The sequence below is a fragment of the Leptodactylus fuscus genome, chromosome 2 (assembly GCF_031893055.1).
Source record: "Leptodactylus fuscus isolate aLepFus1 chromosome 2, aLepFus1.hap2, whole genome shotgun sequence".
Classification (NCBI taxonomy): Eukaryota; Metazoa; Chordata; class Amphibia; order Anura; family Leptodactylidae; genus Leptodactylus; species Leptodactylus fuscus.
This window is the reverse complement of record NC_134266.1, coordinates 66111919-66400276: the sequence shown is the minus strand read 5'-3', so window position 1 is coordinate 66400276 and position 288358 is coordinate 66111919. Positions and strand designations below refer to the sequence as shown.

Genomic DNA, 288358 nt, shown 5'->3' with positions numbered 1-288358 from the left:
GGTGTACGGGGATGCATAGGGCGTCTTTTTTTGCGGGGCCGGGTGTACTTTTTAGTTCTACCATTTTCGGGAAATGTTATTGCTTTGATCACTTTTTATTCAAATTTTTATCAGAATTAAAACAGTGAAAAAACGGCGGTTTGGCACTATTGACTATTTTTCCTGCTACGGCGTTTACCGAACAGGAAAAATATTTGTATAGATTTGTAGAGCGGGCGATTTCGGACGCGGGGATACCTAACATGTATGTGTTTCACAGTTTTTAACTACTTTTATATCTGTTCTAGGGAAAGGGGGGTGATTTGAACTTTTAATACTTTTTATATTTTTTTATATTTTTTTTACTTTTTTTTTTTTATTTTTTTTTTTGCATTTATTAGACCCCCTAGGGGTGTTGAACCCCAGGGGGTCTGATCACTAATGCAATGCATTACAATGCTAATGCATTGCAATGCATTGCAAAAAAGCATCATCTCTTTTGCAGGCTGTATACACCAGCCTGCAAAAGAGAGAATTTGCAGACCGGCTGGGAGCCTTTAACAAGGCTCCCGGCTGTCATGGCAACGGGGGGTCGGCCCTGGATCATGCTCCAGGAGCCGGCGATCCCTGCCAAAATGGCGGCGCTCATGCGCCGCCGGGAAAATGGCGCCTCCGGCGCCTTTGACAGCAGCGCCGGAGGGGTTAATGCCTCCGATCGGTCCGGGGACCGATCGGAGGCATTAGAGCCGGTTGTCTACTGCTTAAAGCAGTAGACACCCGGCGGCTATGACGGCCGCCCGGCTCCCGGGCGGTCGCCATAGTTACAGACCCGACACGCGCCGTACTATTACGGCGCATGTCGGGAAGGGGTTAAAATGTGGATGGTGCTTGGACATATAGAGTTAGTCTGAAATGGCATCATATCATGTGGGGTAATGTGGGAGCTGGAACAAAGGAGGGTTAAATTTTGGGGATTCTAATGACGGCTATAGAAGGGTTTACATTAAGAATTGTGATAGGCCTGTCTGAAAAGATGTGTCTTTAATTTGCGCTTGAACCTGTAGAAATTGGGAGTTAATCTGATTGTCCGGGGTAGAGCATTCCAGAGAAGTGGTGCAGCTCAGGAAAAGTCTTGTATATGAGCGTGGGAGGTTCTGATAATAGAGGATGTAAGTGTTAGGTCATTGAGTGAACGGAGAACACGGGTTGGGCAGTAGACAGAGATGAGGGAGGAAATGTAGGGAGGTGCGGCATTATGGAGAGCCTTGTGGATGAGTGCGATAACTTTATATTTTAGTCTGTAATGAATAGGCAGCCAATGTAGCGACTGACACAGACCGGAGGAATCGCTGTAGCGTCTAGCCTGATAGATGAGCCTGGACGCTGCATTCAGAATAGATTGTAGAGGGTAGAGTTTAGTAAGGGGAAGACCAATTAGTAAGGAGTTACAGTAGTCAAGGCAAGAGTTATCAGGGCAACAATAAGTGGAAAGGGCGTATTCTGGAGATGTTTTTGAGGTGGAGGTGACATGAGCATGCAAGTGATTCAATATGGGGAGTGAAGGAAAGGTCTGCATCAAACATGACTCCGAGGCAGCGGGCATACTGCCTAGGAGTTATAGTAAGGCTGTATTCACACAGAGTAACGCCAGGCGTTTTTTGTGTGTTTTTTGCACATAGCGCCGCGTTAACGCCGCGCTATTTTGCGGTGGCGTTAACGCAGCGCTATGTGCAAAAAACACACAAAAACGCCTGCCGTTACTCTATGTGAATACAGCCTAAGGCCTGAGACTACAATGGATATATCAGGCACAAATCTATTAGATGGTGGAAACAGTAGTAGTTCAGTCTTGGAGAGATTTAGTTTCAGATAGAGCGAGGACATGATATTTGAGACAGCAGAAAGACAGTCGCTGGTGTTCTGTATTAGTGCAGGGGTGACGTTATAGGAAGATGTGTATGTGTCATCAGCATAAAGATGGTACTGGAAGCCAAATCTGGTGATGGTTTGTCCAATGGGGGCTGTCTAGAGAGAGAAGAGCAGGGGGCCTAGGACTGAGCCCTGAGGAACCCCAACAGCAAGGGAAAGAGGGGAGGAAACAGAGCCTGCAAATGATACACTGAAAGTAAGGTCTGAGAGATAAGAGGAGAACCAGGAGAGCGCAGTGTCCTTGATGCCGGCTGAGCGGAGCATAGTGAGGAGGAGTTGATGGTCAACAGTGTCAAAAGCTGCAGAGAGGTCCAGAAGAATAAGAAGAGAGAAGTCACCATTGGATTTAGCCATTAGGAGATCATTGGAGACTTTTGTGAGGGCCGTTTCAGTAGAGTGCAGAGCGCGGAAACCAGATTGTAAGGGGTCAAGCAGAGAGTTAGCAGAGAGATAGTGGATCAAACGAGAATAGACCAGGCGTTCCAAGATTTTAGAGATGAAGAGGAGGTTAGAGACGGGTCGATAGAAGCACAGGATGGGTCCAGGGAGGGTTTTTTCAATAGCGGGGTTATAACAGCATGCTTGGAAGAGGATTGGAAAATTCCAGAACAGAGAGAGAGAGAGGTTAAATATTTTAGTAAGTTAAGTCGTGACAACAGGCGACAGAGATTGGAGAAGGTGTGAGGGGAAGGGGTTACTACTGCAGGTTGTAGGGCGAGATGAAGAAAGTAGCTGAGAGACTTCCTCTTCTGTAACAGGTTAAAAAGATGAGAATGGACAGTCTGAAGTGCGGTTGGTGAGGGGATCGTTGCTATGGTAGGTGTGGGAATCAATGCCACCTGGAGATTGGGCAGTTATTTCCTGAGGGATCTTATCAATTTTATCATGGAAATAAGTGGCCAGGTCATCAGCACTAAGGTCTGTGAATGGCGTCTGCACTTTGGGCCCCCACAATGTGTACTGCATCCTTAGTGCCCCCACACAGTATAATGCTTTACTGGCCAACGCACAGTATAATGCCCCCTCTATTGGATCCCATACAGTATAATTATTGGCACATGTGCAGTATAATACCCTTTTCACTGGCACCCCCACAGTGACAATAGGTTGCTACCTATTCAATTATTCACTGATAACCGATCTTCCAAAGCCATACCTCCTCTTTGGTTTCAGTCTGTTGCAGGTAACCCCTTCACACCTATGTGTTCCATCGCACCCAATTGATTCCAACATCTCCTACATGGTGCATTATCTTTTTTGTCAATGAGTATAATTAATTGCTACCTCTTGTGACACCCCCTCTACCTCATAGATTGTAAGCTCTTGCGAGCAGGGCCCTCAGTCCCATTGTGTGAAATGACGTTCTGTGTTATGTATCTGTCTGTATTTGAACCCTAAAAATTGTACAGCGCTGCGGAATATGTTGGCGCTATATAAATAAAATTTATTATTATTATTAATTATATAACATTATATAACATCTAAGGAAGCCCCCAGTGTTTATTTGGTACAATGAAATATTACATACTGATCCTTTTATTATCTGTTTCATCTGATAATGAAGTTTGACTTCAACAGGTATTGTAAAGCGAGAGCAATGTGCACTAGGAAGCTCTGTATGTTACACAAGAGCGCAGGTCAGAGTACTTGACAGAGTAATATATGTAAGATGACACGTAGAGGACAGACACACAAATAAATCAGGTAAGTTCACTTATCAACACTGCATTTTTATGACATCTAAGTCAAACTGAACTCCTTTTACTTACTGGCTATAGATTTATATCAGGAGCATGCATTGCATAAGGTGATACAAGCATGGAGGCACAGTGGTTGGTACTGCAGCCTTGCAGTGTTGGAATCCTAGATTAGAACCTACATTTGTATGTTCTCCCTGTGGGTTCCCTCCCACACTCCAAAGATGTATTGATAGAGAATAGAGATGAGCGAACGGCGTTCGATCGAATTGGTATTCGATCGAATATCAGGCTGCTCGAGATATTCTATTCCAATCGAATACCACAAAGCAAATGCACAAAAAAATTTGTATCCCCTCCTACCTTCCCTGGTGCTTTTTTTGAACCAATAACTGTGCAGGGGAGGTGGGACAGGAACTACGACAACGTAGGCATCGAAAAAAAAATTGGAAAAAGTAATTGGCTGGCTAAATCAAGTGACCTCCACTTTATACAAAGAGTGGATTTTAGATTCGGTTCATATGAGACTGCTACATCACTATATCTCAGGTATAGCAGAGTTGACAAAACGCTGCTACATCTCAGATGGAGCAGCGTTGAGCGCACAGCACTGCTACATCTCAGGTGTAGCAGAGTTCAGCGCATGGCCTGCTCTGCTGCATCTCAGGTGTAGCAGACCTCAGCGCATGGCTAGCTCTGCTGCATCTCAGGTGTAGCAGAGTTCAGCGCACGGCCAGCTCTGCTGCATCTCAGGTGTAGTAGATTTCAGCGTACGGCCAGCTCTGCTGCATCTCAGGTGTAGCAGAGTTCAGCACATGGCCAGCTCTGCAGCATCTCAGGTGTAGCAGAGCTCAGTGCACGGCCAGCTCTTTTGCATCTCAGGTATAGCAGAGTTGAGCGCACAGCTCTGCTACACATGAGATGTAGCAGAGCTGTATCAGATTTTCTTTTTCCAGGCATGTTGAAAATTGGCAAACTGCCAATTTGGATTAAATGTGTTTTCCCTTGTCAGTTTGTCAGCAGTGCCTGGAGCAGATAAGATAATATGCAAATGCATGAACACAAACCAGTAAGGGTTAGCGTGTGTTTACACAGAGAAATAACAGCCCTGGCTTTATCAGAAGCTGAGATAAGCTGCAAAGTAGTGTTATATAATATGTGAACATAAATTCATAATAGTCGTGAAGCCATGTCATTTACCGGGATAAAAAGTAGCCTATGTTTTAATCGAGGTTATAAACTATCAATTTGCCGAATTTCATGCAAATCTGTTCAGCCGTTTTTGCGTGATTGAGGAACAAACATCCAAACAGCAAACAATAATATTATTATTATTATATAGTAGTAAGTATAGTATAGTATTAGTATATAATAGTATAGTATATTTATTATATTATTATTATATAGTAGTAAGTATAGTATAGTATTAGTATATAATAGTATAGTATTAGTATATATATATATATACTAGCTGGTACCCGCGACTTCGTCTGCGGTGATTGTAGAAGTGGGTATATACAGGCGCGGGTAAGGTTTTCGTAGTGTGTATAAGGTATGGGATATGAAATGTAACTTTGTATCTTGTTTTTGCTGTAATTCTGAGAATACGTGAGACTTTTGTGTTGGATGTAATTTGTATTTGAGCCGCTATACGGTGTTGTGAGAAACTTTACATAGTGACTTTGGGACAGAGGTATTTGAAGTTAACCCTTTACCGCCGATGGCATTTTTTGATTGTCGTTTTTGACTCCCCTCCTTCTAAACCCCATAACTTTTTTATTTCTCCGCTCCCAGAGCCATATGAGGTCTTAATTTTTCCTGGGACAAATTTTTCTTCATGATGCCACCATTATTTATTCTGTATAATGTACTGGGAAGCAGGGAAAAAATTCAGAATGGGGTGGATTTGAAGAAAAAATGCATTTCTGCAACTTTCTTACGGGCTTTGGTTTTACGGCGTTCACTGTGCAACCAAAATGACATGTCCCCTGTATTCTGTGTTTCGTTACGATTCCGGGGATACCAAATTTATATGGTTTTATTTACATTTTGACCCCTTAAAAAAAAAAAAAAACCTGTGTTAAAATATTATTTTTTGAAAAGTCGCCATATTCCGACAGCCGTAACTTTTGTATACGTGTGTGTACGGGGATGTATAGGGCGTCTTTTTTTGCGGGACCGGGTGTACTTTGTAGTTCTACCATTTTCGGGAAATGTTATTGCTTTGATCACTTTTTATTCAAATTTTTATCAGAATCAAAACAGTGAAAAAATGGCGGTTTGGCACTTTTGACCATTTTTCCCGCTACGGCGTTTACCGAACAGGAAAAATATTTGTATAGCTTTGTAGAGCGGGCGATTTTGGACATGGGGATACCTAACATGTATGTGTTTCACAGTTTTTAACTACTTTTATATGTGTTCTAGGGAAAGGGGGGTGATTTTAATTTTTAATCCTTTTTATTTTTTATTTTTTTTCCTTTTTTTAAACTTTTTTTTTTGCATTTATTAGACCGCCTAGGGGTATTGACATGGGTGGGCGGTGTCGCGGATTGTCAGAGCGGTGGGGTTTGGCAAACATGGCTGCTCCGGAGCGTTAAAGAGCGCCTCCTGGAGAATCGATAAGGTGAGGGGCAAAGTGGTAAAGTATATGTATATGTGATTGTGTGGGGTTAGGGGCTAAGCTGTAGAGGGCAATATGAATTTTGTGGCTTGCTATGGTCCAAAGTGTGTGGGATTGCAGAGATGATGGTGTGAGTTTGGGTTTTGTGGGGGTCCTGGCACAAACATATGTGCGCTATTGTGACGAAAAGTAGCCTATTGTTTAATCGGGTGTATTAACTATGTTTGTGGAAAATTTCAGCCAAATCGGTGGAGCGGTTTATCCGTGATTGAGGAACAAACATCCGAACATGCAAACATCCAAACACACAAACCCACAAACTCACAAACTTTCACATTTATAATATTAATAGGATATATATATATATATATATATATATATATATATATATATATATATATATATATATATATATATATAATATGTATATTATATATAGGAGGATAGGATAATGAGGCAGTAAAATAACTGTTGAAGGGGTACAAAAATCTATTAGGAGGTACAAAGGTGGTTATTTGAATCGTGTGTGGGCATAAGGAGGGGTGGTAGTTACTATTTTGGGCACAGAAAGGAGGCATTATTAAAGGGGCTGCCATTGGAAATATGATGGCATTGTTGATATATCAGCATTTGGGTCCCAGGGCCAGTTTGAAGCTAAGTTCACACAGAGTTTTTTGATCAGGATTTTGAGGTCTTATTCACCTCAAAATTCTGACCAAAAAGACGGCTTCCATTGAAATCAGGAGCTTTTGTCGGCTCCCGGAAAAAGAAGCGAGATTCTCATTCTTCAGGCTGTTTCACCTCGTGATTTGGACTGAAAACACACCCTCCTGCCGACGAGGCCCATTCATTCGGCCTAATCCAGAGCAGAGTGCGTGGCTAGATGCCGGTGCAGTGCAGCGGCTTTCAGTCGCGGCTACCCAGCCTCCGCCTCAGGTTCCGGACCAAAAACCCCCGTCTGAACTTACCCTAACACTGGCCCTACTTCCTCCCCCCCTGTGAGCAGCAAACACAGGGGGTGAGAGCAGGCAGATGAATCATGGGAAATGTACAGTAGTTTGTTCACATATTCACTGCATGTAAATAACAGTCACACAAGGAGTCTCAAGTAAAATAAAGCCAAGAAAAGGCTGCATAAAGAAGCAGTGAGTATTTTGTACTGCTGTGGATGTATTTGCAGATAATTTTTGCGAGCTGGATAACCCCTTTTATGGTAAAACCTGTAGCGCAGGTCTAGGGCGTTAAAGGGTAAAATGTATGCATAGTTTCATATTTGATCCTCTAGATATTATCATAGGTTGAATTTATTCACGCAGATGATGACATTCTGCCTGTATACAGTGACCAGCTTACTGAATGCAGATTATTGCTGGGCCTATATTACATTTTTTGGCTCTGACTTGTGATGTTTGACTAAATATTACAGTATCGTCCTTTGACACCTGCACCAATGTAAGTCAAACAAGTCGCGCTGCAACCCAGAAGTTGATGCGTATGTGATCTGTGACTAAATAGTTCAGCATTGCCCTTTGACCTCTGCACTAACATAAGTCAGACAGGTTGTACTGCAACCCAAAATTTCCTGTGACTATGACTTGAGTTACAATCACAGCACCACTGGGGTTGAAATACAAACCTATTCACGTATGTTATTGCAGGTGTTGTAGGGTGACACAGTGGTAAAACTTTGGGGTATAAATTTGATCATTTTACCTTGTGCGAATAAAATCAAGTCATGTAGAAATCTATATAAAAGTAACAGATCTTCGCTAACACTTAGGTTATTGAATATTTAAAGGGAGTCTACCACCTCATCTAAGCAAATTCACCTGCCACCACTACATTATACAGCACATTATAATGATAAAATAATATATAACTTTGTTATGTTGGTCATATTTGTAGATTTGGAGAAAAACAAGTTTGGAGTCTTAGGCAAGTGAGGCAGTTGGTGCACTGGGGGCGGGCCTTCAACTCCCTGGAGCATTGGCCTTACTGATCAGACCCCTACAATCTCCTGCTTGTACCACCCTGTGCAGTAAGAGTTGATCCTCCGACTGCTATAACATTACCTAGCCTACAGGAATAGCAAGTGAAATGCTCTGAGGTCTCACGGCCCACCCCCAGTGCACCAAATCTACGAAAGTGACACACGTGACAAAGATATGTTGTTTATCACTGTCATGTGCTCTGTAACATGGTGGTGACAGTTGAATACACCTGGTGGATGTGATAAACTCCCTCTAACTGAACACACATTGTAGCCCTTCAGTGCTCTAGACAAAAGTGGTGGGCAGTATTTCAGTGTAGCGACAGACATTCAAATCCAAATGTAGAGAGCTCCCCCTAATGGTGGCTGGTTGAAAATATTTTTAAAGGGAGAACCCAGCATATCATCCTAGGCTGAGATAAATAGGTTAGGGTCACCTTAATCAGTGAATCGGTAAGTCATTGCTGAGATGATCGTTTTTGTCATTATGCAAATTAGCTCTTTGAAGCAATTAATTTACAGTGATATGCAATTCAGGTTGCAAGTGGCCCATGAGTAGGCCAGTCCCTGCTTTATTTGTTGCGTCCTTGGCCCTGATTGACATCTGCAACCTTTGCTGCAAAAAACTAAATGGCATTTCATGTTTTGTAACGATAATGTCTGGGAAGAGTCACATGATCCACATTTGCCAGCTTCATTAAATGGAGAGAAAATAAGTACAAAGGTCTTCGTGAACAGCTGGAGCAAACACGCTGGGCACAGCAACATGTGGAAACTGCTCCAAGTTAACTCCTTCACAGCTGTTATTATTGATGTAGTTATGGTAAGGCTGGGTTTACAGGATGCTTGTCTAGGCTAAGCACTTTTTTGCTGAAGAACTATGTGCTGTTATTAATTGCAATAATGAATAGCATTTGTTACTATACACCTTGCCTTATACTAAAGGCCATTAAACTGAAAGCCTTTATTTGTCGTAACTAAAAAAAGCGCAACATAAACTCAGCTTAAGGCCGGAGTCCCACTTTGCAAAAACGCAGCATTTTGGCTGCAACGGGAATGCAGCGGCAAAAAACGCTGTGTAATAATTTACCTGCAAAATGGATGGAATTCTGTGCCAGATAATTGTGAGGTCACTGGGGGTCCCTCTGCTGAGACCCCTAGTGATCAGGAGAACAGTTGCAGGTATGGTTGCAATGGTGCAGGTACGGTAAGGAAAAGACCAGGTGACCAAAGCTTCTTGTGTTATGACACATTCCTTGACTTTAGGCAATTTTTGGGTGATCTCAGAAAACCTCTTTAGGCCACACAATATAAACGTCACAGTGTGCCCATGGCGTAAATGCTGTAGAAAAAATGCGACGTTGTATAGTCACCACAAAGTGAATTCCATCCCCACTTTGCAGAAAAATAAGCACAGCGGGAACGCTGCGATTTCCAAAACCGTTGCAGTTTTGGAAATCGTAGCATGACAATTATACCTACGGATATACAGCGGTTTCCCTATAGGTATAATAGAAGCAGAAAGTCTGTAGAGTAAACCTCTGCGAACTTCCTGTGAAAAACGCTACTGTGATGCTTTGCCGCCACGGTTTTTCCCACAGCGCTTTTATGCGGCCGGATGCTACATGGGGCTTTAGCCTAATGTTCCAGACCTCTTTACAGCCTACTCTGCATCACCAAAAATGAAATCACATGAAAAAGTATTAAATGGGCAGTGCTTGACTTTATATTTTTTTGCAGTTGATTCAGTAAATGCTACAAGAATAATAACTCTGACAGCAATAAAATGAAAAGCTTTGAGACTTGGCCATGTCGTGTTGTCCTGTTTTTTTGCCTTCACTTTTTCTGTAGAGAATAGAATAAGCAGAGCCATTACCACTAGAAGGTTGTTGCTGCCACCAGCTGGTACGACACTGTGCACACTATTGAGCTAGTATGCAGGGGACTTAGTCCATAACATTTGAAGTTGATAAATAAGTTGATAAATAAGTTGATAAGATCTCCTAAAATAATGTGAACTTTTCTGAAGATAGAAAAGTATTATTATGAAAATTACCCCAGGCAGGCCTTAAGGCTTGAGACAATTTTTTTTTATACTTTATTTTGAAATAGGCCATTGTAGTCCTCTAATTAGGGAGTATTCACATGTGACAGACTTGTTACAGAAATTAGTGTGTGAGGCTAAGGCCCCATGTTGCAGAAATGCAGCATATTTAGCTGCTGCAGAAACAAATGCTGCATTTTACAGCACCAACAAAAATAATCAGATTTTGGTTAAACGCATCCACACATTGTGGAAATAGAGAACTGCAGAAAAACTTTTTGAAAACTGCATGTGTTTTTGAAAATCGCAGCATGTTAATTTTATTTGCACAATCGCAATCACAGAAATTGCTACCACTAACCTGTGTATAAATATACCCTAAGGCCGGGTACACATTTTTTGGTTAGGATTTTGATGTGGAATCCGTGTCAAAATCTGGCTTAAAAAACCGCCTCCTATTAAATTCAATGGGTTCCTTTTTTTGCGTGAACAAACCCGGGAACAAAGAAGCGACATGCCCTTTCTTCAGGCGGATTCTGCAGCTGATTACGCGGCGCGACACTCCTCCCCAACTAGGTCCATTCATTTGAGCCTAATCCAAAGCGGTATGCCGCGATTGGATGCCAGTGCACTGTATGCACTGCACCGACATCCAGTTGCGGCTAGCGGTTTTTTGGACTGGATTCTGAGGCGGCCTCCACCTTAAAATCCGGTCCAAACCGTAACATATTTTTCTGCAATGTGTGGATGGGATTCGCTAGAAAACTATGTGTTGTTTTTTTTCTGCAGCATTTCTGCCATGGCGTTTCTACAACATGGGGCCCCAGCCTTAAGCTTCTCTTCATTTTCTGAAGTAAAAAATCTGCAGTAGAAAGTAGATCTTGGCTGCAGCATGCCAATTTATCACAGTTCTGTGGAAACATATACTAATAGTGCTATTTAGGTGCCCCCTATTTAGGAGCCCCATTCACATTCGATTTTAGACTGCTAAAGAGGCAGATTTCAAAAAGTCAGCAAAGGTCACAGCTAAAATCTGTTGGTTTGGCAGGAATCATTTATGTATGGGCAAGACTGACAGGCCTGAGGATGGCTTGTATATTCTGGGGGTGTATTTTTCAACATATGAGTTGGTCAAAAACTCAGAAATCATAGCTTACTTCCTATAGAGGGCAGCATAACAGAGGCACTGTTTCCCTATTTACATCTTGGGAGACAGATTTGCATATTCCTCCCATGGTCCCTTACAGTGGAGCGACTATGGCTGTATAAGTCTCCACACACCTGAGAAGGTGGTCTCTCCTTAAGGAGTGACATTATCCCCATAATATAGTTTACTTTGTGTAACTTCCTTTATACTTTTATATAGTTTATTCTTGTAAAGATCGTATTTTTGGGTAAATGTAAACATTTGTGTGAATGTTCAATGTTTATTATGCCTTGGGAACAGTGTTCTGTAAAAACAAATGGTAGTAGTCTAAAATCTACTGTATATGACCAACCGCTTAAAGGGGTTTTCCAGGACTAAGAAAATGTGACTAACGTCAGGAAATACTTGTCATATGAATGAATGATCATAAATGAATACCTTTATGTGTGTTTGGACCATTTTTCCCTTTCCTCATATTTTTTGGCTCATGCAGTACTTCTTGGTTCATAGTTCCAGCTCGTGGGAGTGTCAGAGCTTTTATAAGCAGCTCCAGCAGCATCCGCCCACTGCACCTCCTAGCAGTTTTTCATTCACACCATGTATACTTACTTTCTCATATATGTAGGTAACTGATACTAATGTGAACTTAGCGTAATAGACATGAGAATACACCTATTGACTTTCATGGGTTTTAAAGCAATCTTGTTACAGGTGTTCAAAAAACAGCCATCAGATGGTCATTTTTCATGTGAATAAGGCCAATACAGACCCACACATCAGTTAGTCATGGATATTAAGTCAGTAAAAAATAGAACGGTCATATGAATAAGGCCTAAGACTCCGTGTACTCAACCAAGTGTGCAGTTGAGGTGGGGCCTAGTTTGCAGTGGAATGCAGTTAGATGACACCCGGTGCGATATCCCAGTACATTCTGATATGCACTTACGTCTGTGGGGATTCCGATACGTTCTGTTCTCATGAAAGGGAGCAGAATAGAACCTGCACTTTTCAGCATAATGGAGCATTGGATGTTCCCTATGATGGCACACTTACTTGGAAGTGTGTTCATGGGTCCTTACACTGGAAGACAATCTACCTGTAATGACTATCTTTCAAAAATGAGCCAAGTCAATTGACAATTGGTCAGTTACATTAAATTGTATCAATCGACCTATCATTCAGGATTTCAGCATTCCTTTGATCACTGCACACTGGACAATAATTTTCAGACAATCATTCCTGGAATAATCGCCATGTACTAATAAGCATTAATAAAGTATAGATGGACAAATTACTAGTACAGATACTATTCTAGCGCACAATTGTGATCAGCCTTTACTCTGGACACATTCTGCCCTCTGCAGAACACATCCTTCCCATTGCTAGAAAAGCCTGAGGAATTTGTTCCCCCCATTTTGGTTAAACTTGAAAAATGCAATAACTAAAATAGAAGAAATGCAGAACATATTGCTTAAAAAAGCAATTATTTTCCTCCCCATTTCTGCATACATTCTGCATATTATACAAACAAAATATATTAATTTGTTTTCTGACCTTGTAAAAGTAGTTACGGGGAAATTTATTAATGTATTTAATGTAGTGAAATTAAGTTCAGCTTCTTGTAATATGTTTAGCATTTCTTCAAGTTTCTACGAAATTAGTTTCACTAAATGGCATGACCACGAAATTGCAATTTCTAAAGCAAAGCCTACTGGGCTTACTTGGAAGAGATAATTATGGGAATTTTACTATGGTGCAAATAGAATATCTTCGCAGTAGCATAGGAGTATAATTATTTGTGTATGTATCAGGTGGTTAGGAGTATATCTAAAGTGACCCCTGGTTCACATCTGCGTTTGGGATTCCGTTTGGGTAGTCCACTTGAGGACGCATTAAAAAGTGGTTAGCTAAGAAACCACACGGAACCCATAGACTACATGGTGTCTGAACGAATCCTGCAAGCAGCACTTTTCTCTCTACATATTTCGTGCCTTAGGGAGAACTTCCAGGCTATCTTCATTGAGAATTGTTGGTCTCCCCAGGCACTAACACCAATGACTTCTTGTCATGTCATGAGTTAGAACTACGGATAATGAAAGTGACTATTCCTAGGTCATGTTCACATTTCATATTACAGAGTTTCACAAAGTTACTCAAAATCTTCAAAGAAGCAGTCCCGGAAAATTATGTTTGGCGCAGTTCACACCAGTCTAGTGTTATGATACTTCTATAGACTTATAGGGAAATATGCCCAAATTTGCACAAGACTTCAAAGTTGTTTTTCTACAAATCTACAAAATTTGCATCTACAACAAATATATGTTGTTCATCACTGTAATCTGGTGGTAGCAGTTCAATATGCTTGGTGGTAAACTCTCTTTAAGGCTAAGGCCTCACAGGCCGGAAACGCAGCGCTAAAGCTGCAGGAACAACTGCTACGTGAACACATCGCGTGTCTTCCTGCAGCACTTTGAATAGAAAGTTCAGAGTTTTCCTACGCAGACTTTCTGTTACAATTATATCTACGGCGAAGCCGCTGGCAGCCGCTGGCTGTAGATATAATTGACATGCTGCGATTTTCAAAACCGTGATTTTGGAAATCGCAAAGTGTCCGTGCTGCGATTTTTTCCAAAAAGTGGGGATGGGATTCACATATATTCCATCCACTTTGCAAGCACTGTAAAACACCACGATTTCCACCGCGGGCAAATCGTGGCGTTTCCGGCCCATGGGGCCCAGCCTAAGGCTAATGGAATCGATTGAGAAGAAAGTAGTATTTTAAGAGTTTCCTATAGATTTCCCATTCCTTTTGTGGAAATTCTTGGCTCTGGCTCAGCAAAACGCAACAAAAAAGCTGCGTTTCTGCAATGTGGGGGTTTAGCCTTAAAGAGAGCCTAAAAAGCACTTTTGATTTTATTTTTAAAATTCCTATAAAAATGTGTAACAATCACTGCATGTGAATTATACCTATGGAAACAATGGCAGTTTCCTTATACAGTGTTGGCCAAAAGTATTGGCACCCCTTCAATTCTGTCAGATAATACTCATTTTCTTCCAGAAAATGACTGCAATCACAAATTCTTTGGTATTATTATCTTCATTTAATTTGTCTTCAATGGAAAACCACAAAAAGAATTGTCAAAAAGCCAAATTGGATATAATTCCACACCAAACATAAAAAAGGGGGTGGACAAAAGTATTGGCACTGTTTGAAAAATCATGTGATGCTTCTCTAATTTGTGTAATTAACAGCACCTGTTACATACCTGAGGCACCTAACAGGTGGTGGCAATAACTAAATCACACTTGCAGCCAGTTGAAATGGATTAAAGTTGACTCAACCTCTGCCCTGTGTCCTTGTGTGTACCACATTGAGCATGGAGAAAAGAAAGAAGACCAAAGAACTGACTGAGGACTTGAGAAGCAAAATTGTGAGGAAGCAGGAGCAATCTCAAGGCTACAAGTCCATCTCCAAAGACCTGAATGTTCCTGTGTCTACCGTGCGCAGTGTCATGAAGAAGTTTAAAGCCCATGGCATTGTGGCTAACCTACCTGGATGTGGACGGAAAAGAAAAATTGATGAGATTTCAACGCAAGATTGTGCGGATGGTGGACAAAGAACCTCGACTAACATCCAAACAAGTTCAAGCTGCCCTGCAGTCCGAGGGTACAACAGTGTCAACCCGTACTATCCGTAGGCGTCTCAATGAAAAGGGACTGTATGGTAGGATACCCAGGAAGACCCCACTTCTTACCCAGAGACATAAAAAAGCCAGGCTGGAGTTTGCCAAAACTTACCTGAGAAAGCCAAAAACGTTTTGGAAGAATGTTCTCTGGTCAGATGAGACAAAAGTAGAGCTCTATGGGAAAAGGCATCAACATAGAGTTTACAGGGAAAAAAAAGAGGCCTTCAAAGAAAAGAACACGGTCCCTACAGTCAAACATGGTGGAGGTTCCCTGATGTTTTGGGGTTGCTTTGCTGCCTCTGGCACTGGAGTGCTTGACCGTGTGCATGGCATTATGAAGTCTGAAGACTACCAACACATTTTGCAGCATAATGTAGGGCCCAGTGTGAGAAAGCTGGGTCTCCCTCAGAGGTCATGGGTCTTCCAGCAGGACAATGACCCAAAACACACTTCAAAAAGCACTAGAAAATGGTTTGAGAGAAAGCACTGGAGACTTCTAAAGTGGTCAGCAATGCAGGGTCGGACTGGCCCGCCGGAGCACCGGGGAATCCCCCGGTGGGCCCCGGGCCCCGACTATATTGCTGCTCATTTTACATAGCATAGGCAGGGGCCCGATCTTGATGATCATGGCCTGGATCGGGATGGTTAGGGGCCCGATCGGGGCCCTGACATTTCAATCGGGCCCCTGCCCATGTCAGAGGAGGAATAGTGAAGGCGCTTAGGGCGGCAGACCGGGCGTTTTTTGTTTTTTTTCCTCCAGCGCAAGGAGAGCTGCCGCTCTCCTTGTGCTGGTTCAGACATCTACGTATCAGTGTAGGTGGCGTCATCACGCCGCCTACGCTTATACACAGACGTCTGAGAGAAGAGGATGCGGCAGCAGCGGGAGCAGCAGCAGCGCGCGGTCAGTCGGTAAGTATAATAACTTTTTTTGTTTTATAATAGGCCGCTGCCTGCTGGAGTATCTACCAGCAGGCAGGGGCCTATTTACCAACCCGGACCTGTTCACTGCCGCCCCCGCTTCCCCTTGTACTTTAGGCCGCGGCGGGCGGTAGTGAATAGGCCCGGGCCAGGCCATGATCCCACTGCCGCTGATATTATACTCGGGGGTCTTTTCAGACCCCCGAATATAATAATCGGAGCCCCAGGGGAGGTGAGAGAACATAATACACAATGTTACTTACCTCTCCGGGATCCGGTGTTAATCCAAGCAGGCTTCGGGGCTATATGGTAATGTCCCAGACGTCACGTGGTCTGGGATATTACGATATAGGCCCGAAGCCTGCTAGGAGTAACATCAGATCCCGGAAAGGTGAGTAACAGTGTTTATTATGTTCCCTCACCTCTCCTGGCGCTCCGATTATTATACTCGGGGGTCTGAAAAAACCCCTGTGTATAATAATAGTTCATGGGTATGCAACTGTGGGGCATAATAGAGCTTGAAGGGTCCACTGTGGCCCCTGTAACCTCTATTATGCCTCACAGCGGCCCCCCTGCAACCTCTATTATGCCCCACAGTCTATTGTGCCACTGTGGGGCATAATATAGGCTGCAGGGGCTGCTGTGAGATATATATATATATATATATATATATTATACTGTGTATATATCTATAGGGGTTGGATGTGTGGAGAAGTGAGGAGTCAAAGATGTCTGTGTTTCAAATTTTACAGAGTCAAGTCACAGCTGGAAGAAGTGGTCATGGCGGTCCAAAGGGAAGAGACGGGAAATGTGGGAAGACGTCTCCTGTGAGTATTACTGCACAAAATATCACATTGCATAGTATTTATTGTAATGTTGTAATTTATTGTAATGGTACTGCTAGCACCCCCAATCCCCCCGCTGTCTGAGGCGGACGATCAAAAGATGTGAAGAACCCCCCCCTCCCCCCGGACTCAATACGTGTGGGGGGGGAGCGTCTTTTGATCGTCCGCCTCAGGCAGCAGAGAGGCTAGGTTCACCACTGGGTGAGGGTACATGAAAATGGCCGGCTGCCGGCATAGCGCATTGGCAGGAGAATGTCCCTAGCTGTTTGGGCCCACCCCTTGTTGTGAACCTAGCATAAGGCTATGGCTACACTATAACTTCTGTCATACAACCAAAGATGTGTTGCCCTGTGATTCTTTCATTCATGTTAGTGAATGGAGTCACATTGCAACCTGAGGGACCCAATGCGACTCCATTCACTAATGTGAAAGAGTCCCAAAGGGACACTGTGATCTTTGGTTGCATGAAGGAAGTAGTAGTGTAGCCATAGCTGTTTTGCACACTGTATTGTGCGTGAAAGTGCACTTTAAACGTGCATAATGGCAAAAACTGCAGGGGCGATATTACATATGGCAGTAGGGTGGGCCCCTGGAAATAATCCCACTGGTGGGCCCTAGGCACCCCAGTCCGACCCTGCAGCAATGAGTCCAGACCTGAATCCCATAGAACACCTGTGGGGGAGAGATCTCTTGATGGCAATTTGGAGAAGGCCCCCTTCAAATCTCAGGGACCTGGAGCAGTTTGCCAAAGAAGAATGGTCTAAAATTCCAGCAGAGCATTGTAAGAAACTCATTGATGGTTACCGGAAGTGGTTGTTCACAGTTATTTTGTCTAAAGGTTGTGCTACCAAGTATTAGGCTGAGGGGGCCAATACTTTTGTCTGGCCCATTTTTGGAGTTTTGTGTAAAATGATCAATGATTTGACTTGTTTTCATTCTCTTTTGTGTTTTTTCATTGCAAGCAAAATAAATGAAGATATTGCATATATATATATATATATATATATATATATATATATATATATATACCTAGAAAATATAAAAAATTCTAATCACCCCCCTTTCCCTAGAACACCTATAAAAGTACTACACCCGATCTACAAACCTATACAAATATACAAAAGTGGTTACTCATAGAGTCCGATTAACCCCATTGACTATTGTCATTTTGAAAATGAAACAGGTGGAGGAAAAGGTCCTGTGAACTTTTTCCAGCACAGATGCTTAGGTAGATACGTGACAGAAAAGTTGCTTTTTTGTTGCAGATTTTGCATACAAAAAATGTAGCTTTCTACTATGTGTGGCCTCAGACTTGAAGGGCTTGTCCAGGTGAAAAATGGACAATCTGTTTTAAGTTTTAAATCAAATGGGCAGTGAAAAATTTTTTAAAAATTCATACTCTCCCTTCCACATGGCTCTGGTGCCTCCCTGCACGGTCTGGTCTTCTCGGTCCCGTACTGACATGTGGCGGAAGTCTCAGCCACATGTGACCGCTGAGGACGCTGATCGAAGGGCACTACCTGTGACATCATGGGTCTCTTCCTGAGGCAAATCAGCAGCTTAAGCGGAATTCAGGAAGAGACCCGTGAGAAGCCGCAGGACTGGAACGTGCCAGAAAGACACCGGTGCATCGGGAGGTGAATATGATTTTTTTTTTTATTGTTTCATCTCCCTCGGTTGTCCAGGCATTAAAAAAGATGAATACTAAAACAATGAAGTGGAGCTCCACCACCCAAAATTATGAATGGAAAAATTTATAATCGCATGAGCTATAGGCTGCACAGAGAAGGCCCTGGACTGGGTTACGGAGTCTATATACATATGCCAAAAAAGAAAAAAAAATCTTCAGCATGCCTTAATAAAATTTAACCTTTAGTTCACATAGTTAAAAATATTTACAAAGTGGATCCATGACAATTAAAAGCAGAGAAAAACCCCATAGTTTACGTGTTTTGGGATGGAAAATATAATCCCTTATTCATAGCTTGAATAATGGATTGTATTTTCCGTCCTGAAATGTGTAAGCTATGTTTTTTTTCTCTGCTTTTAATTGCCATGGATCCACTTTGTAAATGGTTTTAACTATGTGAAGTAAAGGTTAAATTTTATTAAGGCATGCTGGAGAATTTTTTTTTTTTGGCACATTAAAAAAGATGCCTGGACAACCTCTTTAAGGCCAGGGCCCAATGTTACAAAAACACAGCGTTTTTGCTGCGTTGCCACTTCTATTACGGTCTACCTATCCTCTGATGGACCAGAACAACAGTTAGGCAATGCATCCTGCAAAGTGGATGGGATTCTGGCTAATCCCATCCACACATTGCAGAAAAAAATCTGCAGAGAAAATGCTGTGATGTCAAAAATGCTTGCGCTTTTGTAAATCGAAGCATATCAATTATACCTATAGAAATGCTGGCGTTTTCCATATAATAGGACTGGAAGTCTGCACAGAAAAACATGATGCATTTCAGACACAGTCTTTTATACAGTGCTTTTTGGCTGCAGTTTGTTAGGTGGGGCCTTAGCCTACAGGAGTTTTCTGGGAATTTGATCTGATGACCTATTCTTAGGATGTCATGGACAGTGGACTGTTGACCCACTGTGCTACCAAACCAATTTGGGGTTACTTCTAAGGGCATTATCTCAGTACTCTTGCCAGTTCTCACAGAAAAAGATGAAAAATACCATCTCTTGTACATGTCATGTAATACTAATGCCCATTTTGACATGAACCCAATGTGCCTGACTGCTGCCTGACTAAGGCGTCAAAAGCACAATTGCAGCAAACCAGTGGACACCACACTCCCACCTATAACATTGTCAACTGTGCTTTCACCATTGGTTTTCTGGACTTACCTGACTTCTATTTTATGACATAAAGAAGACCTGTCATATTCAAAATATTGTGCGATCTACAAGCAACATGTTATAGAGAAAACTGCTGAGCAGATCGATATATAGTTTGTGGGAAAAGATTCAGTATAACTTGTCTCTTATAGCTTTGCTTAAAACAGTCATCTAGTCCTGGTTGCAGCCTATTGGTGATCGGCAGTTATCTCTGTTTGTACATACAAAGAAGGCTGCCAATCACTATGTAGAATCACTCTCATGACTAGATGGGACTTTCTATGCAAAGATATAAATGCATAAATGGCAGGTTGTAAAGAATCTTTTCGGAAAAAAAACAACTATATATCAATCATCTAAGCCCCTTCTGCTCTATAATACGGTAGTGACAAGATGACCATCTGCTATGGAAAATTAAGTGGCAATCCAGTTTCTAACATTGATGGCCTAACTTTAGAATAGGTCATCAATATTAGGTCTCCAAAGGTCCGACACCTGGAACCCCCGCAGATCAACTGCTCTGGAACAGCATAACTCCAGTGAAGACTGGTGCTGTGGATGGGGAGCATGTGCAGGCTGCCCCTATTCAAGTAACAGGAGTAGTGTTGCAGTTCTACAGAACCACCGCTATACACTGGATGAGGCTACAGCGCTATACCTATTACCAGTGGCGTAACCAAAGTCTTGTGGGCCCCAGTGCAATTTTTTTTCTGGGGTCCCTTTACCTCATCCCTAAAGCGAATTCTTGATAGAGATGGTTAAGGTAAACTGTGGGTCTTCTTGGTTTATGGATCAGATGGAAGCTGCAATCTCAATACTGATGCCAGTGCTTAAGGGGTCCCTTAGGCTCTTGGTGTGACTGCACCCTCTGCATCCTCTCAAGTTACGCCCCTGCTTATTACTAGAATAAAAATAAAAGCTACTCCTCCTCCCAGTCCACTGCAGGAGTCTGGGGGTGCATGGAGGCTGATGGAAAAGTTGATCTTGTGATCCATCCTGCTGAAAAATTAATTTGGGGTAGGAAAACCCCTTTATTTAATAAATAACCCAAAAAAGTACATCTGTTCTAGATGACACTGTAGCAGAATAGCTTCAGTAAATGAATTAATTCCTCTTCATCAGATTACAAAACCTATTAGAGCCATCCCTAGTCAGCTAAGAATCAGCCCTAACTCCAGGAAGGAAGTCATTTTAACCCTTACATCTAAGTGACACAGCAATGGCGGGGATTATTGTAATGCAGCAAGAACATGAAGTATACAAATATAAAAATTATAAAATTATACTTATTCTACTTAGGTTCATCAAATATTTGTCTTAGAGTTAAAGGGATTCTATCATTAGAATCCCTTTTTTCAGTACTACCACGTCGGAATAGCCTTAAGAAAGGCTATTCTACCTCTACCCTTAGAATTCTTCTCTGCACCGGCGTTCTGCTGATATTGCCGATTTTCTCTGTATGCAAATGAGTCTCCAGATAGCACAGGGGGCGTTCCCCCTGTTGTCTTGCTGGCAATTTTTCTGTGGCCTCTCATGAGCATATGGCGCATGCACAGTACGCTCTTGTGGTTCTATGGAGTACAGAGCATACTAAGCATGCTCAGTAGCTCTGTAGCAGCATCACTTACATGGAAGAAGATGCAGGAGGACGCACACAGCTGTAGAAGAGTGTCGCTGGAGAGTCTTCAGGCAACACATAGAACACGCCCTATGCTGTTTGAGCACGGGGGACCGCCCCCTGTGCAGTCTAGAGACTCATTTGCATACAAAGAGAAACAGGAATATCACTGGAATGGCGGCACAGAGAAGAATTCTAAAGGTAGGGGAAGAATAGCCTTTCTTAGGCTATTCCGACGTGGTAGGCCTGAAAAAAGGAATTCTAATGATAGAATCCCTTTAAAGTGTCCAGTGTGAGGTCCTTTAATGGCCTGATGATGCTGCCCACTTTGTAGTACCCTTCTATCGGTAGCCAATGGTTAAGTCGCAGAAATCTAAGTAACCAGGCAGGCTGCAGAAAACATAATAACAGCTTTAGGTTTAAGAAATTCTATAAAACTCAGAAAGTCAGAGGACCTGTCAACTCTATTGAGATGTCTGTTTAAGTATATATTTATTTTCTCCATGAAATAACAATTCTGGAACATTTTTTCTTAGTCTACATTGTGCTGTTCCCCTGTCTGTCCTACTAGAAATGTATGAATAAATTGTTACCAGTTGGAAGCGTGTCCAAAAGTCCGCCAAAAGAGTGTTCAGCAGAAAGCTGTCTGAGGCCACACGTGGCGGAGATGCTGTGTTTTTGGGTGTTGTAGAAGAACAACAGGAAAAAAAGTATTTAACAAGCAAAGCAAATTGAATAAGATTTCATTTAATTACGTCTGCCATGGGAAAGCTGCATTTAAAAAAAAAAAAAAGCAACATGTTAATTTTCCCTGCAGAGACTTATACAGAGTAGGGACACAAGAATTAACCCTCCCCCCCAAAAAAAAAAAAAATAATGCAGGAATGCAGTGAAAAATGCAACGGTTCTGTTGCGCATTTTTATTCTAATTCTTTTGTCAAGCTTAATCCCATTAGTCTCATGTTGCCAAAATGCTGTGTGTGTTTCCCTACGAGGGTCTTTAGCCTAAGGCCAGGCCCCACGTTGTGAAAGCAAAGTATTTTGGCCGCAGTGTTTCATTTGGCTAAGACCCCACATAGCGGAACGCAGCTAAAAAATTTTGTGGAAAAGACTGCAGCGGAAACACATTACAGAAAGTCCATAGAGTTTTTCCCTGCAGACTTTCTTCCTCTATTCCTATATGGAAAATGCAAGTGTTTCCCCAGGTATAATTGACGTGCTGCGATTTTCAAAAAGCTGAGTTTTTTTTATTACCTGCAAAGTAGCTCAGATTCTGACTAATCCTATCTTAATGTTGCAGAAAAATTTTGCAGTGGAAAAGCATGTCAGTTATACCTACGGAGACGCTGGCCAATGTGTTTCTGTGATGGTGTTTTCCACAGAATTTTTTTTTTGCAGCAGTTCACTGCATATGGCTGTATGTGCAGCTTCTTTTGCAGCCATTTATAAGATTGAAAAGTCTCAGAAACAGCTCCTACAAGGCTGATAGTTTTGGTGCCTGATATGGTATTTAGCCTCTGTACTATCAGAAGGGCGGTGTCAGACAAGGGGTGTGATTCTGAGCACTGACACTGGCTGCCTCTGATTGGAGCTCTGAATCACGTTCTCCCGTCTGACACCATCCATCTGACAGTACAGACCTTAAAGGGGCTCTATCATTGGGAAAAGTTATTTTTAACTAAGCACACATTTGCATAGCCTTTAAAAAGGCTATTCCACACATACCTTTTGTATGTAAATCACCTCAGTAGTTTTTGAATAAGACTGTTTTTATTCATATGCTAATTAGCCTCCACCCAGCACAGGAAGTGTCTGTGAGCATTGTCTGCAATTCTCTGCTATGTATGTGAGAGCAGAGAGATGAGTCAACAGCAGCCTCTCTGCTCTCACACTCCTAGCAGAGAATCCTGAGCTGGCTGGGGGCTAATTAGCATATGAATAAAAATTGTCTCATCAGGAACCAAAACTACCTCAGCTTGTTGCTTGGGAATAATGGGGGCTAGAGAAAAAATTCCAACAATGCTGGAATCAAAGGAGCAGTGAAAATATATGTGAATGCATATTCATATAGAAGTGACTGCCAATCATTGGGAAAGACCACCCAATGGACTCCAAACCTTAGAAAGATCAGGGATTTCTGATGAAAAGTTACGTTATACTACATTCTCTAAACAAACTATATATCTATTTGCGCATGTAGAAAAGTGTCAATACTGCTCTTCTGAAGGCTTTACGTTAGTCCAGCAGCATATCCATGTAGAGGTCAGTGGAACATGGCCACACATGTTGCACAGCAGATAAGAATGAAGATCCAAAGCAAGGCCTGCCTTACACAAGCATATTCGGCTCATGTAATATGGAATATATGTCAACCATATTTTCTAGGCCGAACTTAGCAGAGACTCAGACTGTGTCCTGCATGTCCGACTTTGTGTCTGGTTAAAAAAAAACAATTTTGCCATGGAGAGGCAGAAGATGCTCACAGGCGGTCACTTTGCAAACCCATTCAAGTGAATGGGTTTGAAAACTGACCACCAGGTTTCCATCTCCTGTCTAGTTTCTCTTGGCAGAAGACGGAAACCCGAAAGCGGAGACCGGGCGCAGGTGTGAACCCGCCCACATCAGTTAATGTCCGCTAAGGTCCAGTATTATATCACACATTTTTTTTCTGCTTTCTGAGCATGTGCAGAAAAATATGGATGTTATAGAATTTTGATGGATCTGTTAGTGTCCATTGTTAACATTTTCTGACGGATGCTATCGTGTGAACGCTCCTAGGGAGCAGCCTGCCCCACTCCTCCATCTATTGCTGATAATGATAATGTTCTGTCATCCTGCCAGGAGTAACTATACAATTGCAAACAAATATGTGACCATAATATAGGAGATCTAGTAACACTGGACTGTAAGGGTCAGTGCACACTGAGTTTTTTGGCGCTGATTTTGACACTAAATCTGCTTCAAAATCAATTGGGAGGCTTTTTTTGGATGCCGATTTTGAGGCGGATTCAACGTCAAAATCAGCGGCAAAAAACTCTCAGTGCACTGACCCTTAGGGTCCCTTCACATGGAGGAAAATGGTGAGGAATTTGGTGTGGAATTTCAGCGCTGAAAAAAAAACCCTCCCATGGACTTCAATGGGTTCCTTAGCAGAAAAAGGAACCCACTGAAGTCAATAGGAGGCTTTTTTTTCAGCGCTGAAATTCCACACCAAATTCCTCACCATTTTCCTCCGTGTGAATGGACCCTAATACAAAGCAAATTCATGCAACCAAGTAGACAAAGCGCACCAAAAAAAACTATGAGCAGTGTCAATAAAGCTGCCTGCTGTCTGAAGTAGATACAAGTACATAGAAGATTTGTAACTTGTAACAGTAGGTTCACACTTGCGTTTGGGTTTCCGTTCAAGTAGCCCGTATAGGGACCCCTGAACGGAAACCTAATCCGATTAAAAAAACTGTTACCTTCGGAAACCCACGGACCCTTTAGACTATCATATAATGGGGTCTGCTGGTTTTCCGCCCGAAAAATGCGGAGAGAAAAGCACTGCTTACAGGACTCTTTTCTCCACATTTTTAAAGTGCAATGGGGAACATAACCCCCAGGTGGAGACCGGGCATAGGTGTGAACTTAGCCTGAGATTTGCAGAATCCTCATATTCTTGGCACAAAACCACTTTTTGCAGACATGTTTGTGCAGGCTGTGAGGGGAATCAATCCCAACCCCCCTTAAGCAAGATGGAGTGAAATGTATCTAGGGATGGACTTCCTTAGTAAAAGAAAAGCCTGACTAGTAAATTAGATGGAAGGCAGATACCATATGGCAGGAACTTTGGAAAGGAGTGTTCAGTTCATTTTTATTTTTCATGATAGGTCATCAAAAACAGATCACTAGGGGTCTGACACCTGGGACCCCTACTGATCATTTGTTTTAAAAAGGCTGTGGGGCTCGTGCAAAATGTCATTAATAAAAATGAGCTTGATAACCCCTTTAACTTATCATAACATGCTTGTATTGCAACAGAAATCCAGGGCTTTTCTTATGATTGAGGGTGTGCTGCATATCTGTACGAGGATTAATTCCATTACCATTCCATAGGTCTAACCATTGGCGTTTCAGCTTAAAATAAACAGTATGCTTCTCATATCTTTGGCGATTTTTTTTTTCCAATTCAGCACCAAATATCCATCCACAAATTTTTATTGCCTGAGATTTGACACAATTTTTACCTCATAACCCATCAAATCAGGATTTGCATAAATTGAGTTTTAGGCCTCATTTACATATCTGCATGTACCCATTAAAATCAATGCACCAACGCTGACTATGACAAGTTTCCCACTCAGGAGTCTAGAAAAGGTAGGTTACATTCCTATACTTTGGCAGCCATCAGTACAGTTATACCATTACACGCGCTGGCAAACAGGTGTAGACAGTTTTTCCACATGGAATTTTTTTCCGAGAATCAATAGGACCTCCATATATGTGTCATTTCATAAAGTATACCACATACGGTTTTGGGCAGAATATGACGGAAAACAATCTGTTTAAAGTCACCGCTATAAGGCGGTATAGAAGAGGCCCTGTATATGTTTATGGGAGCTGTATTACATTGTACCGGATGTACCTGGATTATGGCCTTGTGATTCCTACATTTATTCCTAGTTTTTATTACGATTATTATTATTTTTGAAGCTCTATGTCGGCTCTGCTTGATATTAACCCTTTATTCCTTTTTTTTTTCTTTAATACAGTTTTTTTTTTCTTTGTTCCACATTAACCTACTATACCTGTAAGGGTATATTCACACATGAACAGTTTTGTTGGAGAAATTTGTGTGACTGAAAATCGTATTGCGGTAATTTTGGTGGCGAGCAATTGTATTCCAGTCAGAGGAATTGGAGAGTTGTAGGAATTTCTGCTGCGTGTGAATTCATCTTAAGAATAAAGTCCATTCCTTGTAATAATCTAGTCCACAGCAGACAGAAGCTAGCAGGACATGGGATGTAATGTATGTAATGTCGGCAAGTGTATTCTACAAGTGACCTCCACATAATTGCTGTCATGTCTGTGAACAATGGATGACTGTGAGGGGAATCCCTCATATTGTGAGCATCTCCCTGCTAAAAGTTAGCAGCCCGGGTAGTTGCTATAGAGTGGCTGGTGAGTTAGCAGGGGCAGGGAGCCTGGACTGACGAGCACATGTGACAGCCGGGCTGGTGCATGTATATATATGTGTATATAGACTGTATATTTATTTATGTGCAGGGCTGGGGTATATTTAGCTCTGTGTATAGGCAGACACAGCTCCAGGCGGCAGCTATTACACTGCGAGCTGGACACATAGAGAAGGCTCCGGGCGCCCTCTGGTGGCCGCTCCGGGTATTGCGCCCCCCGCTGCAGACTGCGGGGACCGCGGGATTGAGAGTGGACCCGGAGCCCGGCAGCATGAACCCGGGGAGCCGCTCCCATCCGTCCCCGGAGCACGAGAGCGCCAAGCCGGGGGTCACCCGCCCCCACCCGTCCTCGGAGCCAGGCAGCTCGAAGCCCGCCGCCCGTACTGATCCTTCCCCGGAGGCCGGCAGCGGCGGCGGCTCCAGCCCATCGGACCGATTCGGGGTGCTGAGCACCGAGCAGCTCCGGCAGCTGCTGCAGGACGAGGGAAAACTGCAGCGCATCGTCCGCCTGAGCGAGCAGGTAGTGGGGCTGCTGTGGGCAGACAGCTGTTTATGTATCTATATGTGTGTGTGTGCTGCTATGTTCATACATCACCTGAGACATGGAGCAGCTGCAGACCCTGCCTGTTGAGCCACCCCATGCCCATCACCCAGCACTGGCACCCTATATACCAGCCTGTGGAACAATGCATGCAGACACCTTGTGTATCCATGGAGCCGGGCAGCATCATTTGTCAGTGGAGCTGCTCCCCTCCATAGGCTCCCTAGTCATGCACACACATACACACACATCCACACACATCCACACACATCTATGTGTATATTTGGGGCTACAGAACCTATAGCCAGGCTGGGACAGGCAGCAGGTACACTGCACTGGCTGCATGGATGGCATCTGGCTGGGCATTGTGATGCCTGCTCCCAGTCCAGGGCTGGCTCTAGGCCCCTGTGTTTTTACATGCAGGAATTATTACCTGCAATCACTGCATTTTCATTGTTATGAGGAGCAGGCAGTGGATGAGCAGCAGACATTGTGCCTGCTCTCCCAACATCTGCACACAGCCATTGACTTGTTTGTAAATAAAGCCAGCCATTGCCAGGGTGTAGATGGCTAGATAGCGGTGTGTAGACAGATGGAGTTTCTATTGAGAATGTGCCATGCATGTCCTATTATTGCCAGGGCCTATATCACTGACATATCCTCGAGATGAGGGACTATCCACACCTTGTCTACGTGCAGGCTTCCTGCAGCATCACAGACACACGCTCTTATGTATACATCCATTCAGTGGCTGTGTGTTTACACAAAGCCATAAGCACCCAGCGGATTGTGCCAGGGTCTCCGCCAGGCTGTGATGTATCACAACAGTCCATGTTTATATGTATGGGCAGAGATTGTAGCAACCACAGACTAGGCCTGTACCACCCACATATTCCTCTTATGCTTAAACACAGCCTGTAGCTCCCGTACAGCTCTATGATGTGCACAGAACCTGTAGCGTTCTTTGTGCATCCACAGAGGCCTCGGTGTTGATATGTGTGTTGGATCACACCTGCCACACACTTCCTATACACACACGTACATTAAACTGCATTGCTTGTGACATTACAGGCCTGCTGATGTTGTCATGCTTTGTATCGGTGAGCTAAGCTCTCAGGCTGGCTTTTTTTTGTCTATTCTTTACGTCTCCCTCCCCCTTACATCTTTCCTTTGTTCCCTTTTCTCTCCTCCTCATTTTTGTCATCTGTGTTCCTTCTCTTCTCAGTGTTTGGTGTGTTACGTGTTGGTTGGCATACATGACTCCCTAACACTTCACTTGAGTCTTTTTACTACACTTTGTCTTGGCTTCTATGTCGATAGCGTTGCCTTTTTTCATTTTTGTGTTCCGTCTCTCTTCGTGTCTTGATTTTCTCGATTATTTACGTCTCTTGTGTTACGGTGGGCAGAGATATAACAATAGTCAATGACCAGAAGATCAAGGAAATTTTATGGTAGTTATAGCCAGTGGAAATCTGTAGCACAAATATGTACGTTAATAAATGTATACTATCTTATACAGACACTATTTGTATCTATGTATGATATTTACAGTAATAAGAATAATTCAACATGTAATAAATCATCTTCCATAAGAAATAGTTAGCATCTGTATATCTGTGCCGCTTTACCGGCTGGCATCCCAGTATGGGTATGCTGGTCAGATGGAGGGGAAAACTTTTTGTCCAGATATACTTCTTAAGTGAATGTCTCATGGACCATGAGCTCCCGCATGACTTGTTTGTTGGGGTCAAGGTTCACATTTACTGTAGATCTGCTGATGATAAATTAACATTAGTATTCTCAGTCCGTCATCCCCACATCAATAATAAAAAACAAAAAGAGACAGAACCCATGATCATGGCTGAACTGACTAAAGACAACTGGGACACTTTGGCATGAGCGTGACTTCCACAGACGTGTATATAATCTGTTGGCAGTTCTATCACAATCAGAGGTTTTTTTTAATAAAAAATATCTAAAAAGTTCAGAGTGTGAACTTTGTCTGATATGGAGGTGGATTAGGAAACCGAACAGGCAAAGCACAAAAATGTTATGTAATCTCTAAGTCCTATTGACACACAGAAATGTCTGCGACTGTCCTATTCATCCATGCACGGACTGCAGGAACAGCCTGTTTAGTTGTATGTCATTGATTTTTTTTAGTCACAGATATTTCTGCCACGTGTGAATATACCCAGAGGAGGCTGGCTCATTACAACTGTATCATCACAGTTATGTGTATATAGGACGAATAATGTCACTAATGTCACTATGGCTTCAGTTTGCTATCATTTTTTCTTCATTTAGAATATCCATACAATCCAGACCAACTTTTCAATACTGAACATGGACCAAAGTTGGTATGTGTAAATCTAGCCTACGAGCTTGTACACACAACAGGATTTTATGGTCATGGGTTATCTTTTCTATCTTATCTATCTATTCAGTTTTTTTTAATGGTTTTGAGTGTTCGATCCATTTAATAATAATCATGTGTCATTTTTTTGGCCCATTTTCTTAGATCTCTCAATAGACTCAAGTCTATAAGGGACCAGTGAAACATATTTCCTTGGGATGTACATAGTTTGTGAAGAGGGCACAATTTCACAGCCAAGTACATAGGCCCTTAGGCTAGCCTTACACATTACTATATTGTCTGATATGTATATGGGCCTCCTGTCTCCACCCGCCCCTCCGGTGGCAGATGTCAGGGAAGATGTTTAGATTTCAACCTGACTGATCGTTTTGTCCTTGAAGAAATAAGCCACCAGACCTACAGGTATATTGGAGGATTGCCACAGATAGCTGTCAGATGAATAAGCTTTAAATAAATAGGTATCTTGGGTTTGGCCAGCTCCATGAATCTCCAGGTGGTGAGTATTATATCCATAAAGGGATGGTCCCCATTATTGTATTATTCCCTTTTCACTGAATACAGGATATTTGTCTTATCGGTTGGTGTCCAAGCACTGGGACCTTCACCAACCACGAGAACAGAGTTCCCCAGGTTGAACATACGGGGCTTCAAGAGACAGCCAAGTACAGCAGTGGAATATCTACAGCAGTCTTATTGAAGTGAATGTGTGACCAGCCACCCCATTCATATGGACCCCAATTCTCATGGTGGAGGTCCCACTGGAAATAGAATAACTTTAAATGACTGTAGTACCCCTTCAAAAGTAATGGCGAAAATAATGGAGGCTCTAAAGCTAGACATATCTAGGATACAATATGACTTTTTTTAGTCCATAGTCTACAATAAAAACATGTAAGGACATTAGTAGAAAATAATCCTTTCAACACATTGGCTTACAACGTAACAATAGAACAAACTGGTTAACATAAAGCAGTATTCCATCTATAATGTATACCAAAAGTGCCCAACAGATCAACCTGAGATCACCACTGAGAAAGATGGCGGAACTGGGGAGAACTTACCACTCATGTCCGTGTCCACTTTAATTTTACTCCTCTGGAAACATCTGAGGGTGCATTGTTATTGACAAGACATATGGCTGGAATTTATCAAGCCTTTCCCCCCAGGCATCAAAGAGTTACAGAAAAGGTTCTTGTGACACAAATGATTTAATTTGTATATTGCTTACTTACTGTTTTGAAAACTGGTTGGGAAGTGGACGTGGTTAGTCTGATGAGTAGATGTACGCTATTACTTTGTATAATGTTAAAAAATTGTCAAAATCTCACAAAAGTAAGTGAGTGGAGTAGCAGGTGGAGTGACATCTCAGGGAATATGTAAAGGGATGGCATAGAAAGTAGAGTAACATCTCTGGACGAAATGTAAAAGGGTGGCATAGAAATTGCAGTAACATCTGATGACGAAATGTAAGGGGATGGCATAGAAAGTGGAGTAACATCTTGGGACAAAATATAACAGGTGGCGTAGAAAGTAGAGCAACATCTCAGGACGATATGTAAGGAGGTGGCATAGACGGTAGAGCAACATCTCGGGATTTCATGTAAGGGTTGGCATAGAAAGTAGAATTACATCTTAGGACATAATGTAATGGGTGGCATAGAAAATGCAGTAACATCTGATGACGAAATGTAAGGAGTGGCATAGAAAATAGGGTAACGTTTCAGGAAGAAATGTAAGGAGTGGCATAGAAAGCAGATAAACATCTCAAGACGAAATGTAATGGGGTGGCATAGAAAGAAGGGTAACATTTCCAGAAGAAATGTAAGGGGGTGGCGTAGAAAGAAGGGTAACATTTCCGGAAGAAATGTAATGGGGGTGGCATAGAAAGAAGGGTAACATTTCCGGAAGAAATGTAAGGGGGTGGCGTAGAAAATAGAGCAGTATACAGCAAAACTGACAATAAAAATTCACTTCTGGATACATCTCCACCTTAAAGTTTGTCATTACACAAAAAACAGCCATGATTCGGAAGATTTGCCGCTGATCCAAACAGCATTCTGACTCTCTATTGGTCAGTAAAGGGACATACGTAGCATGATATGAATAATGAGAGTGATGTCAAATTCTTTATTGTTCATGTACATAGCGGCACTTGTCATTTCTTGTCCTATCGTTTATGATATGGTTTTTCACTAGTAACTGAAGAAAATATGAAGCAGATCTCATAGACGGTCCATAGTGAGAACGTCCATTGGTCTTTGTACAGTATACATAACAATTGCCCATTTATTATGACAATTTTGAGTTTAATGTGGAAAGACTGGATCAAACAAACTTAAAGGGTCACAGTATGCTCCTCCTTATTCCTTTCCTTGGTGACCCCACTAAAATGAACAAAAGTGGGGCATATGTTTCCAGCAACCACCTCCTTTAAACTGGGGCGCTAAACAACCCCGTTCTTATACCAGTAGGGTCCCAGCAGTCAGCTTGGGTTGCAGGTTTACTTCTGCTATTATGTGGCCAAAAGATGCTATGTAGTCCTTGGCTTGGGCTACATGGGGACTTTGGCCAAATATCTTAGGCAGACTAGAGAAAGCATTTGTATTGTAAACCGCAGGTTGCTGTGACATGACAGTCCCCAGAATTCCATCAGGTTTGGATTTTTGGTGGATGGGTTATCATGGTCCCAGTGACTTTCATTAGTTGTGATGCAGGCAAAGTTGAGTGGTTAATGCGAAATGCATCCAAATGTGCTATGTATCCCTAAACCTTATTGAGATAATGAGTTTAATGATATTGAATAGGCTGGAAATACAGAGTCACCTTGGTGGTAAGGCGTCTTTGGAAGATACACATATTCTTGGTCGTAGATGTCCATTTTGTTCTTTAGGTCATGATATATAATACTATAAATTTCTTTCGATATATATATATATTAATCACCAAGCATTTTCAGCAGATTCTAGTTTTATACTGCTGTGCTCTGTGCCTGTTACTATATTTCTGTCTTCTTTCCACAGGTGCAGTCTCTCCAAGAGGAGAGAAAAACCTCTTTGGCCTCTAACTTTGAGCTTGCTCAGAAAAACTTGTCCCTTCGCCCACGTCTGGAGACGGGAAAAGCCAACCTGGCAATTAAGTACCAGCTGTTGCGTGAGACGTGTGCATCTTGTCGTGGGAAACTACGAAAAATCCGTGAGTACTGTTCTCGCTTGTGCCAGACTGATCTGCCAAATATAATGATTTCCCTCATGAAATAATGATGCTATTCATTTCTTCCAATATTTTAGCTTTTCTAAAGAAGATACAATTCACAGTCCTATTGATATTTCCACCGATTACCTACATATTGAAAATCTGCTGACAGTCTCTTAAAGAGGAACTCTTTCTGGTTGTGTCTCACACTATAGCTGGTGAATGCAATCATTTTAAGGTTACTCTAATATAATGGTGTTCTTCACTAGTTCAGGATTGTGAAGGATCCTTCCAATGTAACTTAATATGACCTATTTGGTATATAATGTTGTCCCTAAGAACATTTGGAAAAAAGTGGTCCCTTTCTTAGGTGGCTGAGGCTCATGCTGACCGCTGAGGCCAGTCAGCAGCCCCAGTGGAAGGGGGACAGGACGTCAGACCCGACAAGGACTTCCAAACTCCCTATTAGATCAAAAGCGTCTCTTACTCTACAGAGCTCAGTACATGGTACATGGTACAGTACAGTATAGTACATGGTCATACAATGTATAGCTGGATGGAACTTTTTCCCACAATTACACCTAGTGGCTTGAGGTTCCTTGCCTGTAGTGAGGTCTTAGTGATGTAACCCCTGTAATGTATCTGTGGATGTAATGATAGTCATTAGTGACCCAACTGGTTACACTGATGTTGATCATCAAAATTGCTTCTAAACCATTTATATGCCGATGTAGGGGAGGTCAGTGACCTAGTGAACATGCCATTTTTGCAGTCTTGCTGCTGATAAAATCAATATCTTTATGGCCTGTTCAGTGCTCCTGGGGTGTGTCCTTGTCATATACCACAAACCATAACACAGAAGTGCTTCCACCAGATGCTTCTGGCCACATGCCTTTACAGCTATTTCCCAGGACGCACCTGTAGTTTCCCATTAGAAGCAATGAAAGTCCATGTGCAGCCTTCAATTATTGGTAAATGTATGAGTCAAGAAGCACTGTATGGCAGCACCCTTAGGGAGATGACAGATTATTGCACCTATAGTTGCATGTAGTCCTAGGACACTGGTACTTTTTACTTCCATGTAACGCTGCGTTCACGTGGTGCGTTTTTGCACAAAAATACATGCATTTTTATTGGAAAACTGCCTGCGTTTTTTGAGCAAAAACACACCGTCATACAGAATAATGTCCCATAGTGGCTAGTGGCCCTTCTACCCAGTATAATGTTCCAGAGTAGCTTCTCCATAATGGCATAATGTCCCATCGTGGCCCCTCCACACAGTATAATGATCTACAGTGGCCCTTCTACACAGTATAATGATCCACAGTGGCCCTTCTACACAGTATAATGATCCACAGTGGCCTTTCTACACAGTATAATGATTCCTAGTGACCCCTCTAAACGGTATATTGTCCGACAGTGGCTTCTCCACATAATGTCCCATAGTGGCCTCCACACAGTGTAATGATCCAGAGTGGCCTTTTCACATGGTGTAATGTCCCATAGTGGCCCCTTCACAAAGTATAATATTCCACATTGGCCCCTGCACACAGTATATTATCCCATAGTGGCCCCAACAAAATTTCCAAAAATGTCAGGTTCAGTCACTCACAAGCTATTATTATACTGTAAGGTCCCTCTGACCCCAAAATATAATGAGCGGAGGCACAGGAGAGGTGATCAATAAAAAACAATTTTACCTTGCCTGGATTCAGGAGTCATGACACTGACATATCCAGTCCAGAGGAGGTGAGTAACATTGTTTTTATATGTTTGATCACCTATCCTGGGCCTCTGCTTTGGGGGTCTGAAGCAACACCAGTGTTTAATAATAGCAATTTAATTTTGGACATGTTTGGGCTGGGCTGCCGTGTCAGGGAAGTATGTCTCACGTGCCACTCTTGGAATGTGTGCCGGGCATTGGCGACCCTTGATCTAGTGCATGAGTGAGGTAGGTCGCTGATGGTGGGTAATAATGCCTGAATTTCAATCTGAGTCTAGGTTCATTGCAAAGGTGGTGCATAAAATGAAGATTATTTCAGACCAGTCAAGCTCTGCAACAGCAAACTCAGCAGAACAACTCTTTATGGACACTGGCTTGTGATGGAAACATTAGGGAACATTTCTTAAGACTGGTGTTTCAATCTCTGAAGATGAGACAAAATTTTAAGAGGTGTCCAGCTCCAGCTCAAATACATGTCAGCTATGAGCGTTTGTATTGGAATATACAACAACAACCATTAGAGTAAATTTTGAAAAAGGAAATTTTGAAAGTCCTGGAAATTCTCACCTTTTTATGTATTTATGGCTAACGCAAAACTGTGCTACTTTTATATGCCAACTATTCACATGAGTAGCTTAATAAATAAGGTGCACAGCTTGTTATAGTCAAAGTAATCTGGTAACGAGCTGTGCACCTGTGTGTCCATCACATGACCATTGACTGTATATCACATGGCCATGGAATGTGTATATCACATGACCATAGACTGAATTTCACATGATCATGGACTGATTTTTATCCACTAGATGTAAACAAAGACTGAGAGTAGGCAGAAATCTAGAAAACCATCATTCGTCCCATGGTTAGCTTATTGCTTTCCACTCCCACAGGGTATGGGACGCCAGTGACGTAACTCATAATATATAGGCAGGTGAGAAATCTATTGGCCTCAAAGAGCATGATCAGGTCAAGCCATGAAAGAAATTTTTTGAGAGAAGTCCTCAGTAGTTGATACCTTTTTTAATGGCTAACTTAAAAATGTTTTTGATGACATATCGAGCTTTTGAGACCATCCTGATGAAGAGACCTCTATAGAGTCTCGAAAGCTCGATATGTCATCAAAAAATTTTTTAAGTTAGCCATTAACAAAGGTATCAACTACTGAGGACTTCCCTCAAAAAATTTCTTTCATTTCATATCCACTGGCTAACACAGTACAAAGACATTTTTTCTAATACAGGTCAAGCCATATGAAATAAACTGCAAAAACCGCTTCTTCTGACTGTGTTAGGAAGAGAAACTGTTTTAGGCTAAGTCCCCACAGCAAAAACTGTACAAACTCTGTAGAGGTTTTCTCTGCGGACTTTCTGATTCAATTATACGTATAGCGAAACAACCGGCATTGCTGTAGGTATAATTGACATGCTGCGATTTCCTAAGGCTAAGGTGTAGAACACAGCTTCTTTTTTTACAGATTTTGCTGGATTTTTTTATTTAAAGCGGCTTTAGCGGCTACAAGAGGAATGAGGAATACAAAAACTTATACTCTTCCTTTCTGCTCATTCCACACTGGGCTTTGGCTCAAAAAAGCACAGCAAAATCTGCAACAAAAAAGGCTGGGTCTCCACTTGGCGTAAATGTGGCATTTTACAATGGAGAGGATTTAACAGAAAAAAGTGTTTCTTTTATAATTCACATTCCTTTTCAGGCCACACTTAACTTTGGCTTAAAAAAACACAGCAAAATTTACAACAAAAAAGCAGCTTATCTGCATTGTGTGAAACCTGTCAAACTGCAAATTGTATCTGATTGGATGGAAGACCTTATTAGATTGATATATAGGTTTATGTGAAAAGATTTTCTCATATTTCATCGATCTATGCCTCTGCTCATTTTGGGCTTAATAGTCCAGGTGCGGTCCTGTCAGTGATTGGCAGCTATCTCTGTGTGCACACTCATACTGGGATGACTGTCAATCACTAAGTCACTAGACATGTCATGATCAGAAATACTGCAACTTTTCTAACATAACTATGTATCAGTTTTCTCAGCTTCTCCTGATCTATAACATGCTGCTTATACATTGGACTGCATGCGACGGGTTAACCTTAAAAGTAATTATATGCATTAACATAATAAGATTTTTTTATTGGAATTAAGGGCCCAGACCTGTTCATTATTCCTTCTTCACTGAATTCATAGTTGGCACAATGCATGCTCGATGACCCGGTGTGATTCATCACCTTAAAGAACACATTTCCCTGCTCCAAAATCACGACTTTTGTGCTAACTTTGTTGCTAAGGGAAGTCAGGATCTTACAAGTAGTGGTTCATGCAATTGAGAATAATTCTTGTGCTTAACAGTAAAATAGTATTTGTTGTATGTTCCATTTTATTGAAGCCATATTCATTCTGAATAATATCTGATTAGATATTAAATATTAATCGGATGAATTCTGTGTGTACACAGGACTGTGTATAAATAATTATTTATAATTATTTGTTTATGGACAAAATGTATCTAAAGTACCGTATATACTCAAGTATAAGCCGACCCGAATTTTACCACAAAAAACTGGGAAAACTTATTGACTCGAGTATAAGCCGGGGGGGGGGGGGGGGGGGGGAAATGCAGCAGCTACTGGAAAATGGCAAAAATTAAAATGGTCGGAGTTTTTGGGTGCAGTAGTTGCTGGGTGCTGAGGAAGGGGAGGGGGTGTTTTGGTTGTCTGTCTGCCCCTTCCCTGAGCTTGAGGACTGTTTTTTCTTCCCCCACTTGGAATTCAGCCTGGCTGAATATAGGGTATCTGCAGTGCTGCTATTAACCCCTTCCCAACGGAACAGGAGCACTGCAGATCCCCTATATTCAGTAGACCGGGCACTTTCAGACACAGGGATACCTAATGTATATGTGTTTCACAGTAATTTTCAACTTTTATATGTATTCTAGGGAAAAGAGGGATTTAGAACTTTTATTTTATTTACTTTATTTTTTTATATTTTTAAGGCTTTTTTTTTCTTCACTATTTTATGGGAGATTCTATACATTATTATTGTGGCTGGTCATAAAAGAATTTTTTTTTTTTTTTTTTTTTTGCTTGACTCAAGTATAAGCCGAGGGGGGCTCTTTCAGCACTGTGCTGAAAAATTCGGCTTATACTTGAGTATATACGCGCTGTACTGTGTGAGTGGGGAGGAGCGCCCCCTCCCCTCCTGATAATACTCGTCTATGGACAAGTACTGTGTGTTCCTTCTTGATCACACAGCAAAGCGCGATAGGCGCTGCTGGGCAGAAGGATGTTCCTGACAGAGTGTCAGGAACGCCCTTCTGACTGTAAAGCGCTACGGTACCAGGAAAACCTTGAAGAGATTTACAAAGCCATCTATGAGGCTGTCGGGTGGCATTTAGCCACAGTGATGGACAGAGCTATGGAGAAAGAGTAACACAGTAATAAGTTGCTGACTCGATCTCCGAGTTCAAAATAATATATTTCATACAAAGTCGATCACTGGCTTATATTTCTTGAATTAGAAGATCTTTACAGCTTCTGACTGACCATGGCTGTCAGCAATTTATGAAAGATTTAGAGTTGGAGTCAGACCACAGACCCGGTGAGTGCTGTTTTCTATATACAACACTTCCATGGAGCTAAGATGCAAGAACTAAGTGGAATAAGAAATGGAATAAAAGTTTGGGATAGGCCATACAGTCTTTGAACTATCTAAGTAATTTTGTTAATAAAGAAAAACTGTGTACTGAACTTTTACAATAGTGTGTGGGGGGGGGAGGGATTTAAGACTGGCGTATCCTCCATCAGTTTTGATCAGTTCATCAGCAGGCTCAAGATTTGCTTGAATTTTTAAGGAGCTCTGGTCTGTGCACCGAAATTTGTTTCCTCTCCTGTTGGCAATGGGTGAGGATTAAATGACAAAGAATTGACTAAGTATAAACCCTGTCTATAACATTTTGCCCATGAAGAGTCTTTTAAAGAGAACCCCTCAGCTCTACTGAACCAACTGTTGTTGTCAATAATTGTATTCCCCATAAGATAACAATTCACTTACTTATAAGACTGCCTTAGAGCCTATTCACCGTCTTCATTGGACTTGTGCTGTGTGTGATCATGAAACAACAGAGCATGGACTTGATTCACCCATTGAGTTCAATGGGTTTGTGATCAAAAAACAATCCTGCACAAACTTGTTAAACACCAAACCCACTATTATATCTTCTAGAAATATTAGACGTTGGGTGTGTGTTCCTACACAGACTAACACTATCCAGTCAGTGCTGCCAGTGTCAGTCTATGTAGGGACATACCCATTTCATAAGGGGAAAGGAACATCACAGTGCTTAATGATAACACAAAACATCATCCAGATGAATTATTTCATGGAGAACACAAGTCTTTACTGAACTAGACATGTCAGGTGGGATGCAAGGTCCTCTTTCCTGCCTACCATCTCAACTTTCCCACTGACCCATCACACTCGTATGCTTCTCCTTTCTGACTTTTTTGGCCCCTGGACAGTATTTTAGATCATGGGCGTAATTCCCAGGATAACACTGCATTCACATAACCAGGCTTCAGCTGTATGGCCAAATTTACCTGCCTGAACAGTATGCCAGGAGAGGGACTCCTAGCAGTACAGTTATCTATGATGCTTGGAGTCTCTGCCTCTCGGCAACACACTGTCCCGTACTGATGATAGTATTATATCTAGCATCATAGATAACTGTATTGCTATAAGTCCCTCTCCCGACATACTGTTGAGGCCGGTAAATGCGACGAACACACGGACCCAGTTTCAGGGGTAATTAATGTAGTGTAGAAGGCCAAAACCACAGGTGGATGTAGAAACAGGAGAAGTACCGTTTGTCTTTTATAGGTTCTCCCACTTTATAATCTACACCTAATTTTGCCTTCAAAAACTAATACCAATACCCTAACACTAATGGCAGCTGCTAACTTGGCACACCCCAACTGAGAGCAGAGGGGCAAATAGTAATCATTGATGGGGGTCCTCATTCTCTGCTTTTGCCCTGGGGCCCCATATTATGTTTCTGGATTAGAATATGTTATGAAGTGATTGGTTGGCATGGATGGTTTTTCTAAATGTAAACTGTAGAAAATCTCCAAAATATAACTTTTAAAACTATTTGTAAAAGAAATTTAGAAAATTGATGTTAAAGCAGTTGAGTGATAAATGATGAATAATATAACTTTAAAGCTAGTTCATTGGTGTTAAAGAGGACCTTTCACCACAAGCTATGTACATCCTTTAATAGGTGCGGCTCTTCTCAATCCAGTGTAGCTGATTTTTTTTCTTTAGCTTCTACCATTCCTGAGCAATCAGTTCAGTTAATTTTGATGATGATATGATAACTAAACTCATACGTCAAGTGGGTGGTGTCAGGCAAGAACAGACAAGGGGGCGTACTCCTAAGCCTTGACACTGTCTGCCTCTGATTAGAGCCCTAATTCACAAGCTTTTGCCAGCTCTGACTGACACCGCCTATTAGTCATTAGAGAGTTTAGATAGCATATCAGGCACCAAAACTAAGTACGCAGATTGCAATGGAATCCGCCGCGTAGGCCAGAGAAAAAAATCTAAGTGCATCGGAATCAGTTAAAAATTAAAAGGGCTCAAGATGGTGGAAGTGGAGGAAAGTCCTTTTTAATGGGAATGTAACATTTTTTTTTTTTTTTTTTAAAGGTGGACCTATTGTAGACACACACTTTCTTCCTGTGTTGTATTAATAGATAGTGTGTGATTTTTGGCATCTACAGTGAGTTGTAGTACATAGAAACATAAGTGTACATGAGCTGGTCTTCTGGAAGTGATGGAGTACAAGTACTCCCCATAGACCAGGTAGCAGCACATGAGATGGACCCAGAGCCTATCTTTGTGTACAGTTCCTACACTGTCTTATCTAGGACTTCACCAGTAGTATGCAGTGACCATCTGTCATTAAAAGCCCCATCCTCTGATTGCTTTGCTGACCATGCTTCAGTTTACACTGCAAAGTTGAAAAGTCAGCTGTAGGAAACCTAAGTCTGTTGTGTGGGCTTCAGTGGCTAAGAATATTAATGGTTAAGAATTTTCCATGATTGCCTTTTATATAGACATTTAAATAAAATTAGACAAATGTTACATAATAAAAGTAAGGGTATGTTCACATTGGTGTCATTTGGTCTGTTGTTCTGATCCATCCTAGAATGAATACAACAATATGAACTGTTGACAGAATGAAGGATGTAGATGGAGAACTTTCTGTTTCTGTCGTCTTCATCATTCATTCTAAAAAAGATGGAAGCTTTCTGCTGTTGTGTTTGGGTGTTTTTCCAATGGAAAATAAAGTCCCGCTCCACCTGTATCTGTAATTCTGTCAACTTAACAAAGGACAAAACAATGGTAATGTGAACAAATCCTAAAGTTGATGTATTTATTGAATGTCTTGTACACACATGAGCACACATGAAACTAACAATATTTTTGTCTTTTTTTTTTAGAGTGCCTCTTGCAGGAATGTAATCCACATGTTGCACTCAGCCACCTGCAGGAGGAGCTGCAGAGCACCGAGGCAGAATGTGAGGTCAGTGTGTGTCGATGATTGCCACATGTTAAGATCAAGGCACTAAAGAGTCATAGAATACAAATAGTGGTATGTCTTGAAGTGTCAGAAAAGAATCCTGATCAGATATACTAGCGTTAAACGGAGAACTGGGAAAATGTGTTAAAAATTTGGACCAGGAAGATGCTGGACAGAAGTAAAGGCCCATATAAAACTGCAAGGAGACACGTCTTGCAGAACACAAAGGATCAAATGTGCAGGAAAATAATATAGGGGTTTGATATTGAAAGGCATAATTTGATGGATACGTATAAGGGGTAACCAGTCCCATTTAGTGAGTACTGGTGGAGTAAGAGTATATTGGACTTTGCCTATAGGAGCCATGATGGCCACGTAGTGTGTTCAATACCCATATACTGCAACCCCACAAAAAGAAGTATGTCTTAGAGGTGGAGCCCAAACCTAAGCACTATGTTATGTCTAGTACAAGGCCGGAAAATATGGTGCACGGCTGAAAGATGCAGAGAACACCAGAGAGAGCTGTGTCATGGCCTCTCCGGCCTTGTGTGAGGCAGAATTAAGAAACTGCCCATAGCAACCAATCACAGCACAGCTTTCATTTATTTTACTGCTCGTGAAAAATGAAAGCTGCCCCGTGATTGGTTGCTGTGGGCAATAAAGGCGTGCTCTCTTTTTTTTTTTTCTCAACGGTTTTTATACCGTATATTAGTTTTGGTGGGTTTAACTATTTATTCTCCACAGTATTTTGTCTAGTTATTGTGTAAATGAAACAAAATTACAAGGGTAATAATACAGTAAAGTAACGTGTAAGGAGGTATATGTGGAGAATGCCAATAAAGACTTCTTCTTATTAAACCTGTTTTCAATAAATAAAGATGACCTGATCCTTGTCCTGCTGGACGTCTACATCTAACACAATCTTTTTCTCTCTTTTTAACCCTTTCCCCTTATTGGTCCCTGTTCCACATATTCATTATTACTCACCCATTGTTTCTGTCATTGCTTCTCACACCATTGCTCTCCAATCTTGGCTGGCTGAATTGAATCCATTACACTGTCATGTTCTTACATCTGTGACATCTCACAACCCCAACACTAGGCCCTCTCTCAGCTGTTCCTGGAGGGCTCCCTCCCTCTCCTTGTTTTCTTGGATTCTTACCATTTGCTACGGGCTCAATGTCACATCCGCAGGATCCAGAATGAGAAGCTGCTTGAGCTTCTGGGAGAGACTCTTGAACAGGACACATCCCCCCAAAACCAAGAACTGCCTCCCGACCGGGAATTGCCCCCTCAACAACCCACCAAACTACCCTCTGACCAGAACCTGGCCCCAAAGCTTCAGGAACTTCCCCCACAATCCAGAAAACTGCCCCCTAAGCAGGCCTTGCCTGTCCCTCAATCCACCAAAATGCCCCCAAACCGGGATCCTCAAATGAAGCCTCGTGATGTGGCACCTGGGGGCAAACAGCCTTCTCGACCTCGAGAACTGCCCATCCAAACCAGCAAAATGCCCCCTGAAAGGAAACTGCCTTCCAACCCCAAGGAGAAACCCCACAATCCCAGAGATCAAACCCCTCAGGCCAGTGCTCAACCAATCCCATCCCCTGCTGCTCCTTCACAGATGCCCCCTGCTGTATTCCGCCTGCCTCCTCTGCCATGTGGGATGGCACCTGCATTGTTGATCCCCGCGGAGGTGTTGTCTCCTTTTCAGGGTCCGTCTGCCCAGTCCCCAGGATGTGTCCCACCTCTGGGGCGCAACAACGGTCAACAACAGCAGCCACCACGGGCTCCTCTGCGATTCATTGCTCGAATCTACTTCCTGAGCACTCGGCACCTAAGGGTGCTGTCCAGAGCCCAGCGGCAGCAGCAGCAGCAACACCCTCCGAAGCGATAAGTGAGGAGCTGCAGGTGGACAAGGGAGTGGGGCAATTTATGGGACGGGGGACAGGGTAGTTGTCTGTGAGTCTGCGTATGGCTGTGTGCGTCTTTCTGCAGACATTGTTTCCTTGTCGAGGCAGGATGTTTGGTTATTTTCAATCTATGAATGGAGTGTGTATGTGTAGGCTGGTTCCAAGTGAGCTTCTTGGGTGACTGTAGCAAATGAGGGCAGCGTGTGCGCGTCTGTTATGTGAATGCAATGTGTACTCAGTACTTCCCCTTCTGGTTGTTTACTATCTGTTAATAAATGCAGCGTGGTTGTGCAGAGTCACTGTGTATGCTATGCCTGTCTGTGGCCTAGGAATGAATGCCAATGGTTGCACTGAGTGACGGTGCTGCATACATGTTTGTATGTTGTACAGTTCAGTATGTTAGGATAAAGCGTGGCTGTTTTACGTGGATAAATATTACATTTGTTCTCATTTATTCAAGTGGTTATGATTGCTATTTATATAAAAGTGGCCCTGACATATAGAGAGCTTGAGGGCCACAAAAATGAGTTTATAGATTGGATTATTCCGTTTATTAACAAACAAATAGACTAAAAGTTATCGTGCATCTTTATCAAGTGCCCTCTCTCTGTAAGGTTTCCTGCGGAGAATGTAATCAAGAATCGTGGCACAATTGTGTCTATACATGACTGAGTCTCCACCTGGTGGCTAATTGGGGTCACTGCAGATACTAAAACAGTAAGCTCAAGATAATGCTGTAAGAATGCTTTATAATGTGATTCTTTTTTACAGCAGGTTTCTGAAATTATATTGCATAATAGTTGCAAAAAATACTGTATTTTTTATTTCTTTATGTTTATAATTGTCAGTGATATTGTGGTTTGTTGCACCTTTTTTATGCATAATGTCTACCCTAGCTGTGTCTATTGAACATGATGGTGGAATACCGAATGTTCTTTAGTTATACAGAATTCCCCTTTCCAAATGCTTCTTGTAGGTCATGAGTTTACATTTTCTTCATTTAATTTATTTGGGGAGTCACTGACTCGCAAGACCAGGTTTGAAACCAATACCACCCAAATCTGAAATTTTACTATCTTTTCTGAGATAAACCAAGCTGCCCTGAAAGTTTCCAATGATTGATCGGTGCAGGTATCTCATGCTGATTCAGATAAGCAGCTACTGCATTTATCCCATTGGAGGTGATAGGGGGAGGGGCATTGACAACACTGATGGTAGTCTGCAAAAAAAAAAAAAGTCCAGTTTTACTAGAAGAAGGACCGGATGGATTATTATACCATTGGACCAAAGATAAGCAACGTCTTTTTTTTTTTCTTTTGTTAGAAGATAACATTGTTCATGATCACAATAAATGGTTCCATTTTGTTCACTGAAAACATATCAACTAATGTGAGTGATGAGTTAATTCAATAGTGCAATTCTCGATAGATTTATTTAGTATTCAGAAATATGCTGGGATCATACAGATCTTTAATAACTATTAGCAACTTTTTATATTAAATGCTATTTCCTCTCCTGTTCTGTTTGTTGATGCTATTCATTTCATGGATTGTACTTTTTAGCTATGAGCTATGTATTTAAAGAGAACTTGTCACATTGTACATGCAGTCCTGCCGCAACATGGTATAGAGCAGGAGGAGCCGAGCAGCTTGATTCAGTTAGGCTAAGAGTAAGTTCACACAGAGTTTTTTGGTCAGGATTTTGAGGCCTCAAAATGCTGACCAAAAAGACGGCTCCCATTGAAATAAATGGGAACCGGTTTGTTCCAGCTCCCGGAAAAAAAAGTGAGGTGCTCATTCTTCAGGTCGTTTTGACTCGCAATTCGACCTGAAGACACTTCCACCTCCCGACTAAGCCCATTCATTGGGCCTAATCCGGAGCGGAGTGCGTGACTGGATGCCAGTGCAGTGCACCGGCATTCAGTTGCGGCTACCCGTTTTTTGGTCCGGAACCTGAGCCAGCCTCTGCCTCAGGTTCCAGACCAAAAAACCCCGTATGAACTTACCCTTAGGCTCTACGTTGCAAAATGCACTTTTTTGTTGCCTATTTACTGGGTTTTTTTTGAGCCAAAGCCAAAAATGGCTACAAAATGAATGTGAAATATATAGGAAGCTCTTAGTTACCTATATACCCTCTGCTCAAGCCAGTCTAACTTATGCTCCAAACCGCAGCAAAATCTTCACCAAAAAAGGCTGCATTTCCGTAACGTAAGGCCTCTGCCTAAGACTCTCTTGAGGGTCCAATCACACGCCCTAATTTTGGCAAAATACACGTGTAAAGAATACATGTGTAAAAATAAGACTCCCTTTGACTTGGATTTTTTGGCGTGTTTTTTACACGTGTAACAAATGTCACTGAAGTCAATGGGAGTCTTATTTTTACACGTGTATTCTGCCGAAATGAGCACGCGTTTACTCCGTGTGAATGGGCCCTATATGGCTAGGAGTCCAGTGGGAGTACTACTCTGGAATTTAGCTATCTCTGTAGTCACAGTAATACAAGGAAAGCTGCAGAGGTGTAACTCGAAGCTCCTGGGCACCATGCCAAAATCTGTAATGGGCCCTTACCTACCTTATGCATTTTGAATAATGGTTTAATTTATGCGGCAGTGGAACCTTTGGGACGCCCCTGGAAGGCTTTCACATACTGAGTAGGACCGCACACTGGACAGCTAATTGATACTGTAAGTATATAGCAAATTTGTATAATGTTTCATTATCCAATGAATAATCTTTATTTTTAATATCCCTTTAATTGAATTCTCTTTGAGGCCTGGTTCACATCTGTGTTCGGTATTCCGTTTGGGGAGTCCGCTTGGGGACCCCCGAATGGAATACCAAACGCATAAAAAATCGGTTAGCTAAGAGACCACACAGACCCCATAGACTATAATGTGTGCATGCAGCACTTTTCTCTTTGCATTATTCGTGCGGAAAATACACGGACGCTATTATTGTCTATTGAGTCCGTGTGGTGTCTTAACTAACTGCTTTTTAATGCGTTCATTATTCCGTTCAGGGGGGTCCCCAAGTGGACTCCCCAAACGGAATACCGAACGCAGATGTGGACCAGGCCTGAAAGACAGTGCATATACATTACCCGTTTTAGACTTGGAGTTTGTTAGGATAAGTTCACAGAGTTTTTTGCAGGCGGATTTTTGAGGTGTTTTTTTTCTTCCTCCCATTCATTGCAGTGGGATTTGCGAGGCAGATTCTGCTAGAAGATAAGTCATAAAGCTTCTTATTTACTGTAGCAGAAAAATCAGCTGAAGGAAAAAAATCTGCTTCTGACTCCCTTGGAAATGGATGAGTTGGGAGGTGATTTTTGAAGCAAATTTTTAGGCAGATTGTGCCTCTGACTCCAGCTGCAAAAAAATCTGTGTGAATTTACGCTTAGATTTACATTGTTTTAAAATTCTATCCTCAAAATATTACACAATATTCATGGTCTTCTGTGCTTTGTATAGGATATCTTTTCCCCGATACTGGGTACATTTGTTTGTCCTCATGAGGCCTTTTGGATTTGGTGCATGTAATGAACTCTGTGTCAGGACTAATTCAGACGGTGTATTTTTTGTCTGTGTGCTAGCTGCACACGGATCCATAGTAGTACATGATACTATGGCAGTCTGCCATATTGTACATGACACTACCTTAGAGACCACTGAAGACCATTGTCTCCTGGTCTGTTTCCTCTATGGACTGTTATGTTTGAAAATTCATGTATTTGTTGCTGATGCAACTGGGAAGAATTTTTACAAATTCATGTGCACATGGCCTCAGATGTAGATAGAAGGCTCACATTCTAGATTCTTTTGCTGTATAGCTTTGTAGCGTGCCACTTAGTGGTTGGCACTAACTCTTATTTGTTCAGATGTATGAGTGCACTAACATTATAGAAATGAGTGACACAACCCCTTTAAAGGATAGGCCATTAATACCTGATGGTAAGGGGAAAACACTGCAGCTTAGCTGTCTTTGAAGGGACTAGGACAGGCGTCAGCAACCTTCAGTACTCCAACTGTTGTGAAACTACAACTCCCGACATGCTCCATTCACTTTCATCGGAGCTCCAAGAACAGCTAAGCAAGTATGCATGGAGTGCTGAAGGTTGCCTAACCCTGGACCAGAAGCTGAAGTCATGTCACGGCCATTATATAGTGTAGGATCCTTCTACATCCAACTCTGTACACTGTGTAGTACCTTACCCAGCAGCAGTCCTGAATTGGTGCAGGGGCTAAACTCCACCAACTCTAATAGGTCCTCTATAGCTTAAATGTGTATATATAAACATGTCTATTACGTACATATATATTACTGTTATTTATATAACACTGACATACAGTGTTGTTCAATAAATGTATCCCCATCTTCACACATGGGGCTAAATTTGAAGGAACATAAGAAACCTTAGCATGGCCCTGAATGGGATAGAAGTGTATATGGTAAATTTGTATAGACACATAAAAACCTTGACCCACAGCCTAAAATCGCTGCTGGAAAATCTGTGGTGGAAACGCATCTCATTTTTTCCTACAGTGCTTTTTGGCAGCTTATCTGTAGGTGTAATTGACGTGCTGCGATTTACAAAAACACAACAGTTCCGCCGTAGCAAAATCACAATGCTTACGCTATGTGGGCCCCGGCCTGTCAGTCTTTCTGGGTGTAGCATAAAATAGTGATTCACAAAGTTTTCTGCTCTGAGGGCTTCATTATTTTATGAAATGACTCCCAAAGGCTGCAGCAAAACTTAAAGGGGTATTACCATATTAGGCACCAATGGCATATGGAAGTATATGTCATAAATGTCTTATTGTTACAGGTTTCCAGAACTTCCACCTATTTGGAGAATGGGGGATCCCTACTCCCCACTAAGCTCTTCAGAGATGAGAATGCATTCATCCATGTGGCTCTCTACAATGTGGTTAATGGGTGTTGTAGTAATACACTAGCAACTTCATAAACTATGGAGAGAGCTGTATGCATAGACAACCAAATTGTATATTCCTTTCTGAAATAAGGTGTGAGACTGGAGTACCAGAAACAGAAACTATTTGTCTACACGCGTTCTGTATCCACATGGTTGAAGGGCACATAAATTGGCCTTGTGGGTCATTTGCGAAACCCAGGCAGGAGGTTGTACACCCAGTCTGTAACAAGTATGGCTGCTGTATCTCAGTAGATGAGTGTTACATTTGACAAAAGCCACGTGTGTACTCATGACATTAATAAGAAGGTGTGTAACAGGGAAACATCATGGTGTGGGGACAATTGTTAGGAAGAAGCCATGGAACAAAATAAATGGTGTGGTATGACCATGGCACCCATAAGCAAAGACTGGAGAATCCTTATCAGGTTGCTGGCCATGTTATGATGATATAAGTGGGTTCCTGCCCCCAAAGCATCTTCCCATGATATTGTAACAGAACATGACACAGTCACTTCTGGTCTGTGGTAATAGCAATGTAGAATGCTGATGTAGGGAATCAGGTGGCGGTTTTTATGACAAACTGGACTGTGCCTGTCTACGGATTTGTAAGTGTAAAAGGTTCTCTTTAACCTGCTATGTAGTTATCTTTTGGGCAGTTTCTTCTTGACTTACACTCTATTAATCCAATTTCATATCCTAAAATGCTAAAAGCAACAGGCTGTGTTCTGGAATGTTTGCGTCCTTTCTGAAGAATGATATAATGCCCAAGTAATATCACATTTATTCACTCCATACCATTTTTCTTCTTCTTTATTGCATATGCATAAGTCTTTTGATCTCCTTTTTTTTTGGACAAGAAAGGACTGCTTACTCCCCATGAAGCAAGATTCAAGAGTAGTGGCCGCAATTTTGTGAAAAGTTTTACAGCAAAGTTTACATACCTTTTTTAAATATATACATGAAAATGTAAGTTCTACCTCAAAAACTATTTCCATATCTCTTATTAGGGTACCTAGTGACTTCTCTCTATTAGCCAGAGTGGAAAGAGCTGCTCTTGCCCTGTAGGCATTGACACACCCATGCATTATATGGTCACTAGGTAGTGACAAGGAACAGTATTGCAGTGCTGCTCCCATTGACTTCAGGTGAAAGCAGTGTTGCAGTACTGTTCCAGATCACTGTCCAGTGTATGGATTTGTGCATTTCAGGTGACGGATCCGGAACATAACAATGCATTTAAAAAGTTCATCATGGAGTCAATAATAGTTGTCAACCTACCAAGGTGTTATTACTAACATTACAGCACCACCACTGGGTAACAATTTCTATAATACAGAACAAGAGACAGTCTGAAGCCTCTGTTCACTTTGACTATTATTTAATAATCTTGAACAAGGGACTGTTCCCCATTTACTGCAAATAGGAAATCTGAAAAGTTTCTAATCCAGATCTCTACTTTAAACTGTGCCAAGTAAGGTAAGCTCTGTTTAATAACGGAACACAATAAAACAGGGGGGTCAATTTTTTGCAAATGAAATTGAGATACAGTTACAGCACATAAGCAAAATACCGTATATACTCGAGTATAAGCCGAGTTTTTCAGCAGTTTTTGTGCTGAAAAATTCCCCCTCGGCTTATACTCGAGTCAAGCGCAGGGGGGATATTGTTATATACACTCCAGACACTGTATTGTTTGCACGGTGTAGGTTGCACTCACATTCTACTGCGGTTGTTCCAGGGAGAGAAGGTTGTCCAGCCAAAAGGTCCACGGGGAGTGCAGCGGGATGCCCTCACTGTCCGGCTCCTGCAGCAGCTCCAGGCTGGTGATGGTTCAGGTGCAGCTGCTCCTCGCTCTCTGCCTTAAGCTGCCGCTCCGGACCTGCGGGGAGCGCTATCTTCCTGTGGACCCTGCCAGCATCATCACTAACTGCACAGAGAGTCAGCAGTCTCGGCGTCGAGTCCACAGGAAGATGGCGCTCCCCGCGGGTCCGGACCTTGCCGCCAAAACTGCTGACTCTCTGCGCTGTTAAGTGACGATGCTGGCGGGGTCCACAGGAAGATGGCGCTCCGTGCGGGTCCGGCCCTTGCCGCCAAAACTGCTTACGCTCTGTGCAGTTAAGTGACGATGTTGGCGGGATCCCCGCGGATCCGGGACAGCGGGAGCTGAAGGCAGAGAGCGACGAGCAGCTGCATTTGAAGCATCACCGGCCTGGAGCTGCCGCAGAAGCCGGACAGTAAGGGCATCCCGCTGCACTCCCCGTACACCTTCTGGCTGGACAACCTTCTCTCCCTGGAACAACTGCAGCAGAATGTGCAAACAATACAGTGTCTGGAGTGTATATAACAATATCCCCTTCCACCCTCACCTCCCCTTCAAATGAATAGATTGATGTTGAAGGAGGGTCAGGGTTTGGGGTGCAGTAGGTGCTGGGGAAGGGGGGTGTTTTAGTTGTCTGCCCCTTTCCTGAGCTTAAAAGGGCAGACCCCCCCACTTGGAATTCCGTCTGACTACAGTCAGGCTGAATATAGGGTATCTGCAGTGCTCCTATTCCATCGGGAAGGGGTTAATAGGAGCACTGCAGCTACCTTATATTCAGCCAGGCTGAATTCCAAGTGGGGGGAAAAAAAACCAGTCCTCAAGCTCAGGGAAGGGAGAGACAGACAACCAAAACACCCCCTCCCCTTCCCCAGCATCTACTGCACCCAAAACTCCAGCCATTTTAATTTTTGAAATTTTCCAGTAGCTGCTGCATTCCCTTCCCCCCCTCGGCTTATACTTGAGTCAATAAGTTTTCCCAGTTTTTTGTGGTAAAATTAGGGGCCTCGGCTTATACTCGAGTATATACGGTATATATTGGATTCTGTCATTCTAGTCAGTTAAAGCAGAATTTTTCTATTTACAATTGGGGATGTAGATTTTTTGCTATGTGATGGTGCTTCTTATTTCTCTGTGCACAGCTGTCATAGTCCCCACTGATATCCAGAGAGGATTAGATTACTGGTTAATAAATCACTAATACAGTAACCTACTTAAAAGGAGAAACGTCAGCGCAAAAGGCAGTAAATAGTATTATAAGTGACCTCCAGTATGGTATTACTAGAACAGAATTTGTCAGATGAACCTGATTCGTTTTTATAAAGAAGTGAGTAGAAGTGTGGACCAAGGGGAAGATGCGGATATAGTGTTGGTGACTTTCCAAAGATGGACACTGTCCCTTATAGACTCCTATTGGACAAAATAAGATCTTAGGTTTAGAAGAATAATTTACAATTGAATTGTAAACTGTATGAAGATTCATATTCAGAAAGCTGTGGTCAATGTTTCCTACTCATAGTGATCCCAGTTATGAATGGTGTAACCCAAGGTTCTAGGCTGGGTCCGCTCTTATTATTTTTTTTTTAATTAAATTGGAGCTGTCACTTTTTATATGTGTACAAAAAAAGAGTAAAAGGGCTTATCTAGAATTAGAAAAACAAGACTCCGTCCTTCCAAATCAGTGCCATACCAGTCTATAGGTTGTGTATAGTATTGCGGCCAGTCCCATCCTCTTCAGTGGGGCAATACCAGACACAACCTATATACAGATGCAGAAAAGTTTCTGGAAGAAAAGAGACATGTTTTTATAATCCAGGACTACCCCTTTAATGCCATAAAGAGTGGTGATCTCTTAACAACCGGCATATAACTGCTGTGATCTGGTGACAACTGAGGCCTGTGAATGGCTGCAGCAGTCACTTTGCACAAACAGCTTGGAGATCTGTAATCTTATGACTGGACCCGGCACAGCTCGTTGCCCAGTTTTTTTTGTTTTTTTTTATATTCATGGCCCCTTCATCAGCAATATTAACTAGCTAACTAGCCACTGGGAAGTGCCAGGGAGATAGAGGCCAGTCTGGTTGTCGGCCCTAGAAGTAAGTGTCAGGTATCTACATGGCAATTGAGTTCAGGGTAGACACATAGGCAGTTCTGCATCTGGGTACTAACAATCAGAATGCACCTTGTGTCCTAGGGAAAGTAAAACCGAGAGTCACTTTTTGTGAAGGACCTGGGATCTACACTATATATAGACTAAGTTGCAGCATGATATGTCAGTGAGCAGCTTCTAAAGCCATCAGGATATTGTGTATTAAAAGAGGTACGAGCTTACTGGACAGGAATGTAATGTTATCACTATACAAAGTACTGCTGAGCCTGATCTAGAATATGTAGTTCAGTTCTAGGGACCACTTCATAGAAAGGTTGACCTCTTTATGTAAACACAGACCTAGAGTTTATTTGCAAACTGACTCAAATCCAGCACTGCTACATCAGCTTCATACTGTGCATCTTTCAGTGATACTGTGCTGATTTATGTACAACCAATCCCTATTACTGACTGCAAACATACTGCTATGAAGAGACCTAGCAGAGCAAGTGAAACTCCACCCATCAATGTAACGAGAAAACCAGAAAATTAAGAGAGCACACAGCATGCACGTTGCTGAATAAGCCAGTTGGGAATACCCCTTTAATTTTCATGTAAAAAGTGTTTCTTTGTTCTTAAATAAATACGGTAAGAGTCTCAAGAGAGGCTTGTTCTGGGGCAGCTGAGCATCGCAGCAAGATGTTTTCACTTACTACCCCTTCCAACAGTAATGACATCAGCAAAAATTTCCGCCACCTCCTCCCGAGTGTCAGAGCTCTGTAGTGTGATGCATGAGATCTTCTACACTTGGAAGATCCAGTGTCAACCGACGGAAGCTAAAAGCTGTTTAGATGATGTTAAAGGGGTTGTCTGGGCTAACTGGAAATCCCTACACTAAACACCCTCCCCCTTCTACTTTCTAAATTACATTAGTCAAAAATGTATATTTACCCAGGAACATTTCCTGATTATCTGGTTATGATCCGTTTCCCCATTTCTGTAAACTGATTGTCCCTACTACTTTGTCCCACTCTGCTCTGGGCACTACTGCCGAAATTCACCCTACTGCACAGCGTCCGCATGCACAGTAGAGGTGGATCATTGCTGCAGCGAACAGAGCAGCGATGGAGAAGAGCACGCAGCGTCTCACAGGAAGGTAAGTATACTGTATAATGGGGTAGTGGGTTGGTCTGAGTAGGTAGGGAAGGGTGAGATAGCGAGAGAGAGGGGGTTATGGGAGGGAGAGAAAAAGGAGGGAGGGAGAGAGGAAGGATGTGGATAGTGAGGAAGGAGGGGGTGAGGTGAGAGGGGTTAGTGAGGAAGTTACATAGCAGGAAGCTGAAGCAAGTAAACAAAAGCATGAGATACCAGAAGCTCCCAGAGAGACCCCGAAATTACTTGGCTAAAGGGATATGGGTGCATGTATTAACTCCTCAATAGCTGTAACAGACATTTTAAAAAACAACATTTTTTGTCCATAAAACCCCTTTAATTTTGCGTCTACAGTACAGCATGGCTCATACCACGGACCTTCGAAACACAGGATGAGGGAAACACTCTGTTGACATCATTGTTGCTGGGAGGTGGTCTGAGCAGGAGGAATGAGCTAAGAAGCTGGAAGTCCAGTAATGTCCAGTAAGTCCATTCTCCTTATTAGGTGAAGCTCCTGTAGAAATTCCACCAGTGAGGATGTAACAGTACTCCGCCAGTGCCTGGGAATGACAGTTTTAGCAGCTGTGAGTAAATGTTGCAAGAGGTCCTTCTTCATGCCATGGAAAGCTGAAAGAAGGGCCAGTTGGGGAGTTGTCACAATGGTGCAAGCACACACTTTAGCATACACAGTATTAAATGCTCCCCAAAGTGGCATCCAAAGAGTATTATATGCTCCCCTCAGCAGCCCCCACACAGTATTATATGCTCCACAACGGCCTCCAATTCCATTTTTATGGACACAATTGAGAAAGTATTTGTATACATTTTCCATCTGAGTGTGATGGTAGGTACACTTTATTCTAGTCGGAGTGAGCAATCTCCATGACGTTTACCTTCTGTGATGTGCGTGTGGGTTACTTACAGTGTGTGACTCTTGTTGATGTAGGATGGACTACAATGATTTCCTGGGTATAAGTAGACAGTGAGGTCTGCAAATGTCAGCATTAGAGTGTCAGCCTATGAGTGTGGCGCAGTGAGGCTCTGCAGAGGTGGGTTCAGGCACCTCTCCTTATTCAGTGCATACTGCGCGTAGCTGAGTCTGCACAGTAGTTTGGTTAATGTAACCCTTTATGATCCTCTGATATATACAAATAAATCCTGTTTCTTTCTCACATTGGTTTCCAATCCTCTCTATGGGTTTCATTATTGCTGGCACTACAGCCATCTCACCAGAGCATGATCTGCCGCAGTGTGAGGTATCTCTTCTCATTTCTTGTAATTGCTGCCCAGCACTTCTCAGTTACGATTTTCACTCATTAACTAATTAGTGCTGGTAATGATCTGTGCACATTTGGAAAAGGTTGCTGCAAACCGCTATTATCCTGTCTATTGTGAAGGAAGCTATAGACTGTCCACACACTACAAGGAGCTAAAGGCTCAGATTGCATTAATAAGGTCTCCAGCACTTCCCATGTGGGGCATCAACTCTTCCTTGACCGAATAGAAGATCAGATCTCATGGCAAAATATTAAATAATATTCCCTCTTCTTTGTACTTCAATTGGATATTCTGAGCTATGGCATTGGGGTGCAATACTTCAGAGCTATCATGTCTCAGTTTTAGGGTGCATTCACACTGAGTAAACGCTAGCTTATTCTGATCGTAAAACACGTTCAGAATAAGCGGCGTCTAAAGCAGCTCCATTCATTTCTATGGGAGCGGGGATACGAGCGCTCCCCATAGAAATGAATGGGCTGCTTCTTTCACTCCGTGCAGTCCCATTGAAGTGAATGGGGAGTGCCGGCGTATACGGCAAGCTCTGCTCATGCCGGAGCGTACACGCCGGCATTCCCCATTCACTTCAATGGGACTGCACGGAGTGAAAGAAGCAGCCCATTCATTTCTATGGGGAGCGCTCGTATCCCCGCTCCCATAGAAATGAATGGAGCTGCTTTAGACGCCGCTTATTCTGAACGTGTTTTACGTTCAGAATAAGCTAGCGTTTACTCAGTGTGAATTCACCCTTAGGATGGTCTGATAATAAGCTAGTGCACATGGCAATGTTAGGGCTGGAAAAAAAACTAGTCTGTGGGTTGACTAGATTAACTAAGTAGACATGCTGAGATCAGTATTTCGGACTGCGACATGGACTGTTTTTTTCCTGGCCTGAAACCAGTTGTAAAAAACCAGCCTTACCTTCTTCCAGTCTGCACCTGTGCCAAACATATCCAACTGCTATCACTATTATACAGCACATTACAGAGATAAGCTACACAGTTCTGATATAGATGTCACTTTTCTAGATTCAGAGAAAAACAGCTTCAGATGTTATGGGGTAGTTGGTGCACTTCAGCCCTGAGAGAAACGCTTTGCTGCATAAAGAGGACCTTTCACAGATTTGGGCACAGGCAGTTCTATATACTGCTGGAAAGCTGACAGTGCGCTGAATTCAGTGCACTGTCGGCTTTCCCGATCTGTGCCCCGAGTAAAGAACTATCGGTCCCAGTACTGTAGCTCTTTACAGTCAGAAGGGTGTTCCTGACAGTCAGTCAGGTACGTCCTTCTCCACAGCAGCGCCTATCGTGCTGTACTGTGGAGCAGGGAGGAACGCCCCCTCCCTCTGCTCACAGTGCTCGTCCATAGATGAGTATTATCAGGAGGGGAGGGGGTGTTCCTCCCCGCTCACACTCTACAGCGCTATTGGCACTGCTGTGAAGAAGGATGTACCTGATTGACTGTCAGAAACGCCCTTCTGACTGTAAAGAGCTACGTTACCGGAACCGATAGCTCTTTACCCAGGGCACAGATCGGGAAAGAACTGCCTGTGCCCAAATCGGTGAAAGATCCTCTTTAAGTAGAATGGTTAATGTCATAGTAGTGAGAGGATCAATGCCCTCTTCTCAGGGTGGCACAGGGAGTAGATGGTAAGTGGCAAGTGCTCCCAGGACCTGAAGGCCCGCCCCCCGTTGCAGTAAATGACTCATTTGCATAAGAACTCAAAGCTGTGAGAACTTTTAGTTGAGTGGCAGTGGAACATGTCTGCTCTAGGCAAAGTCTATGCAACTGACCGACAGACTACAGCCAGGTAGGTAGGTACAGGCACCAGTACATTCAAACTCCTGAATTTGTTCATGTGAACATGTTCCTAGACTGATGTGAGGTGGTGACATGTTCTTTTTAACCTGTTATGTACATTAGTGTATCACTACTCTACACCAAAAAAGGTTTTTAACGTTTAAAAAAAAAAAAAATGAAATTTCTAAACAAAAATGGAATAAACCATTGAATAAGGAATTCAGCATCACTTCACTGGTCAGTAGGTAGTAATGGTTAGAAAGTTAAAGGGATTCTACCATTAAACTACTTTTTTTTTTTTTTAATGACCACGTCGGAATAGCCTTAAGAAAGGCTATTCGTCTCCTACCTTTAGACGTGGTCTCCACCGCGCCGTTCCGTAGAAATACCGGTTTTAACCGGTATGCAAATGAGCTCTCCGCAGCAATGAGGGCGGGCCCCAGCGCTGAAAGGTCGATGAGCGCATCCCCATTGCTGCCCAAGAGCTCTTTCCTGCGCCACCTCCTTCTTCTGCAGCAACTCTGCCTCTTCTGGCTTCTCTTGCTCTTGTAGTTCTATAGAGGAGCATAGAGAGGCCAGTCCAAAATGGCCGCTGGCCGGCTCCTGTATTGAACTGTAAGAGCGGCTACCCCAAAATGGCCGCCGGCCGGCTCCTGTATTGAACTGCAATTGCCGGTGGCCATTTTTGGGTAGCCGCTCTTACATATAACAAACTAAAAAATGTAACAAATTATACACCTGAACATGCTTGAACTATAAAAAATATAAAAATTAAATACAAAGCAAGGTGTCACATTCTAGAAAATGTTAATAAAAAAAATACAACTTGTCATGCTAACACTATTTTGATATCTAGGTCTGATGAACCAGAAGAACATAAAAACAGATCTGTTCTATGATGACATGAATGGAGCCGTTTTTGGAGCGTTTTATTTTTTAAAACTGAAATCGACAGACAAACAAGTTGGGTTGGCAGCACTTTGCCAATTTAGAAGGATTTGTGCCAAAGATTCCAATGCAAATATAAGCATAGCCTAATGCTATGGTCACATCTGCCTCACAGTCTCCATTTGGAGTCTAAGTCTAATGACCCATATTTTCACTGCGCTCAAAAAAGGATCTTCCAGGTCTGTCTTGGGGTGCATGCACACTGAGTAACGCCGGGCGTGTATGAGAGCCGTACACGCCGGCATTACAGCAGACTGCCGAACACTTCCCATTCACTTCAATGGGAGCGCTCGTAACAGCGGCGTTTACGAGCGCTCCCATTGAAGTGAATGGGAAGTGTTCGGCAGCCCTGCTGTAACGTTAGTCTCGTATATGCAGCGTTATTTTGCGGCCGCAAAATAACGCGGCGTATACGAGACTAATTCCCATTGAAATCAATGGGAGCGTATACGGCGCTCCAAATCTCACACAGCGTATACGTGCCAGATCATGCGGTACGTTACTCCGTGTGAATGCACCTAAGAGATCTGCAGATAGAGAACCAAAGTGCTTGAAGTAAAACAAAACACCACACCTGAAGATGTCTTCTATAACCACTTTATGTATAGTACTTGACATTTTGTAATATTTACAACTGGACAATGACAATAAATATTATAAAGTGCGTTGGTCCTGTGCTCAGGAAAAAGCAAGTATATAAGGCACCGGTCTCATCTTTACAGTGTTACACCCCAAGCACAGGTTCAGACTTTGCTATAGAAGAGACATTAAAAATTGCAATACCACAGTCATTTATCTCATATCATACATTAATTTTGCTTAGACTTTATGGACTTTGTAAAACTTTGTTGCCATGAAACAATTTTACAGCACCAGAATTAGACACCTTTGTACTTTGGCTAGATAAGTCACTTACTATTCAAGGCTTCTTGTGTCATGCAGCTTCACTCTCCATTCACTTTTTTTATATGAGTTTAGCATACCCATTTAACGGATACAAAAAACACACAAGGATACCAAAATGTAGTAGGGAGGCTTTTTTCAGCGCTGAAATTCCACACCAAATTCCTAACCATTTTCCTCCGTGTGAATGGACACTTAGTGTTTTCGGCCATCCCAGAACAACGTTTCAGCAAGTTTTAGTGCAGGGAACATCAAAACCTTTCCTAAAGTTACCCATAAGCTGCAAGTCACTTGCTAAGTCTTCTCCATTGGAAACGTTGCAGTACTGCAACTAAAAGTTTTGTACAGGGCCATAGCAGGGCTCCCATTGCACAATATATGAATCAACATTCAGCAGCCAAGATTAAAGGGTTTGTCCCTTCTCAAGGATCCTATCTATACTGGTAGCTTATGTAAATTGAAGACTTTTCCTAAATACATTACTTTAGAAATTCTGCTTTCTTTGCCTGCTATGTGACATTATTCCTCCCTCTCACTCACTGCCCTTGTGGCAGGACAATCAGGTCAGCTAATTGCACTTTGCTAATAATGCTAAGTCTTATCTTTCTATGTAAACACACAGATAACACTGAGTCCTTTCTCTATGAGCATCAGCATATCATCTGATCTGCTTAAGTATAATGTGTCCTGTTCAGCAAGAGGGGGAGAGAAATACAGGAAGTAAGAAGAATGGACTGCAGGCAAAGCTGCTGAAACACTGAGATGGGAAAACCACTTTAAAGGAGTTCTCCGACGCAAATGAAAGATTTTGGGTGACTGCAAATTGTGTGAATTACAATGCACCCTAAATTACCATTTCCAGGTCCTCCATTACAACACCTGTTCCACTCCTTGCTAAGACCATCTTGTGATCTGTTTCAGTTCAGGCTTTAACATTGACCACCTGGCCTTAGCAGTGATGTGCCATTTGTGCACAGGTCACCACTGAGACCAATGACTGAAGCAGTAACTGAAACAGAAGGTTGAAAGACGATGTCATTAAAAACCATCAGGAGTGCTGAACAGGCTACTGGTACTGGAATGGACCTGGAAATGAAAAATTACTTAGGGTCAGTGCACACAGAGTTTTTTGGCACTGATTTTGACTCTGAATCTGCCTCAAAATCAGCCTCCAAAAAATAAAGTTCTATTGAGAGGCTTTTTTTGGAGGCAGATACGGCATCAAAATCAGCGCCAAATAACTCTGTGTGAATGGACCCTTAAGTCGGAAAACTCCTTTGAAAGGAAAAATCACTTTAAAACAATGGAGGCAGATTCATCTAGATCAACATATTATATGGTGGTCTTGATGATCTCAGTGACAGCAAAGGATTCACCTGATTCATGACTAGGTGCAGGACTCGTAAATCCGGGGAATTCTCTCCCGGGACACGCGCCTCTGCAAAACTCTATACCAGTGGTGCAAGGGATAGTGAATGTGGCAAGACTAGTGGCCCACTCACTTTGAGCAATGCAAGGAGGTTGGCTTAAAAACACCACTTTGGACTATTTTAGTCAAAAGCCACCAGTGTGCAACTTTTATGCCAAAAAAGTAGTGCAGATTGTTAGTGAATCTGCCTCAGTCTTTACATTTTTTTCACAATTTAAAATGAAGCCTGGCCACATAAGCCCGTTCATTCTCCATTATAACAAATAGGTGCGCTCGGAGATCGCCATTCACCATACTGTCCACTGTTCCTGAGTAATGGCTTGCACCATTACTGAGAGGTTACCACTTGTCTAGGAGGTGGTAGTAGATCTTGGAGTTACTGTCATTGTCGTAGTGACATAAGCATAATAGTGGCAGATACAAAAAGCAAAATGGCAGACAGCTCGCCCATCTTATTAAACCGGACAGAAAATGCTTTCTCCTGCTTCTTCTTTTCTATGTGCTCCCGCCGGGCCTTCCAGAACTGCTCTCGGGCTAACTGCTCCCCGTAATGGGCCTGGTAGAAGGCATCAAAATCAAACATCGGCTTGGCAGGAGTGGCGGTGGAGGAGGACGTGGACGCCCCTCTCTGACCTCCGGCTTCTTTCCGAGTCGGGCTTTTCCCACTTGGTTTCTTGGCAGAGCGGACGTCTTCCAGGCTCAGGATGCCGCGGTCATACTTCTTCCTCAGGCTGACGCTGCCCAGGACATGGTAGGCTTCAGTAACCAGCCCAAACTGTTTGGTAGCGTCCTCATTCCCAGAATTGCGGTCTGGGTGGAAGCGGAAGGACTGCTTATAATAGGCCGTCTTGATCTGGGCCTGGGTGGCGTTTTTCGTCACCTCCAGGAGGTCGTAGTACGCCGTGTGACTCTTATACAGAGGGGACCCTGCATCCTGGGCTCCGTTATTGGCGCCATTTCTGCGGTTGCCATTTTGGTGATAGGAGGCTCTGGATCCAGCCCATTGAGAATATAAACGTACCTCCTGCCTGGTGTTCATTGGCCTGTCCATAGTGTGGCCCTTGTGGGTTCCTGGGGGCCATAATGTATATAACCGCATTCTATAGCTTGCCTCGGGCGCAGCAGCTCCCATTGATTCACAGGATACCTCGCATGATTGCACCGACAGACGGCCATGTTTCCTGCCCCGCGGAATACTCTCTTCAATCAACTGTGGCCGAGCTTTATTCCGTAACAACCTTAAGCTGACCTCCGCCATGTTTACCGAACTAGAGCCCGGTATAGTCAGCCGATCACGTGACACGCCGCTGAAGCCGGCCATTCCATTGACTAGACTCTATCCGCTATTGTGATTGGCTAGCTGATATGTCAATCATAGTTTGTAACCAGTGATAGGCTTAGCAGTCGGAAGCGGTCTAAAACGAGGCTTGGAAGTCACTGATAGAGGGCAACATCACCGCCATCTTGTTGAAGCCCAACTGGGTACGGTTGTTTGAATAGCTTCTTCAGCGGAGACACCTGTAAAGTATTACCATCGGCCTCTTGTGAGAAGAATTCAAGGACCCGAAACATGATGTCATTTGTGTGCGGCCGCATTCACGTGTAGAGTGGTGGATCTGCCTGGATTATGGCTGGGAGTGTGAAGAGACCGGAGCAGACTGGACCTCCAGAACTGGTGAGGGCTGGCGCTTATCTCTGATGTCACCTAGTACATTTTTATATCGGTTTAGCATGTGGTAAAATTTAAAGGGGCTTTAAAAAATGGTCCAATGGCAGCTTCATATGATTCAAAACAACAGCGCTGAGGATCTTTGCTGTAGGACTGCTCATGTTACTATGATGTACCCTTACAGCTTATTACTAGAGCCATGTACTAGCCATGTTGGTGATGTTCCCACTGTGGCTGCAGCAGTCATGTGTAGGAGGGCTTGTAGTCACTGGGGACCAAGGCACCAATGGCCAGGTAAGTATTCCCTTTTATTTGTTTATTGTATTCATTTCTGTTGGTGCAACATATTCTGTAGCGTTGTACAGAGATTGCCATCACTCACATCCCGTCCATTTATCTTTTGAGGTTCACAATCTGATTCCAAATTAAAGGAAACCTGTTGGTGATTTAAGACCCTAAACAACTCACTGGTCCTTGTAGACCCAGGGTTTAGGGTCCTAAATCTCCCTGCTATGGCAGTGTACAGCTGATACGTGCATATATAGGTTTGTTATTTTCAATGTGGCTGCAGATTGTGTTATAACAGGGTCATTTGGGACACTCAGGGGATGTGATCAGAGGCAGCCAGTGTGAGAGCTCAGAATCACACCCTTTTCTGCTCCTGCCTGACACCGCTCTCCTATCAGTACAGAAACTACATAGGATATCAGGCACCAAAATTGTTCCAGAATCAGTGGGGCAGCAACTATTAATTGGGCTTGTTGGGGGTGATGTAGTTTCCTCTTTAAACATTTTTTGGGTTCGAGGATCCAGTTGAAAATCACCGTGTAATACCTTCCTCTTCCTCACAGGTGACCTGGTGCTTCATTACTTTCATATGATATAATAAGGCTATATGAGATAATGAATAAGAAACGGGCAAACATTAATCAATTATAATAGCATAGAATAATGTATGTAACAGTATAACATCAGATCCAATGTGATCAATTCATACATTTAGATGAACACTTCCTTTTAGTCATAGCATTGTGGGATAAAACGTGTATATTGAAAACATTCAGTAAAGAATATTTAATCATTGTTCAACTACAGACTCTGAATTGACTTCTATTAAAATGAAAAAACAAAAACAAAACCCTCAATAGCCATAATAGAACCTGGGAGCATTAATGTGGCTGAGTACATGTACTCCTCCTATAGACTGGAGTCTCCATATCACAGTTTATTGGTTTATAGTTGTGCTGACATTGCCTTTACAATACCTGAAGAAGTTAGGACACCCTTAAGAATTTCTGTTTGTAAATTCTTTGTGTGATCATATATGTTTTGTTCTTCTATGTGCCCCCATTTTACTTCTCTTTAATAAATATCTACTTTTTTTTTTATTCCTTATAGTTTTACAATGAAACTGAAGCCAGGAAATACACACACAAGTAAGGACTTTTCTCTCTCTTTAGCAAATGTAAAGCTGCTAACAGGCTTTAGTGAACCTAATGAAAAATTGCAGGGTGCTGTACTTTGTTTTTAAAAATAAAATAATCAAGAATTGATGTTTCTCATAAAAACCTGGTTTAACAAAATAGATAATTTTTGGTGACACAATTCTTTTTAAGTGTAGCAACCAGTGTCAGGTAAATAAGGTCATGGAGGAAGGGATGCACATGACGCAGGCCTAGTTCTATCACCTTACAAATCAGACCACATATAGAATATTGTGTACTTTTTTGGGTAGTTGTGAACAATAAAGAGTAAAGCTTGAGCTGCTTCAAAGCCAGATGACCAAATTAATAGATGGTCCACAGTACCCAGAGACATGATAACTATGTATAAATATATCAAAGGTCCGCACAGAGATCTCTACCAGGATCTTTCATACCTAGGATTGTAAGCTCACACAGAGGAATTTGGAGCTGATTTTTGAGTCATTTTGCACCTCAAAATCATCTCTAATTTCGGCCTAAAATCTGCTTCCCTTTGTCAATAAGAAGCAGTGATGGGCACATCTTTTTTCAGAATACTCTACGTTTCTTTTCAGACTTAAAAAATGTTACTATGTGTCTATCCAATCCCTATGGGGAGGTGTTTGGTGAGGGATCATTGTGTAGATGTATTTTTATCAGTTCCATGTTTTCATGCAAAGTTTTTGCCATGTCTTTTAGCTCTCGCATCATAGAGATTCAGTCACAGATGTCTGAGCGAGCTGTGGAGCTCTTGTGCTTACCTGAGGATCAGCCCTGCTTCCTCTTGGATATCGGGTAGGTTGTAAGACTTATTGAATGCACCTTGTAGGTTTTGCACGTATTCTTTTTAACCTTTTTGTTTTTTGCAGCTGTGGCTCTGGTCTGAGTGGAGATTACATGTCTGAGGAAGGGCATCACTGGGTTGGCATTGACATCAGCCCTGCTATGTTGGGTGAGTTGTTACTTTACTTTCAATGATGAAAGGATTATTAGTTTGGACGCCTTCTTTGTATTAATCCCTGAACTTTGTGGTTTTAGATGTAGCATTAGAGCGGGAAGTGGAAGGTGATTTGATCCTCGGGGATATGGGGCAAGGTATTCCTTTCCGACCTGGAACATTTGATGGTTGCATCAGGTACGTGACTTGTAGTGAAGCAAGTGGGACAGATAGAAAGACTTCAATTATCTCCCTTCAGACATTTTGTTGACTGTTATATTGTTCTGGTCTGTTCTTCCCAATAGTATTTCTGCTCTGCAGTGGCTCTGTAATGCTGATAAGAAGACACATAATCCTCCTCGACGGCTCTTTCGCTTTTTCTCTACTCTCTACTCTGCATTGGTGAGTCTCTTTTTGGAAAGGATATGCACCTCACCTGTCTGATGCTACATTTTCAGTTAATATTAAAGTTTTTTGTTTTTTTTCAGGCTAAAAATATCTTTAGGCTAAGTCATCAATATGAGATCAGTAACTGGGATCAATCTGATTTCCAGCCCCCATGAATTAGATGTTCACATCAGCTGGAGCAGCTCTATTCTGTGTATTGGCTATGTAAGGGTATTCACTTGAATAAGAGCTGAACTCCACTGGCTCAGTTCAGCCACTCCATGGAGAATGGCGCGGTTTGCTTCCTGCGTCATTGTCTGCCCCATTTGCTGCTGTGAACAGTAGGGCTAGGTTGGGTGTCGACCTCTGCTGATCTGGTTCCGACGATCTATTCGTCAATGATTTTAGCTCGGAAATCCTTTATCCAGTTTTATAATCCGCTTACCTCCTTAATGGAGTCCTAGTATATCTGCAGGGGGTCCCTCTCGTGCAGTTACGCAAACGGATTTTGAAATACCCTTTGTGAATGCTGTGGGGGTCATACTGGCACGCTACCTCTTCTTACACACACAGGATTTGGGAACAATTGTCCTTATAACGCTTGAGTGTCCTAGTGGTTGGTCCCACAGAAATCAGACATTAATCTCCTATGCCATAAATGAGTGATAAGTGTTAGTGGGAAAACATCTCTAACTCAGAAGAGCACACGTCAAGATAAAATTCAAATACAATTTTTTGTGTCATTGCAATTCATGTGCCACAGCCTGGGATTTATATTGACACAGTACATAGTATTTTAGGACTGGGTTACAGGTGATGCAGGTAATGTGGTCCGTGTAATGGACGCATGCTCTGAAGTAACTGTGGTTTGGCTAAATGGAACTCAAAGCATTCTAGTGATGTACCATGCTGTGGGATAAAATCTTGCTGCAGGTCTACTGTCCCCTGCGCATAGTATGTTATATTTATAGTTAGTCCGTGGTTTGGCTATATCAAACTTTCTCATCAGAACTGTCTATTATGTATACAGCAAAGACTTAGAGGACCCTTCTCCACCTCCAAGTCCAGCTCTTTACAACAATTAAAAAGCGCTGCTCCACGAATTCTGACACATTTAGAATTTTCTGTCTAGCCCCCACTGTTGTTGAGCAATCATTATTGTTAGTTTTGGTGCCTGATTTGCTTCGTCCGCCGCGTCAACTTCAATGTCCTCTTCCGGCGCAGGCTCGTAACTTAGAGCAGAGCAGACTATGCAGGCGCACAGGCCATTGGAAAATGGCCGCTAACAATACTATGGAAGCGGCCATTTTCCCATGACCTGTGTGCCTGTGCAGTCTGCTCGGCCCGAGACCTAGAAGTTAAGAGCCGGCGCCAGAAGAAGACCTTGAAGTTGATGCGGCGGACGAAGAAGGAGGTGGCGCTTAGAGACACTTCTCTGGCAGCGGTGGGGATGCCCCCATCGCTGTGATAGCGCTGGGGCCCGCCCCCATCGCTGCGGGAGAACTCATTTGCATAACGGTAAAAACTGGTATTTCTAAGGAACGGTGCAGTGGAGACCACGTCTAAAGGTAAGAGACGAATAGCCTTTCTAAAGGATATTCCGGCGTCTTATCCACAAAAAAAGGTTTTAATGGTAGAATCCCTTTTAAATAGCACATCAGGCATCACAATGTACTGTTTATTGTTGCTCAGGAATGGTGGGGGCTAGAGAGAAAATTTCAGCTGAACTGGACCTCTTTAAAGAAAAACTTCTCTGTAAATTCTTACCATCCCTTCCTTTTAATCGTTGCATATTATTCAAGGCTGTACCTAATATACATCTATTAACAGACTCTTAGTGTAGACAAATTTATATATCCAATTGAAAGCCGCTGCAGGTAAAACAGGTTGTCACAGACTACTCTTTTCATAAGCAAAAGAGACACATCAACTAATACAATCATTATCGTTTTCAGTGACGACCTAAAATAAAGCATTTTTTTGCAGGCCCGGGGTGCTCGTGCAGTCCTGCAGTTGTATCCTGAGAATGCACAGCAGGTGGGGAAGAGTTTATTATTCCACTGTTCTCACTTCTCTATATTTGTGTCATTATGTAAAGTTGCTGATCACCTCTGCCTTCTTTTTCTAGCTGGAACTAGTGACTGCTCAGGCAATGAGGGCTGGATTTACTGGTGGTATGGTAGTGGACTATCCGAACAGTAGCAAGGCTAAGAAGTGAGTTTTATGTAAATATGTTTGGGTGGCAGCTTTATGTAGCTTTTTTTTCTGTAATAATATTATGGTGTTTTTTTTTGTTTGTTTCTTTTTAGGTTTTTCTTGTGCCTGTTTGCAGGTGTATCTGGAGTATTGCCTAAGGTAGGTTCTATCAATATTAATACATGTTATTCATTATTCTATTAAGCCTCATTTTGTTCCCCCACCATGCTTTGAATGTACTACATGACAAGTGATACATTAACACACCCTGCCATACATGTATGACATGTACATGGTGATGGCTTACTCACAGGTGTTTTAACCCTTGGATGACAAAGTCAATAGCAACTACTGCATCTAAGGTGTTCCCTGCATCATCCTTACCCTACACTATGTATTCCGATGGCCCCAACACAGTTGCTTAACTTAGCTAATGAACTGAGGAAGACGGCCAGCCCCTTTATTATGTCACTGACACAGAGAAACGGGGGAAAAACTTTGTCAGAATGAATGTGGCAGTGAGGTCAGGAGAAGTATCACTTTCCCAGCAGAGTTAGGCAGAAGATATTAGACCCTAAAGCATACCTGTCATTTAGTTGTAGAAATGTATTTGTATTATTTCTGGCCTTTGCATGACTTATTTAATGCAGTTTTCAGTTTACACCTTTGCATACTATATCAGGTTTTTTTTAGTTCTTTATGAGCTGGTGGGTGAAGACTAGCTGCCATACACTGCAGGTAGAATCTGCTCTATAGGGGCCACACGGTGGCTCAGTGGTTAGCACTGCAGCCTTGCAGCGCTGGAGTCCTTGTGTTCAAATCCCGCCAAGGGCAAAAAACCATCTGCAAGGAGTTTGTATGTTCTCCCTGTGTTTGCATGGATTTCCATCCCATATTCCAAAGCCATACTGATAGGGAAATGTACATTGTGATCTCTATGTGGGGCTCACAATCTACATTTAAAAAAAAAAAAAAAAAAAATCTTCTCTATAGCTGTCTTCCACTCATACAACCACTCAACCATGCAGGACATATATAGAGAAATACTGACATGTACTTGTGTGAGTAAAGCACTTTGGTCATGATGGTAAGCTTTTCTTTAGCTCCAGCACTAGGCTAAGACTGTTTTTCTTCTGTTATCCCTTGTACATCCTGATCCCTCCACCCCTTCCCTTTCCATAGACTTCTATAGACTAGACTAGAAGTAATTGGAGTCTGATAAGAGGAGAAAGAGGCATTTGTCTTTGGTACAGTTTATTTGTTACAAAGTTTCTTATAATTGCATGTACTGTTTGTTCATATATGCAGAGTTTGTTAAAGTGACAGTGACTATTTAAAACATAATTATTAAAAGCGGAGATCCCCATCATTATTTATTCCTATATGTGAGTTTGCTTATCTTGACAGAATGTATTTCAATTGTGAGGATATTACTTTATCCCTTTTTATAGGGTCTGGGTGATGAGTCAGCAGAACAAGGGTCAAAGCATCAAGCATCTTTTACCAATGAGAGGTAATAAATAAGTCTTTTGTGTCATATAGGTTGTACAGACTAGATAAATGTGCTAGAACTTTGAGGGGTTGTCCAGGACCTAGCAAAGTTGGATACTAATGGCTTCTCTCCAGAATAGGTCATCAGTATCGGATTGATTGGAATCTCACACACGCACCCCTGGTTGATCAGCTATTTCATCTACTGGAAGCCGTATACCAGGTGTACGGTTGTAACTGGTTCTGCTCCTATTCAAGTGAATGGGAACAAAACTGTAGTTCCAGGGGCTACCACTACAGTGCTTGGGTATCTGTACTCCGCAGACTGCGTCTTATCCATACAATGTAGCATTGGTGCCGGGAACTGTATCTCTGCTTCCATTCATTCGATTAGGAGCAGAGCTCGTTTTGGCCGCAGACCTACTTACATGGCTTTGGGTGCTTGAAACAAATAATCGATGCAGGGTCCGTGTATTGGACCCTGACTGATCTGTTACTGATGACCTATTGTACAGCCTATTTTCATTTAATATTTATTTAATATATTTTATTAAATATTACCGTATTTTCCGGACTATAAGGCGCACATAAAAACCTACGATTTCCTCAGAAATCGTAAGTGCGCCTTATAGTCCGGTACGCCTCATATATGGATGGAAGCGGCGGCAAAGTCTGCGTGCCGCTTCCATACATACATAAAAGACACCGTAAGGGTGCATTCACACTACAGAACGCCAGCGTGTATCACAGCCGTACACGCCGGCGTGACAGCAGGGCTGCCGGACACTTCCCATTCATTTCTATGGGAGCCGGCATGCGAGCACTCCCCATAGAAATGAATGGAAAAAAGCAGTCCATTCATTTCTATGGGGAGCGCTCGCATGCTGGCTCCCATAGAAATGAATGGAAAAAAGCAGTCCATTCATTTCTATGGGGAGTGCTCGCATGCCGGCTCCCATAGAAATGAATGGGAAGTGTCCGGCAGCCCTGCTGTCATGTCGGCGTGAAACAGAACCCTGAAACAGAACGTGAAACTTACCGAGCGGTGCAGGGTGAGCGGTGCAGGGTGGGCGGGCATTCAGGCCTCCTCTTCCTCCGATGTCCTGACCACTTCCTCCGGCGCTCGCTAACTGATAATGGCTTGGGCGCATGCGCAATATCATAATGCTTCTACTACGGCTACTGCGCATGCGCCCAGGCCATTATCAGTTCGCGAGCGTCGGAGGAGGACGGAACATCGGAGGAAGAGGAGGCCTGAATGCCCGCCCACCCTGCACCGTTCGGTAAGTTTCACATTCTGTTTCAGGGTTTTATGTTAAAACGGGGGGGTAGTTTGATATAACTTTTACGGTTGGGCTCTATCAGCATGATTTTGCTGATAGAGCCCCTCCTCGCCTGCCGAGCGCTTCCAATAGAAGCGGCTGGCACGTGGGGGGTTAAGCGGCCGCTGGCAAAGTCTGCCTGCCGCCGCTTTCAATAACATATAATGCGCACCGGACTGCGCCTTATAGTCCGGTGCGCCTTATATATGAACCGAGACGGACTATAAGGCGCTCATGGGCAATGCGCCTTATAGTCCAGTGCGCCTTATAGTCCGTAAAATACGGTATGTGTAATGTACTGGGAAGCTGGAAAAAAAAATCAAAAAGTGGCATTTGCGTAACTGTTTCAGAACTTCTTGTTTACGGACCTGGCACGTATTTCTCTATACTTTGGCTTAATGACAATATACTGTATTTAGTTGAAAACTTAGAGGAAACTTGGGAAAGTCCAGATTAATCTTATATGTGAGATCTGATATGTGTCAAAAGGAATGTATTGACACACACACACACACACACATTTATTTATTTATTTATATATTTTTTTTAATTCTATTTTCTGTATATGGTTATGTGGGCGGCCCTCTTGTCTGAGCTTCTCCTGTGCTGTGTTAATAGCATTTAGTAATATCATTTACAGTATAGTCAAGGCCATAGGCTGCAATAGACTGAAGCTGATTCATTGAAGTGTGAACTTCTGTTGTGATCCTGTCTACTATAATCTGATGGTAGTGATGTCAGCTCTTGTGCTTGGTGACTATACGTCATAAGTAGTAGCTGTGCACCAGTGATATTCATATGTCTGTCTGTACCTGCTGGAAGGGTGTGCGGTCCCCTCGCAGCTCTCTAGACGGACAAACAGCAAAAGAGGTTAGACGTCATGCCTGCTCCAAGGTGCTGCTCGCATGTTTTCCTTCCTCTGACATTTATTAATACACCTTTCTAAAGCTAGAACGCCTTTTTATGACACAGGATACGATTCAAAAATGTCCGAGGGAAATCTGTGAAGAAAAGCAAAGACTGGATAATGGAGAAAAAGGAACGACGCAGACGACAAGGAAAGTAAGTATATCGCATAAGGATTGTACACCTATGTACACCTTCGCAAACGTCATTATTTTATTTTATATTTGTGGGAACAATAAAAAAAAAAAAATTGTTTGTGAAAATGGAAGTTGTTAATGGAGTGATAGCGCACATACATCACCACTGCTGTACACACTTGGCTATCTACTTTGGTGATGGTCAATATATCCCCACTACCTCTCTGCTTACCCATGTGACATATGATCGATTTGGGGTCTGATGACTGGGATAAACCATGTTTGAGGGGAAAATCTCTTAAAGCTCAGTCAGTGAGTTCTATCTGGAGGAGAGATTTTATATGTACTGCCTTTTGAAGATGTGGATCTTCTCACTCATGACTTGAAGTTGCAGCTTTGTATGAATGAGAGACTTTAAGACTGGTTGTCTGTACTCCCGTTTTAAAGGTGTTTTCTCATGAACATATGACCATATTTAAATGTATAGACAATTTAAAAGTTAAACATTTTTGTAACTATAAATAGATTAAAAAAAAAAAATTTGCAGACTAAAGATTCTCTCTCATAATCTCAGTGGTGACAACCTGTTACCTTGATTGGTTGCCAATGAACACAACCATGAGTTCAAAAACTTTCAATACTTTGAAGTCCAGTTATGATTTTCTTATTGTGGCCGGGGTTATCGTCTTATTACATGTACTGTTTCTACCTGACAACACGGCCCATTGAAAGGAAACCTAGGCTCAGTTAGACAAGTTCCAGACTATAGAAAGGCTCTGCATTCATGGTCGTATTCATTGGTGAATGACCAAGACAATTTATTTTCTCTAATAATCTCAGTAGTGACTATTAAAACTCAGCAAAATTAAATTACTTATATTTGCAAAAATGTTTTTTTTTAATTGTCTACAAATCTATATATGGTTATGTTCGTGGGAATACCCTTTATTGAAATCCCCGGCTGTCTTGAGATGTGCCTGAATTAAGAGGCTGGACCTTTTAATAACTCCCAGGCAGCAGCTTTGAGATCTACAACTATTAGGTTCAGGCACAGAGTTCAGGTATCGCTCCTGATGTGAAGTATAGTAAATTTGTGGGGGCAAGGCACATAATTAACAATAGGGCACATCTTTGGTCGTAAGAAAAAGGTCATGCTCCAAAGATGTGGCTCATTTACACCCATCTACTCAAGAAAACTGGCACAGATGAGTTAGTAAATTTGCTCCGTAGACTGTAAGCCTCGGTTCACATTACTGGGCTGTTATAGTTGCTCTCCTCTATGTAGATGGGCACGTTTCTTTTTTTAGTGGTTAGTGTGGGCAGGCAGTTGCACTCCTTGGAAGTGTATGTTGTGTCTATATACCATAAATGCAATGAGGGATATTTTAGTTTAATGGCATACAAGGCATAAAAAAGTTGCAACTTAGTTTCTTTTTTTTATACCACCCCTGCCACTTTCCTGACATGGGCTGTAGCATGGGTGGGGTCACTGGCCCTATCATATTGCTGATCCTATATCAGTTTACTGGCTTAAATGGTGCCTGAAATATATGCCAGCGCACAGTCCTAGTGGTGCAGGGATTATCAAGATTAAAACACCAGTCCTAATAAATCTCTCTGTGAATAGAGCCTTATATGTGAATCCGCTTTAATGGGTGCTCTATCACTACTGTACATGATTACTATGAATTTAAGTTTTGCTGATTTTTGTTAACCAGTTTTTTATTTTTTTTGTTAATGCAGAGAAGTTCGGGCAGACACAAAGTTCAGTGGACGCAAGAGAAGACCCCATTTTTAGCCTCTATGTAGTGACTCTCTTCCTTGTGGGAAGTCTTACGATACAGTAGTAAATACTGTATGATTGTGTGCTTCTCTATTCTTTGGACTTGAAGTGCCTTTCTGACACCCTGGGGTGTGTACTGTGCCCACTAAGGCTGCAGCTGGCCAGGACACCTCTTTGCAAATCAACTAAAACTATAGAGAATTTCTGTGAATATTAAACTTTTAACACATTTGTTATCCTGATGTAGACTATTCGCTAAGATTACTTTAACAGCATGGTTTAAATTTGCCGCATGCACACATCATTTCTGTTTACTAGTCAAAGATTAGCAGGGGTTTGGAACCCTGGACCATTGTTGATCAGCTGTTTGTAGCGACAGTGGCACTCTTGATTCACAGGCCATGTCACCTCATGTTTATTTGTCACACAGCCTGTGAGCTGCCGAACCAAGTACAACTGTGAGGCTGTCCTTGTTTTTCAATGAGAAAACCACTGCATTCAGCTAAACGCCGCAGTCACCCCAAAGGACTAATCAGTGGTCAACAGTCGGTTCTATGACTGTATAAGCCTTCATACATGGAGTGTTATCAGTTTTTCTTCTTTTAGTAATCACATTATGCCTACAGCACATTTTACATTTGTGTCTGAGGCTGTGGGTATATACAACAAGGAGCAGCTTGTCCTCTCCCCCTTCTATCGATTGGTACTAATACTGGTTTATATACCTGTAATTCTGCCAAGAGTAATTGTACAATGGAAAATAGCTGATAAAAGACTAAGTGAACACACTATAGGAGATCCAGGAACACTGGACTGGAAATACATGCAGGCATGTTGCAATTTACATGATCCCTGACAATGGAAAATAGCAATCTCTGAGCACAGTTAGTAAACCTGCTTGTAATTAATATATGTGCATAATATCACATTTGTAATCACAGAGTGAGCCAGCAGTGGATACAAGCCCATATAAGCCTTTTCTTACATTGTAAGCTGCAATATTTGCAGAGTGTTAAGACATTTGCAGAGAGCAAGCAATTTGCAGATGTGTGAGGAGGCTGTGAGGAGAATCGACCCCCTCCCATCTGCCTTCACTGTTTAGGGAGATCATATGCTTTTCCTTCTGCTCACTGTGAAGACGTCTTGCCTGTCAAAAGGTGTCTATGGACTGACTTCCTTAGTAACAAGGAATGAACAGCAAATTAGCTAGAAAGGAGATACCAAGTGTCAGGAACATCAAAGAGGTTTATCAGGCAGAAAGCAGCTGCATTTTTAATCCATTAAGGATACAGACCCTTTATTTAAAACTAAAGTGTCACTTTATGTGGCAATAACTTTGAGACACTTTAACTTAACCAAGTGACTTTGACTGTTTTGTCACAACACATTGTACTGCATGTTAGTGGTAAAATTTGACTGATATTTTTTGCATTTATTTATGAAAAAATAGTTCATTTGATGGAAATTTGGAAAAATTCGCAAGTCATACTACCATTATATGATAATAAAAAAAATCTACCGTATCTCTGCTGTATATTGATATCATCTTTTAATGGTCTTTTTAGGAAATTAGCTTACAAGTCTAATAGCGAGGAGAGTTTAGCTCCAACCACCAGTGTTACATGTAGGTGTCAGCTATTTACCATTACGTAATAGTAAGACATGGTGCGTTAAGGCACAACTTTCCTATATAAAATGATTTATTATGTAAAAAATTGCAATAAAATGAATAAAAAAACATTATATATTGGTATTGTTGTGTCCTTAACAGGTTAACAGTGATACATTATTTAACCTACAAGTTGAACTTTGTGGAAAGCAAAAAAAAAAAAGCAAACAAAACATTGGAATTAATTATATGGTATAAGAAGAGATCATAAAGCCATGTGTGCCCCTAAGCAGGATCAATATATAACACATTTAGCCCTGCAGATAAGCTCTCCACCAACTCTATCAACAGAAAAAGAAATATGTTCTACTTCTCAGAATAAAAAAACAAAACAAACATATAGGGAGTTTCCAAAATAAGGAAACCGAGCATGATAACTGTAGAGTAGAATTTTCACAGTGGCACAAGCGGAGCATGACGTATTGAGCACTGAAATAACATATCTGGAAACATTTCATTGTGCATCATCCACTGCACATTTCTTTTTGGAAACTATCTCTTAGGTTAAAATGTTCATACATTATACTCTTGGATAAATTCTGTGAGAGATATATGGGGATACTCTTTGGGGGTTTCCATTGTACTGGTACTTTAGGAACTCTGTAAATGCGACATGGCATCCGAAAGCCAAATAGCGCTCTTTCAATTCTGCCCTCCACCATGTACCCGTACAGCAGATTACAACCGCGCATGGGGTATTGCTGTGTTCAGGAGAAATTGTGTAACAAACTGTGGGGAGCTTTTTCTCCTTTAACCATTAAGGCTGGTCTTACACGACCATAATGTAAGTCCGCAATTGAGGGTTTTCAATTGCGGATACATTATATTCAATGTGGCCTCTTACACCACCAGATATTTTATCTGTGATGTGGCCGGGCCGCAACCGTGGTCCGCAATTTATAGGACATGTCCATAATGGCCGTGAATTGCGGCAATGCATGGACTCGCCCATAGAACTCTATGGGCGAGTGCGGCAGGACAAGGACATCTGCGGAGCCTATGTTACCGATCAGCAACTTGTGGACCGTACATGTAGTACGGTCGTGTAAGACCAGCCTAGGAATGAAAACTTGGGGATAAACTGACATTTTAGTAATTTTTCACTTACACATCTGAATGAAATCTGTGAAACGACTTAGGTCAAAATACTTTTACTATACCATTTGATAAATTCTATGAGGGGAATAGTTTCCAAAAGTGGACATGGCCCCTGAAAGCTATTCTAGTAAAATCTTCTTTTCAAACCCAGTGGCGTTCCTTATCCATGTGCTACCGTGTGCCTAAACGTGCTCTGAGAAAATCACAAGGGTAAGTTGAAGCATCTTAAAGTTATTGCCATATAAAATGACCTGGGAGTTTTGAAAAATGGGGCTGTGTCCTTAAGGGGTTAAAGTGCATTTAGTGATGTGGAGAGAAATAAATCCTTGCAACATATTCTGGGCTGTCATGGGGTTGTTTAAGTGTAAGTATAACGAGTGATTATGAAGATAATCTTGTTTCCCTTAGTCCTAACAGCGGCACAATGTGGGGTATTTCTGCCCCTGTGTGCTGGTAGGACAGGCGGATATTTAATTAGCCAATCAAATGCGTGGCAGGCCCTATAAGAGGGCACAAGAACCTCCCCTCTGCGTGTAAATACAAAAGTACCTCCATTACATTTATATACAGTTTTATACATAAGATATGATTCCCAGGGTGGGAAATCTTGTGCCGCTGTTAGGACTAAGGGAAACAAGATTATCTTCATAATCACTCGTTCCCTGTCGTCCTCAACAGCGGCACAATGTGGGGATATAGCAAGCAGGTCCCCAAGATGGGTGGGACAAACCCATGACCGAACTTAAACTGGTCTGGGCAAAGGCAGTGGAATCTGCCACTTGGTCCTTCAGGCGGTAATGCCGAATGAAGGTGGATTCAGATGCCCAAGAGGCAGCTGCATATATTTGGTCCACAGACAAAGCACTTCTTTCTGCCCGTGAAGTGGACACTGCCCTGGTTGAATGGGCATGAAGGAAAGATGGAGCCGACAGCCCTTGGGCGGTATAGGCGACTCTAATAGTCTCGGTAACCCACCGGGATATTGTAGCTTTGGCGGCTTTGGCGCCCTTGTTTTTCCCCGTGTAGCTGACCAACAGGTTTTCAGTCCACCTAAAGGGGCGAGTGCGCTGCAAGTAGATCTGCAGGCATCTAACCACATCCAGCTTGTGCCATCTTTCTTCTTCAGCAGAAGAAGGGAACGGAAAAAATACTGGAAGGGAAATCAGTTGGTTCCTGTTTACAGCAGATGGCACCTTGGGACGAAACCCAGGGAGGAACCTAAGCTGTACATGGTCAGAGAAAAAGGTGGTATATGGCTCCTCAGCGGACAAAGCTTGTAGTTCACTAACGCGTTTGGCAGGTGTGACTGCCAATAGCAGCGCCATTTTGCCGGTTAGCGACTTGAGGGAGACCTCTTCCAGAGGTTCAAATGGCTGGCCACATAGGGCGTTCAGGACCGGAATAAGGTCCCATTGGTGGACAGGGGTGTTTACCACTGGTCTCAGCCTAGTTGCCCCTTTAATAAAGGTGCTCAGTAAAGGATCCTGAGACAAACGCCTCCCCAGATAGGCGGACAGGGCCGCTACGTGTACCTTGAGTGTGGCCGCAGCAAGACCTCTGTCTAGTCCGTCTTGAAGGAAGTCCAGGATCGCCTCCGTAGGGGGATCGGTGGAGTCCACTTGATGCTGCAGACACCAGGCATTAAAGATGTTACCTATTCGACGGTAGTTCCTGTTAGTCGAATCTGCTCTGGCGCTGGATAGGGTCTTCAAGACGGCTTGTGACAGTCCTCTATTTCTCAATAGGGACTGGTCAACCTCCAGGCTGTCAGGTTGAGTCTCCTCAGATCCTGGCATCTCAGCTCTCCTTGGGTTACCAGGTCTGGGAGTGGGGGAAGCCTCCAATATATGCCCTGACTCATTTGTATGAGCTGAGCAAACCAAGCCCTTTTTGGCCAGAACGGGATTATGGCTATTCCCGAGGCTTGGTCCTGTCTTATTTTTATCAATACCTTCGGTATGATTGGAATTGGAGGGAATATGTAAAACAGCCTGAACCTCCATGGGATGGACAGGGCATCCACCGCCAAGGGATTGTCCTCCTGGTACAGAGAGCAGAAGGTCCCCACCTTGGCGTTGAGTCGGGTAGCCATAAGATCGACCTCCGGGAGACCCCATCTCTGGACGATCTGTTGAAATACGTCTGGATTGAGAGACCATTCTCCTGATACGGTAATACCCTGACTCAGCTGATCCGCTACTATGTTCAGGGAGCCCTTTATGTGAACAGCGGATAACTGGACCAGATTCTTCTCCGCCTAGGCAAATATGAGATTCGTCTCTCTCAGCAAGGTTGGTGACCTGGTGCCCCCTTGTTTGTTTATATAGACTACCACCGTCATATTGTCTGACCGGTTTTTGACAGACTTGCCTTTCAATTCTGGGGCAAAGTGTACTAGGGCCAGGTACACTGCTCTGAGTTCCTTGAGATTGGATGACCCCAGCTCCGGACATCTCCATCGTCCTTGTACAGTTTTGTCTTGACAATGGGCTCCCCATCCCCACTGGGATGCATCTGTTGTCAACAGGGTCCACACTGTCGGGACCGTGGACCTTCCGTCTTTCAGGTGTATCCACCATCTGAGGGAAAGACGGGTAGCGGGAGAAAGGCAGATCTTCTTGTGCAATCCCCGTGGAGACCTGTTCCAGGTTCTCAACACTTCCATCTGCAGGGGACGCAAATGCCATAAAGCCCAAGGCACCGCCCTGGCCGAGGATGACATCAGGCCCAGGACTCTCATGGCGGTCCGGATGGTTACCTGCCGAGTGCGCAATAGGAATCGTGCACTGGCTTGGATTCTTTCCTTCCTTGGACTGGAGAGGAAGATCTGCATCGCTTCTGAATCCACTATAAATCCGAGGAATTTTCTTCAGGTGGATGGAACGATTTCAGACTTCTCCCAATTGATAATCCTAACTCCTGTAGGAAGTTGATGGCAAGGTTGAGCTGCTGGAGGAGGGCAGCAGGAGACTGAGCTTTCAGTAGCCAGTCGTCTAGATAAGGGACGATGAAAAGACCCTGAAGTCTGAGGGCCGCGGCGACCGGAGAAATCACCTTGGTGAATACCAGTGGGGCGGATGTGATGCCGAATGGCAGAGCTGTGAATTGATAGTGCTCCCTGTGGCCGGCCATAGCGACGGCAATCCTGAGGAACTTCCTGTGGAAATGAGCAATGGGGACATGTAGATAGGCGTCCATCAAATCGAGGGTAACCATCACCTCTCCTGGCTGAAGAAACACAGCCACGGAATCCACGGTTTCCATTCGAAATGACCTCTTCCTGATAAACCGATTGAGGTACCTCAGATCTATCATCCTCCAGCCCCCGGTGCACACGCCCTGAGGGGATTTGAACTCTCCACCCCGTGGTCGCAAGGCCGCAGCTCTAACCACTGAGCCACGGAACCGCCGCTCAACTTGGGGACCAGAAAGACGGGGGAGTAGACTCCCAGACCGAGGTCTGAGGCTGGTACCTTCTCCAGGGCGCCCTTGGTAACATATTCGGCAACCAAGCCTTCTAGACTGGCCTGCTGAGAAGGTGGAAGAGTTTGGGTGGAAACAAACCGATCTGGAGGTGGAAGATGAAAGTCGATGTGATACCCGTGTTGTATGATCTTCAACACCCATGGGTCTTGGATATGGGTGAACCATGCTCTGGAAAAGGAGGAAAGACGTCCTCCCACAGGAAGGGGGGCCACAGGGAGCTGCCCCACGTCAAAACTCAGGCTTCCTCTTGGTGTCCTCCTTGGAAGCGCCACGACCAGCTCCCCTAGGGCGATATCTAAAACGCCGTTGTTGGGAAGGGCGTCTATAATTAGAGGAAGAACCTCTGCCTCTAGAGGGAGCACGTCTGCCCCTGGATGCTTGAGGTAGGGACCTTCCCCTACCTTCAGCTAATCCCTCCATAATGGCGTCTAAGCTTTGGCCAGACACCCTTCCCGGCTCAAAGGGGAGAGCACAGAGTGCTGCTTTAGACGCAAAATCTGCCCGCCAAGGCTTTAGCCAAAGGGGTCTACGGGCCGCAGTAGACAACGCCATAGATTTGGCGGAGATTTTTAATTGATGGCAGGAGGATTCCGCCAAATAATCTGCAGCCCTATGAACTCTTTTCATAGAGGCCAGAATCTCATCTCTGTCTACGCCCAAGTCTATATCCCGCTCCAAGGCGGCTAAGCGGTTGCGCAAAAAGTCACCAACCATAGAGGAGGCTATGGCCACAGAGGCTTGCGCGGAGGAAGCTGAGTAGACCTTCTTCAGAACGGAGTCCGCCCTACGATCCAGAGGGTCCTGAAGATTTGAACCATCTTCCAAGGGCACCAGGGTTCTGCGGGACAGCTTTGCTACGGCCAAATCCACCTTCGGGGGAGGCCCCCAGGAATCCCACTGGGTAGTGTTAACAGGAAACAAACTCTTGAAGATCCTGGAAAGCGAATGTCCTTTCTCTGGCTGTTTCCACTGCTGCGCCATAAGGTCGGTCAGCGTGGCGTCCGCATGGAAGGCAATATGTCCCCCAGAGGCAGACGTGGAGGCTTCCCCGTCAACATCTCGGCCCACTGTAGACCGGATGGACTTCAGCAGCCTGCCCGTTTGTTCATAATGGAACGCAGTTCTGCTGGAATAACTGAGTCGTCCTCGGAGGAATCATCCTCTGCCACCCGCAGGTGTTACAAGGGGGGGGGGGGGGAGAGACGAGGAACGGAGCTCAGAGCATGGTCTCCTGGTGAGCTGAGACAAGGTGCAATGGATCCCTTTGAGGGAATCATCCTGCAAAACAAAAAGGAGAGTACAAGCAAGGGAAAAACTATTTACCCAAGCGATGCCCAAACTCACCATCTCCTTGACCCATGCCATCATATCTCTGGGAGAGGGCTCCACAGGTGGAGGACCTCTGCACCCGCGACAACGGGCCCACTCATAGCCTGAAAATAGGCAAGTTATAGGACCAGTAGTACCCCGCAGGGCACAACCTTTCAAGCCGCTACCTACCATCAGGGAGCGGTGTGTCGCAATCGAAGCAGGAAAGATGTTTCCTCTTGGAAGAGGTTTTCCTCTTACCATCCCCAGGAGGGGTAGTAGAGGATGACATATCCTACAGAGAGAGATAATAGACCATGCAACACTGTCACCATGACATCATACCAGCTTTTAAAAAAAGGGTAAATCTTACCAGGTCCTGTAGACCGGACAGAGAGGTGACGGATCCCAATAAAGTTTGCAAACTGGAAAAGAGTTCAAGATCAATGAACACCACAATCGCACGCCTTCAGCAGATACTGCAGGAAGGTCTCTGACACCAGGCCAGCCAGCCTCTTAATTCTGGCCGGCTGGAAGTGGGCGGAGCCACAATCAAAGCAGGTGAGGCAACCTGCCCAGACAACTAACCCTGTAATCAGGGGTCTGCAAAGATATACATTCCCCCCCACCAAGAGGCCCTTAACACGGGCACTTACCCCCACATCTCCCCGTCTTTTCCGGCCTTTAATAAGGCCTGAATCTTCCCTGAGTGAGCGGCCGCCAGCGCCAGGCCGTTGCCATGGCGCTATGATACTTCCGGCGAAACCGGAAGTGCGCGCTTACAGCGGCCGGCGGGGAACAGGATACACAACAGTGTGGTTCCACCCGCCGGCAGTCCGCGCGGCCACCAGAGGCGGCATGCGGAGTCCCCGGACTCTCACCAAAATGTCAGGTAAGTCACAAGGAGCAGGGGAAGCGGAGGAGAGGGGGGGAGGGGGGATAGAGGGGGGTAGCCACACATGGCTAACAAGCACCTTCTCCCCGCAGGGCACAGAAGGTGACAAGAAGAAAACAACCGCTCAGGAGGTGAGTGATCCTGCTGAGCTTCTCTAAGAGGACACAAGTCCTCCCACCTGTCCTCTGTCCACACAGGACAGAAAAAAACACGCAGAGGGGAGGTTCTTGTGCCCTCTTATAGGGCCTGCCACGCATTTGATTGGCTAATTAAATATCCGCCTGTCCTACCAGCACACAGGGGCAGAAATACCCCACATTGTGCCGCTGTTGAGGACGACAGGGAACTTACATTTTAATACCAGGGTAGGTCCAGTTTCTCCATAGGGAGGCCGCCATGTTGGGGATAGGTGAACCTTAAGAACACGCACTGCTTGTCTGGACATTTATAGGTAGGGTTTATAATTTGTTTGGTTGCAGAGAAATGTTCCTGTAACTGGATAGAGCAGTGAGCTGCTGACAATGATGTTCCCATAGCTCGGGGTCTTGAAATATTAATTTTACATACAGGTAGTCATATTTTTGTAATATCAGTTCAGTTGTTTCCATGCAGCTTCCCTCACCATCACAAGATGTGAAATGTAGAAGACTACTAGAGGGAGCCAGTAGTTTTCATGTTTTGTACTGTATTATTATTATTATTATTTTAAAGTCTCCATTGTGCTCTTGGACATGGTGTGGTGAGTGGATCCATATACCGCATACGATAGATTTCCCTAGAAAAACTGAGTTCTGGCTGCCATGTGAATTAGCAGGTCAGGCTGCCAACCACTTGAGACCTGTTCATTTTCTCTAGTAGATGCAGAAAGCACCAGGCGAGTCCATGGCCGCACCTCTAATGAGGTGAAGTGAGGCAGGCGCCTCAGTCGGCACTATCCGTTAATCCTAGGAGGGGTGGCATTTATGCTATTTTTTTTTAACCTAAACTAGCCCAGGACAGGCTACAGGGACCTGGCTACATGCCTTGACACTTATACTGATCCTGCTACCACACTAGATCGCTTCTGATGAAGGTCTAAGAACTGAAACGGCATATCCAATTGATCTAGCCTGTCTTTCTATACCAATATTTTGCATTGTGTCAAAAGGCGTTAACTATATTGTAAAATAAATCTCTATATTCCTTTGATCACAAAAAAGTGTGTGCAGCAAAATCTATTTTCACTAGGCTACAGGGACCTGTCCTGGGTTGGCTTAGGGGACCTCTGCATTTCGGCGCAGGTGGTGATGCTATGACGTCATAGCTTCTCTTGCACTGAGATGCAGACGTCCTAGATGTGGGTAAAGCAGAGAAGGTGACGGTGGCTCCTTTTTTAATAGGCTGTTACCTGCTGGAGTAACCCCATTCAGAGATGTCACCTGTAAGACACTGTATTCACCAAAATGATGGAGGTTGTTCCCCCCACATACACACTGGGTGGGAATTCAGCCAGACCACAGGATGGACGAACCCGCACTCTTACACCTCGATGGGAGTGCCTAAGATAGCTGTCTGCGGCCTCCTATTAAAGAGAATGGGGGCCATGTGAGCTTGTCCATCCACCAAACAGAACATCTGTTAAGTTACTTTCATTGTTATTGATCTCTGATACTGAAATAATACAGTAAGATGAATTCTTAAAAAAAACATTTTAGAACTTTGTGTATGTTTATTGTGCAACAATAGCAGCATGTGAAGCTAGTAGCATGTAAACTCAATTTTTTTTTTTTTTTTTGTATAGTCCGCCTCAGGCAGCAAAGCGGCTGGGTTCATCCCTGGGCGAGTTAATTCCCTCTGCATCAGATAACACTGCCCTATATTAATGGACAGAAGAATAAAAATATTCACTGGATTGTAGATTTAAAAGGAAAATGATAGCAATAAATTCTTTGACCACTAGATGGTGCTTTAAGGTATTTGTACTTCATGTCTAAATGGAAACTAGGGTAGACATACATCCGATCCATTACCTGTATGCTCAGGCTAGTAATCCAAACAATTTCAATGTAATGGCCATAACCATAGAAGTGAAATATATAGTAATATGTGTTACTCATTACCGCAATTATACACTGTATAGTGGTAGTTTCTGGGGAATTGCACTGCTCTTATTACTTGTATAGCAGTGGCCTGCACATGCTCCCCATCCACTACATGAGCTTCTGGCACTGCTGAAACAGCTGATCTATGTTGGGGCCTGGTTGTCAAACCCCCACAGATCAGATACTGATGACCTATCTGTGGACAGATCACTATCAGTATTTTTATTATTATTTTGTTTACTTATATATTGCCACCATATCCCACAGCACTCTGCACATATAGTCATCAATAGTACAACTCCAAGTATGGAAAACCCTTTTAAGTTAACACATGTATTATCTATTAAATAACAATGCTGGAAAATCCTTTCATAGAATATTATTTTGTGCTATTCTGTTGATCCCCCTGGAAATACCTGAATAAATTGGCAATGGTCATTACCATTCCACTTGTCAATCGGATGTGTCCTTTTATAGTCTGAAATGGTCAGCACTGATTGGACAATATCACAGTGTGCAGGACCTTGGCCATGTCCGGTAGCATCCAGTTGTCCATTTACGCTAGGTTCTATCAGTTATTCTGGTCCATTGGAGAATCAGAACAACAGATAGGAGGACCAGTATAATAGTGGTCACATACTGACTAGAGATGAGCGAACAGTGTTCTATCGAACACATGTTCGATCGGATATCAGGGTGTTCACCATGTTCGAATCGAATCGAACACCGCGTGGTAAAGTGCACCAAAATTCGATTCCCCTCCCACCTTCCCTGGCGCCTTTTTTGCACCAATAACAGCGCAGGGGAGGTGGGACAGGAACTACGACACCGGGGGAATTGAAAAAAATTGGAAAAAGTCATTGGCTGCCAAAATCAGGTGACCTCCATTTTAGACGAATAGTGGATTTCAAATCCGGGTCATATGAGAATGTGAACTTTGTGACTATGAGACAGGGATAGCTGTACAGGCAGGGATAGCTAGGGATAACCTTTATTTAGGAGGGAATGTTATTAAAAATAACTTTTTGGGGCTCTATCGGGTGTGTAATTGTGATTTTTGTGAGATAAACTTTTTCCCATAGGGATGCATTGGCCAGCGCTGATTGGCCGAATTCCGTACTCTGGCCAATCAGTGCTGGCCAATGCATTCTATTGGCGTGATGAAGCAGTGCTGAATGTGTGTGTTTAGCTCAACTACACCGGTGGAGTAGTTGAGCTAAGCACACAGATTCAGCTCTGCTTCAATCAGCGCTGGCCAATGCATTCTATTAGCTTGATGAAGCAGAGTGTGCACAAGGGTTCAAGCGCACCCTCGGCTCTGATGTAGCAGAGCCGAGGGTGCACAAGGGTTCAAGTGCACCCTCGGCTCTGCTACATCAGAGCCGAGGGTGCGCTTGAACCCTTGTGCAGCCTCGGCTCTGCTACATCAGAGCCGAGGGTGCGCTTGAACCCTTGTGCACACTCTGCTTCATCAAGCTAATAGAATGCATTGGCCAGCGCTGATTGAAGCAGAGCTGAATCTGTGTGCTTAGCTCAACTACTCCACCGGTGTAGCTGAGCTAAACACACACATTCAGCACTGCTTCATCACGCCAATACAATGCATTAGCCAGCGCTGATTGGCCAGAGTATGGAATTTGGCCAATCAGCGCTGGCTCTGCTGGAGGAGGCGGAGTCTAAGATCGCTCCACACCAGTCTCCATTCAGGTCCGACCTTAGACTCCGCCTCCTCCAGCAGAGCCAGCGCTGATTGGCCGAATTCCGTACTCTGGCCAATCAGTGCTGGCCAATGCATTCTGTTGGCGTGATGAAGCAGTGCTGAATGTGTGTGTTTAGCTCAACTACACCGGTGGAGTAGTTGAGCTAAGCACACAGATTCAGCTCTGCTTCAATCAGCGCTGGCCAATGCATTCTATTAGCTTGATGAAGCAGAGTGTGCACAAGGGTTCAAGCGCACCCTCGGCTCTGATGTAGCAGAGCCGAGGGTGCACAAGGGTTCAAGCGCACCCTCGGCTCTGATGTAGCAGAGCCGAGGGTGCACTTGAACCCTTGTGCACCCTCGGCTCTGCTACATCAGAGCCGAGGGTGCGCTTGAACCCTTGTGCAGCCTTGGCTCTGCTACATCAGAGCCGAGGGTGCGCTTGAACCCTTGTGCACCCTCGGCTCTGCTACATCAGAGCCGAGGGTGCGCTTGAACCCTTGTGCAGCCTCGGCTCTGCTACATCAGAGCCGAGGGTGCGCTTGAACCCTTGTGCACCCTCGGCTCTGCTACATCAGAGCCGAGGGTGCGCTTGAACCCTTGTGCAGCCTCGGCTCTGCTACATCAGAGTCGAGGGTGCGCTTGAACCCTTGTGCACCCTCGGCTCTGCTACATCAGAACCGAGGGTGCGCTTGAACCCTTGTGCAGCCTCGGCTCTGCTACATCAGAGCCGAGGGTGCGCTTGAACCCTTGTGCACCCTCGGCTCTGCTACATCAGAGCCGAGTGTGCGCTTGAACCCTTGTGCACCCTCGGCTCTGCTACATCAGAGCCGAGGGTGCGCTTGAACCCTTGTGCACACTCTGCTTCATCAAGCTAATAGAATGCATTGGCCAGCGCTGATTGAAGCAGAGCTGAATCTGTGTGCTTAGCTCAACTACTCCACCGGTGTAGTTGAGCTAAACACACACATTCAGCACTGCTTCATCACGCCAATAGAATGCATTGGCCAGCACTGATTGGCCAGAGTACGGAATTCGGCCAATCAGCGCTGGCTCTGCTGGAGGAGGCGGAGTCTAAGGTCGGACCTGAATGGAGACCGGTGTGGAGCGATCTTAGACTCCGCCTCCTCCAGCAGAGTCAGCGCTGATTGGTCGAGTTCCGTACTCTGGCCAATCAGCACTGGCCAATGCATTTCTATGGGGAAAAGTTAGCTTGCGAAAATCGCAAACTGACAGGGATTTCCATGAAATAAAGTGACTTTTATGCCCCCAGACATGCTTCCCCTGCTGTCCCAGTGTCATTCCAGGGTGTTGGTATCATTTCCTGGGGTGTCATAGTGGACTTGGTGACCCTCCAGACACGAATTTGGGTTTCCCCCTTAACGAGTATATGTTCCCCATAGACTATAATGGGGTTCGAAACCCATTTAACCCATTTGAACACTCGAACAGTGAGCGGCTGTTCGAATCGAATTTCGAACCTCGAACATTTTAGTGTTCGCTCATCTCTAATACTGACCCTATTAACTAGAATGGGATTTGTCAGGTGTCCATTCTTTTAAAACTGAAACTGCTGAACACAAAATTTGCAGGACTTTTTCGTCTGCTGATTCTGGACGTACACTGCGACAAAGTCTCCAAACGGAGACTCCAATGCAGAAGTGAATGTAGCCTTATTCATATGTTTCCAGGAGGAAACATAGAGGAATTTACTAAATGAGAGACTGGAAGGTTCACTATGAAGACAACATAAAGGGTCGAATGACGATAAACTTTCTTGCTCTCATTGGAGTAATTCCAACAGGTGATTTTTTTATTTCTGCAGAGGCAACAAAGCATTATCTGCACATATTTCAATCGATTTGAACCTACCCCACATATTACATCTATATTCTCTAATATAGGAATATGATGACAACCATAGACAACCCTAGAAGAAAGCTGTAGGCTAAATGCTTTGCAGAGGAATGATGGTGCATTATGGGTTGTATGGGTGTATTCATGAATGTGCCTCATAGATACTATATGCAAAAAAAAACAACAACTTATGTACTTTCTTAACCCTTTAAGAAGAGCAGTGTGGATATCATGTATCTCTAGTACATTATCCTGTGTGGATTACTTTTCCTGAGCCAATTCCACATGAGAGAATTTTGTTCAGCATTTTCTTTCAGCATTTGGAAATTGAAACTTGGAAGAAGTGCAATTTTTTCCCTTACACTTTTTTACTGTGTAGGTTACACTCCTTCTTTTGGCTTAAAAATACTGATGCAAAATACTGACAATCGGAAAGCAACCAGATGGTCAATACCGAGTGTCTCTAGTTCAACTGACAACTTTTCTAAAGTTCTTTTTTGGCTGTAACCAGAGGTATAACTTGTAGCTCCTGGGCTCCAATGAATAAACTGTAATGTGGGTCCCACTTAGCATGTGCTATGTATGATACTGGTGCATTCTTATGTTGCAGCAACACCTATGGGCCCCTGAGGATCCAGGGCCCAGTAGCGATTGCTATCCATCCCTGTACCCCGTGTAGCTTTTCAGCTGAGTCTAACACTGATCTACAGACAGAACTGCAGCTGGAGAAGATATGATTTGTATAATGTGTGTAGTGAGCTATTACTACTCTGGACACATCTGCACTTCCCATGAAATAACAATTTGAGAATAATTTTTTCTTATAAGTGTCTTTAGTGATATTCCTACTAAAATTAATTAATGAATCAACAATTGGATATTACAATTATCAAATTATCAATTTTTCTTGATAAGATTGTGTAGTGACACCCAATTGTCAATTTATTCATATACAGTGTATACGTAGGAGAACAGCACAATACAGAGTTCAAAGAAACAGGGCTCAAGAATTATTATTTCCTGGCAATACAACAATTTACTCGATGTCTTTCCACACAATCTTAGAAATACAGTCTGTAATGGCCGGACGAGCCATGGCTCCTGTAAGAACTACCATAAAGCTATTGGTAATGCTCAGTGTTGTGTGAGAGCAAGGCAGTACAGTCATGATAGCTCTGAAGCTTACAGCATCAATCATTATGATACTATAAGGCCGGGTACACACGGAGTATTCTGGCTCGTCATTTGGTACGTAGACGCCGCGGGAGGATTTGCGAGCCGTATACGCTCCCATTGTTTTCAATGGGAGCCGGTACCGTACACGCCGCGCTATTTTGCGGCCGCCGCAAAATCACGGCTGCAAAATAGCGCCGCGTGTACGGTACCAGCTCCCATTGAAAACAATGGGAGCATATACGGCCCGCAAATCCTCCCGCGGCATCTACGTACCAAATGACGAGCCAGAATACTCCGTGTGAACCCGGCCTAAGACGAGTTCACAGGAGCTGCAGTCGGACTGGTTATATGTCTGATTTATGGCCTTATTCTTTGGTCCTAACATGGTTGTGTGAAAGGGCCCTAAAAGAGATGTATCCAGATAACTGTCAGATCCTCTTTTTTGCTGAATATCTATCAATGGAGAATCAGTAACCTGTTGAGTTCGTTGACGGCTGGAACAAGAAGAAAGATACGGCCAAATGTTCCCAAACTCACATCATTTATTAAATGCCACAGAAGGGCTGCAGACAAAATACACCAGGAAGATATAACACCGAATATAAAAACTCTCCTCACAAAGCATGCTGGTGATTAATCCCTTCACAGCTGGGAAAAGTACCAAAATTTTCCCAGCTCTAAAAGGGGTTAACTCCCGACTGGTGCAAGCCTTAAGGCACCTCAGGGCTTGGTTTATCATCATCAACTGAAGGGATGGTTCTGCCCTGGCCCACCGTAACATCTGCACAGCTTCCAGTACACAGGAGTGTCCTCACACATCGATTTGTCTGCATATGTGGTTTAGAGAGACATATACACACACAGGTGGACACCTTGCTCACACGGTTACAAAAGGAAATGTATGCACATGATACAAAAATGGGTATGTGCCCCTCTCCTGGAGAGGTGTTGATAAAGGGCGAGGATCACACAAAACATATTCCAACCTTAAAATGTTTAACCAAACACTGAACCCCTGTCATGCAAAGGGGAGGCCAACATGGTCTGTCCCAGCGCGCTGTCCCAAGTTATTTTTTGTTCAGAGGGGGAGGAATGTGGTGGAAATAAAATTGGCTATGCTTGGCACTTAGGCCCAACACTGGTGTCTAGTTGGCTGTGGTAGAGACAGATCCTTCTCCAAACCCAAAAGGCATCTGGTGGGCATGGGGGGACAGAATATAAAGGCAGCACAGGAAATCTAACCCTATATTGATCCCTAAAAGCACCAAACCGGATCCACCATTGCTGGAGAATGCTCTTCATGGAAGGAAGAAGCACGGGCATCGCTTTGCATCCAATTCCAAGTCATTGGTCTGGCTTTTAAAACCCCTTCCTCCCCCTCCCGCAGCAAACAGTCTCTCCCTGGGTACGTGCGCTGGGTTTCACACAGGGTAGTCATGCAGAGGGGCTCTCCTCTTGGGAAGCGTGTTTTCGCTGTCAGTCCCCCACCTTCAGGTGCGGCTTGCACTGATAACCGCATATTTCCTGTTATGTCCAGAACATGCAATCTGTGGCTGCTGTTCTGTTCTCTATCCAAATATTCCTCCAAATGTAGATGCAATGACAATCCCAAGCACCACACAGCAGATGATGATCATGATCTTCTTCTACAAGAGACAGAATAGAAGTGGTCAGTAAGTGTTCCTCACCACGTTGTAGGATGCCAAGGCATCTTTACAACAATAAAACATGCTAAAATGGGTTTTCAACATGTTAAATGACACATTGATATTATGCTATAAAAGTCAAGGCACCAAGTGAGTTAACAGTGAGAGTTAAAATTAAATGGACACTGTAGTAACACATGTACCACCATTACCAGTAGTAGTAGCCACCAGTATATAACATAAGCCACAACCTTTGCACGTATCCATCACATGCTGATACCACTGATGCCCAAAAGACCTACTGACTAATAGTGGGACATTTCTAGATGCGACTCTACAGCCAAGAATATGACTATGACGTTCTACTTACCCTCCTGGCTTTACTCTGGTACTTGACGGCTTTTTTGGTGTCAGAGACGGCTCTTTCCACATAATCCACCGAATGTTCCACGTTATACTCTATGCGGTCAATCATCTCTCCCTGATGGTGTGTAGAAAGAAGGGGGCAGGGAAAAGGAGAAACAGAAGAGGCCAAAAAGAAGGAGCCAGAGAAGTTCGGAAGACATCAAGAGAGAGAAAGTAACACAGAGAAGTTGGAGAAATACAAAAAAGCGACATACAAGATCAGACACATGCAAGTGGCCATAGCCATGTATATGGCAAGAGAGGAAGCATGCATTATCGGTTAGTACGAGAATGAAATTTATATCGAAGACATGGTTTACAAAGAAGGAAAAGACCGACCACGGAGAAAATAGAAGATTTAAAGCACAATCCAGTAAAAAAATAAAAATAAAGCAGACACAAATAAAAAAAGGTCATACAAACATTCAAATGACCATAAGTGATGGACATGGAAAACACAATGCAGAAAAGATGTACGAAAGTCCACAAGAGACATGTCCAAGACAATAGTAATAGAAGACCACAGTGTGAAGATAGAGAAAGTAGAAAGTGATACAGGAAGAGTGAGCAAGGGATAACAGAAGAGGGCCAGAAAAAGAGTTACTTAATACTTTGCTGTTAAATCTTCATCACTTGCATGTTACCTGTTCTTCTGTGGCTGACTTTCAGCCCCACTTGCTCCTTTCAGCTTTAACCTGTATTGAGGCAACAATATAAGTGAGTTCATTATCCAATATAACAAGATTATGCCAAAGAATAAAAAATGGGACTGAAAGGCCAGATAGGAAGCAAAACACGGAAAGCAGGACAAGATCTCCACTCACAAGCAATCTGCTATTTAGTATGGGCTCGTAACAGACGATGGACACCATATATGTGATCTGTGTAACACGGATCCTGGATATGGCCGTATGCATCCCGTATGTATCATGACTAAAACTTGAAGTTCTTAAGTCTTTGTTCACTCTACCGTGGTCTCTCTTTGTAACAGAAGCTACAACACTCTCTTGGTCCATTGTGTCATGGCTACCACCAGAGCTCACCAGATCTTATTGTATTTCTAGTCAAAATGATGGTCAGAAGGAGCAATGTCTCTCATGATGGAGAGACAGTAAAGGGTCTTATTAGACTATGCCTGCCCTGCTAAGAATTCTGGGTAAGAAATATGCAAATAAGACCTCACTGGTGAAAAATAGAAATTTGCTTCTAACACCACCTTTTGGAAAATATCTCCCTATAGATGAATACTTGGTTTGGTAAATACAGGGGTTTCTGCCAAGACTTTAATGCAACATCGATCCTATATCATATTATAGTAAAGGAAGAATATGGGGAGGTTTATTAGTATATTTCAGCACACTTTTTTTTTATTCATTGTAGGCTTTATTCACACTGCCACTGGAAGTTTGGAGTTTTTGGGTATGACAGACAGATTAGAGTTGTGCTGCCATTCTTTTCATCACCACTGCCGACACAGTGTGGGGAAACCAACCTTACAGCAGCCCATATAGGCTGAGGCCCCACCCTCTGGAAAAGCAGCTTTTTTTTTGCAGATTTTGCTGCGGTTTTTTGAGCCAAATTCAGGAGTGGATTGAGCAGAAGGCAGAAGTGTAAAAGCTTCCTATAGATTCCCTATTCCTTCTGTAGCCACTCTTGGCTTTGGCTCAAAAAAAATTAAGCAAAATCCGCGATAAAAAAAAAGCTGCGTTTCCACAATATAGGGCCTCAGCCTTAAAGAGGACCCTTCACGTTCTCATGGCACATGCGGTGTAATACACCGCAAGAAAGCTGACAGTGCGCTGAATTCAGACTGTCACAAACACCATTCTGACACTGAAGAGCTATGGTAACAGCACCGATAGCTCTTCAGCGGGGGCACAGAATGGGAAAGCCGATGGTGTACTGAATTCAGTACACTATCGGCTTTCTAGCAGTATATTACACCGCATGTGCCCTGAGGATGTGAAAGGTCCTCTTTAAGCCCATTTATATATTGTGAATTGAGCAGAAAGCATGCAAACAATATAAACTAGGCACACCTACAGTAGCTGAATTTTGAGTTGCCATGAAAACAGGACACATAGGCACAGTAGTTACAAAGCTGAGAGTCACATAGGTACAAAAACAAACACTACAAAACACAACATATAAACAGCTTGCACCTACCAGCTGAGCGCTCATCCCACATGCAGCATGGGAAGTAAAGACAGGAGGGAGGGTGAGAAACCCAATGCCCAAGTGCAAATTGTTGACCAGAGCACCTCCATTTTATGTGTATATATATATATATACCCAATAAATGCAACATCGATCCTATATCATATTATAGTAAAGGAAGAATATGGGGAGGTTTATTAGTATATTTCAGCACACTTTTTTTTTATTTTACAGTTGAGGTATTCAGCCATGAGCTGCCCCTCTTGACCATGATACAGATTAAAAATGACCATGGCAATTTACGCACCTGGCTCTCTACAAGCATTGCCATGTCCATGAACATGTCGTGCAGCTCTCGAATGCTGTTCTCCAGCTTGATGATTTCACTATGCCGAGTCTCTATCTCATTCAGAGCTTGTTTAGTAATGTTAGAGTCCATGATGATCTAAAAAGAGATACGAGAACTCTATTATTTTACAGGAACCACAAACCTGGGGCTGTGGAAATGCAGAAGGTCTAGAAAAAGGCAGGGGCGACGTCTTGTAGCTGGCTACAAGAGGTGGTGATAATGCACAGTGTAGTCTTAAGCAGCCATCTTTTCTTTGTAGTGGGATCATACTGCAGGTATACTGTATAATTGTACAAAGTTTTGGCCTTTCAGGATTTTTGTTCTGAGGAGTTGTCAATGAGCTATCCCCTGGACACTGTGGTCTGATGACAGGGGCGTAACTACCGGGGTAGCAGTGGTAGCGGCTGCTATGGGGCCTGGCGACAGCCTCTAGTTCTGCGTTTTTTATGTTTTTTTTTAATATACCGTTACTGGCTGGAGTAACTCCAGCCGGTAACAGGCCCTATTTACTTACTGATCCAGGCTCCTGCTCACAGCCGCCTGCGCTGCTCCTTCTGCGGAGGCCACTGTGACCAGGAGCCAGGATTGGTAAGTGAGTCCGTGAGCCCCACAAACTCTATTATTATACTCGGGAGTGTTTTCAGACCCCAAGTATAATGATCGGAGGACCAGGGGAGGTGATGGAACATAAAAAAACAGTGTTACTTCTGACCCCCGCCGCTACTATGAAGCCTGCCTTCTGCAGCGGGTATTGGACTGGTGCCGCCATTCCCCCTACAAGCAGTGGGTCTCCCTGGAGGGCTCCTTTTCGAGTCTTCCTCTCCATCTTCTCCCCTGGATGGACCATGTTCGCCCCTCTCCTCTGAGCTCTCACCCCACCATTGGGCCCACCCTTAAGGTGTGCAGGGCGCTCTTCCAGAAGGACAGCCTTTCTCCTTCCCCGTCTCCATTGCTCCCTATAATGGGTAACCCTGCCTTCCCGACTGGGCTTGCCTCTGGTCCGTTCAAACTCTGGAGAGAGTCGGGCATGCAGAGAGCCCTGCACTTCCGTTCTGGGGGTGCTTGGCTTTCTCACGGAGACCTCCTTGCTGCCCCGAATCTTCCCCCCCTTAGGCCCCTGGCGAGTATTGCAGCTTTCCCATTTTCTGGCCTCACTGCCTAGCTCTGGTGTTTTTGATAGGCCTCTCACGAGCTTTGAGAAGGCCTGTGTAGGCTCAGGTCTTCTCCGGCACTCTTTGTCTGAATCTTACATGTTGCTGGTCTCCCCCCCTCCGGGCCATAGACCCTCCTTCTTAAGTAAGTGGGAGGTGGATCTTGACCTTTCCCTGTCGGACACGGACTGTGCTAGGGTCTTGGAGCTCGCCCATAAGAGCTCGGTGGCGTGCAAGTTCCAAGGGGCGAGGTACAAGATCCTCACTAGATGGTACCATGTCCCATCCCAGCTGCACAAGTTTTTTCCAGCCTCTTCTCCACTCTGTTGGCGCTGTGGTTCGGAGGAGGGGACGCTCCTTCATATGTTCTGGAGCTGCCCGGTTTTGGGGAATTTCTGGTCCGGAGTTCACCGTCTGATCTCCCAAATCTTTCAAACTACCATACCTAACACCCCGGCCTTCTTTCTGCTGCATCTCTCGGAGACCTCCCTTCAGGCATACCGTAAATCGGTATAAGACACTTGGTTAATGCGGCTAGAGCCTGCATCTCTGCCCTTTGGAAGTCCCCCACTCCCCCCTCGCATTGTCACTGGATTCGTAAAGTGGAGGATATCCAGTCCATGGAGGACCTCACGGCATCTCTTCGTAACACCCACGAGGCTTTCCTTAGGGCCTGGACCCCCTGGATCCTCTTCCAGGGCTCCCGTCCCTACAGGGACATTATGGGTTAGGAGCGTCTCATTGACTGGTAACTTGTTCGTGGTCTGAGCCCGGGGTCCCCCCTCTTCTTCGCTTTTTTCTTTTTTTTTTCTTTCTCTCCTTTTTCTGCCTCTTTGCTTGTTTTTCTTTCCTTTCTCTCCTCCCCTGCTTTTCTAGTCCCCTCCACTCCCTCTTCCCTACCTTGCATGTTTGGACAGCCGTCTGTTTTCTTTATGACATTGGCCCTTTGCTTAACTGCCGGGCCTTACTGGGTTTAGTTGTTTTTTTTTCTTTCTTTTGTGTTTCTGTGTTGTCACACTTTGTTTGCTTTTTCCCTGTTTGTTCGAAGTTTATAAATAAAATTTATAAAAAACAAACAAAAAAACAGTGTTACTTACCTCTCCTGGCTCCAGGCAGGCTTCAGGCCTACTTGTGTGACGTCCCTGATGTCACATGAAGGGGGCCTGCGTCCTTATGCGTTGTGACATAGGCCTGGGTCCAGTGACATCCGGTACGTCATTGAAGATGGACGACATCAGCAGGGACTGCACAGGAGCCAGAGAGAGGTAAGAAGCTGTGCTTTTTATGTTTGTATCCTCCCCTGGGTCTCCAATTATTATACTCTGGGATGTGATATATATGAGTATAATAAGTGTTCATGGGTGTCCGCAATGGGGCTTAATACTGTGTGCAGGGGCCACTATGGGAGATAATACTGTGTGCAGGGGCCACTATGGGGGATAATACTGTGTGGAGGGGCCACTATGGGGGATAATATTGTGTGCAGGGGACACTATTGGGCATAATAGTGCGTGCAGAATGGGGGAGTGGGTCGGGGTCATCGGGGGGGGGGGGGGAGGAGGGCAGTCATTTGGGGTCTTTGGTGTCGGATGAGGGGGTGGCCCATGTCAAATATTTGCCATGGGGCCCTGCCATTCCTAGTTACGCCACTGTATGATATCACTATTCTGTGGTAAACAAATCTAGCTTCCTCAGTGGGCCCTCTAGCTGGTTTGGAGTAAGATTGGAAATCACTTTATTAGGGTACTGGGCGGATGCAGTTATATGTACTTGGTGACTTATATAAAATACCTGAGTTATTATTATGATTTCTAGGATGAAGATAATTATGTTATAGTGGTGAAGAATACATACTTGCTAGATTTACATGTATGTATAGGAATGAGATTGCTCAAAACATAATACAATGAATCCCGCGCCTAGGAAAGATATATATATAAGACTTTACTCTTACACAATCACCATACACAACTGATAATATTATACAACAATGTAAACTACTATCAATCTATAGTTCATTTCTACACAACTTGTAGAACTAGAACATTACTTTACATTTAATGGTTCATTTAAATAGAGATGGTGAACTGTATTGCCGGGTTTGGATTCACAGATTTCTCAGTGGGGCTCATAATCCATATTCCCTATCAGTATGCCTTTGGAGTGCAGGAGGAAACCCATCCAAACATGGGAAGAACATACAAACACCATGAAGATATTGGCCTTAGCTCCAACCCAAGTTAACAGTGCTGGTCACTGAGCCTTTCCTGCCTTGTCTGTTGTGCCTTTTCTCTGTTATTTCTACTAGAAATTTATGAATAAATTGACAACTGGGAGTCACTGAATCAGTGTGTAGCTGACACTGTCTGATCAGTGCTGCCTGTGATAAAGGGAGTGGTAACACCCAATTGTCATGTAATTCATAATAACAGAGGAAAGACCTAATGGTGACGCTTGGCTTGACCAATTACAGGCCTCAGTGCTGAGCCCGGGTTGATGACATCATCGAAGAGTGCCAATTGCCACGAGGAGGACAAAAACATGTAACTGAAGGTGAGTATGAACGTATTTTTATTTTTTTCACCTCCTCTTGACCTCCACCTATTATATAATGCTGCAGCCATTTAAGTTCGACCGAGATGAATCTCTGTTTTTTGGGGTTTGAAAAAAAACACAAACAATTTGTATTATTCAGGTGAAACCTAGCTCGGTATGAACCAATTTGCCCATCTCTATTTAGCAATTATTTTAGAGGTGGTAAACTCAGTTTAAAGTGCACATGTTCTTTTTAGGTGAAAAATGCAAGTCTGACCCTGTGTAAACTTCATAAAAGGAAACGTACCCCTGATGAGAAGATGGCTGGGTTTCCACTTTCCAACATGTCCTCCAGCTCTTCACTTGTTGTGGTTCTCCCAGCTGAGTACACATAAAAGAAACACCATGTAAGTATTGTTCATGTCTTCTAATGGTCAATGCTCTGTATGTACAGTCAGTATGTTTACAGAAATATCTACTTGATAAAATGGATGTATATGACATAGTACACAATGGTTGGCTCTGCGAGAAACCCAGGCAACAATATGAGTAAATTGAGGGAGTCAAAGTTAATATGATTATATACTGCACTGGTGTAATAAAGTAACACTACTAGTGGTGATCTGGGTGGCTACTAGATTTATCATGTTGTTATTGATAGGTATTTTACTATATTTTGTTAGACATGTAGCAAATAAAATATACTCTGAATAAAACAAAAGTAAAACACGAAAATAAATAATCATCAATATAGACCAAACTTTAATCATGCAAAGTGATCTGGACCACAGGCCACAAAGCACAGCCAGATGGACGGCCCAGATTGTGGCGGGTGTCATCTGTTACAAGTTAGGACATGTTCTACCTTCTAACTTCTGCCTGCTCATTGCAAATTTCATAAAATAATATTTTTAGATATATTTCAATGTTCTAATTTATGAAATTGTGATTTTTGTATAAAGAGACTTATGTGCATAATAAGACTTATTGAGATGACCATGTCTGTATTGTGTACACAAAAAATAGATTGTTTCCATTGGTATGAATGTCCACAAGGTCTGAGTGGCCCATCGGGGAACCGGTGAATCCCCCGGTGGGCCCCAAGCCCCGACTGTTAAGCCCTCATTGTACTAATGCAGATACATTGGTCAGGGGTCTCCAATCGAGCACCTGACCAATGCATCTGCATTTGCCTCAACACGCACGGGCCCCCATTAGCTGATGCTGAAGCTGCACATAGTGTCCTCCCGATATACAGGAAAAGTATATATCGGAGGGCATGTGTGCAGCTTCAGCATCAGCTATAATGGCTGCTCGTAATCCTCTCACTGACCTGCTGCAGCTATGGCTGCTTTCCTGTGAGGACCTGCTGTGATGCCCGGACTTCCTCCCTCCCCCTCCCCCTCCTCCTCACAGTGAGTCGTCTCTCACATTGGAGCATGTGGGGAAGACTGGAAGCAGTCTGCTGTGATGGTTCACTCTTCTGGAAAATGTGAGTATATTATTTTGGTAAAATCTTTCTATTTAATATGTATATACACTCACCGGCCACTTTATTAGGTACACCTGTCCAACTGCTCGTTAACACTTAATTTCTAATCAGCCAATCACATGGCGGCAACTCAGTGCATTTAGGCATGTAGACATGGTCAAGACAATCTCCTGCAGTTCAAACCGAGCATCAGTATGGGGAAGAAAGGTGATTTGAGTGCCTTTGAACGTGGCATGGTTGTTGGTGCCAGAAGGGCTGGTCTGAGTATTTCAGAAACTGCTGATCTACTGGGATTTTCACGCACAACCATCTCTAGGGTTTACAGAGAATGGTCCGAAAAAGAAAAAACATCCAGTGAGCGGCAGTTCTGTGGGCGGAAATGCGTTGTGGATGCCAGAGGTCAGAGGAGAATGGCCAGAGTGGTTTGAGCTGATAGAAAGGCAACAGTGACTCAAATAGCCACCCGTTACAACCAAGGTAGCCAGAAGAGCATCTCTGAACGCACAGTACGTCGAACTTTGAGGCAGATGGGCTACAGCAGCAGAAGACCACACCGGGTGCCACTCCTTTCAGCTAAGAACAGGAAACTGAGGCTACAATTTGCACAAGCTCATCGAAATTGGACAATTGAAGATTGGAAAAACGTTGCCTGGTCTGATGAGCCTCGATTTCTACTGCGACATTCGGATGGTAGGGTCAGAATTTGGCGTCAACAACATGAAAGCATGGATCCATCCTGCCTTGTATCAACGGTTCAGGCTGGTGGTGGTGGTGTCATGGTGTGGGGAATATTTTCTTGGCACTCTTTGGGCCCCTTGGTACCAATTGAGCATCGTTGCAACGCCAAAGCCTACCTGAGTATTGTTGCTGATCATGTCCATCCCTTTATGACCACAATGTACCCAACATCTGATGGCTACTTTCAGCAGGATAATGTGCCATGTCATAAAGCTGGAATTATCTCAGACTGGTTTCTTGAACATGACAATGAGTTCACTGTACTCCAATGGCCTCCACAGTCACCAGATCTCAATCCAATAGAGCATCTTTGGGATGTGGTGGAACGGGAGATTCGCATCATGGATGTGCAGCCGACAAATCTGCGGCAACTGTGTGATGCCATAATGTCAATATGGACCAAAATCTCTGAGGAATGCTTCCAGCACCTTGTTGAATCTATGCCACGAAGAATTGAGGCAGTTCTGAAGGCAAAAGGGGGTCCAACCCGTTACTAGCATGGTGTACCTAATAAAGTGGCCGGTGAGTGTATGTGTACATTTGTTTAAAGTTTGTGTCTTGTATTTTGTGTGAGTACTATATGTTTGTATACAGGTATGTATATACAGTATACTATAATAATGTGTAGGAGTGAGTGTATGTATATATGTGAGTATATATAGTATTCATACATTCATATAAGTATATATATGACATATATGGTATATGAATGTATATAAATGTATATGTGTGTATATATGCTATAATAATGTATATATGGTATATGTATAAGGCCTGGTTCACATCTGCGTTTGGTAATCCGTTCGGGGAGTCCGCATGGGCCCCCCCCCAAATGAACTTCGAAAGCATTAGCAAGCGGTGTGCAGTGAAAGCATATGGACGCCATAGACTATAATGGAGTCCGTGTGCTTTCCGTGCGGTCTCTGTACGGAACATGCGGACAAGAAAGTAGATCATGAAGTACTTTTCTGTCCGCATGTTCCAGTCTCAGCATCTGCGGTGCGAGGCTCTGGCCCATTCATTTGGGCCTAATCTGAAGCGGGATGCCACGACGAAATGCCTGGCATCTGCGACGGAATATTCACACACCGAGTTCATGTATCTCCATGTGAACTAGCCCTAACGTATTTATTCATCTTTCTAATATTGATGGTCTGTCCTTAGGATAAGCCATCAATATTACATCTGCGATGATACAACAGCCAGGACATCTACAGATCAGAATTTTCCAGGACCGAGCAGCTACAGGTAATAGTAGCATTTCTAGGAGCCATGCTGTTCACTTTCCATAAAAGGTGTAGCAGTACATTTAGGTAGTGCACATGGTATAGTGGGTGAGCAGCATGGCTCCCTACATGTTATTACCTTTAGTCGTCGTGTCTTGGTACCGCCGCTGATCTGCAGGGTCCTGGCGGTGGGCCCCTAGAAACAATTCCACTGGTGGGCCCTAGACACCCCAGTCCGACCCACAATGTCCACATTGCATTGTAAATCTTTTTACGTGTTTTCACATATGTACTACTGGCTTTACTTGTATTTGGATCTGTAACCAAAGTATTGCATACAGATGTGATCCATGTTTTATAAGTCATTTTCGCAGACCCATTGACTGAGTTTTCTCTGTAAATAGTGCAAAAGTAGTAAGTGCTTCCACATTTTCCATACACACCATTGGTCTCCACCAATAGAAGGATGTGTGAATAAACATATACAATTTAATGGGTCCTTGTGGTGTCGATGGGGCACATGGGCAGTACATTAACCAAAAACATTGATCTTTGAGGAAACCCTAAGTAAAGACCTGGATATCAGTTTCTCTGAATATAATCTTGTTATGTGACTGCTTTCTAGTCACAGAGTACCATGGCCCACTGAACAACTAAGCATAGGAAGAGCAAAGGGAACCTGCCAGGTCGATTTAGGACACTAAACCACCCCCAGGCCCTTATGTACCAAGATGTACCAAGATTTAGTGTCCCTGACAGGTAATAAATAAAATACAAATTATACTGAATCTTTTCCTAAAAACTATACATCAATCTGTTCAGTTCCTCCTGTGCTATAAAATCCTGTCTACAGATCTGACCCATTGTTCAATGTGACAGCTTCCTTCGAAGTTCAGCACTAGCTGAATACGCTTTACAGATATATACTATTAATTAGAACAGGATTTCAAATTGAAAAAATAGCAGTTAAAAGGGGCCTATGAACAGAAGAAGATCACAGGGTGTGTTGGAGCCCTCAGAGATGACCTGCATGGAAAGGCTTTTCCCACAAGCGTACCTATATTTAACCGTGTGGACAAAAGCTGTACATGTAACTACAAATTCTTTAAAATGTTTCACTTGTAGAGATTCCTCTCTAAACATCTTAGTGGTGTCAGATTTTAATCTTGTTAGGTTGCTGGATACATCCATGAACACAGGAGTTTTCTATGGCTTGACATTTGTCAAAAGCCAAGCCATAATTTCCCCTCACACAGATACAGGCAGGGATCCGACATACAGTCACAATATGGAAATCATAGATGGGTTTCTGACAAGTCCCAGACCATAGAAAGTTTCTGCATTCATGGTCGTGTCCATTGGCAATTGTTCAAGACCAAAGACTGTCACCACTTTTTTTTTTTAACCGGACACAAAGTCCTGCATGTCCGACTTTGTGTCTGGTTAAAAAAAAAAAAGGTTTCGCCACGGAGAGCAGAAGACGCTCACAGGCGGACACTTTTCACACCCATTCAAATGAATGGGTTTGAAAACTGTCTGCTGCTTTCCCTCTCCTGTTCAGTTTCTCGGGCAGAAAACGGAAACCTGCATAACGGAGACCGGGCGCTGGTGTGAGCCGGCCCTCAGATGGTTAGAGAAAATCTTTAAAAATTTTAAATTTTTGAATGTTATTTCTCTACAACTTTAGGTATTTTTTTTTTGTTCATGGGAAAATGCCTATAAGTGTTGGCTTTACATTGGAAGTGGAAATTGAATAATTCTCACATTTAGCAACAAGCTGTCTATATAATGCCTTGTAGTCCCTTATAGTCCTTATTTAGGGACAGTAGGAAGAGGAGGAAGTTGACAAATTACCATATAACAAACAGTAAGTCTGCCTGTACTATATGCAGGAGGAGGTATAGGTGGAAAAAGTGTGATCACAGTAAAAACAAAGCTGGCGGCAAGCATTGTAAAGATTAGGCCACTCATAACGCTCTGTGACAGAACACTTGTTTTTGCCACTTTTCTTTTTTAATGTAGATAGTGAGCCCCATAAAGGGATCACAATGTACATTTTTTCCCTATCAGTATGTCTTTTGTAGAATGGGAGGAAATCTATGCAAACACGGGGAGAACAAACAAACTCCTTACAGACGTTGTTCCTGGCAGGATTCGAACCCAGGACTTCAGCGCTGCAGTGCTAACCACTGAGCCACCGTGTTGTCCCTTTTTGCCATTTTTCATCTGGTAAGCTTACAAAATAAAAATTCCAAAGTTGCAGGTCCATTTAAACTTTGTTCAGTCCAGACATGTCTGCTTAAAAAATTGACAAGAATCCTTAAATTTCCATTTAGATACCATTTATTGAAACCCAGATGACTGCCACAAGTAGGACATGTCGATTGCTCTTCCTACTTACTTCCAACACAGGATCCAAATCAGCAGCAATGACACCAAGTCAGTTATAGCCCACAGGGTGATGTTCCTATTAGTCTTCTCCTGCCATGGTGTTCTCATGTATTAGCAAATAGGAGACTTCTCATTTCCAATATATATATAATAGGCTAGTCCTGCAAAGCACAGAACAACCTCTGGCAGAACTCAAGGGCATATCCAACCCCAAGAGATATCCCTCTGTCTCCTGTTCTTCCTGTGTCTGTCATGCACTCAGCAGGCTGTCACTATAAATATGAGTTGTGGCAGGGATGATGTCTCCTTCATGAAAATGATCAGACATCTTCTGAGCTGACATGACCTCCTGGAACCTTACAATGTACTAAACCTCTCATCCATGGCTACTTAAATGGATAGAAGTAATCACACATATTCATAGAAAAAATTGTAACCTACCATAAAGGACATTCATTGCCTATCTTTAAGATAGGTGAAAACTGCTTGATTCATAGAAACCCCGCTGAATGCAAGAGCTCTCTGTTATTCCTCCCTGAGGTTTGACTTAGAGTCCTGCAAGCATATTATTGCTGCTTTAAAATCTATGGAGCCAATGGAAAGAGGCAAACTCTATACTCATCTATTGTTGTCAACCCCATAATCAATGAATGAATGAAGCAACCGGGTGCATGCATGTCAACTCCACCATTCAAACTGGAGAACATGGGACTCTTGTTCTGGGTCCCAAAATCATTTATTTATCAGTTATTCTATGTTATTTTGGTTTTCACCTTTACACAATGCTATACCGTACTAGTTGCAATTCACTAAAAACTAACCAGGACACTAGTCCCTTCCTTTTAGGAATTGGTGAAAGTCTCAGAAGTCAGACCCCACCATTCAGGAATTTAGGGTATATCTAAGTAATTTGTCATTATTTCCTATGTAGGGTAACCCCATTAAATGACCATCTTACTAGTCAGCAAAAATTAGGATTTATCTGCAGAATGTAAATGCAATGAGTTCTCTGACAAGTTTAGAGCTTTACAATATTTTACGTGAATATTAAGATCAATATATAAAAATACCACATATAAAATAAACACCAAAAACGTACTGATTTCAAGCTGCCTCTGGATACGGCCTTTGCAGCGTTCACGGTAATCTGACTGAGTGGCATTGTATTCAGACATCACCTCTACAAACTTGCGAGACAATGTTGAGTGCTAGGAAGAAATGAGAATATAAAGAAAATCAATAGATTCCTGTTGTCATGATATAAGTGTTACCAGTGCTCAATAGCTCAGTTATGCCATAGTATCAGGGTTATGGAGGTACGGTATTATCCAAAGGATATGTTGGGCACTTTCTGAAGGATCTGCAGTTGTAGCATGCGAAAAGCTAGCCATGATCTATTATTATTATTATTTATTTATATAGCACCATTAATTCCATGGTGCTTTACATTTGGGGGTTACATACAATACACAGAATATACAGGTAGATATAATACTAACAGTGACCGACTGGCACAGTGGGGTAGAAGGCCCTGCCCGCGAGGGCTTACAATTTATGGGGAAGGGGGGTAGAGACAGGAGAGGGGGATACTGTATAGATGGTGGTGTGGTGATAGTGTTATTGGAGGTTGTAGGCCTTTCTGAATAGGTGAGTCTTCAGGGCCTTCTTGAAGCCTGTGATTGTGGGGATCAGTCTTATGTGTCGTGGTAAGGAGTTCCAGAGTATGGGGGATGCACGGGAGAAATCTTGGAGTTGGTTGTGTGAGGAGTGGATGAGAGCAGAGCGGAGTAGGAGGTCATTGGAGGATCTGAGGTTACGTGTGGGCAGGTAGCGGGAGATGAGGTCAGAGATATATGGAGGGGCCAGGTTGTGGATGGCTTTGTATGTTAGCGTTAGTAGCTTGAACTCAATTCGCTGGGCTATGGGTAACCAGTGGAGGGACTGGCAGAGGGGAGCAGCCGATGAAGATCGGGGGGTGAGGTGGATGAAGCGAGCAGCGTAGTTTAAGGTGGACTGGAGGGGGGCGAGGGTGTTTGCTGGGAGTCCATGGAGAAGGGTGTTGCAGTAGTCTAGGCGGGAGATTATGAGGGCCTGGACGAGCATCTTGGTAGTTTCCTGGGTGAGGAAGGGGCGAATTCGGTGGATGTTCTTGAGCTGGAGGCGGCAGGAGGTGTTGAGGGCTTGAATATGTGGCTTGAAGGATAGGTCAGAGTCCAAGGTTACCCCAAGGCATCGGGCCTGTGGGACAGGGGTAATTGTGGTTCCATTAACTTTGATAGATGGGTCAGGTGGAGGGGCCATACAGAATGGGCTGAAGATGATGAACTCCATTTTCTCCATGTTGAGTTTGAGAAAGCGGGAGGAGAGGAAGGAGGCTACGGCCGCTAAACAATCTGGAATTCTGGCCAGCAGGGAGGTAATGTCCGGTCCAGAGATGTAGACTTGGGTGTCATCGGCATAGCAGTGGTACTGAAAGCCAAGGGTGTAGATGGAGAACAGGAGGGGTCCTAGGACGGAGCCTTGGGGGACACCTACAGAGAGAGGGCGTGGTGAGGAGGTGGTGTGCGAGTGGGAGACGCTGAATGTGCGGTCAGTGAGGTATGAGGAGATCCAGGAAAGGGCCAGGTCTGAGATACCAAGGGATGAGAGAATTTCTAACAGGAGGGAGTGTTCAACTGTATCAAAGGCAGAGGAGAGGTCGAGGAGGAGGAAGAGGACAGAGTAATGGCGCTTGGCTTTGGCGGTTAGCAAGTCGTTAGTGACTTTTGTTAGGGCAGTTTCAGTGGAGTGCCGGGGTCTGAAGCCTGACTGTAGACTGTCAAAGAGCAGGTTGGATGAGAAATAGGAGGAGAGTTCGGAGTGGACATGCTGCTCAAGAAGTTTTGAGGCGTACGGGAGCAGAGAGATGTAACGATAGTTGGCAGGAGAGGAAGGGTCGAGGGACGGTTTCTTAAGTATAGGAGTGACAGTGGCGTGTTTGAAGGCTGAGGGGAAGGATCCATTGGTTAGGGATAGATTGAAGAGATGGGTTAGGGCTGGAGTAATGACTTCAGCGAGTTTGGGGATGAGGTGTGACTGGATCGGGTCGAGCACGCAGGAGGTGAGGTGGGATGTTCTCTGATATTATATTTTTTCTGCATTGGCTAAACCCAAAAGTTTCTTTTCTTAAATGTAGATTATGAGCCCTATGTAGGGATCACAATGTACATTTTGTTTCCATTTAAGTATGTTTTTGTAGAATGGGAGGAAATCCACGCAAACACAGGGAGAACATACAAACTCCTTGCAGATGTCGTTCCTGGGGGGATTCTAACCCAAGACTCCAGTGCTGCAAGGCTGCAGTGCTAACCACTGAGACACTGTGTTGCCCCACACCCAAAAGTTTCTATGCCCAAGCATGGGGATAATGTCATTCCTTAAGGAGAGACCACCTATTAGGTGTGTGGAGACATACAGCCATAGTCGCTCCACTGTAAGGGATCATGGGAGGAATATGCAAATCTGTCTCCCAAGATGTAAATAGGGAGACAGTGCCTCTGTTATGCTGTCCTCTATGGGAAGAACCCTGAACATCATGCCCGACTTTCCCAGAAGCCTTTACTGCATAATGTGGGATTTTTACCAAGTTAGTTTCTCAGCTACTGACCACCGTTTCGGTCTGGTTGGACCTCGTCAGCACAGCGTAGAGAGATCTGACTTGGTAGAAGTGAGAGGCTGAGAGACCAGATTATCGAGATACTGTCACTCCTTAAAGGGGTATTCCCATGACGCTTGTTCACTAACCTGCAGGCTGTTGTGCTCTCTTCACTTCCTGCTTTTCTCGGCATCATGCAGTAAAAGCTTCTGGGAAAGTCGGGCATGATGTTCAGGGTGCTTCCTATAGAGGGCAGCATAACACACAAGGCACTGTCTCCCTATTTACATCTTGGGAGACAGATTTGCATATTCCTCCCATATGCCAAAGCAGAGATTCTCTAAAACTCAGCCTAAAATGTTGTCAAGTATCACTAGGTTCACACTAGCACTTAAAAAGTGGTTACACACGGAAACCCACAGACTATAATGGGGTCCACCAGTCTTCCTTGAATGGAATCTAGGATGGAGAAGCTCGAGCGCTAGTGTAAACCTAGAGTCAGGAGTAACAGCTGAATGCTTTACAAAGAATGTTTTTTTTTTTTTCATATGTAGATTGTGAGCCCCATATAGGGATCACAATGTACATTTTTTTTCCTATCAGTATGTCTTTGTAGTATGGGAGGAAATCCACGCAAACACAGGGAGAACATATAAACAGATGTTGTTCCTTGCAGAATTTGAACCCAGGACTCCAACACTGCAAGGCTGCAGTGCTAACCATTGAGTCCCTACGTTGCCCCGCTTTACAGAGAATGTATTTGTCATCTCAAATGTTCTGTCTGGTTACGACAATCCAAAAATATTTGATAATTCCAGTATATGGTTTTAACCCATAGTGTTTTATTTTCTTACCTGTGTTTTCCGGATGCGCAGGTCAGCAGAAGAGCGGTTCATGGCTTCTTCCTGCTCAATGCTTTGTTCAATATCTGAAAAAAAGAAAAATCATGAGAATAAGTTTGTCATATAAATATCTGTCAACTAGTTTTTGGTTTTCCTTTTCACTTTTGTTTCCACATATCAAAATCACATGTCTATCTATCTATCTATCTATCTATCTATCTATCTATCTATCTATCTATCTATCTATCTATCTATCTATCAATCTATCTATCTATCGTTATAGTATATAATATTAAGGGAAAGCTATAACTCCCTCAGTATACGTCACCCTGTAGTGCCTTTAGGTTCTTTGTTCAAAAAGCTTTTCAGTCAATAAAAAGTGTTGGGAAAAAGAGACAAAAGAAGAAGAACTCTGTATAATCTCTATATTCATTTGTGCTGTGAGAGGGAACTGGCAAGGGGCAGATTAAGGGCAATAGCCTTCATATTCTAGAGCCAGAGAACTGTCAGAAGAAAAGTATTAAATATAAGAGTTTGGTGCCAGTAGCAGCATGTGAGGCCAGATTATGTGAGGTGGCAGAGACGCATATCTAATAGTGTGCGAACGCAACATTCTTGAGTACAGCCAGTTTGGCTTGTACCAGTGGGCTGTAGACAGACACAGTTTGACGGGAAGCCTTAGGCTCCATTCCCACGGAGTAACATGCCGCTCATTTAGACACGTAAACACGTGTCAGAGCGAGGCGCTTCAAATCAGATCCCATTGACTTCAATGGGTGCCGGCTTATGTGCGCTACCCATTGAAATCAATGGGTTATAAAGCCTCCCATTGATTTCAATGTGTAGCGCGCGTAAGCCGGCACCCATTGAAATCCATGGGATCTGTTTTGAAGCGCCTCGCTCTGACACGTGTTTACGTGTCTAAATAAATTAGCGGCGTGTTACTCCGTGGGAACGGAGCCTTAGTGTATTGTCCGACTGTCATGGAGTGGATGCAGGGACCAGAGGATTTTGATTTCATAGGTTTGCTGCAGAAGTAGGCTCAAAAGTTTTTGCTGGGATAGAAGATAGTAAGCAGTCAAAGACTGTTACAGTTTGGGAACCAATGCTGGGTCAGTGTGGGCCATTGGCAGTGCCAGAGACAGAAGTACAGAGCAGCATCCCAACATAGTGACTGTTTCCACTCCCACCAGAAGTGCTTAGGCAGGGCACGGAGTATCCTGCCAAAATTCTACAAACGTACGTCTGTTTGCCACAACAACCTCTGGTGGATCCTCTGGAATATTGTTCCCGGTCAAGGAACATTTGGGAAGAGAGAAGATGAGCAATTATATAGAGGAGAGAGCACAACACAAACTATAGGGGTTACATAGACCGTTCTGGCTACATTACACCCAATACATCAACAGCTGCTAAGGAACGCAGAGTTTAAACCTATACTATGCATTTATATAGATAGTAAAGTAGAAAGAATGATGCTTTCTATTCTTTTTAATGGGGGGGGGGGGGGGGCTGTATTTCACAAGCCATAAGTTGGACTGCAGCAGATCTCTAACAACCTCTATAGACTCTTCTATAATAAATGAATGCTATTCAGCCTGCCGGCACATAATAAAGTTAAATACATTTGGACAGCTCTGTTTTATATAATTGGAAGTGTTTAAGCGCAAATTATCAATTGAAGAGCTACTGAGCGCGCTCAGTAATTGATAATAAATGTATCTGAATAAGACTTGTTCTAACAGCCGCTTACTGGGAGGCATGGACTGAATAGACTGCATCCATTTAGCAACCACTTAATCCTTTCCTCTTTTTAAGGTCTGGGCTACATAAAGACTTTCGGTAGCACTACCGATTGATTGATAACCGTGGTCATTCCCATGGACCGCATCTGTAAAGGTTTTCTAAGAGTTAAATATTGACAACCTATGCTTCGGATAGGTCATCAAGATTAAATAAGTGGGGGTCCTATACCCAGGAGTCCCGCAGATCAGCTGTTCAAAGTGGCAGAGGTGCTAAGAGCTAAGCTACAATATCAACCAAAGCTCCTAAGCAATGTACAGCACTGTGCTTGGTATTTAGTGAAGAGGCCGTAGTGATGGCAAAAATTTTCCATGTGAGATGTTCCTAAATCTTTTCAGCAATCATGACGTTTTCCATAAACTTTCTCGCAAACATGTAGCTAATGTGAAGGAGGGTGAGTAGTGACAAGGGAGGGCAAAGTGTATTGACTTCTGAAGGACACCAATACAGCTGAAACTGATGGTAGAGCAGCAAAATATAGACTCCCTGCCAGTGGCGTAACTAGGAATGGCGGGGCCCCGTGGCGAACTTTTGACATGGCCCCCCCCCCCCCCGACCGACACCGAAGACCTCGACCGACCCCTTCCTACGCATTCCTGCGCACTCTATTATGCCCCATAATGGCCCCTGCACACAGTATTATACCCCATAGTGGACCCTGCACACAGTATTATGTCCCATAGTGGCCCCTGCACACAGTATTATGTCCCTTAGTGGACCCTGCACACAGTATTATGTTCCACAGTGGCCCCTGCACACAGTATTATATCCCTAAGTGGCCCCTCCACACACTATTATGTCCTTCAGTGGCCCCTCCACAAAGTATTATCCCCAATAGTGGCCCCTCTACACAGTATTATGTCTCTCAGTGGCCCCTACCCACAGTATTATACCCCATAGTGGCTCCTGCACACAGTATTATGCCCCACTGTGGACACCCATAAACAATTATTATACTCTGGGGTCTTTTCAGACCGCAGAGTATAATGATCAGAGACCCGGGGGAGAAAAACATAAAAAAAACCCACTGTTACTCACCTATCTCCCGTCTCCTACGCTGTCAGCCTCCGCTGTAGTACATCTTCAATGACGTCAGATGTCACATGACCCGGGACGCAGGCCGGGGTCATGAGACGTCAGACGACTAGGCCTGAAGCCTGCCCGGATCGTGGAAAGGTCTGCTATCCGGGCCCCTGCCTCCTGGCACTTGCGTAATGACAACAGGCATAATGACAGCAGGCAGGAGAAACTTCTATCTCCTGCCCGCTTTCCCAAGCCCTGTGCTGGTATCTATACTAGCAGGTTACAGGACCTGTGAGATGACGTCATCAAAGGTCCTTTAACCAAATAAGATAGAATCAGTGTCTTTTGTGGGCGGAGCTATCCAGATTGTACAGGTCAGTGTACAATGAAGGGGAATAGGTTGAAGGATATCTGTGAGGAAGAGGGGTACATGGGTGTGCAGGCTGTGAGCAAAAGGAGGGAATGGAGGGGTGCAGACTGTCAGCAAGAGGGATACATGGGTGTGCAGGCTGTGTGTGAGAAACCCATTCCTTCCTTTTTCACACACAGCCTGCACACCCATGTACCCCTCTTGCTCACAGTCTGCACCCCCCATTCTGCCCTATGTGAGCAAGAGGAGGTGGCACAGGCTGTGTGTGAGCAAAGAGGATGACGTGGGGGCGCACCCTCTTGCTCGCACACAGCTTGCACCCCCATTCCCCCCTCTTGTTAAAGTTCGCCACAGGGCCCCGCCATTCCTAGTTACGCCACTGCTTAGAGTCACTAAATTACTGTGCTGTATTCTCTTAAATGGTCTACGAAACGCTTATTTCGTCACTGTGTGATGGTAATTTCCCCAATGTGGGACTATTAAAGGATTATCTTATCTTATAATATTGGTATACCTGGAATAGGGGGCCAGTCACATGTGTTTTGCCCACCCTGTACTGGTGGTATAGTAATCTTTACAATTATTCTGCTTTTGCTTTACGAGAAGTCATCTCTCTGTAAGACTTGGAAGCATAGCAGACTTCTTGTAGTTAAACAGTAGCCACAACTCATAGCTCTAACCCATAGGATTTTTGCTATAAAGCAGATAAGAAGCAAGAATTGAGGAATAGAATATATTATTATCCCTTGTTGGTATTAACCAACATATCTTTTTTCAATCTTGTCTGGAGGGTCTGTGTTCTGAGCAGGCAGTTGTAAGGTATCTATGCACTCTTGTATAGGTAATGTTCACATTAATGCTATTGGTGTATGTGTTATCTTATACTGTTACTGTATGTATGTATTATGTCAGAGAGTTTAGCTGTATTCATGCACTGACTAATATTAATCCAGTATAAACTATCAAATATTATTGCATTTCTGCCCTACTATAACTATATTTATGCAGCTTGGCTGATACTATATACAGTTAGGGCCAGAAATATTTGGACAGTGACACAATTTTCGCGAGTTGGGCTCTGCATGCCACCACATTGGTTTTGAAATGAAACCTCTACAACAGAATTCAAGTGCAGATTGTAACGTTTAATTTGAAGGGTTGAACAAAAATATCTGATAGAAAATGTAGGAATTGTACACATTTCTTTACAAACACTCCACATTTTAGGAGCTCAAAAGTAATTGGACAAATAAACATAACCCAAACAAAATATTTTTATTTTCAATATTTTGTTGCGAATCCTTTGGAGGCAATCACTGCCTTAAGTCTGGAACCCATGGACATCACCAAACGCTGGGTTTCCTCCTTCTTAATGCTTTGCCAGGCCTTTACAGCCGCAGCCTTCAGGTCTTGCTTGTTTGTGGGTCTTTCCACCTTAAATCTGGATTTGAGCAAGTGAAATGCATGCTCAATTGGGTTAAGATCTGGTGATTGACTTGGCCATTGCAGAATGTTCCACCTTTTTGCACTCATGAACTCCTGGGTAGCTTTGGCTGTATGCTTGGGGTCATTGTCCATCTGTACTATGAAGCGCCGTCCAATCAACTTGGCAGCATTTGGCTGAATCTGGGCTGAAAGTATATCCCGGTACATTTCAGAATTCATCCGGCTACTTGTCTGCTGTTATGTCATCAATAAACACAAGTGACCCAGTGCCATTGAAAGCCATGCATGCCCATGCCATCACATTGCCTCCACCATGTTTTACAGAGGATGTGGTGTGCCTTGGATCATGTGCCGTTCCCTTTCTTCTCCAAACTTTTTTCTTCCCATCATTCTGGTACAGGTTGATATTTGTCTCATCTGTCCATAGAATACTTTTCCAGAACTGAGCTGGCTTCTTGAGGTGTTTTTCAGAAAATTTAACTCTGGCCTGTCTATTTTTGGAATTGATGAATGGTTTGCAACTAGATGTGAACCCTTTGTATTTACTTTCATGGAGTCTTCTCTTTACTGTTGACTTAGAGACAGATACACCTACTTCACTAAGAGTGTTCTGGACTTCAGTTGATGTTGTGAACGGGTTCTTCTTGACCAAAGAAAGTATGCGGCGATCATCCACCACTGTTGTCATCCGTGGACGCCCAGGCCTTTTTGAGTTCCCAACCTCACCAGTCAATTCCTTTTTTCTTAGAATGTACCCGACTGTTGATTTTGCTACTCCAAGCATGTCTGCTATCTCGCTGATGGATTTTTTCTTTTTTTTCAGCCTCAGGATGTTCTGCTTCACCTCAATTGAGAGTTCCTTTGACCACATGTTGTCTGGTCACAGCAACAGCTTCCAAATGCAAAACCACACACCTGGAATCAACCCCAGACCTTTTAACTACTTCATTGATTACAGGTTTACGAGGGAGACGCCTTCAGAGTTAATTGCAGCCCTTAGAGTCCATTGTCCAATTACTTTTGGTCCCTTGAAAAAGAGGAGGCTATGCATTACAGAGCTATGATTCCTAAACCCTTTCTCCGATTTGGATGTGGAAACTCTCATATTGCAGCTGGGAGTGTGCACTTTTAGCCCATATTATATATATAATTGTATTTCTGAACATGTTTTAGTAAACAGCTAAAATAACAAAACTTGTGTCACTGTCCAAATATTTCTGGCCCTAACTGTATGCACTATGGCAGATACCATTACTGTATTTATACACAACTATTTTTTATTCTTGAGATGTTCTCATAAACCCAGGAAGAAGAAAATGGAGAATTACACAATTTCTTCATAGCGTAGGACCCATCATACTAATAATTTACCCCAGATTCGGGTACGTGCAGGACTTTACGTATAATATTTTGGAATTAATTAGTTAGATAGTTTGCTAAACATTTACTTGTATAGGAATTCAGTACCTAGATCACGGCAAAAATGCCAGCGGCGGAAAATGAAGAGGATTTCCTCTTTATTTTCCACCACGTGAACATAACGAAGCACTGATCTCTTTACCCAGGCGCATTGTGGGGGGATCCATTCACCAGAATTGAGACCTATATCAGACACTGGTGTTTGGTTCAGCTATAGCTTGCACCAGTATTTTGGTATATGTTACAATAAATTTGTTGAGCCGAGGCGTCCCTGCCCTGAGCTGTCTTCTTCCATGCTCTGCTTACTTTTTTGAAAAGTGGTGAGTGGAGAAGAAAATGGATGAAAACAAACAACGCTTGTATCAAAAATTGTGAATTTTCTATGCTTCGTATTTCAGAAGCACAAGATATGATAAATTGTCCCTGTCTCAGAGCGCGCTGCCATGTATGTCTTTGCACTGTTGCTTTGAACTACAGACAAGAGCATCTCATGAAGGAATGGACATCCGGCATGATACACATTAGAAGTTAGCCATTGGGCGTAAGGGTTATATAGGTAACTGCTTTTACAGTTTTTGACTACTATAATTTATTGCAGGGGTCAACAACCTTCGGCACTCCAGCTGCTGTGAAACGACAGCTCCCAACATGCTCAATTCAATTTCATGGGTGTGCCAAGAACAGCAAAGCAAGTATGCATGCTGGTAGTTGTACTTTTACAACAGCTGGAGTGCTGAAGATGTCTACCATTGATCTAGCACAGATGAGTGGTCATTGCAACATTGTATCATTTTTTGCTTAGACTTTGCCATATACATGTGCTATTTTACATGGTATAAATCAGAGTGTGCAGCGCCAAAGACAAGTTTCTATAACAATCATCAAAGCTGCTTGACAACAGAAGACTTTTAGCAGATGAGAGGAAAGGTGGCGAGAGGTGGTGAGCACTCACTCTTCAGCTTGGAGCGGACCTTGTTGGCTGTCTTTTTGATGTCCGACATCAGCTCTTCCAACTCAGCCTTGGTTTCTGTGGAGAGAATCAGCAGGCTGAGAATAGGTGATGACAAGCAGCAGCTGTCCTATTATATACAGGAAGCAATAGCAGCAAGACACAGGGATGGAGCGCTGATGGACCGACACAGGGGGGCAGCTCAAACGTGACAGGAATAAATGACTATTGCAGTAGAAACTAGAAAACATTCCACTTGTAGGAGCAATGCATATATATATATATATATATATATATATATATATATATATATATATATATATATATATATAGCCTTCACCAATTCAGCACTCTACATAAATTTCTGGTGGTATACTCATATTTTTAGATTTTTGGCCAATTCAATCCTCTTTGTTTCTGCTTCCAATAAAACTGAAATGGTTCTCAAACCTTGTATTATGTCATTTTATCTATCTTCTCCTGAGGAGACTGGAACAAGGATCTGCATAATAGTACAATATGTCAACCTTCATAGAAATACGTCTGTAATAGGAAGTTTGTCAGTGAAAAAATATTTGGAAAAGTTTTGCTCATTATTTATCACCACACATCTTATTATACAATACCAGCCATTATAGGCCTGGTTCACATCTGTGTTCAGTATTCCGTTTGGGGAGTCCGCATGGGGACGGCCTACACGGAATACTAAACGCATTGACAAGCAGTGAGCTTAAGAAAGCACATGAACTCCATAGACTATAATGGGGTCTGTGTGTTTTCCATGCAGTGTCCACATGAGTTATGCAGAGAGAAAAGCACTTCATGACCTACTTTCCCCTCCGCATTACAGTTTATGGGGTCCGTGTGCTTTCATTGCTCACTGCTTGTCAATGTCTTTGACATTCCGTTCGGAGGTCCCCAAGCAGAATTCCTGAACGGAATACCGAACACAGATGTGAACCAGTCCTTTCTCCTATACTGTAGCATCTTGGTTGATCTTCTGCCCAATCCATGGCTGAGCAGTGATACTCCATTCAGACAGAGGATCGCTGCATCACTCACATGTAGGCAGAAGATTCCAGAAGTCCAGAGACCTGAACCAAAGCTCTCCGTTGGATACCTGGCTTTACAGTAAGTATAACTATTCTGTTATTTTAAGCCTCTGCAGGAATAAATGACTTAGAACATGTAAAATGTTGAGCTGTTAATTGTGGACTTTTATCCTCAAATGCATATTGGAAGAAGGGTAATTTTTTGTAAAAGATGTCCTAGGTTTATATTTTACCAGGTGATAGGTTGAACATACAAACATGGAATTACTAGATGAAAATCATACAAATAAAAAAAAAAAAAATTAATTTGTTGAGCTTTTAGAAGTCCATGACACCTGCATTGATAAATATACTGGTAGGGCTATTTCAATAAAATATACTAAAAAAATATCCAGATATACCAACTCTTCCAGCACAGATTCTCCACACCTAACAACCACATTTTACACTACAGTAATCCTTGGACACACTTATATGGAGTCATATAGGAAAGCCTATTAGCCTTGTTTTATTAAACCATTCATTCTCAAAGAATATCTCTCACTTGGGCTGTGCTGGTTAAGCAATGAATTTTCTGAGTTATATTTTCAAGGTAAACTGCAATAACCTTGCTTGAATGGAAAGTAATGAGACATTTGCTAGTTGATAAAGAATATTTCTGAAGTGGACACATAACAAGGAGACAAGGGGCCTTACCCTAAAATAGGTTATTATAGGAAGACAACAGCATTTATACACAAATCTGGGTCAAGCTTCTGAAATCCCTACAAATATTATAATTCATAAGTATATGTTCATATTCTGCTTAAATTCTGCAATGTATCTCCATATCGGCCAAGACTTCATTAGGTGAATGATCTTTTACTAATTATCTTGCATATGTGCTGACTACATAGCAACCAGCGCGGCATATTTCTGAGTATTGTCTCTGTATAGTCATCCCCTATAGTACTATAGAATATATATATATATATATATATATATATAGTTCCACACACATTATAATTCTCTACAGTGGCCCCACACAGTATAAAACACTTCCAAGAGCCCTCTCCTACAGTATAATGCTCCACAGTGGCCCCACATGCTATAAAATCCTCCTCTGAGACCTTCCCTAACGTATAATGCTCCCTAGTGGCCTCTCACATGATAATGCTCCACATTGGCCCAACACAGTATAAAATGCTCCGAAGAGCCCTTCCCCCACAATATAATGCTCCACAATGGCCCCAAACAGTATAATGCTCCACAGTGGCCTCGCACAGTATAAAACGTTCCCAAGAGTCCCTTCTCGGTATAATGCTCCACCGTGCCCCAACATAGTATAAAATTCTCCCCAGAGGCCCCATACAGTATAAAATGCTGCCTAGAGCTTCCACTGCCCAGTATAATATGATTTGGAAGCCTTGAACTGCTTCAGGTGAACCCCACAAAATTAACTTAGATTAATATTTGTGAGGTTCGGGATCCCTTTTCATTCCAGTGCTATTTTTGGGGTCTCCTGGAGGCCCAGGGTGGTGAAGAAGAATATCAAACACTCATACTCTCCTTGCCTCACATCTTTTGAGCATCCTCAAGGCATTCGGCTGTCTCCAGCGTTCTCTTCAGGCTCGCGACTGATGTGGTGCACCCTGGGGGCACCACTAATGAATGTGATTGGGCCTCAGGATATGTTAGGTCAGTTGGAGCCCAGTAGATGCCAAAAGAGTATGGCAGGGACCGTCAAATGCCCAGGAAAGGTGAGTATAAGTGTTTGTTCTTTTTACTTACCTCCCCTGGGCAGGCTTCTATTGGAAAGGTAACATACATCACATGATACCGGTCTGATGCTGTTAATTAATCAGAACCATTGTGTATATATTAGCATATTTACTTGGATATTTTTAGATTCTGCTTCAAATATGCCAGCCAAAGGCGTTGAGAAAGAATAACAACTAAATAACGTGACACTGTTGACCAGTCATGTGACTTAAGCAGAAAAAGAGGGTATCTAAAAATGTGAGGCATGGGTGAGGTCCCAAGGAGTTAAAGGGGGTATCTGTTTCATTTGTTTATTATGTAATACTGCTACTAAGGGGCTCATAGCTAAATCAAACCAGTGGCAGCTCCATTTGTCTGTATATAGGTCTGGCTGTCTGTGTCCTGGTTCAAAGCTATTTGTGCTCAGTGACTGTAGCAGCCAATCACAGGCCTTAATGGTGACCTCTTAACAGCTGTCATATGTCATTTGTGAAGAGGTCATGACTGAGACCTAAGACTGGCTGTTGCAGTCCCCTCACTCATATGGGACCTCACTGGTCAGCCGGGGCACCTGTATACAGATGGATGGTGCTGTTGGCACAGAAAACAGAGGCCCGGAAAGAGGAGAATATTGTTTTTTTTTATATAATAAGTATTAAATAATAATTTTAATAAACTAAAACGCACAATCCTTTTCTATTTGCCACTGATATGGTCTAATAGTGTGTATGAAATGTACTGTCATAGTGAGACCATTCCTTGAAGTGCCTTTACCTTCTCTCTCTTCTTTGTTCTGTGACATTTCTTTCTTGATCTGAAGACTTGAGCAAACCCTGCCATTCAGGAAGCTGTGGTGTGCACTGGTTGTTAGGAAGTATATTCCTGGCAGACAGACTATTAGACACAACTCAGAACTGGATTGTCATAATATTGACAGCAGACGAGAGGTTTTTTTCTGAAAAATATATTTAGGTAGGGAAACCCTTGAAGCCGCAAAGTCTGCTGAGAATTTTTCACATCTTTCTTGGAGACTGTATTAGGATCCTCTGTCACAGACTCTGTTAAACATATGGGGTCCCATTATATAAACTCTAATGAATGCCATTATGATGGCTTGTTAGACACTGTTGGTGTCTTTCTATAATGAATCTAGCTCTTTTGTTCGTTTCATTGTTCTGCTTCTATAATGGAGTAAAACAAGTAGGAAAAAGCTTAGCTTATACATTTTTTAAACTGAATGCGCCAGAATTCTAGTTTAATTTGAGCCAAAAAACTGACAGAATAAAAAAAATATATTTGCAGGCAGTAGTGTAGTGTAAGATAGCCTAGCATACAGTATATATCTTCCCCTCCACTCCTGGGCCGTTGGCCGCCTCTGCTGCTCTATTTGTATACAGAGTGTCTGCAATGGTGACATCACTGCAGCTAATCGCAGCACTGAGTCCTGTTGATGTGACATCACCACTGTAGCTATTCTGTATACTTACAAAGTAGGGAAAGAGATAGCCGGCCTAGTCCAGGAACAGAGGGGAGTATACAGGTAACGCTAGGTTCACACTAGCGTTCGGGTCTCCGTTCTCAGCTTTCCGTCTTCTGTCGGCAGAAGACGGAAAGCTGTCAGAGCGAGTCCGGCCGTGAGTGGTGGTGAGCGTTTTATGCTCTCCGCCGCGAAACCGGTTTTTAAAAACCGGACACAGAGTACTGCATGTCCGACTCTGTGTCTGATTTAAAAAAAATGGTTTTGCGGTGGAGAGCATAAAACGCTCACCGGCGCTCACGGTCGGACATCTTTCAAACCCATTCAAATGAATGGGTATGAAAGAGTCCTGCAGGTTTCCGTCTCCTGCCCCTGTTTTGTGCAGGAAACGGAAACCTGCAGAACGGAGACCGGGCGCAGATGTGAACGAGCCCTAAGTAGAAATGCTGACTGTATATATTTTTTTAAATCCTGGACGAACCATTTAATTTTAGGTGGCACATGGGCATTATTAATTAAAGGGCATTATTAATTTCATTGCTATTAATTTAAAGCCATAAGGGGTATTATTAATTGAGGGGGCACACAGGGGCTCTACTAATTTAAGGGGCCCATGGGAGGTATTATATATTAAGGGGGAAGTATTATTAATCTAAAGATACACACAGGGGGTAATATTAATTTCCAGGGTTTTTTTTATATTATATACGTTATAATTTGGGGTAGTAGCAGGATGGGGACTTTGTGTAGGTGAGGACAAGTCACAGCCGGTAAAAATGACTTGTCCTTTGACAAGTCCAGATAGAAGGCGCAGAGAATGTGAACAATTACAGTGAGAGAGGTCACCTGTAAGGGCTAGTTCACACGGGGGAAGTTGGCAGTGGATTTTAACACGAAATCCTCCTCAAAATCTGCTGCCAAAGATGTCTTAATGGGAACCGCTCGCTTCTTGTTTCTACTAGCTAGTAGCGGAAAAATGAAGTGAGCTGCCCTATCTTGGTGCGGATTCCGCAGCTGAATCAGCCGCGATGTCCACAGCGCGAGGCTCCGGACCATTCATTTGGGCCTAATCTATCACAGAATGTTGCGATGGAATGTAGAAATGCAGAGTTTAATTTAACTCCGTGTGAACTAGACCTAAGTAACTAAATTTTATCTGTTCGCTATTCATTTAAGTGGTCTGCAGAGCCCTGTGTACAGCTGATCTCTACCTCTATATGGTCACTGTATGGTGTTAATATTGGGGGGCCCACTTGGATATGTGCTGAACCCCTAGCTATGCTTCTGCTAAATTGCAAACCTCATACTCCATTAAAACAACTCCAATAATAATAGCTACATTAGGAATTGAAAATTAGCAATCTTTAGAGAATTTATGAAGTCGCTTTTCCCACAACAAATGACATAAGCAATATTGATGTGCTGAATACCCCAAAATTCATATGACACCATAACTGACTATACTGTTATCACTGCTACTGGAAACGTTAACCTTGACCTATTTTTGTGATGTAGTCAGTTACCAGAGTCTTTGAAGTGACATGCCTTCTGTGTTTATTCTAAGCGCTTTCCTGTGGTGTACCTCATGCATAAATTATGGTGGAGAGTGAGAACGCTACAGGACATTAAGGGCTGTACATCCTATACAACGCTTTGGAACAATCTCTGCTTAGGCTCCATTCACATCATGCTTATGGGCTCTTGTTTTATTTCTTTTTTCTTCAAATTTCTATTTCTTATTCATGTTTCTTGCTCAGAATGTATTAGGTCCATTATTACCTTTTCAGGTTATCACAAAATTAAGTAACAGTGACGCTAATCAATTATTTCATCTTTATGTAATATATCAGGTCCAACGTCATCGCAGAACTGGCCTTAGGGGCGAGTCTAATTTTTTTAGATATCAAAATGACCAAGCAGAAGTAATCCACATGATATGAAATTATTATGGGTTATGGAAATTGTAGATGGCAGTTTTAGTAGGGTTCATATATGGACTTATTTTAGCTATGAATCCACTTTTGTGAGCATTAGGACTATGATGAACATCTGCCTACAAATTATCATTATTGTATGATTAAATTATACCTAGCCTGATGATATGGGGTTGCTTCACAGTGAAAGACATTGAATACTTGACCAGGATTGATGGTGGTCTCAATGTTGAGCTATATGTGAGTATCCTACTGTCACGGTTGTGTCAATCCTCGAACAACCTTGGTACTGAATGCTGCTTACACTACTAGGGAAATGGGGTAGGTAAGCTGTCCCTAGCGCACGGGGGCTGACTAGGCCCTGCCTAAGGGTGTTGGTCAGCGGAACCCCAGCTAAGCTTGGCCCTGACAACTACTGGCTCTCAAAGACAGGTAGGATGAGAGCTGAAAGAGGCTAGGGACTGAGAAACTAGAGGCCGTCACCCTTAACAAAAGAATAAGTGCAGCTGCAAACAGTACTAACTAGGATAGGACATGCTGGAGAACTGACAGGTGAAGCACAACCACAAAACACACAACAGGAATTGAGGAGAGGAGTAGTGGAGTAGTGAGGAAAGGGTATCACAGGACAGGGGAAAAACAAACCTGAAACCCAAAACAGAAACACACTAATACCAAAACAGTGACAGGCAGCAAGAAATGCAGGACAGGGATTGAGTAGGAATGTTGAGGGTAAAACAGATTCTCACACAGAACAAAACTCCCACCACTTCCAATTCAGCTCCTGAAACCATACAACGTGCACTGAACTCTCCTACTAAACTGGGCCAAGAATCCTAGCTGGTAACCACGAAAACCAGCAAGGACTGAAGACAGCAGTCAGCCTTTTACAGACCCCGGAAAGACCTGATAGGTTGATGACCATTACACACACCTGAAGCTCGCATCTACTGAGACACAAAGTAAGCTCAAGTAGGCACTGAGGCAGATATCCAACCACTAACTCAACAGCTCAGTGGCAAAGTGAACCGACCAAAGAACCACAGGATACTTTCTCAAATCCCCAGACGAACACCACCAAAAACACACAATAACTTATTAAACAACTGAGATCCTGACACCTACAAGACAAGTTAATTCATACACTTGAGTACTATGAGTATGAAAAGGATGATGTAGTGTTGTAGTGTTCCAGCAGGACAACGACCTGAAGCATATGTCGAGAAGGAGGAGTTAGGAATGGGGGAGGAGTAAAGTGAGAGGGGTTAGTGTGGAAGTTACATAGCAGGAAGCTGAACCAAGTAAACAAATGCCGGAGATACCATGTATTGCATGGTCTATGGAATATAGATGTGCTGTTTTCTAATCCACTACAACTCTGAACTCTCTGAACTAAACAACTAAACTCTCTACAACTTAAATTTTGAATTGCCTATTCTATTTACTAGTTTTACATGCCCCAGAGCTGTATAGGTCCCTAGTGGGGAGCTGTATAGCCACAGGTACATGACATAAGATAAAACATGCCCTTTTTATCTGTAGGATTTATACAGAGTCTAACAGGATACAGCCATACAAAAAGGCTCTATGCACTTGAAATGGACCAGTGAGATGATCGTGTGAAAGAGACTTTGCTAAAATCCAGATTGTATCCGGGGAAGGAGCTAGTATTGATTTTGTTTTGAGTCCTCAGAACTTCTTATGACCTTGATGGAAAGAAACCCAAAGCAAGAGAACAAATGTTTAATGGAAATGATGGCCCATTTATCAGATATATGGAAATAATGCCCTCTGCCCTGCTAACAAATTAGACTGGATCATTTATCCTTTCAACAAAGGATGTGAAGGCTCTGGCCTGCTTCGACCATACTGATGAGTGGCAGAAATACTACCTACTTACTGGGCTCTGAGTCAGACTGCAATTTCTGACTATAGAAGCGTAATTATCTGCAAACATTATAGTATCCACAATACTGCCACTGCCATGTCATTTCCAAGAACAAAGCCGGGAAGATACGAGGAGGAGGCTTTGAAACACATAATGAAACTGAGACAGAGAAAAAGATTATGTACTTTGAAAAAACTGTGGATACAAGAAGATGGTTAAACAGATGAAGAAATGAAGAAGGGCAGACATCTACTGAGAAGGGAGCATGGAAGAGATGTGTGCTCTATTCTAGGTTGTAAGTGCAGTTTCAGAATGGTAAATAATTTAGATCTTGCCACTTCCACAAAGCTCTGCACACCCCGCTATCACCCTGCTTTCTAATAAATATTATAGTACGCAGGAATTGTTCAGGTCACAACAATCTGCAGAGTCTCAAAGTGCAAGAAAAGACAGTCCAAGCATCTATAGGATTCTAGCTAAGGAGGCCAACATCTAGTGAGAAGGCAAGCAAAATCCATGGTATATAAAACCTCGGGGGGGGGTGTAAATTTTTAATCAGATTTAGAGGGGGATCCTGTCTTGAAATCAGGGCCGGAATCTAACTCCCAATATTTTCGATGGGAGTCAGCGAGGATCACTTCTGAAAATAGAGCGTCCTGCTCTATCATGTTGCGGATTGTGGTGCAAGGTTGATTAACCCCGTTGTGTCGGAGGCTAATCATCATGCAAAGCCATAGCAGTAATGCAAATCGCTGCTATGGCTTTGGCCATAGACCAGACATAGAACAGATTTCCAGGAAGACCCTGTACATACTTTAACTTTTCATGAAAATTCAGGTACCTTATAACAATGGAGCTTACCGTAAATACATGAGATGGCAACCAAAAATTACAGAGAAAAATGGTTGGAGCTAACCTCATAGCAGCCACTACAGGGCCCCGGCAGCCCCCTTGATTTTTATTTTCTTTGTAATATGCAATTCCTGTAATGGCTACTGTTCATTTACCAATCCCTCTTCCTGCCCATGGCCTCCTTCACTCCTCTCTTAAAGAGGACCTTTCATCAGATTGGGCACAGGCAGTTCTATATACTGCTGGAAAGCTGACAGTGTGCTGAATTCAGCACACTGTCAGCTTTCCAGCACTATATAGAACTGCCTGTGCCCAATCTGATAAAAGGTTCTCTTTAAGCCTGTTCCCTGTGCATCTACAGGTCTCATGGGAAGAATATGCAAATCTGTCTCCCAAGATGTAAACAGGGAGACAGTGCCTCTGTTGTGCCACCCTCTATGGGAAGCACCCTGAACATCATGCCCGACTTTCCCAGAAGTCTTTTCTGCATAATGTGGGGTAATAACCAAATCAATTTCTCAGCTATGGATGGCACCGTTTCTGTCTGGTTGGACTTCATCAGCGCAGCCCATAGAGGGCAGCATAACAGAGGCACTGTCTCCCTGTTTACATCTTGGGAGACAGATTTGAATATTCTTCCCATGTTCTCTTGCAGTGGAGCAACTATGGCTGTATAATTCTCCACACACCTGAAAAGGTGGTCTCTCCCTAAGGATGAACGTTATCCCCATAATCGCATCTACAGGTCTGTGAGACAATGGCACGGACGGACATGGGTGATATCCATGTGCATGTCCTCCATATAACCCATGGCCCACAAAGCAGGGCGGAATAGGGCCTGCCCCAGGACTCATGGCCCTATACATGATCCTGTGATATTACCCGAATGTGTGTACGAGGCCATAAAAAAAAGGCTCAGTCTGCTAGTTGTGTTTATAACTGACAAAGCAAAACATTTGTGTGCAAGTGCTGCGGCTCTGCACAAACCTGAAGAAGGATTTTGATCGGTTCTGCGGAATTCCCAAAGAACTGAGTGTCAGCTGCTGATGTAGCAAAGAGGATGGCTGAAGATCCAGGGGGCATCAGTATATGCAAATGGTGGCAGCCTTGTTGGGTTGAGGAGTCTGTGCTTGGGGCACAGGGGGAAAGCCCTATGAGCAATTATTAGCATAATGGAAAAAAGAGGGATTATTTAATAACAGAGGCGCTAAAAAGGAAAAGAAAAGTTGGATTACAATAGCCTTTGCATACCTCCCAACCGACCCCGGATTCTGCAGGACAGTTTCCGATTGTGGATCCTATCCTGTGGTCTCGGCCGGTGGGAGGTATGTCGCAGATTCAACTCATCTGTGTCCTGAGAGAACAAAGATGAGTTGAATACAGTGGTGAAGCAGGAGCCAACAGCTCTTGCTTCACCACTGTTCCCCTCCCTATGCTCCAGCCCCGGACGTTGTAAGCACAATGTCAGGATACGGAGTCGCCGCGGTCTCCTTGCTGCGCGGCGTCTCCCTGGGAGGCGTGTTAGGAGTTCTATTGGGTGTGCTTAGGTCATTAAGGGTTAATCTTTTCCTTGCCTTCAGTCTCCATGCCGTTAGCCATCAGGTGTGTTCTCTGCTGCTATTTAAACCCCACCCAAGCATGGATCCTTGCCAGCCATTCACTTTGGGTTTCCTGGTCCCCCTGCTCAGTCTGATTCCCTGTCTGTTTGTATTCCATATGTTACTTGGTTTTTAGACCCGGCTTGTATTTTTGACTATCCCTTGTCTTTTGATTCGGTACCTTTATTATATCTCCTGGCTCGACCTCTTGCTCGTCTGACCTCGCCTTCTCTTCTGTGTCTTGCTGGGACTTGTGGTCCTCCCTGGTTCCATGCTGTTTAGTCTTTTGTTTTGCATTGCAGTTACACTGTGCTTTCTGTTTAGGTGTGACCCCTGTGACTCCAGTCCCTAGGACTTTCAGGGCCTCCTCTCCCTTTATCCTAGCTGCTGGGATAGAAGTGTAAGGAGTCGTGGTAGGCGCACTTCAATTAGGAAGTGCATTGGTCTGCCTCATCTCAGATATTACAGCATAGTCATAGCCGCAGGGCCTACGACCCCTTTTGTCATTGGTTGCACAGTGTTGCTTTCCCAGCTGTGTCACTTTGCACTGCCTGTCCCTGACTCCAATCCTTACACACAATTTGATGATATCACTCATATCGCACTTGCAGGTCTCTGAACCATCCAGGAGAGGAACCAGAGTAGCAGGGGAGCGAGGAAAGGTGAGTATCAGTGATTTTATTATGTTAAACTTTGGGGAAGGGACATTGGGGACAGATAAGGGGACATTAAACTGGTGGCAGATGAAGAGGATAATTAAACTGGGGACAGATGAAAAGGGTCAATGAAACTGGGGACAGATGAAGGAGGTAATTATTTTGGGAGCATTAAACTGGGGACAGATGCAGAGGGGCAATTAAGCTGGTGGCAGATGAAGGGGATAATAAACTGGTGGCAGATGTAGGGGGAGACATTAAACTGGTGGCAGATGTAAGGGGAGACAATAAGCTGGTGGCAGATGAAGGGTGTAATTAAGCTGGGGAAAGATGAAGAGCGGCAATTAAATTGGAGGCAGATGAAGGCTGACATTAAGTTGGTGGCAGATGAAGGAGGGACATTAGGCTGGTGGCAAATGGAAAGAGAACATTAAATTGGTGGCAGATGAAGAGTGGACATTAAGCTGGTGGTAGATGAAGGGGGACATTAAGCTGGTGGTAGATGGAAAGGGGACGTTAAATTGGTGGAAGATGAAGGGGAACATTAAACTGGTGGCAGTTGAAGGGGGCAATTAAACTAGGGGCCAATGAAGGGGGCATTAAACTGGGAACAGATGGAGAAGTGGACATTAAACTGGGAGTGCAGATGGAGGGCGAAATTAAACTGGGGCAACTGGAGGAGGACATTAATCTGTGGGGGTAGCTGGAGCAGGACAAGGTCTTCCTCTAGTTGCCCCCTGTTTACTGTCCCGCTCCAGCTGCCCCAGTTTAATGTCCCCTCTCTTTGCTCCCAGTTTAAACTGAGGCATGAGGAGAAGGACTTCATACTGGGGGGACAATTGGAGGTGGAAGTTATAATGTGGGAGCATTACACTGGGTGGAGGTACAAAGAAAAATGGGTGAGAATGGACGGAGTCAACATAGAAGTGGGCGGAGAATTTTGTCCCTCTTTGAAAGTTGGGAGGTATGCCTTTGTAAAGACTATTCCAATGTGTTGTCAGCTAAAAATGGAATATACCAATGATAGACTCCCTTTAAAACAATGTCTTTCATGTGCATCTGAATACATCCTAATGCTTCGCGTACTCAGTACAGTGTTTTTCATTGTTGTGTTTTTCAAGGTGATAGAAAGTCTAAAACATTTGGATATGCATGTATGACTAATATTGATTTTATAGCTCCTTTCTTAAGCTGCACTTAAAGATTTAACAACCCTTTCAGAATAAAAGCTGCAGAGCTTCTTCTTGTCACCTTTCAGCCAGCCAGACATGTCTTGGCTCAGCAACATTTCAAGGCTTGCAGCTCATCCCTCCGAGAGATGACGCTGCGTGGCCCAGCGGCAGTGCGTGGGTAGTATTGTAGCAGCTGGGTGCCTATTCAGTAATGTCGGGCCTCCCGCAGTGAGTCACAACCTCCCTGTGACATACTCAGCAGCTGCCACCTGTACAAAGTCATGATTCACAGACACACACAAAGCCCTCGCCACCAGCTAGCATAGGGAACACCCACCCCCAGCCTTGACACCGCACGCACCCCCTCCCCTGTTGAATGTACACTCATCCCTTTGCCTGGCTTGTGGAATCCTCTTCTGGCATTTCCACGCTTGCATTTCGGATAAAACCAAAATATGTTTTGATGTCTCATAACAGAAATAAACAGCAACTGTTCTGTCAGAGATAATCCTGAAGCAAGCGAAGAAGGAGGGTGACAGCAATGTGTGCTTTATAGTCACGCAGCAGCAGGCGGGAGGAGAGTTATCTATAGCCTTTTATAGTGTTGTATGATACTTGCATTGAGGAGACGGTGAAAATGGTGAAAATTGTGCCAAATTTATCTAAATGTCACGTCAGGCTTGCTGGCACACATGGGAACAACAATCGTGTGGGCCAAAAGATGTTGCGAAAAATGAAGCCACACCCCCTTATTACAAGTGTAATAGTTAATGGGAGTCTACCACCAGCCCAAACATATACAGCTGTCACCACTGTGTTACAGAGCACATTACAGTGATAACATAGCTGGGTGATGTACAGAAGCGTAAGTACCGGGGTAGCAGTGATAGCAGCTGCCACAGGGCCCAGGACATTGGGGGGCCTGACGGGTCCGTGATGTTTTTTTTAATAGGCCGTTACCTGTTGGAGTAACTCCAGCAGGTAACGGGCCCTATTTACTTATCGATTCCAGCTCCTGCTCACGGCTGCCTGCGCTTCCCCTTCTGCGGAGATGGGTGTGAGCAGGACCCCACATACACTGCTATCATTCTACATCATGCTATTCTTTTCAGACCCCAGAGTATAATGATCAGAGGCCCAGGGGACGTGAGGGAACATAAAAAACACTGTCAAATGTTCGCCTTGGGGCCCAGCCATTCCTAGTTACGCCACTGGTTGTGTAAGTCACTTTTGTAGATTTGGAGAAAAATAATTTTGAAGTTATATGTAAATGAGGAAGTTGGTGCACTGAGGGCGGGGCGTCAGCCCTGGAGCACTGTTTGCAGTAAGAGTTGATCCTCCCACTGCATTCTACTTGAGAAGCAAGAGCGGTTCTTGCAGAGATGAGGGTCTCTCCCTAAAGCACCAACTGTCTCATTTGCTTATCAATTTAAAGTAGTTTTTCCTGAATTCTACAAAAGTGACCTATGCAGCAAAGATGTGATATATATCACTGTAATATACTCTGTAATATAGTGATAGCATTTGAATATGCTCGGGGAAAGTGGTAGACTCCCTTTAAAGAGAGTCTCTCACCAGGATGAAGCATATTAAAATAGCAACACAATTAGATAGATCAGGCTCACCTGATTGTAATGCTTTTTGCTCATGAAAATTCATGTCTCCTTTGCTGAAATATTAATATATTTCAGAATATGCAAATGAGCAATCTGGAGCACTGAGGGCGGCTCTGTTGCTACCCACACTGCTGTAATACAGCTTAGCATCCTGGCCCTATCACTCAAAGAAGAGAGGGGGGAAGTAGGGTGTTGCTGGGTATTGAGGGGCACTCGGGGCTCCAGATTTCTCATTTGTATTTTGTGAAATAAATGAATATCTCAGCAACAGTGACATGAATTTTCATTGGAAAAAAGCATAATGTACAGGTGAACCTGACCTACCTCACTGTGTTGCAGGTCTAATATTCTTTACCCTGGTGACAGACTCTCTTTAACAAAAATGGTGGCTCTGGAATAATGCAAAAGTGCAAGAAGGTTGTGGATTGTATAGGCCCCAAAGTATTGCGCAGAGACATGCGTGAAGTCATTGTTGGGTCATCATTTTTGGTGTTGAAGCTATTGTCACTGTAAGTTGCTGCTTTATGTGTCTGACATACGCAAGTGGTAGGAATAATAGAAGAATTTGGGTATGTTCCCAAGGAGGAATTTGCAGGGGATTTCCCCCTGAATCCGGAGCAGATTCCTCCCAGAATACGTCTTCCATTGTTTTCAATGGGAGGCAGAGATCGCCACATCTAATCGATCAATTATATTTTAATTAATTAATTGAAATTTATCCAGTGGCTATTAATGGGGCCAATAAGGTTTGAGGCTGTACCTCTGCAAATTTTAATGAAAAGGATACAACAAAACAAAATAGATTGAAATAAAAATAAGGACAAACCCTAAGCCTAATCCTTCAGGCTACAGACCTATCCTTCTGTGCTGCTACAGACGTAAGACAGACTATCACCTATCATAGCATGCTCCACCTGGCACTATTAATATTGTTGCACCCAAGCCACTTATATAAAATGACTTGTCCCTCCAGGGGTGTCTGAAACCGCTAAGTCAAATATTCACCGTGACCAACTGTAGCAGAATGCTCTCAACATAGCAGAGAGGAGCCAATACTCTGTCCCATGTAGTGAACTCCTAAATGGCCTGGTCTCTACTGAACCAAACTAACAAAACTATCAGTATAGTACAGTAGAGATCGGCATGGTCGGGAGATCCCTGCCTTATTACTGACTATAATGAAGTGAGTTTTATGCACACCACTGAGTTCAGTCCAGGAAATACAGCCCATATACAGACCATGTATCCTGGATGGAACAAAGTTGTGTGCATAGTCCCTTAGATTTTCACTTTACCTTGGTTAGCATCACACAAAATAAACTTAGGGTAAAGACCCATGTAGCGAAATGCAGTTAAAAAAAATGCAGTAAAATAACATTGCTTTTTCACCCGCAGCATTTTTATAATTGAGTTTTTGCTGCGTTTTTCTCCACTTTTTTCCATCCCTAAAATTAACATGCTGCATTTCTCAATAACTCACACCGTTTTTTGAAAAAGCAGCTGTTCCGCAGATCTTTTATTGCCAATATTCACTTTTCCAGTACCATAAAACCAGTTGAATAAAACAGGTGGTTTTCTGGGACTTAAATATTGATGACCTTTTATTATTTTACACCAGATTTAAGGAAGCTTGGCAACCAGAATAAATCTCTGAATCAAATTATTATTTTTTTTTTTAAAAAAAGTCTAGTTCCTATAATTGTAATATACCGTATATATTGGTGTATAAACCAAATTTTTCAGCACAGTTTTTGGAATCTCCTGGAATGAGACATTTCACCATTTGGGTCTCTCTGTAAAGAACCCCTTCCTAGATAGATGTCTAAGGGGGCGTTCACACTACCGTTGGTGTCCACTCAGCAGTGTCCATGGCTATTGTCCGTACAAGATTTTAGCAGTAAATGCCCTTTTTTTTTTGAACATTGAAGTCTATGGGCAACATACTGTACATATAACCGACAGTAACTTATAGCCATCAGTTACTGTCCATTTGTTTCCGTTATGATAGTCGTCCGTTTTTTTGTTTTTTTTAAATGGACACCTGCTGAGCGGACACCAACGGTAGTGTGAAACCTGCCTAAACTGCCTTTCCTCTATTCGAAAAAGAATATCCAAGAAGAACACGCCCAATTTTTGAAGCCTCTCATTATAACACAGACCTTCTATGCCATTAATAATACAGCTACCTTCCTTTAAATCCTCTCTAGTTCTCCGATATCCATTTTAGAATGTAAAACCCAAAACTGAAGTTCATGTGCAAGGTGTGGTCTAACAGAAGTAAATATTAAATTACATTACATTTCATCTGCCATGTTCATGCCCAGGGGCGTAACTACCGTGGTAGCAGCAGTAGCAGCTGCCACAGGGCCCGGGCCATTAGGGGGCCTGGTGACAGCCGCTACCGCTGCGTTTTTTTTTTTTAAAGTCCGTTACGGGCCCTATTCACTTGCCGATCCTGGCTGGGCCGGGATCGGCAAGTGACACCGCGGGCCCCACAGAGGCTATCATTGTACTCGGGGGTCTTTGCAGACCCCCGAGTATAATGATCGGCGGACCGGAGAGGTAAGGTAACATAAAAAACAGTGTTACTTACCTCTTCACGATCCTGCCAGGCCTCCGTCATTCGTGTCTGACGTCTCTGACGTCACATGACCCAGGCCAGCTTCCCGGGTCATGTGACGTCTGACGTCATTAAAGCTGGACAAGAGCGGCGGCCGACAGGAACAGGTAAGTAACTGTCTCTGTTCTTTTAATGGTTTTAATCCCCCGGGTCTCCGATTATTATACTCTGGGGTCTTTTCAGACCCCAGAGTAGAATAAATGTTTATAGGTGTCCACAGTGGGACATATGGGGACACTATGGGGGATAATACTGTGTGTGCAGGGGCACTATAGGGGTTAATACTGTGTGTAGGGGACACTATGGGGGATAATACTGTGTGCATTGGACACTATAGGGGTTAATACTGTGTGTGCATTGGACACTATAGGGGTTAATAATACTGTGTGCATTGGACACTATAGGGGTTAATACTGTGTGTGCATTGGACACTATAGGGGTTAATAATACTGTGTGCATTGGACACTATAGGGGTTAATAATACTGTGTGTGCAGGGGACACTATAGAGGTTAATACTGTGTGTGCAGGGGACACTATAGGGGTTAATACTGTGTGTAGGGGACACTATGGGGGATAATACTGTGTGCATTGGACACTATAGGGGTTAATACTGTGTGTGCATTGGACACTATAGGGGTTAATAATACTGTGTGCATTGGACACTATAGGGGTTAATACTGTGTGTGCATTGGACACTATAGGGGTTAATAATACTGTGTGTGCATTGGACACTATAGGGGTTAATACTGTGTGTGCATTGGACACTATAGGGGTTAAGACTGTGTGTGCATTGGACACTATAGGGGTTAATACTGTGTGTGCATTGGACACTATAGGAGTTAACACTGTGTGTGCATTGGACACTATAGGGGTTAATACTGTGTGCAGGGGACACTATAGGGGTTAATACTGTGTGCAGGGGACACTATAGGGGTTAATACTGTGTGTGCAGGGGACACTATAGGGGTTAATACTGTGTGTGCATTGGACACTATAGGGGTTAATAATACTGTGTGCATTGGACACTATAGGGGTTAATACTGTGTGTGCATTGGACACTATAGGGGTTAATAATACTGTGTGTGCATTGGACACTATAGGGGTTAATACTGTGTGTGCAGGGGACACTATTGGGGATAATACTGTGTGCAGGGGCCACTAATGGACATAATACTGTGTGCAGGGGCCACTAATGGACATAATACTGTGTGCAGGGCTTACTAAGGGACATAATAGAGTGCGGCGGAGGGCAGGGGCGGATCCAGGGCCGGGCGAGCCGGGCAACCGCCCGGGGCCCCGCGCTTAGCGGGGCCCCGCGGCGCGGCCGGGACCTAACAAAATGGTCCCGGTCGGCATGTCCCGACTCCAACAGAGCTCAGCGTTAAAGCAGGAGCTGAGCTCACAGCTCCTGCTTTAAACGCCTATGTATTTCATCTCATCGGCGGTAGGACACCGATGAGATGAAATACATAGGCGTTTAAAGCCGGAGCTGTCACAGCTCAGCTCCGGCTTTAACGCTGAGCTCCGGCCTCCGGCATTTGTAGCCGCGATGTGATGACGTCATCACATCGCGGCTACAATATGTGTCAGTGTCAAGACGGCTTGACACTGGGGCAGATGGAGGGGGAGAACGGCATGGCAATGGGGCAGATGGAGGAGGGAGAACGGCATGGCAATGGGGCAGATGGAGGAGGGAGAACGGCATGGCAATGGGGCAGATGGAGGAGGGAGAACGGCATGGCACTGGGGCAGATGGAGGGGGAGAACGGCATGACACTGGGGCAGATGGAGGGGGGAGAATGGCATGGCACTGGGGCAGATGGAGGGGGAAGAACAGCATGACACTAGGGCAGATGAAGGGGGGAGAATGCCATGACACTGGGGCAGATGGAGGGGGGAGAATGCCATGGCACTGGGGCAGATGGAGGGGGGAGAATGGCATGGCACTGGGGCAGATGAAGGGGGGAAGAACAGCATGACACTGGGGCAGATGGAGGGGGGAGAATGGCATGACACTGGGGCAGATAGAGGGGGAGAGAACAGCATGACACTGGGGCAGATGGAGGGGGGAGAATGGCATGACACTGGGGCAGATAGAGGGGGAGATAACAGCATGACACTGGGGCAGATGGAGGGGGGAGAACGGCATGACACTGGGGCAGATGGAGGGGAGAGAACAGCATGACACTGGGGCAGATTGAGGGGGGAGAACGGCATGACACTGGGGCAGATGGAGGGGGGGGAGAACAGCATGACACTGGGGCAGATGGAGGGGGGAGAACAGCATGACACTGGAGCAGATGAAGGGGGGGAGAACAGCATGACACTGGGGCAGATGGAGGGGGGGGATGGCATGACATTGGGGCAGATGAAGGGGGGGAACGGCATGACACTGGGGCAGATGAAGGGGGGAGAACGGCATGACACTGGGGCAGAGACGGGGGGGGGGAATGAAACTGGGCAGATAAAGGGGGAGAATGGCATGAAACTGGGGACAGAGATAGAGGGGGGGACATGAAACTAGGGGTAGATGAAGGGTGTATATGAAAATGGGGGGGAGATATAATTTACGGGTGACTGTAGGAGGATTATACTGTGTGGAATCACATGAAAATTGAATGAGAATGGGTGGAGTCAACATAAAAGTGGGCGGGGCCTAATTTCTAGTCTTCAACAGTTGGGAAGTACAGGTTAGAAGTGCGAGACCCCCAGTAAGTAGGGCCCCGCCAAAGTCAATTGCCCAGGGCCCCGCAAACCCTGGATCCGCCACTGGCGGAGGGGGTCAGTCGAGGTCTTCGGCATCGGTTTGGGGAGGGGGGGCCCCATGTCAAAAGTTCGCCACGGGGCCCCGCCATTCCTAGTTACGCCACTGTTCATGCCCATGCTGCCACGTTATTAAGCTTAATGTATGTTTTGTTTTATTATCAGAATCAGGCAGTTTATTTTCTACCCCATCCATAAGGTCATTAATACAGATGTTACATTGGGCCTAACACAGGTCCTTATAATACAATGTATGGCATTGGGCTTGGCAAGTCATAAAGGTGCCCCAGCAGTACATTGCTAAAGCAAACGTCACAATATAGTCTTCAAGATTATTGCTATTGTTACATGGGGAGGAAGAGTAGCAATGCATAATTCAATGATCTTACACGTCTATTGCTGGTTAAGATCACTAGTCCCTAGTCTAAATGATATAGATAACGTATCCTTAGGATAAATCATCAATATCACATTGGCAGGGTCTGAAACCCAAATACTCCGCTGGACAGCTATTCTGAAAAGTCACTGTACAGAGAAAAGAGCTAGAAGCAGATAGCTCTGCTTTCCATGTAGTGGCTGTGCTGACCTACTGCATACATATGGTTGTATGGTTCCATCTATGGGCATTTATCATGCCAATTGAGGTCAGGAGAGCCATATCTTGTCCTGTGATTTTGGTGTTTTGGACTGTAGTTCCAGATTAAAAGGGTTGACCTTTTTTTTCCATTGTCTTCCAGCATGGTCTGGTCTGGCTACTTTGTTGTTTTCTTCCAGCAGAAGCTTAGCCGCACGTGACCAATGAGTCCCATCAGTGGTATTAGCAGAGGACATGTCACGTCACAGTGCTGTGTGGGAAAGGGATGTCACCATGTGGGCGAGGACTTCCACCGCAAGAAAACACCAGAAGCAGCAATAACGGATCTACCTGGGATACACCTGAGCATTTGATACACCGGTGCGTATCTGTTTTTTTCCCACTTTCCCCAGCCTAAGGCTGAGTTCACGCAGAGTTTTCTGGGTCAGGAATTTGGTCAGGAAACTGACTCAAATTCCTCCTCCTCAAAAAAACTCCTCACCATAGGACTGTATGGTGAGGCATTTTTTGGAGGAAGAATTTGAGTCAGTTTCCTGACCAAATTCCTGACCAAAACAACTCCGTGTGAACACAATTACATATAAAAAAAAAACAAGTTTATCCTGGACAACTACCATAAGGAACCATCATTTTATTTGAGTTTCACAATGCTTTATAGAACACTGCTTGATTTATTATATGTTGCCAGTTTCTTAAGGGATCGTTCACACAGGGGGTGGTGGTGCGGATTTTCACCATATTTTGACTTGGGGAGTCAAGTCAAAATATGGTCAAAACCCGCCTGCCACAATGTCACGGTCGTGGCTTCTCCCACCCCGGAGGCAGCTCAAATGAATGGGCCGACGCCCGAGGTTGCGGCTGCCAGGCGGAAGCCACGGCTCAGTGAGTCACAGCTTCCGCCTGAAGAAAGGGCAGCTCGCAGTTGCCGATACCGGAAAAAATAACTCTAGTGGTCTCCATAGCACACCATTGTAAAGGGGCGGATTATGACGTGGATTCCGCTGTCAAAATCTGCCCCTTTGGCCCTGTGTGAACTAGTCCTAAATGTTATCCAAAAGGTGTGCTTTAAATTACATTAACACCAATACGAGTAGATATGGCGCAGTTTTTGATGCATTTAAGTTTATCCATAAATCCCAAAAATCTGTTTATAATACTGGTACTTGTTGTTATATTTTTAAGCATGTAATATTCCAGAGAAAAAAAAATAGACTTAAAACTCAGACTGCTCTTTATACAACATTAATACATTTCCCCAAAAGGGCTTTTACCCCTTCAAAGCTTAAAAAGGCAGATCCTAGCAACCAAGATCTGCATATGTTAAAGCGGTGGAGTGCGTCCCATGGCATCCAGTCTGTAGATGGTACCCAAGTGCAAAGGATTTTAAATAATTCAAGTAGAAAATCATTGCGTGAGCGCTAATGAGAGCAAAAATGACAGAATATGGAGAAGAAACAATACATATTTGATAGTGCCAGAGATTAAAAATATATGTCTGGACATCTTAGTCTATTCTTGTGTGGCAGACATATAAATGCTGATCAATCTCGGGATATCTTTCATATCTCTTCTCATTTCATAAATTTAAAAGTAAAAATATTTCTATAGAATATTCTGAAGCAACTCACAGACGCAGATGTAAATGGTATATGAGTACGTGACATATTTCTTACCAAATACGACAAGGCTGTATGCGTAAAATGGTAGCATACATCAGGGCCTGAGGCAAGACAGCATCTCACTAGGGAACATAGGGCTAGAAGAGACTCAAAATCCAATTATACCATTCAAACAGAGAAGTAGGAACAAGCCCTTGTTCATCCTGAGCCTCTACATATAGAAAATGGAGTGAAAGGTATCCTGGCTTAATTGGTAATAGTGACAGCCACTGACAAACCCCCGAAAAACATGTAATCCTTCATTCATGGACTTTTATGACGAGATGCAAGAACCAAGAGACACAATGGACAGGCAAGTGTGACGGATTGATAAGAATACACACGCTGGGAATAAACCAATGAACGCTATGGTTATATAGCCATGCTCAGATGCAGCAATGAATGCCTCAGCGGCCTCCTCTATGCCATGACGTGTCGGCCATTATCTATTTTCCTGAAGCTTTCCGGTCAGTAAATTACAATGTAAAGCATTAAAAAAGAGATTTCTTGTCACCTCTGCTTAAACGATATACTTGTCAATTTTTTTTTATTTATTTTTTTTTAATGTAGATTGTGAGCCCCATATAGGGATCACAATGTACATTTTTTTCCTATCAGTATGTGGTATATGGAGAACTTACAAACTCATTTCAGAGTTGTTTCTGGCGGGATTCAAACCCAGGACTCCAGTGCTGCAAAGCTGCAGTGCTAACCACTGAGTCACTGTGTTGCTCCTACTTGACAATTTTTATTGTGAACTCACTATATATTCGCAAAGGAGGATAACATTCTTTAAGCAGTAGCTTTTTTTGTATGCACAAGAAAATTGTTTTTGTGTGACAGCTCACTCACGTATCCTGGGCAAGGTATGTATTATTCTGCTGTGGTTGGTCACATGTAAGTGGGAGGTGCACGGATATAACAGCCTCTCGGCCTGAGGTGAAATCCACAAAAAGACAGATGTATCCAGCAGTCAATCCCGTCGTTAAAACTTAGCTTTTATTTTAAATCTCGGAATATCATACAGTTCGTAAAACTTCAAATTTGGTAGCCCATGATGACAGACTAGAAGGGAGTGTCTGGCTGACGCGTTTCGGCGCCTTTATCAGCCCCTTACTCATAGCCTGCTAGGGGGCTGATAAAGGCTCCGAAACGTGTCAGCTAGACGCTCCCTTCTATTCTGTCATCATGGGCTACCAAATTTGAAGTTTTACGAACTGTATGATATTCCGAGATTTAAAATAAAAGCTAAATTTTAACGACGGGTTTGACTGCTGGATACATCTGTCTTTTTGTGGCTTTTTTTGTATGTCCTATATAGAAGGATCACTATTGTTACACTGCAGGACTCCACTCAGATTAGCAATTGTAAGGTACGACTCCTCATACTCATACTCAGACCAGAAGTCTTTGCCAAAGTGCCAGCGAGATAAACATAATTTAAAGGCACCAATTTGATACTGTAGCGAAGTAGAATTCTAGGAGGAGATAGCAGCCAAGAACTTTGGTCTGTTGCAATGTGAAACAAATCCCACACACTGTTAATAGAAGGATGTAAGTGTATACCTTTTCAGTTCATCAGTAAGAAAACACTACTTTATTCCTCAAATGGGTTTTTGCAACGCAAGAAAAGCAATCAAACTAGCAAACCTGCTCCTTTTGTGTTCTAGTGAGACAAACAAATTATATACGGTTGCCCACACAGAAAATGTCAGCGCGTAAGACTTGCTTAAATACTTTCCATTGGCACTTAAAGGTAACTTAACTAAACAAAAGCCCCAGAAAGTTCTTGTTACTTTGTTCAACGGCAAGTTATTTTCTTGTCAATTGTGCAGAAATGGGTAATTGTTTTTCTACTACCTTTGTTGACCGATATTGACCTGGAGTAATCTGTATCCGAATGTGATTCACCGCTCTATGGCTCTACCTACACCACATCTATTTATCCATCATAGTCTGAAATTTTTGGATGTAAACAATTCCTTGCTAATATTGACATTCAGACGCTTCAAAATAATAATTACTATGCTAGAAGATGAAAAATACTACTACTGGCAATGTGTACAATAAAGCAGGCCATAAGGGCTAGTTCACACAGGGTTTCGTGTGAACACATTCAATCCGGGACGTGATGCCGATGCAGTGCACTGGGATTTCAATGGGAGGCGGCAGGATTTTGACATGGACTCTGCGTCAAAATCCTGACCATTTTGCCCCGTGTGAACTAGCCCTAACACTATTCCTCCCAGCTTTATTGCATACTCATTAAGTGATCTGGTAGTGAGAGCACCCCCTAGTTTTGGTCTTTTCAACAACCAATTATTATTTTTTTTTTATAGCCTGAAACCCATAACTTTTTTTTATTTTCCTAGTGATGGACTATAATTTATTAAATCATTTTTACTAACTCCTTCTAGGAAGTTAGAAAAATAAAAATAATGATCGGTTTTGTGTACATTGTACAGCAGAATATTAACCTAATTCTATTGGTCAATATGAATATACTCTTAACAAAAATAGCTTTTATGTTTTTTTTCTGAAAAAATACTTAAAACAAAAATAATAATGTTTTTGTGCTAACATGTTCGAAAGGTCAGGACTTATTTTATTTTCCTTATTGACTAAGCTGTCAACACATGGTAGTTGTAGTGCAAATTGGCCAATGAGGGGGCCAACAACTGTGAACAACCCCTTAGATGCTGTGGTCACCATTGACAATATCAGACAAGGGGTTAACATGGGCCGATGTTCTTCTGATCTGGTGCCATAACTGAGCTGCACTTGTACAGCGAAGAGTGTTAAGGAGTTAATCTGATGTATATTGGTTTCTTAAAGGGGTTGTCCACATTCTGACGTATAAGTCATGTCTTTCCCATTTTGAATTGATGCCTCTGTTGCAGAGATATCATCATTTTGGAAATATACCAATGCACTCTTTATAACAATGAGTGTGTTGTCGCTTGTCTCTTTGGAGCAGTGATATTGTCCTCATTGCTCCAAAGAGATCATTTACATAATAACAAAACCAGCAATATCTCAGTAATGGAGGCAGTGATTCACACAGGGAAAACACTATTTTATTCAGGTGACTAACCTATCTATCTACAGAGCTGGATTGATATACTGGGTCCTGGTCTCAGACTTCCTTTAAAGTGTGGGAGTTAAATAAGATAAAGCTAACTCACCTTTTACAGATCCTCCATTCCGGTGCTGACAGACTGGTCCTTGCTGTTTTCAGTCCTTGTCAGGAAGCCGTAATGGTTATGATGCTTTGTGTTCAGGTAACAGCTAAAGACTGGCCTCAATAGCGACCTGCACACAACCAGCATGGAACTGCTCTGACCCCTGAATTGGCAAGGACTAAACATGGCAGAGACTGGGCTGTCAGTGCTGGAATGAGGGATCTGTAAAACATGAGATCGCTTCATTTTTTGTTAATTAACATGGTTGAAAGAGGCCCTTTAACCCATTTATACCAGAGGTTGTATTGTTTTTGAGTTCCAATAATGGAACTCTAGACATACATGGGTTAATATACTCTAGCACAGAGCTTGCCATATACCGTTATAAAGCTGTTGGTGTGCTGAGTTCAGTGCTGGTATCTTCCCCCATTCCAGAGATATGCGTAATGTTAGTTTTTTTGTCCTATATCACCATACTGCCAGGAAGGCTGGCCTTGCAGCTCAGTGTTATTGGTGGGTGTTGAGGAAAAAACTCTGATGGAACTCCGCTAAAGCTTTGCAGTGTAAAGGGGATGCTGCCCACCGCCCATCAATAAAACTGAGCTGTGAGACCAGCACCCCTGACAGTACAGTGATATTGGTAACCGAAACTAACAGCACCAATATCTCTGCAACCAGGGAATGTACCAACAAGACTGAACATGCACTTACAGAACATGAAAGAACCTATTTTTCAATGAGTAGGATAATCTTTTTAAGGATGGGACCCCACGTGTCGCAAACGCCAAGGTTTAAGCACGGCAGAAACGCTATGGCAAAAACCATGAATCCAACAACATATTGCAGAAAAATTCACAATTTGAAAAACTGTCTTTGTCTTGGAGATTGCAGTATGTCAATTATACCAATAGAAACGCTGACGGTTTCCCTATAGATATAATTGAAGCAGAAAATCCACAAAAGAAAACGGTCTGTGGACTTTCTGTCAAAAGTGCTGCTGGTAAAACTGTGAAGCGTTTCAGACACGGTTTTTCCACCGTGCTATTTCACTGCGGCTTACTACGTGGGGCCTTAGCCTAAAAGGGTTTTCACAGATGGACAATTATGATTATACCCAAAGGATATGTCATACCTTTCCAACAGATATGGGTCCAAGCTCTGGGATCAACATCTGTCTAGAAAACAAGGGGCTTCTGAACCCCATTGGCAGTCACAATTGAGATAGAGATGACTGTGTTTGCATGGGTCTCTCCATTAACTTGTATGGGTTTTTTATGAAAATAACTAAGGCTGTCTGTTCATTAACATTAACTGTGCCCTAGATAACTAGATGAAGGGTAGTCCATCAATTCCCTGCCAATAGTCTGTCCAGCCTGCACAGAAATTCCACAAAACTCTAATACATGAACTATGTATATATACACACATACACACACATCTAATGTAAGTATTCCAGCATTTCATTCCCTATGACTATGGTCTGGTGTCACTTGTATTTCATATTTGCTACATCTATAATGCTGGTAATGTGCAGAAGTTGAAAGAAAGGTGAAATAAATAAATGATGTTTGATAAACCTCGGGGTTATTTGTCTTTATTCTTCTGAGTAGAAGTTGACAGAGCTGCCTCTAATAAAACTAGTCACACTAGATATGTACAGTACCTGAGTTTTTGTTAACTGGACCAGATGGGCCAATATGAAGGCTTATGTAACAGTTATTGCCGCAAGGTTTCAAGTGAAAATATGGCACAAACAACACCGCATTGAATCCCTTTTGAGAAACGTGTTATTAAATCATATTGTACCATGAGGACTCCAACATTTTGGGGATATGTCTTTGCCTTATGATCTACTTCTAGTTATCAGAAATGTTATATGGATGAAGTACCTGAGCTGTAGGGATCATGTAGCACACACTCTCCGAAAATACAAGTGTGATTGTTGGTTTCAACAAGAAATTCAAGACTCCAAAGCTTGGGAACAATCTCTGTCACACAAAGCCTTACTTATCTAGTGTCCCATAATGAGGTGATTCACAGTGAAACCTTTTTGAGAAGATCACCCATTGGAAAGTTGTCCTCTAAGGGTGTGGTCTCCCTAACAAACATAGCCAAGTATCTAATATATGTTGGAACTAAAAATCTGTCATAGCGAATCTTGTCTGAATAAGGAAGTGGCCTTCTCCAAGACATGGTCTTTTGAAGAGATATGTATAATCTGGCACGTGTGTTCTAGGGCAGCGGTTCTCAATCTGTAGTATGTGTATAGTCGCCATGCAGTCTCCGAGGGTACATGCCTTGGCTGAGAACCACTGTTCTAGAAGTGACAGAAATAGCAAGAGCTATGGTTCTGAGGATCCCGGGGAACTAATGTTACCCAAAACACCCACTGTCTTCAAAAACTGAGTCAAAGTGGCTGCCAAAGTCAGATGTCGTTCAGGTTTAAGAGGGTGAGTCTCCTATACAACACAGGATTGACTATGCTGAATAGATGGATAGCTTCTAATCTATGATCTAATGAGAGAATAGGACATCTAAGCTCTGATCTAATGAGAGAACTTCTAATGTGTGCCTACTTTATGTGCTCCTACAGTAAAAAGGATTTGCTTAGCTCTGTGCATGATAGATTGCTTTCACATTTGAGATCGAGAGCAGGATCTGTCACATTATGGACACCATGGTATCCATTGGGGAAACTTGGCACTTGGCTTAAAAAGGTTGGGAAGCAATGTTCTAGGGAATACATACCCTACCTCTAGACAATAATGTAGTGAGCTCATGCAGTGTATGCTCATAGCTCTGGGGGTGCTTGGATATCTTTTCAATGAGGGTCTGCTTGGTTTTGGTAACCCTGATAATCATCTCTAAATAATTCTGGCCTCACAGAATGCACACTATGAGAAACTCAAGGATTTCCTACTAGAGAACCTGAAACATGGATATGGAGGTTGGAGATTGATCACATTTTTTATTAGTTGTCTTACAAATACATATAAAAATATAATAATAGCTGTACTTACTCTCATCTGGGTTGGGAGAAGCGAGGATAGCACTGTGCTTTCTTTTCACTTCCTCTACATTCTCGGATATCTTGTCAATGAAACCTCTGATCTCCTCCACCTGAAAATGTACAGATGGATTATCCTCTATAAATATACCAGCAGCAATGTAAATGAAGAAATTACAGGATCAAGAAGGTTAAGCTTCTGCTTACAGGGCGTCTACACTGCCTGGATAAAAGTGGAATGTTTAATGAATCTTTTCAATAAATTAATGTTTAATCGCTCAGAAATGAAGAGAAGCAATTCTTCAACTAAATTATTCCTTATAGAGAATTTTGAGAACTTCCTCTGATAAATAGCCCAATAACTATGCCCATAGGACGTCAATTTTAAACCCATATCGCATGAAAATATAAGACTTTTCTGACAGACAGATTGGATACACACACAACATCATACCTGCTCAAAGAATTCATCCATGAAGCGGTCTCGATCCAAGCTGACAGCCACTTCATCATCTTCATCACTGTCTTTAGCCTACAAAACAAGTGGTTTTCTGTTTACTTCTGTAACTTCCTACATAGAATATGGCAGCACATTCATTCTAAACCATATATAAAGTACTGTAAGTATCCATATAGACAGCCATAGCACATGAACTAGGAATAATTACAATAGCAGGCAGGTACCAAATACTAGTAAATTGTACAAGACTTTGGTACTGAGAGCAAAAAGACATTGCAATTCATAAATTTATTTGGTTCATTTGGTGGTCAATGAACTTTAACTTGAGGTCATTTATTCTTTTCTCTTACATTTCTTTATGCTCCTTATATAGAGCCACCATATTTCGCAGGGCTGTACAGATACCATCATCACTCACATCAGCCTGCCCTCAATGGTGCTCACAATCTAATTTTATACAGTATACTATGGCCAGGGCCGGCGTCAGCGCACGGCATAGTCGGGCAAGTGCCGGGGCCCAGAGAGCCTCTGGGGGCCCCCCGGCACTTGCCTGTCAAGATTTCAGCTTATCGGCGTCCGTCCGCCGATGAGCTGGAATACATACGCGATTAAAGCAGGAGCTGTGAGTTCAGCTCCTACTTTAAAGCTCCGGCCCGGCTTGCGTGTGTAGGCGCGATGACGTCATCACGCATACACACGCAAGCCGGGCCGCAGCTAAGCAGGAGCTGAACTCACAGCTCCTGCTTTAATCGCGTATGTGACTGGAGAGAGGAGCGTCGGGGGATCGATGGAAGGTGAGTGATGGAAGGTGAGTATAAGTGTTTGTTTTGTATTAAATATAAAGGTGGAACATAATGAAGGGGGCCCAATGAAACTGGGGGGCAAATGAAGGGGAGGGGGGGAACGGCATGACACTGGGGAACATGAAGGTGGTGGGGAGAGAACGGCATGAAACTGGGGACAAAGATGGAGGGGGCCCAATGAAACTGGGGGGCAAATGAAGGGGAGGGGGGAACAGCATGACACTGGGGCAGATGGGGGGGTGGAACAGCATGACACTGGGGCAGAGACGGGGGACATGAAACTGTGGGCAGATGAAGGGGGAGAACGTGATGAAACTGGGGACAGAGATGGAGGGGGGACATGAAACTGGGGGCAGAGGAAGGGTGTATATGAAACTGGGGGAGAGATGGAGGGGGGCATATAATTTACGGGTGACTGTAGGAGGATTGTACTGTGTGGGAGCACATGATAAATGAATGAGAATGGGTGGAATCAACAAAAGTGGGTGGAGCCAAATTTGCCGCGGCGCGCAAAGCGCGCCGCACATTTTGCTCTTCTTTCTTCTCTTTAAAAATTGGGAGGTATGGCGTTGGTGACGCCACACTCCTGCATGACGTTACTTGCTTCATCTACGACGCACAGTGTCTCGACTCCCCCCGCCTCCTTTACAAGGGGGCCCACTGAGGCTCTGTCGCCCAAGGGCCCATAAAAACCTGGAGCCGGCCCTGACTATGGCTAACTTTATGCTATTAGAGTGTGGGAAGAAACTGTGGGCACCTTCCAGTAGGTGACCCGTAGGAAACTTTACACATATGTTGTCCTTGAGTAAAAAGAAAAAATAGTCCACAGCTCACCTATATATCGAGAGTCGGCAGCATCTTGAGTGCACGAAAATACACCCCCCCCGGCTGGGGTAAAACAAACCAGAAAAAATTCTAAAAGTTTTCAGCACACAAAAAGCGTAATAAAGTAAAACTTAGCCTTTATTTGTAAAAGCATAAAAATAGGTACCAGGTACAGGAATAAAGAGCTATAGAAAAAAAAAATTGCCATGAGAAAGGGACGGAAGTCTCGTCTGCTGACACCACTGTGCATATGTACGTACAGGACAAATCTGTGAGTTTTTTTCTATAGCTCTTTATTCCTGAACCTGGTACCTATTTTTTATGCTTTTACAAATAAGTTTTACAAAAGTTTTACTTTATTACGCTTTTTGTGGGCTGAAAACTTTCAGAATTTTTCCAGATGTTGTTCTTGGTTGAAATGAGGCCTGGTTCACATCTGTGTTCGGTATTCCGTTCAGGGAATCCACTTGGGGACCCCCCAAACGAAATAACAAATGCATTAAAAAGCGGTGAGCAATGAAATCATACTGACTCCAATCCGTGTCCGTCCGGTTCTGTGTGCTTTCCATGCGGTGTCCACAAGAATCATACGAAGAGGAAAGTAGTTCTTGAAGTACTTTTCTCTCCACATGACTTGTGCGGACACTGCACATAAAACACACAGACCCTATTATAGTCTATGGGGTCCGTGTGCTTTCAATGCTCACTGCTTTTTAATGCATTCAGTATTTCGTTCAGGGGGTCCCCAAGTGGACTCCCCGAACAGAATACCGAATGCAGATGTGAACCAGGCCTGAATACCTAGCTATGCAACCCTTCAGCCTGAGGTCTCTCAAGTTCATCTTACATAGGCATAGTCTTTTCAACACACTTTGCATAAAATAATAGATGCAACTTTGCACAAATGAATAGTACAGGCTATTATAAGAAACCTGTAATATATCTTATCATCAGGAAACTGCTTTTTCTTCTCTTATCAGGCTATTTCCAATTCTCCTTCCTCTACTAAAATGACTTTCACTGTGAAAATCACTGCTCTACCCCTTTAGACACAAACTACAAGTCACATCTCTTTGATGATTCATTTCTATAGAAGTCTATGGAGAGGGGAGGGGTGGAGTGGCCAGTAAGTACAAGATAAAGAAAACGGGCTTATGTTAGAGCTGAGTATGAAGCTTTTTATTACAACTAAAGCACTTTGCTCACATCTGCACATACACTATCAGTACTTCTGTATATACTGTATGTCGCGGGACTGCGTGACATAGAGACAGGTATAGAGCCGGCAACATAAAGAGGCGAAACTGCGAAACACTCCAGAAAAGTCATAATGAGCAGAAATAGTGAAACTCTCCTTATGTACACACATAACAGCTTATCCTGAGAAGTCTAATGAAATGACAGGTACACTTTAAGGTCTGTCAAGCTGGAGGTCGATCAAGTTCAACCTGTGCTCCGTTGCTTATTCATAGTGATCTAATGGGCTGATTATTCTTTCAGCACATTAAATGACTTCCTGTGATGTGTGTAGGCGACAGATACTGTACATCTTAAGGAAAAATACTCAAGAAAAACTATCAAAGAAACCTTTTACATATTTTTTCCCTTTAAGTCAATAGAAATGTGGTGAAATATGTTACTAGATATATGTTTAACTCAAATTTTATCTTTTGTGAAAAACAGACTTTTAATCCCTGGAAAAAATAAATATTCATGACTAATAATCCTTGTATACGGGTGCTGAGAATTTTAATAATTTATGACGCACATATGTCTATTATCGTGACCTTGACATTGAATTAATTCAGTTTTTGCTAATAAACCATGTTCTTAGGTTCATGGGTCTAAACTAAAGCTCCAGGCTTGGCTTGGCCACTCAAATTAAACTAGGATGCTCCATTGGGCCCCAAGCCTGAGTGCGCAACATTGCAATGCTTGAAGCAATAGAGACTTAGCATATTAAAGCACAATGTAAGGTCACTGTATGGTATCTAAGCATCTGTCATCTTGGTTATTTCAAATAATAACCAGAAACAGCTTAAATTGAGACATTGTATTTTGTATGTAATGCTCAATTTTAGAAAAAAGTTCTGGAAATATTGTAGGTCAATACAAAGCCGCCCCAGAAGTGACCATGCTATGTAATGTGATGAGATAACTATAACAGGCATATAAGAAGAAGAAGAAGAAGAAGAAGAAGAAGACAAGCTACATCTTAAATAGCTGTCAACTGACCCACCTACTCATACATACCCAGTTCGCAGTGGCGTAATTAAAGTCTTGTGGGCCCCGTTGCAATCTTGTGTCCGGGGCCCCCTGACCTCATCCCTACTGTGAATTCTTAATAGTATTGGTTACAGGAGCTACGGAGTTTAATCAACCTTAGTTTAGGGTAAGGGTGCTTAGGGTAATCTGTGGGTTTATGGGTAAGGTGGAAGTTACAATCTTGATACTGATGCCAGTGCTTATGGGGCCCCTAAGGCTCCTGAGCCCCAGTGCGACTGCTCCCTCAGCACTTATGCCCCTGCCAGTTTTTATATGTTTTTAACAGAGATCGTAGAGTGAGCTGCTGCCAGACTCCTCTAGTGGTGGTTTACAGTATCTCCTGGCGGAAGAAGGCATTGACAATGATAACGTTCAACATGAATTATGACCCCGCCTCTCTGATATCATTTGTTATGTGAGAGTAGTAGGGAGGCTCATGTTTGGGTCAGCTTAGGCCCCAACTACGTAAAGGATCTTTTGAAGCTACATATTCCTTGATGAATCCACTCTCTCCTTACAGTAGAAACCTCTATTGTTGCTCTGATTCTCTCCCATGTTGATTACTGTAACTCTTGGTTTCTGTCCAGCTGCTACCCTGATGCCACCAGTTGAGGCCAGTCAATACACTGGTTGCTGAGAACTACATTATACTATTTATACACCCATTCTCATCCACAAAGCCTTCTACAGTGCTGTTCTGCAATATATTTCCACCTTCATCTCTGTCTACCACCCTGCCTGTGCTCTCTGGTCTGAGATTGAAGACTAAAATCCTCTATGAACCAAATTTCATATTCCTTTCTCCAACACTTTTCTCAAGTTGCCCAGTCCTCTGGATTGGGATACCCTAGACAATCGGATCCATTCCCAATACCCACAATTTTAAGCATGCCATAAAAACCCCACCTTCACATGCCCTAATCTCCACCTTTACACTATTTCTCAGAACCTGGTCCCATCATCCAATACCAATTCCCCCTTTACTTCATGCACTGATATATACTTTATATTTGTGCACACACAGATATTGGCCGGTGACTGGCTCATAGAACCTTTTGCATATTACCTTGTTTTATAAAAAATAGCTGGATCACTATACAAAAAAATAACTTACACCTCTTGTGCTCACTCTATTTCCTCTAAGATTTTATATTCTTGTGAGCAGGACCCTCACTCCTATTGTTGAATTTCAGATAAGTTTTCTTTTTATATATGTAGCTTTGTTTCATGGAATAAGTAGTGCTATATAAATAGAGATCATTATTATCGTTGGTAAGGCCTGGCTCACATTTTGGTATTCCATTTGGGGAGTTTGCTTGGGAAGCCCCCGAACGGAATAAGATAAGATAAGATAATCCTTTAATAGTCCCACAGTGGGGAAATTTCAGTATGTTTCAGCTGCATAGTAATACAGATACAGGATAATACACAGTAATATATTACAGAAGTAGTAGACACACATATGCTGAGAAAGATATGCTAGGAGTCCATAGCAGCTTAGGAACAGAGAAGAAAGAAGGAGGACATTCATAATCATTAGTTCTCTGTGCGGAGAGATCTTCACTTGCTCTGATATAGATTATACAGCCTGGTCACGGTTGGAAGGAAGGACTTGCGATAGCGCTCCTTCTCACACTTGGGGTGAAGCAGACGGTCACTTACAGTGCTGCTGAGTGCCATCAAGGTCTCATACATGGGGTGGGATTTGTTCTCCCACATGGAGGTCACCACGGAGAGTATCCTTCTGTCACCCACCACCTGTACTGGGTCCAAGGGGCTCCCCAGGACAGAGCTGGCCCTCCTGATCAGCCTGTCCAGTCTATTTCTGTCCCTGGTTGATATACTGCTCCCCCAGCAGGCCACACCGAAAAAGATGGCTGAGGCAACCACAGAGTTGAAGAAGGCCCTAAGAAGTGTCCCCTGGACTCCGAAGGCCCTCAGCCTCCTGAGCAGGTAGAGTCTGCTGTGGCCCTTTCTGTGCAGCGCCTCCAGGTGATCAGCCCAGTCTAGTTTATTATTGAGGAGCACACCCAGATACTTATAGGTCCTGACTATCTCAATACATGTTCTTTGGATCTCCACCGGGGTCGGAGCACTCCTCCGTTTCCCAAAGTCCACCACCATCTCCGAACACATTAAAAAGCGGTGAACAATGAAACACACAGACCCCATTATAGTCTATGGGGTCCGTGTGGTTTCATTGCTCACCGTTTTTTAATGCATTCGGTATTCCGTTCGGGGGTTTCCCAAGCGGACTATCCAAACGGAGTACCGAACACAGATGTGAACTGGGTCAAAAGTGGCCTGGACCATAAGTTAAAAGAGATATTTGATATTTTTTTCTAGTTTTTTATTTCAATTTCTTTTACATAATTATAGTCAGTCTTTGTAAAGAAAGAAAAAAAATCCCTTTACTAAATGTAATCCTATATTCCCATCATAGGACGTTATGTACATGAGCATATTTATTATTGTCTGAGACTCTCTGAATGGGAAATTCTCTTGTCTCCCAGAAGGCCAATTTTGTAGTAAGGAAAGTGACTATATACGTAGATACATTACCTAAGATACCACATGATGTATTTATAGGTTTACATCAGAGATCTTTTACAGTAGGAGCTGCATGGTTTATTTGCCCATGGGGACTTACAGTTCCCAACATGCCAGACTATCAATAGGAAACCACTAGAAATGAAGTCACTGCTTCTTATTGATATACGGCAGATGGTTATGATCTTACAATGCCAGCCATTGTGATTTCCCAGAAGACAGCAAGACCTATAGTATCATGGGATATAAAGAACTACATCTGGAACCTCACAAGATGATGCCACGAAAAAGATTTCTGTCCATATAGTCTCCTGACTAGGTCCCCTGTTGATGTAGCTGATCGCTTATAGATTTTTTAGCTATTTAATGAACTTGTAATTCATGTAATTCAATTCAATGACTTCATTACTAATGAAAGGAACACATAGTACGAGCCATACAATACACAGTAACTAGAGATGAGCGAACACTGTTCGGAACAGCCGTTCCAAACAGCACGCTCACTGCACGCTCCCATAGAAATGAATGGAAGCGGTCAGCACACGGGGGGTTAAGCGGCCGGCCACCGGCAAAGTTTGCGTGCCAGGTGCTTCCATTCATTTCTATGGGAGTGTGCTGTTCGGATCGGCTGATCCGAACAGTGTTCGCTCATCTCTAACAGTAACCTCTAAGAAACATCTTCACAATAGAGGTATAAAATCTTAAGTGATACTGACATACTGTACATGATGACTGATGAGATCTATATTCAACAATTAAATCTGTCCCGGAATCAACACCAGTCAATAATATAAGCCATAGCTTTTAATGGGGTTCAGGAATTGGACAAGCATACTCACCCTTCCCCAGTGGAACAGACACAGGTGATGGACAATGGAGTTCTGGAATAATATATCAATTTTTTAATGTCACATCTTCCCAATCTCCAGAGGGATTTGCCCATTTCCTAAGCAACCCCTCTAATTTGGGGCTTGTTTCATGTGGGACAGGTAGTACTTTCTAATGACACCGTTTAATATTCTATATGTTATCCTGGAAAGTTGGACTTAAATTATTAAACAAAATTTATTCTCTGGTATTTAGAGGGCGTGAAAATTGACACAAGATTGTTATTGGGAAAGGGAGATGATCTATATATATATAATTTTTTAAATATTTTTAAACTTTTTCTTTTAGGCTAATTTAAGTTCCCCTTGGAGACTATAACATGCAATGGTTTAATTCCTCATATAATACACTGCAATCCTTGCGTATTGTGATTACACGATGTTTCTGTAAAGCCACGCCATAGTTGTTCATGGACAGTGCCGGTGGATGTCTGTTGTGTGAAACAATTGATACAGTGGGCACAGAAAATATTCAGACCCCTTTAAATTTTTCACTTTTTGTTTCATTGCAGCCATTTGCTGAAATCAAAAAAGTTCATTTTATTTCTCATTAAACAAAGCACCCCAGCACTCAGCACCCCATCTTGACAGATAAAAATATTTTTGACTTATACTTAGGTTGATATATCCATAGTCAACATGTAGCACCCTCGCTGATCAGTTGTTTGAAGTGGCTGTGTTGCTTGGGTGAAAAGGCCTGCTCAAATGAATTGTAGCCCATAAGGTCCCACCCTCTATTAGTTTCAATGAAAAGATCTGCACCAAAATTTGCACCATTTTCTGTCTAACCTCCTCATTCATTTTTTGGAAGTCTGAAGACTGTGCCCACCACTCTCATTTTAATCAGGCAAATGCACACACATTTTTTTTTTTTCAAATATGGGCTTGTATGTTCTAGTTTCATTCCTTCAAAATCTGTGTTTTTTGTGTCTGAAAATCCATCCTCATCTGTACTTATTACTTAGGACAACTCACTTTTATGTATCTAGTCCAGACAATCTTATTGTTTGGTTCTTCCTTTACGGTCTACAATGTATGAGACTAGGTGGGATGGCCTATATTTGTTAGATGGTAGCCAACCTACAAATATAAGACTTTTATCTAAAGTTTTAGTTATTTAAAAAGGACCTTTCTCCATCTCCACCCGCAGATTCTGGCACAGGTGGAATTTTTTCTGTAGCCCCCACCATTCCTGAGCAATCATTGCTGTAGTTCTCAGTACAATCAGGCTCCCTACTGTCAGATAGATGATCCTGGGTTGGAGTAGAGTGTCAGGAACAACAATATATCTAAAGGCAGAGGGTATAATTGTGCTGAAAATAACAGCAAATATTGCTCAGGAATGGTGGGGGCTAAAGAACAAAAGGCAACTGCAGTGGAATAAGTTAAATGGTAACTATTTAGTGAATGCATATAGTTAGAATTGGTGGATTTAAGATTTTAAAATTTGATATAAAAAAAAAAAATCACATTTTTAAACTTAATGTTTAAGTTGTCCAAACTAACACATTATGTACCATGGAGTAATGGGCAACATACACAGAAGTGGCGCCTATAGTAGGGATACGGGCTTGTTAAGACAGATCAATGACTGTCTCTAAAAGAATACACAAGTCCCCTGTCAGGAAAAGTCATCCTGTTTACATACTCAAGAGAGCTGATAACAGCTGGAAAGAGAATAAGCAGCCGCCTTGAAGTCATTGACACACTGCCCTGTTTATTTCTCAGCTTATCACATTTCTTGCAGTATCTACAGCCCAGGCCTTGTACCCGACAGCTCCTTCAACCATTACCAATATGCCAGTCTGCAACCTTCGGAGTGCCTCCTTACTCCTCCCCACACTATGCTACTGTCACTTTATTATATCAGGGTATTTTACTAGACTGCATGCTAGGTTTCTGGTCTCTGATGTTGAATGGGTTCACAGAGAACTTTACAGCTTTATCATATAAGGGTGCATTCACACTAAGTATACGCTGAGCTGATTCTGAACGTAAAACACGTTCAGAATCAGCGCGTACAAAGCAGATCCCATTCATTTCAATGGGAGCCAGCATGCGAGCGCTCCCGATTGAAATGAATGGGCTGCTTTTTTCCCTATTGGTTTCAATGTGATACGCGCGTATCACATTGAAACCAATAGGGAGAAAAGCAGCCCATTCATTTCAATAGGGAGTGCTCGTATGCCGGCTCCCATAGAAAGCAATGGGATCTGCTTTGTACGCGCTGATTCTGAACGTGTTTTACGTTCAGAATCAGCTCAGCGTATACTTAGTGTGAATTCACCCTAAGAATGCCAACTGGTTAGAATTTAATAAATACAAATTATAACAAAATTATAACTACAGAAGATGAATCGAAAATGAGTAATTCAAAGTCCAATTGCATTATGGTATGCATCGCTGAAAAAAAAATAAGCTGCAGAATCCATGGTAGAAATCCAAGCCTGAGACTAGATATCTGCCACGAGTTAGCAGTTTGAACTACCATAGGTCTACATGCAAATATCTAACACCATCTCATCTGACTAATCTGCATGTGGCTACCCTCTGTGGCTACAGCATGGTTTCTGCACTGAAACCGCACCAAGAATTGACATCCCGCTTCTGTTTTCCTGTAACATAAAATTCTATTCCCTGTGCCAGAACATTTGCACTATAACTATGATACATATTCCCATTTTTAAAAAATGGAGACACTAAGGGGTACACTGAACGCTCTGAAATTCATCTGAAAAAGCAGTGTAAATATACCTTAATAAGTAAAGCATAGAATACAATTATATTAAGTAATGTGGTACGGTAAAGCAACAAAATACAATAAGAACTTGAAATCTAAAGAATGGGATTTTCTCTGCAAATACAGCATACATACAGATGTAGCATTTGTCAAGGGGAACTGAGATGCAGTAATGTGACTAGACCACTATATACACTGTACAGTACTAGGATGCGATGTAGCCCTGAACAGCTTGGCTGGATGTTGGCCCCCATCAAATCAGATATTAGTGGCACATCTTAAGGACATAAAAAATCCCAGCCAATCCCTTTAACAAAATGCTTTGTACAATTATCCCTATTACAGATGTGGTAGGGATAGCTGTGGTCACATGACTATGTCTGCAGCATGTACTGCAGTTGGACCTGCACAGTTGAACTCACATGACCATGTCTTGTAGTCAGTGGGCAGATCAGTGGCGTAACTACCGCAGATGCTTCCTTACGGATGGTATTGAGTGACACAATACTCCCGGATGCCTAATGAAACTCCTGGTGTATGTGAGCCAACAGTTGGGTGCGGTTTCTCTGGGCAGCACTCGTCGGTCTCTATCTCCCAGTTTCGGGGGTCTGCCGACTCGGGACACATTCCAACAATCACTGTTCTTCTTCCACTTCGTAATCACATAGGCCACTGTTGATTTTGGGTAATTCAGTTCGCTTGCTATGTCCCTTAAGTATCGACCATTTCTGTGGCACCCCACAATGACCTCTTTCTCGAAATCAGACAACTCTGATTTCGAGGCATCTTACATGCGACTAATACCAATGCGCCAATGCTGTTTCCTATTTAACGGCGGAAGGCGTGACGTACATCACAACCGCAGATATCTTCATTTGCAAAGGTGTCCAAATACTTATTGGTAGACAGTGTAGTAGCAAAAATCTGTCATACTACATTATCTTTTCTCATGGACTTCACATAAAACCTCCACACAGTTTGCACCCCTAGCAATTTATGGCTGTTATATTACAAAACCTTATGACCCTGATCCATAATATGACCAAATGCATGAGCCCTTATACACAGAACAAGCCAATAGTTGCACTGTGATCACTACAATTACTAGGATGGCTTCTTGACCAGGGCTGTTGGTAAAATTAGACTTGGTGCCAACATCTTGCCATATAACATATCATTGGTACAGTTCACATGAAAGTAGATATGGGCAAAAAATTTATATATTTTCATTCGGTTTCTGATTTTTATCCACAAGTGTTTTATCCACAAAGAATTGGGATAGATTCCCTGAAGATTCATTAGCCTTAAATCAATGACGGACTGTGGGGGCTCGGTGACCCACTTCCAGGGGTGAATGAATCAGAGACTGCTATAGATGTGGGCACAGACATACATGAATGCTGCAGTATTCCCTGTGAAGAACTACAATGCAGCTCTTGCTGGATTACCAGAGAGGAGCTGTCACTGGGTACTTGATGTTATGTGGGAAGGCAGTGTCGCTCCCACCTCCCTCACAATACAACAAGAGAATTACTGGCCGTGAGAGAGCAGAGCTGACACTGTCATATATCATCCTCTCTACAAGAGCTGAACTGCACATGAATCTTTCCTCCCACTTATGTATTACTGTGGATGCTGAACAAGAGGATGGCATGCCAGGGGAGCCAGCTATACACAGCATAAGACATGCTACAAACAATGCCACAGAACACAAAGGCTTCAGAACATCAAGACATTGTAGATGACATTTTAGGTAGTTGTCATTTTATTCCACATTTTCCTTAAACGTGATCTATTTCAATAGAAACGTGAAATTTTCTTGAATGTCTACTAGTAAAGATACTTCATGGAAAGCAGGGCCCCAAAGCAAAAATGAGAATGGGATCACACAACCCCGTCATCCAAGTTCATGTCCAAGTGTATTGCACCATGCCTACCAAAATGAGAATGAGCTGTGACCCTTCAATCAGTTCCCATAGGGACAAAAGCTAGAGCCTTAAGCGAGAGCCAGACTGTCACTAATGTATGTTCTTGTATAGTGACTTAAAGTGAAGTTTCTAACAGCTTGATACCATTAAGACAAGCAATGTTCCACTCTGTTTTACTCTATGTTATTACCCAATTTAAGGGATTGTCCACTTTTACTCCCTCCTTTAATTAGCAATTCCTATAGTGCCAGATGATGGATGTGCTTGTAATTCATGGATATCAGTTGTCTTCATGGGTGGATCCTAATCCAAATCCAGTACTACAGTACTACAGAGAAAATGTCTTAGATTGCTTTTTCTTATATAGGGATAGTTAGATCAAATTGACTTGTCACCAAGGAGTATTACTTTACCATGAAAAGCAGAATCAATAGGCTTACAATAATGAGATGGAGAAATCATTGCTACAAATAAATGGTGGTACTGAAGGAGTTAATATATTGAAACACTCCGTGTTGGTTAAGGCAGCCTGCAAAATGAAACACCATCTGTCTGCGGGAACATCTGGTGTGGCCCCCCCCCCCTCCTGGCCCTCACGTCACTGGCCTCCTGCTGCAGGTGCTCTCAGAGACACCAGTCCATATAGACAGTAATTACACCCAGGTAACCAAGAACAAAAGCGCTCTACTATCTACCAAGTAAACTGTGGGCGAGGTCACAATCCCACCTACAGTACAGGCAAACTGACCCAAATCTGTCCGGCACTAACATTTTTACACATAACACATGTGAAAAAAAAAATTGGTTGTGTTGATTTTCTGTTTTTTACCGTACTATGGGAAACATATTGGCGGCACAATAACAACATTAACAGTGCAATGATGTGCAAATGATGTCAGTGAAGTATCTCTAGTATTCCCATGGAGCCCTGATGGAGATGACACCTTGTCATAGTTGTACTAATAGGGATGTATTATTTATGTAACTCTGCAACCGAGAGCCACAACAATGGGAACAATGACTACTGGTATAACCTGCTATTGTCACCCGTTGGTCATAATACTGATCTGTGCCTAAAGGGACAATATCAAGTAAGTAGCCCCTTCCCGCCGATGGCATTTTTTGATTTTCGTTTTTGACTCCCCTCCTTCTAAACCCCATAACTTTTTTATTTCTCCGCTCCCAGAGCCATATGAGGTCTTAATTTTTTGGGACAAATTTTTCTTCATGATGCTACCATTAATTATTCTATATAATGTACTGGGAAGCAGGAAAAAAATTCAGAATGGGGTGGATTTGAAGAAATAATGCATTTCTGCGACTTTCTTACGGGCTTTGGTTTTACGGCGTTCACTGTGCAGCCAAAATGACATGTCCCCTATATTCTGTGTTTCGGTACGGTTCCAGGGATACCAAATTTATATGGTTTTATTTACATTTTGACCCCTAAAAAAAATTCCAAAACGGTGTTAAAAATTTTTTTTTCTAAAAGTTGCCATATTCCGACGGCCGTCATTTTTTTTATACTTAAGTGTACGGGGATGCATAGGGCGTCTTTTTTTGCGGGGTCGGGTGTACTTTTTAGTTCTACCATTTTCGGGAAATGTTATTGCTTTGATCACTTTTTATTCAAATTTTTATCAGAATCAAAACAGTGAAAAAACGGCGGTTTGGCACTTTCGACTATTTTTCCCGCTACGGCGTTTACCGAACAGGAAAAATATTTTTATAGATTTGTAGAGCGGACGATTTCGGACGCGGGGATACCTAACATGTATATGTTTCACAGTTTTTAACTACTTTTATATGTGTTCTAGGGAAAGGGGGGGTGATTTGAACTTTTAATTCTTTTTATATTTTTTTTAACTTTTTTTTAATTTTTTTTTTTGCATTTATTAGACCCCCTAGGGGTGTTGAACCCCAGGGGGTCTGATCACTAATGCAATGCATTACAATGCTAATGCATTGCAATGCATTGCAAAAAAGCATCCTTTCTTTTGCAGGCTGCATAGACCAGCCTGCAAAAGAGAGGCTTTGCAGACAAGCCTGGGAGCCTGTACAAGGCTCCCGGCTGTCATGGCAACGGGACGTCAGCCCTGGAGCATGCTCCAGGAGCCGGTGATCCCGGCCAAAATGGCGGTGCCCATGCGCCGCCGGGAAAATGGCGCCTCTGGCGCCTTAGACCGCAGCGCCGGAGGGGTTAATGCCTCCGATCGGTCTGGGGACCGATCGGAGGCATTAGAGCCGGTTGTCTACTGCTTAAAGCAGTAGACACCAGGCGGCTATGGCGGCCACCCGGCTCCCGGGCGGTCGCCATAGTTACAGACCCGACATGCGCCGTACTATTACGGCGCATGTCGGGAAGGGGGTAGTTATAGCAAATAAAATCTGCAGTCATTGGTCAGTGTACACGTTTGCATTGTATGCACATCAGCAATAATTTGCTTGTTTGTCATTGATCAAAAGTTACTCTTTGCCAATGATGTGTCCCCTTGTATAAAGTATAAAGTATATGCAAGTTATTAGTAGAGAAGATACAAAGAGAAAGAATTGCGCAATTGATAAAAACTATGAAAACCATAAATGTATGGACTTTATCATAAGGAAATGATGCAACATTGACCATTCAGACAGGTATTTGGCACTGCTGTAGTACATGGTATTGTGTGGCCAATATGTTCATGGAATGCAAAATGGCTAGTAATATAAGTAAGCCGATGGCTGGTCAGATAATGCATGAATCTCTGATGCATGCAGTTGAGTGTGCAGCAGGGTTCAGCGCACACTCAGATCTGCTACATCTCTGATGCAGCAGAGCTGAGTGTGCAGTAGGGTTCAGCGCACACTCAGCTCTGCTACATCTCGGGTGTAGCAGAGCTCAGCACACACTCAGCTCTGCTTCATCTCCAGTGTAGCAGTGCTGGCCGTGCGCTGAGCTCAGCTGCACCTCCGGTGTAGCCAAGCTATGCGCATGGCCAGGTCTGTTTCATCTCTGGTGTAGCAGTGTTGGCCGTGTGCTGAGCTCGGCTGCATCTCCGGTGTAGCTGAGCTGAGCATACGGCCAGCTCTGCTTCATCTCCAGTGTAGCAGAGCTGGCCGTGCGCTGAGCTCAACTACACCGGAGATGCAGACGAGCTCAGCGCACGGCCAGCACCTCTACACTGGAGATGAAGCAGAGCTGGCTGTGCGCTCAGCTCGGCTACATCGGAGATGCAGCCGAGCTGAGCGCACAGCCAGCTCTGCTTCATCTCCAGTGTAGAGGTGCTGGCCGTGCGCTGAGCTCATCTGCATCTCCGGTGTAGTTGAGCTGAGTGCACGGCCAGCTCTGCTACATCTCAGCATAGGAATGCATTGACCAGCGTTGATTGGCCAAATGCCATACAGAGTACAGCATTCAGCCAATCAACATTGGTTCTGCCGGAGGAGGCGGAGTCTAAGATCAGTCCACAGCCGTCTCCATTCTGGTCCGATCTTAGACTCCACCTCCTCACAGATGAGCCTCTGTATAGCTTTCGGCCAATCAACACTGGTCAATGCATTCCTATGGGAAAAAGTCAGCTCCCTCATATCGCAAGCTGACAGGGATACAGTGATACGTAATACAGTGACTTGGACATGTTAGATGCCCCCAGCCATGCTTCCCCTGCTGTCCCAGTTGCATTCCTGGGTGTTGGAATCATTTCCTGGGGTGTCATAGTGGACTTGGTGACTCTCCTGAGTCGAAGAGTGGGATCCCCTGAAACGAGCATTTTTCCCCATAGACTTTAATGGGGTTCGATATTCGTTCGAATAGTCGAATATTGAGGAGCTATTTGAAATGAATATCGAATATTAGACTGTTCGCTCATCTCTCTTCAGCATTGCTTCTGCTGTGTGTGGTCTAATGTTATGTGCAAGAGACTTTGCATGCCGATTTAGATGAGCACTTGCCAGACATATATATGAAGGAAATCATTTTGTTAGAGATAGAGGTGTAACTTAAAGCTCCTGAGCCCCAATGCAAAATATGTAATGGGGTCCCCACTTCTCACATGTGTTCTTTAAAACTGGTGTTTTATGTTATTGAGAGACATTTGAGCCCCCAGGGGCATTTAGGCCCGGTAGTGAATGCTACTACTCCCCCACCTACAACTGTGCCTTGGGTAGAGATAAAGCACTGGGAAGGTAAAAATCCATCCTGTAAAATCCCACTTTAAAATGTAAGACCACAGCAATAATATGAACATATGTTATTGTCTGTATTGTGTTGTCTGTATTACTCTCTGTTCCTGAGTCCCTGCCTCCCAGATACATATTGCCCCATACTGTACTCACTATGGGACAGTATCTAGGAGAGACGTAGGGACTCGTAGCATCATAGATAACTATAATGCGAGGAGTCCATCTCCTGGTATACTGTACAGCAGGGGTCTCAAACTCAACTCAGCATGTGGGCCGCAGAGCAAGATCCCAGCCAGTCGGCGGGCCGCACCGCGGCAAATTTAGCTCCACCCACTTTTATGTTGACTCCGCCCATTCATTTTCCATGTGCCCCCACACTGTATAATCCTCCTACAGTCACCCGTAAACTATATGTCCCCCCTCCATCTTTCCCCCAGTTACATATACACCCTTCATCTGCCCCCAGATTCATGTCCCCCCATCTCTGCCCTCAGATTCATGTCCCCCCATCTCTGCCCCCAGATTCATGTCCCCCCATCTCTGCCCCCAGATTCATGTCCCCCCATCTCTGCCCCCAGATTCATGTCCCCCCATCTCTGCCCCCAGATTCATGTCCCCCCATCTCTGCCCCAGATTCATGTCCCTCCATCTCTGCCCCCAGATTCATGTCCCTCCATTTCTGCCCCAGTGTCATGCCGTTCTCCCCCCTCCCTTCGTCTGCCCCCAGTGTCATGAGCCCCTTCATTCCACCTCAATGTTTAAAGAGGACCTTTCACCATTTTGCCCACAGGCAGTTCTATATACTGCCGGAAAGCTGACAGTGCACTGAGTTCAGCACACTGTCGGCTTTCCCGATGTGGGCCCAGTGTGAAGAGCTTACGGTCCGGTACCGTAGCTCTTCTATGGTCAGAAGAGCGTCTCCCTGATAATGCTCGTCTATGGACGAGTACTGCGAGCAGAGGGAGGGGGCGTTCCTCCCGGCTCTCACAGCACAGCGCGATTGGCTGTGCTGTGAAGAAGGACGTCTCTGACTGAGTGTCAGAGACGCTCTTCTGACCATAGAAGAGCTACGGTACCGGACCGTAAGCTCTTCACACTGGGTCCACATCGGGAAAGCCGACAGTGTGCTGAACTCAGCGCACTGTCAGCTTTCCGGCAGTATATAAAACTGCCTGTGGGCAAAATGGTGAAACGTCCAGATTCAACTTGGATCCGGCGTCCCTAGGCTTGTGCGGGCCGCACAAAATTGTTCGGGGGGGCCGCATGCGGGCCGCGAGTTTGAGACCCCTGCTGTACAGGCTGGTAAATCTGGTGTGCACACGGACTCTTGTCTCATACTGCCCATAGGTGTACTCTATACACTAGATACATGCAAATATATCATAGTTATGTAACCTCTGCTAGGGGTAAAGTAACAGCAGTAGGCAACACTGTACAGACACCCTGGATTACCTATCCCAGCCCCACCTGCTTCTCTGTGTCCCTGCAACCTAGGGGAGGAGCTGAAGAGGATTGGGGGAGAAGGGGATTGTGGGTAAATGAAGAGCAGGAAGGAGATGAGGGGACCACATGGTTGGGAGAGCAGAGAGTCCAGCACCTGGAGACACAGGACAGAGCTCCAGGGACAGTCCTGCCAGCACAGCAGCTAAGACCAGGAGAGGAGGTCACCCTGCAGCTGGACAGCTCTACAACTTGGCTCTGGAGAGACCCCTTGTCTCATCCCACAGGCGGACCCTGCCCCACTTAACCAGGACTTGATTGCTGCAGAGTGAAGCAGAATTCTGGAAGTGGATGCACCTATGTATCTGGGAATTGTGAGCAGCCACTGCTGAACTGTGTTATAGAGTTGTTGTGGGAACTATTTCTGAGGACAGTAATCCTAAGTGCACCAACGGTTCCAGCAAGTGCGCCAACGCCCGCGGCAACAGGGCCCCAACTGATGGACTGTTATATATGTTGCTGCAGCTTTATTAGGGGAGATTTGGTACATGCAGCTAGCTATGTGGAGTGTGTGTGTCAACGTATCTGTGTGAGAGAATTAGGTACTGTGTGTGGGTCATTGTACATTAACCCTGTGTTCCCCAGAGTTTAGAGTATTAGGGGATCCATTTATACTGTTATATCTGGCAGGCCTGGCATGCATTTATAGCTCATGGTTACAAAGGAGCAACTGCTGGATTGTTTAAATGTTATGTTATATGCTATCTTACATTTCTACTTTTGCAATTTGCTCTCCTGAGCACATTCCTATTTACTTCTATCCCAATAAATATCCCCCGGTTGTTTTACCCCTATTTCTGTGTGTACTGAACTTAGGCAGGGGTTTCCCGATTCAACCCCTGGCAGAAGAGGACAACCCTCCTGCCTTCCTATAGAGCTCCAAGAAAGATTCGTGTGGAGGCACTGCGCCATAGTGAATTTAAAGATACACACACCCTTTCTATAGAGTGAGGTCTGAAGGGGTGTTACATAGAGATGAGGTTGGATGAAGACATCAGTCCATCAAGTCCAACCTATAACCCTACAATCCCCTACAGTGTTGATCCAGGGGAAGGAAAAAAAAAAAACACATGAAGCTCATTCCAATTGCCCCATTTCAGCGGAAAAAATTCCAATCTGGTAATTAGTTTAAAAACCCTGGATCAACGTGTCCTTAAAATCTAGAGTCCATAACCTGTAATATTGTTCTCTTCAAGAAAGGCATCCAGGCCCATTTGGAATTGTTTAATGAATCTACCATATCACCAAGGCCATTACAAAATGACCTTATTCCACACGCCTACTGTCTTGTACTCTCTGAGTCAGTCTTATAAAGGAGTAATGGGATAAGAATCTTTCAAGTTATTAGTGAATAAAGAAGCTTACAGAGCCTTGAGTAATTAATGCAATTAGGAAAATGAGGTATATGCAGACAGGCAACAATAGACTCCTCTAAGTAGTGGAAAGCAAGAACAGAGTGCGCAACTGACCATTCATGATGATTCCTATATGGAGAATTTACTATAGATTATTTCATTTCTGCAGACAGATTCACTGAACCGACTCACAAAGGGCAGAATTCGGGTTTCTGCTAATTAAACCCACCACACATCATGAACATATTATCTGTCAGGTATCCCATAGAGATTATAAAGCTTAGAGCAATGTCATAAATTATTGGACCGATTACAAAATATCTATAGACAGTCATACAAAGGACAGGGTTGGTCTAATGTGTCGATTTTACGGATTTATAATGAAACTATGACCTGTGGCCTCTGTCTCACCTGAGAGATTAGATGCGCTGCCTTGTAAATGAACAAGGGGTCAGATTCACTAATTCACAGATTCATGTTCACACATGAGTTTTTTGGACTGGAATTTGACACGGAGGCTCTGGTCCAAAAAAACGGCTAGTCGCGACTGGATGCCGGTGCTGGCATACTTCTGGCCGCGGTGACTACTAGATGGAGCCTAACATAGCGCAAGCCACAGGCACCACTAGAGGGAGCTTATGCTATACAAAATAATCAGAAGGATGTCATCGCTGGGCGGTAAGGAACGCCCCCTCTCACAGTATAGCGCAATAGACGCTACTGTGAGGATGGGAGTTACTGACTGACTGTCAGAAATGCCCTTCGGACACTGAAGAGCTCCGGTACCGCACTGATAGCTCTTCAGCAGGGGCACATAATGGGAAAGCCGATAGTGTACTGAATTCAGCGCACTGTCGGCTTTCTAGTGGTGTATTATGCCACATGTGCCCAAAGGCCTGAAAGGTCCTCTTTAAGCAGGTCTCAGAGGCACACCACAGTATACACCCAGAGAGCTGCCAAATCAAAACTATAAGGGGAGAGGTAGAACAGAGGGTAGCTACCCATTCCCTGAGTGGTAGAGATGCATTGCATTGGTAAACAGGGCGGGTCAGAGTGGGTAACAGAAGGCACGTCCCCTGGCCCATGGTGACCACGGGGAGGAGATCTGCCATGTGAATGAAGGCAGGGAGTGCACTCACTCCAGTTATGGGCACCCCGAGAAGCCAGTGGTAAGCCATGTTCAGTGCTAATCACTCCACTCTCCACATTATGTCTGATATAGGCTCCCAGTGCTGATGTCACTGCAGGGTCCAAAGCCGAGAGGAAGCATGGAGCAGAGCAGTAAGTAATGAATTCCTCTCGCTTCATAAACATCAGTGTGGGGGCATTAAAGGCGCCATTATACTGTATTATGTATGGAGGTACTGTGGGGACCACTATATTATATGTGGGAGCATTATATGTGAAGGCAGTGTGTGGCTATAATGTTACATGTGAAGGTGCCATGTGGGCCATTATATTATATGTGAGGTAATGTAGGGGCCATTACATGGGAGGCACTAAAGAAGTCCTTCTACTGAGTGTGAGGGCCGTTATACAGTACTACATGTGGGGCATTGACAGGGCTATTATACTACACGTGGGGCACTGAAGGGACCATTATATTACATGTGGGAGCATTGAGGGGACCATTATATAACTGTTGACGGAGGTTTCAAGTAAAGTTTAGTTTTGTTAACATTTCTAAAGAATCCCTACTTTGGGCATACTGGGTTGGGGCTTTTTCTTATCCTGAAAATGTTAACCCTGATCTATAAGGAATTATCTTCCAAAAGGTGGGACTAGGGAATGTTCCCTTTTTTCCACCAAGGAGCCCTTATTTACATATTTTTCTCCGGAGTTCTTAGCAAGACAAACGTGGCCTCTTAAGTAATTCCATAGTATTCCTTCTTCTCTATTGCAGGCAGTGGGTAACTAAAGAGCAAACAATCACCAAACATCCAAAAAGTTATTAAGAAAAGATACATTCTAAGGATGAGGCCACTTGTACGTCTGTGATGCTGATGTGCTACAAACAACCACAACATAGTGAACTCAATGCAAATCAATGTTTTCACCTGCAATTTTTTTTTTTTGTTATGGGCAAAACGAGGACCACCAATAAAAGACACATGAAAAAAAATTACTGTGCAGGGCGGTAGAGATTCGGAGTACTTTACTGCGCTTGTTTGTACCACAACTGCACATTGATGCCTTATCCTCAGTCTACAAAATATAATCTTGCTGGTTATAGATTTTAGATGCTTTTGATGTATTTCAAAAAATGAAGATTGATTTTTCTGTCCGACTGTTTTTCATGAGATAAGAGGAATCAACACTGTCTGGCAGCCATTCATCTCGCATTGGAACTGAGATTTTGATTGAGATGAATGTATATGTTAATGGGAAAAGTGGACATCTTAATAGTAAGTAGTCATGGCCTGCATAACAAGCTGTGGCGAGCAATCTAGTAAAGAAATATTGTGCAAAAGGTAACAAGGGAGTTAATATGAGACAAGCAGAGGGTATGCGTCTTACAAATTCCTTTTGTCATCCCCTGTGTACCACTAAAGCGTTCTCATTTGTATACTTCCTTCCATTCTGCACTGTAATGGTGCCTTTATTATTGCTCTTGGTGTAAGCCCATCTGTTCTCAGATTCTGGCCTTGATGGTGCCTCCCCCAGAGTGCAATGGGATTGCCGGCATCCTCTGTGCAAGCCTGCGGGATCTGCTCTAACCAACCAGGCCTCTCTTGGCTTTCAGAAAGAAAGCAGCCTGTGACCTACTTCTGGATTACAGTGTAGCTGAAATCCAGCATGACAGGATCTTTCTCTGGAATCAGCTCCATTAGTGTGTATATGGAAGACGGCAATACACAGCAAACACAGCGCACAGAAGAGCGATAGATTAACTTCCGAGCTTCAGTCAATATATACAGTGGTAAAACAACTGTGACATGGACGCAAATAGGGCATCAATGCAAACAATAAAAAGCGGTTCCACATATACACACATATAGTAAATCAGAATTTACCATGGCTCAGTTATTTCATATGTTCTACCTAAAATGCAAACACTTCTCTTTTACACTGTATTTATGACAAAATCAAAGATACCATTTTTTGCAGGTTCATGAAAAAGGAGTCGATTTTGTGATCAGCTATTCTGGATATTTAATATCAAAATGTCTCTGCTATGCTTCTTCTGTTTCTAGGCACAAATGTGTACAAGAAAATGGCACATATCGCTGAAACAGGAGTTTAGAAAGGCCAATTTAGTCTAAGGCCCCAAGTTGTGGAAACGCAGCGTTCTTTGTTGCAGATTTTGCTGCGTTTTTTGAGCCAAACAGAAGGGGAGCCTCTAATGCCCAGTTCATACTAGCTTATGTGTTCCGTCCGCAAGGAGCCCGCATGAGGACTTCCGGACGGAATACAAGCGCAACTGCAAGCACTGTGCATTTAAAACGCACAGACCCAAAAGACTATAACGGGGTCTGTGTGCTTGCAGCGCACTGCCCGCACGAATGATTTGTGCGGGCAGTGCGCGGCAAGCACACGGACCCCATTATAGTCTATGGAGTCTGTGTGCTTTAACTGCACAGCGCTTGCAGTTGTGCTTGTATTCAGTCCTCATGCGGGCTCCTTGCGGACGGAACACATAAGCTAGTGTGAACCAACCCTTAATGCTTCCTTTATATTTCCCATTCCTTTTCAAGCCACTCCTTACTTTGGCTCAAAAAAAAAACACTGAAAAATCTGCAATAAAAAAAAAAATGCTGCTATTTCAAAAAGTTTTTCCTGATATGGAAATGAAGCAGAAAAAATGCTGTGTTTTCCAGTACCAGCAAAGTGAATGAGTTTCTGGCTAACCCCATCAACACATTACAGAAAAAACAGCGCAGTGGAAAAGTTTTGTTTTGAGAAACGCAAAATGTCAATTTTACCTGCACAAATGCTTGCATTTTCCCTACAGATTCAATAAGGGAAGACAAACTGCAGAGAAAAAAATGCAATGAAAAACACTGCGGAAAAAAATGTGATGTATTTCCCAGTATATCAACCAAGCCATCACTTATAGGTTAGGGATATCTCCATTACTGAGACAATGTATCACCAGTACCACTGCTGCTCTAAAGCGTTATGTTGCAACACCCTGATTGCTCCAAATTGCTAATTTGTGATATCTGCAAATCCTGTATGACACTGTATGGTTTACAAAAACCATTAAATTGTGCAGCTCAGGCAGTTTAGACTAAAGACATTGTAGAAAGACTTTTGAGATATCAGCACTTGTGCTAATTCTATATCCATCAGCAGTGGCGTAACTAGGAATGGCGGGGCCCCGTGGCGAACTTTTGACATGGGGCCCCCCCCCCATCCCAACTGACGCCGAAGACCTCGACCGACCCCCTCCTCCGCACTCTATTATGTCCCTTACTTGCCCCTGCACACAGTATTAACCCCAATAGTGTCCCCTGCACACACAGTATTAACCCCAATAGTGTCCCCTGCACACACAGTATTAACCCCAATAGTGTCCCCTGCACACACAGTATTAACCCCAATAGTGTCCCTTGCACACAGTATTAACCCCAATAGTGGCCCCTGCACACACAGTATTAACCCCAATAGTGTCCCCTGTACACAGTATTACGTTCCTCTGTGGACACCCATAAACAATTATTATACTCTGGGGTCTTTTCAGACCCCAGAGTATAATAATCGGAGACCCGGGAAATAAAAACATAAAAAAAAAAAAAACACTGTTGCTTCTTACCTGTTCCCTGGCTCCTGTGCTGTGCTGTCCTCCTCTCGCGTCCTTCGTTAATGACGTCGGACGTCACATGACCCGGGAAGCATGCCGGGTTCATGTGACGTCAGAGACGTCAGACAGCAGTAGGACGGAGGCCTGGCAGGATCGCGGAGAGGTAAGTAACAGTTTTTTATGTTCCCTTACCTCTCCGGTCCGCCGATCATTATACTCGGGGGTCTGCAAAGACCCCCGAGTATAATGATAGCCCTTGTGGGGCCCGCGGTGTCACTTGCCGATCCCGGCCCAGCCAGGATCGGCAAGTGAATAGGGCCCGTAACTGCCTATTGAAAAAAAACCGCAGCGGTAGCGGCTGTCACCGGGCCCCCTAATGGCCCGGGCCCTGTGGCAGCTGCTACTGCTGCTACCACGGTAGTTACGCCACTGTCCATCTGTGACATTCACCAGGACATAGGTGCTACATATACAGGGTGGGCCATAAGTATGGATACTCCCAGGTGGGCCATAATTATGGATACACCCAGATATGGATACACCCAAGGTCTCCGGATCTCACTCCCTTGGCTATGGTGTACTCTGTGAAGGTCCAGGATGTGGGGCACCTGAAACAACGGATACAGGATACAACGATAATGAATAAAGCTACATTAAAAATAAGCACACCATTGCTTTTCTTGTGCAATTCTTCATGTGTTTGATGTGTCACATGACCCCCTTCCCATTAAAAAAGTTGAATTCAAAATGGCGGCTTTGCAGATGGCCGCCATGGGCACCACCTGGCCTCAAATGTTCCCCCCTCCCATGTAATAATATGCCACACACGGTAAAGTGATATCAGCAACCACTTCAATTTTATCTGGATGTATCCATACTTATGGCCCACCCTGTATTTCTACATTTATTTTGTTACAAATGATGTTACATTTGCAAACCTATCAGGAGAATTCCATTTTCTAACCATGCTGCTATGTCTGTATAAGTATGCCATAGTACCAAATTGTTAATATGGTTCAGCAGTGTGATGGTTAACAAGCAAAATCACCATAAAATCCATAGACATTTCCTTTATCTTTCTACTTATTTTTAGGTCTGCAAATCAATTTCCGCACGTGAATGACTTCATTATACCCACAAATGCTTTGTACTAATGCTTTCTTATGCGTATAGATTAATGTATGATGGCAGGTGCTGGCATAGCGGACAGAATGGGAAATTTCTACATCCTAAAGCTCCATGTACTCAGACGTGCGCATTGTCAGCTTGCTAGCTGTGTTTTTCATGGCTAGCACACTGACTCATTATATTGTCATGGCCCCATGTCACGGGCTCGGGTGTGTGCCAGGGCCAAACTCAGGACAGCTCCTATACATATCTGTTTTGCAGCCTGGGCTCACTTAACAATATTTATGGGAACGTGGGTCAGGGGTGGCACATGGACTTTATGGTCGTGTGTATATAACCTACAAAACACAGCCCCTGCCCATATTAACCAATCAGATTGCAGCTCTCATAACATTATAGCAGGGACCAATGAAAATAGTGAATTGACTTCTTGCAAGTAACCTGGAAATCATATCAATGTAATTTTTGGATATGGAATAAAAATTCTAAAAAGCAAATTTAGTATATTCTAAAGCTGGTCATAAAGTTAAGGCTCTGCAGTGATATTTGCAGAATTATGGCAGTATATGGCACAACTTCATTGCAGTGAACATGTAAGAAGCAGGAAAATCCAACATGGACAATTTCAAGATGTCATGTAGTTTTTTTGCACAGGGGCATGGATTACAGACAATGTTGTGACACTGTGAACCTCATATTTAGGGATAAAAGACATCATTTATTTTTAAATGAATTAGTAATATCAGTTCACACCATCCTGCAGAAACATGTTAGGCTATGTTTACACTGGCATCATAGGAGTAGGGTTGCTAGCATGCTAGGCAAGTGTCCCAGGATCTTGCATTTGCTTCCTCCCCTCCTCCTCTGCCCTGTGGTGTTCCAGATATCTTCCTGGTCTACCAGCACTATTACATCATGCCAGATATGACATATCCTCATGGATCCTCATGAATTGTATTGGAAAAAAACACAAATAAAAAAAATGTGCAGTGAAATTGTGAGATATACAGTCCTATGAAAAAGTTTGGGCACCCCTATTAATCTTAATCATTTTTAGTTCTAAATATTTTGGTGTTTGCAACAGCCATTTCAGTTTGATATATCTAATAACTGATGGACACAGTAATATTTCAGGATTGAAATGAGGTTTATTGTACTAACAGAAAATGTGCAATATGCATTAAACCAAAATTTGACCGATGCAAAAATATGGGCACCTCAACAGAAAAGTGACATTAATATTTAGTACATCCTCCTTTTGCAAAGATAACAGCCTCTAGTCGCTTCCTGTAGCTTTTAATCAGTTCCTGGATCCTGGATGAAGGTATTTTGGACCATTTCTTTCTACAAAACAATTCAAGTTCAGTTAAGTTTGATGGTCGCCGAACATGGACAGCCCGCTCTCAAATGATCTGAAAACAAAGATTGTTCAACATAGTTGTTCAGGGGAAGGATACAAAACGTTGTCTCAGAGATTTAACCTGTCAGTTTCCACTGTGAGGAACATAGTAAGGAAATGGAAGAGCACAGGGACAGTTCTTGTTAAGCCCAGAAGTGGCAGGCCAAGAAAAATATCAGAAAGGCAGAGAAGAAGAATGGTGAGAACAGTCAAGGACAATCCACAGACCACCTCCAAAGAGCTGCAGCATCATCTTGCTGCAGATGGTGTCACTGTGCATCGGTCAACAATACAGCGCACTTTGCACAAATAGAAGCTGTATGGGAGAGTGATGAGAAAGAAGCCATTTCTGCACGTACGCCACAAATAGAGTTGCCTGAGGTATGAAAAAGCACATTTGGACAAGGCAGCTTCATTTTGGAAACAAAAATTGAGTTGTTTGGTTATAAAAAAAGGCGTTATGCATGGCGTCCAAAAAGAAACAGCATTCCAAGAAAAACACATGCTACCCACTGTAAAATTTGGTGGAGGTTCCATCATGCTTTGGGGCTGTGTGGCCAATGCCGGCATCGGGAATCTTGTTAAAGTTGAGAGTCGCATGGATTCCACTCAGTATCAGCAGATTCTTGAGAATAATGTTCAAGAATCAGTGACGAAGTTGAAGTTACGCCAGGGATGGATATTTCAGCAAGACAATGATCCAAAACACCGCTCCAAATCCTCAGGCATTCATGCAGAGGAACAATTACGATGTTCTGGAATGGCCATCCCAGTCCCCAGACCTGAATATCATTGAACATCTGTGGGATGATTTGAAGCGGGCTGTTCATGCTCGGCGACCATCTAACTTAACTGAACTTGAATTGTTTGTCCAAAATACCTTTATCCAGGATCCAGGAACTGATTAAAAGCTACAGGAAGCGACTAGAGGCTGTTATCTTTGCAAAAGGAGGATCTACTAAATATTAATGTCACTTTTCTGTTGAGGTGCCCATACTTTTGCACCGGTCAAATTTTGGTTTAATGCATATTGCACATTTTCTGTTAGTACAATAAACCTCATTTCAATCCTGAAATATTACTGTGTCCATCAGTTATTAGATATATCAAACTGAAATGGCTGTTGCAAATACCAAAATATTTAGAACTAAAAATGATTAAGATTAATAGGGGTGCCCAAACTTTTTCATAGGACTGTATGTAAAATGCTGTGAAATATGCTGGCGCTATAGAAGTAAGAGGAATAAGTATATAATATACAGTATGTAACAACAATATGACCAATACATTCTGCCTGTAATTTATATTGAGCTGGCACAGTCTGCTGTACAGATGATTTATTTCTTCAGTCACTTGGCCATCATTTCTTACAATATAAAATCCCTATACCAAGAAGTACACATAGTAAGGCCAATATTCACAGAAGGCTAGTTCTCTCAGCAGTGTCTTCAGTATGCTAGAGGAAACCTATCCAAACATGGGAAGAACATACAAACCTTTCCATACTGATTCATTTCTGTCTGGTTTTGAAGACTTCGCCAACACCATTTCGTGATATGTGACTGTGACGTGGATGTGATCGCCTCTTTGAAGGGGTTGTCTCATCACAGACAATGCTTGCAAAAACTAAGGTAATCCAGACATCTATCTTGAGCGATTTTCCATTCTGGGGGTTCCCAAGCAGAGGACCTCCCACTTAATGGCCATAATAGGGCTCCTGTCTTTAAGAGACAACCCCTTTAAATGGTTTGCATCTAAATTAGTTTACTGGTCACCTTAACCTAGTTCTTGACCGGTTATTCCAGAATTAATAAATTGAATGTTTTACTTTCTTACTATAATTTCATCTGCTTTACTTGCTAAGAACAGATCCGTCTCAGGCTGATGTGCTTCCCACGCCTGCTATACTGTTCCCCTGGGTGATATTAGGAAAGTAAGGTCTTGCTTTACTCCATTTTGTTAAAGGAACTTACTTTTGATCATCTGCTACAATGGGGGAGAGCATCACTAAGCCACGAAATTGCATCATATAATCCTAGATGTCCTCTGCAGCAGAAGTTTACAGTACTATGAAAAAGTTTGGGCACCCCTATTAATCTTAATCATTTTTAGTTCTAAATATTTTGGTGTTTGCAGCAGCCATTTCAGTTTGATATATCTAATAACTGATGGACACAGTAATATTTCAGGATTGAAATGAGGTTTATTGTACTAACAGAAAATGTGCAATATGCATTAAACCAAAATTTGACCGGTGCAAAAGTATGGGCACCTCAACAGAAAAGTGACATTAATATTTAGTAGATCCTCCTTTTGCAAAGATAACAGCCTCTAGTCGCTTCCTGTAGCTTTTAATCAGTTCCTGGATCCTGGATAAAGGTATTTTGGACAAACAATTCAAGTTCAGTTAAGTTAGATGGTCGCCAAGCATGGACAGCCCGCTTCAAATCATCCCACAGATGTTCAATGATATTCAGGTCTGGGGACTGGGATGGCCATTCCAGAACATTGTAATTGTTCCTCTGCATGAATGCCTGAGCATTTGGAGCGGTGTTTTGGATCATTGTCTTGCTGAAATATCCATCCTCGGCGTAACTTCAACTTCGTCACTGATTCTTGAACATTATTCTCAAGAATCTGCTGATACTGAGTGGAATCCATGCGACTCTCAACTTTAACAAGATTCCCGATGCCGGCATTGGCCACACAGCCCCAAAGCATGATGGAACCTCCACCAAATTTTACAGTGGGTAGCATGTGTTTTTCTTGGAATGCTGTTTCTTTTTGGACGCCATGCATAACGCCTTTTTTTATAACCAAACAACTCAATTTTTGTTTCCAAAATGAAGCTGCCTTGTCCAAATGTGCTTTTTCATACCTCAGGCAACTCTATTTGTGGCGTACGTGCAGAAACGGCTTCTTTCTCATCACTCTCCCATACAGCTTCTATTTGTGCAAAGTGCGCTGTATCGTTGATCGATGCACAGTGACACCATCTGCAGCAAGATGATGCTGCAGCTCTTTGGAGGTGGTCTGTGGATTGTCCTTGACTGTTCTCACCATTCTTCTTCTCTGCCTTTCTGATATTTTTCTTGGCCTGCCACTTCTGGGCTTAACAAGAACTGTCCCTGTAGTCTTCCATTTCCTTACTATGTTCCTCACAGTGGAAACTGACAGGTTAAATCTCTGAGACAACGTTTTGTATCCTTCCCCTGAACAACTATGTTGAACAATCTTTGTTTTCAGATCATTTGAGAGCGGGCTGTCCATGTTCGGCGACCATCAAACTTAACTGAACTTGAATTGTTTTGTAGAAAGAAATGGTCCAAAATACCTTCATCCAGGATCCAGGAACTGATTAAAAGCTACAGGAAGCGACTAGAGGCTGTTATCTTTGCAAAAGGAGGATGTACTAAATATTAATGTCACTTTTCTGTTGAGGTGCCCATATTTTTGCACCGGTCAAATTTTGGTTTAATGCATATTGCGCATTTTCTGTTAGTACAATAAACCTCATTTCAATCCTGAAATATTACTGTGTCCATCAGTTATTAGATATATCAAACTGAAATGGCTGTTGCAAACACCAACACATTTAGAACTAAAAATGATTAAGATTAATAGGGGTGCCCAAACTTTTTCATAGGACTGTATGTTAGGACTCTTTCACCAGACCAGTGGCGTAACTAGGAATGGCGGGGCCCCGTGGCGAACTTTTGACATGGGGCCCCCCCTACCAACACCGACACTGAAGACCTCGACCAACCCCCTCCTACGCATTTCTGCACATTCTATTATGCCACATAGTGGCCCCTTAACACAGTATTATTCCCCATAGTGTCCCCTGCACACAGTATTATGTCCCTTAGTGGCCCCTGCAAACAGTATTATGCCCCATAGCGGCCCCTTCACACAGTATTATGTCCCACTGTGGACACCCATAAACAATTATTATACTCTGGGGTCTTTTCAGACCCCAGAGTATAATAATCGGGGACCCGGGGGAATAAAAACATAAAAAACTACTGTTACTTACCTGTCTCCCAGCTTCTACGTGGTCTTCTCCGCTGCTGTCCTTGTTCAATGACGTCGGATGTCACATGACCTGGGACGCATGTGACGTCAGAAAGGACGTCAGGAAGGAGGCCTGGCAGGATCGTGGAGAGGTAAGTAACATGTTTTTTATGTTTTTTACCTCTCCCGGTCCGCCAATCATTATACTCGGGGGTCCGAAAAGACCCCCCCGAGTATAATGATAGCAGGCTGTCAGGCTGTAGAGGCTGTCACCGGGCCCCTAATGTCCCGGGCCCTGTGGCAGCTGCCTCCGCTACTATGGCGGTAGTTACGCCACTGCACCAGACTGTACTCAGGCCAGCAAAAAGAGCTTCGCTGAATGGGAATGCTGAGCTCAGTTCATCCAAGTCGAATGCAGGCCGTACACCTGGCTGGTACACAGACTGTTTTTACCAGTCCATATATAGCCATAGATGTTTTTAGAGAAGAGGTTGGTCTCATGAGATAAACCCAATTGTCTTACAACACCTGACTGCTGCAGTGTTTAGCAGCTTTTTCTTTCATTTTGTCACCCATCTGTCTAGTGCAGGTTTATTACAGTCACTTTTGGTTTTGATACATATTTTGCACTCTGTATTTACTGATGATGGAAAAACATTGCATATTGATCAGCTATTCCTTACTATGATTGTCCTTGACTATGATTGTCGGGAACTCCTGTTGGGAAATGCCTGGCACCTCACATAGGTTTTGCAAGGCGGTTGTCGACTTTATTAGCGTCACGCCTAGTATCATGTTGGACCTCCTTTGGCCATCAAAACTACAGCATTTAGTTAAGGCTTAGATTCCACTAGGTATTGCAATTGTTGTGCGGGAATCTTAGCTATGGAGACAGGATTGTCTCATAGTTGCAGTAAATTAGATAGAAGTACTGACTTACTCAACCTTGTCCCAGAAATGCTCTATAGGATTGAAGTTTGAGGACTGTAAAGGCCAGGGAGGCCAAGACAGCTTGCTGTTATGTTACTGGAACTAATCAATGCCTATATAACGGTTGTGGTGTATGGCCTGCTGAATGTGTCCTTCTGCCGCAAGATAGTTACCATGAGGGAGTGAACTTGGACATTGCTGTCCAAAACTCCATTCACAAGTCTGAGAGGACCCTGTGTGTGCCAAGAGAACATTCTCCATCCTATTACTTCACCTCTGTGAATCAATGAACCCTGACAAGAAGGGTTCAATGATTCCTGCTGTTTGCACAAAAATCTGATCCTCCCATCAACATAACACAATAGCAAAAATGGATTCACCTGACCCGGCAATGTTTTTTCACTCCTCAGTAATCCAATTTTTGTGATCTTTTGACCAGGGGAGTTTTAGCTTTCTGTTTACTCTAGCCAGTAATGATTCTTATATTGGCCTCCTCCTGTTATAGCCATCCATTCTAAGGAGACAAGAGTTGTGTGCTATGACATGTTAGTCAGAGCTCCGGCATTATATTCAGCTGCAGCTTGCTTGACTGTGCATTGCCTGTTTGTCAGAATGACTTTTGACAAGATCACGCCATTCTCCGAGTACTCCCAAAATTATTTCAGGTGAAATCCCCACAAAGTTGGCAGTTTCTGAAATTGTTTCCCAGCCTGTCTATCACCAATGACCATACCTTACTCTGGTGTCTAATATTCTTATCAGGGATTCAATGGCAAAAAGGCAGGGTCTCTAAAGAAGTGACCATTTAGTATGTGTATTAGGTTGGGGCCCCATGTTGCGAAAACGCAGGATTTTGGCTGCAGGCTAAGTTTTACATCACTTGCAAAGTGGATGAGATTCTGGTTAATCACATCCACACGTTGCAGAAAAAAATCTTCATCGGAAATGCTACGATTTAAAAAACATGAGCATTTCACACCAATTATACCTACTGACACTGGGTTCACACCAGTGCCCGATCTCTGTTTTCAGGTTTCCGTCTTCTGCAAACAGAAAACGGAAACCTGGCAGACTGTGTCCGGCTGTGAGCGCCGGTGAGCGTTCTGTGCTCTCTGCAGTGAAACCATTTTTTTTTTAACTGGACACAAAGTCCAGCATGTCCAACTTTGTGTCCAGTTAAAAAAAACGGTTTCGCCGCGTAGAGCACAAAACGCTCACTGGCGCCCACGGCCGGACACTTTTCAAACCCATTCAAATGAATGGGTTTGAAAAATGCCTGCAGGTTTCCGTCTCCTGTCCAATTTCGGGCAGGAAACAGAAACCTGCATAACGGAGATCGGGGCGCAGATAGGAATAAGCCCTGAATCGCTGGTGTTTTCCATATAGGTATAATAGAAACAGTCTTCCTCTGTGGACTTTCTGTGAAAAATGCTGCAAAAAAAACCCATGGTGCGTTTCTGCCATGGTTTTTTCCACAGCCTTTTTTTTGGCAGCGAGGGGCCTTAGTCTCATACATTTTCATCTCTATTTTTTCTTTTTCATACGAGAAAAAAAAAACTCATACATGGCTCTCTATTATATATAGATCTGTCCTATATAATTCATGTTTGCACCTACTTCTACTTTCAGACTCCGAGTATATCCAGGTTGGATTATTCCAAACTCTTATATACTTATGACATCCAGCTGGAACATGAAGGCTGGGAAAATAGGCCAAGCTATAAATATATTGATTAAAATGCCAGGTTATTTGTGCTCCATTTAAAGGCAGGAGATGAAACAAAAAGAAATGCAGGCTTTAGGAGAAAAACCCTTGTAAGGTGAGCGATTAGATAGGGATTGTGCATGTACCTCCCCCAGCTGATCTGCTACAAGCTGTACAGAGAGCATCCCTGTGCTAATGTGCCATGTGTCATGTGCTGAGGAGGCACACACAAAGGCCTGATTTGTGAAAGTCTTTTATCAGGATAGAAGACAAAGCAAGGAAACAAATTAACAGAATTACACTGGTTCTAATCAAGGTCCAGGACTGCAGTTTCAGCACCTTGGAGAAATCCATGGAGGCAACAAGACAATGAGCTAATTTATTAACCTTAAAGGGGTTGTGTCACGTTCACACCATATCCCCTATTCACAAGTTGCTCCATTCAACTCTATAGGACTACCGGAAACAGTCAACTTCACCAAAACATTCTTTCTCATAGAGATAAATGGAGTTGCAGATTGCCTGTGTGATTGCTTCTCCATTCATGTAGGGGTACAATGAATTCTGGCTCTTCTCAATGGTGGGGTCTCAGCATTCAGGCGTCCATTGTATTACAAGCTATGGATAGGGTTTAAGTTGTAAACCGGGCACAGCCCCTTTAAAACCTATTTATATGTTGTATCATTTTTTGACAAGTGGTGAGGATCTAACCAGTGCTGTGGAGTTGATAGGCCAAACTGTCCTTTCCAATTCCACTATTTTTGACATCCTGACTCAGACCTACTTCGACTATGACTACTTCATAAAGGGCTGATAGCCATGGTCAGTCAGAAGAAGTATATTCATTAAAAAGCTAGTGACTGAATTCTTATTAAAGTAAATATACAATAAATTGAAGTTAGTAACATTTTTCTAACAACCAAAATTGATCTCTGACTCGACATATTTGTTCATAACATATGCTCAGAATGAATAGGCCAATAAATGTCTGGCTTACTGCCAAATTAGAGCCCTTTAGCTTTCTCTGTAGTATTATGTAACGTATGGCCTAATCCCTAGTCATAGTGGACACCACTGAGATCATGGATGGAACCAGTCACTGACCACAGTGGTCACAAGTCTATGTCAAAATGGCATCACTGGAGACCAAGAGCAGCCAATCCAATGGTAATTCTAGTAGAACCCATTTTTGTGATTTTACACCATTGCAAATTCTGGTAAAACATTTCAAAATGCTAGAAAACCCCTTCAAGTATTGAAAGCAGTTGGTTATTATTTACATATATAGGAGTTGCCATAAAGAGGTTTTTCCCAGCTAGTTCACGTATCCAAAGATCATTCCTTATCTGTTGAATCTTAACAGCCTAGAACAATATGTGGAAGTGTCTCCATGGACCAGTTAGCAGTATTCCAGCCATACGAGCCTAAGAAGAGGCACAGGTGCTGTCATTGTTACAGTGTCCATGCTCAGTAGTATCATTTAGATATCTAGGACCTCATATATCAATTCTATCTAAGAGAACAAAGTGTCTACTTTCCCATAGCAACCTATTTGAGCCACTGTCATTTTATCAACCATTTCACTGTATAAAGTACACTTTGATCTTTGAACATTGTGTACAAAGATAATAAAAAAGTAGTAATTTGGGTAAATACATTCTGTCTTACCGCTGTGGTTTCACACCGTCGCTAAAAGAAAAACGTGTTGTGCCACAATAGAAATGCTGACTGCTTGATGGAAATAGTTGTTGGGAAAGTGATAAAGTGATAAATAAATAAATAAATATATGTTCCAATAGTCCAGAAGTATTGCTTATTGTATTAAGAAAGTCCTGCCAACCATAATCCTTCTGTGTATTAAAGGGGTTGTCTGAGTTTTTTCTAAGGGACTTCTATGTGTAGCAATTGGGTGGTGATGGGGGAGACAATGAAACAAAAAAATGTACTATCATCCCCAAAGTTGGCGGTTTCCAGTGGCGACTTCTGTTTGTGCCAAGGACTTTCCATTTGTCTCAAGTGACCGCTGCAACCAACACAAATTCTGTGTTACTGCTGAGGCCAGTCAGCCATGTTCCATTTGTGAGGTCAATATATTCATATTAGGTTTACTACTTTTACCTTTCATGCCACATCTTGATTCATGTTACAAAATTAATAACTTATTCTATATCACAAGCATTGATATCCTTGTTGGTACCATTAAAAGTCTGTCACCAGCCACGGGCAGGAAAGGGTTAACTCAGATGTGGATTAAATGTCTTCATCTGCTCCTAAGATAAAGAAAGGCTCTTAGTGTGAGATGAGCCATCTTATCTAATATCATCCCACATCCTTGCATCCACTTTCAGACCTCTACACGGGACTCGCTTTAAATTTTAGTATTGATGGTAGACAATAAAGGAAAGCTCTCTGTAAGGCAAGGCGTGACCTTATAAATGCTGAATAACCGTGATCTGAATATTTTCAGGACACCACATAGTAAAATACTGTAGCACATTATATTATGTACATTGGATAGGGAGTCTTAAGCATCAGGATAACATTGTGGTTGGAGTTATACATTATAAGTGAATACCATGGAAAGTTTCTTTCAAGTCACAGCCATTAGCAGTGGGCACTGGCAGAGCCTCAGTTTTACCTCCAAAATTGTGTGATAGGCTATCCCATGTGGCATGGGTTTGGTAGTGAGTGACTGCCGCAGTGTGTAAACCCAGCCTTACCTGGGCAGATAGATTGAGGGTAAGGAGTACCAACTGAGGATACAGTATAGCAAATCCATTGGCACTTGTTTAATATATTATATTATACTATACTGTACTATATATTACAGTTATGAGGGATTTCTATTATCTGTAGATGGGTGACAATGTGACGCATCCACTGTTAATAACCTCACTAGCCGCTTTCTTCACCAGTATCCGGGGAGGTATGGCGGATCGAGCGGGGATTTCTAGGCTTAAAAAATCATGGCAGAAAACAGGTGTAAGTTATACAGGAAATCTATACCAGTTTATAACTAGCATAGATGTCCAATGTGGCGTATAGGCATGTACCCAGTGGCGTAACTACCGTGGTAGCAGCAGTAGCAGCTGCCACAGGGCCCGGGCCATTAGGGGGCCCGGTGACAGCCGCTACCGCTGCGGTTTTTTTTCAATAGGCAGTTACGGGCCCTATTCACTTGCCGATCCTGGCTGGGCGGGGGGTTAATACTGTGTGCAGGGGACACTATTGGGGTTAATACTGTGTGCAGGGGCCACTATTGGGGTTAATACTATGTGCAGGGGCCACTATTGGGGTTAATACTGTGTGCAGGGGCCACTATTGGGGTTAATACTGTGTGCAGGGGACACTATTGGGGTTAATACTGTGTGCAGGGGCCAGTAAGGGACATAATAGAGTGCGGAGGAGAGGTCAGTCGAGGTCTTCGGCGTCAGTTGGGATGGGGGGGGGGCCATGTCAAAAGTTCGCCACGGGGCCCCGCCATTCCTAGTTACGCCACTGACAACAAACAATGTTACTCAGATCCCCTAGATTCTGCTGTGGCTCCCCGTTCTTTTCTGTGCTTCTGCCTAATGTCAGAGACTACTGATAGGTCCTCAGTGGTCATGTGGATGAGAACCAGCGGTCTCTGATGTCAGGCAGAAACAGCGAAGAGAACAGGGAGCTGTGTCAGCAATATTGGATAACATTGTTTGTTGTGTTTGATAACCTCTCAAGGTAATCTCCTATGGGACATTATTCTTAAAGGGTATTTCCAGGAATTGGATGAGCATGAAAAAAAAACAAAACAACTTTTAACATACTCACTTGCCACTGCAGCCTCTTTGGTCGTGCACCTTGCCTAATTTTTTAAAAACATTGCTCCTAATGTGACTGCTAAGGTCAATGAGAGGCCTCAGTTATTTCTAGAAAGCGACCAGTAATATTACTCACAAGTGTCACTGGTCCCACTCCAGTGGCTGCTGAGGCTGCTGATCAGCCTCACTGGTCACATGGGGCGCAGTGCTTCCGTGGACCATTCATGGGCTTTGGCGGCAGACACCAGAGTTCTGGTAATCGATGAGTATGGTTTTTTTCTGTTACACTTGACTACGTCCCCCCCCCCATTCGCCTGGAGTTTCTAATTTCAGGAGGAAGGGGTGAGATGGTGCGCCATTTCAATTTTTACCTTATTAAGACTGGTGTAATTTGACTGAAATCTGGCTCACATTAATTTCAGTCATCAATTATGCCAGAAAAAGTAGGGTAACTGCTGATAAATCTACAATACACAGTGATCCCCCTTTTCAGAAGGAAAGTGGTGAGGATGGTTTGAAAATGTCATTGGTGCAGGATGTTTGCAACAATGTCACTTAAAAAGTTGGAAACCCAAGGTTTGATTTTTTTTTTTTTTATGTCAATTTTCTAGTGCACAGAAATGATAAATTTCTCCCAGTGATTTACATTTTTAATAATGAGGACTACTATTAAATGAGTGCACATTGTCTTAAGTGTTACTGACCATTTATACTGTATGTAGGGCAAAAGTCTGGAAAGAAGCAGTTCAACCAGGGAGTAAAATTGCAAAAAGGTAGCCCAGTTAAGAGGTTTCTAAGAAATGGTTGCGTCCGATTGAGAGCTACAGTCCTGCCTGTGTGCAGCATTCTAAAAACATCTTTCTATGGTAAAGAGGACCTGTCACCACATCCACCAACGTGCCAACCTGTAACTCTCTTCCTGCTCATTCAGGTGTCTGCTATTTGGTTGTACTATGGTGAGTTTTCCATACCCTGATAACTATGCTGAACTTCTCTATTATTGACCTGTGGATTACTAGAAATACACTTGTCTTATGATTCAGGCTCTGTTGTTGCCTCTTGGACTAAGTTTTGGCTTAGACGTGTTCATTCTTCTGATTCATCCCCCTGGTTTTGATCTGCTTTGTGAGTTTATTGTGCGTTCTGGGTAAACTTCAATTAGTGGAGCATTTAAATCTTATGTTTCTGTGGTGATAACTTGAGCCCCAAATTCAGCAAAAGTCCATCCGACTATGCGGCTGGAACTGGTGGCATTTAGGTGCCCAGGATCTATCTCTCAGTGCTGTGTGAGATTTAGACTGCTTGTTCTACTGCTCTCTGTTGTCAGCCGGTTCCTAGAATCTGCTCAAACCCAGGGCCGCCACTGTACAGTAGAGAGCATAATTAGCATATTGGGTTGTGAAACCAGCAAATATTTGCTTTGGAACCATAGGAGCTAGAGAACAAAATAAGACCGCATCTAGTGAAGGGTGCAAAATGTTGGACTTGAATATGCCAAAAAAGAAAAAAAACAAACAGTCAGGGTACTTGACTACTTAACGCTAGGTTCACACCTGCGTTCTTCTTACCGTTCTGTGCTTTCCGTCTTCTGCATGCCAGAAGACGGAAAGCACAGACCGGGTCTGGCCGTGAGCGGCGGTGAGCGTTTTATGCTCTCCGCCGCGAAACCGGATTTTTTTATCCGGACACAGAGTACTGCATGTCCGACTCTGTGTCCGGATTAAAAAACCCGGTTTCGCGGCGGAGAGCGCAAAACGCTCACCGCCGCTCACGGCCGGACATCTCTCTCACCCATTCAAATGAATGAGTGAGAGAGACTCCTGCAGGTTTCCGTATCCTGCTCTGTTTTATGCAGGAAACGGAAACCTGCACAACGGAGAGGGCTACGCAGATGTGAACGAGCCCTTAGTAAGATGCAGGGACTTGTCTTTTCACAATCATACCCCTAAAGGCAAAAACAAGGTCAAGCATCTTACTATGACGAAGCAGGTTTATATCAGAGCAGATACCTTTGACATTTATTTTAATATTTTTAGGCTATTCCCAGATAATCTCTTGGACACATGGACACTCCCAGAAGATAGCTGCATATAATAGACACAGTAATGTGATGTTCATTGCAGCATCCCTGGGAATGTATTCACTGCACAGCTGAATGTAAGTTCTGTGTTCTTGACAGAGCGAACTTCCCAAGGTCACGGTTCTTCTCCTTTGTCACGCCTCTGTATTCTGTTATCTTAGCCACTGAGTCATCACTTCATTAACACAACGTATGTACCTCATGGGCATACCTTAAGAAAATAGCATCACTTAAGCAAAACACAAATCACACATAGCTGCTTTCCTGTAGCGATATCTCAGATTATAGTCCTTTATTTTCGCCTAGATGAAGAGCATGTCCCTAGTACCTGGAGCTGCTTGTTGTCAGTAACATCATCACTAGAGCAGCCATGTCACTGCCTCCCACACAGCCATTGCATTCATCCACGGGATGATTAAATCTTTAGCTGACACGCTGTACGTTCTGATAAACCCCTAGAGTGTACATGCATTATACAGTGCCTACAAGTAGTATTCAACCCCCTGCAGATTTAGCAGGTTTGATAAGATGCAAATAAGTTAGAGCCTTCAAACAAGAGCAGGATTTAGTAACAGATGCATAAATCTTACAAACCAAAAAGTTATGTTGCTCAGTTAAATTTTAATAAATTTTAAACATAAAAGTGTGGGTCAATTATTATTCAACCCCTAGGTTTAATATTTTGTGGAATAACCCTTGTTTGCAATTCCAGCTAATAATCGTCTTTTATAAGACCTGATCAGGCCGGCACAGGTCTCTGGAGTTATCTTGGCCCACTCCTCCATGCAGATCTTCTCCTAGTTATCTAGGTTCTTTGGGTGTCTCATGTGGACTTTAATCTTGAGCTCCTTCCACAAGTTTTCAATTGGGTTAAGGTCAGGAGACTGACTAGGCCACTGCAACACCTTCATTTTTTCCCTCTTGAACCAGGCCTTGGTTTTCTTGGCTGTGTGCTTTGAGTCATTGTCTTGTTGGAAGATGAAATGACGACCCATCTTAAGATCCTTGATGGAGGAGTGTAGGTTCTTGGCCAAAATCTCCAGGTAGGCCGTGCTATCCATCTTCCCATGGATGCGGACCAGATGGCCAGGCCCCTTGGCTGAGAAGCAGCCCCACAGCATGATGCTGCCACCACCATGCTTGACTGTAGGGATGGTATTCTTGGGGTCGTATGCAGTGCCATTAAGTCTCCAAACGTCACGTGTGTGGTTGGCACCAAAGATCTCGATCTTGGTCTCATCAGACCAGAGAACCTTGAACCAGTCTGTCTCAGAGTCCTCCAAGTGATCATGAGCAAACTGTAGATGAGCCTTGACATGACACTTTGAAAGTAAAGGTACCTTAAGGGCTCGTCTGGAACGGAGACCATTGCGGTGGAGTACGTTACTTATGGTATTGACTGAAACCAATGTCCCCACTGCCATGAGATCTTCCCGGAGCTCCTTCCTTGTTGTCCTTGGGTTAGCCTTGACTCTTCGGACAAGCCTGGCCTCGGCACGGGAGGAAACTTTCAAAGGCTGTCCAGGCCGTGGAAGGATAACAGTAGTTCCATAAGCCTTCCACTTCCGGATGATGCTCCCAACAGTGGAGACAGGTAGGCCCAACTCCTTGGAAAGGGTTTTGTACCCCTTGCCAGCCTTGTGACCCTCCACGATCTTGACTCTGATGGCCTTGGAATGCTCCTTTGTCTTTCCCATGTTGACCATGTATGAGTGCTGTTCACAAGTTTGGGGAGGGTCTTAAATAGTCAGAAAAGGCTGGAAAAAGAGATAATTAATCGAAACATGTGAAGCTCATTGTTCTTTGTGCCTGAACTACTTCTTAATACTTTAGGGGAACCAAACAGAAATCTGGTGGTTTGAGGGGTTGAATAATAAATGACCCTCTGAAGAAACTTTTCACAATTTAAAAAAAAATTAAACAAAGAAATAACATTTTTTTTTGCTGCAGAGCATTTCACACTTCCAGGCTGATCTACAGTCCAAATGTCACAATGCCAAGTTACTTCCGAATGTGTAAACCTGCTAAATCTGCAGGGGGTTGAATACTACTTGTAGGCACTGTATATGCAACAAAATTCTATGTAGTACTGCCATTATACAACAGCTATATGTACTGTATATAATAAACCTTACAGAGTGCAGACTGATTACATTGCTTTCCCCCTGGGATATAGGGGAATGTCTGGCAACCACTTATCCCTCCATCCTCTATGGGCAGTAATATGCACATTCATCGTGGTCAGACACACATGGTAATGGGAGATCGGTAGTTAACTGGCAGCAGAAAGATCTTCCAGTCAGCAATTATGCAATGACTATGGTCATCTCCGGTCTTCACATTGCTTGGAGGATATTATTTCATATTGTCAAGATCAGTGATAGGTCTTATGAAAAGTACTAGTCATACAGAAAAACATAACATAATATAATAACAATGATTGTACGTATGATGTGTATTGTGTATGCACATACAACTTGTTGTTGCCGTGGTCGATACAGTATGGTTTCTACACAGTACCAGGCTACATCACTAGCTATTCCCACACCCTTTGTATGTTACTCTCCATTCCAGATGTAAGGATCAGTTTCCCGGTGCGCACAGTCACAATCGAGGTAAACTCTGCGCAGGATAGAAAAGATAAAAAAACAAAAAACCAGCAGATGGAAAAGATGTATGGTGTTACCTAACTATAGCGTCCTAATTCTGAATAGTACACACCTTTGTTCTCTGTTTCCATATATTACCTATTTTTTACCCCAGAAGCCTCACCCTAAGCCACCCATGTCATAGGTCACTTACTCTTAGTCTTCATAGAGACTGTGCCTGTCCAACTATTAACACCTTGTGGTTTCTGGGTATAACATCTGGGATTCTTGATAGAGCAGATACATTAGTCTCAAATAGAGATCGTTCTGAATTATTAGAAAAATCTCAAATGCAGATCACTGGTAAATATTCTAATATAGTCTTCTCGACACCATATAGTACGCAATTTAATAAAATTAGTAATATAATTAAAAAAAACCTACCTATTCTGTGCACTGATGACATTACCAACAAAATTCTAGAAAGGGAGTATCTTTTGTGGCCAGAAAAGGAAAATCTTTGAGTGATTTGTTATCTCCTAGTCTTTTTCAGTCCAATGTATGTTCCAACAATCAATGGCTTACTCAGGAGGGATTTTTTCCATGCGGTAAGAGACGTTGCATGGTATGCAAACACGTTCTTAGATCCAATCATGTAAGTAGTTATGCTTCGGAATGTTCGATTAGACTACGTTCACATATGAACTGTGATTCTCACCACTTGGTATATTGCATTAAATGCACTACCTGCCGATTAGATTACATTGGCTGTACCATTAGGGCTGTTAAGGTGCGCATATCAGAACATATATCAGATGGTGAAAGATGCTTAGAGAATTGTTCAGGTGCGTCTAGACATTTCTCTACTGTACATGCAGGTAATCTTGAATCCATGGTCTTTTGTGGTTTAGATAAGGTCAAAAAACCGGTGCGAGGTGGTAATTGGAGGAAAAACCTCCTTATTAGGGAAGCATATTGGATCCTACAATTTAACTGCAGAGTACCATATGGGATGAATATTAAAACGGACCTTACCTATATCCACTAATTTATATCCTTATCCTAATAGAAGAAACACTTTTTTAACATCTTAACATCTTTATTTGGGGACCTTTTGTCTATTATGTATAGATATATTTGTTTAAATCTAGTTTTTCTATACATTATATTATTACACTCACGTTTGTGAGTTGTCTAAAAGGATTTTCTTTTTAGCATCTACACGCTGTTATTCATATGGAGCGTTTTTCTTATGCCTCCCCCCCCCCCCTTTTTTTAAGTGTTGTTCTTTATTTTAGGGTATTATATTTGGTATATTATGTGGGTAAAATCCGCTGTATGAAAAAATGGCATCTTACTTGCTCCAGATTATTACGTGATTTTCTTTTTAGTCATAAATGGATACTGTGTATCTTTCCTTTTTATTGGTTTGTCTGTTTGACGAATCTAAAATAATATTTTTGGTTTATATTCATCACGTAATTAGATTGAAAAATATATATATGGAGTCATAGTAGCTGTGATATTTTTCGGATTCCGTTTTTATCAGTATATTATATATATTTTTATCTAGAGATGGGTGGCTGATTATTATTATTACCATTATGTATAGTCACATCTCTTAGATTTCGTACTTCTATATACTGTACTATAATACTTACCTTCGGTGATGATTTTTGTAAGGTTTTCCTTTCATGTTTGTATGCCGTTGATTATATGGAGCGTTTCTTTCCTGCTCTTACCTGTGTGTTGCTTTTTCATCTTAGGCAATTACATTGGGTATACCACGTGGGTGAACTTTATTACATCGACATAGTGGAATTCTATTGACTCCAGACCATCACGTGACTTTTTTAGTCATGAATGAATACTGTGTATCTTCTTCTTCCCATTGGTCTATCTTGTACAAAACAACATCATTGGCCTATATACATCACGTGACCGGACTAAAAGATATGAATGGAGTCATAGTAGTCGAATGACCCTTTGTATTCTGCTCTTTCATTATATTACACCACGAATTATCTTATGTTTTGCCTTTACCTCTCCTGGCTATGTGTCTTGTTTTTATCCTGTGATCATCTAATTCTATATGTATAAAGGAATTAATATGTATTTTTGTTTTGTTTTGTTTGTTGTTAATATTGAATTGCGAAATAGATACACAGGTGCTAATTATCTTTATTGATCACTATCACATGACTTTTTGATCCTGTGGTTGCAGTATATATACCAGCCTTTACGTATGTTGACTTAGGATGCCATGACTAAGGGACTGTGCGTCCCGAAACGCGTTGGCGTTTTTTAATGTTTGTTATTCTTTTTTGTCTTTGTTTTTGATGTTTTTGTAAGTTTATATCAGATGGAATAAAGGACTTTTTTTTATTCACGTCCGCGGAGTGATGCCGATTTCTCTTTTTCTTGATCCTATAACATTTTATGCCGATTTCTTAATTAGATTTCTTAATTGGAAATTCTTAGTAGCTTACCCCATACCTGGGAGAATTTGGTATATGTGTCACTCTTTGTCCTTTTTTAGCTGAGCCCCCTTTTATTCTGAGGTGTATTTTCATGGGTCTAATTAACTTAAAAGGAGCAAGTGCATAATAAGATAATACAGCTTTCCCAAATATACCTCAAGTAAACTGGTTCCATGGATTTAAGATATTTCGGGTTTTTCTAGTCCGCCCAGAAAACAGTTGCTCCATTTTTCCAGAAATGTATTGTGAAATGTTACTACAGATAAACTATGCCTATTTTCATTGACAAATAAGCAAAATGAGGAATGCTGTGTACAAGCCTTCAAAAAGGCACAAATACAGGATATACATCTTAAAGGGTTATTCCCATCTCAATCAATCACTGCTGATAGGGGCATAACTGCTGATGAGTTCAGGGTGGGACTTAAAGAGGACCTTTCATGTCCTCGGGCACATGCGGTGTAATACACCACTAAAAAGCTATCCCGTTCTATGGAAGAGTACTCCCAGGAGTGTGAGGGGGCATTCCTCACCACTCAGCGTCATGGCTGGGTGGTAAGCAATGCCCCCTCTCACAGTACAGCACAATAGACGCTACCATGAGGAGTGGCGTTCCTCACAGGCTGTCAGAAACGCCATTCCGACACTGAAGAGCTATGGTAACGGCGCTGAATGGGAAAGCAGATATTGCGCTGAATTCAGCGACCTCTTGACTTTCTAGCAGTGTATTAACCGCATGTGCCAAAGGACGTGAAAGGTCCACTTTAAAGGAATTTTTCCATCTCCCTCTCTCAGCATTTTTCCTGCTGTCTCTTTTTTTAGACATTGCCTTTACCATGAGAGATTATTTATTATGATTACTAACAATCTATAATAATGCATATCAAATATGCACAGTAAATGTATATTACATTATACAAGTTACAAGAGAAAAAACACTTCTCCCCATATGCTAGCATGTGCAATGGCTGAGAACAAATGTAAAATTATTAAGAGTCTCTGGTACCTCTTGAGAAACAGGGTTGAAAACTGGACAGGGATAGGAGTGTCCTGTGTTTTGCTTTCAGGCCCACAGTCCCCACATGTACTCATGATAATACAAGGCTGTGTGTATGGGTCCCTAAAATTAGAATGGGAAACCAGGAACAATCCATTCAGTAATTCAATCAAAATGGAAAGAAATAATAGATCCGCGTTTACCCTCACAGAAACGTTTATTCAAGCCTTCAAGAGTACACAACGCGTTTCGGAACAATATCTGTTTCTTTTTCGTGTCCGTTCAGTCAGCATAACATGGATAAAATGAAGAGTATATAAAAGAGCAAGCTTAATCAGTCCACTCCCACCAATTTCCAACATAAGTGGTCCAAGGAACACAAAAATATTAACAGAAACATTCTGTAGTTATTGCACACAGATTATTATTATTATTATTATTATATACTACTCCAAGTTTGTGGATTTTTGGCAAAGGACTGTTTTAATCTGTCTGTTATGCTGACTGAACGGACACTTGAAAAAGGAACAGATATTGTTCCGAAACGCGTTGTGTACTCTTGAAGGCTTGAATAAACATTTGTGTGAGGGTAAGCGCGGATCTATTATTGCTTTCCATTTTGATTGCATTACTGAATGGATTGGTCCTGGTTTCCCTAATGTTACGTACTTGTACGGAGATTCCTGCTGCTTTTGGTTCCCTCATTCATTGGATATATGATTGGGTATTAATAATACACTATAAGGTGATTGTCTAGATATCCCTATGTTTGAATACATCTTACTATAAGGGATAATGTGCTAGGTGCCGGCAGTGCTGTCTGTGTTTTTTTCTAAAATTAGAATGGAGAAGGGTGCTAGTCATTAAAACCATGGCTAGCACACGGTCATGTGATTGGAGGCTAAGACTGAGGCTCCACGTTGTGGAAAAGCAACTTTTTTTGTGGCAAATTTTGTTGTGGTTTTTTGAGTCAAAGCCAGGAATTGATTAAGCAGAAGGTAGAAGTATAAGTACTACCTATATATTTCCCATTCCTTTTGTAGCCATTTCTTGGCTCCATAAGCTGCAGAAAAATCTGCAACAAAAAGAGCTGGGACCTCAGCCGAATGCCGGGGTGACACGTAGTGTAAACATAACGATTTGGCCATGGCGGAAACACAGCAGCAAAAAATCGTGGAATTTTACATTAAGGGTGGGTTCACATCTGCGCCAGGTTTCTGGTTTAGCCAATGCGGCCGGTTTCCATCTTCTGCCCCACAAAACTAGACAGGAGACAGAAACCCGGCGGTCAGCTTTCAAAAGTGACCGCCCGTGTGCTTCTTCTACATAAACCTATAAATAACAAAAGTAGTTCTTAATACAAAAATAATTTTATTAATATTACACATATCAAGAAAAAAGAAAAGACAAAACGGTTAAAAACAATTAAAAAAGAATTGCATCGAAAATGCGAATGGAGGTCTCAGTGTAACATATAGATCACAATAGACAACATATATGAGTCAGTACTGTTGCTGTATTATGCCCATTAATTAATTAGATGTACATCCATTGTAAGCCCATATGGTGTGGGTGATAAAAATAATCATATAAATATATGGGGTCACCCAGCTAAAGCAAAATCAAATATGATGAAGTATAATGAAAGGTAAGTATCAATCACATATAGATGATATCATATGGGAGAAGGAGTACATACTGTATAACTGTTGTACAAAGAGTGCCTTATACAGGTAAGGGCTCGTTCACATCTGCGCCCGGTCTCCGTTCTGCAGGTTTCCGTTTCCTGCACAAAACAGAGGCAGGATACGGAAACCTGCAGGACTCTTTCTCACCCATTCATTTGAATGGGTGAGAAAGCTGTGTGGCCGTGAGCGGCGGTGAGCGTTTTATGCTCTCCGCCGCAAAACCGGTTTTTTTAATCCGGACACAGAGTCGGACATGCAGTACTCTGTGTCCGGATTAAAAAAAAACGGTTTTGAGGCGGAGAGCATAAAATGCTCACCGCCACTCACGGCCGGACCCGGTCTGTTGTTTCTGTCTTCTTGCATGCAGAAGACGGAAACCACAGAACGGAGTGCCGAACGTAGGTGTGAACCTAGCGTAAAACACATCTAAGCCTGACTACATAGTATAACCAAAATGTAAATTGAGTCCTTGTGGAGTATGCTTACCACTGCAACCTCCACCCAGAGCCCCAACACGTGTTTCGCACCCTGCTTCGTCAGTGTGCTACTTCTGCCTGACCGCGGGGAAACCGTTTCTTTTTAGCCAAAGTCAGACATGCAGGACTTTGTGTCTGGTTAAAAAAAAATGGTTTCCCTGCAGACAGGCAGAAGACACTCATAGGCAGTCACCTTTGCAAACCTATTCAAGTGAATAGGTGTGAAAGCTGACCGCCGGGTTTCCGTCTCCTGTCCAGTTTTGCGGGGCAGAACACAGAAACCAGCCAGATTGGCTAAACCGGAGACCAGGCGTAGATGTGAACTCGCCCTAACTGCAAAGGGGATGGGATTGTGGTTAATTCCATCCATACATTAACACATCTGCAGCGGAAATGGTACCAATTGAAAAACGCATGAGTTTTTGCAAATTGCATCATGTCAATTACATGTATGGTAACGCTGGCGGTTTCCGTCTAGGTATAATGGAAGCAGAATGTAAACAGTTTTCCTCTGTGGACTTTCTGTGAAAAGTATTGCTGGAAAAACCGCCAATACGTTTCCTTCATGGTTTTTCCTGCAGCGCTTTTTTTTTCCCCAACTGACCTTGATTGTCATTCCTGTTGTTGTTTTCATTTTTTAACCTGTACTGAAAAATAAGCTGATGAATGCGACTGACCAGTATAACCAACACCTATATTTTTATAGATGAGACTCCAGTAAAGCCAAAATTCAGCAAATCATCATGTACAAGTCTATGTCTATGTCAGAAGAGACTGGTTATTTTCAGAACCAGAAAGATGCCTGATCGGAGGTTTTTCAGTCAAACAATTCAGTTGTAATTAACATCAGCAGTGAAACCAAATCCTTGTGAAGTCTGCAGGGCCTGACACTGACTGAACAAATACATCTGACAGGAATGCTAAGAACTAGCCATTACATAGCTTTGTGAAATAGCCCCCATACTTATCAGCTAATATGTGTGCTCTGATCTCTTCTGATGGACAGGCGACGGATATGCCCTTATAATTGAAAAAACTAGGAAATTCAACGTCAAATGCAGCTAAAAGCAAAACAACCCAAAATAGGTTATTCTTGTAACCAATTCCATTCGACAGAGTGTTTATCGATAAAAAATAGCACAATACTATCTAATGCACATACAGGGACACATAGGGAAGATTAAATATAGGCAAGTATCATTAGAATTCTATTTGTGAAGGGTTCACCTACAGATAGGTGTGTATTAAAAGCAGATCCTAATTAATTTAGATTATCGATTTTCTTGTAGCGTACCCAAAAATTTATCATGTAAACTCAGTAGGGGAGTATAACCTACCCAAAATGGGACGTATTAAAATATAGCCTTTATTGGTTCAATTAAAATACCCAAAGGAGATCCCAACGGAGAAACTGGAGAATTAGAGATGAGCGAATAGTAAAATATTCGGTATTCGTTTCGAGTAGCCGCTCAATATTCGACTATTCGAATGAATATCGAACCCTATTATAGTCTATGGGGAAAAATGCTTCGTTTCAGGGGAACCCACCATTCGACTCAGGAGGGTCACCAAGTCCACTATGACACCTCAGAAAAGGATGCCAACACCCTGGAATACAACTGGGACAGCAGGGGAAGCATGGCTGGGGGCATCTAACAAGCTCAAGTCACAGTTTTACCCCACCATCACAGCCTATCAACTACACACTTTCCACACTCAAAAACCCGCTATCAAAGTGGGGAAATATCTGGAAACCTTCTTTCTTCCCCAAATGGATGGACAGAAACACAAATTTAAACTAAAGAAACATTAACAAGCGCCCCTTTAAATCACGTTGCCCATGACAACCACAGATGGAATAGGCAATGGGAAATCCTTCAGTACCCACCCTGAACTGTCAATGTGGATGTGTGTGTGTGTGATGTGGTAAGACCTTCCAAAATTCACTTTTCTGGCCCTTAACGTGAGCCCTTCCAAATTAAGCTAGCGGTCCTTAAACTGAGCTACCAGCAGAGATTGAGGCCCTTCAGGTGACTTCAGCCTTTTATCAACAGAGTTTTAGGCCCTTTAACTTAGTTCAGCCTTGCACCAGCAGAGTTTTTTGCCCTTTGGGTGAGTTGAGCCTTGCACCAGCAGAGTGTTAGCCCCTTTAAAATTGTTAGCCCCTAAAACGGTGGTTCCAGAACCATCACTCTCATTGTGTGGGATTGATGCAGTGGATTGGACTGAGGACCCAAACATTGACCTTGATTGTGATTGGGAAATTGATAACATTTTGGCTTCAAGTCCTGGGGGTAACTTTTATTTAGAGGACCGAAAAGGTGGAGAATTGGCTGCAACCACTACTACCGGTAACGGTCCTCTAATATCGGACTCTACATTACCCCTACAGGGTTCTGATCAGGTGTTAATAATCCAAACAACATGCTCCAGTACTTTACATGTAGATCAGAAACCACTTTCCCTTCCGACACCAGATTTAACCAAGCTTCTTCTTCTTCATCATCATCATCATCATCATCATCATCATCATCATCATCCTGCTGAGATGGAGCCACTAAAGGAAACCTTGCCTTCCAAGCCATGTTCTGGAGCTGCGACTGAGTCAAATCTAAAAACAGAGTCCTTTGGAACGGAACAAAATTCACCAGCAGTGTTTTTGGCCCTTAGGGTGAGATGAGCCTTGTACCAGTGTGTGTCCCGTAACATCAGGAGGGCCCTAAGTTCTGCGCTTTGCACAAAGTTCCCCTTGACCACTGACGTGTGGACAAGTGCATGCGGCCAGGGACGCTACATCTCAATCATGGCACACTGGCTGAATGTAGTTGAGGCTAGGACGCAAACTGTGGCGGCCTGCCTTGTCTCCCCGCCCAATATTCCTGGCAGGAGTGCAGAAACACCACCTTCCTCCTCCTCCGCCGCTGTTAAATCGACCCCAGCTACGAGCTGGAAATGCTGCAACATTGGCGTGGGGAGATGTCAGCAGGCCGTGCTGAAGCTCATCAGCTTGAGGGACAGACAGCACACTGCCTCTGACGTCAGGGATGCTATCCTGGATGAGATGGCAATGTTTTTTGCCCTGCTGCACCTGGGCCCTGGCAGGTTGGTGTATTTGATAATGGCTGGAACCTGGTAGCAGATCTGGAGCTTGCCAGACTCAACCATGGTCCACACATGGCCCACGTTTTCAAATTATTGGTGCGTTCTAAGAACGTACCCCAATTTACACGAGCTACTGGTTAAAGTGCGGCGCTTGTGTGCCCACTTTGGCAAGTCTACAGTAGCTGCTGCTAGCCTCAATAAACTCTAGCAACACCTAATCTGCCCGAAGCACTGGCTGTTGTGCGAGGTAACCACTCGCTGAAACTCTAGATACCATATGTTGAGCAGGGTGTGTGAGCAGCAGAGACCTTTGATGGAGTTCCATCTCCAAAACCCAAATTGGATTCAGCGTACATAGCCTGATTGAATTTCCGTGTCTCCCAGGTAGGTTTTGGGGGTACACACCGTGGATATCTGGATTGAGCGTACATAGCCTGACTGAATTTCTGTCTCTCTCACCTAGGTTTTAGGGGTACACACCGTGAAAAACTGGATTGAGCGTACATAGCCTGACTGAATTTTGGTGTCTCCCACCTAGGTTTTGGGGGGTACACACCCTGGATATCTGGATTGAGCGTACATAGCCTGAGTGAATTTCGGTGTCTCCCTCCTAGGTTTTGGGGGTACACACCCTGGATATCTGGATTGAGCGTACATAGCCTGAGTGAATTTCGGTGTCTCCCTCCTAGGTTTTGGGGGTACACACCCTGGATATCTGGATTGAGCGTACATAGCCTGAGTGAATTTCGGTGTCTCCCTCCTAGGTTTTGGGGGTACACACCCTGGATATCTGGATTGAGCGTACATAGCCTAACTGCATTTCGGTGTCTCCCACCTAGGTTTGGGGGGTACACACCCTGGATATTTGGATTGAGCGTACATAGCTGGACCTAATTGCTCTGTATCCCTGTTTTGGGGTTACACACTGCCTGAAAAGCTGGTTTGCACGTATATAGCAAGAACTAACTGCTATGCATTCCTGCTATTTTGTGGGGGGACACCCCTGTAAAAGCTGGTTTGCACGTATATAGCAAGAACTAACTGCTCTGTATTCCTGCTATTTTGCACCTGAGGGAAACTTGGTTTCACAGAGTGTATGGATGGATCCATGAAAAAGGACAAAAATAGAACATGAACTATATTTTGATGGTCTGTTACAATGGATCGTCAAAATAAGGGTCATGTGAATAGCCCCCATTCACTTGCATTGAATTAAATTCTGCCGTGTTAAAAAAAAAAAAAAAAAAAAAAAAAAAAAGAAAGCCACATAGCCTTGTGAATATAGTTTAACTGTTATAAAACGAGAATCATATAAGGAGTGTATGACAGATATATTTCCCACGTATTGGTTATCATACATGGTTACATAGTTTGGTTAAAAAAAAAAAACATATGCCCATCAAGTTCATCCAGGGGATGGGAAAGGACATGACATTCTATATATTTCCATAAGCATCAAAGCTATTATATTGTGACTGCTGTGACCAGCTCCTGGGTAGGCTATTCCACAGATTCACAGTCCTTTCCGTGAAAAAGCCTTATTGGTTCTTGAGATTAAACTTTTTTTTCTCCAGGTGCAGAGAGTGTCCCCTTGTCTTTTGAGGGAACAGCTTTTCCCCATATTTCTTGTATGGGCCATTTGTATATTTATATAGGTTTATCATATATCCCCTTACACGCCTCTTCTACAGACTAAACAGATTTTTTTTATAAATCTAAACGGTATATTATAAAATCTAACTAGTGCCGAACCTGATGAATTTGCCAGATTACTTTTTTTAATTGATCCCAGACATGAAAGGAACAGTAAACCTATAAATGAAAGCTTAGGTGTAGTTGCCCTTATGGTTTATTACTTGGCAGCATATTCTGCATGAGCCTGATATAAATAGTCTTGTAGAAATCCTGCAGAAAACAGGTTAATCTACTTATCCACTCTGTCTCTGGCTGGAGACCAACAGAGGGGGTGATGCTTAGACAAGTGACAAGGCTTTACAATATTTTTGTTGTACTGCAGTCAGGGCACAGCGGGGAGACTTGTGCTGCAGCCAGTTGCCTTACAGCCTATCACACGACTATGTGGAGGAGAAGGAGGAGGGAATGGCTGAGTTCCTGAAACACACATTATATACTTCTCAGTTTTTTGGCCATTTATTTGTGTTTACTACCTAAGAACAGAATTCTTCATGTCTACCTATAAAATATCATGTCGGACATCTTTTAGGGCACCCTTTTAATGCCCTAATTAGAACAGTCAGGTGAAACAGAAGACCTGAGGCAGGATCATAAAACCTCTATGGAAAATCTGCTTGGTTGAACTTATAGGGGATGTCCAAAGGAAAAACAACGAGGCTGCATGCTGCAAATAGTGCAAATTGGGGAATAAAGTTCTCACCTATCACACTTAATCTAGTTGATCATGTCTTGTAAAGACATTCTGTTTGTTGTCAGGTGACTCCTGCAGCCCATCACTGGCACCAGAAGTCATGTGCCATTTGTGTGCAGGTCACCATTGAGGCCAGTGATTGGCTGCAGCTGTCATGTGACAGATAGAACATCATGATGTGAGTGTCTTACCCTATTTTATTGAGTTGGATAACCACGCGTTCTTGGTGCTATATATGAAACTCAAAAGACCTGAGGGTTTGCTAAGAAGTTTCACCAGTTATGGGTGAATAGATGTTAAGTCCTTAGTTACTAAACATTTAAAAAAAAGTTAAAATTGTTATATTCTTCAAGCGGACATTAAAAAGGAACACATTCAGAAATTTAACATGAAGGTGAAAGTCATTCAGCTTTGTGAGGTTATTACTGGAAGGAAGGCCTTTTCAAGAGTTACACAATGTCAAAATAAGTATAACCTAGAAGCTAGCTTTATTAGAGATTTTATTTAATTCTCCTTTTTAATTGCAATTACATTTCAAACATGTATCACTGTGATAGAAACCAGGATTAGATCAGGTACAACAGTACAGACGTGGACAAAATTGTTGGTCGTCCTCGTTTAATAAAAGAAAAAAACACAATGGTCACAGAAATAACTTGAATCTGAGAAAAGATAAATAGAGATGAGTGAATATACTCGTTCAAATACCTCCACCGTATAGCTCCCGGTGCATAAACACTTCTGGAGCATCAAATTTTTACTGCCCCTCCCACCTTCCCTGGCGCCAGGAGCTATGCATCGGAGGTATTCGATTGAGTATATTCGCTCATCTCTAATAATAAATTTAAATTCTATGAAAATGACCAAATGAAAGTCAGACATTGCTTTTCACTTCAACAGAATTAAAAAAAAAACAAAAAAAAAAACTCATGAAACAGGCCTGGGCAGAAATGATGGTTCCCTTAACTTAATATTTTGTTGCCCAAACTTCTGAGACAATCGCTGCCATCAAACGATTCCTGTAATGGTCAATGACACTTTTGCACCTCTCAACAGGTATTTTGGCCCCCTCCTCATGAGCAAACTGCTCCAGTTGTCTTGGGTTTGAAGGGTGCCCTTTCCAGACGACATGTTTCAGCTCCTTCCAAAGATGCTCAATAGGATTTAAGTAAGGGCTCATAGAAGGCCACTTCAGAATAGTCTAATGTTTTCCTCTTAGCCATTCTTGGGTGTTTTTAGCTGTGTGTTTTGGGTCATTATCCTGTTGCAAGACCCATGACCTGTGACTGAGACCAAGCTTTTTGACACTGGGCAGCACATTTCTCTCTAGAATCCCTTGATAGTCTTGAGATTTCATTGTACCCTGCACAGATTCAAGACACCCTGTGCTAGATGCAGCAAAGCAGCCCTAGAACATAACAGAGCCTCCTCCATGTTTCACAGTCGGGACAGTCTTCTTTTCAAGATATGCTTCATTTTTTCTGTGAACATAGAGCTGATGTGCTTTGACAATAACTTTGATTTTTGCCTCATCTGTCCATAGGACATTCTCCCAAAATCTTTGTGGCTTGTCAACATCTAGTTTTACTACTATTACTTTTGTCAGATTCAAGTTATTTCTGTGACCATTGTGGGTTTTTCTTTCATTAAACGAGGGGTACCACCAATTTTGTCCACATCTGTATATATTGTGAGAAGGTGACAGGCAAAGTGTTAGTGTCCTGGTATATCAGCCCCAGGTTTCTGACATATGTGTGGTCCAGGGTCGGTCTTGAATAGGTCTCAGCCCAAGGTGTAGGTCCCAGGCTCATTACTGGGCCATAAAAGGCTGCAGAGCCTGCACTTCAGGACACGCCAGGGTCTGTCCTGAAACTCTGAGAGACTGGTGACACAATACTGTGTTACTTTATTTTGCTTGTGTGGTTAGTAGAGATGAGCGAACAGTGAAATATTTGAGATTTGATATTCGTTTCAAGTAGAGCCTCAATATTCGACTACTCGATCGAATATTGAATCCCATTATAGTCTATGGGAAAAAATGCTCATTTCAGGGGAAACCACTATTCCACTAAAGGAGAGTCACCAAGTCCACGAATAGCAGGAGGAGAGTGTTTAGGAGGAGCCCTGTGCAGTTAAAGCACACGGACCCCATTATAGTCTATGGGGTCCGTGCGCTTTAACTGCACAGCGCTTGCAGTTGCGCTGATAAAAAGTAAACTCCTTCGTAATAGCAAGCTGTCGGCTCTCCCAACTAGCAAAGACGAGCCTGCGGCAAATCAACGCTGGTTCTGCAGCAGGCTCGTCCTTGTTAGTCGGGAGAGCTGTCAGTTTGCTGTTACAAGGGAGCTAACTTTTTTGTCATAGGAATGCATTGACCAGCGTTGATTGGCCAGTTAACAGCATTCGGCCAATTAATGCTGGTTCTTCTGGAGGCTCGTCTGTGAGGAGGCGGAGTCTAAAATCGGACCACAATGGAGACTGCTGTGGTCCGATCTTAGACTCCGCCTCCTCACAGACGAGCCTCCGGCAGAACCAGCGTTGATTGGCTGAATGCTGTTCACTGGCCAATCAACGCTGGTCAATGCATTCCTATGAGAAAAAGTCAGCTCCCTTGTAACAGCAAGCTGCCATCTCTCTGCCGACTAGCAAGGACGAGCCTGCTGCAGAACCGGCGCTGATTTGCTGAATGCTATACACTGTATAGCATTCGGCCAATCAACGCTGGTTCTGAATCGAATATTTACTGCGAATAGGAGTAGTATTCGATCGAGTGCGAGTATTTCGAATACCGTAGTATTTGATCAAATACCTACTCGATCGAATACTACTTGCTCATCTCTAGTGGTTAGTAGTAAGCGACATGTATAGTTAGTTTTTATTTTACTGTTTAGATAGAGCTTAAACGAGCACGGTTTTGTTTGCTGTTTTGCCTGAAGTTAAGACTATACTTAATGTTTCCTTATTCTGTGCTTGACATGAAGGTTTGTTTATTTTTCTATGTTTCCAAACAAAACTGTTTTCCCCAGATATCGTGTCCCTGTCTCTGAGTGGTATATATATATATATATATATATATATATATATATATATATGTATGTACCAATTATCTATGTATACTGTATACACAAAAACAAGTATTTTATATATAAATAACATAAAAACCAATAACAGTTTGAATATCAAGAGACACAGAGACTGTATACTCAGCATGATCCTGTTAAATGACTAGGCCAAGTTAAAAAAAAAAAAAAAGTAGGAATGCTACTGTACATCAAAGGCCAAATTCAAGGCACTATGAAGAATCCAGTCATATAGCAGTTTTGTGGATAACAGGCACAATTTGCCTCAAATGGGATTCAAAGCTCCACCAAAGCCAGAATGCTACAAATCCTTCAGAGTCCACCAGGATTGGTGAATCTTTATGGCAACATGATAATTATCTTATCCTACAATGTGGCCAGCAGGAAATAAAATGACCATTATACACACAATCTGCTTGGCCAAAAGAACTATAGCCATCTTGTCCAGAAGTTGGGACAATTAGAGAACGTCCATGAATTTCACCAGTTGGCTTCTGAGGACTAGATATTCTATTGGGTGATGTTCTATACTGGTCATCTCACTCCACTAATCTTGGACTACTTTCAGTGAAGAAGGAGAAAAGCCTATGGCCTATACTGGTCTGCATATTTCTTTAATTTGTCATCTGACATCCAGGATGTTTCCTGAGACTTACTCCTCTGATATCTTGACTAATCCAAGTCTGATGGTGTTATTTCCAGGGGTTTTAATTACCCATATATCAAGCCAAAATAAGAGTTTTATCAGATCATAGGGCTTAATTTAGAAGACTAGTAAATGTTCCTCTACGACAGCATTCAAGAAGACAAAAAACCCATCCCAGCTGTGTAGCCTAATTTCTGCTGGTCATAAAAGCTATTTTATCATCTCATCTTTCTAATGAATGCCTAGGCCAAATCACAGGGGAGAGAGAGCAGCCATGTAAGGAAGGTGTATGAGCGATGAGCTACTTAGCCTACTTTCTGATGTGTTAAATAAGAATATTTGATTTGACCTGCATACTACTGAGCTATAGACACTGTATAATGTGCATAGGTCCTCCATAAAGCCATGTGTGTCAGTATTGGGTTAATCATTACTGATAATATCAATTACATACGCATCATAATTGTACTAAAAGGGTTCTATGGTTTTCAAAACCTATTTAGAGTTAAGAGAAGAGGTTCTCCTGATCAGGAAAGGATTCTCATCTGCTGGCTAGAGCGAAGATCAGCTTAAGAGCCTCTTTCCATGTCATGTCCTGCTTTACACAAACAACTCTTTGGTTTGAATGGCCATTATCTAATAGTTAATTTCCCCCATGGGGGTGCTACAGGGAACCACCGCACTCCTAGTACTTGGCCAGTGCCACAGACTATTTCTATTACACATGCCTTGAAGCGCGTGGTCTAGCACCAAGGCACCATTACATTTGGCTATTAGCTACTTTCAATGCAAGTGAATGGGGGCTATTCACATGACCCTTATTTTGATAGTCCATTGTAACAGACCATCAAAATATAGTTCATGTTCTATTTTTGTTCTTTTTCAAGATCCCTCCATACACTCTCTGAAACCAGGTGCCCCTTAGGTGCAAGACAGACACAAAGTTTTTCCTGACTGTTTTGCACCTCGGTAGTGTGAATGCAACCTTAGGGTCCTTGCACAAGACCAAGTTCAATCCATGTATGGGGGGTGCGACCCCGACTGAACTCTGGCTGTGTGCCTAGGAGCCAGTGCATTATAGTCAGTTATGATACAGTGAGTCCGATCACTACAGTATTATTACATATGTATCATTAAGAATCTCTATATAACTGTGGTCCAGATGTGCAACAGAAATGTAAAACCCTCTGTGGCTCCCTCCAAGTGTATAATTCATCCCCTATACACCTGAAAGAAGGGATATGTCTCTAACAAAACAGAAAACTCTGGATCAAACATAATCAGTTATATATACAGACATAAAACTAAATATATTTACCAATCTTCACATAAATATATGAAATGTTAAGAAATATTGATGTATATTAAACTTCTGTGCCCCAAGTAGTTCATATGACGGTTATGTTAGTATGTCACACTGTATTATATACATTGAGGTTATACACTTGTATCAACATCTCCTCACAAGACGGGTCTGGAATGTAATGAATTATGTTAAAAAGACCTAAAATATAATCATATCTAATTGTATCAAGTTGACCAAAGATCAAGAGAAACCTGTTACTAAAAGCCAGGACTCAAGTTTCCCATAGTCCGCACACACAACCTCTCAAGAAAACATTGCTTCATGTGTTTCAATGCACCATAATCACCAAACCAATAATCGGCCATATTTGCCGACCATTAGTGTGTCAGTGGAAGCTCCTAGACTTTTAGATCACTGCCAGTATGCTTCATCTGAGTACAATCTGTAAGGCATTCACATCTATTGGGGCTTCAGATCTGTTCTGTTCCAATGATACGGAGCGTGATCAGGCAAATTCTATCCTGTTCCATGTCATCGGTGCAAATTGAGTCATATCCCAGTGTCATCCAAGTGCATTCTGCTGTAAACTCAGCCCCACATCAGATGCACACTTGATGCGCATGGAGTCTAAAGAAAGAGAGTAGAGTCTTATTCTCATTCTAAGATATTCAAACCCTTGGTTCCTATATTTGCACTTCAATTTCATGCGCCAAAGTAATTTTTTGAGATTCATGTACTGGGGATGGTCTAAAAGTCCAGGAGCAGGAGCAATGTGACCTCGTACTATGTACTAGCAGATGCTTTAATAGACATGAATTTGTATAAAATTAGATTTCTCATAAGGTTGATATATGTATATTTATTCATTATGTTTGAGGCATGTTTTTGTGTACAATCTTTTATATCGGACTGGATGATCCAGTGGAGGATTGAGAATTATAATGGAACTTTTCTTTAATTCTGTAAAATATTTTTCACTGCAAATGAAGGAATTTTTATCCCACAATTACACAATCTTGACTATTCTACAATTGTACATGAAGACTTAGTAATAATATCTGACCATCATTTGGAAGACATTAGTATGAAAAGTCCTACAAGGCTGGTGTGTCCAGTGTTTAATGTACAGTAGACGCCGATGTGGAATACAAAAAAGAAATGTAACTTGTACAATTTCTACTTGTTTGTTTTTTGACAATAAGCAGATCACAAAGTACCCCCATAGGACCTACAGGAATCAGCTGTAATCTGTGACCTGACAGTAAATGTTCAATTTTCCTGCACCAACACCAAGGGGGAAATTAAAATATTTGATTAAAAAAATTAAGATTTTGCAACAGGACAAGTCAGTTGTAGTGCGCTGAATGCCAAAGAGTGCCATGAAAGTAAATGGTCCACTTGTCATATTACATCGTAGAACAGATCATATTACAAGTTCCTCAAAAAATGGTTTTAAGAAAAGAATGCATGTACCCGGAATTTCAAGGTTATTATTATTATTTTTTAAACGTGGGTTGTGATTTGTGATTTTTTTCCCTATCAGTATGTCTTTGTAGAATGGGAGGAAATCCACACAACCACAGGGAGAACATACAAACTCCTTGCAGATGTTGTCTCGGGCAGGATTCAAACCCAGGACTCCAGCTGTCCACTGAGCCACTGTTTTTCCCCGTTTTCAAGTTTATGTGGAAACCACTAAAAAAAACATTTCAATGCTTGTGAAAGTGTGAAAACGTTCTATAATTCTTGCCTGGCATAAGGTTATGGCTGAGACTGTTCTGCTAAGCATCTTTGAGCAGGCAGAACTCCTTCAATTTACTGACTAGGTTCAGATGAACCCAAGGATCCTAGACAAACCTGTTTAAGGCTAAGGCCTCACGTAGTGAGCTGCAGCCGAAAAACTCTGGAGAAAAGTTTTATGTTTTTTTTTTTTGCAGCAATTTTCACCGAATGTATGCTGAGTTTTTTGAAATCTCAGGAATTCTGCTGCAGGTTTTTTTTCTGCAATGTGTGGATGGGATTAGCCAGAATTTCATCTACTTTGCAAGTACTGTAAAATGCAACATTTTTTTTCCTTTTTATGTAGATTGTGAGCCCCACATAGAGCTCACAATGTACATTTTTCCCCCTGTCAGTATGTCTTTGGAATATGGGACGGAAATCCATGCAAACAACGGGGAGAACATACAAACTTCTTGCAGATGGTCTTTTGCCCCTGGTGGGATTTGAACACCAGAATTTAAAAAAAAAATAAAACTCATGAAACAGGCCTGGAGGTTAATATTTTTTTGCACAACATTCTGAGTCAATTACTGCGATCAGACGATTCCTGTGACTGTCATTGAGACGTCTGCACCTCTCAGCAGGTATTTTGGCCACTCCTCATGAGCAAACTGCTCCAGTTGTCTTGGGTTTGAAGGGTGCCTTTTCCAGATGGGTCCTCCTGCTAGTATATATACAGTATGTGAAGGGGACTCTGCTGCAGGTTCCACCATGGAGTCCTATTTGGTCCAGCAAAATTACAGAGACCATGATGGAAACATGATAACCCAGTCATTGCTCTGCTCCCATGTCAAAGCAGAACACTATACATGAACAACGCAAATGTGACAAAGCCCTAATATGTATAGCAAGAACATCTATATTGGCAATCTTGACAATTGACTATTTAAGGGCTGGTGTCCTCTACAATATAAGGTAATATTAGTAATGCAGTTAGGGCACATTTTGTGTTCTTTAATATCCCACCCTACTATACACATGACCATAACCCCTTGGAGCCTAGCACTGGAATATGCTGTGTGTGTACCGTGTGACATTCTCCTGCTCTCATCTCTGTCTGCAAAAGTATTTCCAGGACCAGATCTGCTCCAATATTACTTTAATAACAGCTTTTAATCTTCGACTGCCGGTGTGACTTTATTCCATGTAAAGACATTGAAACTGATGCAATCCAGGCCTACAGGGTGTAAGAAATGAAACACCAGTGACCAGAAACTGCATTGTGTCTACACCCTACACTTAATCCAGCTCTGCCGTGACATACTTCCGTGACATACTTCTGTTATTATATAGGTTTATTATACCAAAGGAATCCAACTGAGATAAGAGGAGGTAAAACGGCTTCTTTTGTTGTGAAAATATAACTGAACCACTTAACTAGATGAGAAAATTATTGGGATTTTAACTGATTATTTGCTATATTTGCTATAATAACATACAGTTACACAGACAATAATGATATATTGAGCATTAAGTGGACGTTTTTCTTTTTAATCACCAGTGGAAACTTAGTGTGACATTAATAGAGAAATACACTCCATATAGATTACAACAGAGAAGCAAGGCGTCTGTCACACCAGAGAGAATAATCCACCACAAAAAAAGCCATCGACAACTTAGCTTATTAATAATATATGACCTGCCATGACCTTGGGGCATCTACTGTGAGTCAAATAAGGAGATTAAGACCTGTAGACCATTTTCTTGGAGAGATGTAAATGGTCTTGGTCCATGTTTTACCTGGACCATACTATGTGAAGACACTAAACTCATACAGTTAGGGCCAGAAATATTTGGACAGTGACACAATTTTCGCGAGTTGGGCTCTGCATGCCACCACATTGGTTTTGAAATGAAACCTCTACAACAGAATTCAAGTGCAGATTGTAACGTTTAATTTGAAGGGTTGAAAAAAAATATCTGATAGAAAATGTAGGAATTGTACACATTTCTTTACAAACACTCCACATTTTAGGAGCTCAAAAGTAATTGGACAAATAAACATAACCCAAACAAAATATTTTTTTTTTCAATATTTTGTTGCGAATCCTTTGGAGGCAATCACTGCCTTAAGTCTGGAACCCATGGACATCACCAAACGCTGGGTTTCCTCCTTCTTAATGCTTTGCCAGGCCTTTACAGCCGCAGCCTTCAGGTCTTGCTTGTTTGTGGGTCTTTCCGCCTTAAGTCTGGATTTGAGCAAGTGAAATGCATGCTCAATTGGGTTAAGATCTGGTGATTGACTTGGCCATTGCAGAATGTTCCACTTTTTTGCACTCATGAACTCCTGGGTAGCTTTGGCTGTATGCTTGGGGTCATTGTCCATCTGTACTATGAAGCGCCGTCCGATCAACTTGGCAGCATTTGGCTGAATCTGGGCTGAAAGTATATCCCGGTACACTTCAGAATTCATCCGGCTACTCTTGTCTGCTGTTATGTCATCAATAAACACAAGTGACCCAGTGCCATTGAAAGCCATGCATGCCCACGCCATCACGTTGCCTCCACCATGTTTTACAGAGGATGTGGTGTGCCTTGGATCATGTGCTGTTCCCTTTCTTCTCCAAACTTTTTTCTTCCCATCATTCTGGTACAGGTTGATCTTTGTCTCATCTGTCCATAGAATACTTTTCCAGAACTGAGCTGGCTTCTTGAGGTGTTTTTCAGCAAATTTAACTCTGGCCTGTCTATTTTTGGAATTGATGAATGGTTTGCATCTAGATGTGAACCCTTTGTATTTACTTTCATGGAGTCTTCTCTTTACTGTTGACTTAGAGACAGATACACCTACTTCACTGAGAGTGTTCTGGACTTCAGTTGATGTTGTGAACGGGTTCTTCTTGATCAAAGAAAGTATGCGGCGATCATCCACCACTGTTGTCATCCGTGGACGCCCAGGCCTTTTTGAGTTCCCAAGCTCACCAGTCAATTCCTTTTTTCTTAGAATGTACCCGACTGTTGATTTTGCTACTCCAAACATGTCTGCTATCTCTCTGATGGATTTTTTCTTTTTTTTCAGCCTCAGGATGTTCTGCTTCAACTCAATTGAGAGTTCCTTTGACCGCATGTTGCCTGGTCACAGCAACAGCTTCCAAATGCAAAACCACACACCTGGAATCAACCCCCAGACCTTTTAACTACTTCATTGATTACAGGTTTACGAGGGAGATGCCTTCAGAGTTAATTGCAGCCCTTAGAGTCCATTGTCCAATTACTTTTGGTCCCTTGAAAAAGAGGAGGCTATGCATTACAGAGCTATGATTCCTAAACCCTTTCTCCGATTTGGATGTGGAAACTTTCATATTGCAGCTGGGAGTGTGCACTTTCAGCCCATATTATATATATAATTGTATTTCTGAACATGTTTTAGTAAACAGCTAAAATAACAAAACTTGTGTCACTGTCCAAATATTTCTGGCCCTAACTGTATATCTAAATATCAGGACCTTACTATTAGCTCAAACCCAAAGCAATCTCAATACTAGGGGCGAAAGCAGGGGCGAAACGGCCGTCGGGGCTCAGGGTGTAGGTTGCAGTTGGTGAGCAAAGTTCTATGTTTATGCATTACATTCCGTTGCCCTATGTAGGCTGGCTCATGTGTAATACTGGCATGTGTGTGTAACTTCACATTGATTCTGTAACTTTACATGCTCTAACTATACAATGGTGATGTGGGTATGATTTTTGCAATGCCACAAACATTTTTCAACTAGGTGCTCTGATTTTGTGATACTGTGGGCAATAGGAGCCTCTTTATATTTACATATACAGAAAACAGGGCCTTTCTATACACATATTAATTGTGGCTGTTTTCATCCCCCACACCACTATTGAGACTTCTTGATTCCAACAGATTATACGCCTGCTGAAGTTGCTCATTCCAATGCGACCTCCACTCCTGTTGTTTGACATGTGTTGTTTTTAAATGTTTTTATGTGTTGTGTTTTCCTGATACCATTATGCTTAACATATAAAATTTTGTAACAAATTATTTAGATTTAAAACTGATTTTTTTGTGTTATTTATACATTGATACTTAGTTGGTGCCTTACTATTACTTGTTGCATGCTACACACTGTCTTTTTGGAAAGTAAGGGGGGTCCTTTAAAAAAAATAACATTAACAGACACTAACTGATGTTAATGTGTCCGTTTTCTTAACTGATCCATTTAATGGATTAGTTAGTGCCCGTTAGTGTCTGCTTTTATACTGTCCATTTTTTTTTTGTTTCTGAGCATGTGCAGAAAAAAAACAGCAGTAATAATGGACGCCCGTCCGTTACTTTCCATTACCTATAGACTTTAATGTAAAAAAAATAACAGACTCTTCATGTTCATCATTAAACCATTAAATTCTGCATGCAGGAATTTTTGTCCATGAAAAATAATGGACATGTGACAGATTTGGTGTAAACAGACACTAATGGTCACTAACAGACACTAGATAAAAATTCCATTGATTTCAATGGGATTTTAACAGATTTGTGACGGTTCTGCTAGTGTCCATAGCTAAAGTCTTGTAACAGACAGTAGAAATGGACACTACTGATGGTCACCAGCGGTAGTGTGGACATCCCCTAAAATGTTGCCAGTGACATATATCCAACATGCAGAATTTTGTTATAGGTGCTACCATGAGTTAAGAACATAGGTTTCACTATTCATGGACAAGACTGCAATCGCAGATACATATACAGTAGAACTCTTTGTATATGTCACACACCTTAAATTATAATATAAGACACATGTTAAAGGACACGACTGGTGACGTTTCATAAAGTTTTATGTTTTTGTAATGACAGTCACCACTATTACAAAACTGTCTGACCACTGTATAAGCAATGCTACCTCCGATGCAGCCCCTGCTACCTCTTGTGTCACCCCCTGTATCTCATAGATTGAGATTGTAAGCTCTTGTGAGCAGGGCCCTCAGTCACATTGTGTGAAATTACTTTCTTTGTAATGTATCTTTCTGTCTGTATTTGAACCCTACAAATTGTACAGCGCTGCGGAATATGTTGGCGCTATATAAATAAAATTTACTCTTATTATTATTATTATTATCAAACGAAAAGAGTTTAATTTTTTTTATTTTTTATATATAATGTGAACTTTCTAATATGAAATATTTAGCTATAAAATAGGGATCTAGAGAAGAACTGCAGTGGGATTAAGTCCCCAGAGTTTTGGGTGTCAACTATGTTTACTAAAAAACTACTTTGTCAAGTACCACTGCATGTCAGTAACAGATCAATGAACCTATGTTTCTAGAAAAAGAATCCAAAGACAATTTGGAGATTTCTAGAATGTACTAAAAAAAAGGCAAAGGCATGCAGTACTGGGCAAAAGTTTTAGGCAGGCGTGGAAAATGATTTAAAAAATGAGAAGTGTTAATATTTTATTCATGCAAATTAACACAATGCAAAGAGAGACGTTTAACTCACATCAATATTTGGTGCGACCTCCCTTTGGAGGAGGAGCCTTGGAAGCGAAACCCCGATCTCAACATCATTCAGTCTGTATGGGATGCCATGGAAAGACAGAAGGAATTTGACCAAGCCTACATAGAAGATCTGTGCATAGTTCTCCAAGATGTTTAGAACAATCTTCCTGCCAATTTCCTTCATGAACTGGCTGCAAGTATATCCAGAAGAAATGATGTTGTTTCGAAGGCAAACCATGGCCGCACCAAATATTTATGTGATCCAGATTTCTTACTTATTCATTCACTTGATATTGTTAATTGACAAAAATAAAATGTTAACTAAGGGGGCCACACGGTGGCTCAGTGGTTAGCACTGCAGCCTTGCAGCGCTGGAGTCCTTGTGTTCAAATCCCGCCATGGGCAAAAAACCATCTGCAAGGAGCTTGTATGTTCTCCCCGTGTTTGCATGGATTTCCATCCCATATTCCAAAAAAAGACATACTGATAGGAAAAAATGTACATTGTGAGCTCTATGTGGGGCTCACAATCTACATTAAAAAATAAAATATTAACTATTTATTTTAAAGCACTTTTCCTGCACCTACCTACAACCTTTGCACGGTGCTGTACACATAACCATTAAGCCTGGTTCAAATCTGTGCATGGGTTTCTGTTTGGGGGGTCCATTACAAAAGCGGTTATCTTAGGAAACCCGTTGAACCCATAGACTATAATGGAGTTTGTGTGGTGGAGAGGGGACTGGAATGACCCAAACGTAGATGTGAAACAGGCCTAAGACAGAAACCAGCTTCAATGGTCCTTCGTGCCCAAATAGTTGTCCATATTCTCAACAGCATCATACATGTTTTATGGTAAGATGAGTTCAGCTTACAATTATCTGGAAATATTATCACCTCCTTATGCTGCCACTGGATTAACAAGCAAAGCCATGGAAACATACTATGACTACAGAATGAAACTGGGAGCCCAAGAAGGAACCTGTCACATTGAAAATTCAGTCTGATCTGCAGGTAGCAGAAGGAGGTGAGCACATTGATGTATATTATTGTAGGCAGAGATTTTGTATAACATGTGCTTCATTGATCTATATTCTTGCTCATTTTGGGTTTAGGAGTCCAATGGGTGGTCTCGTAGTGATTGACAGATGTCTCTGCATGAACACTGATACAGTAACGGCTGTCAATCTCAGGAAAGAGAGAAAGTGCAGAGGTTTAGATCAACAAATGACAAGTTATAGCGGGAACTATTACTATAAAACTGCTATATATAACAATCTGCTCAGCTCCTCCTGCTTTATAAAAGCCCTATATATCAGATTGCGCTTTCACTATAACAGGTTTCTTTTACACTGACCATACACAGAACAATTCCACAAAGATTTAACAATGAAACTGACTGGAGGGATCGAAAATGACCCAATGTTTACATCAATTCTGCTTTTCTTTCATTTTTGTACTGATGACAATAAGTTTAGTTCCTTAGTCCTTCACTAAACTGGGTGACACCTTAGGCATAGGTGCAAGCAGATCACCCGCTATACCCGCTTGTCTGGAATCACTACATGTTGCCCTCCAGAAACAAGTTCTCCTACAAGCTGTCTCTATTTTTCTCAGAGCCATCTCCTTCCCAATGAGGAATGGATACTTAAAATGTAACTGTTTTCTTGTTTTTTGCTATTGTTTCGGAGTGTTAGGGAAACATTTTTGTAAACTATCTAATTAACCTATCTAACTTTCTTTTAATTAAAAGAGGCTTCAAAATATTTCCCAGGAAAACCCTCTATCTGATCAGTCACATTTGTATCGCCAGTATGTAAATCTGTAATATTTGCCAAAGGGGGAATGGTCACTTCAAATGGTTGTATCTCTGGTTTTATACCACCTAGATAATTGTTTCTGGTAGCACATGAAAGCTGAGATGCGTTGCCAAGATCAGTTCATGCTGCATATATAAATCACATTCCTGACTGTGTTTTTAACTCGTTATGTCTCTGCTATCATGTGATTCCAGAACCACTTTTCTAGGTGGTATAAAACCAGAATTACAACCATTTGAAGTGATCATCCCCCATTTGGTAAATGCTAAAGCTCTACATACTGCATTGTGCAGATGTACAGGTCAGACTTTCCCTGGCAATGCTTAGTTAGATCACATCTTCGTTCAGCTAGTAAGGAATCATTACATGATCAGGCTTCCAAAAAATAGTAGAACATTGACCGTGCAATGACCTGCACTAAGTAAAGAGACATAAGCATGCACATAACGCATGATAGAGCATAGTGCAAGTGCTTCGTAACTATGCTCCCTGCCTATTGGTGGCAATTTGAGACACTCTTACCCTTGGATATAGAATCCTTTCCTCATTTACCATGAGGACTATTGGTTTGAAATCTACAAGATCTTTTACTACATAAGAGAACTGCACATCCAGACAACCACAGTCTTTCGGGCAATGCTGGGAATTGTAATTTATCAAAAGCTAGAGAGATGTGAATTAGAGACCACAGCTATAGGCTCAGTTTATTGTAACATATGGCGATGTTGTATATTGAAAAATATTTCGATTGATGGTTATATGGGGCGTAGCTGGCACATTAGAAGGGATAAAAACATCAAAAAACTTTCATACGTAAGATCTATTCATACATATAACTTGTAATGTTCTCTATTTGATGGGTCACCCTTTGATATTTCTTCAAAGGGAGGTGAATGATCACAGAAAATGCTTTGCTATATGTAAATACATTCATCAAAACCCTAAAAATACCACGCTCCGACGATATCCAAATTCTTTATTGATCTAAGTCAGTGACATTAGATAGGTAACAAGTCTCTAATGTGTAGTGAGGCAGAACCTAAAGATGTACTGGGCATGCTGATATTAAAGGGAACCATCACATCGAGCATCTGCAAGCATAATGTTATAGACCTGGAGGAGCATATCTGAGGTCGTGATGTACGTCACGCCTTCCTCCGTTAAATAGGAAACAGCATTGGCATTAGTACATTGGCATTAGTCACATGCAAGATGCCACGGAGTGCAGAAAAAGGGGTAATTGTGGTAATTAACCACAGAGATGGTTAATCCTTAAGGGACATAGCAAGCGAATTGAATTACCCAAAATTGACAGTGGCCTATATGATTACGAAGTGGAAGGTGAACGTGATTGTCGGAATGTGCCCCAAGTTAGCAGACCCCCGAAACTAGGAGATAGAGACCAACGAGTGCTGGCCAGAGAAACCGCACCCAACAGATGGCTCACATACAGCAGGAGTTTCATTAGGCATCCGGGAGTATTGTGTCACTCAATACCATCCGTAAGGAAGCATCTGCTGGGGTCTACCAACTATTCAATATGAAGAAATGTTGTTTTTTTATTCTACCACGGGTGTCCTTATTGGTAGACAGTGTATATATATACACTGGGGGAGATAAGTTGATTGATATAATGATGTAATATATTTGGTATAACCTGTAATATATTGAATTCAATAGCTTTTACCTGTGGATTGATGAGTCCAGTGGTTGGCCCTATACATGGAAGGTTGTCCGTCACTGAATAACATCACCCGCTGCACAAGTGCAGAGCGAATTGCCAATTATAAATACTAAATGTGTTCCCTAAACCCAATATATCAATCATCTCCTCCCATTCTATATTACCCATAAATCAGACTTATGCTCATAATTTTTTTTTCTAGAACATATGCGCATACAGTATGTATTTTTCAGTTTAAAAAGAATAGTTTTAATTTTTTTTTTTTTGCTTTTTCCCTCTCTTGTTACCTGAATGAATAGAATATCTCCACAATCTTCGAATCAATGGATCTCTGGTGATGAGTCATAGTAAATTACATGTAAAATGTGCAATTTGTTTCCCTCTAGTAATTAGGCCTCTTACTAAGCAAGAAGCTTTAATGGTTTCAAATGTGTGCCCTGGCTTTATTGACATAATGGAAAATAGCGGATACTGGGGCCATTACCATATCACTCTGCCATGTCCACAGCAACTTACGTCAGGAAGGAAGCTTTCCAGGCACTATGCAATGAAGTGTTCTTCCTGTGAAGATATTCTCTGGATCTCAATCAACAGGTAAAGAATCATTCTCATACTGTGCTAGCACACAGCATGTAACTCCATACAGCAACAAGATGATGAATGGTCAGAAGAGTCATTACCGACCCATTGACATGAAAGTATTTATGTTTCATAGTGGCATCTATACACAGAAATTGTTGTCTTTGGGAATATATTGAAAAGCGCAAGACTCAAGCAATTCGCTAAATTGCTAGTTGAAGTGCGATTTGTTTCCCTCTATAGATTGGAATGGGAAATAGGGATCTCTTAAAAATTACATTATGTGTTATTACTCTATGGAAAAAATTGACTTGAGCCTCATACATGTGGCTGTATTGTATTACATTGTTTTATGGTGGGTGCAAAGAATAGTGAGACCCCCGAGTATAATAATCGGAGCCCCAGGGGAGGTGAGAGAACATAATAAACAGTGTTACTCACCTAACCTGGATCCGGTGTTAATTCTAGCAGGCTTCGGGCCTGCATGGTAATGTCTCAGACCACATGAGGTCTGGGGCATTAAAATACAGGCCCGAAGCCTGCTAGGAGTAACATCGGATCCCGGAGAGGTAAGTACCACTGTTTATTATGTTTCTGCACCTCTCTGGGACTCCGATTATTATACTCCAGGGTCTGAAAAGACCCTCAAGTATAATAATAGCTCAGGGGTATGCCACTATGTGGCATAAGAGTTGGGTGGGCAACTGTGGGGCATAATAAAGGTCACAGGGGCCACTGTGGGGCATAATAGAGGTTGCAGGGTGCCACTGAAGGGCATAATAGAGGTTGCAGGGGGCCGCTGTGGGACATATATATTTATATATATATATATATATATATATATATATATATATATATATATATATATAGGACGATCACATGGACGATCAAAAGAAAAACCATATGCTTCCCCTGATTTTCAGCTGAGAGGGCCCTCTTGACTGACAATACTGGACTAACTCAGATCTATGCAGCTAGACCTGGGAGTCTGAATATAGGTATTTTTTGACCAGTTACACTATTATCTAACAATATGATATTAATATATACACCCTGTAGAATCCTGTTTTGATTGGAAATCCTTGTAGAAGGAAAGGATAATTGTACGGCACATCTAAGCTGAGATACTGCGACTTTTGCTGCTATAATATCAGACAGTATACAAGTTATACCAGCCTTACCAGATGACATGCATTATAGTAATGGTAGAGTTGGTATATCTGTACTTATATATCTGTACTTGTATGTATAGCCAGATAAATCCCAGCCTCCTCTTAATCCCATGGATCTCTCCAAGGCTTGGATCCTATTTAATGTCAATTATAAACCTAGTGATAGGAGTATAATAGTGGAAGACGTATTTCTATGCGGTACGTTGTGTCTCCTGTGGGAAGGGTAAACATTTTCTGTCAGTGTTCTTTTTCAGCAAGATAATACTCCATGGCACAAAGCTAAAAAAGTCCTGGAATGGATTCAAAAATATGACAGTGTATTCAGCACAGTGCAATGGCCTCCCCAGCCGCCATGGCTCTTGTGGAACAAGCTATCTGGAGTAGATATTTAGCACTAACTAATGTGTTACCCCTACCGTATAATAGAAGGAATAATGAACCCTGTTAACATCTAAGGTTGGCTAAAATCTTTAAAGTCATTACTACTTGAATATACTTGGTATCATCCTAGAGTTTCCTCTCTGAGAATAAGACGTATTAGTATTCTTGAGGGCATCAATTAAGTAGATAAGACTGAGTCAGTGTATTTTCCCAGCTGTATGAAAGACAGATGGACTGGATCTCACTGATACACTGATAAAAGTCTTACAAAACCGTTATCCGAGATTTCAAGAAAGTTGCTTAAGAGCAGGAAATTGTATAAAATTAATGAATACTCAAGTATTAACAGGGTTTTCTGGCCCCAAAAGAATTTTCAATACCGATTAACTGTGGGGGTCTGACACCTGGACCCCACACAGATCAGATGTTCTGGCAGCGTTCACGTGCTGGAAGTTACAGCAATTGGTGGGGAGTGTACAAGAAATAGGAGTTGCGATACAGTTCCCCAGAACCACTACTATACAGTGGAAGGGGCTACAGCACCACTGCTATCACTTCAATAGGAGCCCCTCTACTGTAACTTATAATGTCAGGAAACAGCTAATATGTCCAGGGGCCAAGTGTCAGTCCCCACAGATCAGATACCTAGAGTCACTGATGTTCCTGCTGCAATGAGATCATGTACACCACAGTCTGTCATGTGTGGTACAGGCAGGTATTACTGCTGTTTCTTTAGCTTAAAATATGTCTTTCTGTCCATACTAATGTAGAGGAATGAAGGTTTCCAAGTATTTTTCCACTTTCCATAGAGGTTCTATTGAGTTTGGAGTGTTTAGTTGATAGGCTGTGATAGTGGGACTTGGACGTGTTAGATGTCTCTTTTGCATTCCAGAGGTGTTGGCATCATTTCCTGAGGTGTCATTGTGGACTTGGTGACTCCAATTGGTCGAATTTTGATTTCCCTGAAACAAGAGGTTTTTTTTCCCATAGACTATAATGGGATTTGATATTCGATCGAATAGTCGAATATTGAGGTTCTACTCAAATCGAATTTCAAATATTGAATATTTCACTACTCTCTCATCTCAAATCTCTAGTTAGAAACATGAAGTGGACATGGTCTACTTTTCTTCCTTTTTTCACTTACGTTTCTTTTCCATATTCACAGTTAATACATCCTGTACTTTATCTTTTCATCATCTATTTTATCCCAAGCCAACTTGTCAAACCTGGCTTTTATCTTAACAGATAAGTGGAACATGAATAATTTACACCTGTCCTGAGTAGACCGACCTGGCTACTCCATGTAGGTTAGACCAGTTCAAGCATCCTCAGATTCATTCAATAATATCTGTAGACTAATTACTATTCATATTATGCTCAGAGCAGCAGGTGACAACCAGGAGCTATGAGATATAGCAGAATAAAATTGTTGAAAGAAATTATCATCAAATCATATGATAACAAAAGAATCCCCAAATTATGGCTATGGCATCAGCGCACTTGGAAGAGACAATAGTTATGATCATAACAGCAAAATAAGAACCTATGAGAGTCTCCCACATTTACTAATAGTTACAATGCAAACTTAGGCAGTTGTAAAATACACCATATTTATCACAGTGACTGATTCTGGATGATACATCTGGCACATCTGTGGACTGCCTAGTCTAAGTTTATACCACCTTTATGTTGGCTTACTTTGAACCAGAATTTTTTTTACACAATTCTAGCCTATTTTTTGCATCATGGTGCATTTAAGCCAGACCTCCTTTTTCTGCCAATTCACATGGAAACATCCAGCTAGTCTAAATTTTTTTTAGCCCAAACTAGATACACCAAGATGTGCCAAAGATGCATCACATTGATGTCTGTGTAAATAGTAAATGTAGGCCAAAATTTGTCATATTTTACATGCTAGGTTTGTTAACCAAGTAATAGAATACTTAAGAGTACAAGGTCTATTATATAGCCATCCCCTTTAAGTTGCAACGTGATGTGGAATATGTTGGCGCTATATAAAGATTGTTGTCACTGGTCATAAAATCAGAAATTCCGATCAAGCAAACCAACTTTTCCCAGTTACAGAACAATCATTTTGCAAACTTGTATGTGTAATCTTTTCCTCTGTAGACTAAACATCTTTTTCGGGCAACTCTCGTTAGACAGAAGCTCATTCGGAAATAACATGGATGCTTGTACAAGGATGGGTCAGCAGAAAAGCTGTTTTTTGTTAAAGGGTTGGCTGATATTTTTTTGCAATCATCCACAAAATGTTGGAGAAATATTAGAAAAAAATTCATACTCATTTCACGGATCCCCTGCTGCTCCTGTTTTGCCACTACTCAGGTCCCCTGCTGGTCTCTACCTTCTGCTCCTGTCTCAACTCAAGGAAATACCAATCACTGGGAGAGGCATGAAAATATTGTTGACAGTCATTGGCTGAGCATTTTGTGTGCCGAGAGGATCAGAAATTACATACTGATGGGGAACTAGGCAATGGTGGTACTAGAGCTGCAAGGGATCGCTGACATAAGAACTTTCTTTGTTACATTTTTTTAGCATTTGATGCTGTTTGCAGTAATCATATCTGTAAGACAAAGCTTTTTACTCTATGAAAATGCAATGAAAAACAACGTTGCAAAAAAACACAATGTATTTTTCTCCACAGTGTTTCGCTACGTGGGGCCTTAGTTTAAGGATCGCTACCTTAGAACACCTATATTTTAAACCAACATTAATCATGAAAATGATATGCTAGATTTTAATGACAAAAAAAAGAGGAAAAACACAGAAACATAAACATTTTGCTACCTATCTTTCTGTGCATGCATATTGTGAATACAAAGAGAACACCCTCTTTCACCAAGGGTAGTATGAGAATAGACGCCCGCTTTCCATGGGCATTACAATGATACTAATCATGGGAGTGGGGATAAGACTTTCTGTCACGCCTTCCTTTGCTGTGCCATCTTATACTGCCAATGGAAGGGGGTATGGTGGCATAAAACTGAACAAGGACAAAGTTTTGTTTTATTTTTGCTATGGCACTTCAGACTGCGGTGTCTTCATCCATGTACACAACTGATTTTTGTAAACTGGTTTTTCATACAAGTAAGGGGTATTGGTCAAAATATTATATTTTTGGGCTTTTATATTTTCTATCTATCACACAATAATTCACATTTTGTACCATGTACAGGCCAAATACCCAAGACTTCTATCCCTTCCCAAGTGCACACTTGCATGTTAATTACAATATCCTACCATAAGTATTACATGACACCACATTATTAACAAAACCCCATGGCATAATAAGAGATAGCAAATAAGCCTGCATAAATCTCAGTACGGTCACTTAAAGAGAGTCAGCTATATTACATGACTTTAGATGGTGCAGCATCTAGGAAGAATCTGCTGGGCGCGCAATATTCCTGTTTTAATTAGAGCATAGAGAGTGGGTGTGCGGATATTAACTATTGCAGAAGATACTGGATATTGTCTCATTAGACAGGTAGACCTATTTATAGCTATAATATACTTAGGCAGTAAATTATACAGTTGTTGCAGGGTTGGGTTTATCAGATGTAGCAGTGCTGTGCTGTGCTGAGCAAAATCACTCCCATCCATATACATATGAGAAGGAGGCAGAGATAAGTGATTGTCAGCTATCAAGGAGGAAACAACAAAGTAGACTTTGTCTTATTTAGTCGACAGTAATCTTGCCAGACTTTCCCTTAGCCATGCATGCTCCGTAAAGGAGGAAATCCGAAACGCGTCAGTCTGACGCATCAAACCTGTAAATGTGTGTACCATCATTTTTTATGAGAAGATTTAGCTAATAAAGAAGGAGTTTTTTCACATTTCCACCGTGGCTTTCTGCTGGATTTTTCTTTCATGAGGATTTCGATGCTCAGGGTTGGCCAACTTCTAAAAATTGAGAAAAGAGCACACCGCTGAAATACACCAAACAGCGGCTTCTCTTCCCAAAAACGAAAGGAGTGGGCAGCTGAAATCTAACTATCCAATCCTTATCTCCATGAATATCAGCCATTGAGGAAATTCAGGTGGTCCCCATACACTTTAGAAGATTGGCTGGTCCTGGTACAATTCATCTAATGTGTATGGTCAGCTTTAGATCTCATGTCTGTAGCTTTCTATTGTCTATTAGAATGAACTAATGAGTTTTACCGCTCTCAGTAACTAGACACAAGAGGGGTGACCTCCTGGAAAACAAGGGGGTCCTTCTATAGCTCTCTGCTGTCTATGTCCACTCATTCCCCTATAGAGTTCTATAGTAGACTAGACTCTGCTACTTCTGTAGGTAACAGCCATGCTAAAGCCTAAAAGTGGTTCAGTCATGTAAAAAGAGTGATGCAACAGCTTCCTTTTTATAATAAACAGCAAGTTCAATGTCGCGAAGGCATTCAAAGCCGTTTTATGTGGCGAAGGCTCTGCATTAATGTGCCGGGTAAGCTTTCACAAGCAATGGAAATGCAGAGCTCCTGTGACATAGAAATGGATAAGCTTAGGGAACAATGTATGCACTGTTCACAGAGCATACCCGCTCTAATGTGACAGGAATCCACCATTTACACTGTCTGCAGTACCCAGGCGTGACTAGCATGTAAGAGCCAGGTCCTTGCACTGCTAATAGCATGTCAAACGCCCATATGACATAGCCCTGACTCTGGTCCAGTCTGGAAAAATAACAGTAATTAATCCAGGGAAAACTTTTATGTCTGTGACACAAGTGGTTTGCATGAAAGTACATGTACAGACGGCAATGTATAGCGCAGAGTATTTACTGTAACATAGGCTCTGCTGTGTAATCATAGATACATGCATGCAAACACTGGGCTGCCATCTCAGCGGGAGGGGGATGTGTATGCTCGGCGCAGATGGTATGGCTGGGGGATTTTAAATCTATAGAAGTGATGTGTGCAGAAGGCTGCATTAAAGAATTACCAGTGCACTTGGCATTCAGTTGCACTCTGGGATCTTGTTTTTTTCAGGAGCACCAGCTATGATGAAAACCCCATCTAAACATTTCATTGGGGAGTAAACCTCCTTTAATGGTCATAAGACTGGCTGGACACTGTCTTTAAGATAGTCTTCTTCCACTATTGAAAAAAAATCCATAAAAAGACCAATAGAAACCTTTCAGACTAATAGGTCAAAGTATGCACATAAAGGATTGTTCAGGGAGGATAAAGAAAAGTAGATTTGACATGATGGATATTTCTAGTCGTGATTTGGAGGCTATTATTTGCACTGGGACTTGATGAAACCCATTTATGAAGAAGAAGGTGCACACCTAGGGCGGAGAATGAGACATCTCATGTGAAAGTATCTGTGCAGACTTATATGTCTGATGTCAAGGACCATCATCAGCATACAATGTAGTCTAATATTTTGATATCTAGATTGATATCATATGAAAAGCTATTTATTAGACATAAAAGGAGCTTTCACTAACCTGTAGCTCGCCGACTATTACTGAATTACAACTCCCAGCACCGTCTAATAGTCTGAGGCATATGCTAGGGGTTGTAGTTCTGCAGCAAATGGAGAGCAACAGGTTGGAAGACACTGCTTTCTGATGTATGGCTACTAAGAGATATATAACATAGACTTCATAACACTAATTGAAAGCTAGTTTTAAGCAACAGGCATCTGTTACACTATAATTATATGTTATGCTGTGCTGCAAGCAGGAGTGAATGTGACAAGGGAGGGAACTGCACTGACAGCAATGTACACAATGTATCAGAGCCGTACTTCTTCCCATCAGGCAGCAGGAGCTGAATTTAGAATGTATATTTAAAGGTGATACTTCATATGAAGCTGATGATCTGGAATGCATTCTGTTAATGAGCCAGCAGCGTGTGATGTGCGCTGCTTAACCATTTCATAGCCACATACCCCCCAGCACTGCAACTGCATCAGATGGCACCATTTGACACAGCAAATCAAGGCTGGAGATGTAATGCCATTTATAAATGTGAGATAAAAATGCAAGCAACATTTTACAAATATTGTATGGCTGTTGGAATAGAGATTAAGTTAGACTGGCACACTGAAGAACTTTACTTAGACTAGTGCATTAGACGCAGTGTCTACTGAAGACGTCCAATAGACATGTAGGTGTATGGGTGTGTGAATACTTACAGGTGAGATTTTACATAGGTTTTTTGCCTGCTCATTTTGATGAATGGTCATCTGTTGCTATCACACCCAAGCACAGGCCATAGCCTTCCAGTAACGTCCAAAAATAACCAACACGTCTAAGCTATTTCTCATCTTATTCTGATGCATGTCACTATTATGAAAGATCCAAAATTTTTGGACTGAGCTTTGTCACATCCAGTCTGAACTATCCGTCTAGTGTGCATGAGCAGCTCTAGAGAAGACGCAGCACATAAGACACAGCCTAGAAATGAAATATTTATCATCAACCATAAAAAATACAATAACAACTTGTAGTCTAGAGATAATCCAATGTTCTCCGGGCATTCACCCATGCCAACAACATGTCTGGGCACCTTTCATATGCAACAAGTACGAATAGGAGCAGAGATACTCACAGCACGCAGCTCCCGGGTGCGATCCTTCATCCTCACCCCTCAAAGGGCCACTGGGCAATGTGATTGGAGACGATGAGTGACAGATCTCTGTTCAGTCTTTCACTAGGACTGGATAGCTCTCAGTTTCTATCGGTCACACTGTATGTGCATCCTATAGATAAATATAGGTCATGCAACCTCAGCTATCACTATGCACTCTAGTAGGGTATCCTTAGCAGCGATCTGATCTGCTATACATTCTAGTGGTGTGTTAGAGAAGATTGCTACAGATGGTTAGTAGACATGCTGCCCCTCTCTGCTCCTGTAGCACAAAGCCGACTCCTTGCAGCAATCACATCCCGTCTGCTGAGCACAGTGCTCTCCTGCGATCACATCCTCCCCTATCTTCCTCTCTCAGTCAGGGGATTGTGGGTAGAGGTGGGGCCTCTGCTGTGTGTGTGCAACAGTGTGATAGCTCTCATCATGTGTGCACAGGGCTGAATTATAGGCACTGCTGGGAGCTGGCCCTGGTGCTGAACACCATCATGTGCTGGACCTGGTGCTGAAGACTATCATGTGCTGGCCCTGGTGCTGAACACTATCATGTGCTGGCCCTGGTGCTGAACACTATCATGTGCTGGACCTGGTGCTGAACACTATCATGTGCTGGACCTGGTGCTGAACACATCATGTGCTGGACCTGGTGCTGAACACATCATGTGCTGGACCTGGTGCTGAACACTATCATGTGCTGGACCTGGTGCTGAACACATCATGTGCTGGACCTGGTGCTGAACACATCATGTGCTGGCCCTGGTGCTGAACACTATCATGTGCTGGACCTGGTGCCGAACACTATCATGTGCTGGACCTGGTGCTGAACACATCATGTGCTGGACCTGGTGGTGAACACATCATGTGCTGGACCTGGTGCTGAACACTATCATGTGCTGGACCTGGTGCTGAACACTATCATGTGCTGGACCTGGTGCTGAACACATCATGTGCTGGCCCTGGTGCTGAACACCTCATATGCTGGCCCTGGTGCTGAACACATCATGTGCTGGCCCTGGTGCTGAACACTATCATGTGCTGGACCTGGTGCCGAACACTATCATGTGCTGGACCTGGTGCTGAACACATCATGTGCTGGACCTGGTGGTGAACACATCATGTGCTAGACCTGGTGCTGAACACATCATGTGCTGGACCTGGTGCTGAACGCATCATGTGCTGGCCCTGGTGCTGAACACAATCATGTGCTGGACCTGGTGCTGAACACATCATGTGCTAGCCCTGGTGCTGAACACATCATGTGCTGGACCTGATGCTGAACACATCATGTCTGCATGCAAGTCACTCATGTGGAATACATGACTGCATGTCTAAAAAGGTTGCGCCAACATTATATGTAAGGCTCCTTAATACAGAGTTATACTACATAGGGTACATTTCCATCATCTACAGGTATTGTATCGATCAGGGCAACCCCATCTGCTGTCAAGCTTCTGAATCACAGTTGACACTAATGATACAGAAGTTTGAATGAGTGTTTTTGCCACAGCGGAAATGCTGCAGCAAAAAAAACGCTCCATTTTACAGTACTTGCAAAGTGAACGGGATCTTAGTGAATCCATCCACACATTGCAGAAAAACATTAGCAGCGGAAAAGCTGCAGTTTCAGAAAAGCCTTTTTGAAATGCTGGGCATTTCACTTATACCTGCATAAACCCTGGTGTTTTCCATATAGGTATAATAATGTATAATAATGCCATAATCTGCAGAGCAAAACACAATAAAAAATTCTGTGGGAAAACAACCGTGATGCTTTCGGGCAATAGTTTTTTTCTGCTGCGTTTCGTGGGGCATTAGCCTTAGTGGCTAGTGACTATAAGGAATTTTCACCGCCTTGTACTTGTCAGTGTCAAAAACACCAAATTCATTCTAAGTTAATGTTGACAGGAGAAGAAGAGATGAATCCTCTTAGCTATTAACTGTGGTTTTATGTTACATTGTACTCTTATACATTAGTAGTATTTTAGCTTACTCTCAGAAAAAGAATGGACAGATGGGGGTTGTTGAGATAAGTCCATCATTATATGTATGTAAGAAGTCACAGAGATCAATTGTAGTCGCACTTTGTCTTCCTTGTGTCACTCAATCTGGTGTTTACACCTCAGTGATGGACATTATTAGTTACAATGTTCCAAGCAATTTAGTCGGTAAATATTTTATGAGCTGTTCTGTTGTGGAAATTTAGTCAGTGTAATCTGCTGGAATAACATGCATTGCTGTTTGTATATAGAGGTTAACCAGTTCTGTATACAGGTGGATATATTAAAGCTGAACTCACGAACAAAGAAGAATGGCTAGACAATCCAAGGATCAGTTTGCAATTTATGGCCGCATAGGGTGTTATGGTGTAAATCTTCTTTTGATCTATGTTGCTGCTTTTATATTGATATAAAGTATAACTGCAAAGATTTCCTCAAGTGATAGTTTAGCCTAGGATAGTTCAGTTCTCCCGGCAGTCGGGTCACCACTAGTTGGGTAGCTGTGTTTTCTCAATTGTTTTTTATATGATACATTTATTAAAGAAAAGTTCCAGAATCGCCAAGATAAAGGAAATGTTTCACAGAAAATTAGACATAATTTAAATCAGTTTTTGTTGTAAAAAATTTTTCATGTATTTTTTCAGTGAAATATTTCAGTTTACAATCTGGATTAAAATTATTCAGCTTCACTGTATAGACTGAGGCAGAGTCAGTAGATGGCGGGGTTTAAAGTGATTGTTCAAGTACATTATGTTAGGATAACAGATACCAATAGTGAGAACCTGTGCTAGATACACTGATCAAAATGGTTAATACGGCGTTGTGTGTCCAACACCCCCGGGCCACACAAACTCTAACCCCACATTGGTCTTCTCCAGAGCCCTAGATGGTGGGGATGGACTTGGTGACACTGCTGGGCAGAGCGGTACGGGTCAGGGCAATGCCAAACACACAGCGCACCACAAATCACAGTAGAATTAGACACTGAGAACTCTTATCAGCAGGTGTCTTGGGTAGCAGTACAGGTCCAAGGATTCAGAAGGCTTAGGCAGGTGGCAGCAGAGAGTCAAAGTGTTGTAGTACGGTTCGGATCGTCAACACGAGGACAACACAGTACAGTGGGAATCCAAAGGGAAGGTCAGGCACGCTCCTTTTTTCTCCCTATCTGTGCTACAACTTCCTGCACACTATAATAGCCAAAGACATTTATCTGCTAAATGTATTTATTTACTTATTATGCTTACTTATATAGTGCCATCATATTCTGGAGCGCTTTACAGACATCGCCAGCCCAATAAATCTTTTTCTTTGCAACAGCCATAAAGCACAAATACCTGTCTGCAATTACCATCCAGACAGTGCAGGTAGGGGGTGTTTGTCTATTATGTGGCTGCCCAAAGGAAAACCTATAATAATTAGAGATGAGCGAACAGTGTTCTATCGAACACATGTTCGATCGGATATCAGGGTGTTCGCCATGTTCGAATCGAATCGAACACCACGTGGTAAAGTGCGCCAAAATTCGATTCCCCTCCCACCTTCCCTGGCGCCTTTTTTGCACCAATAACAGCGCAGGGGAGGTGGGACAGGAACTACGACACTGGGGGCATTGAAAAAAATTGGAAAAAGTCATTGGCTGCCGAAATCAGGTGACCTCCATTTTAGACGAATAGTGGATTTCAAATCCGGGTCATATGAGAATGTGAACTTTGTGACTATGAGACAGGGATAGCTGTACAGGCAGGGATAGCTAGGGATAACCTTTATTTAGGGGGGAATGTTATTAAAAATAACTTTTTGGGGCTCTATCGGGTGTGTAATTGTGATTTTTGTGAGATAAACTTTTTCCCATAGGGATGCATTGGCCAGCGCTGATTGGCCGAATTCCGTACTCTGGCCAATCAGTGCTGGCCAATGCATTCTATTAGCTTGATGAAGCAGAGTGTGCACAAGGGTTCAAGCGCACCCTCGGCTCTGATGTAGCAGAGCCGAGGCTGCACAAGGGTTCAAGCGCACCCTCGGCTCTGATGTAGGAGAGCCGAGGGTGCACTTGAACCCTTGTGCACCCTCAGCTCTGCTACATCAGAGCCGAGGGTGCGCTTGAACCCTTGTGCACACTCTGCTTCATCAAGCTAATAGAATGCATTGGCCAGCGCTGATTGGCCAATGTATTCTATTAGCCTGATGAAGTAGAGCTGAATGTGTGTGCTAAGCACACACATTCAGCTCTACTTCATCGGGCTAATAGAATGCATTGGCCAGCGCTGATTGGCCAGAGTACGGAACTCGACCAATCAGCGCTGGCTCTGCTGGAGGAGGCGGAGTCTAAGATCGCTCCACACCAGTCTCCATTCAGGTCCGACCTTAGACTCCGCCTCCTCCGGCAGAGCCAGCGCTGATTGGCCGAAGGCTGGCCAATGCATTCCTATGCGAATGCAGAGACTTAGCAGTGCTGAGTCAGTTTTGCTCAACTACACATCTGATGCACACTCGGCACTGCTACATCAGATGTAGCAATCTGATGTAGCAGAGCCGAGGGTGCACTAGAACCCCTGTGCAAACTCAGTTCACGCTAATAGAATGCATTGGCCAGCGCTGATTGGCCAATGCATTCTATTAGCCCGATGAAGTAGAGCTGAATGTGTGTGCTAAGCACACACATTCAGCACTGCTTCATCACGCCAATACAATGCATTAGCCAGTGCTGATTGGCCAGAGTACGGAATTCGGCCAATCAGCGCTGGCTCTGCTGGAGGAGGCGGAGTCTAAGGTCAGACCTGAATGGAGACTGGTGTGGAGTGATCTTAGACTCCGCCTCCTCCAGCAGAGCCAGCGCTGATTGGTCGAGTTCCGTACTCTGGCCAATCAGCGCTGGCCAATGCATTCTATTAGCCCGATGAAGTAGAGCTGAATGTGTGTGCTTAGCACACACATTCAGCTCTACTTCATCAGGCTAATAGAATACATTGGCCAATCAGCGCTGGCCAATGCATTCTATTAGCTTGATGAAGCAGAGTGTGCACAAGGGTTCAAGCGCACCCTCGGCTCTGATGTAGCAGAGCCGAGGCTGCACAAGGGTTCAAGTGCACCCTCGGCTCTCCTACATCAGAGCCGAGGGTGCGCTTGAACCCTTGTGCAGCCTCGGCTCTGCTACATCAGAGCCGAGGGTGCGCTTGAACCCTTGTGCACACTCTGCTTCATCAAGCTAATAGAATGCATTGGCCAGCACTGATTGGCCAGAGTACGGAATTCGGCCAATCAGCGCTGGCCAATGCATTCTATTAGCCCGATGAAGTAGAGCTGAATGTGTGTGCTAAGCACACACATTCAGCACTGCTTCATCACGCCAATACAATGCATTAGCCAGTGCTGATTGGCCAGAGTACGGAATTCGGCCAATCAGCGCTGGCTCTGCTGGAGGAGGCGGAGTCTAAGATCGCTCCACACCAGTCTCCATTCAGGTCCGACCTTAGACTCCGCCTCCTCCAGCAGAGCCAGCGCTGATTGGCCGAATTCCGTACTCTGGCCAATCAGCACTGGCTAATGCATTGTATTGGCTTGATGAAGCAGTGCTGAATGTGTGTGCTTAGCACACACATTCAGCTCTACTTCATCGGGCTAATAGAATGCATTGGCCAATCAGCGCTGGCCAATGCATTCTATTAGCGTGAACTGAGTTTGCACAGGGGTTCTAGTGCACCCTCGGCTCTGCTACATCAGATTGCTACATCTGATGTAGCAGTGCCGAGTGTGCATCAGATGTGTAGTTGAGCAAAACTGACTCAGCACTGCTAAGTCTGCATTCGCATAGGAATGCATTGGCCAGCCTTCGGCCAATCAGCGCTGGCTCTGCCGGAGGAGGCGGAGTCTAAGGTCGGACCTGAATGGAGACTGGTGTGGAGCTATCTTAGACTCCGCCTCCTCCAGCAGAGCCAGCGCTGATTGGTCGAGTTCCGTACTCTGGCCAATCAGCACTGGCCAATGCATTTCTATGGGGAAAAGTTAGCTTGCGAAAATCGCAAACTGACAGGGATTTCCATGAAATAAAGTGACTTTTATGCCCCCAGACATGCTTCCCCTGCTGTCCCAGTGTCATTCCAGGGTGTTGGTATCATTTCCTGGGGTGTCATAGTGGACTTGGTGACCCTCCAGACACGAATTTGGGTTTCCCCCTTAACGAGTTTATGTTCCCCATAGACTATAATGGGGTTCGAAACCCATTCGAACACTCGAACAGTGAGCGGCTGTTCGAATCGAATTTCGAACCTCGAACATTTTAGTGTTCGCTCATCTCTAATAATAATAAAAAATACATTTACAGCATTTTCCAAGAGTAAACACACTGGGGGAATGGAATAAGGCCAGCATATTTTTTCCTGTTCTTTATACGCCCTACGCTATTGGAGCTTGTCTTAATGATTAGGCTGTACCTCATCATGGATTACGCGGCACCTCCCAGCACCCCTGCACCTTGTCTCACATCTAGACTCTGTGTCTTTTTATGCCCTGCAGATGAAATTGTTGTGCTCCACTACTGGCCTACCCAATTTCAGAACCTTTCTCCACTTGCAGCTATTTTAGTCATGAGTGGTGGTAAGTAGCCACAAATCACTAACTTTATAGATATAGACTATTTTATACACAGAAAATTTCTACCCCCCATCCCCCCCACACACACATACCTTTTACAGCATATATACCTTTTTCTTAGTGATGTAGGAGTTCCAGCTCTAATTCCTTTGACGCACTACATTTGGTTTGGTCTGATTTTTTTATTTTATTCATTGAATTTTCTGAGCATGAGGCCATTTGTGACACTGGTGACCTATCCTCATGATAGGTTATCAGTAACAAACCAGTGAGAGTCCAACATCTGGACCCCGCACAGATCAGCTATTCCAGACAGCCTTTGGTGCTGATACCTATTTTTGTGATGTATTTGCTATTTTTACTTTATTTAGACATAATGCTTGAATATTGCTTGAATGCTTAAATATTGTATGCCAATGAACTTGAAGGGTTTTTTCTCCATTTGATTCACATGAATAGGATCACGGCTGCAGTACTCCCGCACTACCACTATACAACGGATGGAACCTTCTTCAAGCTCTGTCCCCTACATATGTTCTGGTGGCTGTTCACCTGTGCAGGGTCCAGGTGCTGGACCCCATTAACCTGATACTGATAACTCTCATGAGGATAGATCTTCCATAGCTAAAATGCTTCCAACCTGGAAAACCTCTTTAAGAATGTTAGTATACAGTAGTTACCTGTTGAAGGTATTGGTACAAACCAAAAGCACATTGTTGTATTGCACCTAAATAAAGCAAACATAAAAAAGGATCTTCTTTTACGACTATTGAGAATTTCCTTCCTTCTTTTATACATAATCCTTTATGTCCTGATAGAGCGGGCCACATGCCAAGTTTTCCTCCTAGGCCCTATGGTGACTAGCTACACCTCCATTTAAATGTAGCGCCTTAAAACTGTTATATTAAAAACGGCTGCCAAGATAGTTTGGCTATATAATATATTTATAAAGCTGGTGTATATTTAGTATAGGTCTCAAAGGAAACCTCAGCAGATACAGCTTTTGCACATACGAAAAGTAACAATCAAAGTTCTTTTATAGAGAAGGGAGTTTTTTTCTGTAGCATTTATTATGCAGGTAGAGGTCAGACACAAGTTCTCAGGGGGTTTTACCCCATTCCATGGACAAACAGAATCATAAGTGACAGAATGAAATAGGAAGACTCAGTTTTTGCTAACAGAAGTAATGTCCAACTTTTCAGTTGTGCCCGCTGGCTCCCAAGGTGCACACAAACCTGATGCTAGAAATAATGTATAGATGGTTATATCTCTTTACAAAAAGTCTTAGTAGGCTTATCTTGTGATTCTCCTGGAACATGCTCTGTGGCAATAAAAGTTGAAGGGAAATGCTCTGTGCCCATTGACATACTCTCTCCAGTTCACACCATGTGATTTCTGACACTTCCTGCAACTGTGTGTTCCCTTCTGTGTAGCACCAGGTCCAGTCCATAAGGCATAATGAGTACACCTGTCAGTGTCTACCTATATTACCCTTCGTTCACATCTGTGTTGGTATTCCGTCCAGGGGAGTCCGCATGGGGACCCCCCAAAAGGAATACTGAACGCAACTGCAATGGGGTCCGTGTGCTTGCCACACGCTGCCCACATGAATCATGAGGGCAGGAGAGTAGATTATGAAGTACTTTCCTGTCCGCATGATCCTTGTGGAGATCTGGCAGTAAGCACACGGACCCCATTATAGGCTATGGGGTCCGTGTGATTTCACTGGCGCACCGCTTGCCAATGCGTTCGGGATTCCGTTCGGGGGAGGGGGGTCCTGATGTAGACTCCCCTGGATGGAATTGCAGATATGAATGAGGCCTTAGTCTGCTCAGCCCTCTGACCTATGTCCAAGCAAAATTGAACATGCAACTTCTGATTCTTCTGATTCGAGGGCTCTGTACTACACTGTGTTTGGATTATTGTTTATCTTATCCTGATCCTGTTCTGTCTATTCATGTATGACCTAGGTCTGTCCTTTTGAACCTGAGGTGCCCACCCTGGCCCATCAACTTGCCTATGAACTTGCTTTTCTGCTGCTGCCTCTGAACTTTGGCTTGTTCCTGACTATCCTTCTGCTTGTACCTTCTAGTGCCTTATACTAGACACTGTCTGGTCCCTGGTCAGCAGCCACCTATACCAGGACCCCTCTAGTGGGTCCACACATCTGCTCCCTGTTACACTGAGGAAGTATCTACAGATATATCCACATCACAGCCGCTGACTGGACATGTAGTGTATTGGATAGATAGCATATAACCTTGTTGTAGTATATTCAGAAAAGCTGCTAATTTAATTACATACATCTGGAATTGCTGGAATTGTCTGGTCAAGGAGAAAGTTAAAGCAGGACACATCTGTTCACTCCTCAAATTTCATCTCTGTTCTGTATTTAAGTTAGTACACATGTCAGGAATCATACTATTATCATCTAAATTTCCTCAGGGTAATCTAGTGTACCAATGACAGGTCTGAATATTGTTCCTCCTATAGGCCAACATAACAGCAATCCATTATAGTGTTCCATGATTATTATGCTATAGTGTAATCCTGGCAGAGCTATATACAGGCATATTACAGAAGTCACCAGCCTGAATACAAATTTCACGTAATAAAGCACAACACATTTATAAAGCTTTTTTCTCCACTGCTGGCAAATGCTCCAACTTAGAAACTTGGAAGGTAAAGTATTTCTTTGTAGCCAGTACTGGATTTAGATGTCAGGAGCCTGGAGGCACAACACTCTCTACAAACTCTAAGCTCTTAGCAGAGATAACGCTCAGTATACTTCTACCACTGTGTAGAGAACAGAGCTACAGAGCTTGTATACAAGGATTACATGGAGACGACTGCATCAATTAAAGCTGTATCCACTATAATCAGCTTTAGAGGAGTTGTCCAGTTTGTTGTTAATGATTACCTATGCTCAGTATCAGTCATCAATAAGGCTCCACTCACACAGAGGAAAATGGCGATGAATTTGGCGTGCTGAAAAAAGTGCAAGGCGTTTTTTCCGCACGTTTTTTGTGAACGTTTTTTGACACTTTTTTGGCAAAAAACTAGTCGTGCCAAAAAACGCGCGGGGGGAAAAAGACAGAAAATTCAGCGCCAAATTCAGCACCATTTTCCTATGTGTGAATGGACCCTAAGAGATCAGCATGGGTCTGACATTTTGAACTCTTGCTGATCAACTGTTTGAAGAAGCCATGGCGCGTTTGTGAGTGCTATCTCCTCTTTACTATTTACCATGCCTCCAGGTTTTCTAGGGGCATGATGTAATTACAACATTGTCCCATTCTCTTCTAGGGGAAACATTGTCTTTGTATTGCACAGCTGCTATGAAACAAGCAGTGTGCAATGTGATAGTGACGAGATCATGGCACTCTCATGATCGCCACAACCCCCTCAACCAGCTGATCAGCATGGGTCCTCAGAATAGCTCATCAATAAAAATGAAGTAGACAACCACATTCCCAACCAGGTTCCCTTTCCACCATCCACAGCTGATTAGTGCTGGCTCTGATCATGGACATTGCCACCATGTTTAAAGTTCCAGTATACACTGTAATAGTATGGTAGCTGTTGAGAAAGGGTTAATTGTGGTGACTGCTGCACTGGATATTTTGTACCATTGTCACTTGAAAGTATTTTGTTGCTGAGTCATTGTGCCTTCTTCAATCCTAGCATTTTCTGCAAAGATGGCAGCATGATGATTCTTCCAAAAAGTCTTCCAAAATGTCACTGAGCCCATTGGCTGGACATTATAGCTCCTTGATATAGAATCTATAACTTAATATTAGGGATCTTCCTACAACTCCCGGTTCTTTCACTTGGTATTTGTGTGCTAGAGTGTTTGTATTAGTCCAGGGAAGGAGCCCAGGCTTTACACGAAAGTTAGCTTTGCAAAACCTTGACATGCATATAGAGAAGTGGAAGCTGAGCTGAGCATGACACCTGTATGAACAGAGTGAAGGATGTGAGTTGCCACAGGGCTTCTTCTCTCACTGTTACAAGGTTGCTGAGTGCACCATTAAAATGAGAAACTTGTAACTCTTGCTGCATTTTGTCAGTAATTCTTGCTGTTAACCACCGCTGTGCTGAACATCTACCCCAATAACGGTGTGTGCTGTAAGACCTGCAAGTGTGTGTATGTGTTCTTCCTTTGGCGTACTTTAAGAAGCACCATAGTAAGTGGTGACCCAGCTACCTTTTCCTTAGGAATGGAAGAAGCTTTATTCATGCTCCTTTGTGGCCCATAATGACAACGTGCAGGTCTCTAACCCATTACAGTTTTTTGGGATGCTCAGCAGGATTATTGAGTACTGGCACAACTGCCCAGAGCACAGCAGGTGTATCAACACAATTGGATGTCCAGTGATCAGAAAGATAGAGGACAGTGTGTCAGGAGACCCAGGGATCAGAGCACCAATGGAGTTAGGATCCAGCCACAGGTGGCAGATGCTTCAGGGCCAGGTCTGGTTCTTACATCCATCAACAGCGTTGAGCACCAGAGGATGAAGAAACTGTTGTTTGAGGGTAGGCCACCTAGATACTAGAAGTCACAAAGGTCCCTCAGCCACCTGATAAGGTGCCACCAAAGGTACCTGGATGTGGCCCCTACATCATGAGCAATGTGGTAAGCACAGAGGAGTTGGATGCCCATGTATAAGACTGTCAGCCTTGGCTCCCCAGTCCTTTGGAATGCCTGAGGGAGGGTATAATGAGGGAGCCACATTCATTTGCCTGTGTGGTCCATGACAATGACAGGCAGGTTCTTATACTGTTACATGTGGATACAACTATGTTCAAGTCTCATTTAGAGATCCCCACATGCATAAATATTAAAACCTAAAACAGGTTTCCGGTCAAGAAACTCAACTGTGTCTCCAGTTCCTTCAGAGTAAACAATAATCAGTATCTTTGTGCCCACGTACTTGGGTTAGGGCAATCGCCTTCTATTTTTCTAACAATCTTGTGTGTATGCAATGAGAGGGAACACTTAGAAATGCAGATGAAATAGAGAAGAGTCTCAGCTAATTTCAACATAAGAGCGGCAATCACTTTACAGAGAACAGAACATGTAAAGCCTTTTGTGTCTGGAGAATTTCTAGCAGAAGCTGTTTAAGCCATGAGTCATTTGATTGTGCCATTGTCTCGTCTGTATCTTATATTTTATGGTTTTTTGCACATTAAACATTGCGTTATGGTTAATCATGGACCTAGTCAAGGACCATCTAAATCAAAGATCTGCCCATATCAGCCAATCAGATTGCAGCTTTTATCTTCCCAGTGCATATTTTACAATGAAAGGGCTGATCTCATTGGTTGCTATTGGCAACACTGACAATTTTTTTTTATAGCAGATTTTACGTGTAAAGCCTAAAATATTTCTGCCCAGCATAACATTTCGGTCTTTTATCTATTTATAATCATGTGATGAAATATTATAAATTGTAGCCTTGGTTTAGAAGTACACAACACACAGCAGATTGTATATCTGGTATAGTCAGGCCTGGAATCTGCAGTAGAAATTAGGCCGACCCTCAGGATTTCTGCCATTGGACTGACCTACTGTCAGATGTGTGCAGAAAAACAACTGTGCCATATAAACTACAGTGCAAATCTACATTGAAATGTATTGAAGGCAACTACGCATGGAATTCTCCCTGAAATCCTTCCAAATTTTGTTGTGTGCACATATGTGACATATTAGTACACCACATTATTTGGATTTCTCTAAGATACTTGCTGCATAAGAATAACTCAAATGAGAACAGAGTAAGGGCTCGTTCACATCTGCGCCCGGTCTCCGTTATGCAGGTTTCCGTTTCCTGCACAAAACAGGGGCAGGAGACGGAAACCTGCAGGAGTCTTTCTCACCCACTCATTTGAATGGGTTTGAAAGCTGTCCGGCCGTGAGCGCCGGTGAGCGTTTTATGCTCTCTGCCGCGAATCCGTTTTTTTTTTTAATCCGGACACAGAGTCGGACATGCAGTACTCTGTGTCCGGTTTAAAAAAAACAGTTTTGCGGCGGAGAGCATAAAACGCTCACCGCCGCTCACGGCTGGACCTGGTCTGTGGTTTCCGTCTTCTTGCATGCAGAAGACGGAAACCACAGAACGGAGCGCCGAACGCAGGTGTGAACCCAGCGTAACAATTCTGTATGGCTGCAATAGACCTTGCTGAGAAATAGGTGTACCTACCATAACATAGGATCTTCCAGGAGTTAAATATTGATGACCGCTCCTTAGGGTAGGTTATCAATATCCGATCGATGGTGGTTCAACACCTGGGACACCCATAGATTAGCTGAGTGAAATGGTAGTGTAACTTTTGTTAATGGAGAAGGGGCCCCTCAGGGCTATTAGACTGGGGGGGACATGGTGTCATGGCCCACTACATAATTTAAATTTTTAATTAAAAATGTTCAGGTATTTTCTGTGTTTTTTTTGTCCATTTTTCAACGTCTTTTCTCCCCCTTTTTTCCGCCTCAGGTTTGTGTTGGTACTTACCAATGAATTACCAATGCCTTACTTAATCCACAAACAAGTTGTTGTGTTTTTATTTTTATTTTAGTAAGTAGTTAGTTATTGTTAGGAGTTAGGCCGGTGACACCATGACGCTTCTGCTCCACAGTCAGTGTAGTCACATTCATTCATTATATGGTCTGTGTGGATCTCACTCATATTCTACTGATATAAATGACTAATCCTAAGGATCGGTCATCAGTACAAAAGTTCCCAAAGACCCCTAGAAGCATTTAAGGTGCCCTAAAGCCTAAACAATCTCCAGTTATTGTGTCCTCAAGAAAAGATCTCGTAGATTACAGCTAGATATCCAGATGAACCGTATGCAGAGATATGTGTAAAACCTGGCGCCCGTAGGTATAATAATAGTGCAAAAATGGCAGCTCCTACCCAGACAGGTCTATATACAGTGTATAGGATGGAGTGTTACTGATACATGATCGGTTCCCATGCTCTGACAGTGTATGTTGCATTGGCCTGAAGAAGATGCCAGACCGGCGTCTAAACGCATAGCCATTTCCCTTTCTTCTGGAACCAATAAAGGCTTTTAAATCATCCTTGAGTCCCTATCATGCATCAGTAGCGCTCCATCCTATATCCCGGTTTTTTATTTAGTCTTCACTGTATGTAGAGAACAATATATATGCTCTGCCCATCCTGGATACACTGGAGATAAACATATCGATACATTTAGTCATAGTCTTGGTCTATAGAACATTACAGACTTGGTACACTTTTTTCCATTCCAACCAGAGAACCACTTCATAACAGCATAATATAATAATCGCCCCCCCATGTCCCAAGGTAAGATGCGAGGGGGAGACTTTTGAGCCAATGAATAGATGACAGTACTTCACCGCACTCTCTACATTTACTTTTTATAAAGTCATTTTGCCGTATATCCTTTTTTCTTTAGACTGCTTTGAAATACTAGTTCACGTCCTTCTTAAAAGCAAAAATCTCACCCTGAGCAGACCGGCCTTTCCTGCATGGAACTAATGTAACAGTCCAGTGACAATGAATAGATTCATCTTAGTTCTTTGACAAGGAAAAAACAGAAGATCTTTCTGTAGTCATTATACAATTCTACCGTGAACAGCAGAATCAATGGGGAAGCAAAAGACTAGTACCCAGTGATCCCACAGATAAATGGATACCAAGTGAGATATAAGGTAGGAAGGCAACCGAGCTGGTGAATAGCAAACGCTTGGAAAGCGTCTCGATGATTATCACAATGGGCAAAATACTGGTGACGGCAGTAGATTATTGGACCTGTGTAATTGTCATGTTATTCACTAGACAGTGGCTAATGCTGCAGAGAGTCTGTCACAGAGATTCAGTCCAATGAAATATTGTAGCTTGTATATGACTGCTACAAATACATGTGTTTTTTCTTACACATACAAGCGCATAGTTTCTAGCATGAATATCCAACTATAAGCACCATTTTACAGTATACATATATATATATATATATATATATATATATATATATATATATACCATAAATAGTCATAAAACAGAATAACTTTGTAACTATATTGTGTTGCTCATCTTTTACGGAGTCTGGGTTATACCTTGTATTATAAAATAGTACTGCATTCACAGTTGCGGTCTTCAGAGGTGACAGCATTCATTGGTGACTTATTGTTTGCACAGAGCTGTTTATTCTCGGAAGCATAGCCATTACATCAGAGTCTATACACTAAATACATCAATGTGATATCTGACATGCAAGGCTAGCCATAAACATTTAATAGCTGTCCGCCAAATGATTATTCAGCAGACAGCTATCTCTCCGGACCCCATAAGCATGATTGACTCTGTGGGGTCAATCATGTGGCTTATCTTATCTATAAAGTAAAGCGAGGCATCATGAAATCTACACCCTAATCCTTATCTAATATGACATCTCCAAGTTGGTAGTGCCTCCATATACAGTAGATAGTCAGCCAAAATTGGTAGCTTCAACCAACAATAATTTGATGTGTATGGCCAGTTTGTAAGGGTTTATTGATAGGAATCTGTCTACAACAACCTGTCTCAATAGACACATCATTCTCATACAGCAGTAGATACCTTACTGTGTTTTTGGTGAGACCTTTGCCCCCTGTCCAATCTTTTCATGCAGAAATCATTATGGCTGCCACGCTTACCATACGATGAAGGGAGTATAAAATGTTGGGCTGGCAGGAATGTTTGTCCAATGGTTTCTGGTAGATCTGTGGCATAGATGTGAACATAGCGTAAAGGATAAATCCACAGAACTAGTCAGATCTCACTTCTGCAGAAGAAACCCTCCACCTCACTATGAGAATGGTGGATAGTAAAGCTCGGCCTTCTTATTTATAGGAACTCAGTCTATAAATGGAACATTTTTGATGAATATCTATATAGAGATATATTGTTTATTTAGGTTTAATACATCAGTCACCTGAAGAATCCCTCGGGTTGCTCATTTTGAAGGTTACCAAGGACGATAGATATGGCCTTGTTGCAATATGCAATAAAGATTGCCATTGGCTCATAAATATGTATATACTCCAGTCATAAGCACTATAAGCATGTCTTCTGACGTCCACCATTATCATTTTAGCCACAATTGTAAACTCTCAGAAGATTATTACATTTTACCATGGAATAAGAACATAAATTGAGACCAGCGTTGTATGTGAAGGCCAGCGGTATTACCTTGGCATAAATAAATGCATTAAAAGAACTTTTTAATGGGGTGAGAAGGGAGCACATCATCGATGGACTACTGAAAATCTGGTAATTTAAGGATCCAAGAAATGGTTTGTATTCTCTTTATGTGGATATAGCCTGGTCTAGGAACACCTCAAATCCCCAGTCTCATATAATATTTTCTCATTTGTATGTAACTGTAGAAAATGCGACAAAACTTAAATATTTGGAGCAAATATATAATTAATGTTTAACGCTTGAGATATATACAGAGATGGGGAGGGCTATTTTACCCTTTCTCAGTGCTTGTTCACATACTCGTGTTCCGTGTCTCTTATGATAAGGAGGGCTGTATGACCCTCTCACTGCAGTGCTTATGAAAAAGTTATCCTATTCTGGCTCAAGCCAGAGAAAATGTAAACAGTGATAAACAGTGAACCCCTGTTTCCAGGAGCTGATAAGGAGCTCCCCTATATGTCCATGAACCAGGACCTACTGTATAGGGTCAACCAAATACGGGAAGAAAATGTTAAGCAATTGGTGGTGCCCCGGCCCTATCAAAGGGTAGTGTTAGATTTGGGTCCTGGATAGGGTCTAAGGCACTACTTACTGTGCCGACACATTAAACTGATACCTCAGGCAAGCCCGACAGGAGTGGAGGAGTAGGGAGTAAGCGCGCACACCAAAGTATGATCTTTCTTGAACAGTTTATTAAACACGACGCGTTTCGGGCATCTGCCCTTTCTCAAGTGTGATTCTCTTACCTATTGGTGTTGTGAAATAGTCACAACTCCATATGAGCATATAAAAGGTGTTAAAGCTGCAGCTCTTTCCCTTAGGCCGGGTTCACATGGAGTTACGTGCCGCGAGATTTGGCACGTAGACGCCGCGTGACCCTTTGCGTGCCGTACACGCTCCCATTCATTTCAATGGGAGCGGGGAGCGTATGCGCCGCGCTAGTTTGCGGCCGTGAATAAATGCACGGCCGCAAACTAGCGCGGCGCATACGCTCCCCGCTCCCATTGAAATGAATGGGAGCGTGTACGGCACGCAAAGGGTCACGCGGCGTCTACGTGCCAAATCTCGCGGCACGTAACTCCGTGTGAACCCGGCCTTACACTGTGAAACAGTATGATGCAATGATAGGTGATTCCTCAGGCAAGCCCGACAGGAGTGGAGGAGTAGGGAGTAAGCGCGCACACCAAAGTATGATCTTTCTTGAACAGTTTATTAAACACGACGCGTTTCGGGCATCTGCCCTTTCTCAAGTGTATCACACTTGAGAAAGGGCAGATGCCCGAAACGTGTCGTGTTTAATAAACTGTTCAAGAAAGATCATACTTTGGTGTGCGCGCTTGCTCCCTACTCCTCCACTCCTGTCGGGCTTGCCTGAGGAATCACCTATCATTGCATCACGCTGTTTCACAGTGTAAGGGAAAGAGCTGCAGCTTTAACACCTTTTATATGCTCATATGGAGTTGTGACTATTTCACAACACCAATAGGTAAGAGACTAACTACATATCATCATCAAGAGTGTTTATAATTACTACACTATATTGGTGCTCGGTGTCTCTCCCATTTTATCTTTTTACGACACATTAAACTGGTCACTGATCACTCCCCACTTACATGGATGTCTGCACAAGAAGAGAAACGCCAGAGACACAAGGTGGTTTCTGACTTTACAAAATGTTAAATTTACTGTGGAACACAGGGCAGGCAAAATGCAGGGGAATGCTGATGCCCTATCCAGGACCCATTGTATGTGGGTCAAAAGTGTCTGCCCCTATAGGTCCGAACAAAAGGGGGGGGGGGTATGTGAGAAGATTACAGACAGAGTGCTGGAATATGCTACATCTCCTTCAGGTTTTTTACTTATTTGGTCCAGTGTGGGTCTTGAGTAGGCCTCAGCTCCATGTGTGAGTCCTTGGCTCATTACTGGCCCAGAAAAGGATGCAGCTCTTACATTCCAATACAGATCCATGGAGTGAAAGGAACTGTATGGTTCTGTCCTGTAACCCTGAGTCCGGTGAGATAAAGTTGTGCTTGTTTTGTTCATGTGGCTGGAAGCAAGCCACACGTATATTTAGATTAACATTACTGTTTAATTAGTCGCTCAGATGAGCAGGTTTTTATTCTGTTTTTGCCTGAACTTAAGGCTGTATTTTGGTTTTCTCATTTTGTGCCTGAAGTCAAGGTTTATTTATTTTCCTGTTTTGTTTTTTTTCTAACTAAACCGGTTTGCTGCATATTTTGTGTCCCTGTCTTGACTGTTTGGTCCGCACCACTGCTTCTACCAAGCTTCATTCCCTACAATATTTATAGAAAAACATACCTAATGTTCTATTAATTCTGAAAGTGTATAGAAGTGTGGACAGTATTTTCGATTGCCTTTCTTGAGTGTGGAAGCCTATTAGATATATTTATTATATTTGTGGTTGCCTTATTAGTATATTTCGCCACTTCAGAACACAGAATTCCAGACAGGTATTAACAATTTGTTTTTATTTTTTTATATTTCTGAGGTGACTGAAATGATGTACAGAGGTACAATTGATGTAGAGAGAACTAGAGCACATCACCTCATATAAGCCGGCTCATAATAACATGAGTGTCACTCAAATGATTGTTCGACCTAAATCAAGCTCTTAACTCAGAGGACAGATTAGTGTCTTCCCAATAGGCAATACCATCTTGCTGTCTAGAATTACACTCCGTTCCTTCACATAGTGTTGCAAAATGAATGGCAAATGCATATGTTAGCATTATGCTGATTGTTGATTCTGTAACAGCCATAACAAAATGTCTAGATGGTGATAGGCTTCATTAGACATAATAGTCATGAATAATGATGGGATGAATAATGAATTTCTAATATTTCAGTATGATATGCAAAATTGAGTTAATACCCAAATAATGAATCTCTGAATCTGATCATGTTCATTGACAGTCATATGAATAAGCACCGCCATCAACAAAGATGTGATACAAGAGCATTGGCAGCAGTGAACTTGAGACACAGGCATATTTTAACTCCTTTCTTTCAGAGAGTTCTTACATATTTTTCTTTTATTGAAAATTTTAATAGTACAAAACAAAGTTAGCAGTTATCTAATAGTATCTAAAAATCCAGGAAGGGAAGGAATATAGAAGAATATCACAATTAAATTTCTAAGTTATTTACCTAACCAGTGTTTAGAAAGCTGTATCAGAATATGTACATGTTTTTAATTCCATTAACATGGATTGGGTGTTGGACCACCTCCACCTCCTCCCCCACCACTGTCTCCACCACCTCCTCCTCCATCACCTCCACCCCCATCTCCTCCACCACCACCCCCATCTCCTCCACCATCACCTCCATCACCACCTCCTCCGTCACCACCTCCTCCACCACCATCACCACCTCCTCCGCCACCATCACCACCTCCTCCTCCACCATCACCACCTCCTCCACCACCATCACCACCTCCTCCACCTCCATCACCACCTCCTCCGTCACCACCTCCTCCACCTCCATCACCACCTCCTCCATCACCACCTCCTCCTCCTCCGTCACCACCTCCTCCACCACCATCACCACCTCCTCCGCCACCATCACCACCTCCTCCACCTCCATCACCACCTCCTCCGTCACCACCACCACCTCCTCCTCCACCATCACCACCTCCTCCATCACCACCTCCTCCATCACCACCTCCATCTCCACCACCACCTCCATCTCCACCACCTCCATCTCCACCACCTCCTCCACTACAGTTTACAACAGGCTGTATAAGGATATCACTTGACTGACAATCTCCCCTGCATAGCTGATGCCAGTAAATGCCAGCACCTGTATTTAGATTAGCGAATCTGCAGTTGTCATACCACCATCCACCTCCACCAATGTAGGCACAGTTTGACCCTGATAAGTCGTTGTCTCGATCTCGTGTGGAGAATTTCATATTGTCATGTCCTGCACTGGGCTCTCCAGATGTCATGGCATCACCAGCATTACCTGAGTACTTTCCCAACCTAATTCGATAGCAATGATTTTCACCTTCAAGCGCGAATGAGTCATAATTGGCCACATGCTGTATTCCAGATGCAGAGCGCACCCGAAAACGTACACGATATAACTCTTGTTTGCTCAATAAATGGATATGCTCATTACCCAGCCAATGGTCAAGTTTTAGATCACCAAAACCTTTTTTGTAACAATCCCAAGTGGTGTCCCAGATCCTTGGACTTCTATGACAATTCTTTTGAATAACAGTCCAGCCTCCATCTTCTCCACCAAGCTCACACCATACCAACAGAAGCTTGCTTGGTTCTGGCTCCACCACATACAGGCCACTTTTTCCTTTTTTTATTTCAGAGCAGCTCTTAGGATAAGTTTTACCTGTCAATTAAAACATTATACATTATTTAGCATTATAACATTTTACAGACGCACCATATGGCGACATCTCTGTTGTGCATAGATGGAGCATGTAGTGTGCTTGTCTGACCATCACTCCATTCAGAATTGAAAAAGGTGTGATCAGCCCAAAAATGAGAGGTTACTTGTTTCTGCGGTGTTCACTGGCATGTCTACACTGGGCGATGACAAGGAACAAATTCTCTTAAGAATGTTTGTTTGATTGACTGGTTGGCCCTGGTAAATGACTCTTAACTCTAGGTTGTATTTTCATGCTAGAGTATAATTGCTGACTAAGCAGCCATTTTCTTGTAGCTGCTGGTATGCGCAATCAGCTCTGCCCGAGGCCTAGAAGATTGAAACTGGGGACGGAAGAAGACACAGGGAGAGGGTGTTCCAAAAGAAGATAGAGACGTCGCTGGAGATTTCACTCGCAGCATTGGGGACGCCTCCAGTGCTGTTTGAGCGCTGGGGACCACTCCCAGTGCTGCAAGAGAACTCATTTGCATACCGAAGAAAACCCGGATTTCTATCGAATGGCGGAGAAGACATCTAAAGGTAGGAGAATAAGAGCCTTTCTAGGGGCAACATGGTGGCTCAGTGGTTAGCACTGCAGACTTGCAGCGTAGGAGTCCTGGGTTTGAGTCCCGCCAGTAAAGACATCTGTAAGGAGTTTATATATTTTCCCCGTGTTTGCGTGGATTTCCTCCCATACTCATATTCCTCCCAGAGACATACTGATAGGAAAAATGTACATTGTGAGCCATATATCGGGTTTACAATCTACAAAAAAAATAAAAAATGAATTGTTCAGTGTGCAATCCGGGAAAAACTCTGATAGCACACTGACCAGTAAAAAAAAAAAAGGAATAGCGTTTCTTAAAGGGGCTCTATCATTGGGAAAAGTCATTTTTAGCTAAGCACATACTTGCATAGCCCTTAGAAAGGCTATTCCACACCTAGCTTTTTTATGTAAATTGCCTCAGTGGTTTTTGAATAAGTCCGTTTTTATTCATATGCTAATTAGACTCTTGGTGCACCATCGTGCACCCTCTTTGCTATTGTTTCCTATGAGTGTATACAGCACAGGCTGCTGCTGCTGATAATGATGATGACTTCCTACTAGCACACACAGCAAAGAGAGAATAGCAGAGATGAGTGCTGCTGGGAACTTCCTGTGCTGGCTGGAGGCTAGCATATGAATAAAAACAGACTTATTCAAAAACCACTGAGGAAATTTACATATAAAAGGTAAGCGTGGAATAGCCTTTCTAAAGGCTATGCAAGGATGTGATTAGTTAAAAATGACTTTTTCCAATGATAGAGCCCCTTTAAGGCTAATCATACGTGTTAATCAGAAAAGGCATAAGAGGTATTGGGGTTGCCTTTTTTAGGGTGACTGCTCTGCCATAATACTAAAATAACTAGTACCCAGTGACACAGCCTATCCTCAAATATTTCCATTTGAATATATCCACTGATGTATGTACATAACTGGACAGTATCAATGCATTAAGGGTGAAAAACCAGCGTTTTTGCAACTTTGGTAACGCCACATCCTGCATTTACAGTACCTGGAAAATGAATGGGATTATGGTTAATCTCATCCACACATTGCAGAAAAACATCTGAAGCAGAAAAGCTGCGTTTCAAAAACACTTGCATTTTTGAAAATTTTAGCCTGTCAATTATACCTGCAGAAACACCGGTGTTTTCCATATAGGTATAATAAAAGCTGAAAGTCTGCAAAGGAAAACTCTGTGCAAATGCTATATGAAAAACTTGGTCGAAAAACACAATGCATTTCTGCTACATTTTTCCGCAGCGTTTTGCTACATGGGGCCTTAACCTAAGAGCTCTCTGGCAGCATTGGGGATAACCCCAGTGCTGTTAGAGCGCTGGGGCCCGCCCCCAGTGCTGCAAGAGAGCTCACTTGCATACCGAGAAAAACCGGGATTGCGGAGAAGAAAAGGAAAGGCAGGAGACAAATATCCTTTCTTAAGGCTATTCCGACATGTTAGGGAGAAAAAAATGTGATAAAAAGATAGGACCCCTTTAAAGCCCTCAGACATTTAAAGCTGCTCTTTGCTTCACAATAAAGAATTTACACTGAATGCATAATGCATAATTAAAATACCTGGTGCCTTTGTTATTAATTTTTCTAGTTCAGGTCCTCCAATTCCCAGTCCCCTCTTCATTTCTGTAAAGCATGATAAACTCACTCCTGGTCTTGGAAGGATGAGCTGAGAGCAGGTTTTAGCACAAGGATATGTTCACACTTCGGCTTTTGGAGAGGATACTGTAATGGTTTCCATTGCAGAATCACCTATAAATCCACAGCACATGGTCTCAAGCTGATTAACCCCATTGTATGAGGCTAATTATGTGTGCAAAGCATGGCTCAACATCAGATTTCTGCTACAGATCCCACAGGCAGGGTGTACCTAACCTCTCTGCTGCCAGAGGTAAACTATAGAAAGGACTCACCCTCCAAAAAAAAAAATCAACTCGTGATCTTTGGTTGCGTGATGGGGCCCTGCCTAATTAAAATTGTTGGTGTTGCGATTAGGGCCAGAGCCTCCGCAGCACTGTGTAGAGGCTGCCGTCCCTATCCTTGCCGTGGTCCCGAGTCCCTGCTTCTGGGTTTCGAGAGGCAGCCCGGAACCTTCACAGTGATGTGAGGGGGTTGCTTGACTCCTCCTGGGCCAGACGGGGGACTTCCGGGTTTTGGTCTAGTGGCAGGCAGGAGCCTATTTAAGGAGGGCTCTGGCTATTCAGTTGAACTTTTGTCCTGGTAGTAAGCGTTCTCCTGTTATCTGATTAGCTGTGTTTCTGACCCTTTGCCTTGACCTTTGACCTTACCTTTGCTTCCTGATTTTGTACTGTGCCTGCCACTGTTTATGACTCCAGCTTGCCTAAAGACCTCAGCTTCCTGAACAATGTTTTGTACTCTGCTACTACTCCTGTAACTGACTTGGCCTGCCTGACGTTCCCTTTGGATTTCCCACTGTACTGTGCTTCCCTCTTGGTGACGACCTGGACTGTATGACTATGCTTTAATCTCTGCTGCCACATGCTGATCACCCGCGTCAGCCTATTGGATCCTTGGATCTACTCTGCAAACCGAAACATCTGCAGGTAACAGATCCCAGTGTGTGGTTTACCATGATTTCTGGTATCCTGCGTGTTTGGCGATTCCTGACCTGTGCCATTCCACCTGGCAGTGCAACCAAGTCCATCCTCACCATCTGGGCTCTGGTGAACACGATTGTGGGGTTGGAGATGGTGTGGATCGGGGTGGTGTTGAACACACGGCGCAGTGTTAACCATTTAAATCGGTGTATCTAGTACTGATTCTCACTTTGGTACTGAACTGCATCTGCCATCCTAAGGCCCCGTTCACATGGGACACGGGATGGCATATTTTGGTCCTGATTTTGACACGGGAAGCCGCGTCAGAATAGGACCAAAATGCACATATCGCGACTGTCACGGCTTCAGACAGTCGCGGCTACCTGCTCCGAAGTAGGTCCAAATGAATGGGCCTAGTACGGAGAGTGCTGCTGCAAGGCGGACGCCGTGGCTGAATCAGCCACGAAATCCGCCTGAAGAGAGGGCAGCTCGCTTCTTTTTTCTACTAGCGGGTCACCCAGTTTATGCTATTTGGCTGTCACCTCAGGTCGACTCATGACAGATGTGCCATGTCCACGGTACATTTTTTCGAGTAGGGTTTTGAGGTGGTAGATGCCAGAAAATAATCTCTGTATGAAAATACTACCAATGGTAGCATTGGACTGGGTTTCTTTGGGCTCACCAAAGGAAGTGTTTCTAACAGCCCACTCTCCATTTATACAGATCATGTCATGCTTTTGTAATGGCACACAGGTGTCATATCTATAGTGGCAAGTGCTTGACTTCAAAAATAAGTCCAAATAGAGTTGCCACCTGTAGATACAGACTCACTGGTGGATCCTCTGGCACTCTAGTTGGGCCAGTACTACCCTGATGTTTATGAATCATTGGCCTCATCTGCTACTTGCTGTTGGCTAACACTGGCGCTTTCCTGCTCTGCAAGGGACTCCCCTCTGTTCTCCCGTACTAGTCTCCAGACCAGAGCCTGTGTTTTCCACTACAAACAGCCTTCAAAAATATAGATTGTCCTGACAAATTTAGGAATGTTGACAAGTATACAAAAGCACAGTGCGCATAGTCTGAGAAGCTAGCGGCCATTTTACAGAAATGAAGAGGGACCGCTGAAGGAACGGCACCACAAAAATTAAAAACGAAGTTACCAAGTATTTTTACCATGCATTATTAATAGAGATGAGCGAACAGTGTTCTATCGAACTCATGTTCGATCGGATATTAGGCTGTTCGGCATGTTCGAATCGAATCGAACACCGCGTGGTAAAGTGCGCCATTACTCGATTCCCCTCCCACCTTCCCTGGCGCCTTTTTTGCTCCAATAACAGCGCAGGGTAGGTGGGACAGGAACTACGACACCGGTGACGTTGAAAAAAGTAGGCAAAACCCATTGGCTGCCGAAAACATGTGACCTCTAATTTAAAAGAACAGCGCCGCCCAGGTTCGCGTCATTCTGAGCTTGCAATTCACCGAGGACGGAGGTTTCCGTCCAGCTAGCTAGGGCTTAGATTCTGGGTAGGCAGGGACAGGCTAGGATAGGAAGGAGAAGACAACCACAACAGCTCTTGTAAGAGCTAAATTCCAGGGAGAAGCTTGTCAGTGTAACGTGGCACTGACGGGCTCAATCGCCGCAACCCAGCTTTCCCAGGATCCTGAATGGAATACACTGTCAGTGTATTCCCGTATACCCGATATATACCCCCGATACCCGTTCCAACGGTGTGCCCCCCCACCTTCACCCCAGAAATACCCTGCAAGTCCCCTAGCAATAGAATTGGGGCTATATACACCCACTATTTTTGCTACTGCCATATAGTGCCATTGTCTCACTGGGAATTCAAAGAATATATTGGGCTTACATATAACTTCAATTCCAGGGAGAAGCTTGTCAGTGTAACGTGGCACTGACGGGCTCAATCGCCGCAACCCAGCTTTCCCAGGATCCTGAATGGAACACACTGACAGTGTATTCCCGTATACCCCATATATACACCCCAAATCACCGTTCCAACGGTGTGCCCCCCCACCTTCACCTCAGAAATACCCTGCAAGTCCCCTAGCAATAGAATTGGGGCTATATACACCCACAATTTTTGCTACTGGTATATAGTGCCATTGTCTGAATGGGAATTCAAAGAATATATTGGGGTTATAAATACCCTCATTTCTTGCTACTGGTATATAGTGCCATTGTCTGACTGGGAATTCAAAGAATATATTGGGGTTACGTGCACCCACAATTTTTACTACTGGTATACAGTGCCAGTTTCTGACTGGGAATTCAAAGAATATATTGGGGTTACAAATACCCTCATTTCTTGCTACTGCCATATAGTGCCAGTTTCTGACTGGTAATTCAAAGAATATATTGGGGTTACGTGCACCCACAATTTTTACTACTGGTATACAGTGCCATTGTCTGACTGGGAATTCAAAGAATATATTGGGGTTATAAATACCCTCATTTCTTGCTACTGGTATATAGTGCCATTGTCTGACTGGGAATTCAAAGAATATATTGGGGTTACGTGCACCCACAATTTTTACTACTGGTATACAGTGCCAGTTTCTGACTGGGAATTCAAAGAATATATTGGGGTTACAAATACCCTCATTTCTTGCTACTGCCATATAGTGCCAGTTTCTGACTGGTAATTCAAAGAATATATTGGGGTTACGTGCACCCACAATTTTTACTACTGGTATACAGTGCCATTGTCTGACTGGGAATTCAAAGAATATATTGGGGTTATAAATACCCTCATTTCTTGCTACTGGTATATAGTGCCATTGTCTGACTGGGAATTCAAAGAATATATTGGGGTTACGTGCACCCACAATTTTTACTACTGGTATACAGTGCCATTGTCTGACTGGGAATTCAAAGAATATATTGGGGTTATAAATACCCTCATTTCTTGCTACTGGTATATAGTGCCATTGTCTGACTGGGAATTCAAAGAATATATTGGGGTTACGTGCACCCACAATTTTTACTACTGGTATACAGTGCCAGTTTCTGACTGGGAATTCAAAGAATATATTGGGATTACGTGCACCCACAATTTTTACTACTGGTATACAGTGCCATTGTCTGACTGGGAATTCAAAGAATATATTGGGGTTACGTGCACCCACAATTTTTACTACTGGTATACAGTGCCAGTTTCTGACTGGGAATTCAAAGAATATATTGGGGTTACAAACACCCTCATTTCTTGCTACTGCCATATAGTGCCAGTTTCTGACTGGTAATTCAAAGAATATATTGGGGTTACGTGCACCCACAATTTTTACTACTGGTATACAGTGCCATTGTCTGACTGGGAATTCAAAGAATATATTGGGGTTATAAATACCCTCATTTCTTGCTACTGCCATATAGTGCCAGTTTCTGACTGGGAATTCAAAGAATATATTGGGGTTACGTGCACCCACAATTTTTACTACTGGTATACAGTGCCATTGTCTGACTGGGAATTCAAAGAATATATTGGGGTTACGTGCACCCACAATTTTTACTACTGATATATAGTGCCATTGTGTGACTGGGAATTCAAAGAATATATTGGGGTTACGTGCACCCACAATTTTTACTACTGGTATACAGTGCCATTGTCTGACTGGGAATTCAAAGAATATATTGGGGTTATAAATACCCTCATTTCTTGCTACTGGTATATAGTGCCATTGTCTGACTGGGAATTCAAAGAATATATTGGGGTTACGTGCACCCACAATTTTTACTACTGGTATACAGTGCCAGTTTCTGACTGGGAATTCAAAGAATATATTGGGGTTACGTGCACCCACAATTTTTACTACTGGTATACAGTGCCATTGTCTGACTGGGAATTCAAAGAATATATTGGGGTTACGTGCACCCACAATTTTTACTACCGGTATACAGTGCCAGTTTCTGACTGGGAATTCAAAGAATATATTGGGGTTACAAATACCCTCATTTCTTGCTACTGCCATATAGTGCCAGTTTCTGACTGGTAATTCAAAGAATATATTGGGGTTACGTGCACCCACAATTTTTACTACTGGTATACAGTGCCATTGTCTGACTGGGAATTCAAAGAATATATTGGGGTTATAAATACCCTCATTTCTTGCTACTGCCATATAGTGCCAGTTTCTGACTGGGAATTCAAAGAATATATTGGGGTTACGTGCACCCACAATTTTTACTACTGGTATACAGTGCCATTGTCTGACTGGGAATTCAAAGAATATATTGGGGTTATAAATACCCTCATTTCTTGCTACTGGTATATAGTGCCATTGTCTGACTGGGAATTCAAAGAATATATTGGGGTTACGTGCACCCACAATTTTTACTACTGGTATACAGTGCCATTGTCTGACTGGGAATTCAAAGAATATATTGGGGTTACGTGCACCCACAATTTTTACTACTGATATATAGTGCCATTGTCTGACTGGGAATTCAAAGAATATATTGGGGTTACGTGCACCCACAATTTTTACTACTGGTATACAGTGCCATTGTCTGACTGGGAATTCAAAGAATATATTGGGGTTATAAATACCCTCATTTCTTGCTACTGGTATATAGTGCCATTGTCTGACTGGGAATTCAAAGAATATATTGGGGTTACGTGCACCCACAATTTTTACTACTGGTATACAGTGCCATTGTCTGACTGGGAATTCAAAGAATATATTGGGGTTATAAATACCCTCATTTCTTGCTACTGGTATATAGTGCCATTGTCTGACTGGGAATTCAAAGAATATATTGGGGTTACGTGCACCCACAATTTTTACTACTGGTATACAGTGCCATTGTCTGACTGGGAATTCAAAGAATATATTGGGGTTATAAATACCCTCATTTCTTGCTACTGCCATATAGTGCCAGTTTCTGACTGGGAATTCAAAGAATATATTGGGGTTACGTGCACCCACAATTTTTACTACTGGTATACAGTGCCATTGTCTGACTGGGAATTCAAAGAATATATTGGGGTTACGTGCACCCACAATTTTTACTACTGGTATACAGTGCCATTGTCTGACTGGGAATTCAAAGAATATATTGGGGTTATAAATACCCTCATTTCTTGCTACTGCCATATAGTGCCAGTTTCTGACTGGGAATTCAAAGAATATATTGGGGTTACGTGCACCCACAATTTTTACTACTGGTATACAGTGCCATTGTCTGACTGGGAATTCAAAGAATATATTGGGGTTATAAATACCCTCATTTCTTGCTACTGGTATATAGTGCCATTGTCTGATTGGGAATTCAAAGAATATATTGGGGTTATGTGCACCCACAATTTTTACTACTGGTATACAGTGCCAGTTTCTGACTGGGAATTCAAAGAATATATTGGGGTTACGTGCACCCACAATTTTTACTACTGGTATATAGTGCCAATTTCTAACTGGGAATTCAAAATGCGCAAGGCTCCCGGAAAGGGACGTGGACGAGGCCGTGGGCGAGGTCGGGGGAATGGTTCTGGGGAGCAAGGTAGCAGTGAAGCCACAGGGCGTCCCGTGCCTACTCCTGTGGGGCAGCAAGCATTGCGCCACTCCACAGTGCCAGGGTTGCTTGCCACATTAACTAAACTGCAGGGTACAAACCTTAGTAGGCCCGAGAACCAGGAACAGGTCTTGCAATGGCTGTCAGAGAACGCTTACAGCACATTGTCCAGCAGCCAGTCAGACTCTGCCTCCTCTCCTCCTATTACCCAACAGTCTTGTCCTCCTTCCTCCCAAAATTCCCAAGCTTCACAGAACAATAACCCCAAATGTCCCTGCTCCCCAGAGCTGTTCTCCGCTCCTTTCATTGTCCCTCAACCTGCCTCTCCACGTCACGATTCCACGAACCTAACAGAGGAGCATCTGTGTCCAGATGCTCAAACACTAGAGTCTCCTCCATCTCCGTTCGATTTGGTGGTGGATGACCAGCAACCCACCCTCATCGACGATGATGTGACGCAGTTGCCGTCAGGGCATCCAGTTGACCGGCGCATTGTGCGGGAGGAGGAGATGAGACAGGAGTTGGAAGAGGAAGTGGTGGATGATGAGGACACTGACCCGACCTGGACAGGGGGGATGTCAAGCGGGGAAAGTAGTGTGGATGTTGAGGCAAGTGCAGCACCAAAAAGGGTAGCTAGAGGCAGAGGCAGAGGTCAGCAGCTTAGGCGAAGCCAGGCCACACCCGGAATCTCCCAAGATGTTCCAGTTCGTACCCAGCCCCGAAAAACTCCCACCTCGAGGGCACGTTTCTCGAAGGTGTGGAGTTTTTTCAAGGAATGCGCCGAGGACAGATATAGTGTTGTCTGCACAATTTGCCTCTCGAAATTGATTAGGGGCTCTGAAAAGAGCAACCTGTCCACCACTTCAATGCGCCGTCATTTGGAATCCAAGCACTGGAATCAGTGGCAGGCAGCAACGGCAGGACAAAGGCCGCCTGCCGTTCACGCCACTGCCACTGCCTCTGCCTCTGCCTCTGCCACTGCCACTGCTGACTGTGCTGGCGATGCACTCCAGAGGACGAGCCAGGACACCACTTCATCTGCCTCCGCCACTTTGTTGACTTCTCCCTCATCCTCCCCTGTTCCTGTCTTATCTCCTTCTCCTGCATCATCAAAGGCACCATCAGGCGCTTCTTTACAACAACCCACCATCTCTCAGACATTGGAGCGGCGGCAGAAATACACTGCTAACCACCCACACGCGCAAGCCTTGAACGCCAACATCGCTAAACTGCTGGCCCAGGAGATGTTGGCGTTCCGGCTTGTTGAAACTCCCGCCTTCCTGGACCTGATGGCAACTGCGGCACCTCGCTATGCCGTCCCTAGCCGTCACTACTTCTCCCGGTGTGCCGTCCCCGCCTTGCACCAGCACGTGTCACTCAACATCAGGCGGGCCCTTAGTTCCGCGCTTTGCACAAAGGTCCACTTGACCACCGACGCGTGGACAAGTGCATGCGGACAGGGACGCTACATTTCACTGACGGCACACTGGGTGAATGTAGTTGAGGCTGGGACTGCTTCCCAAACTGGCCCGGTGTACCTCGTCTCCCCGCCTAACATTCCTGGCAGGGACACGAGAAGAACACCCCCCTCCTCCTCCTCCTCTACCGCCTCCTCCTCCGCCACCGCCTCCTCCTCCGCTGTTAGATTGACCCCAGCTACGAGTTGGAAACGTTGCAGCACTGGCGTTGGTAGACGTCAGCAGGCTGTGCTGAAGCTGATCAGCTTGGGGGACAGACAGCACACTGCCTCCGAGGTGAGGGATGCCCTCCTCGATGAGACGGCAATATGGTTTGAGCCGCTGCACCTGGGCCCAGGCATGGTCGTTTGTGATAACGGCCGGAACCTGGTAGCAGCTCTGGAGCTTGCCGGACTCCAACATGTTCCATGCCTGGCCCACGTCTTCAACCTAGTGGTGCAACGTTTCCTAAAGAGCTACCCCAATGTTCCAGAGCTACTGGTGAAAGTGCGGCGCATGTGCGCCCACTTTCGCAAGTCGACAGTAGCCGCTGCTAGCTTAAAATCTCTCCAGCAACGCCTGCATGTGCCACAACACCGGCTTTTGTGCGACGTCCCCACACGCTGGAACTCAACGTTTCAGATGTTGAATAGAGTGGTTGAGCAGCAGAGACCTTTGATGGAATACCAGCTACAAAACCCTAGGGTGCCACAAAGTCAGCTGCCTCAGTTTCTCATCCATGAGTGGCCATGGATGAGAGACCTTTGTGACATCCTACGGGTGTTTGAGGAGTCCACAAGGAGGGTGAGCTCTGAGGATGCGATGGTGAGCCTTACAATCCCGCTCTTGTGTGTTCTGAGAGAATCCCTGATTGACATCAGGGATAACTCAGATCACACAGAGGAGTTAGGGATAGCATCCGATCCGTCACAGCTGGAGAGTAGGTCCACACATCTGTCCGCTTCACTGCGTTTAATGGAGGAGGAGGAGGAGGAGGAAGAAGAGTTGTCCGATGATGTGATGGTGATACAGGAGGCTTCCGGGCAACTTCGAATCGTCCCATTGTTGCAGCGCGGATGGGTAGACATGGAGGATGAGGAGGAAATGGAGATTGAACTTTCCGGTGGGGCCAGAGGAGTCATGCCAACTAACACTGTGGCAGACATGGCTGAGTTCATGTTGGGGTGCTTTACAACCGACAAGCGTATTGTCAAAATCATGGAGGACAACCAGTACTGGATCTTTGCTATCCTTGACCCCCGGTATAAAAACAACATCTCGTCTTTTATTCCGGTAGAGGGGAGGGCCAATCGCATCAATGCTTGCCACAGGCAATTGGTGCAGAATATGATGGAGATGTTTCCAGCATGTGACGTTGGCGGCAGGGAGGGCAGTTCCTCCAGTAGGCAACCAAGTTCTCACCGGTCCACACAAACGAGGGGCACACTGTCTAAGGTCTGGGACACCTTGATGGCACCCCCTCGCTAAAGTGCCGCCACGGAGGGTCCTAGTGTCACCAGGCGTGAGAAGTATAGGCGCATGTTGCGGGAATACCTTTCCGACCACAGCCCTGTCCTCTCCGACCCCTCTGCGCCCTACACGTATTGGGTGTCGAAGTTGGACCTGTGGCTTGAACTTGCCCTATATGCCTTGGAGGTGCTGTCCTGTCCTGCCGCCAGCGTCCTATCTGAGAGGGTGTTCAGTGCAGCCGGTGGCATCATCACTGACAAGCGCACCCGTCTGTCAGCTGAGAGTGCCGACCGGCTCACTTTGATAAAAATGAACCACCACTGGATAGAGCCTTCATTTTTGGGCCCACCTGTGTAAAGCACCCCAACATGAAACTCCATGTCTGTACTCAACCTCTCCAATTCCTCCGCATCCTCATACTCATCCACCATAAGCGTTGCACAATTCTGCTAATACTAGGCTCCCTCCACCCTGATTTCCCCCAACTCTGCTGGTTAGAGGCTCCCTCCACCCTGCTTTCCCACAACTCTGCTGGTTAGAGGCTCCCTCCACCCTGATTTCCACCAACTCTGCTGGTTGGAGGCTCCCTCCACCATGAATTGGTCCAAACTGGGCTGTTTAGCGGCTCCCTCCACCATGAATTGGTCCAAACTGGGCTGTTTAGAGGCTCCCTCCACCATGAATTGGTCCAAACTGGGGTTTTTAGAGGCTCCCTCCACCATGAATTTGCCCAAACTGGCCTGTTTAGAGGCTCCCTCCACCATGAATTGGTCCAAACTGGGGTTTTTAGAGGCTCTCTCCACCATGAATTGGTCCAAACTGGGCTGTTTAGAGGCTCCCTCCACCATGAATTGGTCCAAACTGGGGTTTTTAGAGGCTCCCTCCACCATGAATTGGTCCAAACTGGGCTGTTTAGAGGCTCCCTCCACCATGAATTGGTCCAAACTGGGGTTTTTAGAGGCTCCCTCCACCATGAATTTGCCCAAACTGGCCTGTTTAGAGGCTCCCTCCACCATGAATTGGTCCAAACTGGGGTTTTTAGAGGCTCTCTCCACCATGAATTGGTCCAAACTGGGCTGGTTAGAGGCTCCCTCCACCATGAATTTGCCCAAACTGGCCTGTTTAGAGGCTCCCTCCACCATGAATTTGCCCAAACTGGCCTGTTTAGAGGCTCCCTCCACCATGAATTGGTCCAAACTGGGGTTTTTAGAGGCTCTCTCCACCATGAATTGGTCCAAACTGGGCTGTTTAGAGGCTCCCTCCATCATGAATTGGTCCAAACTGGGGTTTTTAGAAGCTCCCTCCACCATGAATTGGTCCAAACTGGGGTTTTTAGAGGCTCCCTCCACCATGAATTTGCCCAAACTGGCCTGTTTAGAGGCTCCCTCCACCATGAATTGGTCCAAACTGGGGTTTTTAGAGGCTCTCTCCACCATGAATTGGTCCAAACTGGGCTGTTTAGAGGCTCCCTCCACCATGAATTGGTCCAAACTGGGGTTTTTAGAGGCTCCCTCCACCATGAATTGGTCCAAACTGGGCTGTTTAGAGGCTCCCTCCACCATGAATTGGTCCAAACTGGGGTTTTTAGAGGCTCTCTCCACCATGAATTTGCCCAAACTGGCCTGTTTAGAGGCTCCCTCCATCATGAATTGGTCCAAACTGGGGTTTTTAGAGGCTCCCTCCACCATGAATTTGCCCAAACTGGCCTGTTTAGAGGCTCCCTCCACCATGAATTGGTCCAAACTGGGGTTTTTAGAGGCTCCCTCCACCATGAATTTGCCCAAACTGGCCTGTTTAGAGGCTCCCTCCATCATGAATTGGTCCAAACTGGGGTTTTTAGAGGCTCCCTCCACCATGAATTTGCCCAAACTGGGCTGTTTAGAGGCTCCCTCCACCATGAATTGGTCCAAACTGGGGTTTTTAGAGGCTCCCTCCACCATGAATTGGTCCAAACTGGGCTGTTTAGAGGCTCCCTCCACCATGAATTGGTCCAAACTGGGGTTTTTAGAGGCTCCCTCCACCATGAATTTGCCCAAACTGGCCTGTTTAGAGGCTCCCTCCATCATGAATTGGTCCAAACTGGGGTTTTTAGAGGCTCCCTCCACCATGAATTGGTCCAAACTGGGCTGTTTAGAGGCTCCCTCCACCATGAATTGGTCCAAACTGGGGTTTTTAGAGGCTCTCTCCACCATGAATTGGTCCAAACTGGGCTGTTTAGAGGCTCCCTCCATCATGAATTGGTCCAAACTGGGGTTTTTAGAGGCTCCCTCCACCATGAATTTGCCCAAACTGGCCTGTTTAGAGGCTCCCTCCATCATGAATTGGTCCAAACTGGGGTTTTTAGAGGCTCCCTCCACCATGAATTGGTCCAAACTGGGGGTTTTAGAGGCTCCCTCCACCATGAATTGGTCCAAACTGGGCTGTTTAGAGGCCTACTCCACCATGAATTGGTCCAAACTGGGGTTTTTAGAGGCTCTCTCCACCATGAATTGGTCCAAACTGGGCTGTTTAGAGGCTCCCTCCATCATGAATTGGTCCAAACTGGGGTTTTTAGAGGCTCCCTCCACCATGAATTGGTCCAAACTGGGGTTTTTAGAGGCTCCCTCCACCATGAATTGGTCCAAACTGGGCTGTTTAGAGGCTCCCTCCACCATGAATTGGTCCAAACTGGGGTTTTTAGAGGCTCCCTCCACCATGAATTTGCCCAAACTGGCCTGTTTAGAGGCTCCCTCCACCATGAATTGGTCCAAACTGGGGTTTTTAGAGGCTCTCTCCACCATGAATTGGTCCAAACTGGGCTGTTTAGAGGCTCCCTCCATCATGAATTGGTCCAAACTGGGGTTTTTAGAGGCTCCCTCCACCATGAATTGGTCCAAACTGGGCTGTTTAGAGGCTCCCTCCACCATGAATTGGTCCAAACTGGGGTTTTTAGAGGCTCCCTCCACCATGAATTTGCCCAAACTGGCCTGTTTAGAGGCTCCCTCCACCATGAATTGGTCCAAACTGGGGTTTTTAGAGGCTCCCTCCACCATGAATTGGTCCAAACTGGGCTGTTTAGAGGCTCCCTCCACCATGAATTGGTCCAAACTGGGGTTTTTAGAGGCTCCCTCCACCATGAATTTGCCCAAACTGGCCTGTTTAGAGGCTCCCTCCACCATGAATTGGTCCAAACTGGGGTTTTTAGAGGCTCTCTCCACCATGAATTGGTCCAAACTGGGCTGGTTAGAGGCTCCCTCCACCATGAATTTGCCCAAACTGGCCTGTTTAGAGGCTCCCTCCACCATGAATTTGCCCAAACTGGCCTGTTTAGAGGCTCCCTCCACCATGAATTGGTCCAAACTGGGGTTTTTAGAGGCTCTCTCCACCATGAATTGGTCCAAACTGGGCTGTTTAGAGGCTCCCTCCATCATGAATTGGTCCAAACTGGGGTTTTTAGAGGCTCCCTCCACCATGAATTGGTCCAAACTGGGGTTTTTAGAGGCTCCCTCCATCATGAATTGGTCCAAACTGGGGTTTTTAGAGGCTCCCTCCACCATGAATTGGTCCAAACTGGGGTTTTTAGAGGCTCCCTCCACCATGAATTTGCCCAAACTGGCCTGTTTAGAGGCTCCCTCCACCATGAATTGGTCCAAACTGGGGTTTTTAGAGGCTCTCTCCACCATGAATTGGTCCAAACTGGGCTGTTTAGAGGCTCCCTCCACCATGAATTGGTCCAAACTGGGGTTTTTAGAGGCTCCCTCCACCATGAATTGGTCCAAACTGGGGTTTTTAGAGGCTCCCTCCACCATGAATTTGCCCAAACTGGCCTGTTTAGAGGCTCCCTCCATCATGAATTGGTCCAAACTGGGGTTTTTAGAGGCTCCCTCCACCATGAATTTGCCCAAACTGGCCTGTTTAGAGGCTCCCTCCACCATGAATTGGTCCAAACTGGGGTTTTTAGAGGCTCTCTCCACCATGAATTGGTCCAAACTGGGCTGGTTAGAGGCTCCCTCCACCATGAATTTGCCCAAACTGGCCTGTTTAGAGGCTCTCTCCACCATGAATTGGTCCAAACTGGCCTGTTTAGAGGCTCCCTCCACCATGAATTGGTCCAAACTGGGGTTTTTAGAGGCTCTCTCCACCATGAATTGGTACAAACTGGGCTGTTTAGAGGCTCCCTCCATCATGAATTGGTCCAAACTGGGGTTTTTAGAGGCTCCCTCCACCATGAATTGGTCCAAACTGGGGTTTTTAGAGGCTCCCTCCACCATGAATTGGTCCAAACTGGGGTTTTTAGAGGCTCCCTCCACCATGAATTTGCCCAAACTGGGCTGTTTAGAGGCTCCCTCCATCATGAATTGGTCCAAACTGGGGTTTTTAGAGGCTCCCTCCACCATGAATTGGTCCAAACTGGGGTTTTTAGAGGCTCCCTCCACCATGAATTTGCCCAAACTGGCCTGTTTAGAGGCTCCCTCCACCATGAATTGGTCCAAACTGGGGTTTTTAGAGGCTCTCTCCACCATGAATTGGTCCAAACTGGGCTGTTTAGAGGCTCCCTCCACCATGAATTGGTCCAAACTGGGGTTTTTAGAGGCTCCCTCCACCATGAATTGTTCCAAACTGGGCTGTTTAGAGGCTCCCTCCACCATGAATTGGTCCAAACTGGGGTTTTTAGAGGCTCCCTCCACCATGAATTTGCCCAAACTGGCCTGTTTAGAGGCTCCCTCCATCATGAATTGGTCCAAACTGGGGTTTTTAGAGGCTCCCTCCACCATGAATTGGTCCAAACTGGGGTTTTTAGAGGCTCCCTCCACCATGAATTGGTCCAAACTGGGCTGTTTAGAGGCTCCCTCCACCATGAATTGGTCCAAACTGGGGTTTTTAGAGGCTCCCTCCACCATGAATTTGCCCAAACTGGCCTGTTTAGAGGCTCCCTCCACCATGAATTGGTCCAAACTGGGGTTTTTAGAGGCTCTCTCCACCATGAATTGGTCCAAACTGGGCTGTTTAGAGGCTCCCTCCATCATGAATTGGTCCAAACTGGGGTTTTTAGAGGCTCCCTCCACCATGAATTGGTCCAAACTGGGCTGTTTAGAGGCTCCCTCCACCATGAATTGGTCCAAACTGGGGTTTTTAGAGGCTCCCTCCACCATGAATTTGCCCAAACTGGCCTGTTTAGAGGCTCCCTCCACCATGAATTGGTCCAAACTGGGGTTTTTAGAGGCTCCCTCCACCATGAATTGGTCCAAACTGGGCTGTTTAGAGGCTCCCTCCACCATGAATTGGTCCAAACTGGGGTTTTTAGAGGCTCCCTCCACCATGAATTTGCCCAAACTGGCCTGTTTAGAGGCTCCCTCCACCATGAATTGGTCCAAACTGGGGTTTTTAGAGGCTCTCTCCACCATGAATTGGTCCAAACTGGGCTGGTTAGAGGCTCCCTCCACCATGAATTTGCCCAAACTGGCCTGTTTAGAGGCTCCCTCCACCATGAATTGGTCCAAACTGGGGTTTTTAGAGGCTCTCTCCACCATGAATTGGTCCAAACTGGGCTGTTTAGAGGCTCCCTCCATCATGAATTGGTCCAAACTGGGGTTTTTAGAGGCTCCCTCCACCATGAATTGGTCCAAACTGGGGTTTTTAGAGGCTCCCTCCACCATGAATTTGCCCAAACTCTGCTGGTTAGAGGCTCAATCCACCCTGATTTTCAAAACAAATGTTGGTGCCAACCTCAACTTACTACAAGGGCCAAATTCACTGCTGGTGACAAGCTCTCCTCACTGCAAGTGCCAAATACACATGTTTCAAGGTGTTTTCCTACTGTCAGAGAGGTGGTATTGAGTGTGTAAAGTGTGTAGTTGTTAGGCTGTGATGTTGGGGTAATAGAGGGTCTTTGGTGTGTTAGATGCCCCCAGACATGCTTCCCCTGCTGTCCCAGTGTCATTCCAGAGGTGTTGGCATCATTTCCTGGGTTGTCTTAGTGGACTTGGTGACCCTCCAGACACGGATTTGGGTTTCCCCCTTAACGAGTATCTGTTCCCCATAGACTATAATGGGGTTCGAAACCCGTTCGAACACACGAACATTGAGCGGCTGATCGAATCGAATTTCGAACCTCGAACATTTTAGTGTTCGCTCATCTCTAATTATTAATTCATTGTACATTTTTTATTGTGAACCACCGAGATCGTATAAAGGAGTAAAACAGTACTTTAACCCTTTCCTGCCGATGGCATTTTTTTTATTTTCGTTTTTCGTTTTTGACTCCCCTCCTTCTAAACCCCATAACTTTTTTTATTTCTCCGCTCCCAGAGTCATATGAGGTCTTAATTTTTGCGGGACAAATTTTTCTTCATGATGCCACCATTAATTATTCTATATAATGTACTGGGAAGCAGGAAAAAAAATCAGAATGAGGTGGATTTGAAGAAAAAATGCATTTCTGCGACTTTCTTACGGGCTTTGGTTTTACGGCGTTCACTGTGCAGCCAAAATGACATGTCCCCTGTATTCTGTGTTTCGGTACGGTTCCAGGGATACCAAATTTATATGGTTTTATTTACATTTTTCTCTAAAAGTCGCCATATTCTGACAGCCGTAACTTTTTTATACATCAGTGTACGGGGATGCATAGGGCGTCTTTTTTTGCGGGGCTGGGTGTACTTTTTAGTTCTACCATTTTCGGGAAATGTTATTGCTTTGATCACTTTTTATTCAAATTTTTATAAGGATCAAAACAGTGAAAAAAACGGCGGTTTGGCACTTTTGACTATTTTTCCCGCTACGGTATTTACCGAACAGGAAAAATATTTTTATAGATTTGTAGAGCGGACTGCATAGACCAGCCTGCAAAAGAAAAAGCTTGCAGACAAGACTGGGAGCCTTGTAAAGGCTCCCGGCTTTCATGCCAACGTGACGTCGGCCCTGGAGCATGCTCCAGGAGCTGGCGATCACCCGCAAAATGGCGGCGCCCATGCGCCGCCGAGAAAATGGTGCCTTTGACCGTGGCGCCGGAGGGGTTAATGCCTCCGATCGGTCCCCATTAGAGCCGGTCGTCTACTGCTTAAAGCAGTAGACACCCGGCGGCTATGGCGGTCGCCCGGCTCCTGGGCGGTCGCCATAGTTACACACCCGACATGCGCCGTACTATCACGGTGCATGTCGGGAAGGGGTTAATATTAATGACCTGTCCTTAGCATAGCTCATCTGTCCGGTAGGATTCCGAATCCTGACAATTCCACTGATCATCCATGATGCATCAGAAATAGCATATTGTGTAGGACCTTACAAAGGTATTGCAAATTCAGCCCCATTCTAGTGAAAGGCATTGCAAATTCAGCCCATTGAAGCATAGTATAGAACCATGCTGGTTGTTATGCACCGAGGCCCTGAAATCAGCTAATGATAGGTTCACCTATGTTAAAGTCATAGAATGTCCTTGGGACAATCCTGCAGGTTTCAGCCTTTCAGCTTTGTTGTTTCTTAAAGGGGTTGTCCAGTTTTAGACAGATAATGATTGCATAATGAGCAGCTATACTATTTTTTTATTATTATCAATTCCTCTTGGTTTTCTAGATCTCTGCTTACTGTTATACATTCTGCTTACTTCCTGTGACTAAAACTGAGTCCACGTGATGAACTCCATTACAGTCACTGCACAGTGATCAGACATCAGTCTAGTAGTAAGCTGTGCGCTTGTGGACCCATTACATGACCATGGACTGTATATCACATGATCATGGACAGCAAGCAGAGCTCTAAACTTTTCATTATACAAACAATAACGTTTGTATCTCAACATTTGTCCAAAACTGGACAACCCCTTTAATTCTCTACATTATTTCTAAACACTAGAATGTAATTCTGAAGAGTGGGAAAAGTGAAACAATATAATGATAGCTAATGAACTGATCTGCAACAGGAAAAGCTATGTGCCAAGCGCGCTGATGTCACATGAAAGATCAGATGTTAATGGCAGTAAGTAGCAATTATGAGACAAATCACTGGAGAAAAGATACATGCATTGTTGACTAATAGTCACTCACCAACATTTGGGTAGTTTATGATATCTTCTTCAGTGATTCCATTCAGTGTATGGCCATTTTGAAGGTTTAATAATGCAGACAGCTCCAGTTTGTACCCATAAACAGCACAAACCACCCCTCCAATGAGGAGGAATAGTATCAGAGACCCATGCATCCCTTGGACCCCTGGGTAAGAAACAAACATTCATACAATCATTGTTAGTAAATGTAGTAATTAGAGATGAGCGAGTAGTACTCGATCGAGTAGGTGTTCGATCGAATACTACTAGCTGTTCGAAGTTAAGATTCGATGCAGAACCAGCGTTGATTGGCAGAATGCTATGGACTTGGTAAGTTGAATTTGATCGAATGTTGCCTACCCATGAAACAAGCATTTCCCCCCATTAGAGATGAGCGAACAGTGTTCTATCGAACACATGTTCGATCGGATATCAGGGTGTTCGCTATGTTCGAATCGAATCGAACACCGCGTGGTAAAGTGCGCCAAAATTCGATTCCCCTCCCACCTTCCCTGGCGCCTTTTTTGCACCAATAACAGCGCAGGGGAGGTGGGACAGGAACTACGACACTGGGGGCATTGAAAAAAATTGGAAAAAGTCATTGGCTGCCGAAATCAGGTGACCTCCATTTTAGACGAATAGTGGATTTCAAATCCGGGTCATATGAGAATGTGAACTTTGTGACTATGAGACAGGGATAGCTGTACAGGCAGGGATAGCTAGGGATAACCTTTATTTAGGGGGGAATGTTATTAAAAATAACTTTTTGGGGCTCTATCGGGTGTGTAATTGTGATTTTTGTGAGATAAACTTTTTCCCATAGGGATGCATTGGCCAGCGCTGATTGGCCGAATTCCGTACTCTGGCCAATCAGTGCTGGCCAATGCATTCTATTAGCTTGATGAAGCAGAGTGTGCACAAGGGTTCAAGCGCACCCTCGGCTCTGATGTAGCAGAGCCGAGGCTGCACAAGGGTTCAAGCGCACCCTCGGCTCTGATGTAGGAGAGCCGAGGGTGCACTTGAACCCTTGTGCACCCTCAGCTCTGCTACATCAGAGCCGAGGGTGCGCTTGAACCCTTGTGCACACTCTGCTTCATCAAGCTAATAGAATGCATTGGCCAGCGCTGATTGGCCAATGTATTCTATTAGCCTGATGAAGTAGAGCTGAATGTGTGTGCTAAGCACACACATTCAGCTCTACTTCATCGGGCTAATAGAATGCATTGGCCAGCGCTGATTGGCCAGAGTACGGAACTCGACCAATCAGCGCTGGCTCTGCTGGAGGAGGCGGAGTCTAAGATCGCTCCACACCAGTCTCCATTAAGGTCCGACCTTAGACTCCGCCTCCTCCGGCAGAGCCAGCGCTGATTGGCCGAAGGCTGGCCAATGCATTCCTATGCGAATGCAGAGACTTAGCAGTGCTGAGTCAGTTTTGCTCAACTACACATCTGATGCACACTCGGCACTGCTACATCAGATGTAGCAATCTGATGTAGCAGAGCCGAGGGTGCACTAGAACCCCTGTGCAAACTCAGTTCACGCTAATAGAATGCATTGGCCAGCGCTGATTGGCCAATGCATTCTATTAGCCCGATGAAGTAGAGCTGAATGTGTGTGCTAAGCACACTCATTCAGCACTGCTTCATCACGCCAATACAATGCATTAGCCAGTGCTGATTGGCCAGAGTACGGAATTCAGCCAATCAGCGCTGGCCAATGCATTCTATTAGCCCGATGAAGTAGAGCTGAATGTGTGTGCTAAGCACACACATTCAGCACTGCTTCATCACGCCAATACAATGCATTAGCCAGTGCTGATTGGCCGAATTCCGTACTCTGGCCAATCAGCGCTGGCTCTGCTGGAGGAGGCGGAGTCTAAGGTCGGACCTGAATGGAGACTGGTGTGGAGCGATCTTAGACTCCGCCTCCTCCAGCAGAGCCAGCGCTGATTGGCCGAATTCCGTACTCTGGCCAATCAGCGCTGGCCAATGCATTCTATTAGCCCGATGAAGTAGAGCTGAATGTGTGTGCTAAGCACACACATTCAGCACTGCTTCATCACGCCAACACAATGCATTAGCCAGTGCTGATTGGCCAGAGTACGGAATTCGGCCAATCAGCACTGGCTCTGCTGGAGGAGGCGGAGTCTAAGGTCGGACCTGAATGGAGACTGGTGTGGAGCGATCTTAGACTCCGCCTCCTCCAGCAGAGCCAGCGCTGATTGGCCGAATTCCGTACTCTGGCCAATCAGCACTGGCTAATGCATTGTATTGGCGTGATGAAGCAGTGCTGAATGTGTGTGCTTAGCACACACATTCAGCTCTACTTCATCGGGCTAATAGAATGCATTGGCCAGCGCTGATTGGCCGAATTCCATACTCTGGCCAATCAGCACTGGCTAATGCATTGTATTGGCGTGATGAAGCAGTGCTGAATGTGTGTGCTTAGCACACACATTCAGCTCTACTTCATCGGGCTAATAGAATGCATTGGCCAGCGCTGATTGGCCAGAGTACGGAATTCGGCCAATCAGCGCTGGCTCTGCTGGAGGAGGCGGAGTCTAAGATCGCTCCACACCAGTCTCCATTCAGGTCCGACCTTAGACTCCGCCTCCTCCAGCAGAGCCAGCGCTGATTGGCCGAATTCCGTACTCTGGCCAATCAGCACTGGCTAATGCATTGTATTGGCGTGATGAAGCAGTGCTGAATGTGTGTGCTTAGCACACACATTCAGCTCTACTTCATCGGGCTAATAGAATGCATTGGCCAGCGCTGATTGGCCGAATTCCGTACTCTGGCCAATCAGCACTGGCTAATGCATTGTATTGGCGTGATGAAGCAGTGCTGAATGTGTGTGCTTAGCACACACATTCAGCTCTACTTCATCGGGCTAATAGAATGCATTGGCCAGCGCTGATTGGCCGAATTCCGTACTCTGGCCAATCAGCACTGGCTAATGCATTGTATTGGCGTGATGAAGCAGTGCTGAATGTGTGTGCTTAGCACACACATTCAGCTCTACTTCATCGGGCTAATAGAATGCATTGGCCAGCGCTGATTGGCCGAATTCCGTACTCTGGCCAATCAGCACTGGCTAATGCATTGTATTGGCGTGATGAAGCAGTGCTGAATGAGTGTGCTTAGCACACACATTCAGCTCTACTTCATCGGGCTAATAGAATGCATTGGCCAATCAGCGCTGGCCAATGCATTCTATTAGCGTGAACTGAGTTTGCACAGGGGTTCTAGTGCACCCTCGGCTCTGCTACATCAGATTGCTACATCTGATGTAGCAGTGCCGAGTGTGCATCAGATGTGTAGTTGAGCAAAACTGACTCAGCACTGCTAAGTCTCTGCATTCGCATAGGAATGCATTGGCCAGCCTTCGGCCAATCAGCGCTGGCTCTGCCGGAGGAGGCGGAGTCTAAGGTCGGACCTGAATGGAGACTGGTGTGGAGCGATCTTAGACTCCGCCTCCTCCAGCAGAGCCAGCGCTGATTGGTCGAGTTCCGTACTCTGGCCAATCAGCACTGGCCAATGCATTTCTATGGGGAAAAGTTAGCTTGCGAAAATCGCAAACTGACAGGGATTTCCATGAAATAAAGTGACTTTTATGCCCCCAGACATGCTTCCCCTGCTGTCCCAGTGTCATTCCAGGGTGTTGGTATCATTTCCTGGGGTGTCATAGTGGACTTGGTGACCCTCCAGACACGAATTTGGGTTTCCCCCTTAACGAGTTTATGTTCCCCATAGACTATAATGGGGTTCGAAACCCATTCGAACACTCGAACAGTGAGCGGCTGTTCGAATCGAATTTCGAACCTCGAACATTTTAGTGTTCGCTCATCTCTACCCCCCATAGACTATAATGGGGTTCGAAACCCATTCGAACAGTCGAACAGCGTGCGGTTGTTCGAATCGGATTTCGAACCTCGAACATTTTAGTGTTCGCTCATCTCTAGTAGTAATATAACTTCTTCTTTTTTTTACTCGTTTTATTGAAGATAGATTACATAGCAGTACAAATAATGCAATCAGGAAAATTACGGTCACAAAAGAGCACAAAGTAAAATACAAAGAAAATATAAACAAGTAAAGATATGCCACATCGCCATGCCATCTCAGCCCAAACACATCCTCCATATCAATAGCACAATAAAGAACAAAATATCATAGCGTCAGTAATCACATGTCATTCCGACCCCAGGGGTCATGGAACTACCTGGTAGACATCGCTCCTCAAGACGTAAAAGCATCCAATGCTGAACGTAGGAGGAGGGCAGAGTATTGGGTTGCGGGGGAATCACCCCATACCTCATTAAGTTTTTGGGGACAACCCCTCCCTTTGTATATAATTTTTTTAAATGGAAGAATTGAATTAACCAGCTTCTGCCACTGGTATATCGACGGAGACTGTGGGGCCATCCACTGTAGGGCGATGGCCTTCCTGGCGTAGAATAAACATTCCCAAAGGAAAATCCGGGTATGATACTGCCACACCTCCTCCTCCAGCACGCCAAAAAGGCAGACTTCAGGAGAAAATGGGACAGGGTGATCCAAGACATCTGCCAAGAGGTCCACAACCCCCTCCAAAAGTTTTACACAATTGGACAACTCCACACCATGTGCCAAAAGGCTGCATGAGGACAGGGATACCTAAGGCAATTCGGATCAGCAAAGATGGGTCATCTTATGCAAATGGAATGGGGTCAGGTAGCACTGATGCAAGATAAAAATTTGAATACGTTTATTATTGGCCGAGGGTGAAACGTATAGAGGAGACTCTAAAATGTCCTGAAACGTCTCATCTGTCAGCTCCGGGATATTGGTGCAGCAGCGTGTCAGAGTCGGGGCCTCGGCTAAGGACGCTTTCACATGAATTAAATGTTCAGAAAGAATGGAAATAAGGCCCCCAGGACCCTGAGAGCGCAGCACATCAATTAGCGGATATTCAGAAATGGCACTTGGCTGCGTAGGAAATATTGAGGAAAGGGCATGTCGTATTTGAAGAAATCTAAAGAATTGATTCGAGGAATCTCACGTGAAGTAGTTAAGGAGTAACAAACACTCCTTGTGTGTGCAGATCCACCAAGGAGGACACACCATATCGTGACCAGGACTGGGCACCAGGCAACTCAAAGAGGTCAGTTAAACCAGGATTATCCCATAAAGGGGTTTCCACAGGGGTATCAGAATAGGAAGACACCTTCCGGGCCTGCTTCCAGACCTGCACTGCCAAGGTGTCTAGCACAAAGTATAGCAGCTATTTGATTATTGCATAAATTAATATTTTGTGGTTCGTTTGTGGCTTGGATGACTATTATAGAGTTGCCCCAGGAACCAGTGACAAAATCCAGCTGTAAGAAGACCTCCACAAGACCACTTGTAAAATGGTGAAATCATTACATTTATTAGATTAAAAAGTGAACAGATCATTAGGTACAATAAAGAACAAGGCAAAAAAAATAAGTTGTCTTACCCATTCTTGTCCAAGTAGAGTTGGGCTCCAAAAATTGGTAGCAAACCAGTCCTATTTATACAATATAGACCATTGGGAGGGGATGTAACCACTTTATCAGAACAGCTGGGAACCAGAGGTAAATAATGTTTAATAAGTAGGCGTGATGGTGACTCCTCTCTGTTTGAGGAACTGAAGGATCTATCTAGATTACATGAATATACAAGATAGGGGTGATAGGACTGTGCAATGAATACTGAAGACCGGCCAAGACGATGATTCAGCTGATATATAACACCCAGGGAGAAGCAGCAGCAATGTGTTATATACTGAGGATGGAACAGAGTGAGAAGTGATCATACATCCTACAGACACAGAGGGATGGAGAGGAATGACTGACTAGAGCAGCACAGTAACAGATGGTTTGAGAGCAACATATATCTGTGAATTGTATTCTGTGAAAAAAGAGCAAAGTGAAGACATAGTGTCTTTTAAATGTATGCTAAATTGTGGCGTGTAGGGAAAAATAGTGTAGTACCGTGTTAGCTGGAAAAAAATCATGCAATATTTGATACTTCATGTCAAAAAGACAAAAGTACTATAGGTCTGATACCTTTATTGGCAAACCAGAAAATTCATATTTGCAAGCTTTAAAAGCACAGAGGCGAATAACTGAGCGCACAGCACAACACTGGCAAGATGTGTGATGTGAAAGAAATCGCTTGGACAATATTATTTAATCTCAACAATTCTCCATCAGTAAGGTCATAGGTAACACTCAACGATCAACTGAGCCATAGGGGCCATAGTGGACCTTTCAAGCTCTATTATGCTCCACAGTTGCCCAAACATGAACTATTATCATACTCAGGCGTCTTTTCAGACCCTGAGTATAATAATCAGAGACCAGGGGAGGTGAAGGAATATAATAAACAGTGTTACTCACCTCTCCAGGATCTGATGTTAATCCTAGCAGGCTTCGGGCCTGTATGGTAATGTCCCAGATGTCACATGGTCTTGGATATTACCATACAGGCCCAAACCCTGTGCTAGCAGTACCATACAGTCCCAAAGCCTCTGTTAGCAGTAACAGCCTGTTAACATACAGGCTTGAAGCCTGTACTGCTAGCACAGGCTTCGGGCCTGTATGGTAATGTCCCAGACCACGTGACATCTGGGATATTACCATAAAGGCCCGAAGCCAGCTAGGATTAACACCGGATCCCAGAGAGGCGTGTAACACTGTTTATTATGTTTCCTCACCTCCCCTGGTGCTCCCATTATTATAATTGGGGATCTGAAAAGACTCCCGAGTACAATAATAGCGGTAGTTGAGGCTTGTGGCCTGGGCCCGGGCCTGCTCACAGCCGCCCCCCATGTCCTATAATAGAAGGGGAAGTGGAGGTCGGCTATGAGCAGGCCCGGGGAGGTAGGTAAATAGGCCACTACCTGCTGGGGATACACCAGCAGGTAGCAGCCTATTATAAAAAAAAAAAAAAAGTATGCTACTTACCTACCTTCTCCCTCCTTACCTTACCTGCTCCCGCCGCTTCCTCTTTTCACCCGGCAATAACACGTCTGCATCTTGATGTCTCTGCGCTGAGACGTAGAGGTCTAAACCAGCACAGGAGAGGACAGCTTGGGTTGTTTTCAGAGTGGCCCCCTCCTGCACTAGTTTAGAAAAAAAAAAATAATCAAATTGCTGCGGATGCCGCCCCCTCTGGCCGCCGCCTCACCTTGCCTCATTAGAGGTGCAGCCCTGCTGTAATCTTTAAAACATTGGAAGAAGCCTTGAGCATAAATCTTAGCTTAGCAGATACCCAGCACCAATTGAAGAACCCATAGGCCTAGAAACTACTGAGCGAAAATGAAATCAGAATAAAAGCAATATCCAAATTGTCCAATTTTCCAAAGGTTTCTGAAGAGCTTTAGACAGGTGTGACTTAGATACTTTAAATTTGGATTTCCCTTTAATTCCTGCAGATGTGAAGAGCGCAATGTGATTAATTTTATCGTGCGATGAGAAGGCATAAATGGCTTTAAAAATGCTTTTGTAGTAACACATGCTAAATACTTCTCACAATCTAAGATTCAGTTTTTATCACAGGCAGGAAAAAGCAGTCTGAGCTGATCTGAAGACATTCTCATTATACATTTCCTCATTAGAAAGTACATTCTCATACTCTTTCAGCAGGGATTTTTTTAATCTTTTCTCATCCTCTGAGGTCAATAAATATCTGTGTTTTTGTTCTTGCGTGCTGTTTTCTTAGATGAGTAGTTGTAATAAAGGGAATGTTGTATTAGAGAGTTTGTCAAGTTGAGAGCCCTGTTATTACGACATTGCAGGACCGTTCAGAATAGTTTGTGTTGGACCCAACGCTCTAATACAGAAGGGGTTGAAGAACATCATTTTGGACATAGATACAACATGCAGTTCAACTGTTTTACTTTATTTGCTCCTTTTTATTTACAATGACGAGCAGAAGGGTAACAATGGTTTGAACTTTTGACTTTCAGACTCCACATCCCACCATCCACTACAGCTTAGAATGTACTACCATTATTTTATAGACAATCATCTTGGCTAGCTCATACATAAATTTGACTTGCAACCAAGAGCTTAACTAGCAAAGACTGGGCCCCCTCCAAATTTTTGACTTGGGGCCCCCTCCCATGGAATAGCACCCCCTTTTCTGGCCTTCACACAGTATAACACCCCATTTACACACATTATAATGTCCCAAAATGGCATCCACACAGTATTATGTCCCCCAGCGTCCCCTGCACACAGTATTATGCCCCCATAAAGGCCCCTGCACACAATATTATGTCCGACAGTGGCCCCTCCACACAGTGTTATGTCCCATAGAGGCCCCTCTACAAAGTATTATGTTCCATAGCGGCCCCTTCACACAGTATTATGTTGCATACTGGACCCTCCACACAGTATTATGTCCCATAGTGGCTGCTCCACACAGTATTATGGCCAATAGTAGACCACACCTCAGCTATTATTATGCTCTGGAGTCTTTTCAGACGCTAGAGTATAATGATCAGAGGTCCAGGAGAGGTGCAAACATAAAAAACAGTGTTTCTCACTTTGCCTGGCTTAGGCGCACTCCCTGCTGCTTTGGTCCTCTTCAATGTCGGCAGTGTTGTCACATGGGCCATGTTATGTCTGGGATGTCATTAACCCCTTCCCGCCGTCCGCCATAATACTACGGCACATGCCAGGTGTTTAAACATGGTGGCCTCCAGGAGCCAGGTGGCCGCCATAGCCACCGGATGTCTACTGTTTTACACAGTAGACAACCAGCGCTGATGCACCCGGTCAGTGCCTGCACCGATCAGAGGCATTAACCCCTCCGGCGCCTCGGTCAAAGCTGACCGAGGCGCCATTTTCCCGGCGGCACCCATTTTGCCAGTGAGCACCGGTGCCTGGAGCATTCTCCAGGGCCAATGTCACGTTGGCATGACAGCTAGGAGCCTTGTAAAGGTTCCCCGGCCAGTCTACAATGATTTTCTTTTGCAGGCTGCTCTATGCAGCCTGCAAAAGAAATGACAATTTTTTACAATGTATTGCAATGCATTAGCATTGTAATGCATTGCATTAGTGATCAGACCCCCTGGGGTTCAAGATCTCTAGGGGGTCTGATAAATGCAAAAAAAAATAAAAAAAAGTAAAAAAAAATAAAAATTAAAAAGTATTAAAAATTCAAATCACCCCACTTTCCCTAGAGCACACATAAAAGTAGTTAAATACTGTGAAACACATACATATTAGGTATCCCTGTGTCCAAAAACGCCCGCTCTACAAATCTATAAAAAAAAAATTTCCTCTACAGTAAAAGCTGTAGCGGTAAATAAAGTCAAAAGTGCCAAACCACCATTTTTTCACTGTTTTGCCTCTGATAAAAATTTGAATAAAAAGTGATCAAAGCAATAGACATTCCCCAAAATGGTATAACTAAAAAGTACACCCGGCCCCGCAAAAAAAAACAAAACACTCTATACATCCCCATGCACGGAAGTATAAAAAAGTTACAGGTGTCAGAGTATGGCGACTTTTAGAATAAATAAATAAAATTGGCACAATTGGCACAAGGGTTAAAATGTAAATAAAACCATATAAATTTGGTATCTCCAGAATTGTACCAAAACATAGAATACAGGTGACATGTCATTTTGGTTGCACAGTGAACGCCGTAAAAACGAATCCCATAACAAAATTGCAGACATGCACTTTTTCTTCAAATCCCCCCCATTCTGATTTTTTTTCCAGCTTCCCAGTACATTGTACAGAATAATTCATGGTGGCATCATGAAGAAAAATTTGTCCTGCAAAGATTAAGACCTCATATGGCTCTGAGAGCAGAGAAATAAAAAAGTTATGGGCTTTGGAACGGGGAAAGTCAAAAATGCAAAAGGAAAATCAAAAAATGCCATCGGCGGGAAGGGGTTAATGAGGGCCAACGTTTACAAGGAATCACTCTGGAGTGCAGGAAAGGTGAGTAACAGTGGTTTTTATGTTCGCTCACTTCAACTGGACCTCTGATACTCCAGGGTCTGAGAAAACCCCAGAGTACAATAATAGCAGTGTCTGTTGGGCCTCACTTACCGAATCCCGCTCCTGCTCACAGCTGCATCTCCTTTCTGCTCTTCAGGGAGTCCCAGCAATGTGATAAGGGATTCAGCAGCAGAGGTGGCTATGAGCAGGAGCTGGGATCGGTACATAAATAGGGCCCATTATCTTCTGAGATTACTCCAGGCGGTTGTGGCCTATAAAAAAAAAAAAAAATCAGCTGCTATCCCGATACTTATGCCACTGCTTGCAACTATTTAGTATCCGATTAGTTATGCAGATTCTTGTCATGTAACTGCATTGTTACTGTTTTGCTCCTGGTGGTGGAAAAATCTTTTTCTTCTTGAATACTACAAATTACAACCTGTTCTCACATTCCCTAATAGCTCAGTGTGTTATTAGGTTGAATCCCAAGCAAAAAGTCACTGGTTCAAAAATTGAGGATAAGCCAAGAAGAATATATTATATACATTATAAAGCTCATCAATAGCAGTGACGAAGATCAGGAATATACAGTGACAATTTCTTCTAGCTCCACCTACTTATTCATTTTTTAGCATTCATTTTGAGATTCCGTGTTTTTGTGTTGGTCACTATTTACATTTGTGCTGATTTACTTGTTTTGTTCCCCTCCACACTATCATCTATTAGTAAATCATATAGTCATATATAGCTATATACCTATACAGTGTATGCTTTACTTCATAAAATCGAATTTTAGCATTTTAATTTTTTATTTTTGTGCCTCTTCTACAAAGTTTCCATATAGATAGGAGTTATGTAACTGTAACCGGTGAGCTATACTGTTTCCATATCTCCAGAGTTATGTGAGTATTGTAGCTCAGGCTACGCTCATATCTGTGCTCGAGTCTCTGTTGCAGTCTGCGTCCAAACTCCTTGGATGAAATAGTCGCGCAAATTTGATTTTTTTGTAACCCCTGTGTGCAGTTCAAGGCAACGAGGGGTTAACAGTTTGCAAACATTGTGCATGCAGCATGAAAGCAATTGTGATTGTTTATCAAATCCTTGGAGGATGGGAGGGGCTGCTTGGCAGGGGAGACCATGTGCTCAGGCAGTCTGCAGGAGAGAGGGATCACAGGTGGATGCAGGAATAAGATCTCCTGAGCTCCCAGAGGCTGAAAGCAACAAGAAAGAGGATTTAATTCCTTCAGAGAAAAGGTTACCAACTCCACAGGACGATTTGCCGAAAATACAGGGTATTCATACTCTCCACAACCGACGGAGGCGCCTCCCTGCTACACCGGAACGTTCTTCCAGACTTAACCCTTTGGCAGCCTGTTGGACAGGACAGCATTAATTCCTCTGGAACTGTAAGTGTACCTACCACCAGCATTCTTATTTAGACTGCATCCTATGATCCAGGAGTGAGTTGTTCTTGTCTAGTATAACTTTTTAAGCTGAGCACTGCAGAAGGAGTAAAAGAGACTTGATGCATCCAGGCACCTGCTGTGCTGCCATGTCCTATTGTAAGGGATAGAGCCTGCTGCTGCTGATAGATGATTGTAGCCAGTACTGGATTTTCTGCAGTGTACCAAATCTTCTGGACTAAGGAATATTACCCTGCTAGGAATTAAAGGAGCATTGTTCATTTCTGACATATTTCATGTGCACCAACGAAAGAAGATTCTTTCCAGAACCGCGGCAACAGGCCTTGTATTAAGACTGAGCTTTGTGATTGTTATACATTGTCCTTGGGCTTTGCCATATAGACCTGCCATTTTCTAGATAGGTTTATCGTTTAAAGTATTATACCTTACTGATGCTGTGAATGTTATTGCATATTGTACTTCATCATTACTTTATTAAGTTCCATATAAAGGTTTCTTTGTTTATACCACAATCCTCTCTGGCGTGTTGGTGTGGGCGGGGCTTTCCCTTGTCAAGCCCCGGACAGAGATCTGAAGAAAGGTACTGTCAACCCGGAAGCACCAGAATATCACCGACAAGGGTGGAGGCACTGCGCTAAGCAAGGTAGAACGGCAACTAATACTTATCCGAACGCCCCGCTACCAGGGGGTGTGGCCAAAGGGGGTGTTACATTGGAGGCACTGCTGAGATTCGAAAAACCAACAAACCCCTATACAGTTGCAATGGAGAACTTAGCTGAGAGAGATGTGGCTGAATGGTGTAAGGAGATGGACATTCCTGCAGAATGTAGTTTCGCAGTGACTGGAGAGTTCCATGACACCCTGGATAATGAGGTCATACAAGTGGTGAGCACACTTCATGGAGTAAATCGTCCTAAGGTAGTGGACCGGAAGAATGTAACTTCTCAGAAAATGATTTCGGCTTTAATAATGACAGATAAAGCCCTAGATAGAGACTGTATACCAATCATTCTGGTTGTACCACGAGAGCAAGGTCGGCGGTGGAGAATCACCTGGCCTTTGAGGTCTGAAGTGGGAGTGTGCCAAGATGAAGAATCTGAACAGGGGGAGTCCAGTCCTGTCCCTTTTCATAATCCTACAAGCACTCAGTCTGATGGAGCAGTAGACACTACTTCTACTCTACTTACTGCCATAGGAAAGTTGGTCGACCAGATTGGGAAGGTGCATCTTGAAGGAAGTTATCGTCGGTTGAGAATCTTCTCAGGCACCATCCCAGTACCCTCTGGAGAAGATCGGTACGAAACCTGGAGAGATGTCACCATGCAATGCCTGGATGAATGGCAATGCTCGGATGGGGTGAAAAGGCAGCGAATTGTGGAGAGTCTCAAAGGTCCCGCTATGGAAGTGGTGCAGGCTGCTTGGAGAGGAAAGCCGCAGGCCACTTATCAGGACTACATGGAGGCCCTTGAAGATGCATTTGGGTCGCCTGAAGACGCCACTGACCTCTTATTCAAACTTCGTACCACATACCAAGAATCTGATGAGAAACTGTCTGACTATCTCTACAGATTGGATAAACTTGTGCACCGCATAGTGGCAAAAGGAGGACTTAGCCCTAATGAAGTGGATCAATGTCGTCTGAATCAGGTGTTGCGAGGGGCATTGACTCATAACCCTATCGCTCAGCGGTTGAGGTGTAGCAACAAGGACAAGATTCCACTGCCATTTCATCAGTTACTTAAGGAGGTGAGGCAGGAAGAAGCTACCCTGGCGGCCCGGGAACAAATCCCTGCGAGAATCGCCACAGTGGCCATACGCACCGAGTCTAATAGCAGAGAAGAGGAGCTGTTGAAAATTATTGAGAAACAGGGGGAGAAAATTGCCCAACTCATCAAGACGACTGAAGCTCTTATATTTCAGAAGCAGCAAGCAGCCACTAGCGGCTTACAGGAGAAGAAAGATCCTATCCGATCACCAACCTGCTTTAGGTGTGGGGAACTTGGACATCTGTATAAGCAGTGTCCGAAGAGATGGGGTCCCAAGAAGCCTGATTCCTCTTCTGGGTCAGAAGTGTACCATGTCGGGAAACGGAAAAAGGGTCCAGTAGAAGCCCATACCGGCCCCCCAGAGACCACCAGAACAAGGGAGAATGCCACCCCTCAGCAAACTTTCACTGTACAACTTCCTGGGGGCTTAGTGGGACCTGCCCCTCAGGTGTCTGCTTACATCAATGAGCAGCCTTGTAATGTCCTATTGGATAGCGGGTCACAAGTGTCAGTTCTTTTTGAAGATTGGTACAAGAAGTATTTACCTAATGTCCCTCTACAACCACTTTCGGGACTAGTCGTCTGGGGACTGAGTGATCGGAGTTACCCTTACAAAGGATATGTGTCCGTTACACTACGGTTCTCAAAGGGTGTTGCCGGAATTGAAAAAGAAGTCCCCATCTTGGCGTTGGTGTGTCCGAAGACAGATGCTGGTCCTGTATCCACACCTCTGATAGTGGGAACTAATGCTAATATCTTCCTCAAGCTAGCCCAATGGTGCAAAGAAGTTGGGGGAGACAACTATCCCCAGACCCTCTCCATTCACCCCACGTGTCTAGCTGCCTATGCTAAGAAGGAAGAGGAAAGAAGGAAGGTGCTGAGCCCGGACTGTTTCGACCCATGTTTTGAGAACAGTGATGTGCCTGCAGAGGAGAAAGAGCTACTTATCCAAGGTTTTATGGAGAGGGGAGCAGCTTTCTCGTTGGGAGACTGGGATCTGGGGCTCGCTAAAGGAGTGGAGCATCGAATTCGTCTCACTGATGAGAGACCATTTCGAGAAAGGTCCAGGCGGTTGGCTCCCGCTGATGTTGAAGACGTCCGACAGCACTTGAGGGGTCTGCTTGAAACAGGAGTGATCTGCGAGTCAAATAGCCCCTACGCTTCTCCCATTGTAGTTGCACGAAAGAAGTCTGGGAAGATTCGTATGTGTGTGGACTATCGAACGCTTAACAAACGCACCGTCACTGATCAGTATGCAGTGCCCAGAGTTGATGAGGCATTGGATTGTCTACAAGGGAGTCAGTGGTTCTCAGTGTTGGATTTGCGAAGCGGATATTACCAGATCTCCATGAGTAAGGAAGATCGAGAGAAAACTGCCTTCATATGTCCCTTAGGGTTCTACGAGTTTTTACGGATGCCCCAAGGGGTGACTGGCGCCCCGGCTACTTTCCAAAGGTGCATGGACAACGTGATGGGGGATATGAACCTCAGAGAAGTCTTAGTCTACCTTGATGACCTGATTGTGTTTGGAAGGACTCTAGAAGAACATAACAGGAGATTGTTCAAAGTCTTGGACCGATTGAAGGAGGCTGGATTGAAGTTGTCCCTGGACAAGTGCTGTTTCTGCCAGAAATCCGTCAAATACGTGGGACATATTGTCAGTCGGGATGGGATTGCCACTGACCCTGCTAAAGTGGAAGCTGTTGTGAATTGGCCGAGGCCCACCAAGCTAGCTGAACTCCGGTCCTTTCTCGGATTCTGCAACTACTACCGCAGATTTGTACCACAGTTCTCCAAGATCGCTAAACCGTTGACAAATCTTACCCAGGGGTACCCACCGCCCCGCGGGTCAGCTCCACACAAGAAACCTCCAAACCAGACTTACTTCAAGGCTAATGAACCCTTTGGAGAAAGGTGGACAGATAAGTGTGAAGAGGCGTTTGAGAAACTGAAGTCTTGTCTAACTCAGGCCCCAGTGTTGGCTTATGCAGATCCTAACAAGCCCTACGTACTGCATGTGGATGCTTCATTTGAAGGACTAGGGGCTGTGTTGTATCAGGAGCATGAGGACTCTCTCCGACCCGTTTACTATGTCAGCCGGGGATTGACCCGCAGTGAGCGTAACTATCCAGCGCACAAACTTGAGTTTCTGGCTTTGAAGTGGGCCGTAGTGGACAAGCTTCATGACTACCTCTACGGAGTGAAGTTCCAAGTGCACACTGACAATAATCCCTTGACGTATGTGCAAACTACGGCCAAACTGGATGCCACTGGACATCGATGGTTAGCTGCCCTAGCTGTCTATGATTTCAGTCTCAAATACAGACCGGGCACCACCAACATTGATGCGGATGCCCTCTCTAGGCTGCCTAGGCAACTCGAGAAGGAAGATGAGGATGGGTGGATAGAGGTTCCTGCTCCAGACCTGAAAGTCATGTGTCAGTTACAAAGAGCCGGAGGTGCCTCTAACCGAGGTTACGTGCATTCCCTGGGAGCCTCGGAGGAAGCTATCCCTTCGTTGTACTGCTGGGTAACGAATGTGAATCAAGACTCTCTGCCTCGGTTGTCTCGGCTGCAGATTGAAACCGCCCAGAAGGAAGATCCAGCAGTGGGGACAGTTCGGTGGTGGATTAATAGAGGCCAGAGGCCTGGGAGGCTGGAGTTGAAGTCTGAAGAGGCCCTCCTACTGGCTAAGCAGGCGAAGTGGCTGGTAATGAGACATGGACTGTTGTACCGAGAGGCTGAGCGGCGGAAGAGAGGGTCGAGGAGGCAATTAGTTCTGCCTGCTGTCTTCAGAGAGAGTGTTCTGAAAGCACTGCATGATGAGCATGGCCACTTAGGGGCAGAGAAGACTACTCACCTTGTGGCTGATAGGTTCTACTGGCCAAAAATGGAGAATGACATCGCCAAATATTGCAAAGATTGTGCTCGATGTGTCTTGAGGAAGACCTTACCAACCCGTTCTGCTCCTCTTACAAACATTACTAGTGATGGCCCATTGGATCTTGTATGCATTGACTTCCTCTCCATTGAACCAGATGAAGGGAACATCAGTAATGTCCTAGTAATAACTGATCACTTCACCAGATATGCTCAAGCCTACCCTACTAAGGATCAAAAGGCTGTAACTGTGGCCAAAACTTTGTGGGAGAAGTTTTTTGTACATTATGGATTGCCTGCCCGCATTCACTCTGATCAAGGTCGAGATTTTGAAAGTCGACTCATCAAAGAGCTGTGTGAGGTCTGCGGGATCAAGAAGTCTAGAACCACTCCCTTTCATCCACAGGGTGACCCACAACCTGAGAGATTCAATAGGACTTTGCTGAACATGCTGGGCACCCTGAAGTCAAAACAAAAGGGGCGATGGAGCCGCCACCTGAGCCAGTTGGTGCACGCCTACAATTGTACAAAAAATGAGTCTACCGGGTTCTCCCCCTACTTCCTCATGTTCGGAAGGGAGGCCCGATTGCCTGTGGATATCAGCTTTGGTGTTTCCACTGATAAGTCTTCTGGAAGAAGTTATCTTCAGTATGTATCCCAGCTGCAGCAAGAGCTCAAAGAGGCGTATAAACTGGCCGAGCAAGCTTCAGGACAGTCTGGCAGAAGGAATAAGGCTCGACATGATCAAAGAGTTCGGGAACATGAGTTGAAGCCTGGAGATAGAGTTCTGGTGGAGCAGTTGGGACTGCCTGGGAAGCATAAGTTGGCTGATCGTTGGTGTCCAGAGCCCTTCATTGTGGTGGAAAAGCTGCCTGGAGTACCTGCCTATCGGGTTAGGCCTGAGTGTGGGCCTCGGAAGGAAAAAACTTACCATAGACACCATCTGTTGCCTCTGGGACAAAATGTCAATCTGTCAATTCAATCTAACTCTGACATACCGGAGGCTCCTCGACCCCCCCGAAGAAGTAAACGTTTTGAGAAAGAGACTGAAATGGCATCAGTAGATGGGGATAGTGAGACAGATGATGAATGGGGTTATGACGACCCGGGACTCAACAATCCAGTCATTGATACTCATGCCAATAAGGAAGTCGCCTCCAGAGTTGACACTGAAACAGATCTTCCAGATGGACTATCTGAGCAACTAGTGCAAAAGGCTGCATTACCCCCTAGTGATATGGACATTGTTTATGACTCATCTGAGTGGTCAGTGAAAGAGGGGGGGGTCCCTCAACATGAAGAATGTGAAGAGAGGCTTGCAAGCACCAGTCCGGTGTCTGGGGCTGATGAGGGGATCTCTGCCGCACCTGTACGCCCGAGGAGAGTGGTTAGGCCACCCATGATGTTAACCTATGATAATAAGGGAAATGTCACTGAGGTCCCCAGGGTGGTACATCCTAGTATGGTTGGGGCGTGGCCGTATTTTTCCCCCATGCCTTGGTATTATAACTGTGGTCCTAATTTGCCTATTGGTGTGATTAGTCAGGATGATCTAACCTCAAAATTTTTTTCAGGTGATGGCTCTGGACTCTGTGCTGCTCATGTCCAGACCCATCAGGGGGAGAGTGTAACCCCTGTGTGCAGTTCAAGGCAACGAGGGGTTAACAGTTTGCAAACATTGTGCATGCAGCATGAAAGCAATTGTGATTGTTTATCAAATCCTTGGAGGATGGGAGGGGCTGCTTGGCAGGGGAGACCATGTGCTCAGGCAGTCTGCAGGAGAGAGGGATCACAGGTGGATGCAGGAATAAGATCTCCTGAGCTCCCAGAGGCTGAAAGCAACAAGAAAGAGGATTTAATTCCTTCAGAGAAAAGGTTACCAACTCCACAGGACGATTTGCCGAAAATACAGGGTATTCATACTCTCCACAACCGACGGAGGCGCCTCCCTGCTACACCGGAACGTTCTTCCAGACTTAACCCTTTGGCAGCCTGTTGGACAGGACAGCATTAATTCCTCTGGAACTGTAAGTGTACCTACCACCAGCATTCTTATTTAGACTGCATCCTATGATCCAGGAGTGAGTTGTTCTTGTCTAGTATAACTTTTTAAGCTGAGCACTGCAGAAGGAGTAAAAGAGACTTGATGCATCCAGGCACCTGCTGTGCTGCCATGTCCTATTGTAAGGGATAGAGCCTGCTGCTGCTGATAGATGATTGTAGCCAGTACTGGATTTTCTGCAGTGTACCAAATCTTCTGGACTAAGGAATATTACCCTGCTAGGAATTAAAGGAGCATTGTTCATTTCTGACATATTTCATGTGCACCAACGAAAGAAGATTCTTTCCAGAACCGCGGCAACAGGCCTTGTATTAAGACTGAGCTTTGTGATTGTTATACATTGTCCTTGGGCTTTGCCATATAGACCTGCCATTTTCTAGATAGGTTTATCGTTTAAAGTATTATACCTTACTGATGCTGTGAATGTTATTGCATATTGTACTTCATCATTACTTTATTAAGTTCCATATAAAGGTTTCTTTGTTTATACCACAATCCTCTCTGGCGTGTTGGTGTGGGCGGGGCTTTCCCTTGTCAAGCCCCGGACAGAGATCTGAAGAAAGGTACTGTCAACCCGGAAGCACCAGAATATCACCGACAAGGGTGGAGGCACTGCGCTAAGCAAGGTAGAACGGCAACTAATACTTATCCGAACGCCCCGCTACCAGGGGGTGTGGCCAAAGGGGGTGTTACATTTTAAAAACAGTTTTAAGGAATCCTGTATAATGCCCAGATTACTCTGGTGGGGTGTTCTGTATTAAAGGGCCAGTTTCCATGCTCTTAGTAAATGGGATGGCTTATAGGTCATCTTGGGTGTTCATCTGTGAGGAGGACAGACCCCAAGGGCTTGTGAATAAGAGGACACATTTTTCAGTGGTGGTCAGTGAATCCACCACAATAGCAGAAAGGTGATATTCACCACTTCTTGTGAGCTAGGCCTAACATTCAACTGTTGGTTGTTAATTGTATTTCACTGATGAGTTCCATACCCTGTAACTGCAAATCTAACTCAGTAAAGAGAATTTTAGTAAGTAGTCTTTGAGTGTCCTTTATTGTCAGTGGGCGGCTCCAGGTGACGCAGAGGATTGGTATCTGGGTGGCAGTTCAGAGAGGGCAGGCTGAGGAAAGCTTCACGTTTGCCATAGAGGAGTGCGGTGGGTGTCAGCACCTGCTACACAGACATGACTTTAGATGTAAATTCACATTTGGAAGCAGTGGAAGGTCAGCCAGCTGAAAATAATTTATTTTTTTCCTGTAAAAAGCTGTGCACCTGCGTGACCAGGACAAGGTCTGAACAGGTGCACAGCTTTTGGTTATATGAAACACTTGGGTAGATTTATCAATCTCTTTTCACCACTTCTCTAGCATATATACATTGAAATATAGTCTTTACAGTTATCATCTCTGTACTACTGTCTCCAGTTTTATATCTCCTCTGTGCCACTGTGTCCATATACACTCACCGGCCACTTTATTAGGTACACCATGCTAGTAGTGGGTTGGACCCCCTTTTGCCTTCAGAACTGCCTCAATTCTTCGTGGCATAGATTCAACAAGGTGCTGGAAGCATTCCTCAGAGATTTTGGTCCATATTGACATGATGGCATTACACAGTTGCCGCAGATTTGTCGGCTGCACATCCATGATGCGAATCTCCCGTTCCACCACATCCCAAAGATGCTCTATTGGATTGAGATCTGGTGACTGTGGAGGCCATTGGAGTACAGTGAACTCATTGTCATGTTCAAGAAACCAGTCTGAGATGATTCCAGCTTTATGACATGGCGCATTATCCTGCTGAAAGTAGCCATCAGATGTTGGGTACATTGTGGTCATAAAGGGATGGACATGGTCAGCAACAATACTCAGGTAGGCTTTGGCGTTGCAACGATGCTCAATTGGTACCAAGGGGCCCAAAGAGTGCCAAGAAAATATTCCCCACACCATGACATCACCACCACCAGCCTGAACCGTTGATACAAGGCAGGATGGATCCATGCTTTCATGTTGTTGACGCCAAATTCTGACCCTACCATCCGAATGTCGCAGCAGAAATTGAGACTCATCAGACCAGGCAACGTTTTTCCAATCTTCAATTGTCCAATTTCGATGAGCTTGTGCAAATTGTAGCCTCAGTTTCCTGTTCTTAGCTGAAAGGAGTGGCACCCGGTGTGGTCTTCTGCTGCTGTAGCCCATCTGCCTCAAAGTTCGACGTACTGTGCGTTCAGAGATGCTCTTCTGGCTACCTTGGTTGTAACAGGTGGCTATTTGAGTCACTGTTGCCTTTCTATCAGCTCGAACCAGTCTGGCCATTCTCCTCTGGCATCAACAACGCATTTCCGCCCACAGAACTGCCGCTCACTGGATGTTTTTTCTTTTTCGGACCATTCTCTGTAAACCCTAGAGATGGTTGTGCGTGAAAATCCCAGTAGATCAGCAGTTTCTGAAATACTCAGACCAGCCCTTCTGGCACCAACAACCATGCCACGTTCAAAGGCACTCAAATCACCTTTCTTCCCCATACTGATGCTCGGTTTGAACTGCAGGAGATTGTCTTGACCATGTCTACATGTCGAAATGCACTGAGTTGCCGCCATGTGATTGGCTGATTAGAAATTAAGTGTTAACGAGCAGTTGGACAGGTGTACCTAATAAAGTGGCCGGTGAGTGTATATATATATATATATATATATATATATATATATATATATATATATATACAGTCCTATGAAAAAGTTTGGGCACCCCTATTAATCTTAATCATTTTTTGTTCTAAATATTTTGGTGTTTGCAACAGCCATTTCAGTTTGATATATCTAATAACTGATGGACACAGTAATATTTCAGGATTGAAATGAGGTTTATTGTACTAACAGAAAATGTGCAATATGCATTAAACCAAAATTTGACCGGTGCAAAAGTATGGGCACCTCAACAGAAAAGTGACATTAATATTTAGTAGATCCTCCTTTTGCAAAGATAACAGCCTCTAGTCGCTTCCTGTAGCTTTTAATCAGTTCCTGGATCCTGGATAAAGGTATTTTGGACAAACAATTCAAGTTCAGTTAAGTTAGATGGTCGCCGAGCATGGACAGCCCGCTTCAAATCATCCCACAGATGTTCAATGATATTCAGGTCTGGGGACTGGGATGGCCATTCCAGAACATTGTAATTGTTCCTCTGCATGAATGCCTGAGGATTTGGAGCGGTGTTTTGGATCATTGTCTTGCTGAAATATCCATCCCCAGCATAACTTCAACTTCGTCACTGATTCTTGAACATTATTCTCAAGAATCTGCTGATACTGAGTGGAATCCATGCGACCCTCAACTTTAACAAGATTCCCGATGCCGGCATTGGCTACACAGCCCCAAAGCATGATGGAAACTCCACCAAATTTTACAGTGGGTAGCAAGTGTTTTTCTTGGAATGCTGTTTCTTCTTGGACGCCATGCATAACGCCTTTTTTTATAACCAAACAACTCAATCTTTGTTTCCAAAATGAAGTTGGCTTCTCCAAATGTGCTTTTGCATACCTCAGGCAACTCTATTTGTGGCGTACGTGCAGAAACGGCTTCTTTCTCATCACTCTCCCTGACAGCTTCTCCTTGTGCAAAGTGCGCTGTATTGTTACCGATGCACAGTGACACCATCTGCAGCAAGATGATGCTGCAGCTCTTTGGAGGTGGTCTGTGGATTGTCCTTGACTGTTCTCACCATTCTTCTTCTCTGCCTTTCTGATATTTTTCTTGGCCTGCCACTTCTGGGCTTAACAAGAACTGTCCCTGTGGTCTTCCATTTCCTTACTATGTTCCTCACAGTGGAAACTGACAGGTTAAATCTCTGAGACAACGTTTTGTATCCTTCCCCTGAACAACTATGTTGAACAATCTTTGTTTTCAGATCATTTGAGAGCGGGCTGTCCATGCTCGGCGACCATCAAACTTAACTGAACTTGAATTGTTTTGTAGAAAGAAATGGTCCAAAATACCTTCATCCAGGATCCAGGAACTGATTAAAAGCTACAGGAAGCGACTAGAGGCTGTTATCTTTGCAAAAGGAGGATCTACTAAATATTAATGTCACTTTTCTGTTGAGGTGCCCATATTTTTGCACCGGTCAAATTTTGGTTTAATGCATATTGCGCATTTTCTGTTAGTACAATAAACCTCATTTCAATCCTGAAATATTACTGTGTCCATCAGTAATTAGATATATCAAACTGAAATGGCTGCTGCAAACACCAAAATATTTAGAACTAAAAATGATTGATTAATAGGGGTGCCCAAGCTTTTTCATAGGACTGTATATATATATATATATATATATATATATATATATATATATATATATATATATTTTAAATGTGGATTGTGAGCCCCTCATAGAGCTCACAACGTAATTTTTTTTTCCCTATCAGTATGTCTTTTTTTTTTTCTTTGGAATATAGGATGGAAATCCATGCAAAGACAGGGAGAACATACAAACTCCTTGTAGATGGCTTTTTTTGCCCTTGGCAGGATTTGAACACCAGAACCCCAGCGCTGCAAGGCTGCAGTGCTAACCACTGAGCCACCATGTGGTCCCTGTTATATATCCATTCTGTGTCCAGTTTTATATCTCCTTTGTGCCACTGTGTCCAGTTATATACCTCCTCTGTGCCCAGTTATATACCTCCTCTGTGCCTAGTTATATACCTCCTCTGTGCCCAGTTATATATCTCCTCTGTGCCCAGTTATATATCTATTCTGTGTCCAGTTATATATCTCCTCTGTGTCCAGTTATATACCTCCTCTGTGCCCAGTTATATACCTCCTCTGTGCCCAGTTATATACCTCCTCTGTGCCCAGTTATATATCTCCTCTGTGCCCAGTTATATATCTATTCTGTGTCCAGTTATATATCTCCTCTGTGCCCAGTTATATACCTCCTCTGTGCCCAGTTATATACCTCCTCTGTGTCCAGTTATATACCTCCTCTGTGCCCAGTTATATACCTCCTCTGTGCCCAGTTATATACATCCTCTGTGCCACTGATAATAATGTGCTGCCACAAATGGGATGGAATAAGGCTACTCCTTCGTACCCAAATTTTCCCCTTTGGGGAACAGACTTGTGCACCAGCCAATCTCAGCGGGAAAGGCCTACTACCTTCTAACATATCTAGAGTGCTTTCCCTTTATAACAGATGTCGGGGAGACAAGGGTTGGGCAGACTAGATAACATACCTAGTCCTTTTGTGTCAAGGAAGATAAATGACATCTTACTCCCATCTTCTTATTGAGACCCAGAGCTGAGCTTACATGTGTAATGGATCTTGAGAAGAATAGATGTAGGCCAATGGCTCATTCTGACATTTTTTTTCACTCTCATTTCTATTGTTGCTATCATGGGAAAACACATGCTATACTATGAGTCACGCAGTACCTTTGAATTTTATGAGGTCTTTAGTAATTTGCCAAAAGGAACAATATTATATTGTAAATAATTGAACAACTTTACATAATGCAGAGGAAATTGAATAAGCATTATTACTAATGTTTACGGCTATATATTTATATCTGTGCCAGTGCAAGAGAAAAATACAGAGAAAAATATGGAGTTACATAAAAAATGGCACAAAGTCGGAATTGTGGTAGGTTACATTCACTGGAACAGCCATATACACACAATGGCACACATATATTCCACCATGATTCTGTTACTATAATGTAAAGAAAATCATGAAAGAATTACATAACTAAGGAGATTATACAATTTACATCTCTAATATGTCATGAATGAATGTGAATAAAAACTTGTTCCCAATGGAAAACACATTTTGTATATAACAACAATGTAAAATCAAAGTGAAATACAGATAGATATTGTTCTGTGGTAAAGCACATTTCTATTCAAAGGACGTGCTGAATGCAGAACACTAAAGCACAGTTCACATGACACTAGATTTGTATGGTTATTTATTTTCTGTAACCTTGCTATTACTGTATTTCTGAGAATATTTCTGAAGTCGAGGCTAGGAAAGGAAAAAAGAAAAGTTGCAGAAAGTGATCGATATAGTAAGTAATAGCAACCCAAGCGCCACATAGCAAAGACTCAAATGAGCCCCATTATGGTGTCCATCTTGACCCCCAAGGCAGGGGTCTCTCTGGATTGTATTCTCTTAAATATTCCTTATGGTTTCTCATTTGTTTGTTTGTTGAGTATATTTGGTTCTCGCCACCTTATTGCATAATAAGTGGACCATCTAGGGTTTGGTTAAGGGAATATCGTCACTCCGTAGGGAGAGACCACCATTTAGGTGTGTAGAGACTTATTAAGCCAATAGTGCTCCACTGTGCAAAGGAACATGGGAAGAATATGCAAATCCTAACTACATCATGGAAGACAGACTTGCATATCCATCCTCAGAAAGGGCAGCTCGCTAGTGGTCTCCATAGACCACCATAGTAAAGGGGCGGATTATGACGTGGATTCCGCTGTCAAAATCCACCCCTTTGGCCACGTGTGAACTAGCCCTAAGACAAAAATTAAACATTTAACAGAAAGCCATGAAGTGGGCTACATTTGTTGTAAACCCATCTCTATAGGCAAAAAATCAATCATGAAAAGAGCAGACCATCCTATTAGAAATGAATACAGATAGGGATATGAAACATCTCTCCATGAAATAAGCTCAGAAATGACCATTTTTATTTCAGTGAGTCTTTTAGTGCAGTACTAATAAATTCTACATTCAGCATTATGTAAACCATGATAGAAATTATACCTGGCCTTGTATTACCGCACCTATTATCACATATACACCTATCAGCTCACACCTGTTCTAGTTATGTATCTTCTTTATCTTATCTACTCATTCCTCCTACTGAGCAAACATGAAACATTGATCATGTTATAGTATTGACATTAGTATATGCACTTTAGTTTATGCTTCTTAAGATGAGAGAAGCAACTTACACTATTTGGCCAAAAGTGAACACCTATTACATGTATATGAGCATGTTAGAAATCCCAATGTTAAACAATGAGAGTAATATGGAACATGGTTCGCTTTTTTTCTAGTCTTCAGAGATCCTAGAATATAATAATGTTTTTTTGGTTTTTTTTAAATTTTATTAGTGTAGAGGTCACTCTGAGACATGCTATTGTGGGACATTATGCTATGTAGAAGGCTGCTAGGGGACATTACAGTATACTGTGTGGGAGACACTATGGGACATTATACTGCATAGAAGGCCGCTATGGGAGATTATACTGGATGAGGGCACAATATGGGACATTATACTGTGTAGGTGCCCCTATAGGATATTATAATGTGAAGAAAAGGTAGCTATGGGACATTATTCTGTTACAGGAATCTTGGGGGAAATGCTTTCCGAAGAAACAGGGGTCCATGGTGCCTTTAATTCACCCCTGCAGTAGAACATGCATATTTATGGTGAAATTGGGAGAAATAGCTGTCTTAGCTCTTGTTCGCATCTGCTTTTGTACTCCGTCAGGGAGAGTCCGCATGGAGACTCCCTGACCGGAATACAAACGTAATTGCAAGTGCTGTGCTGTAAAAGTACACAGACCCCACAGACTATAATGGGGTCCATGTGCTTGGCGCGCACTGCCCGCACGAATCATGCAAACAGGAAAGTAGATGGTGAACTACTTTCCGGTCCGCATGATGCCTGTGAAGATCCGACAGTAAGCACACGTACCCCATTATAGGCTATGGGGTCCGTGTGCTTTTACTGCACCAGCGCTTGCACTTGTGTTTGGTATTCTATTCGGGGGGTCCTCATGCAGACTCACCCGTTTGGAATCCAAACGGTGATGTGAACAAGGAGTAATGTATGGCTAGCATTACTTTATCAAAGAACCAGATATTTTTTACAGCAGGTAACTTATTTAAGTCAGAGCAACCATTGAGCAATTCCAGATAATATGATATGATGATAACACAATTGCAGTCAGTAATGAGGTTTTAATTATTTTAATCAAAATACTATTAGATTTTATAATGAAGTGCGCTTAGAAAAAGCGTACACGTTCCTATAATTAGCGCTATTACTATCTGACAGTTACTGTTACAGCGCACTCCTCATCTTGGCTGATATCTCAGCTATACTGCCTTCTATATGACAGTCAGTGTTGTAGCACATGACATTAACCATTGCAGCAAACTCCTCATTTTGGTTAATATCTTAGCTCTAGTACATTACATATGGCAGTCACCATTGCAGCAAACTCCTCATTTCATCTCCATACACACAAACCTATGCCTTGCCAGTTTTTAATGGCTAGAACACTGAATGACCCTTTATTCTCTATGGCCTCATACACATGTTCGTATCACCGGTTCATATAGGTTGCTGTGGAAACTAGTAGATTATAATTCAGCTTGTTTGTAATGACAGGTCATAAATTGGGTAAAAAGGACTAGTTTCCACTTGGACTATGAAGCAGAAGTGCAATTTATCCCCGTGGGATTTCAGCGTCCTTTTGCATGTTACTCTCTTATAGGGAGTCCAAACATTTACCGCGTTGGTTGAATCCAGAAATTACACCTAGCCGAAAAAATAAATTGTTTGCGCAATGGCGGAGATGGGGAATAATGGTGGTACGTCACCTGCTTTACCCTGCTGAGGTAAGGTGGCTGACTGTGGAGGAGCTGGTTTCTCAGCTTGATCTGCACCTTTTACGGCATATCCAATACATTCAATTTGCAAGTTTCTTTCATAAATTGGTGCAAGATGTAGAGGAGGGAATACGAGAAAATAAGTTTGACAAGATTCTTTTTTCAGGTGTGATGGTGTCATCTATCACCTTTATTAATGCCCATCTCAAACATGGTTTTAATTTTGGAAGAGGACAGGGAGGACAATAGTAAGATCTTCCTGCCCGAGAAATTGGACAGGAGATGGAAACCGGCAGGCAGTTTTCAAACCCATTCATTTGAATGGGTTTGCAAAATGTCTGCCCATGAGCGCTTGTGAGAGTCTTCTGCTCTCCGTGAGGAAACCGGGTGCTCACTGTCTGCCGGGTTTCCGTCTACTGTCGGCAGAAGACGGAAACCTAAAAACGGAGATCGGGCGCTGGTGTGAACCCGCCCTTAGAACAGCCTTTACTGTACTTTAATTTACTGAGTTAACAAGTTAAAGAAATGGTAGAATTGCTGATTATAAGGAGTGAGTGATACACAAAATTTGCATAACATTGTTTCATTTATAAAAGGAAAGGAAATAATTCAAGTAACTACAGACTATTACATATTACAGCAATGTTGATAATGTAGTTTTCTAATATAACATTTTAATTGTCTGGGATGGATTGTAACTGTAAAGGATGACAGCAGATAGTTCTAGGCTAGGGACATATTTACACTCATGTCTTTTATAGTTCATTTAATTCTTAAGTGCAAAATTAAGCAACTTTATCAATAGTCTTCACATAAAATTGCCTACTATTTTGCTGTTATAGTGTCAGCAAGTTTTTCATGTAACTATCCTTTTGCAATGTCATGCAGTAGATCTGACTGTTCCTGACTGTGTCAGCTCTCTCTGCTCCCCTCCTTCCGTTTTTCATCGTTAGAGATAGAGGCAGTGACACAGAGAGATGATGTACATAGAAGACTAGAGAATGGAAGACACATCACACAGGCTGTACTCAATCAGAATATAGATGCGGAGAGGGGCAGGAACTGTGGCAGGAAGAGGTGAATCATAGAAGTTGTATATATATATATATATATATACATATATATATATATATATAACGGTTTGCAACGGCTTTACAAATCGCAGCATGTCCGTGCTGCGATTTCTTCCGCAAAGTGGGCATGGGATTCGCATGAATCCCATCCCCTTTGCTTGCACTGTAAAACACCGCGATTTTTCCCGCAGCGTCTCCGCTGCAGGCAAATCGTGGCATTTACGTCCCGTGGGGCCCTGGCCTTAGGCCCCATGTTGCGGAAACGCAGCATTTTTTTGTTGCGGTTTTTTGAGCCAAAGTCAGGAGTGGATTGAGCAAAAGGTAGAAGATTATGAACTTCCTATATATTTCCCATTCCTTTTATAGCTATTCTTGGCTTTAGTTAAAAAAACCACAGCAAAATCTGCAACAAAAAAAACAGTGTTTCCACAACTTGGGGCCTTAGCCTTAAGTGTAATTCTAATTTTATTTTTTGCTATTGGGTCAGGGGGTGTTTGGTAAACATTTTTGTAGTATATTTAACTTATGTAACTTCCTCTCAATTAGAAAACAGGCTGTCTCTAACAACTCTCTAACAGAGCTGCTACTAGGGAAAGTCTGTACACATTTTTATTCCCAGTATGTAGGGCTGTAGCATTTACCAATGTGGATAAACATTTCAAATGGTTGTATCTCTGCTTTTATACCACCAAGAAAAATGGTTCTGGTATCACAAGAAAACTGAAACTATCTATAAAAGAACCTGAAATATCACAAGTTAAAAACAAATTGGGAGTTTGAACTTTAGATGCCGCAGTTCATGCTACAAAACCAAAAAAAAAATTCATGACAACTCATCAGTTTTCATAGCCATTCATGAAAACATAATCATTTATTATAGTTTTTACTTCTTTAATCACATTTCCAGTGGTTCAAAAATTTACATCCACATGGTTAGTGTTGGAATGAGATTCCTGGTGAGAGGTCATATAGACTAATGTCCATGACATATGGTTTATGTTTATGAATGGCAGCACCTGCAATAGAATTTTTGGTCGTAAATTCCTGGTGGTCTACCAAATAAAATATTTCTAGGGGCCCACAGACCACCAACCCTTGGAGATAGACAGTAGAGCCCATCAAATGTGGTACTTTGGTGGACCAGGCAGACACTACGTGCGATTAGTCAGCTACAAAAAAATTATGTAGTATGGGGCCACACGGTGGCTCAGTGGTTAGCACTGCAGCCTTGCAGCGCTGAAGTCCTGGTGTTCAAATCCCACCAAGGACAGAAAACCATCTGCAAGGAGTTTGTATGTTCTCCCCGTGTTTGCATGGATTTCCATCCCATATTCCAAAAAAGACATACTGCTAGGGAAAAATGTACATTGTGAGCTCTATGTGGGGCTCATAATCTACATTTAAAAAAAAAAAAAAAATTATGTAGCTGACTATGCTATTTAATCCCATTAAAAAATTATACTTATATTTGGTGTAACATAGCCCAGAAGGACAGTCTTTTTGGCCTCTATTGGGCAAACATTGGGCCTATGGATATGTTTCACATACACGTTGTGAGCTTTACTAGCTACACAGTATTCAAGCCTTCCTTTAGGTTATGATGTACTGTATGCTTACACATATAGGCATAACAAAGTATGACCACAATAAAAGCTGTTTACTGCGCAGTATATTTTCTGGGGTTGCACTTTGTATAGCAACCACGCGCTTTTGGCTTCTCTTAGTTAAATGAAATCCTATAGATACGTTTATCATGTATGCCAAGGGCTTATTTCAGGGTATACGTTAAATGTTCACCTTAAGTCTATGCTTTAAACTGCAGTGTGACTATGTAAGCCGTGTACCGAGGTGGGCTCCCCAGGATACAGCGAAGTCACGAACAAAGGAAGTGAGTCCAATTCAATTTAACCAAGATAGGACTTTACTTAGTTTAGATAACCTCTTTTGTCCAAAAGAAGACTCCCAGGTATTACATTTACACAGCCTAGAGGCTGGGACCCTGGTGTTATACAGCACGGTGCCCACTAGTGTGGCCTTCAATGTACTCCAAGCTTTTACCTACCTGCAGGCTGCGCCTATGCAGCTGCCTCTTACCTGTTATTACCCTATTACACAGGAACAATTCAGTGTGTGTGACACAGGCATCCGGCGGTGTAACACCAGGGTTTACAATCTTATCACAATACTACTAAATTCCCCCCAAACCAAGTACAACTAAGCAAGTATAATGGTTAGTTAGCTTGCAAGCCAAACAGTGTAAAGTTAAACTAAATGTTGCTCCCAGACTTCCTTAAAAGTCCCTCTCTGGGAGATATAACTCTGTAGAAATCCTCTGTGACTTAGTCCTTTTACCAGACAGGTAGATAGTTCACCAGTATTGCAGCCTGGGGTGATGATTATACCTAACTAACTAACTACAGGCTTTTTACTCAGTCCCAGCAATATGGTGCACAACTTGCAGTGTGGTGCGTGCACGCTTACTTCTGTTGGGTACCTTTTAGTCTCTGTTAGCATCAGGGTGAAGAGGAGCTCCTCGGACAGCATGCGGTCTCACTGGCAGTCTCACTTCTCAGCCAAGTCTCTGACAGTAATCTTCTCCTTAGGATGGTGTCTGTACAGACTCTGAAAGTCTCAAATCCTCAGCTATTCTTGCTGTGGCTTCTCCCTCCAAGGACCCTCTCTGCACAGAGATGTCTCCACAGCTCTCTCTTCTCCTCTAGAGTCCAGCACACTCTGACTCAAAATGGCTCCTAGAACCTTCCTCCAACGATCAGGGTCTCCACATCAATCTTCCAGGGGCATACAGCCTTTTTCCTTTTACTTGTTATCTTGCAACAGCGACCTCTCGTGGTCAAACAACAAAATGTCAGGTTATGAAAACACCAACTCAATTACACATTGCACATTCACTACACAGGGGCTGTTTCACCCTCTTACATGCCACCCCACTAGAGGTTGACGTCCCTGGCAACCTTTCCCATATAAACTCATCTTGCGCATAGCGCTGTGGGGGTACCCCAGCATTGGACCTGGCTGTCCTACGCAGAGTCACAGAATCAGGGGCACCCGGCACACCCAATGATGGCTGTTCTGCAGGTTGTACAACTCCCTCCCT

General features: G+C 43.3%; 5 protein-coding genes across 7 annotated transcripts; 2 read left to right on the top strand and 3 right to left on the bottom strand.

The window, feature by feature from the left end:
- The first annotated feature begins 26733 nt into the window (after positions 1 to 26733).
- Positions 26734 to 44359, top strand: VPS37D (VPS37D subunit of ESCRT-I). Its single transcript, XM_075263906.1, has 4 exons — positions 26734 to 27020; positions 32439 to 32610; positions 40849 to 40931; positions 42031 to 44359. The coding sequence occupies exons 1-4, from the start codon at positions 26772 to 26774 to the stop codon at positions 42823 to 42825; spliced, it is 1299 nt and encodes a 432-aa protein (XP_075120007.1). The 5' UTR covers positions 26734 to 26771; the 3' UTR covers positions 42826 to 44359.
- A 13079-nt stretch (positions 44360 to 57438) lies between these two features.
- DNAJC30 (DnaJ heat shock protein family (Hsp40) member C30) lies at positions 57439 to 60449 on the bottom strand. The gene has a single exon (XM_075263904.1). It carries the CDS (start codon positions 60438 to 60440, stop codon positions 59565 to 59567), a length of 876 nt encoding a protein of 291 aa, XP_075120005.1. The 5' UTR covers positions 60441 to 60449; the 3' UTR covers positions 57439 to 59564.
- A 327-nt stretch (positions 60450 to 60776) lies between these two features.
- On the top strand, positions 60777 to 73066 carry BUD23 (BUD23 rRNA methyltransferase and ribosome maturation factor). Its single transcript, XM_075263942.1, has 12 exons — positions 60777 to 60857; positions 62250 to 62287; positions 63014 to 63109; positions 63184 to 63266; positions 63353 to 63449; positions 63557 to 63653; positions 65625 to 65675; positions 65767 to 65852; positions 65948 to 65993; positions 67286 to 67347; positions 69620 to 69709; positions 71434 to 73066. Exons 1-12 carry the CDS (start codon positions 60810 to 60812, stop codon positions 71486 to 71488), a joined length of 849 nt encoding a protein of 282 aa, XP_075120043.1. The 5' UTR covers positions 60777 to 60809; the 3' UTR covers positions 71489 to 73066.
- Positions 73067 to 87266: 14200 nt separating this feature from the next.
- On the bottom strand, positions 87267 to 218014 carry STX1A (syntaxin 1A). 3 transcript variants are annotated; one of them, XM_075263901.1, is made up of 10 exons: positions 217596 to 218013; positions 140584 to 140661; positions 140143 to 140242; positions 112322 to 112396; positions 105321 to 105394; positions 101932 to 102040; positions 95293 to 95366; positions 91258 to 91395; positions 88759 to 88869; positions 87267 to 88388 (listed from the first exon to the last, which is right to left on the bottom strand). In XM_075263901.1, exons 1-10 carry the CDS (start codon positions 217623 to 217625, stop codon positions 88311 to 88313), a joined length of 867 nt encoding a protein of 288 aa, XP_075120002.1. In that variant the 5' UTR covers positions 217626 to 218013; the 3' UTR covers positions 87267 to 88310. The 3 variants fall into 3 exon arrangements, with proteins under 3 accessions (XP_075120002.1, XP_075120004.1, XP_075120003.1); XM_075263903.1 differs by lacking the exon at positions 87267 to 88388 and adding an exon at positions 89438 to 89488 and having other exon boundaries at positions 217596 to 218014; XM_075263902.1 differs by lacking the exon at positions 87267 to 88388 and having other exon boundaries at positions 88759 to 89488; positions 217596 to 218014.
- A 13854-nt stretch (positions 218015 to 231868) lies between these two features.
- On the bottom strand, positions 231869 to 262975 carry LOC142194053 (fibrinogen-like protein 1-like protein). The gene is made up of 5 exons (XM_075263079.1): positions 262925 to 262975; positions 257448 to 257612; positions 237097 to 237816; positions 232902 to 232967; positions 231869 to 232017 (listed from the first exon to the last, which is right to left on the bottom strand). The coding sequence occupies exons 1-5, from the start codon at positions 262926 to 262928 to the stop codon at positions 231869 to 231871; spliced, it is 1104 nt and encodes a 367-aa protein (XP_075119180.1). The 5' UTR covers positions 262929 to 262975.
- Positions 262976 to 288358: the final 25383 nt, after the last annotated feature.

Excerpts from the sequence above, each read along its gene's own strand:
- DNAJC30 (XM_075263904.1), bottom strand. The coding sequence starts at position 60,440 with ATGGCGGAGGTCAGCTTAAGGTTGTTACGGAATAAAGCTCGGCCACAG.
- VPS37D (XM_075263906.1), top strand. The coding sequence starts at position 26,772 with ATGAACCCGGGGAGCCGCTCCCATCCGTCCCCGGAGCACGAGAGCGCC. Across the intron at positions 27,021-32,438 it reads TCGTCCGCCTGAGCGAGCAG|GTGCAGTCTCTCCAAGAGGA; the intron begins GTAGTGGGGCTG and ends TTCTTTCCACAG. Across the intron at positions 40,932-42,030 it reads GCACCGAGGCAGAATGTGAG|GCCCTCTCTCAGCTGTTCCT; the intron begins GTCAGTGTGTGT and ends CCCCAACACTAG.
- LOC142194053 (XM_075263079.1), bottom strand. Across the intron at positions 232,968-237,096 it reads AGGTGGTGATGGAGGAGGTG|ATCTACCAGAAACCATTGGA; the intron begins GTGATGGTGGAG and ends TCTATGCCACAG. Across the intron at positions 232,018-232,901 it reads TATACTCCCTTCATCGTATG|GTCCAATAATCTACTGCCGT; the intron begins GTAAGCGTGGCA and ends ACAATTACACAG.
- STX1A (XM_075263901.1), bottom strand. The coding sequence starts at position 217,625 with ATGAAGGATCGCACCCGGGAGCTGCGTGCT. Across the intron at positions 91,396-95,292 it reads CAGCCATCTTCTCATCAGGG|ATCATCATGGACTCTAACAT; the intron begins GTACGTTTCCTT and ends ATCTCTTTTTAG. Across the intron at positions 88,870-91,257 it reads CAATGCTTGTAGAGAGCCAG|GGAGAGATGATTGACCGCAT; the intron begins GTGCGTAAATTG and ends ACACACCATCAG.
- BUD23 (XM_075263942.1), top strand. The coding sequence starts at position 60,810 with ATGGCTGGGAGTGTGAAGAGACCGGAGCAGACTGGACCTCCAGAACTG. Across the intron at positions 63,450-63,556 it reads ACATTTGATGGTTGCATCAG|TATTTCTGCTCTGCAGTGGC; the intron begins GTACGTGACTTG and ends TCTTCCCAATAG. Across the intron at positions 67,348-69,619 it reads GCATCTTTTACCAATGAGAG|GATACGATTCAAAAATGTCC; the intron begins GTAATAAATAAG and ends TTTATGACACAG.